The sequence below is a fragment of the Talpa europaea genome, assembly GCF_964194135.1.
Source record: "Talpa europaea genome assembly, chromosome: 9".
NCBI lineage: Eukaryota > Metazoa > Chordata > Mammalia > Eulipotyphla > Talpidae > Talpa > Talpa europaea.
In genome coordinates this window covers 59,250,341-59,480,358 of record NC_140076.1, presented here as the reverse complement: position 1 = coordinate 59,480,358, position 230,018 = coordinate 59,250,341, and the positions used below count along the sequence as shown (strand labels likewise).

At 35.0% G+C, this 230,018-nt stretch overlaps 3 protein-coding genes across 9 annotated transcripts; 2 read left to right on the top strand and 1 right to left on the bottom strand.

Moving 5' to 3' along the window:
- Nucleotides 1-5,304: 5,304 nt before the first annotated feature.
- On the top strand, nucleotides 5,305-13,152 carry USP1 (ubiquitin specific peptidase 1; the record flags this gene model as incomplete). The annotated part of the gene is made up of 8 exons (XM_084242213.1): nucleotides 5,305-5,474; nucleotides 6,770-6,890; nucleotides 7,420-7,524; nucleotides 8,030-8,190; nucleotides 9,231-9,940; nucleotides 10,575-10,745; nucleotides 11,363-11,564; nucleotides 12,417-13,152. 8 exons carry the CDS (start codon nucleotides 5,305-5,307, stop codon nucleotides 13,150-13,152), a joined length of 2,376 nt encoding a protein of 791 aa, XP_084098339.1.
- Nucleotides 13,153-16,261: 3,109 nt separating this feature from the next.
- Nucleotides 16,262-169,141, bottom strand: DOCK7 (dedicator of cytokinesis 7; the record flags this gene model as incomplete). 7 transcript variants are annotated; one of them, XM_084242692.1, is made up of 50 exons in its annotated part: nucleotides 16,262-16,304; nucleotides 18,977-19,144; nucleotides 22,367-22,473; nucleotides 23,637-23,780; nucleotides 24,112-24,348; nucleotides 24,456-24,545; nucleotides 26,058-26,183; nucleotides 31,701-31,715; nucleotides 33,193-33,324; nucleotides 36,622-36,765; nucleotides 38,099-38,291; nucleotides 40,075-40,175; nucleotides 40,751-40,909; nucleotides 46,989-47,141; nucleotides 48,064-48,198; nucleotides 48,508-48,604; nucleotides 51,110-51,206; nucleotides 54,192-54,354; nucleotides 54,449-54,631; nucleotides 57,583-57,737; nucleotides 58,715-58,884; nucleotides 64,929-65,068; nucleotides 67,010-67,180; nucleotides 68,632-68,745; nucleotides 68,840-68,980; nucleotides 71,087-71,182; nucleotides 72,074-72,163; nucleotides 73,341-73,433; nucleotides 78,641-78,810; nucleotides 80,769-80,933; nucleotides 81,908-82,139; nucleotides 85,146-85,232; nucleotides 88,173-88,274; nucleotides 89,216-89,354; nucleotides 93,118-93,188; nucleotides 96,333-96,450; nucleotides 121,781-121,943; nucleotides 122,575-122,668; nucleotides 125,349-125,491; nucleotides 128,113-128,278; nucleotides 130,221-130,301; nucleotides 133,407-133,556; nucleotides 134,452-134,518; nucleotides 140,455-140,540; nucleotides 140,918-141,130; nucleotides 141,222-141,351; nucleotides 145,364-145,432; nucleotides 145,619-145,794; nucleotides 151,693-151,798; nucleotides 169,104-169,141. In XM_084242692.1, the coding sequence occupies 50 exons, from the start codon at nucleotides 169,139-169,141 to the stop codon at nucleotides 16,262-16,264; spliced, it is 6,423 nt and encodes a 2,140-aa protein (XP_084098818.1). The 7 variants fall into 7 exon arrangements, with proteins under 7 accessions (XP_084098818.1, XP_084098819.1, XP_084098820.1 ...); XM_084242693.1 differs by having other exon boundaries at nucleotides 54,219-54,354; XM_084242694.1 differs by lacking the exon at nucleotides 31,701-31,715 and having other exon boundaries at nucleotides 26,058-26,192; nucleotides 54,219-54,354.
- ANGPTL3 (angiopoietin like 3) lies at nucleotides 105,535-113,957 on the top strand (the record flags this gene model as incomplete). Its single annotated transcript, XM_084242700.1, has 7 exons — nucleotides 105,535-106,029; nucleotides 106,672-106,782; nucleotides 109,392-109,506; nucleotides 110,810-110,923; nucleotides 111,221-111,316; nucleotides 112,848-113,114; nucleotides 113,773-113,957. The coding sequence occupies 7 exons, from the start codon at nucleotides 105,535-105,537 to the stop codon at nucleotides 113,955-113,957; spliced, it is 1,383 nt and encodes a 460-aa protein (XP_084098826.1).
- Nucleotides 169,142-230,018: the final 60,877 nt, after the last annotated feature.

The window sequence follows — 230,018 nt, the reverse complement described above, 5'->3', positions numbered from 1 at the left end:
TCTAGCCTTGGCGAGAGGTGGAGAACGCAGAGTCGAAGTTGCTTTTCAAAGTTTTTTTCTCTCAGAACTGGTTGTTCTTTCATCACTGCTGATCAAGTCCAGCTCTAGCTGGTCTCCGGGATGCAGGTGGTAGCAGTTTCAAGTTCCCCCTTTTCTGCCCCATCCCTGCCCCAGCCCAGACCTTAGAGAACTTTGACTGATACTGTAAATTGTACGGAAAGAATTGTTGCAGATAACAGGATCTCACTTTAGACAGGAAAACTAGTTACTAGGAAAATCAGAACAGGAAACTTGGTTGTCCAACCTGATAGTGTTTGAAAGTAGCAATGATTTTGCTAGTATTAGAGAACGAGACACTTGAGTTCATGATACACAATGGCCTATAACTGATGGACTATAATTATATTTTCTATTTCTGACCTTGTCCATTTTGGATACCAACATTTTAATGGCCTCAAAATAAGTTGGGGTGTTTTCTTTTCTGCTCTCATATAGGAATTATCAATCCCTTTAGTGTGAGTGGTTTTTTTTTTAAACTAGTTTTGGGCTTATTTTACTAGGTGATCATACAATACCTTCTCTGTAAATCGAATCACTGTGCATGTTATAGTTGTTCTTTTTATAAACTCAAAGATTAAGAGTTGTATAAGTCTCACACTTAAAACGAGTATTTAATGAACATTAATTCTAGGGTGGGTAAATTAAGGGGAAGTTACCTGGATTTAGGATTCCTGAGTTGGCAGGGGAAGAGATCATCAATGCCTTGAAGATTTCTTAGCATATATATTATCACCCCAGGTGACTTCTTCCAGTCTGATGGTTTTAAATACCATTTGGTGACTTCAATCTATCTATCTATCTATCTATCTATCTATCTATCTATCTATCTATATCTATATATATCTCCTGATCTAATTCTCCTCACCCTCCAAACTTAGTATCTGTTGTCTCAACATCTCTCTTTGCAGGTGAAAATAGGCATCTCAACCTTAAAGTCTAAGAACAATGGTCCCTTCCACTAAACCCACCAGTAGCCAAGTATTTCCCAATTTAGTTAAGATCAGTCACTACTACACTTGTTTTTGTTTAAAAAAAAAAAAAAACAAACTTCTGTCTGCTTGCTCAACGTAAAAAGAAAATTCCTGAATCCCACCAGTTCTCAGCATTTCCACTGTTGCCACATTATTCTAAGCCACCATACTCTATTCCCTGGAAAACTGAAGAAGCCTCCTTAGTTGAACTTCTCACTTGCTCGTTTGAAGGTCAACAAGACAAGCAGCCACTTCCCAAATCATGCCACTCCCCACATCCTTACCCGGCTTAATCAGAACCCTGACGAATTCACTAATCTCTTGCCCCAGAATCTTCTCACCTAGATTCACTGTGCTTTAAGCACCCTGGTCACCTTGCTTCTTTCTAAATGTCAAGCACATTAAGCTTCAGGACTTTCGAAAGCGGCTCTTCTCTCTGCCTGGACCATTCTTCCCTCAGATTCCAAGGCTCGCTCAGCTTTCATTCAGCTATCTGCACAAAATGCCAGCTCAAAGAACACAGTCCCTACCTCCTGTCCCTACCTCCTGTCATCTACTTGATCTACGGCTCCTCTACAGCCTGTAAAGCTCCTCTGGAGCAGGCGGACATTCATTTACACGTCTCCCTAGCGCCTTGGAAAATGCCTGGTGTAAGTAGACACCTAAAACCATGCTTGATGAAATAAATGTAAACTGAACTTATGTTTAACTGCAGCACTTGCTTTCTTAAGTCTCCTCACATGGCAATATAAACAGTAAAAATCAGGAGCGGCCCGCCTCGCCCTTTCCGAGCCCTCTGGTGGGGGCTCGCGCGGAACCCGCGGCGGCTCCCCCGGCTGGAGCTAAAAACGCTCTTTCGCGTCCTTGTCCGGTTAGGAAGGGAAATAAAGTAAAGGAGGGAACGAGCATGGAGTCGCTGAGGAAGGAGCCTCAGCTCTAAAGTATGCGGTTGAAAATGTACAGTAAATCATGGCAGCGCTGGTTTCTGACTGGCCCAGAAGCTGGGGCTCCGGGTCCGAGTAAGCGCGGAGCGAAGCCCGACTCAGACGCGGGAGCCATTTTCCGAAACTACTCTCTGAGGTAACCCCGCCCGGGCGCGTACGCGAGAAAGGGGGGGCGGAGTTTATCGTGGGGGCCTCATTCCGGAAACCGCACCCTCTGTGGGTGTTGTCCCTCCGTCGAGGATTAACAAAACGCAGAGCAAGATTTAACAGTCGGCGGCGAAAGCGCGCACTCGACCGCCAATAAGCGCGGAAGGAGCACAAGCGCTTCAAAGAACCCTTGTGTGCACACCCATGATTGGTCAGAACGCTCCTTTCTTCTTTTTGGTATTGGCTGGACTTCATTTCCCCGCCCACCCAATGGACTTTTGTCTAGCTACTTCTGATTGGCTCTTCCCGGGTAGCGGTGGGGGGCAAGATATCGGGGATAGTTCGTCACGGATTGGTGGATTTGAGCCCCTGGCGGCTCCCTGTGGAGGAAGGCGCCGTCCCCTCTCCTCCCTGTCCCGTTTCCCGACCCGTACGCTTTTCCCTGAACTCGCGCGCACGAATGGTTAAAAAAAAAAAAAAAAAAAAAAAAAGGGTGTGAGGCTCGAGCCCGCCAGCCAGGCCTCTAGCACCTAGCGCGCGCCCTCAGCGAGGACCCGCGCGAGCTGTCCCCGGCGGTGCCTGCGCTGTTTGAAACTGCGGAGCCCGTTAGGCGCTTGGGGAAACTACCGTTCCAGCTGGCTCCGGAGCCGGTGCGTGTCCGGCGGGCGAGTGGCCGTCACGAGGCGGCTCTCGGCTTTCGCGTCTCTGCGGCGTGGCGACTAGAACCGGCATTTTCGAAGGACGCCACTTCCAATCGCAGCGCTGGCGCGGGCGGAGGCTAAAACACGGGGGTCCTGAGACTGAGGAAAACGCGCCAAGTTCCCCTCGGTGGTGGAGTGGGAGAGACCCTAGCGCTCCGGCGCCGAGCAAGCGGGATACTCCTGGCGCTTCTCGCCATCCCGGGGCGGGCGCGGGCGGCCGCCGCTCCGGGGATGTAGTTCTCGCCGGCGCAAGGCAGGACCGAGCGGCGGCCCGGATTCCCGCTCTCGAGAGCGAATGGTCACTCCCCCGTGGGGAGGGCTCTCCGGCCGGCGTCTCCTCGGGTCGGGGCCCCCGGGGGCTCGGGACGGGGACTCACCTGTCGCGCCCACGCTCGTCCCGCCGGGACTCGCCGGCGTCCGCGCCGCGGACTCGCTGTGGGCCATGACCAGGTAAGGAGGGCCCGGGAGGAGGGGCCGCTGCCTGGGCGCCGAGGCAAGTTCGGCCGGCGCCCGGCGGGGGCGGCTCTGGAACCCGGGCGTCGGCGCCGCGGGGAGGACCCCAGGACCATTTTGCTGCTGCGCCCCGGCGGGGCTGCCGGCGGCGCCCTCCGTGCGCGGGCGGGGCGCTCCCTCCGGCCGCCGCTGGGGAGCCGCCGGGGCAGGTGCGGGCGGGCTGGAAATTGGCCACCCCGCGGGCCCGGAGCGTTGGTGCGGGCCGAGGACGCCGCCGGGCAGCCGCCCGCCGCGCCCCGGGCTGGGTCTCACGGGCTCCGGCGCGCGCGGTCTCGTCATCTTTGCAGCTTCTTTTCCGTTCCTAGAGAGGTGCGGGGTGGGGAGGAACATGTTTTCACTCTCGTGGTCCGGGGTCCGTAATTGTTCAGGTTTGCCGCGCACTTTAACTTTTAATTTTTCCTGAAGTGTTTAGAACGCCCCACGTGTCTTAAACCTTTGTGGGAATTGAAATTGGATTTGTCATCTTGTGAAGGGAAGCGCTTCAAGCCGGCGGGGCTGAGTGTTCACACTGTCACTTGCTCGGGAACACTTCATGTGCGAGTCCTTGTGTTTTCTGCGAAACTTCAGACTTAGTGAGAAAAGTGTTTTTAATGTATACACAACCCCTCCGGCTCTAAGGAAAGCCAGGAGCAAGAAATGGGGTAGCTTAAGAGATGGCATCTGAGAATAGTAAATGTTTACTCATTCCTTAGCGGGAGCCAGGAAGGTTAATTGATTAGAATTGATAACCCGTTATTTCAGCTGCTTGATCGTTTTTATTTGCCAAAGTCCGGTTACTCTTAGAGAAGCCACTTTCCACCATTTGTTAGAATTGACTCCCCCCACCTCCCCCCAAACCTGTTAGGAGTGTAATGTTTGGCCATCTGAAAATTTGACGCAGGCTCGTTTATCATTCATGGTAACATTTCATCAGTAGGCTTAAGTGACCGGGAGAGTAAGTTGCGTTGAAGAGGGAATGGGTAAATTGTTTAATTTTCCAGTTTATTCCTGAGTTGAGTTTCAAAAACGTGTTTTCATTGCTGAATTCACTGTTGTGAATTCCTAGATCAGAGAAAGTGAGTGAAATGCTTAGTAAGGATGGAATTTGAGTGAATTTTGTTAGTTCATTGATCGTTGTGTATTTATATTTGAAAGACACTGGTGAGGACTCTGAGTAATGTTCTGGTAATTTTTCCCCAGATATAATGAAAAGTAGCACTGCTGTATAAAATAACTGTATAAAATAACTTTTTTCATCCATAAGTTTTAACAGGGATGAAGGTTCCAAAGACAAGCCAAAATCATTTTAAGCAGTATTTTCAAAAATTTTGCACTTCTAAAAATGTCTGGGAATTCAGTATATTATGGTTTCTTGGTATCAGCTTTTTTTAATACCACTTTTTGCATATGATTTGCTAATCACCCAAATTTTTAGGTACATTAGAAATCTGTGCTTTGTCTTAAATGTAAATTATACTTCAAATAAATGTCTTAAATACGTTTCATGTATTAAGAACTCCTTTGATTTCTCATTTGTGTCCACTTCCTACTTAGAATTAGAGATGTTTTCTCAGTCAATATTTTCTGAATGGGTTCAAAAAATTATAAAATATTTTTTACTACTTTCCCATAGGTATATTATAATGGGATGCTTTGTGATGGAATCCTCAGTCTAATAGCTGAGTTCAGTATCTGATAATTTTTCGTTGTTCAAGAAAGTTAAGGAAGGACAGTTGGCAAGCTCCTTCATTTAAACAAAAAACATTGTGTGCTTATTACTGCTAGGCATTATATTTTCAAATTGGAAGTTCTGATTAGTGCTGTTCCTTTGTACTAGTACATTCCTTCCAGAATTGATGATTTTGTTGTCTACAGCTGATAACTGAAAACTAAAAAAAGCCTTTTCTCTGTGATTAACAGATATGATTGTTGATTAAAACGTCCCTATATAAATTAATTCTTGTCAACTCATTGGGATTTGAAGAGAAAATGCCTGGTGTCATACCTAGTGAAAGTAATGGGCTTTCAAGAGGTAGTCCATCAAAGAAAAACAGACTTTCCTTGAAGTTTTTTCAGAAAAAGGAAACTAAGAGAGCCTTGGATTTCACAGATTCTCAAGAAAACGAAGAAAAAGCTTCTGAATATAGTGGATCTGAAATGTATGTATCTTGAATGGATTTGTGTACTTTTAAAATTCTGCATCAGTGACGAAGCAGTTAACTTGGGTTGACATATCTCCATACCTTTGACCTGCTTTGTCCATAGAGGGGGAAGAAATTAGTAAGACAAGTCTCGCATTGTATAGTAAGTACAGCACAAAATTTGTGGCTCCGCACACGGCTCACGTTCATAATGTTGACTCATTATATTTTGCTTTGCTAATTTGACTAACTTGGAGAAATATTCAGTAGCTGAAATGATTTTTCAGTTTAAACTTTATTTGTAGGGCAGCAGCTTGTGTGGAAGTATAAAGAAATAGGTGATTTTGGTGTGTGTGGGGGTGTGTGTCAAAAGATTTGAAAGTTACTTGAAATATTTAAACTTTGTAGTCATAGTAATATGAATTGTCAAGCTTGTCAGGGATATACAATTGCAAATTGTATTTGAACTTAAAAATAAGAGCTTTTAATGTAGATAAATCATTTAGTAACCAAAGAGAAATCAGAATAAAATGGAATACTTTGTTTCACTAGTAGTTGCTCCATTTGGAATCCACACTCTCTGGACAACAAATAAGCACTATGTTGTATGACTTTGTTCCTGTGTTAATTTCCTAATACTAATAATCAGTTTAAGAGATTGTGTGTGAACCTTTTGCTTATTAGCATTCATTCTTACAAACACTGAGTGCTAGCGTAATATAGCTGGCAGCCATAAAAATAAATTTATATGAGTTGAGGACCTACCATTTGTTAAAGTATAATAAGAGAACTACAAACTTGAACAATTCTTTTTTGGGGGTAGCTTTGCAGCCCAGCGCTCAACCGCTGTGCCACCGGGGAGGCCCTGAACAATTCTTTTTTAAGTGAAGACACAGTTGTATGATTCTCTTCATATATTCTTAATCTTTTGTTAACAGACTCTGACTTCTTAGATAGTATTGCCTCTCCCAAATATAATAGGTATTCCCAGGTTTCTATTCAGTTAGATTACTTGATGCCACATTGGCTTACTAGTTCCTGATTTTCTGCTTTATAAAATATGATTAACAGCCTCTAGAAGGAATTGTTTTGAGACTTACTGGGTATCATAATATTTATAAAGTTACAATAAACTTACTCTGTGTATGTAAGCAGTTTTTGAGTCAGTACAGGTATCTTAAAATAATCTGAATAAAATCCAGATCAAAATCAGAGTTCATACAGCTTTAGAGAAGAGCATCTAGGGAAGTAATATTTCTATTTTGTTATAAGATACTAATTCATTATACTTTTCTTTCCTCAATACTTAATAGTGATCAAGTTGTTCCTGCAGCACAGTCTTCACCTATGAACTGTGAGAAGAGAGAAAATTTGTTACCATTTGTGGGACTGAACAATCTTGGCAATACTTGCTATCTTAATAGTATACTTCAGGTAAATTGACAATTTTGCTGTAAAACTTTGGTAGGCAAAGAATGAGGTGACATTAATGTTTGTGAGATTATTGGAGGGTTTTAGTTGTCCACACTGTCTTTGCCTTTGATTATAAATAAACCTGAATGTGCTAAATTATCTTGACTCAAGTTACATGTTACAAACTTCCTTTAGGGCTAATAAAAAAATGATAAGTACAGGATAGCAAATTGAGTAGACCATATTTAAGTGCAAGGTGCTACATCTTTAGTGTTTTGTGTTTTTTTTTGCCAGATTCCTACTATGATAACATTTTTTTAAATGTTTTATTTGTACAATCCTGAGTCTTAGCGGTATTTATTTGCCCAAGCTTTGCTTTGTCACCAGCAAGGGAAGACAGCAGGCTAACATAATGAAGTAGAGAACAGTTTTTGGCACACATTTTAGAATTTTAAGTAAGGCATATTTAAAGGTGTCCTACAAAAAAGTATTATATTCTAAAGAGTTTAGGTATATCATTGTATAGTAAATAAAATCTTACTTTTTGTAGGTATTATATTTTTGTCCTGGTTTTAAATCTGGAGTGAAGCACTTATTTAATATTATTTCAAGAAAGAAAGAAGCCTTAAAAGACGAAGCCAGTCAAAAAGATAAGGTATGAAATGAACAGAATATAATTAAAAAAAAAGTTAATGGAAACTCACTTAGAAACGATAAAGTCATACCTAGAGGATTTGGGAGATACAATACAATTATCTCTATCTCAAATTGAAAAATGAATTTAATTACTGCAGAGTAGCTAAGTAGAACCCCTTTTACAGTGTCTTCTCCAGTCCTTTAATTTATTGTTTATCAATAAACATTATTTGTATACTACATCACAGTTTGTCATACTTGTACCACCTGTTGTTTTCAAACTGACTCTTTAAAAATTTAAAGAAACATTTGATTTACGTGATGAGAAAAACATCATCTACGTAATAGAAAGTGACCCCCAAAAAATCACAAATTTTTTTAAGTTTATATACCGTCATAAAAGTTATGTTGTAATGAAATTTAGAAACGCTTGTATTGTCCAGTAAGACACAGACAGGGAAGGGGAAAGGTACTTTAATATGTACATATATAAAAATAGTGGTTGTGTGTTTCTTTCTTGACAGGGAAATTGCAAAGAAGATTCTTTGGCAAATTATGAGCTAATTTGCAGTTTACAGTCCTTGATCATTTCAGTTGAACAGCTTCAGGCTAGTTTTCTTTTAAATCCAGAGAAATATACTGATGAACTTGCTACTCAGCCAAGACGACTGCTTAACACACTCAGGTATAGCCTGTAATTTAATTTTAGAATTTCAGTTTAGCTGCTTCTTTGGAGGACAGTGATAACACGAACAAATGGGGGGAATAAAGGACAGGAATATAAAAATTACAGGTCTACTACTGTCCTTAATATCCTGCAGGCACCAAAAGTTGGACATATTTTCATAAGTTTGAAACTCATAAGAACTTAATTTGCATGAAATTTAGTCTTTATTCATATTTATAATAAGAATATTGATAGATTTTTCTGTAAAAATTATAGTATGTTTAGTTATAGGATACTGCTCCCTATTATGTTGGTGATATGTCTTACTTACGTACTATTCTTTTTTGAGATCGAAAATTTCTGAGTTCCCCCAAACACATTTGGTACTAAGGATTTTAGTTTAAGAATTTGTAGGTCTGTATACATTATGTATAAGAACTATAAACTCAAATTGTTTATTTTTGTTGTATATGCTTAGGCGAACTATTAGGTTCAACTGGATTAGATTTCTTTGGAGTGCTGTCTTAAAATTGAAACTATCTATTTAAAATAGCTTTATCAAAATAATTGTCTTTAAAAAAATATTTACTCTTTAGAAACTTAGGTGTAATAAATACATCGCTCTATATTTATTAAGGGGCAGTATAGCATGGTGGTCATGAGCAGGTTTTTGAATGTTGGCTTTGCCTCTTAGCCTGCTTATAAATAGTGGTGATAATAGTATCTACTTCATAGTTATTGTGAGAATTATAGTATACATTTAAATTAAAAGCATTTTGAGCAAAACCTAGTACATGTTAAACACTATTAGCTATTATGAACAGTATATTTAGAAGAGGATCAAAGTATTGTGATAATGAAAATGAGGTAAAATTTGTTTCATTTTTAGCTACAAGTTTAGGTAAGTTCACATTAGTAGATGAGTAAATGTTTTTAGAGATTGAAAATATTTATATGATATCCCTATAAATGAATTAATTTCTATATAGAAAGGCTTTCTTTTTTTAATATTTTATCTTCAAAACTAGAATCGATGAAATGGAAATTTTTATTTATAGGGAACTCAACCCTATGTATGAAGGATATCTACAGCATGATGCACAGGAAGTATTACAGTGTATTTTGGGAAACATTCAAGAAACATGCCAACTCCTAAAAAAAGAAGAAGTAAAAACTGTGACAGAATTATCTACCAAGGTAGAAGAAAGACCTCATCAGAAAGAGGAAATAGATGGTATTAATGGCGTAGAGATGGACAGTATGAGACATTGTGAAGACTCTAAAAAACTCCCAAAAGGAAATGGGAAAAGAAAAAGTGACACTGAATTTAGTAACACAAAGAAGAAAGTTAAAGTATCCAAGGAATTCCAGTCACTGGAAGAGAACCAGAGGCAAACCAGATCAAAAAGAAAAGCTACAGGTGATATGTTAGAGATTGCTCCTAAAATAACCCCCAAGTACATTTCTGAAAATGAGTGCACAAGATCTTCACAAAAGAAATCAAGAGTTAAAATCAACTGGTTAAAGTCTGCAACTAAGCAACCTAGCATTCTTTCTAAATTCTGTAGTCTGGGGAAAGTAACAACAAACCAAGGATCCAAAGGACAATCTAAAGAAAATGCATATGATCTTGACGAGGAGGACTTGGGGAAATATGAAAATGATAACAGTGAAAATGATAACACAACTAATGGTTGTGGACTTGAATCTCTGGGGAATAATGTTAATAAGCCCATTAATGTTAATGAAGTTAAACCTATAAACAAAGGTCAGTATAATTTATTCTCTGACATTTGATAGGTAGATTTAACATTCGCAAAACTGGAATTTTGTCTTAGATACATTTACAGTATAAATCTGGCTAAACTGAATGTGGACTGTGGTGTTATAATACTGTGCTTAGACTGTATTTTATTTGTATACATATCTCACTAATCTTAAAGTAATGTTATTTGGTGGTTTATACAAGGGAAGATCAGTACATATTAATGAAGAGAATATTTTACCCTAACCTACATAGTATTTGATATAAACTCAAAAAAATTGCATTTAGTAAAAATGCAATTTTAAAGTAGAGAACTAACTACTGGTTTCACACAAAGGAAACTGTAGTATTGATGTAGTTTAATGGTTTTGCCAAAAGTATCCTTATTCGGGAGTTGTTCTATAGGGAATGTCTTTGGGAATGGAGTTAAGACACTATTTTGACTCTTTATAGAAACAAAAATAATTCATATTCAGAGCTATCTTTAGATGGAATTTATATTATATGGGCGAGGTATTTTACTGCTAATAAGCAAGCTGAAACATGAAAGCCTGCTTTTCATGATGTACATTAAATGAAATATTGGTTGTTTGGGCTATGCAAAAAAACTATACAGACTTTCTTATTTTTATTTTAGGTGGAGAGCAAATTGGTTTTGAACTAGTAGAGAAATTATTTCAAGGTCAGTTGGTGTTAAGGACTCGTTGCTTAGAATGTGAAAGTTTAACAGAAAGAAGAGAAGATTTTCAAGACATCAGTGTACCAGTACAAGAAGATGAGCTTTCCAAAGTGGAGGAGAGTTCTGAAAGTAAGCAAAATTGTACCCTTATATGGACCATGTATTTAGTTTCTTCATCAAAAGTTTAATAATAGCTTGTATGGAGAATCTTTTACTGTATTTGGCATAATGCTCCTGCTTACAAGTTATGTGTTAATGGCAGCTTTGGGGAAATTGTGGCATCTTTATTTTGATTATGAAATGTTTGATTATAGAATGGGGAAATAATTCTTTAATAAGTTAACTTTTGGAGACCTGAATATGTTAGGTTATTTTTGTTAAAATAATATTTAAGAAGCTGTTTTGTGTAGTATAAACCACAAGAAGTATGGATTGTCATGGGAAATGATTTATGACTGGTTTACCTGTTGAGATATTTAAAAATTGACTAGAATATATAGTTCTACACTGAGTAAGACTAGTTTTTCTTGTTTCTGTTGTCCATCACCTGTTTTTTGTCTGACCATATATTTGAAGATATGTGCACTGTTGAAGACGAACTTACAAGTTTCTGAAATTTAAAAACACCTACTTGCAAAGTTACTCAGTTGAAATTACCTGCTAATTTTGAACATGGAATGTTGCAGTTTAATTTTAAATGTCTGAGATTTTTCATTTGTAAGTGAAAGGAAATTCTCCTTATGTAGTTTCTCCAGAGCCCAAAACAGAAATGAAGACCCTGAGATGGGCAATATCACAATTTGCTTCAGTGGAGAGAATTGTAGGAGAAGATAAATATTTCTGTGAAAATTGCCATCATTATACTGAAGCTGAACGAAGTCTTTTGTTTGACAAAATGCCTGAAGTTATAACTATTCATTTGAAGTGCTTTGCTGCTAGTGGCTTGGAGTGAGTATAATAAATACAAGCTCTATGAAGAAAGTGAACTGTTACCTAAGAGAAGTTCTGTTAAGAATACTATTAGTATTATATAAACTACTAAAAATAATTTGTAAAGGTTAGCTTAGAAAAATTGTCGTATTAATAATTTTCTCTAAATGCATCGGTTTAATTTTTTTGGTATGAATACATGTTCTGTGATTTCACACTTTTTCATTTTCATTGCTTATTTGATACAATCTTAGGAGAATTCATTAAAGCAGGAAACATTTTTGATATATGTCAAAGCTTTTTGAGGGGAGAAATTAGCTAAAAACTATTTTCAAAAAATGAGTACAAAATGCCAGTTACATTTTAGATAGTTTGACTTTTTCTGACACATACATAATGTCATTATAGATCTTTGATCCTTCACTAGTGTTTTGTTTGAAATTCCCATCAGGGCTTTCCCATAGTCTTTTTTTTTTTTTTCCCCCACAGGACTTTCCTTTGCTATGATAATGCATTATTTTGTTTTGTCCCCAAATCTTGGTAAAGGTAGACTTAAAATGATTTGCTAAAAAATACAGTGGATTTTGGTTTGGAGTTAATTTTTTTTTTAAATGCATTAATTTTCTTGCACAAAATTAGGAAAGGGGGGAAATGCAGTACATCCCCACAATATGATTAGTAATTTAATTTTTTTGTTTAAACATTGTAAATGAACAAAATTGGGATCTTCTTAATTCTTTGTAAGTTCATATAAGCATTAATCAAGGCTTCATTCAGACTTTACTTGGTTTCATATTAAATATATAAATATATATGTAAAATTGAATGTATAAAATAGAATTGCAGAAAACCTTTTTTTCTTCTTTGAAGGTTTGATTGTTATGGTGGTGGACTTTCAAAGATCAACACTCCTCTGCTGACACCTCTTAAGTTGTCACTAGAAGAATGGAGCACAAAGCCAACCAACGACAGCTATGGATTATTTGCGGTTGTGATGCATAGTGGCATTACAATTAGTAGTGGACATTACACGGCTTCTGTTAAAGTGACTGACCTTAACAGTTTAGAACTAGATAAAGGAAATTTTGTGGTTGACCAAATGTGTGAAATAGGTAAGCCAGAACCATTGAATGAGGAGGAAGCAAGGGGTGTGGTAGAAAATTATGATGGTGAAGAAGTGTCGATTAGAGTCAGTGGAAATACGCAGCCAAGTAAAGTTTTGAACAAAAAAAATGTAGAAGCTGTTGGACTTCTTGGAGGACAAAAGAGCAAAGCAGATTATGAGCTGTACAACAAAACGTCTAATCCTGATAAATTTGCCAGTACGGCATTTACTGAAAATAGAAATTCTGAGACTAACAGTACTAATGGGACCCATGAATCTGATAGAAACAAGGAATCCAGTGACCAAACAGGCATTAACATTAGTGGATTAGAGAACAAAATTTCATATGCAGTACAAAGCTTAAAGGAGTATGAGGGGAAGTGGTTGCTTTTTGATGATTCTGAAGTGAAAGTTACTGAAGAGAAGGACTTTTTGAATTCTCTTTCCCCTTCTACATCTCCTACATCTACTCCTTACTTGCTATTTTATAAGAAATTATAGAGTGAGTATATTTTCCTTGTGTATATATTAAACAGACGAGGACAAACATTGGTAAAGTTGGTTACATCAATGTCTTTAGCTTATCTTTGAAGCTATTTGATATTATTGGTCTCACTAGATTTTTATATAAATAGTAAAATTTGAAATACTGAAAACCATGTTAATTTTTAGAATTCATTTTCCTTAGTGGAGACTAGTGATGCATTAGCTTCTGGAAACAAACTTGTATAGGTTCTTTATCGAATTATCCAAAAATGGAAGCATTTAAACACTTTTGAATTTACACCTACTTTTGTGTTTGCTTTTTAAAATAAAGTGCTTGTATTTGTATCTCCATATTTTGGAGTAATTATCTATATGATGTTTATAGGTCCTGTTGTTTTTCAGCTAAGAAGCAGAATCTCATTTAAGTATATTTAGTTTTTATAAGTCATAAAGCCAAATCTTTAATGGGCTGTATTAGAGGCACAAAGTCTGAAATACGTGTGTATTCACAATGGTGTACATTTTGTGCCTTGAATCACTTTAAAAAGTGTCTCAGAAAACCTAGACAGTCCCCTTCTATCTTCCTAAGAATTTTATATGTATTTATGAAAATGATTCTGTACTCTAGTAAATCTTTTTGGGCATGGACTAATTTGTATCTCTTCATAGTCATACTGTGCACGACTTGTACATAGTACATCAGACTTAGAGGTGTGACCTTAAATTTAACTTTTTTTTTTTTTAAAAAACTGGGAGGTTAATAAAATTTAAACTGCTTAACAACTATGGACACAAATGTTTGAATTTTTTTACTTGAATATTTGATCACAAATATAGCTGGATTCTCTTAAAACAATATGTGTGTGTATGTATGTATAATATATATATAGTGTATTATATATAAGATACATACCACACATATAGGAGAGAGTAAACGTGCATGATTACCTTTAATCTGACAGTAGAGGTGATGAAATTTTCAAATAGGAGAAACTGCTTAGTCCATCCAAGTTGTCATACTTAAAAGAAATTTACAGTAAAAACTACTTCCTAAGTTGATTAATTTTTCAATTTAAACTTAAAGTAGTATACAAAATCGATAAATGATCATTTATACTTGTTAAAGGACATTCCTGGTATTAGGAATATTTAAAATGATTCTAAATAATAAATGCTACTGGAATAACACCACATTTCAACAAGAGTACTTGTCAACTAATAAATTAGTTACATTACATGGTGTGATACTTAAAAAGGCATGGCTCTCACCTCTTTCCACATTCAGCACTAGTGGAACACTTAAAAAGAAATAGCCCTGAACATTAGCTATAAGGAATCACTAATAGGACTTTTAAAAAGAAACAGCCCAGGACACTACTCATAAGCCTCTGATGGGGTAGTTATAAGATAAAGCCTGGGCGCAACTTAGTATAGGCAAGAATCACTTCCGATATGAGAAATTTTGTTTTAAGGAAACTTAAGTATGTGAGAAGTTAGAAAGTATATCAATGTATAATTAGGGAGAAGAGGAAGAAACCTCTTCTGATTTAAGTCAAAATGATAGATACTACATCATAATTCTATAGATTTTTTAACAGTTGTTGATATTGTCACTGAGATTTGTGTAAAAAAAAATCCAACCATAACTTGAGAGATGATCTAGGGAGGCATACTTAACTTTCTATTCCCTATGTCTATTTCCCCTACCCTCACCCAAAAGAGGAAGGGTAGTATATATGTTAGTTAAAAAAAAAAAAAAAGTTACCATTCTTGACGCCTTTTGATACTGTTCCTCTGGATCCTCTTCCGTGTAATGTTTTTGAAGTTGTTATTTTCTGGCTCTTCAGCCCCTTTTAGTCAAATACTTTTAGTCAAATTCATCTGAAAAACCTTATGATTCAGTGTTTGAATTGATGTAAATGGTAAGAATCTGAGAGATTAATGCCTATTATAAAGGCAGGTCCTGAGTAGGCAGGGGAGCACTATGAACTATACTATGCTTTAAGGAGAATACATTTTTAAGATATTCAAAAATCAATTACAGAATGAAGGTAGTGTATTAAATTTGATCAGTTTGTAAGTGACTTGTAACTAGCTGGTCAGTAGACCAAAGGGACAGATTATACATGATGGTTTTCTATAAACTAATCATAAAAAAGTTTCCAGAATTAAGCACTTGGAAAAATTTGTCAATTAAGTGAAATGTTTTCAAAGAAACTTTTTGCACTAGTCTTGCATGTCACCATTCTAATTTTAAATAACCTATTTCAACTAAAATCTCATTTTACATGAATTTTACAAAATCTATGTGTCAGAAAGCTTCTAGTCAATTGGTAAATTAAATCAATGTCACCTCTAAAAAACTGAAGACCAGCATGTTTAATTTGAAATAGCAATCATTTCAGTCAGATTAAAACTGTCTCTGGGTATTAGTTATCCCAGCATTTAATCATCATAGACAAGATTTATCAGGTAAAGTTATTTCTGTAATTTATTCTCCATTACATTCCTTTTGGGGTGTCTATATGGAAAGAGAAACCAGTTTTAAGTTTTCACAAATTCAGTATCTATACCTACTAAACTTAATTTGGGCCTCTTAAGCCCAAAAGATGACTCAATTTTTACTTTCATTTTATTTTGCTAGGTTTGGAATAGTTCTTGAATCAACTAACTTACTCTCAAGGCTGTTACAAATTTGTAAGTCCCACTCAGTGAAATTAGTGTAAACGTTCACATATTTAATAGTACCTTTAAAATAAGCATTACTACATTTAAAATGGTTGCAAAATGATTCTATAAATGGTAATATAAATTAAAAAATACAAAGTAAATAAATTTAACATTAGCTATGGTATAAATAATGGATAGTGTATCATGTACCTTGGAATCATTAAATTTTTTTTTTTTTTTTAAAGCCTGCCAGAACATTAAAACCATAGCCATGATTCTCAAACTTGTAACAATCTACATTGATATTGTTTTGGCTACTGTATACTTCAACAGGTACATTAGTGCTATAATTTCCAGAATTAAGTCCCAAGTCTTATTTTTCAACAGGTCTTAACTTCACACTCAGTGTTGAATACATGGCTCTTTCCAAATGATTAAAACAAGTGTGTTTATTTTAGAGATCCATTTTGCGCAGGCTCATTCGGCTGAAGGAATCTCTGGGGAGAAAATGAAAGGATATAAGTAAATATTTTTTACATATTCTTTTAAAATGTTTATTATCGTTTCTGCCTGATTTTTCTTACTAACTTTCAAGTAAACTGTTCATCCTACATGTTCTGCTTTATATATTTCTGGTTTATAGACCTCTATAGACTAAGAGAATATTACAGTGTGGGTTAAGTATTACATATTGGGTAAGAGGACCACTGTGTGGTAAAGGATAGAATTAGACTTTTAGTGGTGAACTTAATATTGTATACACATGTTGATTTTTCAGTGATGTATCTTAAGCTTACATAATGGTATAATGCAATATTACTGCAATAAAAAATGTGTAAGTATATTACAGTAACCACTTTGCTAAGACCACTGATCATATATTCATTCGGCTACTAGGTACATTTGATACTGATAAACCAAGGAACTGTGGGATAGGCAATAGGGAAGAATTCAGGAAAAGACTTATTTGAGGTTACTAAAAGGCAAAAAGCAGGGTCTCTTACTTAAAATATAAAATTCTAAACCAGTGGTTTTCAAACTTCCTTTGTATACTATTAAAAATTGAGAATCCCAGTAAATTCTTATTTATATGGGTTACATACTGATATTTACCAAATTAGAAATAAAACAAGAAAAATTTTAAATTGTTTTACAAAATAACGTTTAAAATGTCACTATAAATAGCACTGTTTACTTAGAAATATTGTGTAAGGTATTTTAGAAGTGCGGCACCCTTATATATATTAAGTATGGTTTAATATAAGGCCAAGATTCTTATATCTACTTCTGCATTCAATTTTTTACAATATCACATAGTATGTAGTCTCTGAAAACCTTGACTCAAGAGAAGATGAATGTGAAAGACAATATCTCTTACTAATATGTAATTAGTTTTGGTTCAGGAACCTTCTGAACATGTCTTAGGAACTACCTCATTTGTGTCCCAGATCACACATTGAGAACCATTATCCTAGTATCTTAAAATATCTACTGCAAAATAATGTTTCAGACTTTATAAATCAGCAAAATAAAAAATTCTAATTCTAAAGAAGTTTTATTTTCTGAGTTCTGAAGAAGAGTAAAGAGGATGATATTCTTCAATACCTCTTAATGTATTTTCCTTAATCCTGAAACTGGTTTCTTTCTCTTCCCCACCCTAGCCGTTAAGGGTAAGCAGCCCTAAGTTTAGAGTCGCCAGGAAAAGAAAGGTGGTCAGGTGCAAAGAGATCATTTTCAGTTTATAATCTCATAACTTGTTTTTTTTGCTTGCATGGATAATAATCTTGAAAGTAGACACTGTTTATGTAGAAAAGGGTTTTCCTAAATTCTGAAAAAGTGCCTGCAAATAAGAACTAAAACTTGATCATAATGTAGATCATAGAGGAAGGTAAAACTCAGGATAATGGTGTAAAGGAAATTTTCCCTCACACATAGGAAGAATAATCTTTCCAATGAAAGAAGAGATTTGAAGGAAGTAAGACTACCATTAGTAAGCTATGTGACTACCTCAGACCATCACTCTTACCCGGATCTCTGACTAGTGAGAATAATACTGGTGAGGGTGGAAGTGTTGTTTCTCATCTAGGGTTTCTCATTATCACTCTAGGATGAAGGAAGCAAAATACATTTTGGCAGAGAAAGGTTCAAATACAGGCCATCTAGTCTCCCTCTGTTTTTGCAGGTTGCGGAACAGATTCAAAAGATCTATATATTCTCTGTAGGGTATGTGACATACAGCAAGTACTAAGTAGACCCATTTTGAATGAATATGAGAATGTTTTTTTCAAAGGTCGAGAAATACAAAAAATTTAGATCATTGAAAAACAGGAATTAATTGCAAGGTAATCAAATAATCACCTGAACTTTCTTTGTACCATATTATACAATGGATTTATATCCTGTTTTCATATAAGCAACTTCAAAGGCCTTCAAAATACTCATCAGGTAAGTACAATTTAATAGTTCTGTTATTAATTCAGAGAAAATGGTAAAAATTGGTGTGACAATTCGATCATTGTATATACATTTGGGTTTCAAGTGAAAAAAGGCACTTTGCTTTTAGCGATTGTCATGTCCTGTCCAGAATTCAGGAGCTATAGAAGTAAAATGTGAAGCACTGTTCTCAAAACTACATCTCATTAAATTTCTATAACAATTTTTTCAAAGTTAATTTTACAGAGAAGAAATCCAAAAATTAGGTTAAATAGCCTACTTAATTTGAAATGGAGAAAAATACTGAGTCCTTGGTATTCAACAGGGATTACCTGTTTTAATACAAATCTAGAAGAACATGCAGTACATTATTTACTGTCAGGGCTGAAGAAAAGGAATACTGGCTCCTGAAATATTCTAGTGAATTCTCCCTTAAAAACACCAGAAAGCGTGATAAAACTTTAATAAAAGTAAAACCTTTTGAAGGCCAGATTTCTTTATGTATGGTGTTTTGGCTAGAATGAATACTTAATACAACTTTATTCTCAAATTTCAGAAAGAATTTATTTTTCTTATGGGCTAATCCATGTGTAGATGAGAAAAAGCTTATACAACTTGTAAGGTTTTAGGAGGCACAATACCCAAAGTCATGTAATAAAGTTACACCAATTCACTATTAAATAAGCTGATTTCATTTTTTTCCTCAACATATCAAAAATAATAGAAATAAGCATACCTGTGGCAGGTAACAGGCAATACTGCTTTGTATAACTGAGGGATCTTTCTGTTTATCAGAGGCTGTAGGGCCTCTTTAAGGCGATGATAGTTTCTCTCCAGTTCTCTTTGATACTCCTTTTGATCTGGCCCAATTAAACTCTTATTTTTTCTTAAAGCATCCTCACACCTAGGGAAAAATGTGTTATCAAAAGATATTTTTGGTGTAGTTTGATGGCTTAGTGTTATGTATATAATAGACACTTACATACACATGTAAAATATAAATATTTTTATTTACCATAATTTTTCAGTTAACATTAAATAGCCTCTTATATTAGGCTTAAAATTTCTAATATTCACTTTCTGCTTTTACTGAAAATTACATGTACTTAATACTAAATCTGAATTTTTTTCCTCATATCACTAAGCTACACGATCTTTTAAAGATGTGACCATACTCATGTAGCTCAATGGTACCTGACACAGTGGTTCATGTTCAAATACATTTTTCTCAGATGAATAGACCTCTAACAATCCTGTTTAGTTTATTAAATAATTTAAGAAAAAAATATCTGAACCCAACTAGATAAATGAAGAAATTGGGTTAAACAATGCATACATATCTTCCTATGGAATGCAGTTTAAATGCTGCTCAGAGAAAAATGGATAGCCTTATCTGCGTATCAGAAAAGACACTATAATATCCAAGTTATAGAAACCTAAGGGCCCAACAGATGAGTGGATTAAAAAGATGTAGCATATATAATCACAATGGAATACCACTCAGTTGTTTAAAAAAAAAATGAAATCTTGCCATTTACAACAATTTAAGGAACAGGAGAAAATTATGTGAAGTGAAATAAACCAGAAAGAGAAAGACAAGCAAGATGATTTAACTTGTGTGGAATAAAAAGAGACAAAAGGACAGAACTAAAACCAAAACTACCCCTAGAAATCTGATAACAGAGCTGAAGTGACCAGAGTGGTGGTGGGTGGGAGGTATAGAGCAAAGAGGAGAGAGGACCCAATGGACTCAGATGGAGGAATATGGGTCTTTATAGTGGTAGGTGTGGTGTGATAATGTACATTTGAAGAGGTGTTAACCTGTTCCCCTAAATCATATATGGTATAAACTAATGTTACTGCTATAAAAAACACCCCCAAAATATATCACCCAGAAAAAGTTATGTTAACACTGTACTATAGTCTACTGAGTATGCAATAGCATTATGTCTAAAAAAAATACAAACCTTAATTAAAAAACACTTCATTGCTAAAAATGCTAATCATCATTGAGCATTTAGCATGTTGTAATCTTGTCACAAACCTTCAATTTATAAACTATATAAAAAAATGCAAGTTATTTCTTTGGAGAAACTAAAAGACTAAGATTTGGTAAGATTAAATGAAAGAAGATGAAATATCCCCTAGTAGAGACTGAAAATGGGATATAAAGTCAAATACAGTGGAAGTTAATGAAGGCGCAGAGGATATTATGTGCCACTTAATGCAAATCTGAAATTATACTTTTCTATATTAATATAATTTACCAAAACAAACAAGAACAAATAATCATAAAACCATCAAATACATTGAATCAATGAAATTGCAAATTATTCAGGCAAATACACCCACATGCAAATTCTACTGAACAGTCCTCAGGACAGATAATGCTAATATAATGAAATTATTCCAAAGTATATAAGAAAATAATCCATAGTAGGAGAAGAAAAGAACTATTCTTGAGAAGAGTTTCCAACTCATTCTTCAAGGTTGGAGGAACTATAGCTACTTCAATTTGAGAATTACATAGTATCAAATGGAATAATATGAGACAACAAAAAGAAAAGGACAATAGGAAAGACTCTGTACAGGCAAATGATGGACAGGCAAATACTAGCACAAAAAGACTTAGATTTGGAAAGTTTTATGCAATCTCGTAACCACAAAACAAAATCCGAGCACAGGCACAAAAGCAGAAAAAAAGAATCTGAGATAATCACCATGGAATACCACTCTAATGAAAAGGCAAAAAGAAACACAAGCAAAAAAGGAAAAATAGAAATAAAGAACCAGAAAACAAAAGAAAAAATGACATTAGAGAAGATCTCATATATCAATAGTTACCCTGAAAGTAAGTGGGCTGAACTCACCAATCAAAAGACTGGCTGGATGAATGAAAAAACAAAACAAAACAAAACAAAACCAGGACCCAATTATATGCTGTTTACAAAAAACACCTATTAGTTCTAAAGAAAGAAAGTACAAGGGGTAAGGTATATCAGGCAATAATCACAGGAGATAAGCAGGAGCAGTTACTCATATCAGATAAAATAAGACTCAGCCAAACAGTATACACCTTTGTTTTCTACATGAAGATAAAGTGGTCAATTCACTAAGAAGAGATAACAGACATTAATATATAAGCACTCAAATGAGAGCAACTAACTACATAAAACAAATATGATGATACCTAAAGGGAAAAATTGACAGCAACACAATAACAAGAGAACTTTGCATCCCATTTACATAACTGGCCAGACCATTAAGTGAGAATATTAACACGAAATATGGCTTTAAATGACATATTAGACTACAATGAACTTTACACACACACACACACACACACACAATCCCATTCAAAAAAACTACACATTCTTCTCAAGTGCACACGCAAGTCTCAAAGATAGACTATGTTGGAATACACAACTCTTAACGAATTCGTTATCCTTTCTGATCACAATACCGTGACACTAGAAGCCAACCAGAAAAGATAAAGCTGGAGAAATAAAAAATATGCAGAGACTAAACAACATGTTACTTAATAACTATTGGGTCAATGAAGAAATCAAAGGAGAAATTAAAAAATTAACTTGGAGACAAATGAAGATGCAAGTTATCAGAACTTACAGCTTGAAGTAAAAGAAGTTTATAGCAAATGGAGACCAACATCAAGAAACAAAAATCTCAATCTAACTTTACACTTATAGGAACTAGAAAAAGAAAAACAAAAGAAACAAATTAGAAGGAATAAAATAAAAATCAAAGTTGAAATAAATGAAATAAAAAGAGAGTACAAAAGAGTTGGCTCTTTGAAAAGATAAATAACAATTGACAACTTAGTGTTTTAGTTAGAAACACTAAGAAAAAAAAGAAAACTAATAAATACAATAAAAAAGTGAAAGGTAAAGTTACAACAGATATCAGAGAAATATAAAGACTTGGGACTACTATGACTATCAAAGCACCAATATATTAGACAATCTAGAAGAAATGGACAAGTTCCTAGACCCCAGTTCTTGTATGCATAAATAAATAAAAAATCTTAAAAAAAAAAAAGACCCTTATCTCATACTGTAATACTGGACATTATCAACTGGAAGGTGTTTATGTAAGAAGTCTTGAGTACCTTTTAGTAAAATCTTTGAAGCAAAGTCGCAGTTTATTATGATGTCTGAAGAGTTTTGGGTCACTGGGTATTTCAGATAGGAAAACCTGGGCAACTTCCAAAGGCCCCTGTAAAATGAAAAATAAAACAAGCAGTGTTTTTGTCTTCTCTAAAATCACAGAAATCTGCCCAAATGATTTTTTCTTAACACCAAGATGGCTATATTTTAGCTTGATATATACATGTCTATGCCTGTATTAAAACTCTTTAGAGACAGAATTTAGCAATGCTTTTTAGTTTTTCCTAATGCCAAATCTAAATTCTTGCCACGATTACTAAATTAACTTATTAGTTCATGTTTCAAAGAAAAAGAGCAGGAGTTCAAAGACTATTATATTCATTAATGCACTTTGCCTTGCATTTTTTATGTTCTTCAATTTATCTTAGATGTAAAAGTTGTCAGGCTACTTACTGACAATCAGTTGTCAATCCACTGATTATAAGACTTGATTTCCTAAAACAGCTTCCCTCAGTATTCCAATTGTATTCCTAACACTGTAAGTTAAAGAAGATGATCTTTTGTGAGTCAGTTACATCATATGGAGATAAAACCTCCAAAAGATCTTTTTAGGGGCAAAGGTCTTAAGTGTTTACTTCAGTTTTGGCAGGATATTTTTTGGCTTTATTCTTTAACCTAAAAAACAGGTATGATACATTACATGAAATTTTACTTGACGCCTTTCTGAATTTTCCCTTATCTAAGAATATTCATCAGCAAGAGAATCTGAATGAATAAATTGTAAGGCGATAATGGGTATGGTTACAAAATAATATCTTGTGTACATATATTATTAAATTTTCAAAATGATCACACATTACTTATCTACTCCTCACAATTAACTGCGAAGGAGGTATGGAGAAAATGATGTCAGGGAGTATTTAAGAGAGCAGGCATTCATTCACATGCAGGTATGTCACTCCCGAAATAAGCCCTCCTTTTTAGAGCTCATTCTTTTAAAGGAAAGTCCATTTTAAGTCAATTAATTCCTTCTTAAGGCAATATCAGTAGAAAAAACATAGGTAGGCATGAAAACCTTAACAACTGAGATTATACTAAACATTTTTCAGTTTAACCTTTATTTACACTTTTAATGTCTTTTGCAGTCACTTCTAACATACATCTCTTCTCTCGATTTGGCACTCATTTGTGTTCTTTGCAAAATAAAATAATGCAATCCTTCTGAATTCCATTTAATGCTTAAATCACATAGTACTAGCAAAAAGCACTAACCTGATTCACTGTCGTGCCTACAGACCCCTGAAGTACCATCTGAAGCATTTTTGGATCTGCTGGATCCTGATGTGTTGCAAATGCCAACTCTTGTGTCTTTTTCTGCATATCTTCAATAGCAACTTCAATTGGTGTTAAGATGATCTGGATAAAATAGCATCTATTAGGTCAGTGTGCTGATAAAAACTCTATCATGAGTTTCACATGTTATCAATTAAAATAAGGAAAAACTAGAGACCAACTGTGAACTGTGATCTCACAACAAAATTCCAAACTGGATACCTGAATGGGAGGAAAAAAACCTTTAATGCATAAGCTGAAGGTGAACTAGGGAATTAGATAAGAAGCCAAGAGTTAATAACTCAGAAGTGGATAAAGATCTAGTATGCTACCACATGAGAGATGGCACATAAAGCTACATCACATTGTTCTCACATTTCTTTCGCTAATTCTGTTTCCCCATTTGTGGTCTTACCTCTTCTTTGTGAGTGACATTGACTCTTGTCTTAATATAAGGAAAGGCATGAGAAGTTGTTAGAATGGTCTTCCGCTTGAATTGCTCATGAAGTTCCCCATGGGCACGACCATCTAAAGTGAAGGGTGTACAGTACATGAAACGGCGAAGATTATAATTTTTGTCAAAATATGTGATTCTGTCCTTCATCTCGTATGTGTCAAAGTATGGTTCCACGTACGTAATCTGAATATAAGCCTGAGAAAGGAAAGTTTTTTCACTATTAAATCATCATTTGGTATTTCTCCAACAAAATTACATTCCAAAGATATGCCTAAGCATCTTCACAGTCTAATCAGCCATACCTTGTTAGGGTCTAATTTACATTTGTCTACAGGATTAGAATCCTTGATAACTTCAACCACATCCTCTCCAAATCTTTCTCCATAAAACCCCTACAATAAAAGAAAGAAAAGAAAATCTTTTAGATGACGTTAACAACAGTACAGAATGGAGTAGTCCTCTCAGGGAGACTTTTGAACAAAATTAAAAGTTAGTACAATCTTGTATTACCATATTAATAATAACAAAATAATAGCTTAGGTTCACAAAAAAATATATTTACCCTATCAAATTACCATATTCTCAGTCCATTCATTATTATTCATTATTAATAATTATTCAATTATTCCTTCTATCTACTCACTTTAAATAACACAAAATAGAAGTAGCAACAATTTTACCCAATAAGAACACAGGAGTCTATTAAGTGGCCCTCAAGAAAAACAAGATGGGAACAGAAAGCAGACGAAACTTATTATCTTTGACACAAAGGATCTGTTATTGTGTTTGATGTGGCCTGGCCTGATTTCTTACAGATATGGGTCAAAGAATAAGCATTCATTTTTATGAATTATTTAATGTAATATACCAGATTTTCAAATGTAAAGTATTAACCTGCTCAAGTTTTATATAGGTTTAGATTATGAAAAGGCAACCCTAGACAGCCCTATGAAAAGAAACATAGATAATCTATGGAATTATTCAAAAGGAAAAATTAAATCTGAATCTTCAAAGGAGATTACCTCCCTTCTTCCCCAAAGATAATTTTTGTAATTGAATAAACTTGGGGAATACTGTCTCAATATTTCCCAAGACTTACCTAGCTTTGAATAGCAAAAAGTCACAGTTTAACTCAATTTGTGGAAGTTGAGTCTAGTGAAAATCACCAATAGGTATATAACATTTATGAAGTTAACATCAACTGAGAATAAAACAAGCCTAGAGCACTGATTCTCAAACTCTTACGTGAATATAAATTGTCTAGGGATCTTGTTAAAATTAAGGTTTTGATTCAGAACCTCTGGTTTATGGCCTGATTCTACATTTCAAACAAGCTCCCAGGTGATACCAATGCTTCTGGTCATGGACTACACTTTGACAAGAACAGAGAAAGGTTGGACAGATTAACTATAGTAGAAAGATTGGTTAGCTCATAAACATGAAAATAATCTACTGCAAAAATCAGAATCTATAAAAGAATTATCAGAAGTGTTTTTAAAGTGTGATTTCAAACTTTTAAGTTCTAAAGATGTCTCACTGGGAATCAGGTAAGGCAAAAAGATATGCATTTGAGTCAAAGATTTCTTGAAGCCTTTGTTCCATCATTAGTTGTTACTTATTTCCCCTTATACCTTTTCTTACAAATTGTGGATAATACTGTATATTTTTTTGTAGGTCAAAATAATTTTGAATATTATAGGGATTTCTAAAATATGTGTAAAAATAGAGCCTCAAAAATAGAGCCTGTTACCATAAAAGATTTCAAAGACACAAAAGAGTATTATTGTACCTATCAAAAAACTTTAAACAAGTATATTTGGCAGGATCTGGTTTATTAAATGAAACTATTGGTCATAGAAAATACAAACTAAAGATGACATTTTATTAAACACCACAGCATTCACCTCCAATCTGTGAGAAATCTCTGCAAGTTTGGTTATTGCAGGTTCCTTGTAAACAAATTCTTGTTCATCCAAATCCCCGAACTTGGTTCCATAAAAACCAACACGAAAATAGGTGCCAAACATCCGCTTACCATCCTAGGTTTAGGAAAATGAAGAAACTTTAATACAAAGTTTTTTTGCTCTTCACATTGTGTTTAGATTTCTATAATGTAAATTCCCAATACACTGCAAAATGTTTTAATTCAAAATCATTATTTCTCAAATGAAAACAGAAAGAAAATAAGTCTTTATTGCTTCTAATAAATAACATTATGCAATTAGGGCTTTACTAAGTGACTTACTCATATAGGATTTATGTTTTCAAGGTTTGTGCCAAGTGACTATTTTATATTAGTCTATATTTTTTTTTGAGTCCATACAACCAACAAATTAACTTATATCCTTTATTGCAAGAAAAGATGCTTAGCATAACATGAACTGTTTTCATTGTCTTGAATTAGAGAATGCTAATTAAAATTAAATTTAAAATAACACATTTTTAGTTAAAATTAGTCTTTATATAATCTCCTTACATATATTAAACAAGATCATAGAAGTTAGGGGCAAAGCATAGCACCTGGCATAAGCAAATAATCAGTAAAAATCAAAATGACTCAGAAGCACTGAAACAAATAAGTATCCCTATGGCAATAAATATATTTTTGATATAAAATATAAACTAAAAAGTAACTAGAAATGGAAAAGGAAAATAATTTATGAATGAAAGATGAAAAGAAAAAAATTGAGATAAGTTGTTTACTCTTAAATCCCCAAACCACACATTCATTTCAAATATAACATACACCAAGGTCAATTCAACTCTTACACAAAACATTTGAAACAAATTCCTTAAATACAGATAAAATACTTGGAAGCTTCCTATTCAAGTTTTACAGTTTAAATACAATCGAAATTCTTACAATTTAAAATGACAAATATCAAAATATCATTATTTTGACTGCATTCCTGTAAGAGTTTCAAACTTATAACACTATCCAAATCTTCAATATTTTCTTAAATACTAGTTTTTCAATGTCACCTTTTAATGTGTGGTATCAAAGAAACAGAAACAATACTGTTGATGTGATCTGATCAGTGAAGGGAAAGAAGGCTCTCTGATTCCCTGCATCTGGATTTGAATTCTATGAACACAGCTTAAAACTAGACTACTTATTGAGCAGGCATTTAAAATTCTTTTATTTACTTTCTCATACTAACATTAAGTCCTAGGGAAAAAACTGAATGCTTATAACATGTTAGTCAGTGTCACCTCAGCATAGGAAAATTAATACAAATTAGACTTGGCTCTTTCAGAGAGTAAAAACTATATTCAAATAATTACAATAGAAAGCACTATGTGCTGTAATAAAAACTGGTATCAAGAAAGATTAATCCTGTTGGAGTCAGGTCACAAACGAGGTGACACAGTTACTGTTTTAGGACTCAAAAGAATAGCTCAATGGATGAAGGGGAAGAGGAAAGAATATTTTAGCAGAGTGAGAATAAAAGAGGAACATATAAATTCATGAGATACAATGTGAGGGAAACCATTCATCCATTCCTCTATTAAGTGCCTACTCTGTGTCAGAAATCTGCTAAAAGACAATTAATGATAAATCAGTGAATAAAAGAAACAAAGATGGTGGTCAGACTAGGTCTTACCATGAAGGAGACATCTGGGCAAAGATGTGAAGAAGGTCTAAGTTACTCATGTGGCTCTGTGTGGGGTATATATTCCAGGCAAAGGTAAGAGTCAATGCAAAGGTACTATGGCCAGACCTACCTACTGTGTTGGAAGAACAGGAAGGTAGCTAGTCTGACTGAAGTAGAGTGAACAAAGGGAAGAATGGAGGTGATAAGATGAGAGGTTTAACAATAAAGGCTTTGCTGGAATTGAAAAGGAATGTGTGAATGTGTTTGTTACTAGAGTGGAGGAAGTAGGAGAGAAAGGCAGGCTAAGAGTTTCAGTAAACTTACTTTCAACTTAAGAGTTCTCTAGTATCAAACACTCACCACCCTATCAGGTTCATGAAAGCATAACCAAATAGCTTCATCTTTAGGAAAAACATCACTTCATCTTTATTTTTTCAGAAATAAAGAGTTTTGGACCACAGGCTCACACTTGTTTTTCCTTTGAATTTTTAAAAATCTACTTTAATATAATCTATTCTATGTATTTCTAGCACTATCTTTTCCTACTGTTATGAATTCTTTCTGAACTTTCCATCATCCTCAAGCTAACTTACTCTTTTTTTCAGCAGTTCTACTTACTGATTTGGGTGATGAAACCATGTCCCAGACAAGGAAATCTATCTACTTATCTATCCATGTGTCTAAATGGTTGAAATCTCTATGACAAATGTAAATATGTTCGAGTTTTATCTTCATGTAGCTAGAAACATTCTGCTGGACCAGTTGTATACTTCCATCATGACATCACCTATAAGGCTTCTTTTATCCTCACCCAGTTTTTTTCCACTCTACGTTCTGCAAGGTAACTGATTTCCATATGGGCATACTAGTATGTCAGTTATATTAGTTTTTCTTCTATTTGTTTTATTCCCCTTTTAAAGAACACATATACTTTCATCTGTTTACTTTTATCAGGCACAGATCTCAACTTGGGAACAAAACACTGCTTAGATTTTATTAACCAAATTGTGTTGTTTTCAAGCAATAGCATTGATAATAATGATGATCATGATGATAATACAGTAAAAATAATAACCTCCAATTTTTTTTGAGTAACTGCTATGTACTAAACACTTAGTGCCATTATCTTCACCCTTGTTTTATAGATGAGTAAAAGTAATTTGCCCAAGGTCACACTATTAGTAGTGGTGGTGTTAGGAGTTAAATTCTAATATATCTGACTAAGGTCCAAGCTCTTAATTAAGTCATATAATCCACATTCTATACACTGTATACAAACATTAGGACTTAAGTATGACCCCTGAACCATTGTCCATTTCTATGTTTTCTTTCATTATTACTGCAAATTTTCTTCAGTGACCGAACAGAGCTTAGCTTAATAAAACTATATCCATCTTCTCTAGCCTTTCTTACATTATGAGAAAAACCTACCAAGGAAGTGATATTCTCCTTAAACAAATATGTTGAATCATTTAAAAAACAAAAAGAAAGAAAGAAAAGGAGTGTCAGGTGACTATGTTATCAATATTTAAGGATTGATATTTTTGGAAAATCTAAGATTGCACTGATGTATTTTTGAATACAAATCGATCACCATAAATGAATAAATGTACCTTTTAAAACTGAAATATACATACACAAAATATAAGGCAGCTATAACAATTTCCATACAAAAATTCAGCATCTTTCTAAAAATAATTAAAAATGCAATCTAAAGAAATTATTAAAACACATTTTATTTCTTATTACTTCAAGAAAAACTAATGGGCTTCGGAAAAGAGGGAATAAAGGTGAACACTAAACTACCATTAAGGTTTAGTGAAACTGAAACTGGCAGAGCAGATAATGGACACTATGATTTATAAAGGGTTCATGATTTGTTCTTTCGTATGGTAAATACATCACAAATTTCTAAGCATTGAGTTTTACAGTTTCTTTTACACACACACAAACACCATACATACCCGTAAAAAGCTTTGCCAACTACAAAAATTTGTACCAAATCAAGAACCATAATGAAACATGAAACACATTGGTAATTATGTAAGCTCAGAAGTGCTTTCCTATAAATAAAGGACTAAGTTATCAACTCATGGAGTCTTTCTACAATGTAAAAATTATCTTACTAGATTTCAGTCCAGTGAGAGTTCTTTGAGAATACTAGGAAATTTGCTAGGAAATATAGCTTTCAGAAAAAATAAAATTATTAAAGTTTTCCCAGAGTCAAAAAGAAAAATATTCACAAGATAGGAACTTACCACAATAGACAATAGTAAAAGTAGGGAGTAGGGTCAGCAACCAGGGGCAAGAGAGAAGAGAAAACAGAAAGCATTTTAATTAGGGAAATTTCAAAACAAATAAGCAGCAAATGGTAGCAAACACATTTTGTAAATGCAAGCATCCATTTAAGTTTTACATGGGAAAGCAAAAACAAACGTGCAACAATTTTAGAAGCTACAAGACTAAAGGTCCAGTGAAAGGCAGTGACAAGAATATAAACAAGAAAATAAAGTCTGTGCGACTTGTACCATGCAATCAACATGATGACAGAATGATATTAATATCATAACCAGTGAAAATTATACCTTTCAGGGGTCGATTTAGCATCAGAGTGATAATAAACTGCTCAGAGGTTTTAATATATCTTCTTTTATGTCTACTTTTTGGCTAAGTCCTTTTCATGTTAGGAAATCCATAAGGAGTTTATCACTCACAGATAATCATAGCAAGTCTCTTTATATATGTCTTAACTGAGTCAGACATAAAGAAACAAAGGATTCTATACTAGGTATTAATAAGGTCATACACATAGAATATGGAGAATTAATGTAGATATGAAAAGTACTTGTTTCCTCTGAAGAAAAGCAAATGGTGGGAAATAACTCAGAAAAGGAAGAAAATGCAGTCCCAAAACAAATGTTGTGATACAAAACCTAACAGAGAAAACCTAAGCTGTTTAATAAACATAAACCTGATTACAAAGTGATAGGCAAAGCAGACCACTTAACAAATATACCTAGCTTTAAATAAAAATCTGATTAATACTTTGCTTTACCTAATTAAAGTAAATTAGGGCACAATTTATAAAATTCTTTGTTTTACAGAAAGATTTGAACAATTACAATCACATCTTCCTGGCATTTTTCAAGTAAGGTTTGGTCTATATATAACTCTTCACAAACCTAACTACTACATAAAAGAAGCATGTTTAGTTTTCATTAAAATACTACTTATCCAACACTGTCAGAATGAGGGCAAGTTAAATTTCAAGTTCTCTCAATCTCCTTATCACTCCAAGAAAGTTTAAATGACAAAAGTGAATTTCTTTCCTCAGTAGTGCTTACATTCAAGGTCAAGTGATTCAATATCAAATTAACACATCCTTCCATCAATTCTAACATATAGCAGTTTTTTATGCTGACATTTTAGTATCTCTATAGTTATCTTTCAACTGATAGAATGTTGTGATTTAATATATAGGATTTTTTTCTTTATAAAGCATATTAAATAATAGCATATCTTGCAATTGATGGCATCTTAGATGAATACAGTATTTATTTTCTATTTACACCTCTGAGCAATAACACATAAATCGACCTCTGTAAAATGAGGTGAAACAATATGGTTAAAAAAAGAAATCTGTGTGTAAATGCTGATGAAAGGAAATGTTTCAAAGGATAAAAACAAACTAAAGTGATGACAAAGTGGCTCATTTACCAAAGAATCTCATTAGTGTAACATACAGATTTCCATGCACTGCCTATGACCTCTAATAATAAATTTCTTAAAGTAACTTACAGTATTTTAACAAAATTTCTTTGGTTAATGAATTCAGTTGATAGCAGATAGCAACAGAATGCCCACAGCTAGCACATGTGGGCAAAGCATTGGCATAAGAAATCTGATTAAATCAATCTATTAGTGTCTTTAACTAACTAAAACATTACCTACCTCCCAGCCAGTACTCTGTATAATAAAAAGTAAAAAAGGGCAAGTCATAAAAAAAATGTTTAAAAAGAACAAAAAGAAAAAAAAAAAGGACACCAGGATATTTTAAACATATTCTTTCACTAAAAATGTGATAATTTTATATTTTGTCTGTTTAAAACCCAGCAGGTAAAATTTCACCTTTCAAAAATGTTAATAAGTGGAAGTACAAATCTTGAGCAAGAGCGAGTTGTTTGTTCCTTTTGTTTAGATAAATTAGATCCCTAACTAAAGTAAACTACATTTTACTGAACTACCCAGGGCAAATTAGAATATAAATTGCAAGTCCGCTCAAATGTCTTTGATACAAATGGATAAACATTTCTTGAAAACTATTAGCTCTAAATATTCCAGACCTTAAATGTATACTTTGCAATTTATAGTTATAGAAGCTGGGATGAGGTTCTTTTGACAGAATGTGTAAAACTGATTATAAAAAAGACCCACCTGTTGTGAATGTGAATCCTAATAAAACTTTTGCAGTTTCAATATTTTAGTATGTAATAAAATTCTGGCTTAACAGAATAGGAGCCCCAATTTAAGACTTAAACTGTTTCAGATGATATCAATTCATCTCAAATAGCTTACTACATGGCAAGAAAGAACAGATCAAGTTGATAAGACAATATTGTAGGACTACTATGAATACAAAAGTGGACAATCAGTACTCTCTCTCCTTAGATGATGGCAGTAACACAAAATGGCACAGGAAGAGAAAGAGAAAAGTAGAGAAGGAGGAGTCTCTACAGGAGATTTCAGAGCATTTCAATGTTGCTAAGATTTTTAGTTCAGGGAAATCAACTGCTAGTAATCTACTTCATTTTAAAACCTAGTTTAATTTGATTTTAATTTTTCTGATAATATATGGAATTCATGGACTACAAAAAATTACTGAATTCATACTATAATTAAGTTAAATATAAGACAATCATTTTATTCATTACTCTGGAAAAATTGTTATTTTCAAATTACAAATATATCAAAACAAGACTGAAGGAAACATCTTGAAAAAACAGTAAAAGTTCAGTTGAAATTAAAAGTATTAGTCCATTTTTAAAAAGTATTAGTTCATTAAACTTTCACATCAGTCAATAAAAAACTAACATAAATAACTTTTTTGGCAGCAAAGGAAAGAAAAAATCAGGTTCATAATTATGACCCATGATAATGTCATTCAGAAAACAATTTTTTAAAATTGGCATCTAGTAATAACTTTAAAAAAGTGAAGAAAACAAGGAAAAGTTATGTAGAAAATTTATGATGATTATACTCTACTTCAGATAAATTCTTCTTTTGTTAATGAGTCTTGCTTTGACCATGAGTTTGACACTGTTCATTTGTAGCCTGATTAAAACAGTCATTTCATGGGATTTAGTCTGGTATCAGTACAAAGCAACACTAATGCTTTTAAACAATTTTCTCCATTCACACTGAAGCTAGAAATTGTAATCATTACCTGATGAACAATTTTGCTGAATGCTTCTTGAAGTTTACCATGAATTGCAGATAGTTTCTTTGCATCCCGATTGGCTTCATGAATAGGAATAAGTACTTTGTAAACCTCATTAACTGCTTCATACATGCCAGCCTGTAAGAAAAATGTTATAAGCTATTGTTTTCCTTTACATCAATAAGTAAATAATTATGATTGTGAATTCACAATATTTCTAAAGCATATCACTGAAGCTTTTCCCATGGGACATAAAAACAAACACTACTAATTTTTTTAACATTTATTTATATATATTTAATATAATTGTTCAAAACTACTTATTTTTTATTTTACTAGGGCCTAATAAAAGAATTTTGCACAATATATTGTCTCCAGCAGATAGATGTGTCTGTGTGTCATTTAAAATACACACATATATATATGCATATTTATAATTCTTTAATTTGAATTAGATATTCTGGTTCTATCTAGCCAGCAATTACTTCAGTAAGGTCAACGTATACATGCATACTTTCAAGTACCTATAAAATTCTAAGCAAACAAATTATTACACTGGTCACAGAAAAACACAATTCTCATATCATCAGATAACATGAAGCCTCTTAGAAAACTAAAATTATTTACTTTTCCAAATTGGCACATTTGAATATTGGACATCTCCTATAGAAAAATCACTGGTCTTTAACAAAACATGAGAAGTTCTGAGCTACCACATTTTATTCCACTAGTAGGGGCTCATTGTTCAATGGTTAGCTAAGGGATGCTCTCGTTATAATCAATGTGAGAGACAAAATGTGTATTGCTATTCCATTCTCTTGTCCTTAATGATGAATTAGTGGCTGTAGTGAGGGAAGACAGAGATGCTTTCCAACAGCCATAGAGTTCTCATTGCCTCACAAATCAACCACATTTTTTTTTAAAGATTTATTTATTTATTTATACAAGCACTGGGTACAGTCAGAAGTGCAGGAGGCTGAGAGAATTCACCAGAGCCAGAGCGGGAGCAGAACAGGCAGACCAACAAAATACACTGCTGAGGGGAGCAGCAGGCACAGCAGGAGAGGTCTGCGTGCCATGTTGGACCCTCGCCAGTGGCCGGGGATAGAACTAGCGCTGCAGAGGCTGCGGGCAGCCTCAAAGCCCAGTGCTCAACCACTGCACCACCAAGGGAGGCCCTCAGACACATACTTTTCCAAGGAAATAAAATCTTGTATTTCCTACTCAGTTCACAGGTTTTAAAAAGTAATTAAAAAATAATAAAATTAATAACTATAGGGGCCTCCCTGGTGGCACAGCAGGTTGAGCTCAGTACTGTGCAGCTGTCCGAGGCCTCTGCAGCCCGGGTTCTATCCCTGGCTGGCCAGGGAGATTCCCACATGGCGTGGCAGACCTCTCCTGTCTCTCCAGCTGCTCCCTTCAGCAGTGCTTTCAGTTTATCTGCTTGTTCTGCTCCCCACTAGGTCTCTGATGAATCCTCTCACCCTCCTGCTCCTCTTGCCTATACCCCAGCTGTTGTATAAATAATAATAATAAAAAAAAACTATATATAGTTACAAAAAATTCTACTGAATTTACTGTGAATTACTAAAATTATACCTACACGCAAAAACAGTGTGTATTTATTAAATACTACATTATTAATAAAAAGTCTTTATTCTTTGCTAGATAAGAACACTTAAATTGGGGCCTTCCTGGTGGTGCAAGGGGTTAAGCACCACACTATGAAGTAGTCCACAGCCTCTGCAGCACGAGTTTGATCCCTGGCCAGCCAGGTAGCTACCCACATGGTGCAGCAGACCTCTCATATCTCACCCGCTGCTCCCCACAGCAGTGTACTTCCATCAATCTGCCTGTTCTGTTCCCCACTGTCTCTGGTGAATGCTCTCACCCCCTGCACATCTGGCCTTTTCCCCAGTTCTTATATGCATAAATTAATAAATCTTAAAAAAAAAAAAAGTACACTTAAATTGAAACTCAGGAGCAGGGATCTAGAGAAGAAAGAGGGAGTCAGGGTCCTCAGGGACAAAAAAAAATTTTTTTTTTAATTTTCAGAGACAAAAATTTTAAAATAGACCAACAACTAACCATTCTTAGAATAATTATATTTAAATTAGCTGGTTTTAAGGGCTAGTTACAATGATGATGATATGGCAAACACACTAGTTCTTACCTGGAATCAAGTACTGTGATAAGTGCTTATTGTACATATATTATCTCATTTAATCCTGATAACAATCTTATGAGGTAGGCACTAATATTAGATGCATTTAATGCATAAGAAAAATAAGATACTGTTATATACTGAAGTGCTACAACTATTAAGGCAACAGAGCCAGGATTTGAATTCTAGATGGATGTTTTTTAAATTAGGCCCTTAACCAATATATTAGAGGTGAGGGATAAAGCCAGAAGAAGAAATAACCAATTCCCAACAGTAGTACAATAGAGAAGGGGATGGCACTGCATACTTCCTTAAGCTTCTCTTTTATCCTAACATGAACCTCACTATCTCCTAAACCTTCATGCTGGAAACTAAACACTTAGCAGAAAAGTCAGAGAAAATAAGTGACCTTATCACTATGGGCAAGAAAGTTAACAGGGATTCAGTTAGTTAACTTTTCCTTTTTTCCAATAAATATCCCATCTTAGATCTACCTGATTGCTTCAAATTTTTACATATAGGCAGGGGGAACAAGGATTGGGGTGACAGCATGGTAGGGTAGGTCTAGGATCTAGGGTGACAGCATGGTAGGGCAGGTCAGGCAAGGGATCTGGGATGTTAATATATTAATGTAAGTCTATGTACTTTACTTTGTACATGAGATTCGAGATCAGAGTTCACAGTAATCTCTCTTGACTGATAACCCATAAAAAAACCTTCATTTTAAGATTTCCATCCTGATAAGTAAGTTCCAAGCCTCTACCACCAATCATTTAATAGGGTTCACCCTACAACTAACAGGATAAAGGTCACAACTTTTCCTAATCACCAGGGTAATGTACAAACAATCAAAAGGAAATTCTCCCTTTCATCTAGTAGATACGCTCTATTTCTAGACACATGCTAGTCCACCAGAGGCTTTTTGTTTCGTTTTGTTCTGTTTACCAGTTTTAAGACTAGAAAATGCTTGCTGGCAAAAATTTCAGGAACCAAAAAAAAAAAAAAAATTGGTTACAGATTAAGTATTGGTTTATAAACATGCAAATGAAAAACACCGAAGGAAGTGACATATTAAGATAAAAAGCACTAAACAATGAATTTTGTTGCATTCTAGATGAATCTTGAAATGATCTGTTCCTAGATAATTAAGATAACTTGAAAGAAACTAATATGAAGGAAAAAGGGTAACAGGCAGAGAGAGTAAATACACAAGCCACTCATAATTCATCATTCAGAGGTACATGGAAAAAGAATAAATAAGAGTCATCTACCATAGAGAAAGAAGCAGCTGCTTGTTCCAGTAATCCCACAAGTCCTGATTCAGTAAAGTACTTTCCAGAGCAGATACCTTCTTCATCTGGAGATACCACATCATCTGAGACTGCAGATTCTTCTAAAACATTAGAGGAAATGTTCTAAGAGAAAGAAAATGGGAAAAATCTGAGATGGAATTAATTTCTTGGGATGAAAAATGTATATGAAGAAGAACTGAAGATGGAAAATAACTGCAGCTTAGGGTAAAAAAAGGTTAGTTGATCTAGAGCTATCAGACAAATCAAAAACTTTCTGCATTTTGAAGATGACAATGAAATGGCATACCATTCCTATATAAATTTTCCATTAATAAAGAGTGTGAGGAAGAAACTTAAGAAAAATCATGTGTTAAGGAAAACACTGATATGACATACAACATCTGAGGGTAGTTAAACGGTCTTTATTTTTAATTTAATTAATCTTGTCAAAACTTCCTATAGAGGAAATTAAGTACAAAAATGGCACACAATAAGTTAATGAAAACACTCAGGTATAATAATAGCCCTCTTACCCAATAAGATTGGGATCAGCCATTATTTCTAATAAAAAATGATACTTACATACTTACCTTAAATGGTTTAATTTAACCTAAACATTTACAGTAGATATATACTCACTTGTTAATATATTAAAGTACTTACTTTATTTTGTATATGAGATTCTAGATCAGAGTGCACAGTAATTTCTCTTGACTGACAACCCATAAACCAGCCTTCATTTTAAGATTTCCAGTTTTGATTTTCTTTGAGTAAAAACTTGAACTTAAAAGACTGTCAAATTATTGTAGGCTTTTAGGAGGTCCTTCCCCAATCTTTTCTATTAGTCTGGTCCAAAATTAATTCAATGGTAATCATTCTGGAAACTCACTCTTTTCAAGTCTTTGTGAAACATTCAACTTATTATTCATAGAAATACCATCTTTTTGCATTCAGATTGTATAGTACATAATATTTAAATTTTGTAATTTCCCAAACCTGACATTAACAGGTTTTGAGGAAAAACAAAACCTATCTATTTTTGGTAAGCAAAAACTTCTATTAGTGGATCAGAGAAATATAACCCAGTTAGAGCATAAACTTCCATCTCTTCTTTACCAGGAATGAAGAATACTGATTTATCTGGTGCGTTATATAAAAACCAATTAAAATTCTGATTTTTACTATTTTGAGTGATGCTATGTGAAGCCTATTGCAGTATAAACAAAAACAATAAATACACATGGCATTAATTCAGACGTAAGAAAATGTGGAAAGAGAATTAACAAGAAGCACTCTTTTAAAATGCATTAATGACAGTGACAGTGAAATGTTAATTCACTTTTTGGAGAATCACCTTTATGGTTTCCTTACAAACTAAATGAATCTAAACACCATTGAGAAAAGGTAAAACCAAAAGAAAATACCTTGGTTTAATGTAAATATGGTATATTCCTACCTGAAATGTTACACATCCTACAGGAAGGTATTTCCGATCCTCCAGCATGCTCAAATATTCAGCAACAAGTGCTGCTGAATGGACTAGGCACTGCGCGGCCTCAGCATGATTACTACGTTCAGAATGTTTGCCAGCCATATTCTGCAACCAGGTCAATCGCAAATCTGGAGAGGTCTGGTAACCCTTGGCAATTCTAATTAGAACAGAAATTCTTTTCAATTAGCATTTGCTCCCCAACCTGGAAGGGAGTTTAGATTGCTTGTTTGGTATATACCTAGCAACTTTTCAGTTATGAACACAATCTATTTTTTTTTAATTAAAATTTTTTATTAACATTGGTTTACACTGTTGTTTATACTTTTAAAGTGCTGCTGCCTTCAGGTGTTGGTGTCATAGTGAACAAGCCACCAAAGCACCCATAGTTCATCATCATAGTACACTGTAAACAGAGTTGAGTTTTTGAGTGGTATGAAAGTGTCCTTGAACATGCTTAGAGAAAAAACTGGGTTAACAGAATGGGGAAAACAGTATTGTTTGTTTGGTCAGGAGCAGGGGGGTATTAAAAAATGACATGCTATATTAAAAACTGGTCACTGAAGAAACAATCAAAAAGAGAAAAACTATGGGATTTTATATGTTCATTATGGAAATATGAAAAAGCTTTATATTCAAAGGAAAAAAGATACATAAAACATAGTTTCATTGCATCATCTTTATCTCAAGGAGAATACTTGTTTTTTCTGTGCCCTTAAAGAACTTCAAAATTGTGAAAAGAGAGGGTCATATGGAAAAGGAAAAAAAATTCAAATTTTACTTAAACTTTTCAAGATATGAAAGAAATTACAGATTTCACAAAACATACCCCTAGACATATTAACCTATAGGCATAACCACATTTAAAAGCAAGAAAATTAATGTTATGGAAAAAAATTAATACACCATTTTTCTTCCTAAAACAGTGCCATACAGGACCTCCCTGATGGCACAAGGGGTTAATCAGCACTAAGTTATCAGTAGCTACTGTAGCATGAGTTCGATCCCCGGCCAGGGAGCTAACCCACATGGTGCAGCAGACCTTTCCTGTTTCTCCTGCTGCCCCCCTCAGCAGTGTATCTCAGTCAATCCACCTGTTCTGCTCCCCATCCTGTCTATGGTGAATCCTCTCACCCCCTATACCTCTGGCCTACACCCCAGCTCTTATGTGCATAAATAAATCTTAAAAAAAAAAAAAGAGTGCCATACAATTAAAATATGGGGAATACTACTCAGAGATCAAAAAAGATAAACTCATGCCATTTGCAAAAACATGGATGGAGCTGGAAGGGATTATGCCAAGCAAAATAAATCAAAAGGAAAAAAATAAGTATCAGATAGCCTCACTTGTAAGTGGAACATGGGGATACCGAACAAAGGGTTAGGAAAGAGACAAAACTTGCAGGCAAACCATTGATCTGAAGCATACAGCAAGGGAATGGGGACTAAGAGGGGTCAAAATAGGGAATGGAAGAGCACAAGGGACTATGGTGATGGTTCACAGGTACCACAGTGGTAGGAGACTCATGGGGACTACACCAGAGGGGAGAAATCAAATATTGTACAAAAATGAGCAATGATGCAAGAAAATAAAAATAAATAAATAAATAAATAAATAAATAAATAAATAAATAAATAAATACCTAAATAAAGGTTCTTGGGCCTTCCTAAGATTAGAGCCCAGGACACCAAGGTATTAAATATGTGTTATTTTTTAAATCTTGTTTTTGATAAGCAATACTGAACAATTACAAATAGGTCTAAAAAGAAGTGATATAGGACATCTGAAAAAGCAGTTTGGTAAAGTGTATTTTGACTTTTCAATCTACAATTAGAAAATTACTTAAGTAATATTTGAATGTTTAGTTTTCTATTCAATGTTTTCTGTGTCTTACTAGTTTAAGAACATTATATAAGATATATGTGAATCAAACAAACGCTACCTGTACATTAGATCGATTAACATTTCAGGATCCTCCTGGTGTTCCTTCATTTTAACAGTATCAGAAAGGATCATGTGGAGATTGAAAACCAAATCTTGGACCTGCAACAGAGAATTATAAGAAAAACATTCTTTGTCATTCATTTACACTCACTAAATTAGTTTAGAAGAGATTTCAGTTAAGCAGCTAAAGATTTCAAGACAAATAATTCAACAATGACATAGTTCTAAAGAAAGTGGCTATGGTGGGGTATAGTGAGGAATGGAATAACATTTACACAAATTCCTCAGCAGACTGTTTTATTAATTCTCTCACCTGGAAACAAACAGAAATAAAACATAGGGATTCAGGGAATACAAGAAAAGGACATAAAAGGAAATTCTCCCCAATACTTCTGATTTTCTTAAAAAGGTAGTTTATAAGAAACATTAGTTTTTAAAGGCAAATTTGTGTTTCAGTAATAAGTGGGAATAATGATTCATCATAAGGTTTTTTGCTTATAATGCCTAAGTTTACTATTCTATTTGTTATATCAAGATACTAACCCTTTCATAAGGAGAAGTGACTTACTGAAACAAAGAGTTGACCTTATCCATAGCATATGTTATGTAGATGGAAAAGTAAAGGCCCCTCCAGTAAAATCCAAAGTTTCAATTAATAAGAGAGGATTTCTCACCTGATCAGGAAATGTTGTTTCCCTCAATTCCAAATCTTCTTCAGCATATGTCAATATAGTCTTTAGAGAACGTCTTAAGAATTCTTCATTAAAATTCTGAGACGTGCCAACCAAGGAAGATAGTGACATCGTTACCTGCATTTTAACCCTGGCAAAATTCTGTAATAAAGATATTATCAGGTCAACTTTTAATATAAGAAAATTTAAAGAAAAAAGTGTATTTTCTAAGCGAAAGGGATAGTGAAAAAAATACCATCTAAACAAAATACTTTTTAAAAAGTAATGACGGGCCCTCCCTGGTGGCACAGGGGTTACGTCTCAGCACTATCACACTATCATCACTGTGCCCTCAGTGTGATCCCTGGCCAGGTTGCTAAGCCACATTTGGCGTAGCAGACCTCTTCTGTCTCACCTACTGTTTCCCTTAGTACTATATTTCAGTAAATCTGCCTGTTCTGCTCCTCATTCTGTCCCCGGTGAATCATCTAACCTCCTGCACCTCTGGTCTACATCCCAGTTCTTATATGCATAAATAAATAAAGATTAAATCTTACAAACAAAAAGTAATGAAATACATATATTGAATTATTTTTAATAGGACATAAAACTTAGAATTTTGCTGTAAATATGCTATAAAAGAGGGTTTTTAAAAAAGTTATCTCAGGGGGCCTCCCCAATGGCGCAGCAGTTGAGCGCTGGGTTGCGAAGCTGCCCACAGCCTCTGCAGTGCTGGTTCGATCCCCGACTGCTTCCCGGCCACCAGAGGAGGGTCCCACATGGTGCGCAGACCTCTCCTGCCGTACGCTGGGTCCCCTCAGCAGTGTACTTCTGTCCTTCTGCCTGCTCTGCTCCCCGCTCTGGCTCTGGTGAATTCTCTTACCCTCCCATGCTTCTGACTGTACCCAGTGCTTGTATTTAAAAAAAAAAAAGTATTCTCAGGGTTGAACTAAAAATTGTGCCTAGAATGTCATATTTATCTACCACGAGGTGTGTACATTATAATAACATTTTTACAGAATTATTTAAGTGGCAGATGTAGTCTTTGAACTCTAGCCTGGTTTACTATGTCCATTACTATGATGAGAGTACTTAACACACATTACTCACACATCAAATTAAGGTTCTTCCTGTTTTATTATAAATTCAACTCTGTTCCATCATTTCCCCCATGAAACATCTCTTCGGAGGTTATCAATTAACATAGTTAAATGGCAAATCCAAGATAGTTTTTTGGTCAATATTCTACTTAACATCTCTGTATATTGAAATGAATTGATTACTTTATCCTGAAGAATGCCCAGATTTATCTTCAGTGCTACCACTTATTCTGCTTTTCTTATTCATTATATACTCCTTTGGTGTCTCCTTTATTCCTGGTTGCTCTGTTTAAACAGCAGTGTTCCCAACAATGTTGGGAAACTTTTCACTTGTCATACTCTAAACAGCCTCATCTGTTTATTTACCTTCATTAGTCTACATGTCTACACATTCAGCTCATATTTTTCTCTAGAGCTCAAGGTTGTAATATTTTCCTAGTTGGCTCCATCTAGTTATCTCACAGGTATTTCTATTTTTGAAAGATTTATTTTTATTTATTTATACATATAAGATCTAGGGTATAGGCCAGAGGTGTGGGGAAAGAGGGTGGTGAGAGGATTCAGAATGGGTTAGCTCCCTGGCTAGAGATCGAACTCATGCCACAGTGGCTGCTTCACAGTGCTGAAACTTAATTAACTCTTTCACCACCATAGAGGCCCTCACAGGTATTTCTAAATATCTTCTCTTCTACTGATTAAATGGTACTACTATTCTTATAGCCATCCAAGCCAAAAATCTAGTAACCCCATAGTCATTCACCCTCAGTATTCATACCATAATTCAATCCACACTACCCCCCAATTTGTTTCAAACTTCTTTCATCATTCTCACCATTCATTACTTTTGTTTACACTCTTGCTGTTTATTACTCGGATTACAGCAATAATTTCTAGTCAATCCTCCTGTCTTTTTTCTTATCCCCCAAGTCTGTCTTTCATACAGCATCAGCAAAGTTTCTGTAAAATGCAAATATGAGCATATCACTCCTCTCAAAGTAGTTCAACAACTACTCTAAATTTTGAGGATAATGTGTCAAACTATATGGTGAGAACTGAGAGTACAGTGATAAAGAAAACAATTATATGACCAAGTATCATAAGAACTGAATCTGGACCTTTACAATTACAATTTTATTTCTTCCTACTCTCTTCCAGCTATCTCTTCTAAACAACAAGAGGAGCTAAAAAGTAACATTATGTTTCCTTTTCTCATTTCCATTCCTTTCTAATTATGCATGTGCCATATTCATGACATATAAAGCTCTATCTACTTATATATAAAAGCTCTATCTACCTCTATCCATTTGATTAGGCAACCCTTCATCCACAGTTCATGGATCTCCTCCATCCCTGAAGCATAAGCTATTTTTCTCTGTGCCTACCTCAGTATATGAACAACGCTTAATGTTCAGTATCAGTTACTGTTATGGCTCACTTAATATTAAAATCACCACAAAACCGTTCAAAGTACTACTATTTTTAGATGAGTATTAGTTATTCATATTCTTTCCTAATTGATGCTAAGCCACTTGTAAAAAGAACTGCCCTTCTATCTATGTTTGCCCATTGTCTACTACAGTTTCTAAAACACAATTCAATATTTTATTCCAATATCTGCTGAATACATAAACTATATATATTAGTGACAGTTTAAAATTACCTATTCCCTTTCAGAGGTAATTCCCGATGCTAAGATGATAAATTATGTATTTTTATCCTATTATATCAAGCTTCCCTAAAAGAAAACATTAAGAAAACCCAAGTATAGTCTAATTTTATAGTTTATTTCGAAAACTAATCATGATGAATGAAGTAACTGGATTCCTCTGTTCTGGTTTAAGAAAGAGCTCTTGCCTTCCCATAAAAATAGGACAGGGGCCTCCCTGGTGGTACAGGGGTTAAAGACAGCACTATAAAGCTATCACCAGCCACTGCAGCACGAGTTTGATCCCCGGCCGAACACAGAGCAACCCACATCACACAGCAGACCTCTCCCATCTCACCCGCTGCTTCCCTTAGCAGTGCTTTTGCTCCATCTGCCTGTTCTGCTCCCCACTCTGTCTCTGGTGAATCTTCTCACCCTCCCACACCTCCGGCCTGAACCCCAGCTCTTGTATGAATAAAATAAATCTTTAAAAAAAAAAACAAAAACAATTTAAATGAAATATTTTGCTTTAAATTATAAAATATTGTTCTTCCCTAGTGGCGCAGGGGGTTAAAGTCTCAGCACTATCAAGCTATTGCCAGCTACTGTGGCCTGAGTTCAATCCCTGGCCAGGGAGCTACCCACATGGCGTAGCAGAGCTCTCCTGTGTTGCCTGCTGCTCCCCTCAGCAGTGTACTTCAGTAGATCTACCTGTATTGCTCCCCATTCTGTCTCTAGTGAGTCATCTCACTACAACTCCTGCACCTCTGGCCTGTAACCCAGTTCTTCTATGTAAAAATAATAAAATCTTAAAAAAAATTATAAAAAATATTTATAAAGTCATTAATCTTAGAAATGAATCTAGTCAGAAATAAAAGAACTCAGAGAAAGATAGCAAGAATCTATCTGAAAATGATTTCATAAAATAGGTGCTTATATGTGAGCTGGAGATACTTGAAAAAGAAATAGAAAAAAAATGGAACTGGTAGAGAGGAGAAAGGAGAGATATCATGAGAGCACATATGGTATATAAGAAAAATAAATGAGAAAAGCAAGCAAAGTAAATGATTTTAAAAGTGGTAAAAAGGGAAAGAGCAAATGACAGGTCAAAAACAAAAATTTTACAAACACATGTATAATTGATACCTAGCTGAAAAATCCCAAATCCTATAATAAAACAAATATGTATTTCTTATTATTAATGATGTACCAGTATTTTACATTTTATATCTTTATTTGCTTTGTCACAATAGAGGTCTTTTCCCTTTAGGTATGGTCACCATAGTTTTCGCAACACCAAAGCACCCATGGTCCACTGTGCTCCCCACCCCCATTTTCTCTCATTCCCCCCAAATATTTAGTTTTATACTCAAGAAAAGTTTCTGAAATAAATTTAAAGCACACATCATGTGCCAGAGGAAATAAACAAAAATCAATACTAAGATCTCTAAAGAGAAACTTAATTTTAAATATAAAGAAATAATTCCTTGAGTTGCTGGGAGGGAAAAGTTATTTAAAAGGGAGGAAAATATCAGAATTTCTTGAGGTATTTAAATAATAACATTTAATGCCAGAAGAAAATGGTAGTTGAGTTCCTTTTTTTCCTTTTAAACGTTCTTTATCTGGTTTTACTGATCTTCCTCACATTTTTTATTATATAAAGTCTGAAGTAAAAATTTCACAACTACCCATGTTCTATAAGTATAGACAATTTTGAACAATCAAGAACTTGGGAAGCAGTTCCAAGAATATTTTTGAGTAAATAAGTATAGGATAATAGTTAGCAAAATAAAGATGATTAAAGCAAAAATAAATAGATAAAACCAAAAAAATGGGTGGTGAGAAATATTTCATTTTAAAACTAAGACTGATACTGTTACAATTAAGGAAAACCTGAGAGAGGTTTATTTGGCAACACAAATATAAATAATAATATACTTTACTGAAAACATGAGGAATGAAAAAGAATGAAGCATGACAAAATAATATAACAAAACTCCAGGATCTATCTCATTAATAACAAGTATTAAGAGGTTTAATTCAACTAGGAGATTGCATTACAAGCAAAATTCAGATTTATTGTATATGAGAGGCATACAAATAAAATAAAGTGGTTCAGAAAGTGCAAATAAAAAGGACAGACCAAAGTTAAATAAAGCAACCTCAAATTAAAAAGAAAGAAGAGGTATTTTAATACCATACAAGGTAGAATTCAAGCCTAAAAACTGTAAGTTTTAAATGAAACCAATTCAGGTCTTTTTCCATTCTAAAGAGGAATAATTCAAAATAAGCTGTAGTTATTATATCATGATCCAGATTATCTATATACCAAATACTTATGAATATCAATTCACCAAGTAAAAGCTAAAGGAGAAACAGCCAAAACATAGGTTTTAAATTACCTCTAGTACACCAAGGAGACAAAATACAAACAAGGATCTAGAAATAAAGAATTATGTAGCTAATAAGGTGTATTTGTTTAATTCAATACTCTGAATATAAAGAATACTGCTTCTTTTAAATGCTTGTGAAAGATTTATAAAAATAATATATATTTGAGCACACAAACACACACACATCATAGTACACAAAACAAGAAATAGTGTCTAAGTTGTATGGTCACACTGCAACAAACCTAAAAATTAATGTCAAACGTTAAAAGAAAAAGGACTGTTAACTCTTTGAATTTAGAAAAATGCAAGCTGAAATTACAAAGTATCTACACAAAACTAGGATACTGAAAATACCATATATATTAACCAATGAGACACCAAAAGGATAACTCAAAAGAAAATTCTGGGCCTTGGGCCTCCCCGGAGGCACAGCGGTTTAGCGCTGGGCTGCGATGCTGCCCGCAGCCTGTGCAGCGCTGGTTCAATCTCCGGCCACCGGCAAGGGTCCCACATGGCGCGCAGATCTCTTCTGCCGCCGGCTGCTCCCCTCAGCAGTGTGTTTCGTTGGTCTGCCTATTCTGTTCCCCGCTCTGGCTCTGGTGAATTCTCTCACCCTCCCACACTTCTGACTATACCCAGTGCTTGTGTAAATAAATAAATAAATAAATAAATAAATAAATAAATAAATCTTTAAAAAATGAAAAGAAAATTCTGGGCCTTAAATACTTACATGAGTAAAAATACAACACTTGAATATATTATCAAATAAAAATCTTAATGAAAACAAGGAATTCTCCATATTATGTATAATCATAAAATATCAAACCATAAAATATTTAAGCCTTCAATTTTATTTATCACTTTCATTTTACTTAATGACACTAATTAAAATTTATAACAGCTCAACATATATTTACATTGTAAGCCTGTACTATTATATGTTGTTTTTAGTACAGGAAACAAAATTGAAGGCATGGATATTTATAAACTATCTCTATAAAGATAGTTAAATATAGCAAAAGAATTCCAAACCCCCTTAAACTCACTTAATAGATACCTGTATAAGTTATATTTCACTATGAATCCAGAGATAAAATACTTACATTCCCAATCTCAAAGTTTTGTCTCATAAGTAGGTAAAGGGAGGCACTAGCATGTGAACGGATAGTACTGATGCTACTGCTACAGTGTCGGAGTAGCCGAAGGCATAAATCAGCACACTGCTCTGTCTCTTCTTCAAACAAGAGTTCAGGGAACTATATAAAAAAATAAAAAATCAACCTGGAATTCATGCAGTTAAAGATACAGAGATATGTTAACAGAGCTGGAAGTGACACTTCTTAGCACAGCCCAGAATTTAAAGAATTGTTAAGGGATTATGCTTGCTAATGGCTAATAATGTGGACAACAGAGCTAGACAAACTAATTTCAAACACAAACTTGGTTAAAATACTGATTATGTCATTTGCTGATAATAGAGTGAAACACGTTTTCTCATCCATAAAATGGACCTAACAATCTATCTACATGGAACTGTATGACTATCTTAAACAGAGAATGCACACAAAACACTTAGTATAATAACCAACATGTATAATTCTATAATGTTTCTATTACTACATGTATAATTCTATAATATGTTTCTATTACTATAATTCTATGTTTCTAATTACGTATTAGTTATATTATTGTCACCAGTTGTTTCCTCAACAGCTTTGCATTTTACCTTCTAGCATGACTACAGTGAAACAGTTACCTTTAAGATAGAAGAACATACAGATTTCCAAGAGAAAAAACAGGAATAACTATCTAAAGTAGTTGAACAAACAGAAGTATCTTCTTTTCTATTCACCACAGGATGTTAATTTCAATGGACTGAACTACATATACACTGAATTCTTGATAAATCAAGTTATAGAATAGACAGAACAAGATGAAGTAAAAACACAAAAAGTCTCATATTTTAAGTTAGCTGCTAATTTCAGGCTCTTCTCCACATAAAAACTACTATCTTTTAAGCCAGAAACTGGTTATGGGTGATCCAAGAAAGAGAGAAACTCCAAAAGGTAAGTAACAGAAGAGATGCAAAGAAGAATCAAGGATCTTTAGGTTAATTATTTGAATTTTAACCAATGTGTCACATGGTCTTAGACAAAATGCAGGTGAAAAATAACCTACCTTCGAAACCAGGGCTCTCTGTGTAGCAAAACAGTGTTGTAGGTAAACTGCACTTTGGTTACAAGCCATGCTATGCAATAGCACTTTTAGTACCCCACCAAGGATGCTCTCTTTGGATTCTGTTACTGAAACTGTCTGCAGTTTAAAAAGAAACAAACAAAATAGATACACACTTACAATTTGGGTGGGAAGATAGAATATGTATAACAAATGAATATTTTTAAATAGAAAAATTAATATAAGATCTAAGCGGACTTCAAGGAAAAGGAGCTGAGTAGGATTTAGATAAGAGAAGATAAGGAGATAAAAGAATAGGTAGGATTGAAATAAGAAGAAAAGCAAGGATTTAACTTTTAGGAACTGCCAACATTAAATATAATTAAATGATCCAATAAATACTTTTCTCCCCAGCCCCAATTTACAAAGTCTTACCTATATTCTTACCTGGACAACAATCTCTAATGTATCCAAAATGATAAGGTTTGCTTCAGTAGCAAGATTTCCATCAATCAGTGCTTCATGTTCAATCTCTGCTCTTGACCTAATAAAAAATATTATAAATTATATTTATCTTTTAAAAAATCCACTAGATCAGTAATTCAAAGAAGACTTAAAGATGCATACAAATAATGAAACTTGGACAATTTTTCAATTATTTGCCTGAGTAAGAAATTATAAGACAATAAGGAAAAAGACATTTTGTTTTACGCCTACATTTTTTCAAATATACCAATACACATTTTCTCACATCATTACATTTCCACAATGTCACTAAAAGCAGAAGTGATTAGCTTTCATAGATGCAGCAAACCCAGGAAACATTGTTTTAGTCTGAATGGCACAGACAGTAGGTGGTGCTATATGGGCTTTCATTTAGAGCTGCTTTACATAAAACAAAATTATAAATATTCAGTATTCATCTTACCAGTTCAAGGATATTCAAAAATAATTATAAAGAATTAAAGTACTTATTTTTTTCTAAAATTTAATTTCCCCAAACTTTTGATGCAAAAATCTTGATAGAGGAAATGATTTATGTCTTCAATGAGACTGGATGGAATAGCTTAATGGAAACAAAACAACTTGATACACTAAAATGGCTTACATGAATACTAATATTTATAAAAATAGTCTGGAATGAGAATTAAAATTTAAGAATTACATACAATTTATGAGTAAAACTGACATGTTTAGCAGTTATATATACACACACATATATATACATGCACACATACATACATAGGTATGTGTTCTATATATACATATATAGAAATTATGTATTACATCCAAGTAGAAAAACAACACACAAATTAAAGCAGAAGTAGAGGAACATATTAAATCTAACTTTCAAAAGTTCCTAGATCTTTAAGTTTCTGAATCTTTATTATTACTACTAACAAGAGCAGCTCATGAATCTTTATTTTACAAATTAAATTTAAGGAGAAAATATAACAGTTTTCAGACTTAAATTGAAAAAGGAAATACAGAATGCTCAAGCTAAAAATTCTAGGGGAGACTTTATGCAGAAACATGACAATAACAAGGTGGCTTCATTGAAAACACCAAAAAAAAAAAAAAAAAAAAAAAAGACTCCTTAAAACATAGCAAGGTAAGCAAAGAGAAATCTATTACACAAATGTAGAACTAAAGCAATATGCCAAAGTATTATACCTGGCTGCTTTGTGATTTCTAAAAAAGCACAACATAACAATGAAAACCTAATGCCAATGGTAGTGATATTTTATTTATATGTATGTATATTATATATATTAAATATTTATATATAATGGTGAGGCCATTAGAATGTGACAAGGGCCAAACCCTTGAGAAAGGAATTAACGCCTTCATAAAAGACACTTTCCCAAGATTTTTCTTGCCCTTCCATATATAAGACACAGTGAGAAGTCTGTAGCTCTAGGTTTCCCAGTCAAAAAAACTGTGAGAAACAAATTCCTATTGTTTATAAGCAACCAGACTGTGGTATTTTGTTATAACAGCCTGAGGAGACTAAAATAGTTTTTGATAATTTGAAACTCTCATCTGCATGGTACAAACTGCTGTTCTCTCCATTGATTCTCATAGGATCTTGTATCCTGTGTTTTATGATTTTACTGTCTTTGAGTTAATATTTTTGCGAATCTATTTGTGAGAATTTTCTAAAGTTTGGGCTGAAGATGGTTCTTAAGTACGGCAACCAGTCATCCTAGGACAGGACTGAGACATTCCCTAGGATATGGAACATTCAGGGTTAAAATCTGGGAGAACTAGGAAAACCTGAATGGTCACCATATTCTCAACTTTTTTTGGTCATTCAATGACTTAAGGGCTAACCTGTAAGTCAAAATTCCCAAGAGAAAATACTGTATTTAGTTTGCCTTCCTTCTAGAAACAATCATATTTTAAGCTCTAAGAGGGCCAATGTAGTTTTCTAATTCTTTCTAATACTTGAAATATTTAATTGTCACACACCCAAATTATGATCAGAAAACAGCTGCAGAATGAATTTTCCATTGGTATTATAAGGAGAAAATGGGGCTTACAATATGTAACATTTTATTTTTCTACATACCACATAAAAAAATTTTCCCTCAAATTGTTTTTAAATGAAAATTTAAAAATTAAATATAACTTTTGTCTTGTAAGATTTGAAGAATTAATATACATTAAAAACATTAAAATAATCATCTTTCTATATATTTTAAATTGAACAAGTTCATCAGAAACAAAAAGTGTTATAGGGTGGGTGAAGTAGGTGAAGGGGATCAAAAGTACAAATATCCAGTTATAAGATACGTAAGTCATGAGCCCAATGTGTGGCATGATGACTATAATTACTCATACTATATTTCATATTTGAAAATAACTGAGTAGATGGTAAAAATCAAGATCATAAGAAAAAAATGCAACTAAGTGTGGTGACAGATGGGACTTACTGTAGTGATCATTTCACAATGTATATGAATTTTGAATCATGCCCTATACCTAAAATTAATATAATGTTGTATGTCAATTATAACTCAATTAAAAAAAAAAAAGGTTACAATACTTGTCAAACTTCTCTGTGTTTTGACGCCAGTGAGTCATATCTTTTCTCCATCTCAGATTTTCTTGACTCCCAAAGGTACTGCCAGAAGGGCTTCTCTCTGTCAAACAAATTTCAAAGCCATTATTTTATTTTAACTGGATTAAACCCATGCATATTTACAAACATACGAAATACATACAAAGTCATTTACTTTGTACATAGCCATTTTATCCTCAGTATGAGTGAAAAAAAAACTGACAATAAGCAAATTTTTTAACTATGATTTTCTCAAAATCTTAATCATGGTTTATAAGAACCTACATGACATGTATGGCTTTGTTTCCTGTCACTCTTCCTTTCATTTCCATCACCATCATCCATTGTGTGTGTGTGTGTGTGTGTGCGCGCGTGTGTGTTTTCTGAATACATGATTTAAATATATATACTTTTTGATTTAGGACCTATGCAATGGTTGCTGCAACTTGTACCTGATTGTTTTCCCCTAAAATTTTCACTGGCTTATCATTCGCTGTGTCCTCAGACCTTTCTCCACTCTTCAACATTTCCTTTCCCCTTAATTTGCTATATTTCTCTCCATAGCAATTATGACCATAAGAATATAAGCCACTGAAGAACACAGAATATGGCTATTTTGTTTCCACTTCATATCCAGGGCTGACAAAGTAGTACATATTGAGATTTCAAAGGATTTTGTGTAATAAATAAGCAAAATAAGAAGGAGGCCTAAAGTAATTACTGCCTCTGGTTAACATAAGCCAGGAACAGAAGACAGGCTTTCTCCAAAAAGTTTCCAGGTTTGAAAGCAGACTGAATGGTATGGGTTCCTTTAAAAGGCAGCAGCAACAGAACTGATACACATAAACTCACGGAAGTAGACAAGACACTGAGAATTGTAGAGAAATTTAAACATTTAAACAAATTGAATCAGTCACAATTTCATGTTTTCAACTAAAAAACTAACATTCTTTTTTTTGAAAAAAATAAAAACGAGACTTTAAATCATCTGGGAAACTAGAATGAATAACAAAAGTAAAAATTCAGAGTTTCAAAATATTGAGAAACAAATATAATTTGCCATACAATCAAAGGCATATCTGGATATTTCTTGTTTTCTCTCTCTCCCTCTTTCCTATTTTGAAATCTTTTATTATATGTGCTGCCAAAGCAAGCAACTTATCTTGAAATCTTTAAGAAATTTTGTGATGTTTTATATTAAGACAACAAAATCTCTAATCTACCTACATCTTTATTATTAACTTTTTTCCATTAAATTATCTTTTATCTTCTTTGTTAAAAATGTCTGTCATTAGGTGATTGACATTAAATGTCCAAATGGAATAGACTTACAAAGGCTTAATTTTTATAAGACAAGAATTTCAATTCTTACATTCAAACAATTATACTTGTCATAAGTCACATGTTTAAATATGTAACACATTGTTTACAGTTCCAATCTTTCCAACAGTAAACCTTAGAAAGAACCGTGGTATAATATGAATAAATCTAAATTGGGGGGCCTCCCTGGTGGCGCAAGGGGTTAAGACACAACCTATGAAGCTATCAGCTGCCACTGCAGCACAAGTTGAATCCCCAGCCAGGGAGGAGACCCACATGGCGCAGCAGACCTCTCCTGACTCGCCCACTGCTCTCCTCGGCAGTGTATTTCGGTCAATCTGCCTGTTCTGTTCCCCATTCTATCTCTGGTGGGTCCTCTCACCCTTCACTCCTCTGGCCTATACACCAGTTCTTGTGTACATAAATAAAATCTTTTAAAAAAAACAACTAAATTGTAAGTCAAAAATACTGGGTCTGTCATTTAGTTTATGATCTTAGTAGAGTTATGTACCTATGGATATTATTCTCTTTTGTCTTAAAGATGCTATGGGGTAGGACTAAGGGTACCTCGGTGGTGAGTGTGGTGTGATAACATACACCTGGAGGATCTTATACCTCTAAATTATATAGCATGTAAACCAATGTTACCTCAATTAAAAAAAAAAAAACACATCTATCTGCCCCCCAACCCTCATTCATTAGGTGTTGGTAATAATTAAATTACCTAGGCAGAGACTATATCTTTGTCATTACATTTCATAATCATGTAATATATAAAAAATACTTAAACATACATAGTCACTAACCTAACAACTTAATGTAAAACTGTAAAAATATTCATATAAATATATGCATTCATATTTTAAGTCAACAAATACATACATATAGACATATATACATACAAATATTTAAATCATGTAAAGTACACTGATGGCCAAATTATGTCCCTGATCTAAAGAAGCTCTCAGAACAATATTATTTTTCACTCTAGAATTAAGTGTTTATAAATACATGATCACTAAATAGATAATATCAGTTAAGCTACTGTTTAAGTTCTCTAAACAATCACAGTAGGTGAAGTGGGGAGATTAAAGGAGTTGGCCAAGGTTATATGGCTAATGAGTAGCAGATCTGGTATTATATACAGACATTAGATGCTTTTAAACTGTTTTCTTTTCCTGATATTGGTGTTTGAAGGACAATATCTTGCCTTGGATACGGGATATATAAAGTCATTTTGCAAACTAAGAAATTTTAAGAGCAAAAAGTAATGTTACACACAATGTAAAACACTTAAAATGAACCCTAATATGAACTATGGACCCTGGTGAGAATGACATGTCAATGTAGATTCATCAATTGTGGCAAGTATACCTATCTGGAGGGGGATATTGATAATGAGGGAAACTATACATGTGTGGAGGAAGGGAGTATATGAAAAATCTATACCTTCACACAATTTTGCTTTGAACCTAAAAAATGCTCTAAAAAAATCTACTTTTCTTTTTAACAAGGGGTGCTATTGGTTTACAAAGGACAACAGGAATAGGCTAAACAGAGAGAGTGTCAGGATGTATATTTATTCTACCTAAATCAAAATTCTAACTTGAATTCCTACAGAACAAATGGATATACACTAATCCAGTTATATTGAAAACACTTTTTTAAAAAGTATAGAATTGTCACTGAAGACTTGCAACAATGGTGATTATAGAATAAAATTAAAGAAAATTTAAAAAATTCTCACCAGAAGGAGAAGACATTGTGTACATACCAAGCTGTCCTCTGCTACGGCGTACCATTTCTTGTCTAGCACCTATGCTCCCAAGAATAGCTTCTTCAAGCTTTGCTCTCATGTCTTTTGATTTTTTAAAGGTCAAACTATTCATTCTTTCAAATACTTTCTTTCCCTAAAATTTAAACATTAGGAGAGGCATTGAATTTTCTTCCTTTTCCAAATGTTTTTCCTTTCTTGTTCTTTGCCAAGGCAAACTGATCACTTACTTTGTACTCAAAGCAAGATACACAAAGATAAAGCAGATCTAATAGTCGGTTTAGCTGCAGGACTGAGAGATCTGTAAACCACTTCTGTAGAACTGTCTCATCTGCATTCTTGAGAACCCAGAGCAGACAGATCAAAAGGCTCCGACTTGATTCTGCTGAAAAAGTAGTGTGTTGCCTACCACTCTGAAAATAAAAAGGAAGAGAATGAGACGATTGATCAATGGCCATTTCTTTTTTTCTTGGTTGTTTTCTTCTGAAAACAATAAAACAAAAATTGCTTCAACTCAAGTATTTAATAAGAATCGTTTGATTTATACAACATATGTATAGTCACAAGAAACCTTAAAGTTGAGGTCCTGAAGTTTAACTTTTCTGTCTAATCTATGGTAGAGCTACCAGCAGACAAGAAATAATTAAAAGAAACCTTTAAAATTGAGCTATCTATATTAGAATATTACACATGAAACAACGTATAAGAAGAGAAAGCAATAATAATACACTATCATCAGATTTACAGAACCACTGTTTCCTATCAAGGGTCACTGATGTAAAGTATATATGGTTAAAGTTCTAGTTTCAAGCTCCAATCTATATTAGTATATACTATGTAAAATATAAATGAAAAACTAAGAGTAAAAATTTGCTTACAGTATCATTTATTGAATATTTACTCTGTTCTAGTCATCATGCTAAGAATTTATATCTATCTATATGTACATAAATATGATTTATTCCACCATCAACAAAATCAAGCAGGTTGTATCATCTCAATTTTACAGATAAGAACATAGAGTGATTAATATCATTAAAGGCTCATCCCCCAAAGTAAAGATAGTGAAGGAAAAGCTAAACAGCTGGAATTGCATCAAACTAAAAAGACTCTGTACAGCAAAAGAGACACTAACTGAAACAAAGAGACACCCTACTGAGTTGGAGAAAATTTTTGCACTCCATACCGCTGATAAGGGACTTATCACAAAGATCTACAAAGAGCTCACACAACTAAACAAAATCAAAGTAAATAACCCAGTCAAAAAATGGGCAGAAGAGCTAAAAAAAAAAAACACTTCTCCAAAGAGGAAATGCAAATGGCCAACAGGTATATGAAAAAAGATTCAATATCACTTATAATCAGGGAAATGCAAATCAAAAGCACAATGAGATACCACCTTACACCAGTGAGAATGGCACATATTAAAAAAGCTAGCAACAACAAATGTTGGCAAGGATGTGGAGAAAAAGGTACACTTCTACAATGCTGGTGGGAATGCAAACTGGTCCAATCATTATGGAAAGCTGTGTGGAGGGTCCTCAAACTACTAAAAATGGAGCTATAATATGACCCAGCAACTCCACTCCTAGGAATACACAATAAGATATTTTGAGAGACAGACAACATTCATGTAACTTATTAAAGTATATTGCAATAATTGTTGTTTTATTATTAGTTACTGCTAATCTGTTATTTTTGCCTAATTTATAAGTTAAACTCTATCATAGGTATGCATGTTTAGGGAAAAAGCAATATATACAGGGTTCAGTACTACTGGCAGTTTAGGGTTTCTCTGGCAGTCTAGAAAATAATTCCTCATGAATAAGAAGGAACTACTATATATTCTTTTGTATGTACAATATCACTTTAAATACAAGTGATAAATGAAAAAAATTAGTAAGTTGAATTCATCAAAATTAAAATGTTTGTAATTCAAATGATGCCATGAAGAAAGTGAAAAGTTAACCCATAGAACTAGAAGAAAATATTTCCAAATGACATATCTGAAAACAAATCTGTATTCAGAACATACAGAGATGCTCAACATCAATAGCTATTAGGGAAATGCAAATCAAAACCACAAGATACCATTTCATACCCACTCATGTAGATATAATAAAAAAGAATAACAAATGGTGGTGAAGATTTGGAGAAAAAGGAACTTTTACATTGCTGATGGAAATGTAAACTGGCTCAGTCATTTTAAAGGAAGTTTTGAAGTTTCTCAAAATGTTAAACAAGAGATTCCATTAGCAAACCCAATCCAGCAAATCCAATCCTAGAAAACTAATTACCTAAGAGAAACAAAGACTTGTACACCAGTGTTGATCGCAGTAATCCCATCAGCCATAAAGTGAAAATGATACAAATGTTTATCAACTGACAAACAAAATCTGATATAATTAATATAATGGAAAATAATCAATAAACCAAAAGCACTGACACACGCTGTAACATAAATGAGACTCAAAAAACCTATGCCTAGAGAAAGAAGTTAGAGGTGAAGGATCACATAATGTAATGTATTTCATGAAATGTCCAGAACAGTCAAATGTATATAGACAGAAAGTAGATTAGCTGTAGCCTAGAGGTAGGGTTGCAGGCAAACTCATAGGGTGACTGCTAATAGGGCTCAGACGTCTTTTTAGGTAATAAAAAAGTCTTAAAATCAGATTGTGGTGACTGCATAACTCTGCAAATATACTATATAAATTATGAAATTATACATTATAAAATGGGTGAATCTTTTGTTAAGTCAATTATATCTCAAGAAGACAATTTTGGACATCAATAAAATGATTTTAAAACAACATGATAAAAAGTTGTCAGGTAGAGCAGCTTCCACAAACGATGCACTTTTTTCTGAAAGAAAATGCATTTAAAACTTTTAGAATTTGATCTTGCTCTATTGGCATTTCACTTCCTCCCTGCTTCTACAGCCTCCCCTGTTTAAAGGGAGAAAAGTACAGGGGCACGGTAGCATATTAATTTGCTGAAAATAAAAAATATAAATTTCCACATATTGAAAAAGATATTCTCAATTGCTAAACAACTGAGTCTATATTTAAGGCTGACAATTAAATGGATTAAAAAATAGTCTATATGTAAGACAATTTTCAAAATTTTGAATGAGAAAATACATAGCTTTATCCCATATACCTTGAGGCAATGAATATATATTTTTTAAACTTAATATGAGTATTATTCTTATAACCTTATTGTTTCCATAAAACAAATAAATTCAGAGTACTTTTGCATCAGCTAAAACAATAATCTCTGTAAATATAATAATCTCAGAACATCCTTGTAAGTACCTGTTATTCCAGAAAAAAATACAAACTGTAGAAGGGTTTTTTTTTACCGTTGATGTGAGGAGAAAACTACCGGGTCTTGTTAGTTGAGGAACTGATGTTCCTGCGATTGCCATGGCAACTGTCTGGCTTATCATGCTTCCACTCTCACTTTCATAATCATCAGTGGCTATACAAATTGGTCTTCCTCGTTGATTGTGAGTTTCTGTGAGGAAAAAAAAGAAAAGATCCAAAGTAAACAAAGAGCAAAATTTCTGTTTAACTTAATAGCTATGGAGCATATAATTCCCTTCCTTATTCCCCATTATTCTTTAAAAGAAAAATATTATTATATATTATTTTTCATTAGATTTACTTCTTTTAAACAAACTTCAAATATTTTAAGCATTAACTCATTCCTATAGTCAAAATTTATAGTTTGTAGTGAATATTAACTTACTAGTAAAAGAAAATATAAACATTTCTGCCTTTAGATAAAAGAGATCACTATAGTGATCAAAATACTGGGAAAACTACTCAATTATCTGTCACCTCAAAGGCAAGGAATTGGTTATCTTTGTATCACCAACACCTGTGGAATTTAGTAATACATATTAGGTACTTGTAAATATTTATTTTTGTGTTTATTGAACTGGAACTACTTTTTTCAGGTTAATTGCTAGTTTAAATGCATCCCACAGTGTTTTTGTTAAGGCAAAAGAAGGAACTTAAGTAAATTCTAAATATGAAAAGCAAAAGCAATAAAAGGTTGTGGTTCCAGTTTTTAAAAAAGCAACATAACTTCTTAACCCTTGATATTCAGGTGAATATCTCAGTGAAACATATATGAATAAAAGTGAGAACGAGGAAGGTAGACAACCATGAAGGTTTCTTGTATTCTTTTTCAGATGCACAGTACACACTCACATTAAAAAAACCTTTTTCTATAAGACAGTTAGACGATTATAATAAAATCATTATTTCAAAATTCATCATCAGACCCACTTACAGAAGTCTTTCAGTGAGTCCTCTCAGAAAAGGTATTTCAGTGATATGGTCAAATATTTACGGTTTACTCATGTCATTGTATTTATATTTCTTTTATTACTTGTCCTAAAAAAAGACCTTTATCCTTGAGATATTTTTAACACTTTTTAAACTTTTGATATTTGCCTTTTAAACTGTGTTAAATATACTAGATACCTGTAAAATCATATAGCTGAGGAACAGTTTCCATGATAATGCCAATCAGAGGTAGATATAACATAGCCACCCGAGCCTTTATCTGGGGGTCAGAGTACCGTGGGTCTGAGTCATGACTGGATAATAAATTGTGTACCATATTGATGACTTTCTTATGCAATCCAAACAGTCTATTTAAAAAGAAGATGAAGAAGAGGAAGCAGTAAGGTCACAGAGATTAGTTAACATTTTTAAAGCAAACAAGTCATGGTACTGAATCAATTTTGTTCAGCTACTTAACTTTCTGACATTTTTGCAAGTATTCATATAAAACACTTTTCATTTTAAAATTAATGAATGTCTGTCTGTACAAAATAAATATTAAGGGAAAGAAAAAAAGCAGCATAATTAATTTAGGAGTAAATCTAAATGTTTTAACATCAACTATTAATACATTTTAATATTAAATAACTTAAGACCAGCTACAGCAACATTTTAAAGCAAAAAAAAAAAGAGGGAAATTTAAGTACATGTTAACTTTTATTTCATCAAATAATACCTTTTTACATATACTGAATTTAATTTTGATTACCTTTTTTTAAAGAAATATCCTCTATCTAAGAGATTATGTAGTTCAAAGGCTGGGTTTCCCTTTGACATTTCCATTTAAAGTGAACTTCCTCGGTCATATATATATATATTTTTTTTATGGTCAAATTTGATATATTTTTTTTCTGAATTTCCTCAGTCTAAATTATTTCAATTTACTTTATTTTTCCTTTATTATTATTATTTTTTTAAATAATAAATTTTATTTTTATATTCCCCCATACAATTGCAAACCCCCCATTCTGACCCCAATCCCTCCCCTCCTGCCCCCCACCCCCCAAAAAGTGTCTCTGGTTCATAGTTTTTTGTTGATTTTGATTTTCACTTTCTTATAGTTATTCATTTTCCTGGTCCCTTATTTAAGTTTTCTAGATTCCTGCTATGAGTGAGACCATCCGGTATTTTGCTTTTTCTTTTTGGCTTATTTCGCTGAGCATGATCCCTTCCAGTGCTACCACTATCGGTCATATATTTTATCTGGGTCTTACAACTTTGCTAGACTCCCAATCTCCCTGAGTTTCAACAGGGTTAATTAACACACTAGCAAGGGGCACTCTCATATTCACACACTTTTTGGTCTCTCTTCTTTCAGTGAAGTCACTTTGATTATGCAAAGCAGTCTAATTAAAAATTCTTTCAACTTCAACTGGCCCTTAATGCTGTACCTGGCAGCAATTTCAACTCATTCTCTCTCCTTAAGCCTCTTAATCATCAATCTCAGTAAAAGGCCTTATCTCCAACTCTTTCTTTTAGGAAAAAAAAAAGCCAATCTGAATTTGTTCTGGCCAGATCTTTTAACACATCTCCATACTTATGCTACCAAAATGCATCTTTTGTTTCAGTAAAAGTTGTGCCTTCTCCCTCCCCAGGTGGCGCAGAGGTTGAGCGCTGGGTTGCGAAGCTGCCCGCAGCCTCGGCAGCGCCGGTCTGCTCCCCGGCTACCAGAGGAGGGTCCCACATGGCGCACAGACCTCTCCTGCGGCCCGCTGCTCTCCTCAGCAGTGTGCTTCAGTCCTTCTGCCTGCTGTACTCCCCGCTCTGGCTCTGGTGAATTCTCTCACCCTCCCGCGCTTCTGACTGTACCCAGTGCTTGTATAAATTAAAATAAATAAATAAATAAAGCACAAATGTTTAAAAAAAAAAATTTAAAAAAAATTAAAAAAAAAAAAAGTTGTGCCTTCTCTCAGAAAGTAATTTCCCCATTATGTTCAGTGAAACTCATCTTTCTTTGACAGTTTCACTGTCCTCCTTAGTAAGTACTTACCTTCAAATAAGTCTTTCCTATTTTGAAAATAACTGTTCACTAAAAACTAGTTTCCTCTAAGCTTACATAGTATTTTCATAACTAATTAACTATTATAATAAATATTGCAATAAATTTCCTTAATATGTTGTCTATATCAAGTATTTCTATCTACCTACCACTATTCCCTCTCTTCTTTGAAACTCAGTTTTTGAATACTTACAACATTTTGCTTGCTGTACTAGCTTCATCTTTTAATAGTTAAGTGGTTTTTGAAGATACTTCTATTTCCTACTCTATGATGAGATTAGAAATCTACCTCATAAAGTATTTGTGAGAATAAGTTGCATAAATTTATGCACATGATTATCACAGTGCCTTGTACATTGCCTTTCTCAGTAAATATTAGTTTTGCATCTCTTAAGAACACAGAGAAAATTTAAAAGCAGGTAGTCTTACTCTTAAGCCCTTAAACTTATCTAACATTTTACAGAACTATATAAGAAATCAAGCTGAAGCTTGATTCTTCTCTCTTCTAAGATTTCATTTAGAAAGTATACTCTTAAACACTGTGATAAATCACACCTAACATATCTCAGATTTCATTTTCCTGCTCTCTATTTGACATTTTATATGTTCTCTTCTCAGTAATTTCTCCAGATGATTTCTACTCTTCCTCATCCTCTCTATCATCCTCCCCGGCCCCAAGTCTCAGATTCTGGTCATTTGCTTTTTACATTCTCCTTTTTGACTTTTTGTACACCAAGTGATTATTCCCAAACTTAGGTACATATCTCTTATCTCTCAGCAGTTACTAGCCTAAGACTTCACTTATCTGCACTGTACTCATTTGTCTTCATGAAACCTTTTCATACATCTACATTACTCATTCGCATTCAGCTATTAAGTATACATATTTATGCAAGACCTGATATCCTGCATTCTAGATAAGATATTATCCCTGTTCTTAAGGAGCTTACTTGAACAAGAGAGAAATACAGACATCAAACAATAATAATTCAGTGTTATAGATGCTATAATAAAGGTACTAATCTTCAACAGAACTGTACTAACAAATTAGCATTTCACCATAGAACACCGTTTCACAGTTTTAACTTTTGACTATAATGAAGAATTTCTAGAGAGCATATTATTGCCACTCAAGTAATTATTCTTGATTACTTAGCAAACAGATGGAGTAAAATGAAAGCCTTCCTCTACAGGATCTATGTAAGATAATGTATGTTGTATATTTCATCTATATGCCTCCAAATAAACAAGCAAATTTTAGATAAGTGCCTTGTAGAAAATGAACAGGGTTATATGGTTAAGAATGACTGTTGCAAGGGCAACATGGCTATAATTTAGATTGACTAGTGAATGAAAACCTCACTGAGCAGAGACCTAAAGAATCAGAGGAGAAAATGGGTCTGTGAAAATCAGGGCACTATGAGCACTGATTGCTTTAGTCAGAGAAAAATCAAGTGCAAAGGCCCTAAGATGAGAATTAATTTGGCATACTACAGAAACACAAAGAAGACCAGAATAGCAAAATTTGGTATATTTGGAAGGAAGAAGGTGGGAGGAGTAAATTAGAGTCAAATACACAGGGCTTTGAGGACCATTATGAAAATCAGATTTTAAGTGCTATTTTAAAAGCTCACATTCATACTGAGGAGTGTTGAGCAACAAGGTAATCTCATTTCTAAAAGATCACTCAGGCTACTGTGTGGAAAAAAGTTTCAGAGGGGCAAGAATTAGGGGAATAGCAGTAAAGGAGAGAAGTGACTGAACTTGGAATCTATTTTGAAGGCAGGACCTATGAAACTTACTAACGTACTAAATATTAAGAAAAAAATAAGAAAAAGAAGAAGCAAGCAACAGTAAAAGCTAAGATAGAATCCTTATTTAAAGTTCTTCCCTTTACCTTAACTGAATAGACAAAGAAATGATGGCAGTGATCACCGTTATCATTGCTTTCTGGACTCTAAAGAAAATTTTCCCAAGTATCAAAGACTAATTTTAGCTTGGAAGGTCAAAAAAAGTAGTAAAGAATTCTTTTATAAATTCTATACTGTTCCATAGAAACATAACAAACCTATTTGATTGACTTGATCCTTGACATGAAAAAGAAATGTGACTGTTAGTATTCTCTATTCGTTCTATAAAATACTGTTTACCACCTACACAACATCTCTTTCCCCTGTCTTCCTTTCCAATAAATTCAGTAAAACTCAAGTTTTGTTCAGGCATACAATCTGCCCCAATGAAAGATTTCATCCTCAGTTTCAGGAGTAGATTCTGCTACTTAAAGCAGTCAGTTAGCAAACTATATTGTTACCAATCTGAGAAAAGATAAATGTTAACTCAGTGCTTCCTTAATTAAGGTCTACAAAAAAAAAAAAGCACATAAACATGTTTAGTGACTTAATTGGTTTATACTTATCTTGTGCTCTGTGACATAAGGCCCCATGGATTAACACAGTCAAGCACTGTATTTGAGCAGAACTGATCTAACCTGTGCAGCAAGCTGGCATTTCCCTGGTGATGGCAAAAGTACAGGTAGGCAAATGGGCCAAATCAGTCCAAAGGCAAGATTTATATTGCATGCTTGGGAAGAGAGTCTGTCCCCCTCTATCCTGCTGGACATGAATAAGTAAAGTTCATCTGAAAGTGGTAACTTGTAATCATGAGAGGCACTAGCTAAGATAAAGCTAATGCTTGTAGTAGAGGTAAGAGATAATGAGAATTAGAAATCTGATGACATCACCGAATTGTTTATTATACTGTGCTAAATGATAAATTTAGCAATTCCAATTTTGAAAAGGTTAATTACCTTCCTTTAATAAAGCCAGTAGGAAGAAAGATTTTGTTTCTTGTAATATAAAAATAATGGAAATATAGATAAAAATGATTGAAATATACCAGTTATTAAACAAAGCTAGTATTAGAGAAGTTGTTTTCAGATTGGCTTCTTTTTTCAATGGATTCCCTTTCCCCCCCAAATGACATCATATTAATTGGTCAAGTAGTAAAAATATAAAAATGATGACGACGAGTGGGAAACAGAGTTTCACTCAGTCTGCCTCTCCATATGCCAATGTCAGCACTCTCAATTTGGAAATTTGGAAATTAAGCACTTCTTCAGAATCCTATAGCTTTGTGAAAAACTACTTTAAAATAATACTCCTCAGATGGGAAGCTTTCATTGTGAAAAAAAGATACGTCTTTCATTTGCAGAAGATTGTTTTTCACGACTAATTGAGCCCCTGACGATTGGATTGTTAAGAACTTTGCAAAGCTCCTCTTTCATTCATTCAAGAAATATATGAGGGCCCTTGTAAAGCCTATTCAAAGATATCATCATTAGTTGTCTGGAGCTCTTATATGAGGTAAAAATACATTATAAACTAATGACCTTATTGTGAGAAAAATGGAAAATACACAATTATTCCACAAGTGAGTTATGGGCATACAGTTCACAACTATTAAGACAGTAGTACCCCACAGGGATGCTGTACCACAATACGTTACACTATTTCTAGAAATTCAATCATTAGGCTGTACTGATGTTTTCTGACTATATCCAAAAATACTCTAAAAGTATACACAATTTTGGAAGATTTCAAAAAACTATGGATTTTCTATAGGGTAAATTTTGGGGAAAAAATGCCACATAGTATGAGGGCAAATGATAAATTTCTTTCACAAGGAATCAAATATAAAACTAGTCTATTTTCCTCAACTGAAATGCACCTACTGTACATCAACAAATGTGAGTATCTATCTACTAATATGCACAAATATTGTATGTTCTATTAAAGAAAAAAATGCTACCAAATAAACCATGACATACCATTAATTTTATGACAAACTTCATATTGAGAGACAACAAATATGAAAAACGATCTTTTTCATAATCACTGAAATACATGAAGCCTCCCTGGTGGCACAGGGGTTAAAGTCTCAGTACTATCAAGCTATGGCCAGCTATTGTGGCATGAGTTGGATCCCTAAGTTTCCTGGCAAGGGATCTAGCTTACATGGTACAGCAGACCTCTCCTGTCTTGTCCTCTGCTCCCCTCAGCAGTTTATTTCAATAAATTCACCTGGTTTGCTCCCCACTCTGTCTCTGGCTAACCCTCTCACCCCCTGCACCTCTGTCCTATACCCCAGTTCTTGTGTACATAAATAAATACATCTTTAAAAAAATTAGTGAAATACAAAAATAACAAGTGTTATTGAGCTTAATGGAACTTAGTATAGAAAAGCCAAAGTTGGTAAAGAGTAACCTTTTGATTTCTTCAGAAAGTGTGAGATACTTCCATCCCATTGTACAAAATCAAACTGATAACTCTACAAGTCAAAAACTGCTCTACTTACCCTTCAGCATCTGGGTCTAAAATGACAGCCAGTTCTGTTAATACAAGCCCTGCCAAATAATGCTGCTGGCGGAAAGGCACAGATAATTCAAACATATTTGCAATCTTCTGGTCTTGTACATTTGTGGAAAACCCAGAACTCTGTTTGGGGGTGAAATAGAACAAAACTATAATAGCTGTGCAACATAACATCCTACAGAGAAAGCATTATGACAAATGAAATGTGAACATTATCTGAAAGTGAGAAAAACTTTGCATAGGGTAGTTTATTTTACATTTTTATTAACATTGGAGAAAATAACTATTCTTACTTTTGATATAGGAAACTATGATGAAATTATATTTCAAATTATTTTCAATTTTCTTTTCCTCATATTGAATCTTTCCCATCTTTTTTTTTCCTTTATATTTTAACAACACAGAATGTTTCAATATTATACTCTGAAGGGAAAACAAGCAACCAAATCCAAATGATCTATTATGTACTCACTGCTGAGTACAAGAGAAATATTCATAATAAAGTCTACTGGTTTCCAGAGAAATTCCAATATCAGTAAAATTGTTTTTCAGGGAAAATACTATCTTCTGAAAATTACTATGATGTTGTGGTCCACTAGCTGAGTTTTTAAGTTACTGCAAAATAACATTCCCTAAGAAATAATTCAAGACAAAGTGTCCTCAACCTCATCCCCATGTAATCCATATTCAAGATCACTCATATGAAGTTCATGGGAAATCAACAGATTTAAGATTTCTCTATGGAAAAGTCATCTTCCTAATAAGTATGTAAAATTCTTCTTGGTCTCCCAAAAAGTGCTGTCTCTGTTGTTTATTAGAATGTGAATATTCAGTTAGATGAGAATGTGAGGAACAATCAAAAGAAATCCTAAGAATTTCTTGGCTGTAATCAGAGATTCATGAGGTCATTAGGCATAAACAATTGTGTTTTATTAAAGATCTTGGGAAGTATATCTATGATTAATTTTCCTTGACTAGGTAACCACATCTTTGGCTGAGGATGGCAGAAGGAAGTAAAACACTAATTTCATTCAATATAGGAAGATGTGTGGGCTAACCAGGTAAAAGAATATGTGGAAATAGGTTGATCCATACAAATTTTTGTCAAGGTAAAATGAAAAGTTGGTGGTGTTCTTGGATATTTCCCAATCTTTGTAAATTAAGTTTAAATTTTCTTTTTATCAAACACATGCAATTGATCTAGCCTAGTGAATTACATTCAGGAACCAAATATCTCAAAAATAAAATAAGGGTTAAGATCAACTTTGGTCATAGAGTTTAAGGAGGTAGCTTGTTTGCCTCATGAATTATATAGCAGTAGGAAAAAATGTTTCATTAGAAGGGAAAACCCAGCACTCTCTGATACTAAAATCACAAATTCTCTTAATCACAACATGTATGACAAGGCATATATTAACTGCCACAATAACCCTTTTACATTTTTAGAGAAACTACTAGTTATTGAAGTGATCACCCAATGAAAACATCTAACCACTCATCTAGTTTTATAGATACTCAGAAAGCGAGGCAAAAGCTTCATCATGCCTTCATTGCAATTCAACTTATTTCTCTGCCCAGGTAAATTATATCCCCCTTTTTTATAAGTATTGAGCCCTAATAAATATTGTGCACCCAAAACTTGGTCTGTATCTGTTTCAAGAAAATCCAACCAGTGCAAATATAACTGAATTTATGTAAGTGGATTCACTCACATGGTATTATAGATTAGTATCTGTAAGAGGCATACAACATAGTAGTTAAGAACTTAGACTCTAGAATAAAGTCAGCAAGTATCTTGGTTTAAATCCTAGCTCTATTACATTTTACTTTGTGACCTTGAGTAAGTTATTGACCTTTCAGTGTTTCATGTGAAAAACAGGGATGATAATAATAGGATGTACCTCCAAGACTAGCAGAGAGAAGTAAATAATTAATACCTTTAAAGCACTTATACAGCTCCTAAGTACAGTTATTATTCAGTATTGCCCCTTTATTTTTTTCTGATATTTAGGGTGCTTTTTCACATCTTTTTAAAAGATGTATTTTTTCATACACTCTGCATACCTGAGATGTTGCAGAAGAAACAGAAGGTGATGGAGATGCAGGTGGAGTAAGTAGGCTGCAGGGTAAGTTTAATGTAACATAATGCTCATGGCTGCAGATGATTCGCAGAAAATCCAATCTCAGGGACACCAGGACACTTGGATTTGGTAATGAATAAAGCTTTGACGAGACCTTGAAAGCATTGCATAAATAAGAACACAAATCAAATATATCATTTCTCTAATACCAACACCACGACAGATGTAAGAATTAAAGAACAGTACTCTGTGGGCAGTTTTGGGTTTTATGGTTTAAGTGACAGTATCAGCTTTTTCCAGAGTTACTGCTAAAATAAATGACTTACTGTACAAATGTACTAATATTTCTCCAAAATAGTGTTAATATTTCTACTTCTCAAAGATGCACTTTATAAAGGAAAAGTATATCATCTAAACAACTTCATGAAAGAAATTATCCATTCTTTTTATAGCACTTGGTGTTCACCCAAATTTATTACTATTATTTGTCTATTTCCTCAGGTACACCATAAGCTACTTGAGGAAACATATAAAAACTAACTTAATAGCTTTAGTGTCCCTAGCATCTAGCTCAATGGTTGGCAAATGTAGGAGGCTGACACTTGAAGAATAAAGATGGGATAGGTTTTGGGAGCAACAATACATGAAATTTTGTGGGAAAGTAAAAATACTATTTGTAAGTGGGTCAGAGCCTATGCACTGTTTTAATTTCTCTGACTATTAAACGAAACATATAGTAAAGGCGTCCAATAAAACAAATCGTCAAAATTCTAAATAGCAGTTTTAATCATAGTCACCCCAAAACTAATCTGAGAATCAGCTAAGAAGTGCTTCACAGACACTGTGTTCAACACTTCAGCTCTTCAACAATGTGATGTGGGACCCAGCGATCTGCATATTTTCAAAGCTCTTTCAAAGGTAATTCACAAACAAAACACAACACAACAAAACAAAAGCAAAAAAAGAAACAATTTTAAACCAGAGACATTCTGCAGGGGAGGAGGTAGGAGAGGGATCAGAAGGAGGGAGGGAGGGAGGAGCACAGGGGACGGTGGTGATGGTACATGGGTGCACTGGTGAAGGAAATTCCATGGGGACTACACCTGGGGGTGAGGGGGAGGGGAAGCAAACATTGTTTAAAAATGTATAATGATGTAAAAAATATATAAATAAAAAATAAATAAATAAAAGGTCATTGTAGGATGACTATACAATTCACTACCCAATTGATCTATCAGCACCAATAGCCAATGTTTTTCAAAAGGCAGGTTTCATTAATTAGTTGATAAAAATTTTAAAACAAAATCAGCTGTTTGTGGAAAAGAAAAGCAAGACAATGAGTAATATTTGGGACTTGGATAAACATCTGTCCATGATTCTAAATTCTACAATGTCCAAGGCTGCATACATTATGAGGACTTTATAACAAAATGCAGCTGCTTTAAAAATCACTCAAGACACAAAATATTCAGTTAGCAAAACATACTTTTGTTTTAAATGTCAGTATATAAATGTATTCTTGAAGGTCTCTTAGGTCCAGCCCTAAAAAGATCAAACACAGCATTTAGATTATTTGATCACTAATTACTACTAATTAAGCATTACCTGTTTATAGCAAGACTTTATAAGGCTAAAAACAAATCCTCTGTCCATAACAGATAACAGATCATTGAGAAAGAATGCAAGGCTTGTATTGAGTCTCTCAACCATTTCTGTGTCCTGGGAAACAGAATAAAAAGCAAAAACAAATAAAAGTATGACAGTTTAATGTGAACTTGGAAGAGAGATTTAATTTAAAATATGTTATTATTACCTTCTGAAATCGTGAAACTATATCACTAGCAATTGTGCTGACAAGAGCAGCAATGTCATCCATGAAACGTTCTGGAAAACGAGTTCTCCTTGGTGCATCGAGTTTATCATTAAAGTATAAATGGTGTACCATGCTCTTTACCTGAAAAATAAACCACTGGTAAGCCAGAGTTTCTTATGTATGTGATTAACAGTTACAGTGATTAAACAATAGGGCCATTTTTTTCAATATATCATGTGATTTAATAGCTGAAATACTTTAAGCTTCTCAAATGTTTTGAAAAAGTTCTCCATAATATCCTATACATATAACTCAATCACATTAAACTACCCTGGCAGTAGAAACTGATTTAAAAAATAAGATCAGGTATTAGGAAAAACTATGTCAACAGAAAAAAATTCATTCTTTAAATTAAATCTTACTGAGTTAACAATCTTGCCATTCCATATATCCCAAATTGCAAGCCCTGAGAGGTTAGAAACATTGACTGTATTACAGTGTTTTATCATTTAGCACAGAGTAACATATGGTGGTGGTAATTAAATATTGAAGACTAAATAATGGTAATAAAATATTATATAAAATCAAAGTGATTTACAATTCTTTTGAATATATACAATTCTTTTGAATATAGATTAACAACAATATGTTAATGATAATAAAGAATTTTAAATTCAAAGGACCTGAAGTTGTGTCTTAAACTTTTAACCATATTTAGGAAATCTGAACAAATAAAATGACAAAAAAAATCAAAATTACAATTTTGATCTTATATTAAAAGCATATAACTACAAACTCAGAGCTTGATTTCCAGGGGAAAAAATGGATTGCCTATCGCTTTTATATAGTCTTTGATTTATTTCTATTTTTTGTAGATTAATAGATTTCTAGAACTGTCTCATCCCCAAAATGGGAACATCCAATATTTAGAATGAGAATGACCCAATAACATACCCTGGAAGCCCCCTTTGTTGTACTTCCTTTATTTTTGGTCTTGTTATTACTTTCTTTTCCTTTTTTCCCACATATTTCTTTATTGGAAGAAAAGTTTAAATTATTTCAGCTTTCTATAGATTAAAGAGGAGACCCCCAAATACCAGAATTCCTGAGTTTGAATCATAATTCTGTTGTCTACAAGCTATGTATACTTAGACAAGTTACTTAATCTGTGTGGGCCTTGGCAGTACATAGTCCATAGCAGTGCTACCATACTGTATGCCCTTTGAGAAACATTGCTTTTCTACTTATTTACATTTATGTACATGTATATTTATACATATATTTTATATACATATAAACATGCTTATGTTTATATGTGTAATTATTAAGAGATTAACTCCTTTTTTTAATACTATTTAGTGAATTAAGCAAAAAGTTTTTTATTGACTGTTAACTAGCATCTCCCTAAGAGCTTTCTAACATAAAAGCTGTGGTATCCAAAAAGTTCTCTTTATCTGTGTTTGCTATGGAATAAATGGCACTGCCATTATACACTAGCATGTTCAGATTAAGAAAAAATGTATCACAGATTTTCTTTAAAAAGATAATTCATTTCTACAACTATCCCTAAAAAAGAAAACAATTAAGCTTTATTAAGCTTTATTATTCTTTCTAAATTGTGCTGAGTGTCCACTCTGTTTATTTAGAGATGTAACATATGGAATTTTATCTTGGAGGCACAAGTAAAACTGTAAGATGGGACACAGAAAAATGTTTCTTTTCTTTTCTTTTCTTTTTTTTTTTGTGGGACCCTCGCCGGTGGCCGGGGATCGAACTGGTGCTGCGAGGCTGCAGGCAGCCTCACAACCCAGCGCTCAACAGCTGCGCCACCATGGAAGGCCCCAGGAAAATATTTCTATGATAAAATAATGAATGAACACAAAATTGTTCACTGAAGAAAACAATACTTTAAAAGGTGTAAAATTTGCCCCCACCCCCGGTGACGCAGGCAGTTGAGCACCGTGCTGTGAAGCTGTCCACAGCCTCTGCAGTGCCAGTTTGATCCCGGCTGGCCGATGAGGGTCCCATAGGGCACCTCTCCTGTCTCGCCCAATGCTCCCCTCAGCAGGTATTTTGTCAATCTGCCTGTAATCTGGCCCCTGCTCTGTCTCTGGTGAATCCTCTCACCCTCCTGCTCATCTGGCCTGTACCCTGGTTCTTGCATAAATAAATAAATAAATAAATAAATAAATAAATAAATAAATAAATAAATATTAAAAAAAAAAAAAAGTTATATAATTTGCTCACCATTAACTCGAAAAAGAACCAGGCTTGTTGCAAAGCTGATTCCCGAACACTGCCACTGCAAACAACCCACTGCAAAGCCAGCTCCTCATGAAAAAGCTATCCAGAAGTAAATCCAAAGTTATTATCAAAGTCAAATCTGCTGATATCATAAACCAAATAATAATGCAACTACAAATGAAGATATCATGAGAATAAGCAAAATAAGGCATGTGAACCATTCAATGATGCAGTGAGGACACCCATTAACGAAACGGCTATTTATACATATAAGACAGTGGCATGTTGAACAGCTGTAAAAATTACATGTTATCTTGCAGTAAAATGTAATTTTAAAAGGACAGGTGGAAAGTGCCCTCCTAAATTGTACCTGCAAACAGAAAGTAGACCGAAAACTCAGTTACAAATAAAATCTTGTTTGCACTTATTTGAACTTATGCAAATATTGGTACAATTTAGGAAACACTTTAAAATTTTTAACTTTGCTATAAATCATTAATTTTCAAGTTATCAGAGCAGAAATTTTCTGCCTCATAATATACATATATATGCATACAAACATTGCAAAGTAGTGTTTATTAATATGAAAAAAAAATTGTGCATAAGGGAAGCAAACCAACATATCTTACTAAGAGTGAAAAATTTTCTAACTCATCTTCCTTTCCCTGGAGATTTAAAACACAAAACAGAAGCAGTTACAGAAACAGAATTAAGAGTTGATACATTTTTGGTATAAAAATTTGATGATCAAATTTAGATTCAGTAAGCCCTAAACACAATTAATTTCAAAGATATAAATATTACAATAATGTGAAAAAGTCCACACTGGAGGGGCATGCCCCAAAAGGCATCAGACAAGCAGTGTTGCTCAAATATATTTTTAAACACAGTGCAACTGTGTTGTTAACATCTCATTCTGATAATGTAAAGTATCTACTTAATTGTTGGAATTATTTTCCCCCTATGTGGATTGTCTTCATATGAATCTACCTTTTTAGTTGGTAAGCGTCCCGTTAATGTTTGTAAGAAACTTGACGTCTCTGTGTGCGAAGACATACGATTACAACTTCGATCCATAGCCTATGAAGTGAAGATGAATGAATGACGAGATAACATTAAAGTCTGCTGTGAATGACTTTGTAGCTCAAGGATTACATTCAAGTTTTTAAATAGAGTTTTATTGTGGTTTCAACAACTCTATTTTATTGCTCATCTAATTTTCACTAAATTAAGTTGTTTTAATGACAGCATTAGAAGTCCCAAGATGACTTCTAATATTTTTAGTCTTTAAAAATAAGAGTATTTTACTGATTACATAAATTCAGAGTGCTGCAAAGAATGAAACATATGTATGATCTATACAACATGCACATACCTAGTAAGAAAATGTAAAAAGTAAAAATATACTTCTCAACTGGTCTGAGGCCCAAAAACACGTCAAGAATTTCATAATCCATAAAGAAAATTAAGTTTAGAATGATTCTCTTACTTTTCACTATTTGTTTGCCATATACTACATCCAAAATGAGTTATTTGTAATACTATACATGGAATGAAACTTTTTCTACAAGAACAAGAGCATTTTCTCCAAAGCAAATACACAGATGAGAAGTATATTTTGATGTATCATGCAGTATTAGATATCAAGCAACTAGATTTATGTAAGCATAACCTAAGTCAACTAAATTATAACAAATTTCATACTTTGCAACACAGTACAAATTAAAATGGACTTTTGCTTCTGGCATTTAATCTTATAACATAAGGATCATATACTATTCATAATTAATTTTAGCTTATGACCAGTACTTCTAGTCAATGATTATGGAAAAAAATGACAAAATAGTAAGTGTTAAATGAAAATGATACAATAGCTACACTTTAGACCAAAAGCAAATGAAAACTATCAGGTGTTTCCCCCCTCATACACAAAAAATGTTTAAATGCCTACTGAAGATGTGCTACCCCTAAAGTAGAAACTGTTATCAAAGCCATCAATTGCATAAGCAGCAGGCACTGAAATACAGATAAGGTATATAAGGGAGGAAAAGAGAATATAGGAAACAGGAAAGAAAAGCATTACTGTGCAATTGGTGGTATTCATGCATAGTAGTTGGAAAATGTGCTAAGTAAACAAAAATACACACTTCTTAATGATTAAAAAGGCAAGCCACTGAAATCATAGTATATACTAAAAAAGTAATGTTCTAAAGGAAACATCAGCAGCCAGTAAAGAAACCTCTAATATAAACACCACCTGTGTTGATTCTGTACTTGGACTGGGGTTGGATCCCCATGGGGCAGCTTTTGGACCGCCAGTGTTAACCCAGGAATTGGAGCGATCTAAACCCTAAGCATATAATAGAAAGCAGTTGGAAAGGAAAGAATATTACATGTGGCATGCTATAAATTATTCTTAAAGAAACCCAGACTTTCCAATGCAAACATGTTTTTAATTAGTACTGTTAAAGCAACCAAAAATTTGAGACACCTATAGAGTATTAGTTCATCAAAATTCTTAAAACATAATTTTGAAAAAAATCACCAAGAACATTAAGTATAGCATATTTAAAGATAATTTCTCTTCATGTAAAGAGATCTTCTTGCAGTACCAAAAACTAACCTTCCCACAGTAGCATCCCCACAAACTCACTTTAAAGATGGCACAAGTTAGCAACAATTTCCTTTGAATGTAACTACTATTTCAAATAAATGGAAAGAAAAACATTGCAGTCTTTTCTAAAGAACTAATTTCATTCCATGTATCCCTAATTGAAAACACTACAGTGTTACTCCATCATTCTATTTGACCTTGCTTTTCTTTCACTTTCTTTAAGCACTCAATAGGAGAAATTACGTAAAAAAATTTTTTAAAATGCCTAAAATTTGCTACTTACTAAAAATTACGATGGATTTTGGGTTGTACTTAGCTTAATATAATTAAACAAAGAACTACTATTTTATTTAAATATTATAAGTAAAAACATTACACTGGGGCTTTCTATAGGAATCGTATCTTCCCTATATCCTGTTACAAAAGGCATCTGATTTCTACAAAATTCCAAATGTACTCTTCTACAAATTACTAAGTTATAAAGGAGTTTTAGAAATTATTGAAATAAGAATAACAAACACAACCCAAGAAAAAAGACTAAAAATATTAGGGCATGAGTATAAACTCAAACCAAAAAGGACCAAAAGAAGGAAAGAAAATGGTACTAGTCATAATCAATTCGATTTTTCAGTATTAGCATCACCTGGGAAGTTTAACAACCACCGCTACCATAACTGCAAGGTAAACAATTAAATCGGAATTTCTGGGAGTGAGGCCATGCATTAGTATTAGGGTGGGAGTGGGATAAAAGGAGGAAAAAAGGGATGAAGGTAGGAGGGGAAGCCGCCAACTCTCAAGGGCTTATGTTTCAGGGAGAAAATTTCCCCCCTTTTTCTTTTTTTAAAAAATACAGGGAAATTGAAGTGATGATACAACCATCACCCATTGGTGCTAATTTTTGATGCACATGAATATATAAGATTAGAGTTAAAGGTGAAATCTAGGTTCCACTGTTCACTAGTCATAAAATTTAAGGTAAGTTACCTAATCGCCTTTTTTGTGGCTTAGTTACAAAATAGGAATGACAGTATCTCCCTCATATTGTAAGAATCAAATTAAATAATGGAAGTAAATTACAAAGTACAATGCCTCAAATACAGCAAACTCCAAAAACAAAGTTTTAAAACTTTCCATTCATTTTTAAAGCTACCTAAAAAAATTAGACAACATTCAAATACTCGTAATATTATGCAATCAGTAGATTTTTTTAAAACAAAATACTTGCCTTCCCAGAACTCCATTATATTATTTCAAATAAAATTAAATCAGCATACAATGTTTTTCAGGTAAGTTAAAATAAATTTTTCACCAGTCTCCCAAATTATGTTTCCACAGTTTAAGTCCTTTCTGCCATTTTTAATTTTAATAATCACTGCTCATGTTATAAAGAGCATCTGATTTCTACAAAATTACAAGTGTGCTCTTATATAGCAATATCTTTGTTTTACTTTGTTTAAAATTCACTTTGTAACTCCTTGCTTATTAATTTCCTTTAAAATTAAGGCACATGCTAATTACTAATGTGAGCATAAACAATAGGCTCTTTGTGCCCATATTTATATATTATATCCACAACATTAAGACTGAATAGTTATAATGACAAAGTCAAAACCGTTTAAAGAAAATCACTTTCTTTTGTAATTGTCATTTATTTGTAAAGCACATAATTTTCATAATGTAAGTGCCATAGACCTAAAAATTATATTAAATTGTCCTTAGTTAAGCAAATTGATCATTGATATTTACCAATGTAATAACTTTGTTTACTGATTCAATTAACATAAAACAGATTAACCAAATGTGTGCATATGTGGGAAAACACTTTTGTTTTTACCAAAACTTTGTAACATTAACTTGTCCCTTAGAGATAGGTTCCTTCCTTGTCAAGGCCCTTATTGCATTTGATTTGACATCAATGCTCATGTTGGGTAGTTGGGTACTCATGAAGTATGGTAAAGAATTAGAGATAACAAGTATAGAAAACTCTTTTAAAGAATTTTACTACAAAAGGTGGAGAAATATGGAATTTTTTTTTTAAATGGGAGTAGTTACATCCTGTATATGGATGGGATGATTTTGTAGATAGGGAGAAAATGATGATTTAAGAGAGAAATGCTTGAACTTCTAAAGTATGGATCTTGAGTAGGTCAGACGACATGGAAGGTTGCATACAAATGGAGGGAATGGACTTAGGGAAATTGATAATTCATCTATAACAGTGTATTATTAAGTAGCATATAAATGACAGCAAGTAGGTAGATGTGATTGCGAAAGTCTATGAAAGTTTTCTTCTGATGGTTTCAATTTTCTCAGTCAAGTTGGAGATAAAATGAGAATTGGTGGGGAGGTATTGGGAGGTCTGAGGTAACAAAGGGAGGCATGAAACGTTCTGGGAGAATGGGAATGTAAATGGAATACAGAAATAAAGCATAATTGCTTGACAGCATTAAGGGCTCTTTTGAGGTTTACGGTCTTTAATCTCAAATAAGAGCTTTCCTCATAGTATTTCTCAAGTCATGTTCAGGTGCACAGGTGCTGACATGGCACAGGCAATTGACTGGGTTCCCTTATGGTTTGAGGTTTGACTAAGAAAGTAAAATGAAGTGAGAGAAAGACAAGGGAACTCAGTTTTGCTTATAATGGGGATCATCAACATGACTGATTCTGGATTTAAGCTGGCTAACCTTAAGAAAGAACATTAAAGGTTAAGACATCAGAAAAAGGTGATAGAATCAAATGGCTAGAAGTTGCACAGTAGTAGAAAAACTGTTAAGAGTTGTGGTACTAGAGAAAAAAACAGGTGTTAATGAACAATATGCATCAAATTGAGATTACAAGGAACTGTTATTGGTAATAACAAGATATAGAACATGACTATAGGCTGAGGCAGGTGGAAAACTAAATCATTAGAGAAGACCTTATTGAATTTCCAGGATAACAAAATCAGAATAGAGTAGCTTCAGATTCCTTACAATATTATACTGAGATAAAATTGTATCCATTACTAATGGGGATTATGACTGAATGACAGTTTAAAAAGAAGGTAGCTATCAAAAGTTTTGCAAGATACAACAAAAATAAAAAAAAAACTGGATTAAGATAAGTCTCTTGTTACAGGACAAATTCTCATGATGCCTATCTTAGAAGTGCATGCATACAGATATATTTACATATATATCATTATATGTCATAAGTATCATTATTACATCCCATTTTATTAACTACTTGAAAAAGGTAAATATTCTATAATATATAGAACTTGTTCTAAATTTTGATATATTCTAGCAAATACATCATATAAAGGAAAACCTGAGAACATGTTAAATGAGGCACAGTGCAGGTCTTACAGAAATTAAGAAATATTTTAAGTGGAGAAATGTAAAGAAAATGGTGTTTGTAGCTCTTTAAAAGGAACATTTCTTAGAGTTCACAAATCAGGTTTATTTTACTGAAAAGTTTTACATATGCAAATAATGCTAAGCCCTACCTCTATTACAATGAGATAGGTTCTTTTCCTAAATATGGATCTATATGTGGGGAATGGGAAATGGCCTGCTCTTTTGTAATTACTGTAACCTATGCAGTATCCCATGTAAATTCATCTACACATGACTTTCTCAAGGAATTCACAAAAAGTCACTTTAAATATTATTTGAAAGTGGGCCTCCCTGGTGGCGCAAGGGAATAAGCACCACACTATGAAGCAATCCGCAGCCTCTGCAGCATGAGTTCGATTCCTGGACAGCCAGGGAGCAACCCAGATGGCAAGGCAGACCTCTCCTGTCTCGCCCACTGCTCCCCTCAGCAGTGTATTTTGGTCAATCTGCCTGTTCTGTTTCCCACTCTGTCTCTGGTGAATCCTCTCACCCCCCACATCTCTGCCCTTTACCTCAGCTTTTGTATGCATAAATAAATGAATCTTAAAAAAAAATTATTTGAAAGTAATTTTAAAATGAGCTCAATGCTTAAAATTCATTAAAAAATGAATGTAAAATTTCCTTATATGAATAGATCAATAGTTCCTATGTTCATGATCTATGTTCAAGTTTTTACCTAACAAAAATCTAGATCTTAAAAAGAAAGTTCTATTATAGTTCAAGGATTAAAAACAGACCCTTGAACACATTTATTAACTTTTCCTCATATCCTAGTAGGCAGATTAAAATGGCAAAAAAAAATATTTTGGCTATGATTTCATAACAAAGTTCTCTTCTTTCCAATACCAAAAGAATATATTTAAAATGGTTTGATCAAAACACAATGTGATTTGATTTTTTTGATCTTGGTTTTACTGTTGTTTATTTCAGCTTGTTTGAACTCTGGATTATTTCTGTACTTTCTATATAGAAAGGCAGTAACTATTTGTTCCTTGAGTATATTTTTTTGGGTAATAAAGATGGGTGCTTTAAATAAAATGTAGCTAGATCTTATATCTGCTGAAATCTTCCTGGTTGTCTGGGGTGATCATTAACTATTGTTAAATAATTTTTTTTATTCTTATACCATATGAAAGGAAGTTCTATTACTAATCAAGGCTAATTATTGTTCTTAATATCTTTTAGAGAAGAGGGGTTCATATTTTAAATCAAGATATGTACTTTTCTCAATACAGTTCCATAGGTCTCTTTTAATTATAGAAAATCAAACTAGTCATTTTCTATATGATGGAGTACTAGACAGAAAAAAATATATGTGAGCAGTCACACTGGTCATATTTTAAAATTTTAAGATTTTTTGAGTAAAGTATACAAACTAGTTTGTAACAATGAGCCTATTTAATAGAAACATTAAACACTTAGCATTTAATATAGAAAATAAATGTTTAATTTCTGATTACTAACTCAAATATATTTTAAAATTAAGGATAAATGAAAACAATTGAATATTTCTTATCTGCTAATAAGCTAAAAACCAAATTTACAGATATACAGTCTTCGGTTTACCTTACTGCCAATGATTGACCGTACTTCATCATCTGGTGATGTGGGGGTCCCAGATATATCTGGATTACTGTTACTAAGGCTCCGAGAACGATTTAAATTAAGGCTTGCAGGTCTCACAGCAGATCTAGCCATTGTGGCATAATGCACTGATCCTCCCAAACCCCCAGGACCTAGAGTTTTATATAAAACAGCACATAATTAAACAAAGAAAATTAGTCATGAAAGATCTGACAAAATCTTCGGAAGTACAAAATTCCACAAAGATTATGAATTGTTTTTATTTGAAAATGATAGCTACACAAAGATATTCTATTTTACAACAACTGACAAGATCACATAAGTTATAAAGAAAATCATTATCTCATCAATATTTCTATGACCATATATTATATATATAATAAAAAACAAGTTTGTGTCTGTGTGTGTAGGGGACACACACACACACAAACACAACAGACATTACCTTCATTTAGATACCGGTGTATCAATCACCCAAAATACTCAAGCTGGTGTTTATTTTTTCTTAGTCTTCCTATCTCTCCCTTGACAGTTATGAATAGGAGAGCCAATTTATTGTCAATATCTGTTACGTGATTATTATGCTTTATTTCTCTATCTTTATCAGTGAAAATTTGAACTATAACAAAATAGCATCTTTACGATAAATATAAAAAATGAAAGGATAATTTTCCTAAGATACCATTTTTTTTTTTTTAAATTTTATAGAGGCATGTTTATTTATTTATTTATTTTTTTGTTTTGTTTATACATGCACTGGGTACAGTCAGAAGCGCGGGAGGGTGAGAGAATTCACCAGAGCCAGAGCGGGGAGCAGAGCAGGCAGAAGGACCGAAGTACACTGCTGAGGGGAGCAGAGGGCGGCAGGAGAGGTCTGCGCACCATGTGGGACCCTCCTCCGGTGGCCGGGGAGCAGCCGGGGATCGAACCGGCGCTGCAGAGGCCGCGGGCAGCTTCGCAACCCAGCGCTCAACCGCTGTGCCACCGGGGAGGCCCCGATACCAGGTTTTATAAATTCCTTTCTTGTTTAAAATCAACCATGATTTTACTGTACGAACATATAAATACCCAGCAATGATATCCATAGTGAGTCTCCAGTTTTCTTATTTAAAGGAATCTTTCTGAATGTCATTTGCAAATGACACATACCTGTCATTTCATATAGTCTTTTAGGACAACATGTAAAAAAATGTTTTGCAAACATTTGTTAGTGTACTTAATGAAAACGGGGGTGCATAATAAGCAATTATACTCTCAGAGCATTATGTACAATAATTTAGAGTATCAATATGGAAAATTATAAACCTGAATACATTCTCTTTAGAGAAGTCAATCACCTGTTTGTGCAACTAAGTAAAAAAATAAAATAAGCAAAAATGTAGAGTCAGATTCTGTTGTCTAGGTTTCATAATGAATGTCATAATTACTCGCCACCATTATTAACATTAATGTTACCAACAGCTGAAAACGGGCACTTACCAGTACTACTAGTGAATGACTCATACGATAAATACGTAAGCAAGTTCAAAAGTATTAACAACATATGCATTAACTGACTACATGAAAAACTAAAGAGTTATTCAAATTAAGACATCCCCACTACTATCAATATCACCACCATTTCCTCCAATGTCATACAAAAAGCAAGTAACTACTTGGGCTCTGTATTATTTTATTGACCATGAATAAATCAGACCTTTTCTAGAGAACAATCTTTATTCTTAAAGCTTTCACAGGGTTATTGGAGTCACCATACCACTGAGTCACCATATTTTTTCTTTAATGTCTGATAGCATTTTAAATGACAAATATAATGTTCTATTTATCTTAAAAGTCAATGACAAAATGCTTCCAGAAACGTGTTATTTTCAAGTTCATTTCCAAGAATTAAATCAACTAAGATTTAATTCCAATTAGAGATTATCAAATAATGTTGATTTAAAATGTAACCTCTTTATTCTTTTAACTTGAGCATTCGGCACTTAGTGGGCTTCCAATAGATGTTTGCTATTGGATGAATCAGCAACAAAGGATGTACCATGAGATTATTTCAATCCTGCCATGAACATAATCTATACAACACAATTTTACTGTAAAAATATTAAAATACCTGGTGATGGTGAATTAGGGTAAGTATTTGGTAGGCGAAAAACATAATAGATATATGATGCAAGAAGGCTGTTCCTGCCATGCTGATCATGATTTCCTTCCAAGTTTTTGTGAAGCCGGTTTATAATTGATGCCATGGCTTCAAAAGATGCTTGACCTAGATTAACTTTTAAGGAGGAAAACATTTTTGCATTAACTTTTTTAGACTGTAAGTTTCAACAAGATCCTATCACCTATATACAAATTCAGTACAATGATCATACAAATGAAGTATATAAAGATGAAATTTATATTGTTTTTATTGACAGCCTATATTATTTGGATCAAACACACCTTTCTTAAAAAAAAAAAAAAAAAAAAAGGACCAAAAACTCATTTTACTAATTTAACATGAAAATTGTTTGGGTTTGCTTAGTCAAAAAACCACCCAACTGTTACCCATCATATCACCTGTAATCATCAATCCTTCAATTTATAACTAAATGTTCAACCCAAGAATTATTTCTAGTTACAAGTCTTCCCTAAAAAAAAATCCTCAAAGAAATGAAAACTGCTCCCCTTTGTGTACCACTATTTAATGCAAAATTCCTATAATAGGTTAGCTGAAATTTGTAGGAATTGGGTGGAAGCTGTTAATAAAAGTAGAGAAAAAATCTTAGAAAAGGGTGGGAAATAGGAATATCTCTCTTCAGAACAACACAAAAGAAGGGAATATAGGGATTTTGAGTTAATTGCTATATTAAGTAGATGGATGTGTGAAAACCTAGATGAGGTAGACTATATATCATGTAAAATGTAACATGATTTATCTGTCTGCCTGTTTCCCTACTAGTCTGTTTAGATCCTTAAAGTCAGACCCATGCCTTAGAGAGTACATATTAGTGCACATAATAACTGCTTAGTGAATATTTGAGGAGTAACAAATTAATTTGTTTACATAATTTTAATAATAGTCTATATAGAACATAATATGAAAACAAACAAAAGAAAGTTATCATTTTGGGCAAGTGACTAACAACCCCTTAAAAAAAAAAATCAAACATGGCTCTTATAGATAACAAATAGTAATCACGGTTCTATTTCTACACAAGTTAAAAATAACAAATTGCACATCTCATGATCAAAACATAAGTCAGTTACCTATTTGACCAGCAATGACAGGAGGTCTAACAACTAAAAGTATCAGTTTATCAAGCAGAAGATGAAGAAATCGAACGACTGGTTCTAACTGAGATGAATTCAATGCTGAAATACTGCTCTTTAATTCATTTTCTAAGTTGTTTTCCATGATTCGCATATCTCCAATTCGGACTGGGAACATGTGTTCATCCAATGCATTGACCAGAGCAAAAAACTTGTCAAGATAAGGATCCTAAAAAAAAAAAAAAAAAAAAAAGAATAAACCAAGGCTTTAAACAACCATAATTCCGTAAATTCCCCAAATTTAAACCATTACTATTTCATACTGATAATGTAAAAAAGTACACATGTATATATACATATGTATATTAAACAGCATTCTATTATGTATATTAATCAGCTGTTAATTCTTATTAAAACAGCCACTGCAAATAATCAATAGTAAATACTGATTATTCAAGAAATTTACTGATGCTGATTAAGGATTTCTTTTTCTAGTTTAAGTCTACTTTATTGATTTGGAACTCAATTACTGTGGCAGATTTACTAGGTAGTTACCACATTCATTATCAATTTATTACCTCATAGCTCCATCCAAACCCACCATCTTTGCCACACTGAAGGTAGACGCTTCAAAGTCAGCTAGTTTTTGTAGTTACTCCAAAAGGTAAAGGAACAGTGCTAATCTTAATGAGTCAGAAGGGACTTTTCTTCTTGTTTTCTTGATGGTGGCTCAAGACATGAATGCTGCAGATCAGGGGCATGGGTATGGGCCAACACTGTTTCCCACAAGGGTGGGGGGGCTTCTGTAGCTCCACATTAGGTACCCTCCCCCACATTTCTTCATTACCACAGAATGACAGGTGATGTGTTCCTCTAGCAGTGCCTTCTCGTCAGGTTTGTATCTCAGCCTTCACTATACTCTTCTAGGTTTTCTAAGTTCTTTCTTTGTCACTTTCTGACACTGCTTGTCTCTGTAAACATCACTGAATTCTTTCACCCCATTTGGTATTCAATCACCTTTAACCTAGTTAACAATTTATACATTTTTACCATTTAAAGTAGTGGCAGTTTTCAACTCCTAACTAAATCCTGACTGCTATTATCCAACATTCTTCTACACTGACAGACCACAGTCTTACTTAAAGTAGTAATGTGCCCAATCCCAGGGTAGATGCGGGCTCTTTATACTTAAAGTGTTATAGTTCTGACCAATGAGATGTAAGAAAAAGTGTGTTGGAATTCTGGTAAGACTCTTACTTAGTTAACAACAAAAATAAAATTTAAAAGATAGAAATACTAAATAGCTTCATATTTATAATTTTAATATTGTTCTAATTTTATATGTATTTAAATGAGTAAAAAATACTACTAAGTCATAACTATATACCTAGTAAATGTCAAATAGCTATAAGCATAGTATAAAACATCATAAGAAACATTTACTGTCTTCATCCTTTAAGAAGCTTATAATACATGACAAAATTGTTTAACATAGTTGCAAAATTTATATACTTTTGAGGACTGGTCATCAAGACTGACTGCCAGGATACTACACAATAGACACTTTCAATCTATTCTTGCAGATTCTAAAACATCTCCATAATATATTTTACCCAAAATTTTGCTCTTTGTTATATAAAGACAAATGTATCTGCTTACATTCAAACAGAGTTATGAATAAAAGATGAGTACATTACCGACTCTAAAAAGAAAAAACTAACAATGGTTATGGGAATTTTTCAAAGCATAACAAATAATGCATCTATATACTTAAATTATAATATGATACTAAGAATACTTTTATTAAGAGAAAAAATAAATGTCGAAAGTATATTATATTGTTGATCTTTTCTACAACAAAGGAGTAGAACTGTAGAAAACAGGACATGGCCAGTAACAAAAAGGAAAAACACACTGGAATCATTATTTTACTATGTTCAGTGGTACACTGCTAAATAAAAGCTATATACTACCTTTTTTGCCTGTTGATGTTTTTAAACAATAATATAGAGGTGTTCTGCCTTTATTTTCCCTACCTCATTGTAAAGAAAGCATTAACACACGCTTAAGACTGTTTTCATTTAAAAGGTCTCCTTCAAGATTGGCCCTTGGCTATCATTGCCTGTGCAAGCAATATGGTTTATGTTGCACAGCTATTAGCCTTTTGGCAACACATTAGGTAGAGGTTGCCTTTACCACACGCCTATAGTAAAAATCCTAAGTCTCTAGTGAGTTTCCCTAGTAGACAACATTTCACACATTCAGTTTAACTCGTCCTTGTGACTCCATTGGACAAGAACTCTTAGAAGCTTGTACATCTTGATTCCTCTTGACTTGACCACTTGCACTTATATTTTATCAGTGTGAAATCTTAGTTCACAGCAGAACAGATAATCCTCTCCTCCATACCTGAAATGATATAGTTTATAATATCTAAAAGAGTACTAATTTCATTATATAGTTATTTTTACATTTTCCTGCCTTACACTATAAGGTCCTTCCTGACCTCATGACTACAGTCTAATGAGGCAATAAGTCAATAAATAAATATATATGTAGGCATGCATGTTCATATACACATACACAGACATACATAGAAAGTGAGTGAGAGAGAAAAGTGCAAGAGAAAACAAGAAAAAAGCAGTAATACAGGCAGGGTAAGACAATATAGAGTGCTGGGGCTGTTGTTCAAAAGAGTCACAAGAGAAGGTCTCTCTAAGGTAAGGAGAAACCTAATGAAGAGCACTCAAATGAATGTCAAGAGGAAAAATATTCCAGATAGAGAAAGAGTAAGCAGAAAGGCTTTCAAATTGGGCTTGCCATATTCCAGAAATATGGTAAAGAATATGGAGCAAATTATCCCTAAGAAGTCTTTCCATTTGAAATACCTGAATCTATGTGAAATGAAATGTTTGTTTCTACACTATTTATTCTACACATCAGAAATGGGAAAAATCACGCAGTTGTTCAAAATAAAGTCAATGACATTTTAAAAAGAAAAATGTCTCCTTTATTGACATTAAATAACACTTTGTTGAAGCCTCTTAAAAGAAACTTCTAAAACTACATTATTAACTGACATATAGCCCCATTAAGTCTTACAACTGATAACCACACGCACCGGGTGGTATCAGAGAAGACAGCTAGCTAGGAATCAGTCTTAGCCCAGTATTAGACAGCATGTCCAATTCACTGAAGTGAAATTTGATCATAAAAATTATTAAAACTTACTTACTTGTGTATGGATGGATGAAACAGCAACAACTTCAACATTAAAAACACCTTTGTGATTATCTACCCATTTCATGCCAGGTAGAGGAACCTACAAGATATGAAACATAAAGATCACAGATGCTTAAATGGAATATGAATTCTGAGAACAAAAAAAATTATATTTCAGTGAAGAAAAAAGAATATAAAATATTTTTATGCACTCTAAGGAAATTTAAAGCTTACATTTTGTTCTTATTATGAAATCAATGTTCCCTACGAAAGAATTAAAAGTTCCAAGAAGCAAAATCAGAAAAAATGAACTAAAAATTTCATCTTCCCAGAGATATATCCTATTATGTCATTCTAAATCTTCTTCTATATACAGATTTTTCTAGATACATCTTTACATAGGAGATACCAGATATTATTTTGAAACCTGTGTTTTCCATATTAAAATGTGACTCTTTTTTATGTCAATAAATTCATATCTACAATGTCATCTTAATGGTTGTAATGCTCTATTTAATTTAACACCCAGTATGTTCAGTTGGTTTTTTTTGTTTTTTATTTATTTACACATATAAGACTGGGGTTCAGGCTAGAGGTATGGGGGTTGAGAGGATTCACAGAGACAGATTGGGGAGCAGAAAAGGCAGATCTATTGAAATACACTGCTGAGGGAAACAGTGGGTGAGACAGGAGAGTTCTGATGTACCATGTGGGTCACCTCCCTGGCCAGGATTGAACTCGTTCTGCCGTGGCTGTGGATAGTGCTGCAACTTAATCCCTTGCGCCACCAGAGAGTCTCCCTTAATTGGGTTTTAAAACATTCACAAGCAAGGGAAGTCCATTGTTTTAAAACTGGAAAGTATTTTTTTCCTGATGTAAATTGCTAGGAATGTTAATTATAAATATATACAAAAATTATTTTAAAAGATAGTACATCAGTTCTCTCTATTTTTCCTGCTAAGAAAAGCTACAAACCCTGAGCATAATACATAAAATAAACATACAGACTGAAAGGTAGAGAGACCACCACAGACAAACAACAAACCTTAAGACGTGAGGAACTATAAGGCAGTGTTTCCTGGTTTTAATTCTTGTCTCATATATTCTGAAATAGGTGCTACAGAAGCTACCAACCCAGAACACCGAAAGGAGTGTTCTAAGGGAGAGAAAAACAAAAAAAGTACCCCCCAAGAAAAGTCTGCTATCTCTAGTCAAATCCAGTAATTGCGCTGCTCTGGTCAAATACAAAGAAACAAATCATAGCCCCACAGGCTAAGTGGGAGCCTAGGCGTCCCCATTCAAGGCTATAATGAAGTACACTGATACCAGCTCCAAATCCACATGCAATGGGTGGTATCAGAAGGCAGCTGGGAGCCAGTTCTAACTCAGTGGTAACAAGTATCTCCACTAACTGTGGTGACAGTGCAGGCTAAATAGGGAGCAATAGCAAGGTATGTCCTCCCTCACAGGCGTGAGCAGAAATCTGACATACAATTTCCATGCAATAAGTAGCCCCCCAATTCACTAGAAAATGTAGTAGTGGGGCAGAGGTGGGGAAGTCATAATTCTTTCCAACTGTCTGTATTGACACATTTATAACTATTTATTGAATGTATATGAGCCAAACACTAGTCTATGTACTTGTACATAAGGCAGTACACAGAAAAACAAAGTCCCTGTCCTCATAGAGTTATACTCTAATAAATAAACAAAAATATTTGAACTACAAAGCCTGTGATAACTATTGAGAGGATAAAGCTAAGTAAAGGACTAAAGAGTGATAGACACTGCTACTCAAAACAAAGTAATAACAGATGAATTCTCTAAATAAATGGTATTTGAATGGATATATGAATGAAATGAAGAAGTAGATCTTATGCCACAGCATGGCCAATAGGGGGAAATGTATAAAATGTCTGCTGTGGGAATGTTCTTTTTCCATGTCTGTAAAACAGTTAAACACACTGTGTGGTGTGGTAGGGCCAAGAGAGTGACAAAGAGTGGTAAGAAAGTATTTCAGAGTAGTAGTCTTATGTTGTTGAGGTTTTCTTTAGTAAAAACAATACAGATTTATTTGTGAGTACTTTGTGAGTTCTATCTAAAAATAAGTGCCACCAGGAGAACATTCAGAAGACATATTTCATATTAACATTTATAATCCAATATGGCCAAAGCATTAAGACATTGGTAATCATCATATAATTGTTCTATCAAAAGGCACTTTGGTCTTTGAACAGTGACTTCTGATTTTTTTTTTTTTTAGATATACTTTTTTTTTAGAGGCATGTTTTTATTTATTTATTTGTTTGTTTGTTTGTTTGTTTGTTTGTTTTGTTTATGCATGCGCTGGGTACAGTCAGAAGCGCGGGAGGGTGAGAGAATTCACCAGAGCCAGAGCGGGGAGCAGAGCAGGCAGAAGGACCGAAGTACACTGCTGAGGGGAGCAGCGGGCGGCAGGAGAGGTCTGCACGCCTCCTCTGGTGGCCGGGGAGCAGCCGGGGATCGAACCAGCACCACAGAGGTCGCGGGAAGCTTCGCAACCCAGCGCTCAACCGCTGCGCCACCGGGGAGGCCCCGACTACTGATTTTTGACTGATATTTTCCCACTGTTTTTGTTTCTTTCAAGTCATATGTCATTATCAAAGCTGCTAATGTCTGTTTTATTGCACGCTAATAGCTGCTTAATTTTCATGTACACAATCAATTACAAAAAGAATTATAAAAAATTAACTTACTTCTGTTCTCCCTCCAATAACCTCTTAGTGAAATGTCTAGAAAAAGAAATGCTCATTTCCTAAAGAATCTTCCAATATTACAAAATGAAAATTTGTTAAATTTATCTTTTCTTTGAGTTTTTTTTAAAAACATTATTTAAAAAAAAAGCATAATAGTATGTAAGTATTCTATAGGAGAAGTCTAATTACTTCATTATCAATATACTTATAGCCAGAAAAAATACCAAGGTTTGAAAAAAACACCTCAGAAAAATGAAAAATCCATTTCATTCCATTTTGTGAATGTCAACATAACAGATACTGACCTCAGGTGATAGCACAGAATAAGCCTGTGGTGGTTTTTCCAATGAGACTGGTAGGCAAAACTGGCCAGTCTTTAATCGTCCATTCTGAAGCATTGGTATCCACTTTCAAATAAAAATAATTTATTTAATTTAAATATTATTATTAATTTATAAATTAATGTGAATTTAAATATGATTGCTATAAAAGTAATTACTTGAAAAATCTATTTTAAGAACTTGGTGTGAGCCAATTTTGTCTTACACCTTAAATCCCTAAACATAAAGCACAGATTTAATTACATAAGTAATAATAACAGACCTTTACAATTTCTATAAAGATCTTCCCCAACAAAATTTTAACATGAAGAATCCCCAAAACATTATTATTACTAACTATATAATATTTAAATTCAGAGGAGGTACTTATTATCACAGCAAAAACTGATAGTAAAAATAGGCTACAAAGCCAATCAATGTTAAACTGGAATAACACTGTTCTTGTAAATAGGGAAAGATTTTATTAGTCACAAATGCTAATAACAAAACTAAAAAGTATGAACATAAATTTATTTTCTGACATTTAGTAAAATTCATATCACAAACTGAAAAACCAAAAAATTAATCAAATGTTTATTTTTTTTCTTTTAGGTTACAGGAACGATTTTTCTGATAAATTGTGTGACAGCACAGAATGATGTCCTTCACCTTAGTTTTACCTTTGTGATGCAATCATATTGACTTTCGAAAAATACTCAAGGGTTTAAATTGCTTTGATAAAGGTAGCTAAAAAGGATTTTAATGTAAAGGTTCTCTTTAAATCATTTTACATTCGAAATATTCTATAGTGAAAAACACTTAAAATTCATTACATTTACACTGCATTGTACCAACAAATAAGTATCTATACATGTTAGGTAAATACAAGAATGAGCATTTGATTGTTATGATGAATCTTCCTAACCAACTGAGGAATTAGATAAGGAATATTCATAATATAGAACATCTTAAATATTGTAATTATTTTTAAGATCAAAGAGCTAAAGAATTAACAAAACTAAACTTACTGTATATCCAACTGGAGTTTCAAGAGGAGTATTTTGTTTTTGTTGACAACTAACATGATAAAAAGTGAAAAGCAAGTGATGATGGTCAGTTAAAGTAGCAGGGAGTTTAACCTTGATTTCTTCATGAAAATCAGGAGACCTTCATACAAAAAAACAACAACAACAACAACAAAATAAAACATTTCAATAAGGAGTTAGTAATTTATTCAAAATATATGTTTCTTTTTTATATATGAGTAAGTTTTTAATTTCAGAGTTCATGATTAGTTGTTCTTCTAGACCAAAATGTTTTTCTTTATTCCAAAATTCTAAATAGTTAACTCTTACATCCACATGAGGGAGCCACCACTGTTTCTGAAATTTCTCAGCTCATTTTTATTAATGGGCTGAGAAATACTTCCATTTGAAAATTCATTATGTTACCACCTTCATTATAGAATCTTTATACTTTGGAAACTATATAAAAGAGAAGACTAGGGAAGGCTTTCTAGATTTATAAACCAATTCTGACCCATATTATATTAAAAAATACAAGTTCTTATAAGTGTATTTTAAAACCATACCACAGAAAACTATTATTCTTTTACAGGAGTCAGCTTCATATTAAGACAAATTTGTACTCTCTTTTTGTGAAAAAGGTTCTTTTTGTGAAATTAGATTCCCTAAGGAACGTCATATATCAGTTACTCCATTGCTAAAGAAATAATGTAAAGTTATCAAAACATGAACTAGTGTGTTGACTAACAGCTCAAAAAAACAGAAAGAAAAAAAAAGAAGAGGGGGAGGAATTAGGGAGTATCCATAAACTGCATTTGTCCCACAGTTTAGAAGTGCTCCCAGCAAGTATGAGCATACAACAAATATATTAGACCAAACCAATGGCACGCTCATCTGAATATTCACAGAGTGGCAACTAGGAACATTTTTATAGGAAAGCATGGCTGCCATTTATGATGTAGACTTAAAAGGGATAGACTCTTAGTATCCAAACCTTCCATATTCATTTAGTATATCTCAGAGTTATAGTCAATGAAAATGTTTCCAAACCATGTCTCCAACTATCTTTAAAGTGAAAGTTGTTCCATGAATTAGGTCTTTTTTTCTGATGCATATAGGTCAACTATCTTTTTGTCTCAAGTAAGTCTCAAAAATGTTAACAGGTATAGATCTGATCACAGCGCTGTAAAGTGGATAGGCTTTTGCTATCCACAAGAATGATAGCTTATGCTAGCCATTTGAGAATCAAGACTGGTGAATAAAAGATGCTGTGTTTTATTACTGATCTCACTAATCACCAATGAATTATGAGAAAGATGAAGTTATTAGCAATGTTAGACAGTACTGTCATTTTAATTCTATTAGTGCTGAAAGCAACAAAAACAAAGACCTAATAACTGACGTACTTTTAGAAACTACTCCCGTCTTTCTTACTTTCTTGGTATTGAATGTTTTTAGTTCATTGCTTTTCTGAAATTGTTATATGAAAACTTTTATAGAAAATTAAACATCTACCAGTTATTCATTCAACAAGTATTTTTAATTATCCATTAGGTTAGGCATTGTATTACTTTTGTAGTGGTTTTAAATATGGACATAAAAAATGATACCCTCAACAAATATATAATTAGTAGAAATATAAATAAGACACACATATATCAATAACTATGGTATAAAACAGAGGCTGGCAAACTGGCCAACAGGCCAAATTCCAATCTACTACCTGAATTTACGACCTACAAACTAAAAATGGTTTTCTCATTTTTAAGTGGTTGAAAAAAATCAAAATAACATTATTTCACTAGAACAAAATACTTAAGGTTCAAATTCCAGTGCCATAAATAAAGTTTTACTGGGAGACAGCAATGTCCATTCACTTGTAATTTTACTCTTTGTTTATGGCTGCTTTTGCACTACGACACCAAAGTTGTATAGTTACAATAGAGACCATACTACCCACAATATAGCCTAAGATATACACTATTTGGCCCTCTGCAAAAAAGTTTGCCAACCCCTGGTAAAGAGCATATAGGGTAAGTGGTTCAAAAACAAAGTTGAAAAGATTACTTCAAACTTTGAATCAGAGAATTGTCATTTAGGAAGAGAAAGATGATGCAGGCCTTAAAGAATGAGTAGGAGTTCAATAAATAGAGGGATATGGTATTTTAACAATTTCAGGATAGGAACAATGATGCAAGACCGGCCCAGGAATAGAACAGCACAGGATATGTTTGGTAATGAGGCAGAAACAAAATCATCAAGAAATAAAAGATGACTAGGTATCAGAAAAATGAAGAAAGGCAAGGGTGTCTTAAATTTTGAGTCAGAGTAAGTAGAAAAATGGCAGTACCATTAGTAAAAATAAAGAGTCAGAGAGAGATAAGGTTAGGAATAAATACAAGGAAATTGAAAAGGCAGTAGGGTACCCAAAAGAATATACCCATTGGGTCACTGAAAATACATGTCTGATATCAGAAGAAACGGTTATGACTGAAAATACATAGTTGGGAACAATCTAAAAAAGGCAAAAATAGCATTTTCATTGAATGTAACTGAGGAATACATATAAGGTTATTTAAAAAGAAAATATTATAGAAAAAGAGGGTTAAGGTTAAAACATTAAGTGTTTTATGAGAATACCTATACTTAAGGCAAATTGGAATAATAACTAGGATTTAAAAAGTGTTCAAAGACAGAAAAGGAAAATGACAGGGAGCAATACAGTAAAGGTGAAAATGAATAAAGATTTAAAGAAGACGAGGAAAAATCATACTACAATAGCAGTAAAGAAAGACTTGGGGGGTTTTAATATTTTTAAGTACAGGGATGCTTGTTTCTTTTTTTGCATTCAGAGACAGAGCCAATGAAGCAAGAGACTGATAATCCAAAAGAAGGGCCAAGTGATGGAATAAGTTCAGGAAGAGGATAGCTGAGACTGACAACAACTGTCCCACTGACATTACTGTGGGACATTACTACCTCTGAAACGTAAGGAAAGCAGATCAGTACAGAGATTATTAGAGGTGAAATGTACAGAAAGTTGTTGGTTCTCAAGTTGAATAGTTTCAATGAACTTAATAAAAAATGAACACTAAAAATAAAGCCAACAAAAAAGAAGTAGGAGGGCCTCCCCTGGTGGCACAGCAGTTGAGTGCTGGGTTGCGTGGCTGCCCGCAGCCTCTGCAACACCAGTTCGATCCCCGGCACCAGCGAGGGTCCCACACACACACAAAAAAAAAAAAAAGAAGTAGGAACTAGAGGAATGGGGAGAAAGGTTTGAAAGAGCTACTACCAATTCAAGAAAGAGGGAAAAAATTGATGACAAAAAGATGATGAGAGAGGTGGGGACAAACTAAAATAAAATGAATTATTGTGGACCCCACCTCACAATAAAATAACATCCATTTGTGACTGTCTTTAACTATACAATTTGTGATTTTTTTTCTCTAACAGCATTCAATATGATCATTTTTAGAAGGCATAAATGAAAAAATTATCCAAAGTTAATAATTTCCCAAAGAAATAAAATGAAATGTCACTACATAAAATAATTATTGGATGTGGAGAATATCATCAATTTAACTAACTAATGGGTTCAAATTTAGTAAAGTCAAGTAAAATTATAAAATAAAATGGAAAGACCAAAGAATCAAAAGCCATATGATACGTCAGTAACAATATAACACTAATGAAAGGATCGGAGAATTTGATAGAAAAGATGTTTTGTATAAGTCTTAATATGTGGGAAATCTATGGAGAATGTGGTTGAAAATTATAACTTCAATGTCAGCTGTCTTGAATTTGCACATTCAGTGCAGCAAAGCATTTGATAAACACACTATCTTGAGTGCTAACAATGCCACTGAGAAGTGAGTAACTTTGAAAGAAATATTTGAATTCAGTACCTGTTATGATATACTACGGCTGTATAGGCTTCCTTTGAAAATTCTGAACAGCTAGATTTACCAAAGATTACCTGTAACAAATAACAGCATATTGAAACTTTGTTGTATTAAATGCTGGATGTTTCATATTTATGTAAGAATTGCCTAATTTAATAACTACTTGAGAACAATGGGCAAAATCAGCCCAATGAAGAGCAATGTGCCTGCTGACATTCATAGTAAGTTCAATGCTTAACTGTAAATTTCTTTTCAACTATAAACCCATCTGACATTTGAACATTCAAAAAGTTTCTATCCATTATATTTATATCTAATAAAGTACATTTCTTTCCTTTCTTTTAAGGTGATGAATTCATCTTAAAATCAGGATGTAGCATATCATTTAGAATTTATGTAAGAAATACGGTCCTAGATGGTGGCCTCTACTATTCGAATTAGTGGCTTCTCCACTAAAACAGCAATAATTCTGAAAGACAGACATCAATTATTTATAAATGAGATTTTAAAATCCTATTTTAGGTTAAGCTATGTATCCTTTGCTTCCAGTTCTCCCTGAAAGTTACTCTACAATGGAAGAGCTGCATTCACATATTCTTACATGAACTAAAATAAAATCAATCACATTTTTTTAAAAAAAATTACAACATTACTTTTAGAGGTTTAGAGGTAAAATAATTCAGACATATATCTGTCTTTCCAATTCTAACAACAGTACAGTGACTAACTAGGGCAGTTAACTACATAAATGACTTAATACTACCAACCTCATAGCTATGATAGCTATGTGAAAGTCACTATCTAGCCATAGGTTAAATTAAACTCTTAATTCTTGGACAGCCTTCTCTACATCTGCATTAGTAATTAGGTGGACATGTCATCAAACTTCCATGGACACAAAGAATATTCCATATACAAAGGGATTAACTGGTACCATATCTAGATAAAAAGAAGATTAAGAGGTATCTGTGTTTCTGCTTGTGACATTTCAATTGAGACCTTTTAAGGATATGTAAAAGTACAATAATTATGACTCTCCTACATTAGTTAAATTTCATCATGGTGCTAGAATACATTTTTTAAACAAAATTTTGTTCTAATATCAAAATTATGAGGTTTATGATTTTATTGTTATTGATAAATCATACGATCATGTGATCACAAAATCATCTCAGGACCCATTCAAGTAGTACTTAGTTTAAAAAATTAAGCAAACAGTATGACTATTTATACATTATTTCAAACCAGCCACTCACAGAACATTAAAACATTATATTTTGATATGACTAATAATATATAGTGGAAGGAATATAATATCTCCCCCCCAAGTTATGATTTTTCACAAAATAACTCATTTATTTTCAAATATGAATGATATAAAGTGGAAAATCCTCCTTTTTTTCACCATTTGACATGTATTTTTAATCATTACAACATGACTGAGCATTAATAATGTGCCAAGCGTAAGACAGGCATCAAGATAGCGATATGAATAAGACAAAGTCCCTGCCCCAAAGGAGCTCACACTCTTGTGGGCAAGGTGAAGAAACGAACTTATAAGCAAATGATAGGCTCACAAAATAGTGATAAGGGTCCTTTAAAAAGTGAGAATATGCTGTGGTACCACCAAAAGAGGGAGTGGTCTAAATGCCAATGTGGGCTGCATGCAGCTGGGACTCTGCAGATGTGGCCATATAAATGCTATGACAAGGAAAAGCTTATTAGGCAGCAATAAAAACAGATTATTTTATATATACAATATTTGTCACAAGTTCAAATTCATATGGCAATTCATATATAGGATGACAAAGCATTTATTTTCACAATCCAGTATCTTTTCATCAATATGACAGTACATGCAATTCAATTCAGAAACAAAGAGTAAAGAGTATTAAATACTAGTTCTCAAACTAGTATTTTAACTAGTAATATAGTTCTACATTTATTTGACAGGTTTTTATATGCGAGGATCTGAAACAACTGCCAGAGGTACATACAAACATGAATAATTTGTGTCTGCTACTGTCAAGATCTACAAATAATGATAAAACTGATTTAATACAGAAGAAAATGTACAGCTTCTCTAGTAAGTAAAAAATCAGAACTTGAGTCAAATGACTGATGTAGTTTAATAATGTACCTACTCTTATCTCATTTTCATTACACTAGGGTTTCAGAGGATGAACATCTACGTAATGACAGTTGTGATCTGATTCCATGTTGCTAACTTCAGTTGAGCCAAAAATCTACTTTCATGGAAACTGCATCTATTAATATCCTACAAACCCTAAATGACTACTTGAGCAGTCAGGAATCTCCCCAGTCTGATTTTATCTTCCGTTGTTCACTGACAGGGAAATTCTCCCACTTGACTTGATCTCCGTCCCCCATCTTCCAGATAGACGGCCATTAATATTTTACCACCTCCAGTTTTAGCTCAGCTATGCCTTCTCCAGAGTGATCTCTCCTACCTCTGGACTCATAGGCATTTGAATCCCTGTGTCAGTCTTCTAATTACTAGCACAAACCTTGGTTCTCACTCAATATTGGTTTCAAAAATGTAATCCTTCAAAGGGATTTAAAAATACTGATACTTGCCAGGCTCCCACCCCTAGAGGTTATAATTTATTTGAAATGAGATTCACTCTGAGTGCGGTATTTTTAAAAACTCCCCAGGAGAGTATAATATGCAACCAAGGTCTTGAGAACTATTATTTAGCAAAAATGAGAAGAATCCCACATTTAGAATTACCTGGGGAGTGTTTTTACACTACAACACAGCCTCACATAGTATCCAACATCTTCTACCTCCTTTACGTGGCCTATCAGTCAAAAGGGGGTTCAGGAGAATCCGAATCACAGATGACCAGCAGAGAAAAGGTAACTCTCCTTTGTTACAGTATCCTAGGTGATTCCTACCTGATCCTCTTTGGAAGGTCACTATTTTAGAATTTTGTGTATTTTGTCTTATAGCCTCTAGATTACAAGTTTCATTCATCTTTGTATCTCTGGTAGCACCTAGCATATACCAAGCACTCAATAAATAAGACTTTAAATGAGCTCATCAGTAACTATACAGAAAATAAAATACAATTAGAAATTTATTTTACATGATCACATTACGTTCCAATTTAGAGCTATTAACGAAGTTGACAGCCCCCAAATGTCAATTTTTAAATGACGTGTAAAACAAAGGGAAAACAAAGAACATTTCTTACCTGCATAGCATTGCTTGGGTCTTCTCCATACATAAATTGGACTTTCACTGTTATATTTCTGGCAGAACCTTGACGATTGGCAAAATTGAGACTCTGAGGGTATATGTAGAGAAGATTTCTGTGAAGGCAACAGTGTACATGATAGTAAATACATATCTAAAAATAATGCTATGTACAAAAAGACACAAAAAAATATTGAATTACTAATATTTGCTAGTATAGTATATTCAACTATGCTGAATATTTTCACATAAAATGTTTAATTCTTAGAGCAATGATTCAAATAGCAACAGATATATCCAATTTTTGCTTCTGGCCTGAGGCCCAGAAAAGTAAAATGATTTTCATAAAACCAAGTAAGTGGAAAAGCTGAAATCAGAATACAGGTAAGTCTGACCTCAAAATGCAAATTCTTTCCTCTACAACAGACTTCTGGGAAAGTAATGAATACAGACTAAAACATTATTAAGAGACTAAAAACAAAAAGTTCCAACATTATTTTAGTTCCTCCAAGCAGGTATAAATAGGATGACATTTATAAATGTAGCTTTTATATAAGTGGATCAAGGATTTAAGAAGTATAACATTGCATATTGTTCAAAAACACCTATGACAATATGGTAGGTCTAACAGTATTGGGTAATCACATGTCACTTTGCATTTGACTTCATGTCTTATTCTTTATACAATTTCAATAGCCCCACTGTCAACACAGAGAAAAACAAAGATACCAAAAGAGAGAAATGAAAAAAAAAGGTGGAGGGAAGTTACTTTACCTGAGGACTAGTGATGAGAGATGAGGAACACTGAGTATAATAAAACCCTGCCAATCAACTACCAGGGTATGAAAAGAGTTCAACATTTTCTGGAAGGCATTAGGGCAATACAGAAATTTTAAATGAACCATCCCTTTGACCAAAAACCTACATCTTGTCTAAGGAGAAAACAGCACACTGGTGCAAGTGGGTGTATCCAAAGAAATTTAATAACTTTTTATAACAAGGAATTATATGGGCCTTCCTGGTGGCGCAAGGAGCTAAGACGCAACCTATGAAGATGTCCGCAGCCTCTGCAGCGCGAGTTCAACCTCCTGGCCAGCCAGGGAGCAACTCACATGATACAGCAGACCTCTCCTGACTCGCCGCTGCTCCCCTCAGCAGTGTATTTCAGTCAATCTGCCTGTTCTGTTCCCCATTCTGTCTCTGGTGAATCCTCTCACCCCCCCACACCTCTGGCCTGTACCCCAGCTCTTGTATGCATTAGTAAATAAAAAAAATGAATTATATATCATTATAAAGAAATATATTGCTTATCAGTGCTGGATTAGTTAAATTAATAAGAACTACTATGGAATCCTAAAAATGACAATATACAGAATTTGTTAATATAGAAAGAAATAACCGGTACATTGGATTAAAAAAGAGAGAGAGAGAGATTCCATGGCAGGTTGTAATGAAAAAAAAAAAAAAAACTAAAGATGACTGTGACTGCAACCACTGAAGTTATCAAATAAAATTTGCACAAGAAATATTTATTGATTCTGCACCAAATGTCACAGATGGTATTGTGCAACAGGAAAACATAGGTTAAATGGCAATTCCCTGGTATTCAGGAACAAAAAGCCTAATAAGATGGAAAAGACTATTTCAAAACAATGTAATACTGGAGAGCTGTACAGAGGTTATGGGAGGAAGAGGGAGGTACACTGCTGTCTGTGGGGATATTTTTCATCATTTACCTTTGCAATGTATTTCCTGAAGAAATTAGATTATTTTTGTGTAGATTTTTCCAGAAGCTAGATTTTTTGGTTATATCCCTCTAGTGATATGCAACATGTTCTGCGTTTTGGTAAATAGAGAGTTGGATCTAATATACAAAGAGTTGGTTAAGTTCAAATGTTTTGGTCATGGTCTGTGAGAAATCATCTGTGTCCTTCTATCAGGAGGAAAATGTTTGTTTCTCTTTTTGTGTAAGTAGTGCACACTAATGATCTATACCTAAGTCCATTATGTCAATAAGGGTTACCAAAAGGTAATAGTCTACCATTTTTTTTTTTCAGCATAAAGAAGGTTATGTTTTATTTATATTTTTTTAAATAATAAATTTTATTTTTATATTCCCCCATACAATTGCAAACGCCCCATTCTGACCCCAATCCTTCCCCTCCCGCCCCCCACCCCCCACCCCCCAAAAAGTGTCTCTGGTTCATAGTTTTTTGTTGATTTTGATTTTCACTTTCTTATATTCATTTTCCTGGTCCCTTATTTAAGTTTTCTAGATTCCTGCTATGAGTGAGACCATCCGGTATTTTTCTTTTTCTTTTTTGGCTTATCTCGCTGAGCATGATCCCTTCCAGCGCCATCCATGTTGCTGCAAATTGCATGTGTTTATCTTTTTTGAATGCTGAGTAATATTCCATGGTATATATGTACCACATCTTCTTGATCCAGTCATCTATTTTTGGGCATTTGGGTTGTTTCCAAAGCTTAGCTATTGTAAACAGTGCTGCTATAAACATAGGGGTGCAGGTGCTCTTTGGAATTGATGTTTCTGTGTCCTTTGGGTAAATACCTAGGAGTGGAATTGCTGGATCATATGGAAGCTCTATGTTTAGTAGGTCCAGAAATCTCCACACAGCTTTCCACAGTGGTTGGACCAGTTTGCACTCCCACCAACAGTGCAGAAGAGTTCCTTTTTCTCCACACCCTCGCCAACATTTGTTGTTGCTAGTTTTTTTAATATGTGCCATTCTCACTGGTGTGAGATGGTATCTCATGGTAGTTTTGATTTGCATTTCCCTGATTACAAGTGATGTTGAACATTTTTTCATATGTCTGTTGGCCATTTGCATTTCCTCTTCAGAGAAGTTTCTTTTTAGCTCTTCTGCCCATTTTTTGACTGGATTATTTTCTTTGTTGTTGCTGAGTCTCATCAGCTCTTTGCAGATTTTTGTGATCAGTCCTTTATCATTAGTGTTGGGTGCAAAAATGTTCTCCCAGTTGGTGGGGTTTCTCTTTGTTTTTGTTATTGTCTCTTTTGCTGTGCAGAAGCTCTTTAATTTGATGTAGTCCCAGCTGTTTATCTTTGTCTTCACTATCACTGCTTTGGGTGATGTGTCTGTAAAGATGTCTTTGATGTGCAAATCCCGTAGTGTTTTGCCTATATGTCCTTCTATGTATTTTATGGTTTCAGGTCTTATGTCTAGTTCTTTAATCCATTTTGAGTTGATTTTTGTGTATGGTGTGAGGTAGTAGTCAAGCTTCATTCTTTTGCATAATAGTCTACCATTTCTTATTTATTTGATAGTTGGAATACCTCTATGAAGTGTGTTTTTCTTCTTATATGAGAGACAAGAATAAATGCTTGATTCTTTTCCATTAGACTAATTTTCAAAATTATCAATGAGTATATTACAATCTTACTGATAAGATCAATTACATCTTTTTTTAAGCATCACTTATAAACTCAAAAAATCAAACATATGATGGGATTTGATACACAGCAGTTATCCTTTTTAATTTTTAATTAAAGTACTATTTGGATACCCCCATCAGTTATTACCACCATAGTGCAACCACCAGCAAATCACCCATAGTCCACCACCACAGCCCATTGTGCTTCCTTCCCTCTTTATTCTTACTTCTCTCTCCCCTCTTTGATGCTACAGTTCTGTAGTCAGCTCTGAAGGGTTAGTTTTTAAGTCTTTATCTGACCCTTAGTATAGTTACTTTATTTTTTTTGTTTGGTTTTTTTTTGTTTCTATAGAGGCATTTTTATTTATTTATTTATTTGTTTGTTTGTTTTGTTTATACATGCACTGGGTACAGTCAGAAGCGCGGGAGGGTGAGAGAATTCACCAGAGCCAGAGCAGGGAGCAGATCAGGCAGAAGGACTGAAGCACACTGCTGAGGGGAGCAGCGGGCGGCAGGAGAGGTCTGCGCGCCATGTGGGACCCTCCTCCGGTGGCCGGGGAGCAGCCGGGGATCTAACCGGCACGGCAGAGGCCGCGGGCAGCTTCGCAACCCAGCGCTCAACCGCTGCGCCACCGGGGAGGCCCTAGTATAGTTACTTTATATTCCCCATATTAGTGACACTATCTAGTGTTTCTCTGTCTCCTTCTGGCTTATTTCACTTAGCATTTTCTCTTCCAGCTCCATTCAAGATTCCACAAATGGGACAAGTTTACCTTTTTTTCATCACTGAGTAATTTTACATTGTACCTATATATACACCACAATTTCTTGACTCAATTATCTGTTTTGTGGTACTCAGGAGATGACTTTAGGGATTCATTCCAAACAGCAAGGATAACAAAAGAGAACATATCCAACTGGTACTACATCAAACTAAGTCATTTAGACTTTTTTTTTTTTCATTTAGACTTTTTAAGTCTTATTATCTAAGAAATGCATTTCATAAGGCTATAGTTGCCATAAATAGTGATCCCTCTGATGGTTGTGAACAAAGTTAATTAAAAACCTTCTGGGAAGAATTCACCATTCTAGAAGCCAGTAAGACATTAGTGATTCAAAGGAAGAGAGCAAAATACAAACATTAAAAGGAGTTTGGAAGAGTTGATTCTAACTCTCATGGATAACTTTGAAAGCTTTAAGACCTCAGTGGCAGAAGTAACCGCAGATGTGTTGGAAATACCAAGAAAACTAGAATTAAAAGTGAAGCCTGAAAATGTGACTGATTTGCTGTAATCTCATGATAAAACTTAAATGAGCAAGGAGTTGCTTCTTATGGGTGAGCAGAGCAAGCAATCTTGTGAATGAAAGTGCTGTGAACATTTTTTAAATGACAACTAAGGATACAGAATATTATATAAACTTAGTGAATAAAGCATCAGCAGGGTTCAAGAAGAGGAACTCCAATTTTAAAAGAAATTCTACTATCAATATGGTTAAAATGGTATCAAATAGCATCATAAGTTACAGAGATTTTTTTTGTGAAATAAAGTGTCCAAAAATCAGCAAACTTCATGGTGCCTTACTTTTAAGAAACTGCCAGTTACCCCAGTGTTCATCAACCACTACCCTTACCAGTCAGCAGTAAATATTAAGGTAAGATTCTCCACCAGTAAAAGGATTATGACTTACTGAGGGCTCAGATTTTGGTTGATATTTTCAGCAATATAGTCATTTTTAGACATAATGCTATTGTATACTTAATAGACTATGATATAGTGTAAACATAACTTATATGCACTGGGAACAAAAAAATTTATTGACTCACTTTATTACAATATTAGCAATATTATTGCATTAGTCTGGAACCAAATCACAGTATCTTCAAGTTACACTTGTATATAATACAAACTCATTTGCATAGCTCATCATCGAAGGGATCTAGTCTGATCTACCCCAAAAATTTAACATGAGAAGTCAGAATGTTTATTTTTTCATGTTTTTGAAATATCTGAAATACCACAATAAGTACTTTCATCATAAAAAAACTCTAACTCACATTTATAGTGAACAAGAAAAAAAGATAAATAAAATATTCCTTCAAAGGTGACTGATCTTCCAGATCTGCATTGTTCAATAAAATAGTATGATTGTTGAGTACCTTATGTATACCTGTCCTAATGGAGATATGCTACAATCATAAAATATACACCATATTTGGAAGACTAAACAAAAAGAAAAATATCAATTTTTTGTATTGGTCATATGTTGAAATGGTAATTTTTGATATAGTAGAGTAAATAATATATACTCCTAAATTTAATTTCAGTTATTTCTTTTTCATTTTCTTAAACACACCATGTTCCATTCAGACAGTACTGTTCTGAACAAAGAGACAATAGAAAGATAATATATCACTCTTGCATTATTCTTTACTTTAATTAATACAAAGATTTCTATTTATAAAAGTGTTCTCAATTAGTTTTAGAATGTTTCTACCAAACACATAAATTCAAAAACAAATTATCACAGTTAAAAAGGAAAAAATTAAAATGGCCACTAGATTCAAAAGAACAAAAATGCCTTGTGTTTTATTTGGAAATCATATGCTCATAAGATTGCATAATCTGGGGGAGGAAAAAGGACTTTGCTTTGCTTGGAATTTAAACAAGGCTTCTAAATGTCCTAAAATTCTATGCAGTAAGAAATTTGTATATTAGTTCTGAGAAACCGGAAACCTTTGATTATGACCTAATTTTGCTTAGTTTGTTTTTTTTTTGGCATAAAACTTTAAAATTTTTGTAGCATTACTGATTATATTTGATCAGGGTTCTATTTAAATGGGCACAAATTCAAATAAAGATTAGGTTGTGTTTAACAATTTGTACTGAAACAGTGGGCATCAAAACGTAGACACAAAATTGTTTACAAGATTACTACTTTCATTACATTTCCCAAGTTGACACTCCCCCATAGCTTATAATTAAACAAATTATAAACTTGAATGATACTGAATAACATGTCAAGAACAAAATTATTCAGATATTTCTATTCAGAATAAACCATATACCAATATAGCATAGAAACCAAGACTATATGACCATTGCCTCTAATCTATCTGTTACTCTTACATGTGAGAATTTATAGTAAAGTATCCAAGAAAGCTTAATATTCTAATACAGAAGACAAAAAGCAAGGAAATTCCCACTCACAGCCTCTCTTTGGTATTAGTGTCCAGTTCCTTTCATGCAGTGGAATGTGTTATTTTTCAAATTCCCTCTCCTGTACCAAAAAGGGATGAACATCTACTATATGCAAATCATATGCTTGGAAAATTCCCATGTTATGGTTTCATCATACTTTTATTCATTCAATAAATGTATATTGTTTCTCTACCATGTAAGAGACTGTATGAAAGTTTGGTAAGGAATTTAATTAAAAACAGATATAGATCTTGCTAATAAACAGCTTATATACCACAGTAAAGAGAAGCTGACCCACCCCAATGTCCCCCAAACTAGAATGTAGTTGAAAAATCAGGGTCAATAGTTTAAAGTCAGAAAAGTAGACAGTTAAGAGAAGTTTCGAAACATGCCCTTCATGATCAATGATCACACCAACTTTTCTCTTTAAAAAAAAAGGGGGAGAAAATTCCAATCTTTTCTCTGGTTCAACACACATCTTCATATTTCCACAAAATGTAGTAGTGGTAACGGTAAGATGAAACTAAAAAATAGGATTTTTTTTTTTGTTTTTCTTCTCCAATGGTGGAAGTATTTCTGTATTATTATTAACTTCCATTCTTTAACTGTTACAAACAGAAGTACTTGTACAGATCTGTATTAGACATGTATAAAAGGTATACAAAGGCTAATCAAAAGACATAATTCCTTACACTTAACAGGTCCAAGAAACCAAAACTCAGAAAACTTGCTAATTTATATCTACTTAATATGAGACTAGGTCATATTCACCAATGAATATTACTGTATGGACATAAAAGCACTGATTGTCTCTAATATAAAAAATAGTGAATATATAACACTATACAGTTTCATTATATGCTTTATTCTAAATGTTTAAAAAATATTAGCTTTTATACACTCCTGTAAGGTAAATCTTACCTCACCACTTGACAAACAAGAAAACAGATGTTCAGAAAAGCCAACTAATTTGACCAAGGATGACAGAAAAATAACAGACAGGATTCCAATTCAGACAGTCTGGCTCTAGTATCATATTTTTAACCACTATGGCATACTACCTGTTTTAACTATTATACCTAAAAGACTTTAATCCTAAATCATCGGAAGAAAGGTCCTCCATTATATATCAGGAAGAAGCACTTCTAAGAATTGAAAATTGTTCATTTTGTACAGTTTTGCATGACAACTTACAATTTAAACTAAAATTTGTTGTATCAAAACTTTTCCCATACTAGCTTTATGAAAAAAATTTGAGGTTGATTACATAAACACACAGATTAGAAGGTTGTTTCCTGAGATATAACTAATATTTTGAGTACTTTCTATTTGCCAGGCAGTGTTACAAGTATTTTATGTAAATAACTGATTTTGATTTTTATAACCTTATGAAATATGTACTATAACTACCCCAACTTTACAGATAAGGAAACTATGGTATGGGGCTATTAACTTGTCCAAGGTTAGACAGGTAGAGCTAGTTTTAGGATGCAGACCACAGTCTGATTCCAGAGCCCGTACTCAACAATTTCACCCTATTATTTGTCAAGATAAGGCATTTTTATAGGATTTACTACTTTCTCAAAAGGTTCATAATATGAATATTCAAGAACAATAATCACAACTTAGAGCATTTAAATAATTTAACTGGTTTATATAGTATTTTTCATTTTAACACTAAACGAGAAGAGCAGTGGAACATTTATTTTTAAAAATACTATTAACTGTTCAGTTTTGCTAAAATTATATATCAAAATTATTATCAAGCTCACAAACTTCAGAAAAAACTATGATGGGCAGTTTCTGACAAAGGAAGTATTTAAGATTTAATTCTGGTCTGACCTTAGAACACATAACTGTTGATCATTCAATGGGCAAATGGAAAAGAAGCCAGAACATAAAGACATAGATTATATTGGAGAAAGGGAGAAAAATCCTTTTTAATGATACTTATATGGAATTTTAGTATGATATACAAATAGGTTAAGATAGATAATATGAAGCTGAAAGACATACCAACAATTACCATGACAAAAATAATAAGGAACATACATTCATCAGTTAGTTACACAGAGTACCATGAAACTGCACCATTGAAAGGCATTGATAATTCTCAAAGAAGAAAGCTTCACAGAGATGTTTATGGGAATGAGTCACATTACCAAAAAAAACTAAAATACAATTTGAGAAATACATAATTCACTAATTTATGAATGATGAACTTATTAATCAAGAGTTTGGTTTTTTAGTTGTCAATTTCTTTCAAAATCATGACAAATTAAAATGAACTTCTAAAAACAGGTAGATCTCGTATCACTAAAAGTAAGCCTATAACATAGCAAAATTAAATACTATAACAATTTATTATTACCTACTAAGTCAGCTACTCGTTTCTTTCATTTCATTGATCTAACTCAGTGTGAAAGGTTACCCTTGTACAAGTTTACACAGCTTAATGATTAACTGTATTTACCTGCCAACTTCACTGTTTATGTGGCAAATAGTGATATATATAGAGTTTGGAAGTCTAAGTCGGCTAGAGGAGAAAACTAATTCCAAATTGCCTGAAATTGAATAATTTGGCCAAAAATGTACACAATTAAACTCTTTCTTTTTATTGCTCCTCTAGTTTTTTCTTCTAAAATTGATCAAGATTATTTAACATTTGATTCTATATCTCCAGAGCCAAAATCAAGATTTGCTATGTTAGATGATGTAAAAATTTTAGCCAATGGCCTCCTTCAGCTGGGACATGGTCTCAAAGATTTTGTCCATAAAACTAAGGGCCAAATTAATGACATATTTCAAAAACTCAACATATTTGATCAGTCTTTTTATGACTTATCACTGCAAACCAATGAAATCAAAGAAGAAGAAAAGGAACTTAGAAGAACTACATCCAAACTGCAGGTCAAAAATGAAGAAGTGAAGAATATGTCACTTGAACTCAACTCAAAACTTGAAAGACTTCTAGAAGAAAAAATTCTACTTCAACAAAAAGTGAGATATTTGGAGGACCAATTAACTAACTTAATTAAAAGTCAACCTGAAATTCAGGAACACCCAGAAGTAACTTCACTTAAAGTAAGTAGAAACCAAATAAAGTTCACAATTATGTTTTCAATGTGGATCTTTTTTAAAAAAACTTAAGACATGCTATTTGAAATACTTTGTTATATTGTTGAAATCTCTACTGCTCTCAAGGATAAAAGTATCCAGAAAATACAATTTCCCATTATAATTTCAAACTGGTTTTTGTTTACCTTACATTACATATGAAGACAACTAAACTTTATATTCATATGAAAATTTCAAATCAATTCAGTGAAAATATATAGAACTAAAACATAATAGTACTACAAATGATTAGAGGGAAGTAAAAAGTTATATGAATATAGCCTTGAAACTATGTCCATTTTTAAAATGGTTAAGAGGAATATAGGAAATGGTAAAGATTAAAACATTGTTTATTTTATACAATTAAAGTAGTAAAAAGTCCAGAAAATCATACTTTTGAGATATTTTAAATAAAACATAAAAAGAAAAGTGTATGCTATTTGAGAAAAGCATACAAGAAAAAATGATTACCAGTATTCATTTTTCTAATCCACCATTAGTTGTTTTAAAAAGTAGATTGTGATAGTCCCAGAAATAACAAAGTCTAGTTTAATCAAAAAGAAAGAAAAAGGAGAGCAAACTTCTAACCAATCTACAATCTATATCCAGACTTTTATACAACAGCAAGATAATAGTATCAAAGACCTTCTGCAGACTGTGGAAGAACAATACAGACAATTAAACCAACAACATAGCCAAATAAAAGAAATAGAAAATCAGGTAAGTCACTATTTTAATAATATGTCCAATCTTTTGCATGAAATTTAGGTTTATGAAAATATTGAACCCTAAAAACATTTAAAATAATTATACCTGGACAGTGAGTAAAAAAATTTTACCAACGTGGTTGTTAAGACTCTGCACTCTGAAGCTAATAAAGTATCTGGGTTTGAATCTTGACTCTGTAACATTTGTGTGACCTTGAATAAATCACTTAACCCCTGTCTTTCAGTTTCTTTAGTTACTCTATGAAGATAACAAAAGCTATCTTACAAGATTATTGTGAGACAAAAAAGAATTCATATAAAGTATATCCTCAGTATAGCAGCCAAAGTGATTCTATTAAAATTTAAATTAGATCTTATGTCTCTTAGTTCAAAATCCCAAAATAACTTCTCATCTCACTCTTGTTGCATAAAACTCAGGATGACCTGACCCTTACTATCTCACTGATTTCATCTCCTTTACTCTAGTCATATCAGCCTCTTTACTCTTACTCAAATACATCGAACATGCTGCCATTTCCGGGCCTTTGCCCTTGTTTTTCCCTCTGTCTGGAATGATCTATGGTATATGCATTGCCTACTCTTTCATTCCCTTTAAGTCTTCATCAAATACAAAATTCTCAACAAAGCCTTTCTAGGTCACGTAATCAAAATTACAATCTTCTATTCCCAAGCTTGAAATCTATTCCCTCCTTCACTATTCCTTTTTTTTTTCATTAACACATCTATTTAATTAAATATACATTTTAGTCATTTCTCTATTCTTGCACTAGAATATAACCTCAATGAACACAGGGATTTTGTTCCATTGTATTTATTACTGTAGCCCCAGAATAAAGAACAGTCTGATACACAGTTGCCATTCAATAAACATGTTGAATTAATAAAGGTAATGTCATATTCAGCATATATAACTTAATAAAAACTTAGTAAAAACTATATTTTTACTATTATTATTACAACTGAGAGCTAGATAATTAAAGTACATCAAAAAATATAATTAATCTACAATGTAAACAATTGGCTAAATGAGAACGGGAGAATCCTTTTTATAATTAAGCTATATCAGAAAAAAGCATTCCAATATATAGTACTCTAGTCCAGAAATATTAATAATATTCAAAAATCTATTCAAGAGAGTTCCAAAAAGACTCAGAGAAACTTGTAGAAAAAGTTGCAAAACCTGTATTTTATGACATAATTTTAATAGGTTATTTTTGCTTGTAGCTCATAATTTAGTAGGTTATTTTTAGTAATTGTCCAAAAGGGATTTTTGCCAGCTACTTTTGATTTCCATAATTTTCTACTTATAAAACTTTTCTAAATTATTTTTACTATAGCTTTTATTATGATGGAATAAACCTGTTCACAGTTATAAAATGTCGCCATTATAAGATTAAACACATTCTGTCTAATAATAACTGTATGAGGAATTCAAAACAATGAATTTCAGAGATAAAAGCAGTATTAGATTAGCTAATCCAACTTTCTCAAATTTATATTAAGAAAACAAAACTCTAAAAGTGACTTTAATCACAGATACTTATTACAAAGGACTAATACCCAGTAAGCAAACTTTACAACAAATTTCTATGAATTAGATCCTAGGAAATGTCATTATGCTAACACCAAAAAAACTAACACTAATGATACAAGATATTACATATTCTGCTTTTCTCAAGCATCAATAAGAAAAGTTATCAATCAATAAACTGTAAACCAGCAAATATTAAATAAACATGTTATTGCTAAACTATAAAACTTTGAACATGTTGAAAGCAAATACACCTGCTAATTTGTTACCTTTACAGATATGTCTACATGTTAAAATGATCAAGAAAGCGGTCTCTAGCAAATTATGTACTATGTTTTTTATGGCAGATCTGAAAATCAATAAGGTCTACACACACACGAGTTATTAAATTGAAAATCTGCCTATGTTATTGGATACAGCAACAATATACTAACATTCTACTCATAAGAATATAAATATAATAGGCTAGGGCCTCCCCTGGTGGCGCAGCAGTTGAGCACTGGGCTGCGAAGCTGCCCGCAGCCTCTGCAGCGCGGGTTCGATCCCCGGCCACCAGCGAGGGTCCCACATGGCGCGACAGACCTCTCCTGCCGTGCCCGCTACTCCTCTCAGCAGTGTATTTCTTTGTCAGCCTGTCTGTTCTGTTCCCCGCTCTGGCTCTGGTGAATTCTCTCACCCTCCCGCGCTTCTGACTGTACCCAGTGCTGGTATAAATAAATAAATAAATCTTTAAATATATATATATATATAATAGGCTATGAATATTTAAATTCATATATTAAAATATGCTAAGCAAAGTCTCTGCTTTTGGTCTTGTTATTTTTGACAAATCTGTTTTTTGCATTGTCCTCTTTCTCTGTTTTTCTGAACTCATTAAATATGTGTGATTAAACATTTTTAGAACAGATAAAATACATAATCTATGTAGCACTGTTTATCACTGTTATTGATATATCAAAATAATTATTTTGAATTAAAAGATGCATGAAAGCTGTACTTCTCATATCCTCAGATTCCCAGATTATATATTCAATACCATTGTTAAAAGTAGATTTTTGTTCTTTTATCAGTTAAGAAAAACTGGTATTCAAGAATCCACAGAAAACTCTCTTTCTTCTAAACCAAGATCACCAAGAACTACTCCTGCTCTTCACATGAATGAAACAAATAATGTAGAACATGATGGTAAGATCATTTGGTGTGTTTCCTTCTTGAAGCTATTATCACCAAATTCTACTTCTATCTTTTATATTTCCATGAAAAATCCTTTTTCTCAGGGCCTCTTCTAGACCAAAAGAGTAAAGAGACAAATTCACCAAATATAACTTGTCAACCTAATTTGAATCCTGATGATTTTTTTAATCCTATAGAACATATTCATAAGACAAGCAGGAAAATATGAATACAGAATGGATATAGATTCACAGGCAACCTTTGAACAAGGTTTAAATTGCACATATCTACTTGGCTGTTTTTCCCAATAAATATTGTTAGCCCTGTAGCCCTGCAGCTTCTGCATTCATGAATTCAAAGAAATGTGGACATATGCTTAAAGAATTTATAGAGGTGAACACATGGATAGGGAGGGCTGACTGTAAGGGATTTGTGCATCCCTGGATGTTGGTATCCATAGGGGGAAGAGAGGATGCTAAAACAAATCATCCCCACAGATACAGAAGACAGTTATAGTTAAGTTTTTTGGCAGTTAATAGTTACACGTGAATTTTCTTCTGTTCAACACCACATCCCACCCTGGTTATTCAAGGATCAACTGTATTATTAATTTTCTTGATGTGATATTGGTATTGCAGTTATGTAAGAAAATCATGTTTAAGAGATGCATGCTCAATATCTAAGGGGTAAAAAAGTCAAATATTTGCAGAATGCATGTTTGTATATATCTGTTTCTAAACACATGACAGAGCATTAACAATTGTTGAATATAAATGGAAAGATGATGGTATTCCTTTCAATGTTCCATTCTACTTTCCTGTTTGCCTGAGAATTTTCATAAGAAAAACAAAAATATGATGGTAACAAGTACCCATTCCAACCAAATTTCAACAAAATGATATACTTTCAAAACATTTTTATAAACTTCATGCAGGAAAAAATGTGCTAGTTTCCTCCATGTATATTCATTCTTTCCACATATATCCATGGAATACACCTGTTATATACCAGCAGTATCAGTATTAATATCTCATTTGTGGTATTTTATGTATATTCTTCCTTTATCTGGTAAAACAAATGTTTAAAATTTTCATTTTACCACTCTTCTTAAAATCAGATTAGTAGTAACTATTTTTATATTCTTTGCATATCATCTAATGGAAATGTCTTAGCATAAACCACCTTCTCAGTAATCAATTACTGAAACAGGCCAAAGCCAACATTCATGGCAATACCATAAAGTGTCAAGTAAAATCTTGAGCTCTATAGATATTATTCTTAGATGTCTTATGTAATAATATTTTTTTGATTCTAGACATTCCTGTTGATTGTACCACCATTTATAACAGAGGTGAACATACAAGTGGCATCTACTCTATTAGACCCACCAACCATCAAGTTTTTAATGTCTACTGTGATGTTAAATCAGGTAAAACTAGCTTGTGGAGAAAATGGAAGTTGGTAGCTCAGGTCACTACCAATTAACACAAATCCTGTTATCTTTGTTCTGAGTATACATAAGATGAAATACATAAATAGTTATAAGGATCTATTATTACTTATATTTGTCTTATATATGTATTTACTTACTAGTCTCTATCATTTTCCATAATAATCTGAAGTGACTACTGTCAATAAGTTTATTAAAACAAGTTAATTAAAAGTATTTTGTTATATCTGTGAGCAGAAACCAATAAAAACACAAAATTTCATTCAATATATTCAGGCAGCTCATGGACATTAATTCAACACCGAACAGATGGATCCCAAAACTTCAATGAAACCTGGGAAAACTACAAATATGGTTTTGGGAAGCTTGATGGTAAGGTGATTTCACTCATTGGTTCATGCATTGATTTTAAAATGTGTAACTATTATGCACTGCATTACGAATGCAAAATTGAATGAGAAACAATCCTGGACTTCATAGAACTTACTAAACAAATAATTACACGTTTGTTAGTAATTACATTTATTACAAGTGTCTTGATTTGAATTATATTTAAAGTTCACAATTCGTGTCTTAATTATACCTATCAGAATTTGACTTGATGGCTTATAACTATCATAATTAAAGACAATTTTGATTAAGTCATAACTATGCTATGTCAGTATTAAATGCCATGAGTGAACACAAAGAAAACCATCCTTTACAACTGGTCCCTCTACTTTCTTATTAGCATTTAGATATCAATTATTTGGACATTGGAAGGGACAAGAAAACATGAATCACATAAAATGTTTAGGTTTCAAATATTTAAATATGATATAAAATAAAATATGTGGTTGATTGAAAGTAATTTAGTTAACTCAATACAGATCTCAAAGTAAGATTTAAAACAGAAAATAAATAAGTAAAAATAAATAACATAGGCTTAAAATCCAAGAAGCACATTATAAAATTCATGAATGATATAAAAGTACTTATTTATAAAGTAGAAAATAACCACTATTATACTAAATCTGTAAATATTTCAGTATACTAGAGTATTTACAAGATTTTGCATTCAAATTACCAATTAAATCCCTAACTAGAAGGTATTTTCAGAACTATATTTTGTAGCCCCAAATTTTCTTCTAAAAGTGACTATAAACCAAAAGTAAGAGACTGACAGGTAAGTCTAAAGTATTCATTTATTTCTATAAGAAAGCAAATTATTTGAACTTGCAATCCTTAAAACGAAGTCTCCTACTAATTCAATACCATAAGAAAAAAATCTATCTTTTTCCTTAAATAAAAAGTATGACAATTAAAGAGAAATTTACTTGTATTTGTTATTTATAATTATAATCAAAAATTGTATTTTAAATAAAAATAAATTAATATTTAGGGAAAAATAAAGAATTATAATTTTTAATTTAAAATGTTATTCCCTCCTTTATCTACAAATATCTATATCAAGCAATTCAAAGATCAAGTTTATATTCAACAAAAATAATATTATTGTTATTATCCAAGTCTCTGGAAATACTTAACAGATCTCTTGATCATATATTGTTATTAATAAACAGTGGATATTGAATCTTGGGCAAGAAGCTAGGACTGAGATAATATTCTACCGATGACCAAACCAAAATATTTCTATAATATTCTACTATGTTTTTCAAGTGAATTTGCCTCATAACATCCATTTTAGAAAGGATAAACAGATTTTAGGCAGGTCTAATATTTTATACACGTGTGTGTGTATCTACATATAACTATACTTTTAACAGGAAATTTTTTAAGAAACTCTAAAGTAGCCAAGGGATTTGAGACTGAACAAATCATTTACTTAAACTACTCTAATAGAACATGTCAGTATATAATGTGCAGTTAACAATCTACATATCTTTACAACTTTTGTTCTCAGGAGAATTTTGGTTGGGCCTGGAGAAGATATACTCCATTGTGAAGCAATCTAATTACATTTTACGAGTTGAGCTAGAAGACTGGAAAGACAACACATATTATATTGAATATTCTTTTCACTTGGGAAATCAAGAAACCAATTATAGGCTACACCTTGTTGAGATTACTGGAAATTTCCCCAATGTGCTTCCACAGCACAAAGACTTGGAATTTTCTACTTGGGATCACAAAGCAAAAGGACACATCAACTGTACAGAAAGTTATTCAGGTATCCTTTTCTAACATCAATATGTTCATGTCTTCAAAATATCTTCCTAATGTATTAGCTTATATCTACAATATCAACTCTTTAAAATTTGTTTTATAATATTAGAGTTTTTCTTTTTTTTTTTTTTAAAGATTTATTTTATTTATACAAGCACTGGGTACAGTCAGAAGCGCAGGGGTGTGTGTGTGTTGGGGGGGGGGTGTGGTGTGTGTGTGTGTGAATTCGCCAGAGCCACAGCAGGGAACAGAGCAGGCAGAAGGACCGAAGTACACTGCTGATGGCCGGGGAGCAGCCGGGAATGAATCGGTGCTCCAGAGGCCGTGGGCAGCTTCGCAACCCAGTGCTCAACCGATGCGCCACCGGGGAGGCCCAACTCTTTAAAATTTGACTCCCTACAAACATCTTCTCTGTAGGTAAAAATTTCTTAACATAAGTGTTAAATCTGATTCTAGTCCTAGTATTTTTTACCTCTTGTCTCCCTCAGATATTTTATTTTAAATGCTGTGCATGAGACTTATATAGAGTATTTAAAATTGGGACATATGCATCTACAGTATTGTTATACTGATAAGATATAAAAATAGACTCATGGGGAAATACACTAACAGTAACTGCATATGAGTTTGTATCCATTAAATTGCGTATCTATCATTTTTAGGAGGCTGGTGGTGGCATGATGTATGTGGCGAAAACAACCTAAATGGTAAATATAACAAAATGAGAGCAAAATCTAAACCAGAGAAGAGAAGAGGAATATGGTGGAAGTCTCAAAATGGAAAGATATACTCTATCAAATCAACCAAACTGTTGATACATCCAACAGACTCAGAAAGCTTTAAGTGAACTGAGGCAAATTAAAAGGCCAATAAATTAAACATTAAACTCATCCCAAGTTGCTGTGGTTTAATAATCTGATACTAAATCACTATAGAAGACTTTAGAAATAGATTATTTTAAAACTGTCAATTTAAGATTAAACATACTGTCACAGTTTGTGACATTAAACATACTGTCACATCATCTCAAAGAACATTTACCATTCTCAATCAAAATTCTTACATCATTTATTCATATATTTTCTGATGTGGGAATGAATTTTAGATGGTCACAATCTAAATTTTAACCAATGGGTGAATTTTAAAATAAAAAATGTAGAGAGACATATTTTAAGTCATTATGTGGGCTAATTTCACAACTTCCCCAATTTAAGGAAGTAGCTGTCTTGCTAAAATTTTAAAGCCAAAAAAAAAGAGAAAAGACTGATAATTGCACAGTTCTTAAATATTCTAACTATAAATTTCAAAAATAAAATTAGGTCAGTTCAGAGTATATGTGACAATCTTTAATATGAGTTTTAAAACCAATGCTTCATTTTGTTATGAAATAATCTGGAGTAAATATCTGGTAAACATGATAAAGACAAAGCAGGAAGAAATATTGTGCTGATAGAGATTCTGTCTAAAATACAGTAGACCATGATTATTATTGACTTTAAGATTAGGTATCACTGTACCCTTATATATTCGTTATCTTATATCCTATACATTTTATATATTTTAACACTACTATGAAAACATAATTTTAAAGGGATCTTGCCAGAATACAATAAAAATGAATGTATTTGCAGAATCAAGTTAAAGTTTAATAATAATCTACTCCCTAAGATATGGTATGAGTCAAATACTTATATATAGGTTTTCAATAGAATTAAAAATCATAACAAATTGTTGAATGTTCGAATAGCCAGGGAGAGGTGTAAATGTTTCCAAATTCAATAAGACTAAATGCTTTATATAACAGAAATTTACATTTTTTGTTTTGACTAATATTATAATGGAATTTTAGGTTATTTCCAATTTAAAAACTATTTGAATTCCAAATCCCCCAGGATAATTGAATGGAAATCCTTTGACCATAATATCACTTATATTTATTTTAAAATAAGTTTTTAAAGAGACTACTAAAGAAAAATTAAATTTAAATTAAATTCAGTTTTTAAAGGTAAAGCACCTAAATTAAATACTGAGTCACCTATGGCAATGTTATTCATTCAGTTCTCTATATTTTAAATTATGCAAATACATGTCATATACCTTTTGTGTATGACATACAGAAACACATATGATCTATGTGGATCTTACATAGAAGTTTTGTTTCAAAGAAATATAAAGGCAAGAGTATGTTTTAGTTTTTGAACCATAGCTAAGTTGTCAAAATTAACATTTTTAAGCTAGAATACCAAAATGACTTTTTCTCAAAAAAAATTGGAAGCTCCAAACATAAAATAATTCATTGCTTAATATACTAATTGATTCATCTATTTTACAATTATTGATCATTCCCACATAGTATGGCTCATTTTGAATCATTAAAGAGTACTAGGTTTTTTATCCACACAAAAAGCTCACTGAGATAAAATTCTGGGAAAGAAAGGATTATTTCTCTTTATAATTCACAAAACTGTGTCCCTCTGTCCTCACTTTATCTAATTTCATCACTAACTCACAATTAATCTAATGGCCTTTTTGTCAGTCCATATTCCCTTTGATCTCTAATATTTACTAGTGACAATATTCTTTCTTCAAACTTGACCTTCATTTTGCCTCCACAATACTACAACACTCTCCAAGGATTATCCCTAATATGAAAATATCTTTATAGCCCAATTCACTCCCAGTATTTATTATTGTGACCCATGTACAATCTTCAATCCTTCCATCAGTTCTCCTACTCTGAAAATCTATCCACTCATCTATTTTCCAAGAATGAAGTTCCAGAACTCCATGTTAATCCCAGATCGTTTTCAGTTCCCCTTCTTACTCTGCCTATCTGCCATCCCTCCTTCCGATACCCTTGTCTCCTCAAACTCACATACCAAATAACAAATTCATTAACACCTTACTGCCTTTGCTAATCTTTCCTTCCTTTCCACACTTTCACACTATTCCTTTCCTCTTTTTACTCATCATTAATGGCTCTACCACACATTTAGTCATAGAAGTTTGAACCCCAGTAGACAACATGGGGCTTTTTTAAATACATATTTATTAGGGTTTCTTAACTTTGTAAGCCATTTCTTCTGTATCATAAACTACTAAATCCAATATAATTTTTTAAAAAGACTCATAATCTGATATGCTTTCTTCCCATTTCTGCTGCCAAAAACCTGCCAAAGACTGCCTTTAATCTGGAGTGTCCTAAATAATCTAAACAGTCTACTTACTGCCTGTTCCTATTAATTTTCTGTCTATCTTCCCTCAACTGTCCTAAAAGAAATTTACAATTGGCTGCATACTACTTTAAACTGTATCATTCAAACTTGTCCACAGAAAGGCTACAATTACTAAGTATAATGACAATATATTTTTACAGGTTCTAGAGTTAAAAGACTGAAATGGCTTGCTATAGCATAATTTTCTTGTGGAATCATATTAGAATTTTATCTTTAATCTTAGACTTATCCTTTAATCTTCTACAAGATAATGTTCCTAGAAAACATGTCAAGATTTTCTTTATGAACTTCTATATCCCATGTAACTGCGTACTCATAAGAACATGCACCCCAATTAGAAAGGCTTATGCTTATCTATTACTAACAACTGCAAGCACTGCACTTATGTATGTACTATTAAGTGATCATAAAACACAACAGTTTTGAAAATTGAAAAGAAAATGACAAATAGTTGGTCCTTTTATTAAAGTCCAAAGTATTCTCACAGCAAATTAACTAGGCAAAATTACTCAATTGGTGTGAAATGTCCAGTTCAAGGTCATGTAAGCAGGACTAATAACTTTCACATTTAAGCTTCAAAAATGTGGTTTCAGTGATAACTTAGTAAATTAAAATATAAACAAGATTCCATCTAAAAATATAAAAGCTGCTTTCTAAATTTATATATTTAACCCTAGTAACAATCATAAATCCAATAAAATCATTAGGAATATTTGAAAGAGCAATCACCTACAAACTTCAAAGATGGGAAGCTCTAATGTTTATCTTCAAATAAGCAACTAAGCCTCAGTTACCACACCCAATATATGGGAATAATAATAACCTTGCCAAATCTACTTTATGGTGTTGTAAGTATAGAGGATGAAGTATATTTGAGTAGTTTTATAACTGTAAAGTTCTAAACAAATGCACATACACGTAAAAAACTGGATCTTCAGTATCACTAGCAGATAAATAATCTGTACAAATATCTCCTAACTGAAAATACTCCATAGCTCATGAAGGAAAACAAAACTGCTCTCCTCACATTCTGCTACTATTTCTGGAACTTAATTTCTTTCTTCCGACTATGAGATAATAATACCCCATTACCTTCAAAGGCAAATATCTAACTAAAAACTTCTGGGTGCCTATATTAAATGTTAAATATTAAAATGTTAGGAAACAAGCTCTCAACTTAAGAATTTTGTAATTAAAATAAACAAGAACCAATTAAACAGAATAAAAGCCAGAGTGACATATCCAGGGCAAAACAAAGATAACAGAACATACGGCAATAGCTTAAGACATTTATGAAAATTCAAAATAAGTGCAAAGTCCAATATTCTCTAAAATAGGGACCATCAACTTGAATGGGAAAAAAATACTTCTCAATTTTTATTGAAATTCTCATTTTCTTAAATTTTGAATATAGGTAACTAACCATAGCAGTATTAGCAATACATAAAATTTTTAATAGAAATCATACATATTTTTATATATAACAACTATTGCAGATATCTCAAAGTATTATTCATGCTTACTACTATTTAGAAAATATGGCAGACTTTAGACCTAAGGCAAGATCTTATTTAATTCATGAATAAACACATATACATCAACTTTAACATTTTGATCATTGTAATTCAATGTAATTGATTTCCTTTGTTATCTTATATATTTCATGCATTTAAAGACATTATTCAAAAAAAGAGAATGATAGGATTTACAAAACTGCCAAAGGGTACCATGCAAAAAAATACGTCAAGAATCCCAACTCCAAATGGAGACCTACTACTATGTAATAACTAAGCTTAAGAAATACAAATTAGATGGCTTTGTGTCATAAATAGCACACATTTACTTTGACTGCCAAGCTGTTTCTAGAAACAAATTTTTAGGGAAAAATTCAATCAATACACACTGAGTTTATTAAACTTCAAGAGAAAACAGAAATGGTAAAATAATAAAACAATCATAAAACCTCTCATAAATTACTGTGGGTAAATTTTTTAAGTCCTTCTTTCTTAGAAATACATACTGAAGAAATGACAGGCTCAAAAATCAGAAAAAATAATAGGGAAGAGAAAAGAAGAAACAAGAATGAAAATATAGGTTAACTGTACTGTTCTATTTATTCTACTTATGTTTACAATTTTCCATTATAAAAAGTTTTAAAATATATTCAGATTAATTCATAATAACAAGTTTCCTAAGGATTATTAAGAAGGGAATGGGCATATTCCTAACTACTAATTAAGACCCAAATCAAAATGAACTACATTCTTTCATTTTGTTTCTCATACAGATTGTTCCCAGGTCTGAACACTGCGTTCACTTTTTTACATTCTTAGTAACACAACATTTGCTAGAAATAGCCTGTTAAAAAACTGGAGAAAAACAAATGAAAGTTCAATAGGTGATTACAAATAAAGCTACTGCTGGGAAAAAGACTAACTCTAATAACAATAACAATCTTGCCAAGAAGGGCATGTGCTCTATGACGTATAAAAACAGATAAAAACTGATGCCAATAAAACACATAAGCATTTGCTCAATTAGAAGTACCTTGATCTTTATAATTCAAAGCCAACAGTGGTGGTCAAATACAAATTTGGAACTTGAGTAAACTTACACACCATCTACTACTTAACTTTCAGATGATTTTAGGCAGTCAATAAAAAAAAATTTCACCAGCAGGAAAACACATACTTTGTTTGCTTATCTTAATGTAACAATCACCCTATGATTTTTTATATATATACTGTGATGGCATTAAGTACTTCCTTGGTAAAGCAATCATTTGCTACACATACTCTCCACTCATTTGGCACAGTAATATGTCATTCATTTCCTAAATGCTAGAAATTACCATGTATCTCTGTGATCTCATTTATCCCACAGAGGATTTGAAAAAAGGAGGTACCTCTAGGCTACTACTATGGAATAAGTAATCAACCATTGTGGAAAAAAAACTGAGTTAATTTAGACATGAAAATCTCTAATTTTAGGTGTAGCTTAATAACAGATTTTAAAAATGGTTTTGAGAATTCTCATTATTTTTAAAAGCATATTTTTTAAATGTATATAAAGGTGAAATTAGTTTTTTTTCTAAATTGCCTGATAATAACCATAGAAATTGAAAGCAAAATATATTAAGTAATATTAAGTGTTGCTTCCAAAGTACAGTTTTTCTTATGGTTTCTAGCTGCAGTCAAATGTTTTCTTTAATCACATCCATCTGTTCTTCCTTTACTCAGGTAGGTTTCTTAAATCTTTTTTACCCTATGAAACTCTTTACAATACACTCAAGTTTCACACTAAAAATAAATACAATGAACAAATATATTCGTAAAACTCACATTAAAAATGCTTACATTTCTGATTTTTTTCAGATATAAATATAAATTCTCTGGAACATTTATAAATGAGGAAATCACTTTGTTTTTTGCAGGCTCTTAGAATTAATGAGATAATGACTGTATAAAGTTAAAGGATCTTAGTGTCTACTTTGTTTTTTTTTTTTTTTTTTTTTAGAGGCATGTTTATTTATTTATTTGTTTTTGTTTTGTTTGTTCTGTTTACACATGCACTGGGTACAGTCAGAAGCGCGGGAGGGTGAGAGAATTCACCAGAGCCAGAGCGGGGAGCAGAGCAGGCAGAAGGACCGAAGTACACTGCTGAGGGGAGCAGCGGGCGGCAGGAGAGGTCTGCGCGCCATGTGGGACCCTACTCCGGTGGCCAGGGAGCAGCCGGGGATCGAACCGGCGCCGCAGAGGCCGCGGGCAGCTTCGTAACCCAGCGCTCAACCGCTGCGCCACCGGGGAGGCCCTCTACTTTGTTTTCTAAAGTTATTCACTGGGAAAATGCACACATACAGATTTGTAAAATGACCACTAGAAAGTATTAGCAGAAACTATGGCTTATCCTGAAGCATTCCTCAAAGGCAAAAAGAATTCAAACTGAGCCAAAAGAGTATTATAATGATCCATTAGGAAAAACATGACAGGCAAAGAGAACAAATAGTAAAGTCTGGGATAGAATTGAACTTTGCCTTATCAAGGATGAACAAAAAAAGTCTTTGAGGCTAAAATGAAATAGGCAAAGCAGAGATCAGCATGAAGTCAAAGAAAGGCAGATGTGTTTTACAAATTACTATGTAGAGTCTCACAGATTATTATGAAATATTTGAGGAATGATTTGAATTATAATTTCTAAAAATCTCTCTGGCTACAATGTTGAGAATTGACTGAGGAAGAGAAAGAAGATGACCAACATAGAAAGTTGGAGTAAAATCAGATCTGCATCAATCTAATATGATAGCTTCTAACCTTGTATGGTTATAAAGTATTTAAAATGTGACTTATCTGAATTAATATGTGCTTTAAGTGTAAAATATACATCATATTTTAAGACTTAGAGAGAAAAGGGTAAAATATCTCAATAATCTTTTTATTACATATGAAATCTTACTGTAGGTATACTGGGTTAAATAATGTATATTAGATTATACCAATTCACTCGTCTCTACTTTTTTAATGTAAAAAATATAAAATTTTAAGTTAAAAAGGTGGTGCCCATTATATTTCTTTTTGACAGTGTTGATATACATGGTGACTTAGACTGGAGTTTTAAAGGTAGAAATGATAAGAAGTATTATATTCACAATATATTTTGAAAGCAGAACCTACAAAAAACTTGATGGGTGGAGTAAATGTAAAGAATAAGAAAAGGAGAGGAATCATTTGATTCCAAAAATTTTGGCCTAAGGAAATAGGTAATGGTGAAAAATGCTAAGATGGAGAACTCGGGGTTACAATCTTATGTCTGCACTGTCTTGTTGGACATTCCAACAGACACATCAAGTAATGGTCTCAGCATTTACAAATAAAGGGAGCATTATTCAAAAGGAGTATATGTAAACAGAGTACCTGTAGTTGCGTAGAATTCAACCTAAAAAGTTGTAACCAGCAACCTCAAGTCAAATATTGTATGGGTAATGTATACTCAACACATACTGTTGATTAATGATTAGAACATAACATAGACACACAAATTTGATTCATGTATAATACTAGAGTGCGCTAGTAAAAACATTTAAGAAATACAGCACCATGGAGTTAAAATATTTAACCATAATAATGCACAATTCAACTTTTAGTGTTGCCACAGTGAAGTGTGATGCTCCGCAAAAATTTTAACATTTCTATCCTTCAATTTACTTCCTTCTGAAATGATGGTTAACATCTACTTCGAGCTATGAGAATTAAATGAACAAAATATATGTAAGGTAATGACATTATACCCTTGCGCACAGTAAATGCTTAAAACATTATAGCAATTAATAAAAACTGTTCAGAAATAACAAAGATACATAAGATTTTTGGTGAGTTTCTATTTTAAAATTAGAATATACAGTATCCTAGTTCAGATCTCCAAAATTAAAATGTGTTACCTATAAGTAGTGTTTGGAACATAAACATCTCTGGCAGGAAACTCCAAAATTTCTCTGGTAGGTCTAACTCTACTGTCGGGATAAAGCTTTACTTGGAGTAGCTCTGGTGTTAGGCAATAATGGGGATTTTCAGGTGCAGGAGAAATGTCTATCTTCAGTTGAGCTGCATGAGAATACATAATAAAAACAACATGAACATAGTAAATCAAAAACCCATGTTAAAAATGTTTTGGAAAGGTTTAGATCTACTTTTGCAAGAAGTCTGGGAACCAAAGTTAATATCATCTATCTAAATTATTTCATTTTACCACGCCTCAAATTTATAAATTACTAACAGACATAAATGCATATAAATAAATGTTTTTGACTTAAGGGGAAGAAAAAAAAAAAAGCAAGGAAGCTAACATAGAAACAAGCCAACATTCAAGAGTTAAAAGATTTAACTGAAACTTGTTAAACTTCAAAACAGTTTTACTTGGGGTGGTTTGCTCTGATCATAACATGAATCTCTTTCTGAATATTTACCATTCCATGTACCATTTTGTTCATCTAGAAAATAATTTAAAGCCACAATATTATCATTCTCACTTTATAATCAAATTATCAAAGGTGCTGCAACCTGCGCCCAAATTGTTTGACCACCTGGGAATAGAGTCAAGAAATTAAGATTGACAGGCACTGAGCATCAGAAGACATATAAGCCAGATAAATGAAAAAAGGAATACATAATTACAAACAATACAACATTTTTGTAGTAATAGTTGCAATCGTGTCTACTTAAAATTTTAAAATACCTGTAATAGGTCTTAGTCTCCGTAAAACAGAAGATGGTCTTCTCATATCAGCAAGGAATTTGTAGAGATCTTCATCACTTAAGCGGTCACCTTCCTGATTTTAAAAATAGAAGAAAAAGTTCTTTTCATGTTTTCAAATTTTATTACCTCTTTTTAAATTTTATATATTTATAGCCTATTATTTAAATCTACTAAGGTATTACAGAACATTACAAAATAAAGAAAATCAATACAAGTTAGAGGTCAATGAAAAGGAGAAAAGAAAGAGACATAACAGTCATTTATATATATGTGACAGTTCTATAAATGTTACAGTAAGTTTATATTTGTCTTTTCAACTTTATATCACTGAATTTTTTAAATATAAAATATGCAGTATTGGCTGAATTTAAAAAAGAAAAATGGGGGCCTCCCTGGTGGCCTAGGGGTTAAGTCTCAGTGCAATCACTGCTACAGCCTGAGTTCAAACCCCAGTCAGGGAGCTAACCCACATCTGGCACAGCAGTCCTCTCCTGCCTCACCTGCTCCTCCCCTTAGCAGTATATTTCAGCAAATTCACCTATTCTGCTCCACAATCTGTCTCTGGTGAATCCTCTCAGCCCCACACCTCTGGCCTACACCCCAGTTTGTCTACACACACACACACACACACACACAAATAAATAAATAAATAAATAAAATGTGGTCATATAAAAAAAGAAAAGAATTAAAAAGAAAAATATTGGATAATTTCACTTATAGGTGGAATATAGTGAAACTGAACAAAGACAAACCACAGATCTGTGGCATGCAGGAGAGGGAGCGGTGAGAGGTATCAAAACAGGGGAGGGAAGAACAGAACACACTATGGAGATGGTTCACAGATGATGTGGTGGTGAGAGAATTATGAGGTCTACAACTGAAGGGAGAAATCAAATATTATATAAAATGAACAGTGATGTAATGAAATTTAAAAAAAAAAGCCAAAAAAAAAAAATCAAAAGAAACTACTCTGAAGGAAAAGGAACAACTATCTAAATAGTAAACCAGAAAGTAACCTCTCAAAACACACCACACTATTGTGAAATGAGCAAAACTGAATCATAATACAAAATTTTCAATTTAATATTTTCTCTTACAATTAAAACAGCTATGAGATGGTTTTATTCTTTTCCTTGAGTCAGTTTTTAGGTTTTCTTGACCCTAACTTCCTATTTTTGATTTCTTATTATAAGTATTTAATGCATAGTTCATATATTATCCTTTTATCTTATTTGGTGGTGAATGGTTTTTTTTATTAAATTTATTTATTTTTTTACACTATTGTTCATTTTTGTGCAGTATTTGATTTCTCTCCCCATGTATACCCACAGCTCTCCCACTACAATAGCACTCATGACCCAGGGGCTGAAATTGTTAAGGCTATTTTATTACTATGAGCTCATCTTGAGCCATATCCCATTTGATCATTATTATATTCTAAACACAGGACTGATTTTCTTATATCCCTTTATTTAGAAAAGTGATTTTTAAGAGTGGTTGGAGAATTTGTGAATAACTTCACAAATAATTTTTCAATTACCAAGTTATGGTTAAAGAACTTAACTTTATGAAGATTTTTTTCAGGCACCTAATTATTGCTAAGTAATATATTCTCTTTTGAATACAGGATTAATATGTTTTTAAACAGTCCTTATTTATAATATACCCAGATTATCTCTAGATAACCTGTAAAATTGATTATATTATTGAATTCTTATGTTTTTTAATGGGCTCTTCCCTTAACAGTTTGGGATCTGTTGGTAACCCTTAGTTTTACAATTGCTATCATATTTCTGTATTTTTTCTTTTAATTTTATTTTTAATGAAGTACTGTTATTTTACATCCTTGTTAATTTTTTCACAATATAGGATTTATTTCCTCAAGTGTGGTCACCATATTAATTCCATTTTGTATTGCTTGTTTCCATATCCTTTATTGGTTGGGACATAATTCCCTCCCTTAGGATTAGCCATGAAACTTGCTTTGGTCAATAAGTAAATGTGATGCAGATTTTTCAAAAACATTTGCAAAAGTGAGCTTGTACTCTCTCTTGAGCTTGCCACTACTATGAGAACATAACCAAACTAGATGATAAGAGCAGAAGATAAGAGATAAGTCTGAGTTATACTGCAGTCTTTCCAGAAATCAGTCCAGATTAGTTGACCCGCACAAATCTTCAATCACATAAGCCTCACTGATACCCCATCCTCAACAACTAACGTGTGGGTTTGATATTTTTAAATTTCCATGTATTTCTAGTTCTTCTACACAAAAATAAATACAATCTTAAAAAATATAAAAGAACGTCTTAGATCTATAAAAATCTCCTATAAAAATGTTGACTGCATTTAAGCACAGAAATACACTTCTATCCAAAAGTTCTATTCCACATACCACAGATATAGTAGGATAGGTCAAAATGACTTGAGTGGGAAGGACAGATATAATCACATACTTACTCTAAAAAATTCATAAACCAATATTTAAGAAAAGTTAAAATATTACATTAAAAAATAAATTATATAGATGTATAGGACTGAATTTGATGCATTTGTCAACATTTAAATATAAAAACATTTAAAATATAAATTTTTATAATTAAATTTTATCCTTAATTTTTTAGATTTCTTGAGATCACAATTATCAATATTATAATGACATGGTTTACAAACATGTACAATTACAATTTTTCTGAAACTAAAAGAAATTTTTATACAATAGCCCCTGGAACTCCTATAAGATAGAATAATACCTGCTTAAAAAAATTTGTCACTGTAAGAGTAGCAGGTCGAAAGCTGGTCAGGTTACAAGCATCATCTCCACTTGTTGTCCTTTCAAGCGATCGTCGGCCAACAATACTAGAATTCCTCCTCTCTGACCAGGACCCTTTTCGTTCTATCAAGGAAAAAAAGCAAGATACTCATTTTCTTATTATTGAAATTTTGTCTTAAAGTAGCTTTAAAACAGGAAAATATCCCTGAAGATGAGTATTATCCACTCATCACATTGATTACAGTAGAATACTTTTGCTTCTGGAGAGATCAGTAAGGAAACAGTACAACTAAATCTTGTCCAACTTTTCTGGTATAAAACAACTTTCAACCATACACAGATTAATTACATGTATAACCAAAAATGACCTGTGAAGAGAAACTGTAGTGGAATGATGTATTTACTAAGAAACTATTCACTAGAATATAAATTTTAGTCACCATGTAGTGATCTTCCAGTACCAGTGCTGGAAACAGAATTTTAAGGAAACTTGCATTCAAATGTTTTGCAAGACAATACCTATTGTTTAAAACCAAAAGAACAACTCAGTTGAAGATCAACAAGGAAGTAAAAAACTTAAAGAAAACTATAGACAAATTAGACCTAACATTTATAGTACACTCTACCCATTAATAAGCAAAAGCAGAATATGCAAGCACACAAAGACAGTCTCCAAACACACAATACATTAAGTTATGAGCCAAAATACAATAATTCAAAGAATTGCAATCATATAAAATGTCTTCTCCAACAGTGGAATTAAACTATAAATCAATAAAAAGAAAACTTAGAAAATCACAAATATGGAGAAGTTAAACAGCACACTCTAGACTAACCAATGGGGCAAAGAAAAAATAATAAAATTAGAAAATACTTTATGAAATGAACACAAAACTCCCAAAATAAATGGACTATCACTAAAACATTGCTCAGAAGGAAATTTAGAGTTATAAATGCCTATATAAAAAAAAATCTCAAATCAGTAACTTTACCTTATATCATAAGAAGCTAGGCAAAGAAAATTAAGCCCAAAGCAAGCATTAGAAGTTATGTGAAAAAAGAAAGGAAATGAATGGAAATAAACAAACTGGAAGACTTACTATTTTGAGAAGGCAATACTCCCCAAATTTATCTACAGACTCAAAGCAATTCCTATCAATTCAGCTATCTTTGTTCAGAAATTGACCGTAAATCCTAACCTTCATATAAAAATACAATTGACCTAAAGTAGCAAAAACAATCTTGAAAATGATTAAAAAGTTGGAGGATCTACTCTTTCCATTTTCAAAACTTACTGCAAATTTAAAGTACTAAAGACAGTATATAGTACTACCTTAAGGTTAAACATACAATCGATGCAACAGAATTGAGTCCAGAAATAAACCCATTCATCTATGGTCAACTGATTTTCAACAGAAGTGCCAGGACCACTCACAGGGTAAAGAAGTCTTTTCAACAAGTAGTGTTGGGACAAATAGATATCTCCATAAAAAGAGTAAAGCTGAACTTCTATCTCCCCAGTGTACAAAAATTAACTAAAAAAAGAAGTAAACCAAAATGTAAGACCAATAACTATAACAAATCTTAAGACAAAGCACAAAGAAAAGAAAAAAAGATAAATGGGACTTCATAAAATTTTCAATAATTGTGCTACAAATAATACCATCAAGAGGGTAAAAAGAAAACCCGACTGGGATAAAATATTTACAAATTATGTACTAGATAGGGGATTTGCATCTTGAATATACAAAAAACCCTTACAACTCAATGAACAGAATACAAAAAAGCCATATTAAAAATGGGAATCAACTAAATAAGATCAAAAACAGTCATTAAAAAATAAACAAAGTATATGACTACATATTTCTCCAAAGAAGACAAACAAATAACTAATATACACAAAATGATACTCAATGGCATTAGTTATCCAGGAAAGGCAAAGCCAAATCATGATGAGATACCACTTCACTTGCACTGGGATGGCTAGAAACAAATGACATATAACAATAAATGTTGTTAAAAGAAATGGAGAAACTGGAACCTTCACAAACACTGCTAGTAGAATTTTTAAATATTACAGTCACAATGTAAAGAAGTCTAGCAAATCTTTAAAATGTAAAACTACAATGACCCTATAAATGAGCAATTTCAAGTTATGTATCTAAAAGAAATAAAAACATATATTCACACAAAAGCTTTATATGAATGTTCACTGCATCTTAATTGATAACCAAAAAGGTGAAACAATCCAAATGTTCACCAACTAACAAAATGTAAACTATTATCAACATTTTAAAAAAATATAAAAAGAAATACTGATACATGCTAAAACATGGATGAGCCTTTAAGACATTATGTTAAGTAGAATAAATTCACATAAGACTAAACATTGTACAACTTAATGCAAAACACATGGCAAAGGGAAATCTATACAGACTGAAAACACAGAGATGGTTTGGGGTTGGTCTGAGGATTTAGGGCAAATGGGAAATGACTGGTAATGAGTAGTACAGTGTTCCAATATTAGATTTCGAAGACGGTTGCATAACCTTGCAAATAACAATAAAAATGTACACTTTAAGTGGGTAAACGATATGGTATGTTAATTACATCTCAATAAAGTTGGTAAAAAAACCAAAACTCTTATATCTCATTACATTGCAAGGTCTACACATAAAACAAGTCTACATAAGAAAAAGAAAAAATAAATACATTTAGAAATATTTTATATAAAATACATTTACCTCCAGTGCTTATTTCTACCTCTGTAGAATCTCTTTCCAAACTACCAGCACTGCTAACAATATTCATTAAATGGATTGCCGTCCAAGCAAAAGGCATGCGATATTTCCCAAGTCTTTGGCAAAATTGATCAGCTTGACTTTTCAGCTTCTCCAATTTTTCCTTATTCTGCAAAACAAAACTTTATACATTACATGATTATGCTCAAAAGAAATGAATTAAAAGCTATTTCATAATATATAACAAGATTAAGAACTCTCAATTCTCAGCAAAGATGGAAAAATAATCTGTACTTTTCAGAGATAAATTAACAGTGTTATGATTCTAACTACTGAACAACCTCAACCCACTTTGTAAATGCATGTAGAGTAAATCTTTGAAATTTCTGTGATTATCACATCTTGAGAGAAAAGAAAGATGTGTCAAATATGTTTATCTACTGCAAGTACTATTTCTTGAAGAAACATAACCATGTTCTAGTTACTTGCTGCTAACACAAAATATTCTAGCTATGATTTGTTCAGTTTTATTTTATTCTGAAAAAGATGGAAAGAGCTGAGCCAATTTAAAATAATCCTTAACTTATAGCAACCACAAGGTGTGTTACAAATAGGTCAATAATAAATAAGCCCAGAATTTTAACGAAAGAAATAAAGAAAAAAATCCAGGACTAAACCCTGGAAAAAGACTAATGGGTGAAAGAGCACATGTCTATTTGGAAGACATCTATAAGCTGGCTCAACTTTTAGGTTAGCCCTGAAACAGAAATGCTAAAGTAGATGTAATTGCCAAGCAGTGGGGGCCCAAGGTGAAAACCTATACTAAATCTCTCACATATTCTTTCCATGTAGAATGCTGGTGAGATAATGACAATGTCAGGGACATAGGGCTAGGAAAAGATAGAAGGGTAGCTAAATGGTAGCACTGTTTACTGACATATCTATTAGGATGCCTCCAAAACAGGTTCTTGTTTTAAGAGCCTAGATATCAAGTATACTTAATTCTATCAACTTACGTAAATATGTAAAGTTAGAGTTGTATAAGTTGCTATTATACCCATGAATGCCACATAACAGAGTAAATTTAATTTGTAAAAGGACAACTTAGAGAAAGACAGAACAGGTTATTCCTGACTTCAGCTAGATAGCCAGGAGTCAGAAAAGAGTAATCATGTGTTCCAATCTACATGTATTAGCAGAACAGGTTCAGTTCTTGTTCTATATCTAGAAAAATAAAAAGCTAGAGCCTCCGCAAGGGCTCCCCTGCAGTTGAGCACAGCGCTGTGAAGTTGTCTGCAGCCTCTGCAGCACCAGTTCAATCCCAGCTGGCCGGCGAGTGTCCCACATGGTGCTGCAGACCTCTTCTGTCTTGCCCGCTGCTCCCCTCAGCAGCGTATTTCGTCAGTCTGCCTGTTCTGTTCCCCGCTTTGTCTCTGGTGAATCCTCTTACCCTCCCGCACATCTGGCCTGTACCCCAGTTCTTGTACAAATAAATAAATAAATCTTAAAAAAAAAAAAGGGAAAAAAGAAAAAAAAGCTAGAAACACTGCCTAGACTTTTTATATAGTATTCCTCAAGCATATCTCTTCCTGGCTGTTTTCAAATATTAAATCATGTGGTCAAGATCACCACATGATATTCGTAAAGCTAACTCTAGGTATCAGGAATGTGCTATTAATTGTTCACTGATATTTTGGCTTTATAATTGCTTATCTGATGGCAAACAGAGCTAGCATTTCCTCTTTTTACTATATTTCTTAGTCATATGCAGCTGGACTGAGGGCTAGAATACTTATGTATTACTAGGAAAAGTTTCATGAACATCACTATTTTGTAAAAACAGAAAAAAAATTTAATTATTTAGGAGTTAAACTGAGTGTACTTGGTTTTCACCAAGAAAAAAAAATTTAAAAGAATCAGTTTTGAGGTGGCAGTTTTAAGACTAGCACAGCACATGATACAAGCTAGGTCACAAAGGATCTAAAGTAAGATAATCAGTAGACCAATAGAAAAAATTAATTAGTAGTAAAATTCTCCAATATGCTTTGCATAGTATTCTTTCAAATTACAATAGTAATGGTGTTGGGGAAATGAGAGGTATAACATTCTACCTTGGTGGCATCTGCTTCTTTAAAAATCATGTATGGTTCTGCACACTCTCCAATGTCTCCTTGCTGTAGGACTTTTTCTAGCTGTCAAAAGACAAACAGTAAAAATTGATTAATCTTGAAAGAAACAACAAGAAATGCCAAGGATGAATCAACATCTGAAACTCAATTAACAAATATACCACATTAACAAAATGACAAAAAAAAATTCACGTGATCATCTTAAGTGATGCAAAAAATCACTGGATGAAATGCAACACACTATCATCATAGAAATAGTCAATAAACTAGTAATAGAAGGAAATTACTTCAATATAATAAAGGCTACAAATGAATATATATATGGAACTATTACAAATACTTAGAAAACATACTTGGTAGCACTTATAATGATGAACTGCAAATATCCAATGACTCCTAGGAGTAATGTTACTCCTAGGACTATACTCAACAGAAGTGAATACTCATGGAATGCAAATGTCCACAGAAGTATTGATAAAAACCAAAAACTTAAATGAATGAAAATGGCTGTTAAAATAAATTATGATACATTCATATAATTAAATACTACAAAGCAAAGCACCTTTAAACCTGCTGTATATGGCAGTATGATTAACCACACAATCATGAAGAGGAGAAAAAAGCAAAACAAATGTATTATACTGTTGAATCTCATAGTGTTCAAAAATAGGCAAAACTGTAGAAAAGGAAGGGATATGAATGGAATAGGCATTGGGTAGTTTCTGGGATTCTGACTATGTTTTGTTTCTTAACCTGGGTGGGTGGTAACAAAAGTATTCACTTTAGAATAATTCATAAAACTATCTGATTTTTGTGTACTTCAATAATTGCCATATTTCAATAAAGTTAATTAAAATAATTTTATGTGAACTTTATTGTAACCCAAGTTTTGTTTGTCTACTTGTGGGTTGCTTTCATTGTGCATTCTGTTTTTCTTTCCAAAATAGTAGGCTTATATAAACAATAATTTGAACACAGTGATATTAACAGAAAACTCATATGCATATGCATAAACTAAATAAATGCTAATTTTCTATGCCAGGAGGATTTTATTTTTTGTTCTTATACAGCACTAATACACAGATTCCTTTCAACAAACAAAAATATCACAATGGGTCACAGGTGATTAAAGAAAATCTCCTAAAAATAAATCCATTAAAATTTAACATTTTAACTTGTTCATTTTTTTAAATAATAGAAAAGTCTTGTTCTTTGTATATACAGAACTTAATGTGTATACCAGTGTTTGTTCTTACACAATTAAATCACTAAGTAGAGACTTCTGTACAGACTTTTCTCAAAACATGTCACACATACATTTCTATAGCATTAAATTCTTCCACGCTGTAGCTTTAATTGCCATAAGTATTCCATTATATGAGTGATTTATCTCCTTATTTACTTATCCTTAATCCTATCTAAAACAATCAACCCCATGATGACAACCAAATCTTGCCACTCCATAATCTCATTATCAAGAAGTCAATATTCCGACCATCATTTCTTTCTTTCTAGCTCATTTCCTCAAATGTGTTCCATTTTATGAAAACTTATTATTTTGTCATTTAAAATAGCTACATGTATTATATTTTTCAATTGTATAAACATCTACATTTTAAGTGAGTTTCTTTAAACAACTATTGCTAAATCTTTGTTTTTAGAACTGTTCATTGTAACTAAGATTTACTTTAACCTGAATTCACAGGAATGTGTCCACAAATTAGGGCATTATTCCTGTGGGTAAACACGATAATTTCATAACAATCCACTTTATAATCTTATATAAAATTCATTACCCTTTAATGATAGTTATATGTATAAAGATAAAATGATTAAGAAATATATTTTAAGCTACTTTTAAGTCAAGGTCTAGTTAAGTTATTCTTTAAGTTACCCTAAATAATTTAGTAAGATCCAGACCTTAGATTTTGCAAATCTTATTATTAATTGGCTGACAGTCAAATCATAATGTCCCATAAACTCAACGATTTAGATTTTAATATTTATATCATTTAGGAGTTGAGCAATTAATTATAGTATAGCTCCTGTGGTGATTAATTTTATATGGCAACAAGGCTAGACTATGCTAATGTCTACATATTTAATCAAACACTAGTCCAGAGGTTGCTATGAAGGTACTTTTTAGAGAAGGCAGACTTTGAAGAAAGCACATTATTCTCCATAATGTGGATAGGGCTCATCCAAACACTTGACAGCCTTTAGAGCAAAAAACAAGATTTCCAAGGGAAATTCTCAAGACCACAACACAGAAACCTTGCTTGGGTCAATTTGAAGCCTATGAGGATACCGACTGAGAATATGACCTCTAAAATAACATATATGTCTTAAAGGCTATGGTCCAAGACCGTCTTTGCTTGCTATCAGGAGGGTCTCCAAGAAGAGAGGAAGCACATAGTTTTTTTTTTAAACTGACAGCGTTTATGCTTGAGATGAAACTGAATTCTACCTAAACAAGAGATGTGCTTATGTATACAAAGTAATGAACACCACAGTGACCACTGGTAGCAAACCAAGACCAGGGTAAGCTGGGAAAAGATAACTCATGCCCATATAAACAGCAGCAAAATTCCATGCCAAATGCAGGTAAAATTTTCAAAGCACCTGTGTCACTGGACACAGAATCTGTGTGATGCTCTATCACTCAGGGATTTAAAATTACTAAAAGCAAATAAATAAAAGTATGGATTTCTTCTCTTGAACAAAAAAGGAAAGAAAAAGAAAACTTGTCTGAGCTCTAGTATGCTGTATTGCAGAATTCAGACTCAAGACTACCATGCATAGTATCAGCTCTTATTTGAAATTCTAGTCTTCCAGCCTGCCAGCCTGCCTTACAGATTTCAAATTAGCCAGCCCTCACCATCACAAGTCAAAACTCCTTAAAAAAATTCTGTTTCTCTGTGTTTATTTCCATCCTATTAGTCTGTTTCTAGTCTGTTTCTCTGAAGAAATCTAACTAATATAGTCTCCTACTCAAGAAAAACTTAGGTAGTATCTACAGTGTACATCCAGTATTGTGTTAAGGAATATTAAGATGAAAAAAATAAGTAAAGGCAAAATCTTTGCCCTTGAAGAGCTGACAATATTGATAGGGAGACAAATATATAGACACTACACAGGTAAACAAATATACTAAACATTTATTCTCACCTTTATTACAAGAAAAACATCTTGGGAAGGATAAGTGATAGAAAAAATAGCTGATCTTGCCAGGGTGGTAATAGCAGCGGGGGGTACATGTGGACGTAACAATCCTTTCATCTGCTCAGAGTTAAGGTCAAAATAAAAATTTTCTGAAATCTAAAAAATACATTCATATATTAATTTTTAAAAACTGTACAATTTGCAAAAACTAAAAAAACTTATAAATATCCAGTCTTAAAATATTACAGATATTTGAATGTATTAGCATAACATACAGTTTATCATATATTTCACTGACCATCTTTACATATTTAAATTAAAGCAGAAGAAACATACAAACTATTTGGGAAACATAATGCATATAATACATTTATTCTAAAGAACCATATTACAAACTCTTGATTAAAAATATGATCTCTAGTAAAATATACAGTAATTATTATTGAGATGAATGACTAATAATTATTAAATTTAAAACCCATATTGAGGTTTTAAAAATTACATCTCAGCTCTTTTGATTTGGCAAATATAAGTTGCTGGAGCAGAGGTCCACTGCAGAAATCCACATTATGTTGACAGCTGATCACTGAAGGTACTTTAAGTTGCTACTGACATAATACTGAATATTAAATTAAGAAATGCTGTGTGAAATAGCCCTCTGAAAAATTCCTAGCTGTAATAAAGATAGTAAAACTCAGTATTTATGACAGATTTTAAAAATATATATATACATGATCTTTTAATAAAAAAATTAAAAATTATGTCAAAAAATTCAGTCATCATCATTCTAATCTTTCATACATTTGCCTAAAATGCATTTCTTGTTTTAGCTTTTCTATTACTTAAATTAAAAATAGTTGCTTTTGGTGAAATAAAACTAGTTATAAACTAAACTATTTTGCAGTAAAAAAATTAATAAATTAAATTTCTATTTTCTTTTAAAATGATTCATGTTTAATAATTCTCCAAAAGCTCATTACCTAGTCACCTTATAAAATGACTTAAAAACAGATATTTGTGATAAAAGACTCTTCAAATTATATAGCCTTACTTTTTTCTTTTCTTTGACATCATATAAAGCCAAACTTGCAAAAATAGGCTCAATTTCAATCTCAAACCTTTAGGGAAAAAAAGATGAAAACAGTTTAAAAATAAAATACAGAGTTGGAGAGAAACTCTCATTCCAAAAAATAAATTCTTTCAATACCTTGTATTTTCCTACATCAGTGCTACACCATCTACATTCCCCCTTCTTCCTGAAACACATGTTCCAAGTAAATCTTTCCATCCAAATCAACCATTATCTCCTTCACAAAATCCTCCCTGCTGTTGTAGACTATACTCTTCACTTATAAAACATAGTTTTACTACATTTTAAACAATTTAGTTATTATTATTTTTTTAAAGAAGATCCAACATAAACAGGTATTCAGAAAGGCTGAAAGTAAAAATAAGAGTGTAGTCAATTTACACTCATTGTGAAGGCCTATGTTTGGTTTAATTTCTAGTATTTTATGTTCATTGTTCTATACCTTTTCTGAGAGTTTTCTGTTCTTGCCTTCTTTTTGGATCGACAGAGATTCCCTCTTTCCTTTTATTGGTCTAGTATTTTCATTTGCTTTTTAATGGTTATCCAAGAACATTTAAAGAACATTATTTACCTTAAGTGGTCTAATATTGCTCAATATCTGTACTATCATCCTCAAAATCAGACTTAAAATGCTTTAACATTAGTCACTCACCAATTTATACTTTGTGTTAGATTTTGCATTCTATCTTAGTTATTTTAATCACATAAAATAGACTATTAAATACTGAGGTTTATTCTCACATATTCCATTTATTTACTCATGATCTCTTCCACCATATAAAATCCTTCTTCCTAAATAATTCCTCTAGATATTAAATTTTGATGATTAAACTGTTATTAGGAAATAGTCCCAGTTTTATCAGTCTAAAAAATTACTTCATCGGCAAAGATAAACAGCTGGGACTATATCAAATTAAAGACCTCTGTACCGCAGAAGAGACAGTAACCAAAACAAAGAGACACCCCATCGATTGGGAGAAAATTTTTGCACACAACACTAATGATAAAAGACTGATCACAAAAATCTACAAAGAGCTGACGCGACTCAACAAAAACAAATAACCCAGTCAAAAATGAGCAGAAGAGCTAAAAAGAAACTTCTCCAAAGGAAATGCAAATGGCCAACAGGTATATGAAAAAATGTTCAACATCACTTGTAATCAGGGAAATGCAAATCAAAACTACAAGATACCATATTACACCAGTGAGAATGGCACATACTAAAAAAAACTAGCAAAAACAAATGTTGGTAAGGATATGGAGAAAAATGAACTCTCCTGCACTGCTGGTAGGAGTGCAAACTGGTCCAACCACTATGGAGAACTGTGTGGAGATTCCTCAACCTGCTAAAGATGGAGCTTCCATATGATCCAGCAATCCCACTCCTAGGTATTTACCCAAAGGACACAGAAACATTAATTCAAAACATTAATTCAAACCTGCACCCCTATGTTTATACCACCACTATTTACAATAGGTAAGCTATGGAAACAACCCAAATGCCCAAAAATAGATGACTGGATCAAGAAGGTGTGGTACATATACAGAATGGAATATTACTCAGCAATCAAAAAAGATAAACTCATGCAATTTGCAGCAACATGGATGGAGCTGGAAGGGATCATGCTCAGCGAAATAAGCCAGAAAGAAAAAGAAAAAAAACGGATGGTCTCACTCATAACAGGAATTTAGAAACCTAAATAAGGGACTAGGGGGCCTCCTCGGTGGCGCAGCAGTTGAGCGCTGGGTTGGGAAGCTGCCCGCACCTGAGGAGCCGGTTAGATCCCCGGCTGCTCCCCGGCCACCAGAGGAGGGTCCCACATGGCGCGCAGACCTCTCCTGCCGCCCGCTGCTCCCCTCAGCAGTGTACTTCGGTCCTTCTGCCTGCTCTGCTCCCCGCTCTGGCTCTGGTGAATTCTCTCACCCTCCCGTGCTTCTGACTGTACCCAGTGCATGTATAAAAAACAAACAAACAAACAAACAAATAAAGCATGCCTCTATTAAAAAAAAATATATATATAAGGGACTAGGAAAAAGACTAATTATAATAAAGTAAAAATCAAAATCAACAAGCAACTATAAACCAGAGACATGCTACGGGGGGAAGGGGGGGTAGGGGGGCCAGGGGGAGGGAGGCGGGGGAGAAGGGAGTAGGATCACAAGGGGGGTGGGAATTGTATGGGGACTATAACCAAGATGAAAATGCATGCATTGTGCAAAAATGAAAAATGATGTAAAAAAATATATAAAATGAAAAAAAAATTACTTTATCATTCATAGATTTTTTAAAAATGGACATAAATTCTATGCATATAATCCCATTATGAGGTTAGTCTATTTCCCCAACCCTTGGATCTAGGTAGTCTATGACTTGTTTTGACCAATAAATATGATATTCTAAGAACTCCAATCCAAGGTGATATGTCTTACAAATCCAATGTTTTTTTTTTTTAAGATTTATTTATTTATGCATACAAGAGCTGGGGTGCAGACTAGAGGTGAGGGGGGACAAGGGGGTTGATGAGAGGAATTACCAGAGACATAGTGGGGATCAGAACAGGCAGACTGACTGAAATACACTGCTGAGGGGAGCAGCAGACAAGAGGGCAAGACAGGAGAGGTCTACTGCGTCATGTGAGTTAGCTCCCTGGCCAGGATCGAACAGATGCTGCAGTGGCAGCCAATAGCTTCACAGTGCTGGACTTAACCCCTTGTACCACCAGGGAGGTCCCCCAATCTCTTCTTGCTGCAAACTCTTCCAGCACTATACAAACAAGTCCAGGTTAGTCTAGTGGATAATGAGAGAAGCAAGGATACCTTCCCAGATGACATTAAGGCAACTGCCAAATATCTGATTGAGACACTCCTTAGATGACTATGCATGCCAAACTGAGTTTGTTAAAAACCCTAAAAAAAAATGAATCTTTTAGAAGTCTTCCTTATTGATCCTCAGTATATTGTTCTTCTGCAACATTTTTAAAATAAGTATTTACTTAAATCTATTACAGATACTTTATATTCTAAATTGGATCAGTCATTATCTGTAGTCCTTTGCAGGTCAGTGGTTTATTCTGCCATGTACAGTAATTTATGACTATAACTGTAATTCAATTTCTCTATAGAAATCTTTCTAAGTCTACATTTGAAAAGTAGGTCCCTCCAAAAAAACAATGGCATATGGTTTTCCAGGAACCTGGGGCAACTACAAATCTTGAACCACTGGAAACTACAAATTTCCTTGAAGTTTTCTGAGCCACACAGATAGTATGCAAGTTTATGGTTACAAATTCTTAGAGGAGTTTTTTCTTTTTCCTGTTTCCTATCTTTCTCTCTCTCCACTAAACCCAAAATTGTAACAGATTTACACCACTACCTCTTAGAATATTACTGCTATGAAATCTGGCAGTAGGCACTTATACAAGAATCTCTTTTCATGCTGCTCAAGTGCTTTGTGTATTCCATTAAAACCTGGGGTTGACAATAGTTTTAATCTTAAGATTAGCTATAGAATTCTCACCCCCTTGGAATTACTTCTTACCATTTCTACGCTTTCAAGAAATTCTTAGTTTTTTTATCAGCTGATCGTACTTGGGTGGAACTTTCCTAAAGTTCTAAATCACTACATTGTTGAATAACAGCTTTTATAATATCAGAAACAACTTTCTCATGCACGATAAGGCTATTCTTGGCTAAAACATAAATTAATTTCAAACAGGCTATCAGTTTCTGTAACTGACTGAAATATAATTTCTGGCCCATTATGAAATTACAAAGTCACCAAATTCTTCTTCCTTATACCTAGATTTTTCTTGTCATAGATAAATCAAAAAATGATTGATTTATCTATATAAATCATAGATAACTTCTTAGTTTAGAATTTTTAACAAGAACCAAACTAAAGCTAATGAACAAAGTAATGTGAAAAATTATTTTTCTAAGGAAAGATAAATTTGTAACTTTATTAGTCAAGAAGATCGTAAGTAAAACCACAGTAACACACCAATTCATATCCACCAGAATGACTATGATCAAAATGATGCTGAGTATAAAATTGTGCAACTGCTTTGAAAAGCAGTTTGGCAATTCCTCCAAAATTTAAACATGGAGTCACCATAGTTCCAATCCTAGGTATCTGTTCCAGAGAAATCTACTATACTATGAATGTCATAGCAACACGATGCATATTTGCTAAAAGGTGGAAACAAAGAAAATGTGGTTTATCCATCCAATGGAATATCACTCAATCATAAAAAGAAATAAAGTTCTGATACATGCTGTAACATACATGAATAATGAAAATATTATACTTTCCAAAAGAGGACATACACAAAGGATCACACAGTATATAATTTCACTTACATAAAATAAGACAAACTCATAGAAACTGGAAGCAAAAAGGTTGCTACGGGCTGAGTAGAAGAGAGAATGGAAATGTCTGCTGATGGGTAATGCTATGAACTGAATTGTATCCCCAACCCCCTTTAAATTCATACAGTTAAGCCCTAGCCTGTATTTGTATTTTGCATTTGGAGATAAGACCATTAAAAGCAAGTAATAAAAATTTAATGAGGTCATAATGGTGAGGGCCTAATCCAACAACACTGGTGTCTTATTGCTACAGGGCAATCCCGATATGAAATGTGTTGCCTCACTGTAAAGCCTCACCCATTTGCTTAAAAGGGACTTAGCATCTTTTCTCCCCAACACTATAAGAAAAGTGAGCAACCCCAGAGGCTCTCCCTCCATGTACAAATAAAGGAAAGGCCATGTGAGGGCATAGCAAAAAAAGTAGTCATCTGCAAGTCAGTAAGAGAGGCCTCATCAGAAAATTAATACTACCAGCAACTTGATCTTCACCTTCCAGGCTCTCAAACTGTGAGAAAATAAATTTTTGTAAGCCACCAAATACATGGTATTTTGTTATGGCATCCTCAGCAAACTAAAACAAATATGGAGTTTCTTTCTATAATTAGACAGTAGTGATAGCTGTACAACTCTAAAAATATACTAAAAACCATTGGCCTGTATATTTCAAAAGGGTGAGCTTATAATAGGCATATTATATCATTATAAAGTTGTTGAAAAAATATTATAAGAGCTAATGTTAGGTGTCCAGATATTCAAAAGACTCAATTTGCTGAATCTGTCTAACAGATTTCTGGATAAACCTGATGAAATATTAAAGTCTTATCTTTCAAAGGAAAAAAACTTCCCACGTTTTATCTATACAGGTTATCTGTCCCTATGAATTGTTTCTCTTAGAAAGCTTTATGAACTGAAAATTATTTTTGCTTGAGTCACAACTAATAATTAACTATAATGTTAACATGATATAATAAAAAAGAGTATAATGAGCATGGCATAAAATGAGCATGGCAGTTAACCTCTGCAAGTTAATCCTGCTGAGCCCTGGTTTTCTCATTTAAAAATGAAAATAGTATCTACCTCACAGAATTATTCTTAATACAGCATGAAATAAGACAAAGTACTTTGTGAAACACAATATAAATGTAGGATACATTACTTCCATGATACTAGGTCAAAAGTCACAACTTTTTTAAAAAAGGAAAAAATACATATACTTCAACTTATTCAAAAATAACAAAGTCTACCAAATAATAAATGTAAAGTAAACTCTTTATGGAAAAAAGTATTTTTGTCTTTATATTTCCCAAGTCAAGAATAACATCTGTTACACAATACAGATTTTAGTGAATGTTTTACAAGTTTTAAGACTAATTGAATGAATAACTGTGGCAAAGGGTCACCTCCACCTGTGAACCAAAAAGGTTCTAAAGCCCCATGTGTAACTATAAATGCTTAGTATAATTTAAAAATATGTACAGAAGAAAATACTACTCAAAAGGACATAAATATAAACATAAAATCTACTAGGATTTTTCTAAATAGCACTCAAAATACTATTCCAGAAAATAAAAGCTATACCATGAAAGAAATACTCACTTGAGTGATAAACATTTTACCAGAAGTCTTTGACCAAAATGTTCTTTGGGTACATCAGGAACACTAAGTCGTTCTATTGGTTCTTCCTACAAATTGACAAACACCAAATTGTACATGCTTATCACATTTCAAACCTTTATGATTTTTTATTTTTTTTCTTTATGATTTTTTTAAAGAAGTTACTTAATCTAATACCTTCAGTCTTCACAATTGAACATAGGAAAGAATGACCTACTTATACTCCAACAGAACTCTTTAGCTTATAAGTGCACTCAATTCACAGAAGTTACTCATTATAAATAATAAATTCACTAATGTGAAAATGCGTATTTCACTTATACAAATTACAGCTATGTTTTGATTAAATGTTATCCCCTATATTATTTTAATACTACATACAATTCATACTCTCAAAATATTTATCCTAATAATTACTTGATTCTTTCTATCTAAATATCTATACCTCATCTTGTGATGGATGCAAAGCAAAAAGTTCCTTATGACGGTTTGATTTCCTTTGATCATCATTTTGACGATCTATTTCTTCATTTGGCGTGCGATCCAGTAAATTGGGAAGCAAAGCATCAGGAAGTGAGTTTTTTAAGTCAAAAATACTGCAGGCCCAGCTGCCCCTTGGAGTATCATCTATTGACACTGAACGTCTTTTAAGATCATCCTGTCATGTAAAATAGTAAGTATAAATACATTAAAGAAAAAAAAACATTTAACAATAACTTCTTATAGCTACATAAAAATAAAGTTATTACTTGGTCATCCTGGTAGTTGCTGCCATCTGGAGCTTCATCAGATTCAAAGACCTGTTTTGGCAAACCTTTTTGCCTTTCTTTTTGTTTATCTAATGTATTGGGATTGAATCCTGTTCCCAGTTTATGATACCTATTCAATATAAAAGAGTTAAATATCAGTTTTTTTAATCTAGCAACTTTTTTTATCACCATCATGCCAACTGTTCTCTCCATTACTTCCTTATAAGAAATATATTTATAAGGATACATTCCAGCAGTTTTGAGAGTGCTAAACATATAACCAAAGGTTTAAGAAAACTCCCACTTAAAGTTCCTTTGATCCAACTAGATAGCAGATGATGAGTTTCCAGAAGTAAATCACATTCTTCTTTTCATGATAACTCTCTCTATATAAATGAACTGCATTTTCAATTCAAAGAGCTGATCAGTAATAAGAAAGGCTGGGAAGTCGGGTTAAAGAATAAAATGGGGGAGAAGAAAATATATACTGCATTAATAATATAAATTTTTAAAAGGCAAAAAAAAGTTATCAAATATTCAATCTTAAAATTTCAGCCACACACAAAAAATTGCTGTATATCATTATGAATAAAAGATCTTAACCTAAAACTGCAGATTTGTAAAATGAAAAACTGTTAAGATCAACATCACTGTGCACCTGTTTCACATAATTAAGATGTATTGTATTGAGTTTTGACAAGAGTTGTCATGTATGGCTAAGAATAACTCAAATTAATGTAACCTTGCTTCCTGACAACCCTATGTCCAAAAATATCAAGTAGAGACACTAAGATCAAAGAGGAGTTACTATTTTAAAACTTCATATGTCAAACTGGGAGAAATTTTTAATTGGAGTAAAAACAATGATTACCAGAAATTGATATGGGTCTTGCTATCTGCCAATTCAAGAAACAGAAACAAAACAATTTGAAAGGAATCAATCACATCACGTTTTGTTGCTCAAGGTATTAAATGTAATTCACATAAAATATATCCATAAAATAAAGCAGTTTTCCTCTGGAAGAACTAAAATACTTAAATATAGTAACATTAAAGGTATTTTTCAGAAGCAGATGTCTCAATCTTTCATGAAATGTTTAAAGTGCCTAAATTTGTAAAGGGATTTAGCTAAGCTATTCTAATAAACCAAAGTAGCACTGTTTTCTGCCACCTTTATTTTCTAAAAAATTTACAGTATGAAATTCAAGAGCACTGAAAAAAATAACCTGATTCATTCTCAACACTTTTTTTCTATGTTATTCTCTCCTCTGGTCAATTGCTATGATAAAGCTCTATATGATTATCCATCCAACCCCCACATACCACCATTTCTATGACTTCATATCTTGGCATTCTCACTCTCATTTATTCTGTTTCAGCCATGCTGGCCTCTTTTCTATTCCTTGAACATTCCCAGCATGCTTCAAATATAGAGCCTTTGCATGTACTGTTCTTCCCTCACCCTACTTTTTCCCCCAAATGACTTAACCTTCATTATAAACACTAAATGTTTACCTGTGTTTGTTTATTTAAGTATTTGTTAAATGAATAAAGTACTTTTAGTCCCTTTAACCTCCTATGCTGAATTATGGAATAATGTTGTGGCTTCATCTTATAGTTACTATACTTAAGTCATGTCAATTCTGCCATTAAACCCATCCACTAAATTTTTAATATTTCTTTACTCATCAAAATTTTATTTCAAAGATAATCAGTTCATCTTGTATATTCCATATCCTCTCACAACTCTTTGAGAATATTAATTAAACTATGAGTCACAGCACTATTCTATCTACTAAAGTCCAATAATTACTACTCTTACAAAAACAACAAAAATAGGGGCATCCCTGGTTGTGCAGGGTCAGTCACTGCAGTATGAGTTCGATCCCCGGCCAAGGGAGCTAGCCACATGGCACAGCAGACCTCTCCTGTTTTGCCCACTGCTCCTCTTGGCAGTGTATTTCAGTCGATCAGCCTGTTCTGTTTCCCACTCTGTCTCTGGTGAATCCTCTTACCACCCTCCTCCATACCTCTGGGCCTACACCCAAGTTCTTGTATACAAAATAAACAAAATCTTTAAAAAAAAGTGCCTCCCTGGTGATGCAAGGGGTTAAGACACAAACTATGAAACTGTCCGCAGCCATTGCAGCATGAGTTCGGTCCCTAGCCAGGGAGCTACCCACATGGCATAACAGATCTCTCCTGACTCGCCTGCTGCTCCCCTCAGCAGTGTATTTCAGTCATTCCTCCTGTTCTGTTCCTAAATTCTAAACCTGGCTACCCGACTTTTTGATCATGGGACCACAAAGATCTTAATTTACTCTGTACTTCAGTTACCTTATCTGTTAGAATCTTAAATTAGATGAGAATAAAATACCCAATAAAATTCTCAGTACATAGCAATTACCCATAAATGTTAATTATCTAACCCTCAGTCTAAATCAGGCCAGCAACCACATGGTTAGAACTAAGTAGCAGACTCCATGATTCTGAGGTTAATATATTTTACAACTAACTTTTTTTTATTAAGATTTCTGTTTATAAATTTCCAACATATATGCATAGAGATAAATACTTTTAAATTGTCTGATGGAGAACAGTTTTTTTCAGTACTGTCTGAAATCCTTATCAAAATTTTAAGTTCATAAAAACAGTTCTTCTTTATAAAGTCTAGTAGACTATGCTTTTATTAGGTCAGTCTAAAACTAAAAAGCATGTCAGCAATATCCTCCAGAGTGATGCCTAGCTCAATATTAAACCCAGTGAAATAAGACAGAAACCATAAGGGCAAAACAAAGAGCAATAGATACATCACTACTGCTAGCATATTTTAATACAGATTACTTTCATTTCTGAAAACTGAACTGTCACAACAGAATTCCTTACCACTTCAGCCATTATATTTCCTTTAGAAAAATAAAATAAGGTTCAGAAGTACTGGCATGAAAATCCTCCTTCATGTGTAAATCAGCAAAGAAAAGTAGTTTTATTTTATTGCCTAATCAAACTTAATTTTTTATACAGGCCATTGAAAAACATATTTTCTGATAAAATAAACCATTATTTTTAACAAATATTAATTTGATTAGACAGGAAGATCAAGGAAAGATCAATTAATAAATGGTAGAGACCTTTCAACAGCTTGATCTGGAAAAGCAGTTTTTAAAATTAAGTTTATTAACTACCTGAATTCCAATAGACAGACTGGTTTTTTTTTTTAAATAGAGGCATGTTTTTATTTATTTATTTATTTGTTTGTTTTGTTTATACATGCACTGGGTACAGTCAGAAGCGCGGGAGGGTGAGAGAATTCACCAGAGCCAGAGCAGGGAGCAGAGCAGGCAGAAGGACCGAAGTACACTGCTGAGGGGAGCAGCGGGCGGCAGGAGAGGTCTGCGCGCCATGTGGGACCCTCCTCTGGTGGCCGGGGAGCAGCTGGGGATTGAACCGGTGCTGCAGAGGCTGCGGGCAGCTTCGCAACCCAGCGCTCAACCGCTGCGCCACCGGGGAGGCCCTAGACAGACTGGTTTTTAAGAATAGAAAGTATTGGGCCTCCCCGGTGGCGCAGCGGTTGAGCGCTGGGTTGCAATGCTGCCCGCAGCCTCTGCAGCGCCAGTTCGATCCCTGGCCGCCAGCGAGGGTCCCACATGGCGCGCAGACCTCTCCTGCCGCCCGCTGCTCCCCTCAGCAGTGTACTTCATCTGTCTGCCTGTTCTGCTCCCCGGTCTGGCTCTGGTGAATTCTCTCACCCTCTCGTGCTTCTGACTGTACCCAGTGCTTGTATAAATAAATAAATAAATCTTAAAAAAAAAAAAAAAAAAACATGGATATGCATGTCTTTAAAAAAAAAAAAAAAGAATAGAAAGTATTCATCAATATCAACTCATGATTTCCTGAAAGAAATAGACTATAAATAATTATCACCATATATTATTAGTTATTAACGGCCTTTAATAATACAGAGATATTACCCCCATAAACATATTGTTCTGTAAGTAAAAGGAGAAAGTATGTATAGACAAAGGTTTCTCTTTTGCTTTTTTGGCTGCTGTTTCTAATGAATTTTCAGGTCTCATTGTTGATCTACATTAATCCATTTACAAATCCTACTACATATTTTAAAATACATAATAAATACTTACTTTCTGATTACAATTGCCCAGTCTTCTGTGTAACTTCTTATACAATCTCTAACATGTGGATCCATTTCACTATTTAAAAAAGAAAAAATATCTGTAATTTAGACAGAAAATTCATGTTATGAAATTGGTTGCGGCAGTTCTTTGCTCATATCATAGGAAACACCTCCACCACAAGAAATAACATCTAAATAAAATAATAGAAGTTAGCCTTTCTATAGTTAGACTAAAACAAAAAATGGGTGAATGTCTTCTTACCTTTCTTCAGGTACAGCTGAAACAAGGGTTCTGCAGTCCCGTGGACTATAAACAACTTCAATATCATCTGGAGGGAAATCAGTCAAATCCCTTAAAGGCCCAGAATCCACAGCTAATGGATGAGTAATGAGATATTCTTCCAAATCTACTGGATCCACTGCTTCAGTAAGGGGAACCTTTATAAAAAAGGGCGGGCATCAGAAGTGGGTAGAAAGGAAGAGACAGATGTAAAAATTAAGCTTCAAGTGAAGAAAAAATATTATTTTTTAAAATATAGTATACTTAAACCTAGTTGTTTTTGAAATTTCTGCCAGACACACTAAAGAAACAAAGTGTTGGCCTTCCTATCCTCCCTTATGTTTTAGATCATATTCTCTTTAATATTCTTCTCATAAAAATAATAATGATAATTAAAAATTTTATAATACTTTACAGTTTATAAAACATCCATTGGAGGGATTATTTTTACTTTTTTATATCTTTGGAAGACTTAAAAGTGCTAAGTTTCCAAACAATGTTTTTAATTTACTTGTTATCATTTATTACTGTTAAAATGCATAATCATACTGTGTGGTAGGTTGAAAAATGGCCCTTCAGAAGATCTCTGTATCCCAAACCATGGCCCTCACATGGCAACAAACAAACAAATAAATAAATAAATGGGTGTTTGGAAATAAGATTAATGACCTTAAAATGAGAACATTACCCTCAATTAACTGCATGGGTCCTAAATATATACACTTACATGAAGACTGAGGGAGATTTAGGTCACATAGAGAAGAAAGCCATATGAAGACATACCAAAGACAGATTTAAGGATTCTCTTTAAGGATAACAGAAATGATACACCATAGGGCCTCCCCGGTGGCGCAGCAGTTGAGCGCTGGGTTGCAAAGCTGCCTGCAGCCTCTGCAGCGCCAGTTCCATCCCCAGATGTTCCCCGGCCACCAGAGGAGGGTCCCACATGGCGTGCAGACCTCTCCTGCCACCCGCTGCTCCCCTCAGCAGTGTACTTCGGTCCTTCTGCCTGCTCTGCTCCCTGCTCTGGCTCTGATGAATTCTCTCACCCTCCCGTGCTTCTGACTGTACCCAGTGCTTGTATAAATAAATAAATAAAAATAAATCTTTAAAAAAAAAATGATACACCATAAGCAGCTGCTAGAATCTGGAAGAATCAAGGAACTTATTCTCTTCTAAAGTCTCCAGAGAAGGCAGCCTCTCCAAATATTTGATTTCAGCCCACGGATATCTGACTTCAGATTACTGGACTAAAAGACTATTTACTCTATGAGAATACAAATTTCTGTTGTCATAAGCCATCCAGCTTATAATAATTTGTTACCAGAGCCACAGAAAATTAATACATAAATCTTATTAAAAGTAGATAGCAATAGCAGAATATTCCTGGAATTCCCTAGTCAAGCTGAAAATACAATTTTTTTTAAAAGATTTATTTATTTATACAAGTGCTGATATACAGGCCAGAGGCGCGGGAGGGTGAAAGAATTCACCAGAGATAGAGCAGGGCGCAGAACAGGCAGAAGGACCGAAAGTACTGCTGAGGGGAGCAGCGGGCGAGACAAGAGAGGTCTGCTGTGCCATGTGGGACTCTCCCTGGCCGGCCGCAAATCAAACCGGTGCTGCAGAGCCTGTGGACAGCTTCCCAGCGCTGCGCCACCAGGGAGGCCCTGAAAATACACTTTTTAATAAGATATCCTACTTCTTAATTCAATTAAATTAGTTCAAGAAAGAAAAAAAATTCAGGCAAAAACTAAGAAAAAGTTCATAACAAATGGTCATTTTGGACCAATAAAAAATAAGAACATTATTTCTCAAGATGCATTTCTAAGTAGACAGTAAGTCATTAATAAGCTTCTTTAAACTAAATAACTAGTAACTTACATAGCAACATTTTATTTTTTTTTTAAGATTTATTTATGTTATACAAGAACTGGGGTACAGGCCAGATGTGCAGGAGGGTAAGAGGATTCACCAGAGACAGAGTGAGGAGCAGAACAGGCAGACTGATGCAATATACTGCTGAGGGGAGCAGCGGGCACAACGAGAGGTCTGCTATGCCATGTGGGACCCTCGCCTGGGACCCTCGCCGGCCAGCCAGGATCAAACCAGCACTGCAGAGGCTGCGGACAGCTTCACAACTCAGCACTCAACCGCCTGCACCATCGGGGGGGTCCACATAGCAACATTTTAAAGATATTAAATGAAATAATGACTACTACAACACAAATACTCAAAAGATAGTTGCTATTATGTCATTATTGTGTTTTCTCACTTAAAACTCTCCTTCAAATGAAGTCTGTAAGTTATGAGATACTATTACAATTCTACAAATAAAGGCATTTGTGCTCAAAGAAACAATCTGAAAATAAAATGATGGATTGAAATTTCAAACGGGGTTTTTAAGCTTTAAAATTCATGGTTTTTTTCTCCCTCTATCATCAATCTTGCCTAATCTGTTAAGTACATAGTACACTACCAGGATGTTTTTAACAGAGAAAAAGAAGCAATTCAATAGTGAAATGGAAATCTGTTCAACCATTGTTACTGAAACTATCAGATACTTACAAGGAGGGAGAGCGGAGAAGTGAAGCTCAATTCTTACATTACAACATATATAAAAATTAAATTGCAAAGGATCATAGACATAAGCATAAATGTTAAAACCAAGGAATGTGGGAAGAAAAAAAACAAATCTATTCTCCTCAAAGGACTAAGAGACAAGATGCCTACCAAAACAAAACTCTTACACTAACTGTTCTACTCCAGGCAAAAAAAATGATATGAAAAACTTGGTTTACCCATGTCCATACTATAAAATGCCAAGCAATGGGGAGCCAGATTTCACCCTCATCAATTATAACAAAATATCCATATACATCTGCACCAGGGTGATGTGAGAGAAGTCAGAGTGGGGAGTTGTGATTTTCATACCTACTATAAGGTAAAGAGTCTCCCACACCAGTCAGTGGATTCCACATAAGGAATTTGGACATTCACATCCATGTAGCAATGACAAAGTACTCTTTGCCACTTACCACTAGCAGTGTCAGAGACGGCCTATATACAATACATAAAGGGTAAGAGGACACAAGAATAGGCACTTTCTATACTTCACTCAAACTAGTAAAATGTCCACATCAGTAGTGCAATAAGTTATTTTATAAAATGCCTTAAGCATCCCACTAAAAGCCTAGACAAAGATATACAACCAACAACACTATAGATATACTAAGATGCACAATTTCACTTACATGAGTTATATAAAATAGGCAAATCATACAGACTGGGAATAGAGTTTACCAGGCATTGGAAGAAGAGGAAATAGAGTTAATGTTTAATGAGTTTAGGGTTTTAGTTTAGTATTTAAAAAAAAGAGTTCTGAAATATGATAGTGATAGTTGTACAACATAAATGCCATTGAGTTGTACATTTTGAAGTAGTTAAAATGGTAAATTTTATCTCATATACATTTTACTACAAAATAAATATTTTTAAATGAAAAAATGGTTAAAAGATTTAAAACAATGCTTCTCCACCAGTATATTTCTGGGTCAGTATACCTTTCAGGGTTGAAAGTGTCATAAATGACTACTCACTGAAAATAATGAAAAAGCCTGGGAATCTTTATACATGTCTAATCCAAAATGAACCTTTCCTCAAGGAATGACCAATCATTTCAAGGAAAAGTGTTAGGACAGGGAAGGAAAAGCTTGATAGCACTGAGACTTTAACCCCTGCACCACCAGGGAGGCCCACTCACATGGATTCTTTATGTATTTTAAATATTAATCCCTTTATCAGATGTTATTTGTAAATAATTTCTTCCTTTTTGTACTTTGTTTTTTCATTTTAGTGATGATTTCTTTTGCTGTTCAGAAACATTTTTAGTTTGGTTAAGTTCCCGCTTAATTTGCTTTTGTTGCCTTTACTTTCAGTGTTAGAGCCATAATTACAGAATTATGGTGAAGTAAAAAAAAAAATCAATATTTTTACTAGTCTGTCTACCTCTGTGTATGTTTGAAGATTTTCATAATTTATAAAGTACTTTTTCAGAGAGAATACATGAGCCCTGACAACCTTTTGAAGGTATTTTGACACCAAAAAAGAGCAAAGAAACATAAGAAATTGGAGACTGGTGGAAAAATGAGGCCAAAAGCAGAATTTTTTTTACATAGGAGAAATAACAGCATGCTTTTATATGGATGGAAATAAGGCAATGAATAGGAGGGAAAATAACATAAAAGAAAAAAAGAGAGGGGCCTCCCTAATGGTGCAACGGGTTAAGTCTCAGTACTATGAAGCTATCTGTAGCCACTGCAGCATGAGTTCCACCCCAGACCAGGGAGCTAACCCATGTGGCACAGCAGACCTCTCCTGTCTTGCCCACTGCTCCCCTCAGCAGTGTATTTCAGTCAATCTGCCTGTCCTGTTCCCCTCTCTGACTCTGGTGAAGCCTCTCACCCTCACCCCACCTCTGGCCTGCACAACAGCTCTTGCAGGCATAAAATAAGTAAAGTATCTTGGGCTTAGTGTTCTATAGATGTCAGTTAAGCCCATGAGGATACATTGTGCAAAAATGAAAAATGATGTAAAAAATAATATCAAATTAAAAATAATTAAAAATAAATATATTTAAATTAAAAATTAAAAATAAAAACACATATGTAAAACAAAAAAAATTAGTAAAATAAATTAAAAAAAAAAAAGAAAAGAGACTACTGCAATACTGTTCCTGAGAAACTGAGATCTAATGAATAAGTAGAGGGATCAGCTAACCACTTGTCTGCCAGCAGGTGATCTATAGGGACTGGTGAACAGGTAGATAATACATGTGTGCAGATAATAACTGGTTAACAGACATGTTAATAGAAATATTTGAAAGTTCTCATCTGATTGATTTAATATTTTTGTAAAAAGAAAGCCATGTCATTAAAATGGGAAAGAGTGATAAGAGTAGAAAGAGTAGAAAGCGTGAAATATGCCAACTAAAATAGTAAGAGAATAAACCAAGTAAGAGGACACAAATGTTTGCCTAGCAATGTTAAAGTTCTATGAGGTAGTGGTCCTAAATTTAAGGTGAGACCAGTCAATAGGATAGGGTATTTTTTCTCCTAGCCACAATCAAGTACATAAGTACAGGTATAAAATAACAACTGAGTTGAATTTAAGCAACTCTGAGGTTTGCCAAGTGGTAAAATGACATGATTTTGCCAAGTGGTACAATTGCCAAGTGATACAATGACATGACAGGATATTAAGGAAATCAAGGGCACATTCAAGAAAGCAATTATGATCAACAAATAATTTGTTTGGTAAGCAGAAAAATCAGGACATCAAGGGGTAAGGAACAAGAAAAAGTTAGTAAGAGTATAAATATGTCATTACAAGCCAATTGCGCTGTTATGATCTGACATACCATTTTGTTCAGTAACTGGTACTAACTCATAACTAAATAGAAAGTGTTAACATGTTACTTTACCCAAGTCATTCCTATTCACTTTTTTCATTTTTGACAAATGGAGGTATGTTTTTAATTCATATTCTTATTTTAACTAATAAATAACACTTTTTACTTATTAACAGCATGCCAGCTTTTTTAATAAGAAAACATAATTAAATCTCTGACTGACATACTACCCGGCTTACAAAAATGATTCAACAATTATTTCTTTCTTTCTAATAAAGGAGACAGAGATAATACCACAAATCCACATAATTATTTAATTTTTATTTTAGTACCTATTTGTACAATAGATTTCTAAATTTGCAAGTAATAAGTCACATTACCTTTGGGGAGTTCTGATTGCAAAATTCGAGTTGATTAAATTCTGAATGTAAAATTTCAGAGTTTGCCAGGAAATCAACACTTCTATTATACCTCCTAACACTCACTCTCCTCCAACTCAGATTTCAGGAACAAGTGAGGCAGCCACAAGTAAGGTAATAAGACTGGTGGATAGAAACCAATCTACTGGCTCTTTTCTTTCCACTACTGTTTCATGGCCTAGTCAATAATACACCAACATATACCATATTTTAAATATGCTACTTACTGTGGTATGATGGGATATATTGCCAACAATGTTGAGGTTTTTCAGCAGTTGAGGAGAACCACTATATTGTCCAGAGATCTGCTTCCTAACTTCAGCAGCCACCGTTCTATAACAGAGAAAGCAAATATACTATTTTAAAAATAAAACAACTTAAAGTAGAAAGAAACTATGTTTATTAATGATTCATTTGAAAGAAAAAATCTCAGCATATGAACAAAACTATAAATTCATAAAATATTTCAGTAACTACTAATTACAATTAAAGTATCTTTATAATGCTGACATAGGTAGGCTGTAAGAATGACAACAAACTTACATGTGCCTTTTTTTGAAAATGGCATTTTAGAAAACAGATGCAGCAAAAGCTATAATACTGTATATACTCTAAGGCTATAAAATTAATTTTAGACTATGAAAAGAATTAGGAAGAAAAAAAACTTCTTTCCTTGCTAAGATTACTAGTTCCTTACTCATCCCCCTGAAAAATATTCCCTATTTTTACTTAACTAATAAAAAAAAATCCTCATACTCTGGCATTAATAACTTTCCATAATCTCACCATCATCAGTCATACTTGACCTTCCCCAAATTCTTATCAATGAACATAATTCGCTTCCTAGAATGATATTTCTCTTTTATGTCTACCAATACCATTCTCAATTAGTTTTAAGGGTAAAATTCAAATGATGAGATTTCTATATAAATTTCTTGGCTTGCCATAACACCATTCTTCTTTAAAACTTTAGAACATCAATCATAACTTGCATTTTCATCTTTCCCAGTTATTCTTTCTAAATTTCAAGTATGTTCTATACAAAGAGGCAGTGACTTCATTTATCTTTGTTTTCCCTAAACTATTTTAGCACATGGCACTCAAAAAAAGGTGAACCTTTATTCTAATGAAATACACAATATTACTGAAGTTATTGATTGATAAATGAAGAAAATCACAAAGGCATTACTATAAAATTTGTAAGGTAAGTCTATTTAAATCAGGGTAAGAGTTTAGAAGTTCCACAATTTCAAGCTAGCTGTTAGCCACTGGGAACATACTAGTAGTTCAAATTTACTTTAATCTCTACATTCGTCAGATTCCACTAAAATACAATGGAAAACATTCAGTAAATCCTAAATCCAAAAAATAACTTCCTCACATTAGCAATTAGACAACTGGATAGAGAAATTATGGAATATATATACTCAATGGAATAGTACTAAGCTATTAAGAAAGATGAGAGAGTGTCTTCTGAGACAAAATGGATGAATAGCTAAGTGATTATAATAAGTGAAATAAGTCAGAAAGTGAAAGACAGATATTGGATGGTTACTCTTATCTGTGGAATATGAAAAACCACAACATATATACTGGCAAAGCATGGCAAAAACAAATCTAAGATTCAGGGAAAGATATTGTAAACAGAGGGAACAGGAGGGAGGGAGGAGAGGATAAGGGAAGAAAGGAGGTAGAGCAGTGGCACGGGAGGTCTGGTGGAGGGTAAGTGAAAGATGTATAAACATGGAGGAGAAAAAACGTAGCCCCAAAGTTCTACAAACTTGTTGTAAATAAATGACTTACAAATGTAATAAAAAGTTAACAACAAGAAAAGGGAAATTATTTCCAAAGGTTGTAAAAGGGGGAAAACGGGAACAAAAAAAAAGGGGAAAAACAAATAAATAGTGCACAGGGGATTTAAAAAAAGTTTTTAAAGATTTATTTATTTGGGGCCTCCCTGGTGGTGCAGCAGTTAAAGGCTTAGTGCTATCAAGGCATCGCAGGTCACTGCAGATTGAGGGCCTGAGTTCGATCCCTGGCCAGGGAGCTGACCCATATGGCGAGCAGACCTCTCCTGCCTCGCCTGCTGCTCTCCTCTGCAGTGTATTTCAGTAGATCCACCTGTTCTGCTCCTCCCTCTTTCTCTGGTGAATCCTCTCACCCCCTGAATCACTGGCCTGCATCCCAGCTCTTCCATACAAAATAAATAAATCTAAAGAAAAAAAAATGTATTTATTTATGCATGCAAGAACTGGGGTACAGGTCAGAGGTGCAGACTGTGAGAGGATTCACCAGAGACAGAGTGGGGGAGCAGAACAGGCAGACTGACTAAAATACACGGCTGAAGGGGCAAGACGGAAGAGGTCTGTTGCATCATGTGGGTCAACTACCTGGCAGGGGATCAAACTCTTGCTGCAGTGGCTGCAGATAGCTTCATAGTGCTGAGACTTATTAACCCCGTGCGCCACCAGAGAGGCCCAATGCACAGAGCATTTTATGTGCAGTGAAATTGTTCTGTATATTATAATGGTGGGTACATGTCATTAAACATTTGTTAAAACCCACAGAATGTACAACACAAAAAGTAAACCTGCCCAGGGTTAAGACGCAACTATGAAACTATCCACAGCCACTGCAGCAGTTTGATTCCCGGCCAGCCAGGGAGCAACCTACATTGCTCAGCAGACCTCTCCTGACTCGCCAGCTGCTCCCCTCAGCAGTGTATTTCAGTCAGTCTGCCTGTTCTGCTCCCCACTCTGTCTCTGATAAATCCTCTCACACACACCCCACACCTCTGGCCTGTACCCCAGTTCTTATATGTATAAATAAATCTTTAAAAAAAAAAAAGTAAACCTAATGTCATCTATGGGCTTCAGTGAATAATAATACATTAATGCTGGCCTATCAATTAGAACAAATATACCAGAATAATTCAAGATGATAATAATAGGGGAAATGTGATGGGAAAGTATTTATGGGAACTCTGTATTTTCTATCAATTTTCTGTAAACCTAAAGCTGTCCCAAATAAAGTCTATTTTATAAATAAATAAAGAAGGCTAACTCAGTACAGAAAAAGGAAGAAAAAAAAAGAGTATGAAGAAAACAAACAGATTGGAAAAGTCTATAAAGGGAATGAATCCTTGAGACTCAAGGCTTTCTTCATAGATTGAGGAAAGGGCATTGGGTCAATTCTGTAAAGCCTCTGGGTGTGAAAAGATGCGAACATTCACTTCAGTTTAGGACTCCTCTTAGACATTTTAAGGAAACCTACATAATATGAGTGTTTATTTTTAAAAGCTTTACATCTCATGATCCTTTCAAGACTGAGATGAGAATAGGAAGAAGTCTTTAAAAAGAGAGAGATAAACATAGAACAAATATCAGTGCTACTCAACTCAGACTACCAACCAAAGCACTACCCCAGTGTTTCTGAAGCTAAACCAGGAATAACCTCAATTATAAACTGCTGCATTTCTGAAAATGCAATATGTCACTAGTTTTTAAGACATGCTATTACTCATTTACAGCTGAAAAAGAAAAATCGTGCCAATTAACCATCACATCATCAATTAATTGGAAGATATTCATGCTAGATGTTACAATGTCATACCAAAATAAATAAGATTAGTTCAAAGGGAGACAATCTTTTGTTTAGCACATACAAAAATGCCCATGTTACAATTAAGTCTTACTTCTATAGGACAGAATTTTTCAAAAAAAGAAAATCAGTAATAATCTAAAAATAAAAACTATTTCCAAATTGAACTATATAGTAATACTCACATCTGCCTTCCAAACAAGGCATATATTTACAATTATATGAGAAAATTTCATGGAACAGTGAAGAAATCTTCCCAAATAAAAACAATTTCTCTTAATGATACTATGGTCTAAAGTACACAAGACAAGAAATAAAGATTAAATAATTTTATCAGTTAAAAACCTTTATCATACTTTTTCCAATAATGATTTTTCCTACTCCAAGTGTTAGCTCATACAGTAAAGCAGTATAAGGAAGTCTTTTTAACTTCTAATAAGCTACTAACATGAACAGCAAAGTGGAAAGAAGAGTTGTCCCAAAATTCTGTGGTTACTTATGCTGCTAAATTATGAAAAGAAAATATGTTCTTCCCCATCCAAAAGAACATGACCTGTTTATCTCCTTTCAACTCTCTTCATTTCACAAGTTCCATCACTATGCCAACATGCAGTTTCACTTTCACAAAATAAAGCACTCACTAAGGCCTTTCACTGTCATATGCTGGAAATAAGCGGCAAAAAGTCCACATTCTGAGGGAAAATTATGTTGCATTTTAACTTTCCTCTAACTTCCTCACATTTCAGATGCCCCATCCAACCATGAATTCCAGAATTATTCAAGGACAATAAGGGCAATCTGGGCCTCTTTCATCTTTAGTCATCCTTCGGAGGACCAGAGGTAAAACCTAAGTAAAGATGAGTAAGTAGAATGTAGAATAAAATAAAGGTTTTAGCTGAGCTATTCTTACAAAGTACACACACACAAAGCAGCAATGATACCGTTAAAGAAAAGGATAAGCTCTCTTTGAAATGGCAGTGTTTACATGTACAATTGAAATCAGGGAAAAATTGAAGGGTAAGGGAATAAATAATGGAATATACCAGGTAAGGGAATAGATCAGAAACAAGGCAAAATAAGACCATCTAAAAATCTCCAAAACAAGCAGAACAAGAACAGCTGATTCTCCAAGTGTTATGACTATCCAAATACAAGACTTGTGATCAGTAGCTTGAATCAGATTCTACCATTGTGTATAGTTGATATTAAAAATAAAGAGAAGCAAAATAAAGAAAACAACAGATGAGAGAAATGCAATATTGTCTAACCTACTAAGCATTTGTGGCAAAATGTTTAACCTAAATTGAATCAAACCTGTATACCTAACTTTCAGTACACAGGAAATACAGAGGAAAGCGTAACAATTTAAAATCAAAGGAAGCAATCAGACAAAAACCAGAAGACAGGCCATTCCATGTGTCAAATCTTTTCAACAAATTAATATGATGGATAAATAAATACAGGAAGTGAGTTAAGTTTTAGCATAAAAGATTTATGATTAAACAATAAAGTCTATTTAAAAGGGAAAAGAAGACTGAGATATAACTAAATGCTGCAAATCGTTCATCATTAGATCCTACTATAAACAAACCAGCTATAAAAGATATTTCTGGGGATAATGAAGGAATTTGAACATGGACAGATATCACATAATTAAGAATTATTGGGGGGTTTTAATGTGTGAAAACAGTATTATAGAAAGGCAGAAAAATGTCGTGAGTACTTCTGTTCAGTCAGGTTAGACACTCCTCCTCTTGTCCTCCCTAGTGCTTCCAAAGTGCTGTGTTTATCCATATACTCAAGGAAACGGAGTTTCCAGACTAATTCAGACAGATAGCCAACAGGTCAGACTGCTTTCTGCTCTGGAATAAGTAGAACCTGGTCTTACTGGGATCAAGTTTGATTTCTGCAGTAGGAAAGCAAATATTTGTAAGTATTCTCTTTGATCAGAAGCACAAAAATTACAAAGCAGGTTTCTCTGGAATAGTATTGCAACCCTCAAATATGAAAGTATGTGGGGAAGAGGAACTGGTACTGTGAAGTATCTAGAATTTGTCTTCTTTGAACCAGCACACTCTCACTCTTCAGAGGTTCCTTTGCAGCCCCCCCTGAAGAAATTAGGGAAGACAAGGAAATTTTTCACTTCTGACTGATTTATACTATACTGTCTTTCTTTCGAATAAATGTCTCAAAGCAAGCTGATTCAATCACTAAAGAAAACGTAGATACTTTAACTCTGTACTTTTGTAGCAAGAACTATTTTATTGTGAAAATAAAAAAAAATCTTAGTCATAGCATCTATCAAATTGTTTTGAAATCTATTTACTTATTATTTTGCAAGAAATTAACCATCTTAAAGTTAGGATTTCATGTTATTTATCTTTGTGCCCTCTTGCAAAGTGCCTAGCATATTCTGGATGCTCTGTTTACAAAGTTAAGTGAAAAGATGAGAAATTCGCAATACTCCTTTTCCCCCACTACCACCAAAAGTAGCCCTTTAACATGCTAGAATGGAATGATTGATGTAAAGCTTCCTGTGGGCAGGGGCCGTATCTTATTGGTCCTTACACTCTCAATGTGTAAGATATCGGTGACAATGAAGAGAGAGACAAATAGAAGGGTGGAAAAAAGGAGATAGAAAATAAGATGAATTTAGAGACTACCCAATATATGAACTTCCCAAATGCATTTCAGAATAAACTAATCTATAAATATTGTTGCCATCAAACTGATTTGAAGGGGCCAAGAAAGTATGCCGGAAAAAACCTGAATCCACAGAAGAGTTAAATGTATAATATTTTCTTTAAGAGTCTGACATCATTGTAATTCCAATTGTTAACTGGTAAAATTAAAAACAACTGAAACACAACACTATTCTATGTGAAATTTTTTTTAAATAATTTTTTTAACAAGTTATGTTAAACAAACATTCATCTTAAAGTAGTCTCCACTATATCTTTAATTTATCTGCTGGTTCCACAACAATTTTCATGCTCTACAATTATGTAAACAAAGTCACTGTGAGAAAAAGGGAAGATTTTCCAATGTGGGGGAAAGACAAAGAATATAACTGATAAAAGAACACATCTTTTTAAAAATAAAGCAGAGTATTAAAAAAATTAAAATTTCACAAAAAGATAACAAAAGGTGTATTTCTTTACCTAATGCTAACCTCTACCTGATCCTTAATCCCCAAATATAACCACTTTATATTTTCTTAGATATCCTTCAAGTTAACCTGCATCAACTTGCTATTTCTAGTTTTCACAAAGATCCTAACTGAAATGTAAGCTCCACGAGGAAAGAATAGCTTTCTTGTCTAAATCAGTGACTATGGGTATTTTTATTTTCTTATTTGGATCTTTTGTATCTCCAAATTTTCAGCAGCACCATATATTACTTATAATCAAAAATATGTTTTTAGATAAATTGCAAAAATAAAGTAACTTTCCCAGGAGACAAGATTTGACTTTAGATCCATAAGTCAATGGCCTCTTTTCATGGAAGCAAGTTTCCAAAGATAAATGTTTCCAGTAATAGTTCATATTAATGATTTCTCTGTTCTCTAAAACCTAGCCTCCAAGGTCAACTAAAGACGCCCGGTGAAAATGTCTGCTGTATACACTAACATATTAACAGGAAAAGTATGACTACTACCACTGCCATGACCTATTTTATCTTTCATGGATGACTAAATAAAACTCCCATTTAAGGCACTGTCATTATGTCACTTCTAACTTACTCTGTGTTAAATTCTACAGGAAGTTGGGTCTGGAATGGACCAGCACCACTAAAGGGCAAAGAAAATAAAAACATACAGATTGATCTGGAAACCAAAAAACAGATACAATCCTTCCTATAATACAATTAGCATTTAAGATACAGCTCCTTTGAGTAGAATAAAAAATAAATAAATATTGTCAGGTGGCTTATATATATACTATCTGACATTATTTTAGGATAACATTTGAATCAAAAAATCTATTGACAGAAAACACTATATTAAGGAGACTTGGATATCTCCATCACTCTGATCTACAGCATTTCATTACATCCCAATTTCCTCAATTAAAACACAGTGATAACATTTCTCCCTACTTCATGGAACATATTAAACTACAGGAAAAAGTAACTTAAAAATTTAGAATTTGGAAAAATTAACACAGATCTGAAATTGACAACTAAATTGAAAACTGGGGGTGTACCTCAGTTCTTGTATGCATAAATCTTTAAAAAAAAAAAGAAAAAGAAAACTGGGGGAAAGGGGGGGTGTACTCTACTGTGAAGCCAATCCTCCCAAAAGGAAAGAAATTTATCTTTAATTTCACTCTACCTTATAAAAATAAAGACATACTCTCCTACCAACAAAAGAACAAACATGATGGTATAAACGTTATACGACTGGTTGCTAACTTCATTCATTTGTACACTTAAATACTTCTCGAATCTATTCTCCTCCTTCCCTTTCCTACAGTGTCAGTCTACAAATTATTTTTACACACACACACATATATGTGTGTGTGTATATACATATATATGTGTGTATATATATATAATGGCAAAAGTCTGAATGCTCCTTCTTAGACTGGGAAGAAATCAAGTATATCTCACCACTTTTCGTCAACATTGTACTGGCGGTTCTAGGCAGTGCAACAGAGGAAGGAAAGGAGGGAAGAAGAGCAGGAGGAAGGGAGGGAGAAAGAGAAATTAAAGACCATTCTAAATAGAAAGAAAGAAAACTATCCTTACTCACAGAAAACATGATCCTATGCAAACAAAATCCTAAGTAAAATCCTTGAGGAAGATTCAAAAGAAGTGAAAGACTTGCGTGCTTTTGGAAATTCCTCAATTAAACATAAAATTAGCATATGACCCAGCTATTCCACTCTTAGGAATATGCCAAGAAATGAAAACTGTGCTTTAAACATAATCTAAAATTCAAAAATTTCTAAAATTTCAAATAGTCAGCTCATAGCTGACTATTCACAATAGTCAAAAGGCAAACAACTGATAAATAAAATGCATTATAAACAGGCAACTGAATACTAGTTATCCATAAAAAAAGAGTCACTAAGCATTGGTACATGGATGATCATGAAAATGTTATGCTAAGTGAAAAAAGCCAGACACAAAAGGCTGCATATGATATGACTATATTTATGTAAAATGCTCAGAAAAAGCAAATCTAGAAAGGGACAGAAAGTAAATTTAGAGGCTGTCTAGAGACAGAGGCGGGAACAGGAAGTGACTGTAAACTGGCAGTAGGGATTTTTTGGAAATGCTCTAAAACTGGACTGTGATTGATGATTTCGTAACTTCATAAATTCACTAAAAATTATTGTATGCTACAATTTAAATGAATTAATTTTATAGTACATAAAGTAAATTTCACTAAAGTTCTTTTTAAAAAAAGTCTGGGTATTATTAGAACTACTCTGTGAAGATAAGGAGAAACTGCTTATTAGTCGGAGAAAGAATTCTAGTGACAAGATAAAGAGGAGAGCTGGAATAGAGTCGCTAAGAAAGTTTTACACCCTAAGAGCCCTTACCACAACCCCTGTATCGTTACCAAAGTTGATGAAAATCGTTAAATGGCAGATATGAGTGAAGATGTTCAATTTCTATTGTCACAGGGCAAATCAGAAACACTTCTTGACCATGCAGGAGTGCAGATGCAAAAAGTAGCATGAGAAAGCTAAAAAACAGAAACCAAGCAGACTTCTTTGGGAGGGCTGTGAGTTGGCATTAAGGTCTGAGCTGAACTAACAAAATTAAGGGATGTGGTTACACACACAACAGCAGGTTACACGGGTTTTCTTCACATTTCTGTATTTTACAAGTTACATTTAAATTTTAGCAGGCACAATAGCTGACTATATAGCTATATATTTACATATTTATAGTAATGTTAGACAAGCTAAAATGCTGTGACCAGCACTAATGGTATGGCATCCTTTCCCTTAGAAATGCCTTCTTTTTGGTAAGAAATTAATTCCTTGAGATTGGGTAGGGTTAACCCCATGACAGCTCTCCCGTAACTCATCTCCTGATCCAAGACTGGCCAGAGTCCCCTAAATATATCTAACCATAGTAACTGGTTTAAAGAAAGACAAGTGACCAGGCCAGACCAATAATTAAATTCGTGGAGGTTTCCTGCCAGAACTAAGCTCATGAGGCTGTCAAGTCTCATTGTAACCATTTAGTGGGAAATCTATCAGATAGGCCTATTGGACACCACCATCACCACTAACACCCCTGCTGTCCATGTACTCAGTTACATGAGTCAAGATCTTTTTCCTGTGTGCAAATTAATCTGCTTTTCCTGGCACTTGCAAACAAAAAGTGCTTTCTGTTTAAAAAAAAAAAAAAAAACAGTGAAAAAGAAATGAGACAACTAGAGAGATTGCTAGAGGGGTGCAAATAGGGCAACCTTAGCAGTGAAGACTAGTTAACACTTGGAGAGATGGAATTGACAAATGGAAAACAATGCAGAAGACAAGCAGTTAGACTAATTTCCTCTTTTTTCAGAACCCCATGTACTGACCTAAGGCACAACCCTATGTCCAGAGATACCCTGTGTGATCAAGTAAGCACACCTGGCAAACATTTTCTCTCCAGCTCTTTGTGAAGCAATGGCCAACCAGAGAAACTACTACCTGTTTCCCATCCTCTGCCTCACTTCCCTTTTCCTTTGATGCCCTGGAAGTATGCTCCCCCGATAAAGGCTCAACTCAATCCATGTCTCTAGTTGTGTCGTTTTTGAGGGAACCCAGACTAAAAGTATCTACAAGAAACCGACAGCAATCATGAGTCTTAATATTAAGAGAAACATTAGGGGGCGCAAGGGGTTAAGTCTCAGCACTATCAAGCCATCGGCAGCCACTGCAGCACAAGTTAGATGCTGAAGATAGATGCCCGGCCGGGGAGCTAACCCACAAGGCACAGCAGACCTCTCCTGTCTCTCCTACTGCTCCCCTCAGCAGTGTATTTCAGTCAATCTGTATTTCAGCCTGTTCCGGTGAATCCTCTCACCTCCCCCACTTCTCTGGCCTACTGTACACATAAATAAATAAAAATAAATTCAAAAGTACTTTTACAATGAGATAGCATCCACTACATGCATCCACTACACTGGTGAAACTAAAAAGTTCACAATAGCAAGTGATAGCAATTATGCAAAGCAACACTGCTGTGATAGTATAAGTTTCTACAACTATTTTTTTTTTTAAAGATTTATTTATTTATTTATACAAGCACTGGGTACAGTCAGAAGCGCGGGAGGGTGAGAGAATTCACCAGAGCCAGAGCAGGGAGCAGAGCAGGCAGAAGGACCAAAGTACACTGCTGAGGGGAGCAGCGGGCGGCAGGAGAGGTCTGCGCGCCATGTGGGACCCTCCCCGGTGACCGGGGAGCAGCCGGGGATCGAACCGGCGCCGCAGAGGCCGCGGGCAGCTTCGCAACCCAGCGCTCAACCGCTGCGCCACAGGGGAGGCCCCTCTACAACCATTTTTTAAAAAGATTTATTTATACATACAAGAACTGGGGTACAGGCCAGAAGTGTGGGGGATGAAAAGATTCACCAGAGACAGAGTGGGAGCAGAACAGGAGAATCTAATGAAATACACTGCTGAGGGGAGCAGGAGAGGTTGCTGTGCCATGTGGGTTAGCTCCCTGGCCAGGGATCGAACTCTGGCTGCAGCAGCTGCAGGTAACTTCATAGTGCTTCCACTTAACCCTTTGTGTCACCAGGGAGGCCCTCTATCACCATTTAAAAAAAAAAAAAAACGGTTTGAAACAAAAGAGAAAGGAGGTATCACACTTCCAAACTTCAAGCTATACTACAAAGCCATAATTAAAACAGTTTGGTACTGGAACAAAAGCAGACACACAGACCAATGGAACAGAACAGAGAGCCCAGAAATAAAGCCACACTTATATGGACAACTACTCTTTGACAAAGGAGCAAAGAATATGCAATGGAACATGGACAGTTTGTTCAATAAATGGTGCTGGGAAAAACCACATGCAAAAAAATGAAACTAGACCACTACCTCTCACCATGCACAAAAAATAAAAAAAAAAAAAAACTCAAAATGGATAAAAGACCTAGACATAAGACCTTAAACCATAAAATATATAGAAGAAAATATAGGTAAAAGACTACAAAGCATACATCTCAGTAACATCTTTAAAGACTCATCACCCAAAGCAAAGAAAGTCAAGGAAAAGATAAACACCTGGGATTACATCAAACTGAAAAGCTTCTGTACAGCAAAAGAGACATTAACCAAAACAAAGAGACACCCCACTGATAGGGAAAAAAATTTTGCACTCCATAAAACTGATAAGGGACTGATCACAAAGATATACAAACAACTCACATGACTCAACAAAAACAAAGTAAACAACCCAGTCAAAAAAAGGGCAAAACTTAAGAGACATTTCTCCAAAGAGGAAATCAAATGGCCAACAGGCATATGAAAAATGTTCAACATCCCTTACCATCAGGGAAATGCAAATCAAAACTACATTGAGATACTATCTTACACCAGTGAGAATGGCACATATTAAAAAAATAGCAATAACAAATGTTGGAGAGGTTGTGGAGAAAAAGGAACTCTCCTACATTGCTGGTGGGAGTGCAAACTGGTCCAACCACTATGGAAAGCTGTCTGGAGTTTCCTCAGTCTACTAAAAATGGAGCTACCATATGACCCAGCAATTCGACTCCTAGGGATCTACACAACGGTCACAAAAAAAATTGATTCAAAAGAACACCTGCACCCTATGTTTACTGCAGCACTATTTACAATAGGTAAAACCTGGAAGCAACCCAAATGCCCAAAAGTAGATGACTGGATCAAGAAGATGTGGTACATATACACAATGGAATATTATTCAGCACAGCGCTGTCCGCAGCTTCTGCAGCGCCGTTATGATTCCCAGCTGGCTAGCAAGAATCCCACATGGCCCAGCAGACCTCTCCTGTCTCATCCCCTGCTCCCCTTAGCAGTGTCTTCAGTCCGTCTGCCTGTTCTTCTCCCCGTTGTGTCTCTGGTGAATTCTCTCACCTTCCCGTGCCTTTGACTGTACCCAAGTTCTTGTATAAATAAATAATTCTTAAAAAAATTTTTTTAAAAAAGATAAACTCATGCCATTCGCAGCAACGTGGATGGAGCTAAAAGGAATTATTATCAGTGAAATAAGGCAGAAGGAAAAAGAAAAATATTGGATGGTTTCACTTATAGTAGGAATATAGGGGAACCAAATAAGACATCAGTGTAAAAAAATAGTAACAGTACAAAACACAACAAAGCAAAAACAAACGATAATAAATCAGAGACATACTGCAGAGGAAGAGTAGGGAGAGGGATCAGAGGGAGGGAGGAGCACAGGGGACTGAGGTGATGGTGCATGGATGTACTGGGGAAGGAAACTCCATGGTGACTACACCAGAGGGGGCGGGGGGGGGAGAAAATATTGTTTAAAAATGAACAATGATGTAAAAAATAAAAAGAATTAATAAAAAGAAAAAAATTAAAAAATAAAAAAAAAAAGTTTGGCACTGCCTAATAAACTTGATGACAGATCAAACTGCTATGATCAATAAACTGCTACCCTATACCTGGGCATACTCATGCACACATATGCCAGAATATACCTACAAGAGAGTTCACAGGAACATGTTTCTAATAGTCAAAAACTGGGACTAACCCAAACACCCGTCTATTGTAGAATGGAAAAATTGCAGTATTTTTAATACTGTGAAATAACATAAAGCAATAAAAAAAAATGAACTTTAACTACTGGCAATATCATGAAAAAACTCACAGATATAGTTATGAGCAAAAGAACCAATGTGAGAAAGTGTACAAACATACAACATTTTATGATGACTGTAACATACAAATGAGCATTTGGATTGAACAACATAAAATGGCACGTAAATTCTTCAACAAAATAATGTCATGATAAAAACCCTGTTTCAGGGAGACTTCACTAGCAACAAGTTGGCAGTTGGCATTAGAGGAAAGAAGACTAAGTTAGCTAAGATGCTCAATGGTGGAAGTGTAGCATTCATTCTTCTTATTTTTCCAATAGACACAAGGCTATGCATTTCAGATAGTTTTAAGCATCTGACATGTATTAATTCATTTAATCCTCATGCTAACCCTATGGAAGATTTTTATCCCCATTTTACTAATGGGGAAACCAAGACAGAGATTAGATCAACATCACTAACTTACAGATATTATCAACCTGTGCAATCTAACTTAGAGCCAGTATTCTTTACTATGTTCTTCTGCCTCTCTATGTTATGAAGATGAAAATGTAATAAAAATTGCTTTAACTGTACACGAATGTTCATTATTACACTGAATATTAGGTGACAAAATAATCCAAACAAAATACTAGATTAGTAATCGAAAAAAAAAATCAACATTCTATAAACTGTACCTAGTATATGCTAGAGGGGTGATCATAAAGGTTAACAATGCATGGGCCTTGTCCTCAAAATGTGGGGAAGGCAGACAAGAAATAATACTTGATATAGACAAAATATACATAGTGCTTTTCTATAATGAGCTAAAGTAGGTAGTACAATCTGTGATACAGAATAAAGAGCTTTCAGAAATTTTTGCCCAATCACAGCCTCAAAAAATAGCAATACTAAAAAAAAAGCAATACTAAATGCAAAGAGTTAGGAAACAACTGACCCAGAAAAGAGACAAGTATTCTTTTCAAAGTAAAGATCTTTGAACAATCATAAAGCTTTAACAAAAGAAAAATAAGGTTTAAAATAGCAACAAGTTTTTCACAGCAACAAATTTCATATATGCACTCCTAGAAAATAGCATCACTGCCAAAACAAAAAAATAAAGTCCTAAGTCACATTATATATATTGTAATAATAAAAAAATAGTTGCTACTTATTGGGCACTTCTGTAAAAGGAACTGTTCTACACTTTACATGTATTGATTTAATGCTCACGACTCTGTGAGATTCTCCTATTATTCCCATTTTATACAGGGAAAAAAGCAACTCACCCAAGTTTACCCATGCAAGGACAGTGCAGAGATGTCAAAGTCAAGTAGTTTGCTTCAGGAATTTATACCATACTTCTTCTAGAAGGACACTAAGACACTAAATATTTATTTAGAAGTATTCAATCACATTTGATAATAACAAAGTTTCTTTCATTGACAATAAGCAGGTAATAATTCATCATCTAGAGCAGTTCTGTCCCTGGTCTTCCCACCAATTTAAGGCTAATTAAGTGCAAAGTAAGCCTGCATATACCTCCTAGACTATTTCATCTACTCTCTGACTTTAATTACAATTTTCTTGCTGATGACTCCCAAATCTAGATCTTCAGTCCTATCTCCTACACCTTAAACCAAAAAGATATTTCTCTTTGAAAGCCCCATAAGCCCCATGAGTAGCTCAAAATCAACATGACCAAAACTGAATCATCATGTCCATCCCACTGCAAACCCCTTTTTCCTCCTATCCTCCCTTACCTCAACAACTGCTCCATCATTCAACTATTCATAGTTGGGCCCATGTCAGAAACTTGGATATCATTCCATATTCCTTAGCCTTCCTCATCTTCCAAATTCAATCAACCACGGTCACTGATAATTCTACCTCTTAAGAATCCGGTCAATGCATATCTCTTCACTCCCACTGCCTTAATTTTATAAACTTATCAGGCTATATTAATTTAAATTTTGTGTTGTTTTACACAACTAATTATCTTTTCCTTGTATTTCATCCTGTCTCATCCGAGGACAAACTCCACGAATGGAGAACAGACATTATACATCTAACTCCCTAATGTGCCCTTTCTTCCTCAGCATAATGTTCTCAGAGATAAACTTTTGGTTCTATTAAAGAAAAACACTAAGCAGGAGTGGAGTAACATGTCTTTTTTTAATTTTTTTAAAAGATTTATTTTATTTATGCATACAAGAGCTAGGGTACAGGCCAGAAGTGTGAGGGGTGAGAGGATTCACCAGAGACAGAGTGGGGAACAGAACAGGCAGAGCGACTGAAATCGCTGAGGGGAGCTGCGGGCCAGTCAGGAGAGGTCTGCTGCACCATGTGGGTAGCTACCTGGCCTGGCCCGCAGGGGATAGAACTAGTGCTGCAGTGACTGTGGACAGCTTCACAGGCTGCTTCTTAACCCCTTGCACCACCAGGGAGGCCCACCTTTTTTTTTTTTTTTTTTAAATGGCATTGCCTTCAGAAATAAGACCCGCATTTAAAAAAAAAATTTCCTATTAATCTATCACAACTCCCTAGAATATACTAATTATTTTAACTGTTCAAGGATAAGCTAAAAAGGCTATTTACTATGCTAAGCACCTGACACAAATTATGCCATTAACCTTCACAACAATTCTATGAGCTGGGTTCTGTTATTATACCCAATTTCCAGATGAAGAAACTAAAACTTGAGAGTTTAAACATTTTAACCAAGGTGCCAAGTTAAAAATGAATAGTCATAACTTGAACCCACGTCCACATGCCCGACACTAGAGCACATGCTCTAAAGCACTTGCTATTTTGCCTCTTGGGACAAAATGAAGTAAGTGTTTTAACGCTCAAGAGAAAAAAAAATAAATAAGTGCAAAGCTTAAACCATCTCCTACATGTTAGTTTTAAATGAGATGTTAGTTTTAAATGAAAAACATACAAAATAGAGTGCAAACATACAAAATAGTTTCATTAGAAATCAAGTAAATACAAATTAAAGCTTTTACAATGCGATAGCATCATGCACTCACTACGTTGGTGAAACCAAAAAGCTGGCACTGGCAATAGGAAAAAAAAGTGCCAAAACAGAGCAACCCTATGGAAGTTCAGGTACTTAAGGACGGACCTGTTAGGTAGGTCTAAAAATCATCACGAAATATCCACAAAGAGATCCAGAACCACAGAAATAGAGTTGTCCAAAAAGTAACACAATTGTTCAAAAAGTAATACAATTTAATTTCCTTTCTGCGGACACCATAAGTCACAGAAACATGGTTTTACTAAAACCAAAAAAATTACACGCACACACTCAAAAATCTACAAATATTAGAATCTTGCACCTTAATTCAGTTTATATTTGGGGGGCGGGGAGGAAAGCGGCAACCAAGCTACCATAGGTAGGTAAAAAGGCTGGGGAAACCTCAACCTTGATGACTTGCTTACTTCCAGGCTCCTAAAATATAACTCAAAGGGCCGCTGGATAAAGATACTGCCTATCATCCATCTTCCTGCGGGGCTAGGAAAACCACAGGCGCGTATTGAAATTCACATGGCATGAACCTCCAGCTCCAGTCTCCAATTCGTCAAATTCCAGGTGGCCGTGCACGGGAGGCGCAGACCACAAGCTCTCAACTTTTCATTTCGGCGACACGTTTCAAATAATGGGGGCACGAGCGCCCTAAGGACAGCGCCCCTGGGTGCAGGGTCCCTGTCAGATCTCCCCCCGCGGGTGAGAGGCGTGAAGGAGGGGCGGCCTCAGCCCCGCCGCCGGGAACCCGCCGCGCGCCTCTCCTTTTGTTGGGGTGGAGAGGAGGGCGGACCCCGCACCCTCGCGGGAGCAGCGCTGGGTGGGCGGGGAGAGGCCCCCACGCCGCCGCGGTCCCCGGCCAGCCGAGGGTGGGGTCACAAAGAATTTGGGAAGAGCCGGCCCGCCGGCCGCCGCGCTCCCCCACCCGCCCTGGAGTACTCCAGGCCCGGGCCGCCGCGGAGCCGGCGGGGGCGGGCGGGTGCGCGGGCGGGCGGGCTCCGTGCGCCCCCAGTGCGCCCCCAGGCTCGGCTCGCTCGTCCGCGCGGGCGAAGAAGCGGGGTCCGAGGGAGGCACGAGGCCCGAAGGCGCGGGCCCCCGCCGGTAGCCCCCGCCGCCCCTCCTCACGGCCGCGGGCCAGGCCCGGGATCCCGGCGCCCGCGTCGCCACACCCACCCGCCGGCTAGGCCCGGCCCGGAGGACGCCCCGCTCTTCCCCGGGCTGCGGCGGCGCGCCCCACGCCCAAGATTTACCTGCTGATCTTCTGGGCGAAGGCGCGGCGCTCGGCCATGGCTGCTGAGGCGACGGCGGCGGCGTCTGGGCGCGGACGGGCGGGCGCGAGCCTCCTCGCTCGCGCTCCCTCCCTCGCGGCCTCCGCCAGTCCCAGCTCCGGACCCGGGGCTGGCGGCCGGGGCCGGGAACGAGCCCTGCCGTAATGCTCCTGAGAGGCGCGCAGCCCCGGCCGCTCCTCCCCCAAAGTGTCAATCCCGGCGGGAGGCCCGACGTGTGCAGGCGGCTGCGGCCGGCGGGAGCGCGGGGCAGAAACCGGCGCCGAGCAGCCCGGCCGCCGCCGCCGGCCCGCTCGGCGGAGAGGACGCACGGAGAAGCTGGAGGCGGGCCAGCGACCTGGCGAGGCTGGAAAATAAGATAACCCAACGCGTGGGGGGAGCTCGGCTTTCCCGAAAAGGAAGGGAAGGAAACGGAAGGAGGGTTTGCCGAGGGGGGCTGTGCTCCACCGCCCGGGATGCTCGATTCGTGTTCCTGTGGCGCCCATCGCCGAGCAATTTAAAGCTCAGCTGTTCTGCGTGCATCTAGGCTAGTGTCATACCTGAGGGATACATTGAGTTTTGGGTTTTGTTTTTTAAAGTCGTTTTCATATAGAAAAAGGGCCAGAAGAGACCTTTCTCCTCAGGAGAAAACAATAAGAGTAATTGACTTGTAATGCTTGGCCAGGCGTGGATTAAAGTTTTACACGCATGATTTTACTTAATCTTAACAAGAGCTCTTGGAATTACGTTGTCTTTTTTTCAGTTTTAGAGAGAAGGAAATTGGCCCAGAGAAGCGCCTGGCCCCTGGTCACACAGATGGTAACCGCTTCAACTGAGATTCAAACCTCGAGCCCAGGCCTGTTCTTTGATGGCAAGTGTTTCATCGTTAACAATACTCTTCTAGAGTCTATTACTCTCCCATTTGGAGTCTCTATCAATTTATTTTTGTTGAACCAAATGAGCTCTAATGTACTTTGCCGCTTTCGTCTGTTAAATATCACTCATACTGATTTTGCGCACTATGTCCTACATGAAATAGAAAGTGTGTATTATTCTGTTGTAATCCCATAGTTTCTAGAATGTTTTGCTCCTAACGCATGTTGACTGATTACCACAGTTCAGGTGAAACTAGGAAAAATATCTTGGTTTCTGGTGGAACATTTCATTTAAAGTATGGCAAGAATTTAATGTGTTCATTTATTGTGTTGTATTTATTGTCCTTGTGAACTATGTTTACAGTTGGACAGTCTGTAGCATACAGACATTAGGTCATGGTCCACAGTCACAGAGTCTGGGGTGAAAGCCTCAAATTAGTCAAATCCATAACTTGCTGTCTAATTTTCTAACCAGTGTGGAAGATTTCATTTATTTATGTGTGTAACAGTGCCCATTCCAGTAAAGACAGTCTTATTCAATGAATGTGTATGTATGTGTGTATACATATATATGTGTAACTTCTACCTAAGTGTAGAGCACACATGGGTGTTCTAGAGAATACAGAAGTGAACTAGATTCAGTATTGCTCTCAGAAAGTTTAAGTACACTGAGAAAGATGAAACATCTACTCAAAGAACTGTCAATCAAGGCTAACACTGTATCCTGGACTTTTCCCTTCCAGGTAACTTCCTTTCTATGTGACCTTCACTGAGTTACTTAATTTCAAATCTAAAATTAGGCAAATAATTATATGTACTTGAAAAAGTAGTATGAGTTAATTCATTTAAAGTTCTTAGAAAAGGACCTGACATGTAGTAGGTAGTAAGTACATTAGCTGCTGTTATTATCGCTGTTATTATCATTATTCATCCTACACTTCAGCTTCTCCTGGGTGCTTGATAGTCACTGAATCGGTTGTCTGCTCTCATGCTCCCTGCCAGATGTGTATGCCTTTATCTCTGCTCTCCAAACATCTTTTCAATACTCTCTTAGAGAACTGACCACATTCTGCTTTGAATAGTTCTTTGTATACATGACTCACTAGTTGCCAAAGTGTCTGAAAGAACATTGCATGTACTGTGTAGCTTGTTGGGAACATTTAGAGCAGCAAGAGGACAACCAGGACCAAACTGTAAGCAGAATAGGGAGTCTGCAGAACACTTCAAGCAAGAATGGTGGCCACCACCTCTAATGGAAGGCTACCGTCACAGACAAGTCCATTGTGTGTACTTATGGGAAATATATGGAGCTGAAAAAAGGGGAGTGAGAGTAATATTGCTCTGGCTGACTAGCCTCCATGCTTTCCACACTCCCCTCTGTGTAACACACAGGTCTCCATGCACCATACTTCTGTGGAACTGATTACCCCCCACCTAACCCCATTTTCCTGGGTGATCATTTAACCTTGACCTGGCCAACTACAGCAGGTCATTTTCCTGACTTATGTGACTGGTTAATGAATAGACATATGAATCAAGCCAAGATAGTTAGGCCCAATCAAAACTAAAAATTGCATTAGCTGTACCAGGGGCCTCCATCTAAAGAAAACCTGCCTGAGAGTAAAGCCAAACACAACAGAGAGGAGAGCAAAAAAAAAAAAAAAATGGAAAAAGAAGCTCCTTTAAGCATTACTTGAGCCTTGGACTTTGCATTTATGTAAATGAATGGGCTTAGGAGAAGCAGGGATTTATTTTGCTTCTTGGTTTTGTTTAAACTAATTTGAGTTGGGTTTTCTGTTATTAGCAACTGAAAGAATCTAAGTGATATAGAATTGTCCCTCCCCTACTATTTAAAGACTTCCAAATTCTTTGGGCACATTAACTGCTTCTACACTCCATGCTGCAAAAACTGAGAGATAGGGTAGATGCTCCAGGTAGGAAGCCAGGAGTGGGTATAACTGTTCACCACAGCTGCAGCTAAAATCAGAAATGATCTGTGGGGGGAAAGTATGGAGCACAAATATTATCTATTACATATGCCCTGAAAGTGATGCAGAGACTACAATAGCAATGCTACTGAATGGAATATATGCCTCTGCTGCTTCCCAGAGCTGGGAAAAGCTAAAAGGTTAAGGCTAGCAATGATAATGCATGACCAGTGCCCACTTAAAGAGCAGGCCCATAATATATCTTTCCTGAATGAGCTGTATTTCTTTTTTTTTTTAATAAAGATTTATATATGCATACAAGAGCTGGGGTCTAGGCCAGACATGTGGGGGGAGGGGTGAGAGGATTCACCTGAGATAGAGTGGGAGAAGAATAGGCAAATTGAAATACACTGCTGAGGGGAGCAGCAGGCTAGACTGGAGATGTCTGCACGCCATATATGGGTTAGCTCCCTGGCCAAGATCGAACTAAAGCTTGATAATGCTGAGACTTAACCCCTGGCGCCACCAGGGAGGCCCTGAGCTGTATTTCAAGGGTCATCATATTTGATGAGCCAAAATTCTTTTCTAAATGTTTCAGCTAACAAATGCAGAGAAAATACAGACTGGTGGAATATGAATCTAGACCTGTACTGTCCAAAATACTTGTGGTGATTTAAATTAAAATTAAATAGCTTAACATTCATTTTTCAGTTGTATGGGGCATATTTTAAATATTCAGTAACCACATGTATTTAGAGGTGACCATATTGGGCGATGTAGAGATAGAATATTTCCATCATCATTGAAGGTTCCATTGGATAACACTGCTCCAAAGATTATAACTTTTATATTATAACTTATAACCATAAATATAGCTAAATAACAACCACAAATTAATCTCAATATCAAAAAAAAGTCACTAAGTTCCTCCTCGTGATTAAAAGACAGTATACATTGGATGTATACTGTACCATTTATGAAATATTCCTGCCATAAATTTTTTTTAAAGATTTATTTGTTTATGCATACAAGAACTGGGGAAAAGGCCAGATGTGCAGGGGGTGAAAGGATTCATCAGAAGCAGAGTGAGGAACAGAACAGGCAGATCTACTGAAATGCACTGCTGTGGGGAGCAGCAGGCGAGACAGGAGAGGACTGCTGCGCCACCTGGGTAGCTCCCTGGCCGGCCTGGGATGGAACTCAAGCACCTTGTGCCACCAGGGAGGCCCACTTGCCATAAATTTGAACCCAAATCTAATCAAACCTCCAGATCCAATAGATTATAAATATATATATATATATATATATATATATATATATATAAGCTGGAGAAATACGTTAAACCACACCCTCGGGTTGCATTTAGCAAAACTGAGAAATGTAAAATTCTACAGGATATAATGACCTGGTTCCTTCAAATTGCAAGTAGTAATAAAAACAAATTAAAGATAGAATAAAAGTACAAGCAACAAAAGGTAAATTGAACATCACCAAAATTAAAAACTGTGCTTCAAAAGGCACCACCATCAAGGAGTTATGATGCAACCTATGAAGCTGTCCGTAGCCACTGCAGCAGGAGTTTGATCCCCCACAGGCCAGGGAGCTACCCACAGACCTCTCCTAACTCGCCCACTGCTCCCCCCAGCAGTGTATTTCAGTCAATCTGCCTGTTCTGTTCCCTGTTCTGTCTCTGGTGAATCCTCTCACCCCTTTGCACCTCTGGCCTGTACCCCAGTTCTTGTATGTATAAATAAATCTATCTTTTTTTTTGAAAAAGGCACCGCCATCAAGGAAGTGAAAAAACAAAGAATGGGAAAAAATTTCTTAAATCATGTATCTGATAAGAAATATATCCAGAATATATAAACAACTCATGTAAATCAATAATAAAAAGAAATAATCCAACCTAAAAATGGGCAATTTGAATAGACATAGCTCAAAAAAGAAATGCAAATGGCCAATGCACATATGAATAAAATGTTTAACTTCATTAGCCCTCAGGGAAATGCAAATCAAAACCACAATGAGATAACATTTCACACCCACTAGACTGATTAGAATCAAAAGGACAAATATTAATGCTAGCAAGAAAGTGGAGAAGTTGGAAGCCTACACTGCTGGCAGGAATGTAAAATGCTGCAACATCTTTGGAAAACAATATATAAGATCCTCAAAATGTGGAACTCCTTAGCATGTAACGTGTACTTCCATTGAAAAGTTTATATCCAAGAAATGAAGATATATGTCCACACAAAAATTTGCATGTGAGGGCCTCCCTGGTGGCGCAAGGGGTTTAGACGCAACCTGTGGAGCTGTCCTCAGCCTCTGCTGCACAAGTTCGAATCCCCACCAGCCGAGGAGCAACTCACATGGCACAGCAGACCTCTCCTGGCTTGCTAGCTGCTCCCCTCAGCAGTTTACTTTGGGCAATCTGCCTGTTCTGTTCCCTACTCTGTCTCTGTTTCCCACTCTGTCTCTGGTGAATCCTCTCAGCTCCCATACCTTTGGCCTGTACCCAAGCTCTTGCATGCATAAATAAATAAATCTTTAAAAAAAAAAAAACTTGCATGTGAATGTTTATAACATTATTCATGATAGCCAAAAAATGGAAACCACCCAAATGCTTATCAACTGCTGAATGACTAAAATGTGGTATATTATACGATAGAAATCTGGCAATAAAAGAAGAATACAGATACATACTACAACATGGATTGATCTTAAAATTATTATTCTGAGTGAAAGGAGTCAGACACCAAAGACAAGTTATGTGATTCCATTTATATGAAATGTCCAGAATAAACAAATACATAGACACAGAAATACATTAATAATCCTCAAGAGCTGAGAAGAAGGCTTATTTTGGAGGCAATGCAAATGTTCTAAAATTACATGTGAAAAAAAAAAAACAAAAAAAAAGCACACTACTTTCTTTATACTCCTTTGTTAGTATTGCATAATCATATGATTTCTTTCTTATGATTTCCCAGGAAGTTTCTGCACAAACATTCAGTATACTCTCTGTTTCTCTATTGGATGCTATTTCATGACTAAAACTAGGAATACAAAATAAAATCAAATTAATTATGATGATTGCGCAACTCTACATATACTAAAAGTTATGAATTGCATCTTTCAATGGGTAGGCTGTATGTAATATGTATTAAATTTTAATTTTTTATTCATAATACTTTAATACCAAATGTATTGAGTTTTTTCCCCACACCAGCCAGTTTTCCAACTCTCCAGAAACCAACTGGATATATTAAAATTCATTTCAAGTCTGATACTACCCAGCATTATAGAAGACCCCACAAGTTTTTCTGGGTTTTTTGATTGTTTGTTTGCATAGAACTGGGGTATAGGTCCGGAGGTGCAAAGCAGAATGGGGAGCAGGGAGGGAGAGGGCAGGTGGGGGAGGGAGAGTGTTTGAGAGGATTCACCAGAGACAGAGTGGGGAGCAAAGCAGGCAGATTTACTGAAATACACTGTTAAGGTGAGACAGAAGAGGTCTGCTGTGCCATGTGTGGGTTAGATCCTTGGCCATGGATCAAACTTAGGCCATAGAGGTGACAGCACTGAGACTCAATCCCTAGGCCACCAGGAGGCCAAGCCCAGAAGTTAAGATTTCTTACCTACAAGACAATCCCCTATCCATCAGCTGTCAGTTATAAGTCAGTTTGCCACCTGTTATTTCTGACCAAATGGCTGTAAGTTCAGTTTTAATAATTTACTAGAATGGCTCACAGAATTCAGGATACACTTTACTTACTATCACCAGTTTATCATAAAGCATGCAAATAGAGAGCCAGAAAAATGAATTAGGGCATGGTTCAGAAGAGTTCCAGCACAGACTTCCAGCTCATGGAATTAGGTGCACCAGTGTCCTGGCACTTGAATGTATTCACCAAATCAGAAGTTCTCCAAACCCTGTCACCTAGAGATCTTCAAAAATGTTCCCTTATGCAGGCAAAATATGATTAAATCATTGGCCATTGGTGACAGAACTCAATCTCCCATACGGGTGGGTCTGAAAGTTTCAACCCCTTGTCACATGGTTGGTTCCTCTGTCAGGTGCTTTTCATCCTGAAGTTGTCTAGGGGCTCTCCAAAAATCACCTCATTAACATTAACTCAGATATGACCAAAAAGAATTTGTTGTGAAAAAACAAGATATTCCTATCACTCAGGAAATTCCAAAGATTTTAGAAGCTGTGTCAGGAATCAGGAACAAAAACCAAATATATATTTTTCATTGTATCACATATATCATTAAAACTATCATGACCAAGAAATACATATATAGAGAGATTTAAGAGACATACCAAATTAAATTTCTCCAGAGAAACAGTCAATGAGGTAGGGAGGTGGAGGAAAGAGAATATTAAGGAATTACTGGTATAATTATGGAGGCTGACCAATCCCAGATAGGCAGTTGGCAAGATAAAGACCTGGGAAAGCCAATGTAGTTCCAGTCCAAAGTTTAACAGACTCAAGATCCAGGAAGAGCCAATGTTTTATTATGTCTGAAGTGTGAAAGGATTTCCGTTTAAAATAAACCAGAGGATATGAATGGAGAATGTCACTCATGGGTCCTCAGAAGAATGAAACTTAAGAACTGATATTTATAAGATTCTTTGTAAATATCTAATTTATAAAAAACCAAAACTTTCCTCCTGACTGATGAATATCTGTGAAGTAGCTTCTCCCATCCTCATGCCAATAGATGTATTGTTTGGACTTTTGCCCAGAAATACAACTTACCCCAAACCCTCAAGGGATTCACCTATAGCTTACTATAACATGCATGCCTTGAATTGAAATTCCTCTGTTATTCACAAATAAAACTCATTTTCTGGTCATTTGAGCTTGCTTCAGTTTACATTTTTATTTATTTGAACAAAAAGTAGGGAAAAAACTGATGTCCCAGTTCAAAGGCCATTAGACAAGGAGGAGTCTCCTCTTATTTAGGGGAAGGTCATCCTTTTTATTCTATTCCAGCCTTCAACTGATTGCTTGTTGCCTACCCACATAAGGAAGGGTAATCTGCTTTACAAAGCCTGTCAATTAAAATATTAAATTCATCCAAAAATGGTCTCACAGAAAAACCCAGAATAATGTTTGACCAAATATCTGGGCACTCTATGACCCAGTGAAATTGACACATAACATTAGCTATCATACACACCAACCCAAATACAATGTGTGGAAGTTTGGGAATTCAAAGAAAATAAATTATTATATAATAGTTGGCAGTTTCTGATCACTGACTAGGTATTAATATATGTTAAAATTATTACTTTCTGAGTATCTTCCATTTGCCCCTCCATATTCACTCTACCAAAGTCTGCTTTAGATAGCTCGACTGTATGAATTATATCAGTAGAGGTCCCATGCCTTTTGGCTATTAGATGGACTTGAGCAGTGAGAAATACTAGCAGGAGAATTAAGAGATGGAGAATAATGTCAGGGTATTAGTCCTCTCCCTCCTTCCCTGCAAGATCACCTCTTGCTTGCTATATTTGGACTTTAGTCATTGCTTCTCTCAGAATAGCTAACTCTGTGGACTCTTTGTTCTTCCAGGTCCAGGTAAACACTCCAGATCCAGAACCCCTTATTTCTATAGGCCTGGATATAATAATTACTTATATTAGGCTACTGCTCTGTAATTTCTGGGTCTCCTATACTCATAACCTTTAAATAAATCTGCTAAAGTTATCTTATTTTGATTTTTGTCATCTGTTTCCTTTTGAAATCTTGATTTAGGTATGATAAGGGTTTTGTGGTTGTGCAAAAATGAGAGTCATTTATTACTTGAAAATACATACTGAAGTATAGAACTCCCTGATGTGCAAGGGGTTAAGAAACAACCTATGAAGCTATCCACAGCCTCAGCATCAGGAGTTCAATCCCTGGCAGGGAGCTACCCCACATGGGGCACCAGACCTCTCCTGACTCGCCCGCTGCTCCCTTCAGCAGTGTACTTTGGTCAATTTGCCTGTTCTGTTCCCTACTCCGTCTCTGGTGAATCCTCTCACCCCCTGCACCTCTGGTCTGTACCCCAGCTCTTGTATGCATAAGTAAATAAATCTTTTTAAAAAATACATACTAATACATACTGAATTATTTATGAATTAAATGATATAAGGTCTAAGAATTGTTTTCAAAATCCACCAGGGGCTCCCCTGGTGGCATAAGGGATTAAGACTCAACCTGTGAAGCTATCCACAGCCACTGCAGCACGAGTTTGATCCCCAGCCAGGGAGCTACCCACATGGTGCAGCAGACCTCTCCTAACTCGCCCACTGTACCCCTCAGCAGTGTATTTTAGTAGATTTGCCTGTTCTGTTGCCCACTCTGTCTCTGGTGAATCCTCCACCTCCCCCCCCCATATCTCTGGCCTGTACCCCAGTTCTTATATTCATAAATAAATAAATAAATAAATCTTAAAAAAATAAAAATAAAAATATTCCAGGGCCTTCCTGGTGGCGCAGGCGGTTGAGCACTGCACTGTGAAGCTATCCGCAGCCTCTGCAGTGCGGGTTTGATCCCAGCTGCCAGGGGAGAAACCAACATGGCGCAGCAGACCTCTCCTGTCTCACCCGCTGCTCCCCTCAGAAGTGTATTTTAGTCAACCTGCCTGATCTGTTCCCCACTCTGTCTCTGGTGAATCCTCTCACCCTCCCGCACTGTACCCTGGCCTGTACCCTGGTTCTTGTGTAAATAAATAAATCTTAAAAAAATAAAATAAAATAAAATTCCAACATGACAAGCATTTTGCGGCTATAGAGTTTCAATATTAAAGGCTTAAAAGTTCTAGACATGTGTTTGCACAACAATGTAAATATAATTAACACTATTTAACTTTACACTTTGAAATGGTTAAGATATTAAATGTAATATTATGCACTTTGTACCACAAATGTAAAAGTAAAATCCCAGCATGGGTGATGGGAATATGGGGGTTCATCGCCTCATTCTTTCTAAGTTGAAAAAAATCCCTAATGAATGTGGTAGCAGAAAACAATCTACTTATCAGAGAAGAAAGAAAGTTTAAAGCTCGGAGAATGAATCTCATATGACAAGACCAAAAAGACTAAGCATCCCGGGGTTAAGTAAGTAGAAATATTGAGTTAATGTCAATGGTGCCCTATTGTGCCACTCTTTCTTATTTCATTTCACCAGGCTCCTGAGACTTGCTGGGGGATTATTGGTTCTGGATCTGGGCCCTGCTGAGTCTAGCGGTCTTTAGCCACAGCAGGGCAGATCTGGAACAAGCAGATCTGTCACAGAGAAAGGAAGGAAAGGAACCAAATTTCAAAAGAGTGGAAAGGTTTTGTCTGTGTGTCAGCCCTACATTTCTGTAGGTTTTGAGAAGGACTGAGAGGAGAAAGAAAGGTTGAACATAGAAGAGACACTTTTGATAACCTGGAAGAAAAAGATGTTCTTCCTTGGGAGGGAAGAAAAGGAAAGAAAAAACATGCAATATTTTCTATTTTTTAATTATTTTTTAAAATTTTATACATTTTTCACATCATTTTTCATGTTTGCACAATGTGTGCATTTTCATCTTGGTTATAGTCCCCATACAATTCCCACCACCCTTGTTTTGATCCTACTCCCTCCTCACCCCACCCCCTGGTAGTGTGTCTCTGGTTTATAGTTGCTTTGCTTGTTGATTTTGATTTTTACTTTATTATAATTAGTCTTTTTCCTGATCCCTTATTTACGTTTTCTAGATTCCTGCTATGAGTGAGATCATCCGGTATTTTTCTTTTTCTTTCTGGCTTATTTCGCTGAGCATGATCCCTTCCAGCTCCATCCATGTTGCTGCAAATTGCATGAGTTTATCTTTTTTGATTGTGGAGTAATATTCCATGGTGTATATGTACCACATCTTTTTGATCCAGTCATCTATTTTTGGGCATTTGGGTTGTTTCCATAGCTTACCTATTGTAAATAGTGCTGCTATAAACATAGGGTTTGAATTAATGTTCTGAATTAATGTTTCTGTATCCTTTGGGTAAATACCTAGGAATGGGATTGCTGGATCATATGGAAGCTCCATCTTTAGCAGGTTGAGGAGTCTCCACACAGCTTTCCATAGTGGTTGGACCAGTTTGCACTCCCACCAGCAGTGCAGGAGAGTTCCTTTTTCTCCACGTTCTCACCAACATTTGTTGTTGCTAGTTTTTTTAGTATGTGCCATTCTCACTGGTGTAAGATGGTATCTCATTGTAGTTTTAATTTGCATTTCCCTAATTACAAGTGAAAAACATGCAATATTTTCACGGTGAAAATAAGTGAAATTGAAGGAGCTATATTCAGATAGCATTCTATTTTCTCATTAAAACTAAAGCTGTGTTGCCATTCATTGTTATGTGTCTATAACCAAAGGTAACCATTATTCTGGTGAAGTAATGTAACCTATCAAGGCAGCCACTATTTCATCGCATCCCAGGTCCTGCCCACAGGCAATGGAGACTCAGATGAGAGCTTGTACACCAGAAGCAGGAATCTTGGAGACCATTTTAGATTCTATCTACTGCATCTAGGAAAGGATGGTATCTCAGATGTATTGTTTCATTGCTAGAATTGTTTCAGTCTATAAACTAAGAGAAAACTTTGGCTGTGGAAACCGATCTTGTTGAAACTTACTAAGATTCATACAGAAAGTCAAATGGGGAAGGTGCTGAGTGTCACAATATCTCTTGGAACAGTTGGAGCTGGGGACTAGAAATCAGAGGGAATGGGGCTTTAGTTCTAGTTCTGCCACAATCTTACTATGCAAATTTGGACAAATTGCAACCTTTCTGGGATACTTTTCCTCAATTATAAAATAATGAATCTTGGGCCTCCCCGGTGGTGCAAGTGGTTAAGTCTCAGCACTATGAAGCTGTCAGCAGCCACTGCAGCACAAGTTTGATCCCCAGACAGGGAGCTAACTCACATGGTACAGCAGACCTCTCCTGTCTTTCCTATTGCTTCCCTCAGAAGTGCATTTCAGCAGATCCAACTGTTCTGCTCCCCACTCTGTTTCTGGTGAATCCTCTCACCCCCACACCTCTGGCCTACACCCCAGCTCTTATATGCATAAATAAAATAAAACAGATCTTTTTAAAAAATAATGAATCTTAAGATAAATAAAAATTCTGTAACCAGTATGAAATGACACTTGGACAAGTATGAGAAAGAATGGTAGAACAATGTTTTCCATATTCACATTACGTAATTTGCCCTCTCTGGGGATTATAGATGTAACCTTGCTTAAAGGTGGGAAAAACATAGATGATTCTCCCTTAATGCTGCCAAACCCCATAACTATGAGATTATAAAATAGAATGTAATCTCATACCTTAGTTTTGGTGTTTGCTATTTTAATCTCTCTGTAATTTGTTTTAAAATTTACTGCTTTCCTTACTAGTTTAGATCTGTAATATCACACAATGGTTTTACAATAAATAAGATAATCAAGACAAATCTGAATTAGACTCTGGTTCTCTTCTGTCACTGCTACTGGCTCTAAAAACTACCTAACTTCACTGAATCTCACATCCTCTACTTTTCAAAGAGATTATAATAGATATTTCTAAAAGATTTTGTGGAAATAATTTTTTACAAGTTTTTTAAAGATTTATTTATTTAGGGCCTCCCCGGTGGTGAGCGGTTGAGTGCTGGGTTGTGAAGCTGCCCGCAGCCTCTGCAGCGCCAGTTCTATCCCCGGCTGCTCCCCGGCCACCAGAGGAGGGTCCCACATGGCCTCAGACCTCTCCTGCCGCTCGCTGCTCTCCTCAGCCGTGTACTTCGGTCCTTCTGCCTGCTCTGCTCCCTGCTCTGGCTCTGGTGAATTCTCTCACCCTCCCTCGCTTCTGACTCTACCCAGTGCTTGTATAAATAAATAAATCTATCTTAAAAAAAAAAAAAGATTTATTTATGCATACAAGAACTGGGGTGTAGGCCAGAGTGCAGGTGGTGAGAAGATTTACCAGAAACAGAGTGGGGAGCAGAACAGGTAGACCTACTGAAATATACTGGTGAGGGGAACAGCGAGCAAGACAGGCGAGGTCTGCTGCGCCACATATGTTAGCTCCCTGGAGGGGTATTGAACTTATTATGTTGCAGTGGCTGGCCACCAGGGAGGGCCAAATTTTACAATTTTTAAAAAAATTACTATAAATAGAAAAAACTTAAATATTGCTATAAAAATTCGCTTTTAGGCCCTCCCTGGTGGCCCAAGGGGTTAAAACTCAGCACTATGAAGCTATCCACAGCCACTGCAGTATGAGTTCAATCCCTGGCCAGGTAGGAGACCCATGTGGCGCAGCAGACCTCTCCTGTCTTGCCCAATGTTCCCCTCAGCAGTGTATTTCAGTAGATCTCCCTGTTCTGTTCCCCACTCTGTCTCTGGTGAATCCTTTCACACACCACTCCCCCCACACACACACCTCTGGCCTATACCCCAGTTCTAGTATGCATTAAAAAATCTTTAAAAAAGAAAATGAGGGGACACAAATAGACAAAAGTAAGATGCCTGATTTGTTCTTTTTTAGCACTCCTCTCATATGTGACTTAAATGAAGATGTTATTGCTAACAAAATTTTCCCTATAATCATCATGAGATTAATAAACTAGAAATAATCACTTTCACTCCAATTGTCCTCATCATCTCCCCTGAATTCCAAAGAAAGTACCGAAGAACCAAATCCTTTTAAAACATGCAATGCCTTATACCAGAAATAAATTATTTTTTAAAGATTTATTTATTTATGCATACAAATACAAGGCCAGAGGTGCAGGGGGATGAGAGGATTCACCAGAGACAGAGTGGGGAACAGAACAGGCAGACTGACTGAAATACACTGCTGAGAGGAGCAGCGGGCAAGTCAGGCGAGGTCTGCTGCACCATGTGGGTATCTCCCTGGCCAAGCATCGAACTTGTGCTGCAGTGGCTGAGGATAGCTTCATAGGTTGCGTCTTAACCCCTTGTGCCACCAGGGAGGCCCCCAGAAATATATTATTAATAAATTGGTAAAAAATAAATTGAAAATAAAAAGTTTAGAGTTATCTCTTTAAAGACTTAAGTTTCCATGAAAGCAGAAATACCTTTGCAACAAGTGCAGCACTTGATGCCCAAAGTCACTATTGTTACTTCGACTATTATTTCCCACTACTACTACCACCACACCACCATTTACAGTATTTATTAAATGCCAAACATTTATATATATTTCCTTTCGTCTTTGCAATGTAGACATTGTCCCCTGGGTACAAAAGAAGCAATGAGATTCTCTAGGTCAGGTGGCTTAATCATGATCACTCAGCTAGGATTCAAAACCAGATTTGATGTCATAGATTGGGCTCTTTCTAGTAAATTTTACATTTTTCTTAACTGTTAGATTAATCTTACTTTGAAGAGCCAATAACTAGCCCCCTTTCTTCACTTGATCTCTAGATCAGTGGGAAAATAAGACTTGAATAAGGCTGGTAAGAGTCAAAAGAAATCACCATTATTATGGACTAAGTAAGTGGGCTTCCTAATACTACATCTAGAATTGTTCAATGTACCTTCTACATTGTTGGCAGTACTGGAAGTGGATAGTCCTCTCTTCACCCCAGGCATGGGGTGCCTATCCCTATGGGGCAGAGAGATAAACACATGTTCTCTCTCGTCTGCCACAGCCCAAGAAGACGTTGAGCTGTTCATGCCCAATTTCTTATTTTGAACATCACCCCCAGGGAGGAAGATCAGGAGCACTACAGTATATACTAATGGGCTCCTGTCAAGTGGCAGAAACCTCAGGAACAGGAAAGAAGTATCATCTCCAGTAACACTAATAGCATACTCACAGGTGAAACATCTATTGGTCTAAGTGGAAGGTTCCAATTTATTGATTGATAGCTCTTTCTAATATTCTTGGTAAAAATTTATTTTTTCCATTGCCTTAAAAAGTTCAAAATATTACCTGGCCTGATCTCAGAATTTTAATGTTTCATCACTTTATCATTACAAAGCAATTATACTAAGCACCTATCTCATGTAACCTTGGGATAGATACTTTAATCTTTCATTTACCACTGCTATGATTTTGATAGAAGACATTTAGTTTAATAGATTATGAAACATAAGAGTATAGATGAGTGCAGTGCTAATGAAAGCTCCCAAAGATTTCTTATCTATCATATTCAGCACTGTTTCTGAACATAGTGCCTGGCACATGAAGGAGCTCAATAAATATTTGTTGAATAAATGAATATATTTCCTCCAAATCCCGTACTTATTCTGATAGTACATATCTAAGCATTTCCAGGAGAGCTTTATGTTTGCAAAGAAACATGTTCTGGAAGCCTTTTTCAAATAGGAAAACCCTTAGTACTATATGGATGATTTAAAGAGAGAGGAAAGCCAAGAAGAGAAGAGACATTTAAAAGACAAATAAATTATCATGTTCCTTTTCCAGGTGGATATTTGCATTATTTGTATTTTCCCAGCATTTTCTCCTCTCTACACAATGTTTCTCCCTCTTTCTTTCTTTTATTCTTAACTTTTTGCTGATGCTTCTCCTTCCTCCTACTCTTTTGTCTTCCTCTTCCTCAGGGAAGAGGAGGAAATTGTGTAGGAAAGAACTCTACCAATGTAGAGAGTCTGATCCTTTTTAGAGGCATCAAGGGGTCTTAGGACAGGGGAACTTAGGCATATTGAAGAAAACTAAAGCCTTCAGTTTTCTAAATCAATTGTGATATCAGTATTTCTCAGCATATACTTTGCTCACTAAGATAGGTAAGGAATCATTTTAGGTCCATAATGGCTCTAGTAATACCATAGGCAAAATTAGCAAAATAGGCAAAGTTGGGTGAGTCTCACTTCCCTTCATTTCTGTTTTTCACCCATATTCCTCCAAGGATTTGTGGTCTTTTTATTGCTGCTCCACTGTCCAATGTCCCCCATCCTTCTACCTTTAATTCCCAAATCTCCAATTTAAGTATACCCCTTTACCTCCTTACTTCTATTTGTCAACAATATAGGTAGAACATGTGGGAATATATTCTAACTAGTTTAAGCAGAAAAGGAATTTATTAAAGGACATTAAGTAGTTCTCAGAATCTTCCAGGCTTGGGATAGCAATGCCCAAGTCATCTGGCAGAATTCCACCATGGAGCATGGCAGGCTTTCCCGGGGGTGAATCCTGCCAGAGTACCTCACTATTGCCCCTTGGAATCTGAATGCACCTGCCTTATTCTTGCTAGATTTGCTTCTCTACCTCTCCAGCTGCCACTTAAAGTCTTGTGTAAATGTACCTGACTAGAGGAGCTAACTATTAAGAGGTTGAGAAAATAAGGTTTGGTTTCTATTTATGTCAAGAAGAGGTAGAACCAAATGTAATGTAAAAGAGCATTCACAAGTCCTGTTATATCCCGGAGTTAGAATAACAAAGATATACTACTCTATTCCAGTTAATGTCCCAACTCCTACAGATCCGAGCCAGGTATTCAGCAGCTTGAAGTCATTTACTCAGAAGTGATAACTGATGGTTTCCCTCTTTGAGAAACAACAATTTAAAGTAGGAGCTTATTAACTCGAATAAAACCCTAGTTGATGAAATATCTTTATGGAGGAAAATATTTTAAAAATAAGTGAACTTCTAGTATTCTTTGAATTTCTGCAATCAATATACATTTTGTTGCACTTACAATGCATTATAAGCTAGGTATTGAGAAGACCTGTCCATGCCCTTAGAATTTGATAATCTCATTGGTGATAAAGAAAAATCAATAAATATATACGTAGCCAACACTGTAAATGCAGAAATGGTGGTTATATATAGAATACTATGTATATAGAGAGCATTCCTGTAATATATACATTTAGGAATGTATGTTTCTAAGTTAGTTAGTGGAGAGAGGCTTTTTGGAGGACAGTTTAGAGCTAAGTCTCATGCAGTTTGGTCTTACAGGTGAAAGGTGAAGTAAGTGACATAGGCAGGAAGATAAAGAACCACATTAATATTCTATGTTAATGAGCTTGAGCTCTACCCGGTAGTTGATGGAAAGACTTTAAGAATTCCAGTAAGGGAGAAGAGGATCATATTTGTGTTTTAAATAAAGTGCTCTTGCTGGGGGTGGAGGAGAGAGGTAGAAGATGAAATTAAAAACGTTCAACACTGGAGATCTGGAGGATCTAAGTTATTGGCAGTCATCCAGTCAAGAGATGTTGAGGGTGTGAGCTGTGTTGGTGATTTTAAAAATTAAGAGGAAGGGACTTGGCTAACAAATGATGTAATCTTGGTCTTGAGGAACGACAAGGGGACAGTCAAGAGAGGTGAAAGGTCATTCCTAGGCAGGTGTCAAGGCAGAGAGGGGTGGAAAAGCAAGAAATGTTTGAGAATTGGCGGATAATTCAATGTGATTAGAATGCAGAATCACTACTTGGGAACCTCAAAGAAAAACTAGAGCAGGACAATAGTTAAATTGGTAAAGAAAGATTTTATTCAGGAACAATTGCAATAGGACAAGAGACCATGATATAGAACTAGGCTCAATTTGGGATACAAGGAAAATGGGCATTTATAAACTACGAGTGAGGTGGGGAGTAGAAGTGGTGGTGTCATTTGCTGGGTAGAAAATTACTAAGGGGGGTCCTCCCTGGTGTCGCAGGGCTTAAGCCTAAGTGCTATCTGGCTATTGCCAGCCACTGCAGCATGAGTTTGATCCCTGGCCAGGGAGGTGACCACACCTCTCCTGTCTGGCCCGCTGTTCCCCTCAGCAGTGTGTTTCAGTGGATCTGCCTGTTCTGTTCCCTACTCTGTCTCTGGTGAATCCTTGCACCTCTGGCCTATACCCCAGTTCTTGTATGCATGCATAAATAAATAAAATAAATCTTAAAAAAAAAAAAGAAAATTACTAAGGGGATATAATCATTCTCCCCAAAGCGACATAACAATTTTTCGCTGAAAGTTGGCCAGGGTGATGAGCTATCACTTAGAAGATGATGGAGGATGAAAAATTTGATCAGAATATCAAGGGCTATCAGATATCAATGGCATGTTTCTATATAAACTGACTTAGCAGGATTCTTTATGTAACTGGGCAATGTAGGTCCCACAGAAAGACACTGACGCCCAAGATCAAAGCCTAGCTGAGAAGTGTGCTTAGAGGACCCTCTGTAATGTTAAGCCAAGGAGAACATCTTTGCCAGGAGGAGGCAGAAGGAAAAACTGTGTCATGTTTAGGAGTTCAGGGTCTTTGGTAGCTTATAGTTGCATACTATCCATGTCTACCATTTTCTCCTTTGTGGGAAAAAAAAAAGGCTCTGAACTCCACAGGGTACTATAAAATCAAAGTGTTATTGATAGGAGGGCCAGAGTCCCTACAGAAATACTCAGAACCATAATCAACAATGTTCACACTGGGAGGGCTTGCAGTTTCTTGGTGAACCACATTTCAATCCTGCAAACCTCATATCCTAAATGATCATTGTTATCTCAATGCACACGGCCCTTGAAGTCCCTAATTTCATTGTATCCGACTGAGGCTTTCGTGAGTCTATTGTTAAAAGAGGAAGCATTTGTACCTCGAGTACAGGAAATCACCAAACAATTTACTTCCATGGACTCGTGTGGCCTGGGTCAAAGACCTCTGTGTGATTGTCTTTGTTTCATGTCAAGCTATTGAGGAAATGTTTCGTAGGTTCGAATCTTGGCTTTCAAGTCAATGGTGTCAGCTGTGAGGCTTCAAACAGTGATGACTCTAAATAAAATGTGAATACTGCAGTTGGAGGTCTGCCACAAGGAAGGAGAGTTTTCAGGGGGCAGAGAGTTTTCTCCAAAGTGCATTGTAATTTGGAATTTCAGCAGTGGGAAGGACCATTGATGCAGACCAGAGAGAAACTACTGTGGGAAGAAAAAGAAAGGAAAACAGTTATTACCTTTTGTGGCCAGTGAGGACTAACCCTCACAGGCTGAGAAGTTGGTGTGCATAGGACACCAGGCCTGTGCTGTGGGTAGGCGGAGGCAGTTGAAGGGCACTTGAGAGACTTCTCTGACCCAGAATATTTCAGAGAGAAATGACAGAGAAGACTCCTAAAGGAAAATGAGAGAAACACAAAATGAGATGAAATGACAGCAAGAATGAGTGGCCACAATATTTTCCACCAGATCACTTTGGATGGACCATTTTGTTAGTTGAGGAAACCAGCAAGACAAAACAGGCAGGAATTTATTAACTTGTGCATCACACACTTACGAGCACTCAGAGGTCAATAACTCATAGGGTGGGGGTCTCTCTGGTGGTGAGGGGTCTAAGTGTAAGCAGTATGAAGCTATCCACTGCCACTGCAGCACTGAGTTCAATCCCTGGCCAGGGAGCTACCCACATAGCACAAGAGGAGAGGAGAGGTCCTGTCTTGCCCGCTACTCCCCTCAGCAGTGTATTTCAGTCAATCTGCCTGTTTGTTCCCCACTCCTTCTCTGGTGAATCCTCTCACCCACTGCACCTCTGGCCTGCACCCCTGTTCTTGTATGCATAAATAAATAAATCTTTTGAAGAAATAATTCAAACTGGTGGCTAGAACTTGGGCTTGTGCCATGTCTGAACAAAAGAACAACACTTTTTTTTTTAAAGATTTATTTATTTATGCATGCAAGAACTGGGGTATAGGCCAGAGATACGGAGGGGGGGGGTGAGAGGATTCACCAGAGACAGAGTGGGGAACAGAACAGGCAGATTGACTGAAGTACACTTCTTAGGGGAGCAGCGGGCAAGTCAGGAGAGGTCTGCTGCACCATGAGGGTAACTCCCTGGCTAGGGATCAAATTGGTGCTGAGTGGCTGCGGAGAGCTTCATAGGTTGCGTCTTAACCCCTTGCACCACCAGGGAGGTCCAAGAACAACACCTTTTTTAGAGAAGGGGAAAGACAAAAGAAAAGGACTTTGAACTTCTAGGGTGGCAAGTTTGGGAAGGCAAACATTTGGGGGAACCAGTGGAACTTAAGGGCTAGTTAGTAAAATTTATTATGTAGGTTCCTCTGGTGATATCTCTGGGCTAATAAGGCTCTAGAGTTGTCTCCAGTAATTAACCATTGTCATTCCTGGTAGAGGAAGGCAGGGAAATATCTTTATAAATTTACGTTCTGCTTTTATGCAAATAAGAGGACGGAAAGAGCTTGTCTTGTATCTGTCTCTTTTCAGTTGTCTTTAGTGCATTATAACTCTTATTGCTGGAGTGGCAAATTTTGGGGTGGACATTCTGCTACTTGTCAGCAGCTACAGTGTGAGCAGGATAAAAAAGATCCATAGTTTTGAGAAGCTTATAAGCTAATTGAGAGTATGGAAAGAGAGAAAGAAAAGATGATTTCAGAATGTGATAAATACTGTAAAGGAAATACAGTTTTAAGTGTGTGGATTCTGGAATAAGTCTGCCTGGGTTCAAATACTGTTTCTACTATTTACTAGCTCTGCAAGTTACTCAGTCTCTGAGCTTCTATTTCCTCACGTGTAAATGAGGATAATAATAGTCACCACTTCGTAGCTCGTGGGTTATTGTGACGGTTAAATGGACCCATATGGAGTGCTTAAAACTGTGCATGTCAATAATAAGTGCAAAATAAGAGCTACCTACTAATGGAGAAATATGGTAATAAATTGAGAGGCTTCTGTTTAAGGTAGTCAATGAAGAGCTCTTTGAGACTGTGATGTTTAAGCTGTCACCCAAAGAAGGAGCGTGGGCCAATCATGATTAGATTATTTCAGAAAGAGGTAGATTTAAATGCAAAAATCTAGGCAGGAAGAAAATTTAGCATATTTTAAAAATAGAAATGCAACCTGTGTGATAAAACACACTGACCAAGAGAGATAGTTGCATTAGGTTGGTTTTCTATTGCTGAGTAACACATTACAACAAACTTAAAACATTGCCATATATGAGCTCACAGTTCTGTAGATCAAAAGACTAGGTGGACGAGGTTGAATTCTCAGCTTCGGGTCTCATAAGGCTGAAAGCAAGGTGTTCAGCAGGCTGGGTTTTTCCTGGAAGCTCTGGGGGAATTTTCACTTCCCGACTCATTAAGATTATTGGCAGAATTCAGTTCCTTGCAATTGTAGACCATACTGATGTCAGTTGGGAGTGTTTTCAGTTTCTAGAGGCTGCCTGCATTCCTTGTATCATCTTCTTCCATATCAAAGTCAGAAATCTTTTTCATGTTTTGAATTTCTCTGACTTTCATTCCTGTCTTTACTTTTAAGGACTCAGAAAATCTGTTTGTCTGATAACATAAGACAATCAAGGAATCACACTGGGGATGGAGATTACGGGATTCAAAATTCCACCTATTGGGGCCTCCCTGGTGGCGCAAGGGTTAAGATGCAACCCATATCCGCTGCCACTACAGCATGAGTTCGATTCCCGACCAGCCAGGGAGCAACCCACATGGCTCGGCAGACCTCTCCTGACTCGCCCCACTGCTCCCCTCAGTAGTGTACTTTGGTCACTCTTCCTGTTCTGTTCCCCACTCTGTCTCTGGTGAATCCTCTCACCCTCCCACACCTCTGGCCTGTACCCCAGTTCTTGTATGCATAAATAAATAAATCTTAAAAAAAATTCCAACTACCACCTATATAAGATAATTTGAGTCTACACCTATAGTTTCAAGGCAGATCAATAAAGGCTTTATAGGATTGACAGGAAATATTGATATTATTTTAAATACTAAAATAAACCCTTATGATTTTGACCTCATGTATCATGAGCTGGATCTGATTTTTATTTTCAAAAGGTTATTCTGAAGATTGGATTGTAGGGATTGAAAGAAGAGAAGAGGAGATGCTTGTTGAGTTGCAGATGAAAGTAACTGATACTGAGAGAGTGACAGTGGAGATGGAAAAAGAGGGTGGATTTTAGAAAGGACAAAGGAACTTGCTGATCAAGATAGATGTGAAAGGAAACAATCACCTTAGAGGATGATAGTGTCATTGCTGAGATGGAAAAGAACAGGGAATGGTGGGTTAGGGGCAGGGAGTGGGCTTGAAATCAACAATTCTGGTTGACATGTATGACAGGAATCCAGATCTTTTCATGGGCTTCCCTGTTGTACTAGTGCTCAGTTCCTCCTCCTCCCCAACTCCCCATAGCAACCACAGTGATTCTTTTAAAGAAATCTTGGGCCTCCCCCATGGTGCAGTGAGTTGAGCACAGCACTGTGATGCTGTCTGCAGCCTCTGCAGCATGGGTTCGATTCCCGGCCAGCTAGGGAGCTACCCACATGGTGCAGCAGACCTGTCTCACCTGCTGTTCCCCTCAGCAGTGTACTTCAGTCAATCTGCCTGTTCTGCTCCCCGCCCTGTCTCTGGTGAATCCTCTCACCCTCCCATGCTGCTGGCCTGTATGTCCAGATCTTGTATAAATAAATAAAATCTTAAAAAAAAAAAAGAAATCCTATTAGCACTTTCCCACTCTCTGCCCCCAATTAGCCTTTGTTCATAGAATAAGAAACAGTTTTAACCATAGTCTACAGAGCCCTACACAATCTGATTGCTAGCCAACTTCATTTCCCATCACCCTCTTTGCCAGTTGTGTTTCAGTCACTCTAGACTTCCTGTCTTTCAAACTTAGAAACCTGTTGTCAGAGTTTTTGCAATCACATTTTTCTGGAGTATTTTTCTTTAGCATCTGGAAGACTCAGTCCCTCATTTCAGTATTCTGAACAAATGTCTCCTCCTCAGAAAGACCATCTTGATCAATCTATATAAAATATCTCATAGTCACTGTTCTTTGTCTTACTCTATTTTTCTTTATAGGATCTATCAATATCTGACACTGTAACTTGCTTTTTAGTTGTTTCTTTCACAAGTTTTCCCAACAAAGTTTTTACATTTTTGCCAATCCGATATATAAAAAATTGTGTGTCAACAAATTTAGTATGATTTTCTCTCAGTATGAATGAAACTAAATAATGCTTTAAGCTTTTATTATTTTTTTAAAGATTTATTTATGTATACAAGAACTGGGGTACGGGCCAGAGGTGTGGGGGGGTGAGAGGATTCACCAGAGACAGAGTGGGGAACATAACAGGCAGATCTACTGAAATACACCGTTGCGGTGAGAAGCAGGCAAGTCAGGAGAGGTCTGCTGCGCCATGAATAGCTCCCTGGCCGGGCATCGAACTTGTGCTGCAGTGGCTGCGGACAGCTTCATAGGTTGTGTCTTAACCCCCTGTGCCACCAGGGAGACCCTGCTTTAAGCTTTCATAAATTAAATAATGGTTTAAGCCACACAGTTCGTGGTAATATTGTTACATGGAAATAACTAATAAAACCAAGGTATAGTAAACATCACATTTCATTATTTTCTAGATTAAGTTAAATCCTCCCCCATTAGGATTGGCAATACAATCATAGTTATTTTTAGAGGGTCCTACCTCTTCCCTCATACAAGAACACAAGCCTTACATAATTCAGGAAAACCGATGTGGGGAGGGGGTGTTGAGTATCTCCTCAATCCACTAATTTGCTGCTGAAATGCATGGTCCAAATCTATGTGGTTTATGGGTGTCTCTCCTAAGACAGCATCTACTCCCCCCTGTGCCAAATTTGGCCACCAGTTCCTTCATTGGAGGAAAAGTTACAACTAAGTGCTGAGTTCCCATAAAGTCACACATCAAAACACTTGCTACTTACAGTTCATTTCAAGGAAGCAAAATGCAGACTCAAAAGTAAGAAAGAGTATTGTTGTCCTCTGGTATTGAAGGGTGGGGATTGAAGGGTTGCCGCCTTCTGCTTATTCTGGATGCTGCATCTTTTCTCTAGTCTCTTCTCTCTTAACACAGAAAGTTCTCCCCATTTAGGCCAATCTTACAAGTCTTCAAGAATCTAGACTACAAAAACAGCATTCTATTAACTAGGCGAAGGAGAACTAGTCCTTACCAAACAAAATACAAAGTCCTAGCTACCTTCTCTCCCTTTACTCATCCCCAGAAAGGGTGAAGAAATGTCTCTTTTTATGAAGATTCTATAGCAATTAAAGTTATATAATTTGTCATTTAGGTTGCTAACCACACAGGGTAAGATGAAAACACACAATCAATTGTGAAGTTCCCATCATTATGAATGATTCTTTTTCCTCAGGAAACAGAGAACTCTTCATGGCTGTAATTCTACAGGGAATAATTCTATTTAAGAAATAAAAGGGCAGCAGTACTGAAATTTGTAAGTTCTGGACTGTTTAAAGTCCGGGCATAGATGAAACCTTCATGCCAGTGATACTGGGTCTGGACTCAGGGTACAGGGCATAAAACCCCATGTGTTTGAGGTAAGGAGAGAACTGGAAGTTAGTAGAAGCTATACTGTAAAAGAAATTACTAGACACCATAAAGACATTATATTGCAATTGAGTCAAATGTAGGCATTTATATTTCATAAGCCTTTAAAAAATCTATATTATTCATCTCTATGGTCTTGGCTGATAGAGTTTTGATGTTCTTTTGTTTTTTTTCCCCTTTGGAATGTGTTAGACAATATTCCAAATTATCTGCTTAACCAAATCTGGGTTCTTTTGCAGAGATAGAAATTTAAGTTTTCAGCAATTCAAAAACATTTCCCCTTTTTTCTTTTGTTACTATTTTTGATATTATATTATACCTCCCACTCAAAAGTCAAGAAAGACAATCCAACTGCTTCCTCCTCCAACATACTTACAGGAAAGAATAGAACAATTTTATCAACTCCAGCTGGGGCAGTGCAAATGCCAGGAAGCTTTACTTAGATTTTGGAATCTTACATGACTCTCTCTATGGGTGCTCTCCAACTATTTGGTTTTATTTTTCTTGAATTCTTGTTGAGAAGCCTTCAATTGTCTAACACTGGTGGCATTTAGTCATCTTTGCCAAGTTTACTTCCAATTAGTCACTTAGAAGATTCAGTGACCCTGGGAGAGGGTTTTGTAAACCTCCTTGATTTGTGCAATGGGAATTTGCTCAGGAAGTATGAGTCAGGCTTTCTCCCTCCCTCCTAGTAAAGTAGATTTATTTCCTTGTACATCAGGGTGGAAACGAAAAGCAAACCAAAAAAATATGACCATCATCCTGGCTCCTATCCCAGTACATGTAAAATCTGTAGTTTTGTAATGTTTGCTTTAGGGAAAGGTATGTATCTCTGAGAGTACCCAAAAGTGACAAATTTTTACTATAATAATTATGGATCCATTTTAATATGCATTAGTAAAATATAGCAACATATCAACCTATAATTTCCTGGATATTATTTCAGATTAGGCTGAATAATTATTAAAAAAAAACTCCAAGGAAACTATGAAATAAGTTTGGCATGCAGATATGGTCAAATCCTAAAGTGATTCATGAACAGCTGATGTTTAAGAAACATGGTCTTGTCCAATTAAAATATAATGGGATTTGTCTTCAGAAATGGTTTGAATCTCAGTATTGCTTCTGAGAAGCTGTGGACTTTAGGCAGGCTCACAAAACCCTCTGAATCTTATTGTCTTCATTTGAATGTGAGGATAATTCATACCTTACAGTGTTGTTGAAAGAAACCAAACTACTGCTTTTAAATGTGGTTTTATAATGAGCATAGTGTGTGCCCATTAAATTGCAAACATCTTTATCTGATTCCTCCTACCTCTGTTTATTGTCATTTATCTTAAGTAAAAATCTTGTAGCCACAAAGCAAGTAGCCACCATTTCCATGCAACATTAGTGTCAGAAAATGCTGGTGCCCCTGGAGACACTGGGAATATAAAGAATAGGCTACTGTTGAAAGAATCAGATCTGACTTTCACTTCCTATTTATTGCAACAAGTAAGTTAACTTACAAAGCAACTATGAAAACAAGCCTTGTTCCTGAAAAACCACCATCTCCCTCTTTTTCTTGATGTGTTTGATTGTCATGGGATTGTTTTTACAGCATTAGGAGAATATGACTTCAGTTCAGTTCAGTTCAGGTCAGCACACTTTTTTTTCCCCCAGGACTTAATCTGTGTCCAGCACTGTGCTACTTCTTGACTATAAAAATGAATAAGACAAGGTCCTTGAGCTTTTATTCACTTGCTCAATAAATATTTATGGAGTACCAACTAAGTAATAAAAACTGTATTGTCTGGGGAATAAAACAAAACAGTGGCTACCCTCATGGAATTTATAGCACAGGCAAAGTTATAAGCAGTGATGTATTGATAAAAACTTGAGAACAAGATCTCCAAAAAGTGAATTTATTTTTGGGGGGCATAGAAGAACTGGGTGTAGGCCAGATGTGTGGGGGTGGATGAGAAGATTCACCAGAGACAGAATTGGGAGTAGAACAGGCAGATTTACTGAAATAAACTGTTGAGGGGAGCAGTGGGTGAGTCTGGAGAGGACTGCTCCACCATATATAGGTTATGGGCATTGAACCCTGACTAGGCATTGAACCCAGGTCATAGTGGTGATAGTGCTGAGACTTAACCCCTAGACTACCAGGGAGGCCCCCAAAAATAAATTTAAAAGCTATGTGTTTGTTTATTTACTATATTAAAAGGTATATGTGTATTAAATTTTACTAATAGAAAAGATGTGTAGCACACAATTTATAAATTATAACATATGCTTTTTCATAAAATCCACTATAGTCAATTGATTCTCACCGACCTGTGTTTGCAATGGACAAATGTGTGTGGTTCTGATCTGAATGTTGGTTTATGTTTTCATTTAAGTTAAGAAGTAAAATGGAAATGAAAGAAAAGCACTGTCAGAATTTCACTTATTTGTCAATGATTAAGTAATTTCTTTGCTGAATGAGATTACAGTTTTTGAATATTGGAAGAATATATCTTCAGCAAGGTGTGTGTGTGTGTGTCTGTAAGCACACGTGTCTCTGTGCATGAGCGCATGCTATTCATAATCTGCTACAAATACAACACACTCATAACTTTAATTTGCATCACTGCCAGTTTTGTGCATCACTTTCTTAAGTCTGAACATGAAGAGAACACTATTAACCTCTTATTTGTAACATTTTCTGTTACCTGTGGTATCAACATCCCCATTATGGCCATTTAAAAAATATTAATATGACTTCATTGAACAAGGAGTTGGAAAGAGATATAAAGCATATCATTGTACACTATTCCCACCACATGATAACCTAGATGTAAATAACCTTAAGATTATAGATAACAGTAAATGCACTAAAATAATGGAGAAGTGATGAGTATTGAATATTAAATACCTTTGTTTTTAATGTCTTATTTCATTATAAACTGTAAGCATTGTATGTTTATTTGATTTTTAATGGTTTTTAAGCATTGCATGTTTATTTGATTGTTTAACAACTCATTCACAAATATCCTGAAAAAAATCATGCATTCTTATGAGGTAGTATAGGCTGGTTCCAGCATTGCTGGAAATATTATAAGATCATATCTTGAAATATTAAAATTTTTTCTTTCCCCACTTCCTTGTACTTGATCTTGAGAAGACATATGACTGTTACAGAGGGAAAGAAACAAAGGCCCTGATTACACATGGTAGATTGGACATGGACATTCAACACAGGTTTCTCCTGAACTCCTAGTAAAGGCATACACCAAGATGACCAAGAGAAGGGACAAAGCAAAAGCATAATAAAATTTGAAGAATGAAAATAGATGATTAAGTAGAAACTAATATTTTAGTTTAGAGAGAGATCCAATCTAAGCTTGTGCAAGGAGAAGGGAATAAGAAACTGACTTATGCTGTGAAATTCCAGAATTCCAAAATGCTCTGGAATTTAAATATAACATTCGAGGACATCTCCGAGAAAGTAGAATCAAAATGAAAAATATAGAAATTAAAAAAGATAAAATTAAAGATAGTTTAGAATTTTTTTTTTTAAATCTTTTTTTTTTTTTTTATAGAGGCATGTTTTATTTATTTATTTGTTTGTTTGTTTGTTTTGTTTATACATGCACTGGGTACAGTCAGAAGCGCGGGAGGGTGAGAGAATCCACCAGAGCCAGAGCGGGGAGCAGAGCAGGCAGAAGGACTGAAGTACACTGCTGAGGGGAGCAGCGGGCGGCAGGAGAGGTCTGCGCGCCATGTGGGACCCTCCTCCTGTGGCCGGGGAGCAGCCGGGGATCGAACCGGCGCGGCAGAGGCCGCGGGCAGCTTCGCAACCCAGCGCTCAACCGCTGCGCCACCGGGGAGGCCCGATAGTTTAGAATTTAAACAATGAGTTTCAGAAAGACAAGAGGAAAAAGAAGAGAGATTTTTTTTAAATCAAAAATTTTTCCTCAACTAAAGGAATAGTAAGGGAATTCTGCAGGAAAGTTTGGGGATGAGTTACAGGAATATAGAAAAGCAAATGACATAGAAAATTATTAATTCTGGGTTGTATTGAGTCAACCAAAAGTTATGGGTAATATAATCATACAGGAAGAAATGGAGGAGGGAAGAACACATGTGAAAGTATGAGTGATGGGAATAGGGTGGGAGCACCATAAGAGTTTAATCTTCATCCTCCACGGTAGAAAACCAAAGATAGCAACATCCTAGCAGGAGAATATGTGGTTAACATAATGGAAAAAATGTTTGTGATGTGGGAACTGAGAAGGAGGAACAGTGTACTGCTTTTTTCATTATAAACAACATAGAATTATTTGACTTTTAAAGCTTTGTACAAAGATAAATTATTGTTTTAAATAAAGGAGCAAGAAACACCTCTTTTTTTTCAAACGGGCAAGCAGATATTTTTAAAATAAGGGAAATACTTCAAGGAAACTGGTAGTGGTATATAAGGAAATTCTGTAGCCCTCAGGATAATATTGTGCCTGAGAGTGGTAACTGCCATCTCTGATGCAAAAATTACCATACACAAAGGATTATAAAGGAAAATCTTAGGCAATTGGAGGGTTTTTATATAGAAGCTTATAGTTCACCAGAAGAGACAAACTAGAAGCAAATCATATCATAAGGTGGTAAATAGAAGTGATAGTGTACATAGAGGAGCTTAGAGCACAGAACAGGGCATTTAGTCCAGTCTGGAAGGGTCAGGTCGGACTTCCTGGAGTAAAGAATGGCTAAAGATGTGCAGGAGGGTAATGAAAGATGTAGAACAATAATCAAATGTTTCAGAAAGTTTCCAAACCTTTGCATAATACAGTTTGGAAGTTTCTAGGCAAGTGTTTTGACCCAACAATCAGAATCATACTTGGTTTTAATAAGCTAATATCACTTTATAAATTTGGTAAGGAAAAATACATCAAATATTAGCAATATTTTTGAACAATTGGTATAGAAAAGGACTTATTTATTAGGTCTTAGCATATTTCTTTCAGGTTGTAGTCCTTTTCTGATCTTGGAGATAGAAAGTAGCAGAAACTAGGGAGTATCCAGAAATATTCAACCTAGTTCTTTCTCTCTCTCTTGCTCTTTTTGTTTTAATTTAAAAGCAGTTATTTTAACTTCACTCATATTATTTTTTGAGTGGGAATATATACATTATGGACCAATAAATATTTAATGCTTTAAATTTATAATCACTGTATTTGCAGAAACTTGAAAATCATTAGAATTAATGGGGAAAATGTACAAAATTATTTCTTTGCTCTTATAACTCAAAATATATTAAAAATAACATTTTAAAAAAAGATTATTTATTGCCTAGAAGAACTGATGTGTGTAGGCCAGAGTTAGGGGAGAGCAGGGATGACCTCTGAGAGACAGAGTGGGGAGCAGAACAGGCTGATTTACTGAAATACACCACTAAGGGGAGCAGCCAGTGAGACAGGAGAGAGGTCTGCTGCCCCACATGTGGGTTAGCTCCCTGGCCTGGGATGGAACTCAGGGTGCAGCAGTGATAGTGCTGAGACTTAGTCCCTAGGCCACCAGGGAGGTCCCCCAAATAACATTTTTATAGCAGTCAAAAGCTTTAATCAAAAATATAGAATTGCAGTTTTATAACTTTAATAAAATGATCACATTCTAACTTTAATTATGTTGATAACCCTTACTCTTTTAACTAGTCTAGTTGAATCAGGAACTTATATCTGCTGGCCAATAAAAGCAAGACTAAAAGAATTCCGTTTCCTCTATCAGATTCATTATCCAGAGACTTTTGGCTTTCGTTTTCTCTTTCTGACCATTGCTCCATTGCCTCTCGGGGAGAATGACATTTGCCCTCCTCATTTTGACCCTTTGCCCAAGATCTCACCTATCCCAGCTCCACGGAAAAATGGGAAAGAGATTTCATTCTGTTCAACAGGATCTGATCAGGTTTATTTGAAAAAATATTCTTTATGATCTGGAAATAGTCCATTAACAGTTCTCTATGTGTGGAATTATTAGTACATTTTATTCTTTCTTTTTCTTGTCCTAATGTTTTTCTAGTAAACACGGGAAGCAACAGAATAACATTCTAATTTGTGTGAAGCACTGGTACCCTTCATATCTTCAAGCAAAACAGCTCACACTTTCTGTTTCTTTTCTTCTTTAAGTTCCACAGTAAAATTTTAACAAAGAACAACTTGACAAAAACAAGTGCTTTTGAAATTGCTTGTGTATTTACTGTTTCATTTAATCTTCAAAATAATCCATCAAAGCTGATAGATTATTTTTTAAAATTCTATTTGAGAAATAAGGCTATGAAAGCAACAAGATATTATTATCTGAAAGAGCCTTTTTACACAACTAGTGAGTTTTATATCTGGAACTAGAATTGAGATTCAGAAGAACTTATGGTACAAATTGTCCAGGAAGTCAAGGGTGGTAGCTTTTAATGGTTACCAAAGTTTGAACCCTGAATTAGATTTTTAATAGCCACAAAATTCATATCTTTTCCTGATCCTGTTGGGGTCACCAATACTCCATTATCCTACCTGAAGATTAATTGTTCCAATTCTGATGCTTTGACGATAATCTTTTTAATTAAAAATTGGGATTTGTACTCTAGCAAAATAACTTTTATTTCAGTGTATTCATTTATTTATAGGAAAAATATTCCAGACACATAAAAGTTAAACACCAATAAAGAAATAATCTTTGTGGGCCTCCCCGGTGGCGCAGCGGTTGAGCGCTGGGTTGCGAAGCTGCCCCGCGGCCTCTGCGGCGCCGGTTCGATCCCCGGCTGCTCCCTGGCCACCGGAGGAGGGTCCCACATGGCGCGCAGACCTCTCCTGCCGCCCGCTGCTCCCCTCAGCAGTGTACTTCGGTCCTTCTGCCTGCTCTGCTCCCCGCTCTGGCTCTGGTGAATTCTCTCACCCTCCCGCGCTTCTGACTGTACCCAGTGCATGTATAAACAAAACAAACAAACAAACCAGCAAACAAATAAATAAAGCATGCCTCTATAAAAAAAAAAAAAAAAAAAAGAAATAATCTTTGTTATGGAAAAACAAAAGAAAGAAACCACGCCTTTTTTGAAAAATCTGGGACATTGAATCATTAGTAACATGCTTCCCCCTAGGGACAAGGTCACTTTCAATATTTGTGAGAGCATTAGTTCAGCTAGGCACTGGGAAGAATTTCTAAGCTTTAATAACTAGCTATTTCAATGTACTGGAAAAATTAAAAACATCTTTGGCCCCACCGTATCGAACATATACCTTCAACTAAACATCTCTACCTTAGGAATATTAGTGAGAGTATAACTGTCTACTTGCAATTTTTAATATGCTTATAATATGTGTACAGCTATGTTGTGTTGTAAAACTTCAGTGATTAAAGATGCAGAAGAGGATTTGGGGAACCTGGAGCGAATTTGTAATCTGAATAAGAAATAATTATTCAACTGGGAAAAAGTGTGTCAATCTTTTCTTTCACAAATAAACTTTAGACAAAATGTCAGCTTTAGATCAAAAACAGAAACTCAGAGGTCAACTAAGGAAATGTGTGTCCAAAAAAAGTGAAAGTATATTTATGGAAGAATAAACAGAAAATGTAAATACTTTTTTAAAGAATAAAATCCCTCTGAAAGTGTAGCCAGAGGAAATTATTAACTAATGTCATGTTAGCTATTACATATTATCAGATTAATTTACCATAATTTGCAGAGAAACATTTTTATCTGATTTGTTTCTGATTTTTGACATTTACAAGCTTTAAAATAATAAGCATTCTCTAACCCAAATCTTTCGAATCCTTTGTTAACTCCTGAAGATAAACTCTGGAAAGTAGAATTGCAAGATATATTTGGTTTCAGGCAACAGAAATCAAATAGAACAAACTTAAGGGAAAAGGGACTATTTACTGACTTGTAGTCATTCAGGAATTTTTAAAAACTATTACACCTTTTGTTCTTTGGAAACTGTAAGGATACATTTATTTCCAGAGTTGTAACACAGGTCTTCTTGAAGAAAACTATAGGGGATTAAAAAATTTTTTTTATAGATACCACCTCAGATAATTCCTTATACATAGGCTCTGATCAATACTTAGCTAAAAATAAAGGGGACCCTTGGGGATGACTGGAGAGTTCTCTCTGGGTAGCAGCCTCCTCTCTGGTATGCTGTCCTCAGAACTCAAGCTGGCTTGACCTCCCATAACACCCAGTTCCCTCTTCTCTGCTCTGCCAGAGTTCTCCCTCTTTGCAACGCAGTATGGAAACTTTCCAGGCCACAAAATGAGATAATCACAGGGCTCACCTTGTTTATTTCCTTTCATAGGAACCACCGCCCCATACTGCCTAGTGTTCAATGTCTAAGAATGATTTTTTCATATATTTTTCCTGCTTTTTAAATGGTTTCAGATAGGAGGATAAACATTGGTCCCTGTCATGCTATCTTGGTTCAAAGCAGTCTCTATCTCAACAGTTATTTTCAGAGCACTTATCAGGTACCAGGCACTTGAGATCTCTGCTTGGGTGGAGCACATGACCAAAAGAAAAGTCAGAAGTTAACCAGGCCCTAGGGACACCAGGATCCAGGAATATTAATGTTATTGGATTTTAAAATCTCTCTCTGTCTCTCTGCCTATCTCTGTGTCTCTCTGTCTCTTTCTCCTTGTTGATGTCCATCTTTCCTTTTTTTTTTTTAAAGATTGATTGATTGATTGATTGATTGATTGATTTATACAAGAACCAGGGTACAGACCAGATGCTCGGGAAGGTGAGAGGATTCACCAGAGCCAGAGCGGGGAACAGAACAGGCAGACTGAGGAAATACACTGCTGAGGGGAGCAGAGGGTGCGACAGGAGAGGTCTGTGCGCCATGTGGGACCCTCGCCGGCAGCGGGGGATTGAACCGGCACTGCAGAGGCTGCGGGCAGCTTCACAGCCCAGAGCTCAACCACTGCGCCACCAGGGGAGGCCCCATTTTTCCTTTTATAGATGAAATGAATGCCTGAAGTGCATACAGACAAAGCAAATTGGAATTGCATTCTTTCAAGCTTAGTTATTTTAGAAGAAAGTAAGTCTCTTCTCAGTGTTAGTCTGAAAGTTCTCTAGGAAGGAATGATGAGTCTATCCCTTCAATAAATTGCTGTGTCTAGGATTCAGTGAGAAACCTAAATCCACCCATCTTGGATCATGTGCCTATCTTTGTGACCAGGGATCTGGAGTCTCTTAACACATAGAGTACTGGGTAATAATTAGCTGAACAACTATCCTATTTGTGTCCACAATTCTGTTTATTCTACTTTTTATTCTTAAAGTAATTACTTTGAACAATTTCAAACTTCAGTACATCTGCCAGTGGTTAATATTGTCAAATGCTTGCCTACTATATCGCATCAAGAAGCTAAGATAGAAGTAACCTTAACATTTAGTTAGTAGGTATGGTTCAGACAAACAATATATTGTAGAAAGAAACACATGAAAGTCCAGAAGAACAAGAGATAACTCTACGGGCCTCCTTGATGGTGCAAGGGGTTAAGTCACAGCACTATGAATCTATCCACACCCACTGCAGCATTGAGTTCGATCCCTGGCCAGGGAGCTAACCCACATGGCACAGCAGACCTCTCAGGTCTCACTTGCTGGTCCTCTCAGCAGTGTATTTCAGCTAATCCGACTGTTCTGTTCCCCACTCTGTCTCTGGTGAATCCTCTCACACCTCCCACACCTCTGGCCTGTACCCCAGTTCTTGTATGCATAAATAAATCTTAAAAAAAAGATAACACTTAAAAGAGTCACTTACAGGGTTAATGTAGAAAACATCAAAAAGGAACCTTTTTGATGTAGGGACATGTAGGTTAATTATGTCACAGCTTGAGCAAGAAAACACTTTAATCTTAAAGTCTCCATACTTTTTATCTTCTCAGTCAATTAGTTATTAAGTACTATTCATTCTCTAAGTCTGCATTGGCCTCTTATTATCCAAGCCATTCTCTCTTTCTCTAGATTACTACAAAGATTTTTTAACTGGCCCTTTGATTCAAATTTTAACTATAATGGTGCATGACCTTGTTACCCAATATCCCCTTCCATTTCTTCTTGGTAGCAGCATCCAAAATTTTTTGGGGGGAACATCCCTTTTCCATTCTCAACCACATAATTTGGGTGGGATTAACCTCAACTTCAGTTCCAGAAGTGAATTGTGGTTGGCTAAGTTATGTAATGAATTCCTAACTTGCTGAATTAGTGAATTCATCTGTTTCTCTGACCATATTGATTATAGATGGTCCCTTAGTTACAAGTGACCAACTTAATGATTTTTTTTTATTTATGAGGTTATGAATATCATGTGGGTTCAATAGACACTGTACTTCAATTTTTTAATTTTGTTCTTTTCCCAGGTTAGAGATATGCCACACAATACACTGACAAGGGCGGGCAGCTCCAATTCATGGTCAATCCCAGGATTCTGAGGGTAAATTCTATGATCCTAGACTAAGCCAGGATGTTCAACAGGTTAGATTTATTAAGCACATTTTCAACTTATGATACTTTCAACTTACACTGGGTTTATTAGGATATAACCCGACAGTCGGTGAAGGAAGATCTATAGTTGGGGTGCTTTAGGTTATTAGTTGCAGAAAGCCTAACCCGAAATGACTTAAGTGATTGAAAAACATATAGGTTTATGTAACTGAAAGTTTCAGAGGTTGGATGAATTATGTCTTCCTTTCACTTCTCTTTTCTGATGTTCACATCGTTTGCTTCATCTGAAAGTTGATTGCAAACACAGTAAACAAATCAATAGACCAAGAATGAACGTGATGCTCAGAATCAATGAAGGCAAAAATGAGGAATGAGCATTTCACTAAATCTAACTTAAATATCAAATGAAAGCTACTTGATGTTAAAGAGCCTGAGAATCTTAGGTTAACTTCCTATTTAGGTTGAGTTAAAAGAGGAAATGTGAAAGCTGAAAGGTCAAATAGTGTGCCTCTCCAGTCAATTTTTGACTAAACGTTCCTTATCTAACATGATCTGTGAACTCACCCATGTCTATCTCTGTGCAATATCGATTGTTTTGCAACTTCTTATTCGGTATTTCAACAAATATTTACATGTTATCACCTTTATTTTTGTACTGCTTTAGATGTTAGTGATGGAATGAATATGATATGATCCTATAAGGAATTTACAGCCTATTTAGAAAGATAGATGTATAAACAAATAAATTATAACATAACATTGGGATAAGTGCTGAAAGAAGAAAAATAGTGATTATTGCTTTCTTCAGAGATAAGGTGCTGTTAATCAAGAGTCTTTCAGTTGCAAGTGACAGAAACCCAATTGCAAACAGCTAAGCAGAAAATGGAATCTTTTGTCTTATGCAAGTGGGAATTGCAGGAATAGAGCTAGCTGAGGAACTCAGAATTGTTGGGTCTATTTCTCTCTGGATTTTTTTCTTGTTATTATATTCTTGTCTTCCGAAGATAAACTCTGAAGTGGATTCTGTGGTGCATCATTCACCATCTTTAGGATAGAAGTACTGGTTCCTCCCCTCCCAACTTTGGGAATGTTGCCTGCTGATGGCTCAAAGCTGAGTCTCTCCAGGAATTGTCTCTAGACTAAGGGAGGTGCCTCACTCAGGGTTACACCTCTTCCCTGGGAGCAGAGAGCATTGAAAGATTGATTAGGTCTGGCCTCCTGCCACGCTGATAAATGAAGGGCCATCACCGCTTTAGAGCTACTTCTGGGATCAGATAGGAGTCTGAAGAACCTGAGAAGATGTGACTCTTGGCAGAATTCTGCAGAGAAGAGAGCTGAGGTGTTTTTTTTTTTTTTTTTTTTAATTCTGGATATAGAAGGGAAAAAATGGAGTAAATGAAATGAAGTAAAGAGAAGGAAAAAGTGAAACCAAACACTGTTCTAACTGGTGAAAAACCAAGTGCTGTCTTATTTGGTTTCCCTATATTCCTGCTATCAGTGAACCCATCCAATATTTTTCTTTTTCCTTCTGGCTTATTTCACAGAGCATAATTCCTTCTAGTTCCATCCATGTTGCTGTGAATGGCATGAGTTTATCTTTTTTGATTGCTGAATAGAATTCCATTGTGTATATGTGCCACATCTTCTTGATACAGTCATCTGTTTTTGGGCATTTGGGTTGTTTCCAGGTTTTACCTATTGTAAATAGTACTGCAATAAGCATAGGTGAACAGGGCCTCCCTGGTGGTACAAGGGGTTAAGCACCACACTATGAAGCAATCCTCAGCTTCTGCAGAATGAGTTCGATCCCCGGCCGGCCAGGGAGCAACCCACATGGTGCAGCAGACCTCTCCTGTCTTGCCTGCTGCTCCTCTCAGCAGTGTGTTTCAGTCAGTCTGCCTGCTCTGTTCTCCCACTCTGTCTCTGGGGAATCTTTTCACCCCCCACATCTCTGGCCTGTACCCCAGTTCTTGTATGCATAAATAAATAAATCTTAAAAAAAAAAACCATAGGTGTACAGGTGTTCTTTTGAATCAATGTTTTTGTGTCCTTTGGGTAGATCCCTAGGAGTGGAATTGCTGGGTCATATGGTAGCTCCATTTTTAGCAGACCGAGGAACCTCCAGACAGTGTTCCATAGTGGTTGGACCAGTTTGCACTCACACCAGCAATGTAGGAGAGTTCCTTTTTCACCACATCCTCACCAACATTTGCTGTTTCTTGTACAAAACACAACAAAGCAAAAACAGACAATTATAAATCAGAGACGTACTGCAGGGGTGGAGGAGGGAGAGGGATCAAAGGGAGAGAGGGATGAGCACAGGGGGCTGAGGTGATGGTGCAGGTGTGCATTGGTGAAGGAAACTCTATAGGGACTCAGTCTGAGGGGGTGGGGGGAAGCAAATATTGTTTTAAAATGAACAATGATGTAAAAATATAAAAAATATTAAAAAACAAAATTAGCAGGCAACTATATATCAGAGACATTCTGCAAGGGAGGGGGAGGTAAGGGAATCAAAACAGGGAAGAGAAGAGCACAAGGAACTAAGGCAGTGGCACACAGGTGAACTGGTGGTGGGAATTCTATGGGGACTACACCTGAGAGGAGAAAGCAAACATTGTACAAAAATGAACAATGACATAAAATACATGTAAATTATAAAAAAAGAAAGAATCAAAAGAAAAAAAAGAAACAGAAGCTGAGGATGTTATTTCTAGAACTTTGTGGAAATAGTGATTAGAGCCATAAACTCTCTAGGATATAAGGTTTAACTGGTGAAACTGTGGATAATCCTGTCATTACAATGAAGAAGTATTAATAAAATTAATTAATGCCCATAAATCATAGAATAAAATAATGGTAAAATGCTGTAATCATAGAAAGGTCCTGAGCAACTAAATGATATGTTAAAGAAAAGATAGATTTCTATAATTCATTATTTGGTTTTATGAACTATTCAAAGAAAAACTGAAAACAGAATTATCCAGTTTCTAAAGTTTTCATAAAGAAATTAGATAGCAAGGGGCTTCTCTGGTGGTTGCAGGGTTTAAAGTCTCAGTGCTGTCAAGCTATGGCCAGCCACTACAGCATGAGTTAGATCTCAGGCCAGAGAGCTGACCCACATGGCACAGCAGAACTCTCCTGTCTCACCTGCTGTTCCCCTCAGCAGTGTATTTCAGTAGATCTGCTGTTCCTCTGCTCCTCACTCTTTCTCTGGTGAATCCTCCTGCCCCACACCTCTGGTCTATACCCCAGTTCTTGTATGCAAAAATAAATAAAATAAACCTTAAAAAAAAAAAAGTCAGGGCCTCCCTGGTGGCGCAGCGGTTGAGCGCTGGGTTGCAAAGCTGCCAGCAGCCTCTGCAGCGCTGGTTCGATCCCCGGCTGCTCCCTGCCCACCGGAGGAGGGTCCCACATGGCGTGCAGACCTCTCCTGCCACCCGCTGCTCCCCTCGGCAGTGTACTTCGGTCCTTCTGCCTGCTCTGCTTCCTGCTCTGGCTCTGGTGAATTCTCTCACCCTCTCGCGCTTCTGACTGTACCCAATGCTTGTATAAATAAATAAATAAATATTATTTTAAAAAAAGAAAAAAAGAAAAAACAACAAAACCTTCCCACAACTATGCTGCGAAAAGAAACCTCTGCAAATTAATTTACAACCATGGATTGTAAATCCTACCAGAAAAATAGAGAAATAAATCAGATGGTTTCAGCAAAGTCATTTGGACCCTATTACCATGGTTTTTGGATGGTATGACTTGGAAAAGCACAAGTCTGAACTGAAAATAAAATAGCAAATTAAGAGAGCCATCTACTGGTAGCTCATTGTAATCTGTTTAATTCATTAGGTTTCTATGCCTAATTTACTCCCATAAGTAACACTGTGATCAATTTTCTGGATAAATTGAATCTGACTTACCTTCATGTTATACTATGTATGAAAGAGGGTATCTTTAACATAATAGCTACAATTTGGAACATAGATACCCAAGTTTAGGGGTTAATATTTGAAATTTAACCAACTGTTAACACTAAGAATAGTTAACAGATATATGTTTAGTAAAGTGAACTTAATAAGAACAAACAATATGTCCATATACTTATATAAAATATGTGGGCCATATACTTATATAAAGTCTTATAATCTTTACAACAAATTTATATGGTAAGTGCTACTATTACTCTAATTTTTCAGATGAGGAAACTGAGCACAGAGATATTATATAACTTGCCCAAGAGTCAAGAAAGCAGTAAGTGTCAAAGCTTGAATTAGAACTCAAGTAATTTCACTGTGGACCCTCTATGCTCAACGATTACCTGATACAAAAACCTAGAGAGTTCAGAATTTATAATCATCATTGTTATACTTTATCAGAAATACTAAAGCAAATTTGAGAAAGTTGTAATTAGGATGAAAAATGCAAGTATAGAAAAATCTTAGCATAAATAATCTGGTGAGTTATTTAAGGTACCTAAAAGGTGTTCTAAGACCACAATGGAAAGGCACGTTAGCTCAGTCTGATGAGAGAAGAAAAACAAGCAAAGTATTTGACTTGTTCTCATAGTCATGGCACTAATTACAGTATAATATAATTTCTTATTCACTTTTCTAGACTGCAAGCTCCCTGAAGTCAAGGACTGTGTCTGCATTGTTCTCTCTTGTGTTTCTTATGTTGAACACTCAATAAGCATTTGCTTAATAAATGAATGCAACCAGTATTACTGGAAAAAAAATCTGAGGCATGGAGTGATGTGAGAGCAGACTGGAAGAGTGGTACATATGCCATGGCAAGGAGCTATATTAAAAAAACTATTTATTGATGGCCTTCCTAGTGGCATAAGGGTTAAGTACACCACTGTGAAGCTATTCACAGTTTCTGCAGGATGAGTTCAATCCCAGGCCTAACCCACATGGTGCAGCAGACCTCTCCTGTTTCACCTACTGCTCCTCTTTTTTTAGCAGCGTATTTCAGTAGATCTGCCTGTTCTGCTCCCCACTCTATGTCTAGTGAATCCTCTCATCCCCCACACCCCTGGCCTGTACCACAGTTCTTGTATGCATAAATAAATAAATCTTTTTTTTTTTTTAAATTAGCCATTCATTGAAACCCCCAGAAATCTGACTCTGGAATTGAGGCTACAAGAAGGGGAGGAGGAAAGCAAAGGGTGGACTATGGTGGAAGGTTAAGGTAGTGTGGTTAAGAGTAATCACATACAGTGTTGCAAACCCATGTTACCACAATTAAGAAAAGAAACAGTTCATTGAACTGCTCTACTATCCCTCCATGATTGCACATTTTCCTGATTTCAAAACTCCTCATGACTTTTGATCTTTTTCCAGAATGTTGGAGAGATAATTTCAAATGCCTGCATGAGGTTTCCTGGAGATACCTAATACAACATCAAGTCCTTTCTACTACCAAGGCATTTGTTACTTTACCTGCATTCTTTCATGAATTCAGATAAAATTCATGAATCATGAAATTCACTCTTTTGAAGTGTACAATTCAGTGTTCTTTAGTTTGTTCATGAAATTGTGCAACCATCATCAGTAACTAATTCCAAAATATTTCATCACTCTGAAAAGAAATTCTATATCCATCAGCAATCATTCACCATCCTTTCCTCCCCCAAGAACTTAGCAATCACTGATCTAATTTGTCTCTATGGATATGCCTACTTTAGTTATTTCATCAAAATGAAACCATACAGTATCTACTCTTTTGTGTATGGCTTGTTTTACATAACATGATGTTTACAGGATTCACCTATGTTGCAGATTTCATTCCTTTTAATGGCTAAATATAGATAGGCTAAATTTCTTTATGTGTTTATTAATTGATGGCATTTGTGTTGTTTCCACTTTTTTGGCTAGTGTGAATAATGCTGGTTTTTGTTTAGATACATATTCTCATTCTCTTGAACTCAGGCCTTCACAGTGATAGCGTGATAATGCTGAGACTTAACCCCTATGCCACCAGAAAGGCTCCCAAATTCCCCCTTTTTATATGAACATCAATTAAAGTGTAATAGTGGCCCAGCACGACCTTGTCTTTGCTAATTATATCTGTAATTACTTTCAAATATGGTGAGGTGATGGGGATTAGGATATCGACTTAAGAATTTGGGTGGGACACAGTTCAACAAATAGCACTACTCCATTAAGTTAATTTTCTTGCCTTCATTTCAGCAAAGTAATGGGAAATGCTGCATAAAAAGGGCAAGGTGGGGCAGGATAAATAGTTTAGGCTTGGCTAATTTATATAATTCTGATGAGCTTTGGTCTATAGGGATGTTCTCTAATTGTCTGATATCTGGTTCTGGTATGATTTAGAGGAAAGGAAATGTTGGCTCATTTTTGTGAGTTAGATAAGGAGATGATTGAAGGTATAGACTCAGGCTTGATTGGTTTGCATACAAAGGTGTACTTAGTGGGGGACACTGATAGTAAGGAATTCAGTAGCATGGGAGGAGCAGTCTCTCTCCAGGTCTGTACTATCTCCAAATGCCAGAGAATTAAGAACACAGTCATGTCTATAGAATGTTTCAATCAAGCATAGAACCACAGACTGCATATATGATAGTGGTCCCTATCTCAGTGTGTTGTAGGCTATACCGTCTAGATTTAAAGTACTCTCCATGAAATTCATACAATGGCAAAATCACCTAACATGCATTCTTCAGAACATCCCTGTTCTAAGCATGACTGTACAGAAAATAAGAAAATATAACTAATTTAATATTTAACCTTTGTGAAATATACAAAATCTAAGTTGTTTAAACAACTTCACACTTGCTAACATACTATAACCAAAAGTGAAAAAAGACAAGTATTGGAAAGGTTGGGGAGAATTGGAAACCTCACACATTGCTGTGGGAATATAAAATGGTACATTTGCTGTGAGAGTTTGACAAGTCCTCAAAAAGTTAAACACTGAATTTTCATATGATGTAACAATTTTACTCCCAGGTATATACCCCAAAGAGTTGAAAACAAAGATCAAACAGGTACTTGCTTGCCAATATTCTTTGAGCATTATTCACAATATCCAAAAAGTGGAAATAATCCAAATGTTCATTAAGAGATGAATAAACAAAGAGTCTAAAATATATTCTATGTATACATATATGCATATATGTAGGCATATACAGAAAGTTATACACAAAAAATATTGACAAAAGGTCACCATTTAATAATCAGGTTGTTATTTCCTCATTCTTCAATGCTACTTCTAAACCAGTACTCCGCTGCTTTTGTGTAAAAATTCTGTGCCTTTGGAGGATTTCACAATATTTGCAAATACCATTCTCCACCCTGCTTCATCTCTGTCATCTTTGGTTTCCTGGTTACCAGCTCAATCCCTATTTACCTGGTCAAAATCTTATTCATGCCCATGGTTTTGTTTGGAGAGTGGATGCTAGTGGGTCTGGGGGTGTATGCTGGTTGAAGAATAAGAGCCGCCCACCAAAGGTGAAAGCAAGCAAGAGGAAAGAACTCCTGACAGCAGGAGGGGGGTACAAAGGAGGGTGCCCATTTACGCCTGCCCTGTCTATGACTATATACTGTCAGACTCCTATAGAACAATATGCCAGACTATTGATTAGGCACTAGGTGGTCAGGAAGTTTCGTGGTGGTTGTTTTTCTGCACCCTAATTACCCTGTAACTGGATCTTACTGTAGGCAGTTGCTAGCTCAGCAACATTTCAGTAAAACACTTCTGTTTTCCTGAGAGCTGTTTTGTTCCTTCTGTTCCTCTGTTGCTTAAAATGACTGTCCCGTGTGTTAGACTTTCCTGTTCCCCAAATTCTCCTGGTCTAAGTTCCTCTCAGTTTCCAGTGTCATCTACAGTTGATGACTCCCAAAGTTATATATCCAGCTTAAATCTTCCCCTTCAGCTCTATATCTAACCATCTCCTGTGCACTCTTGCGCTTTCCTTACTCAGTATGTGGAAAATTAAAAAAGCAGAAACCCAGGAGTCTTCCTTGATTCCTTGTCTCCCTCACACTTGCTCTGGATTCTCTTATCCTAATATCACTGAGCAAATTTTTGTTCTCTTATCACTGCTTTACTTCAAGTCTCCCACTTTTAAGGTGTCCAGAATTATGCAAACAATTTCCTAACTGGTCTTTCCAGTTTTAGTTGTTTTCCAAATCACTGCAACTATCAGCTTAAGATGCAATCTAGTTATGTCACCCCCAGTTGGTTCCCTTATATTCCTGTAACATCCAAGATTCTTGTAGTATAGAAGACCCTTTTATGAAATGGGCCCAACTTTCAATGCTGTATGTTGTACCATTCCCCCCAACAAGTTACAGCTATATTCAATTTACAGGTTATTTTAAACTGGTTGGACCTCCCTCTTCTGCAGCTAGTTAATTCTTATTTTTTTTTTATTTTTTTTAAATAACAAATTTTATTTTTATATTCCCCATACAATTGCAGCCCCCACATTCTGACCCCAATCCCTCCCCTCCCGCCCCCGCCCCCCTAAAAGTGTCTCTGGTTCATAGTTTTTTGTTGATTTTGATTTTTACTTTCTTATAGTTATTCATTTTCCTGGTCCCTTATTTAAGTTTTCTAGATTCCTGCTATGAGTGAGACTATCCGGTATTTTTCTTTTTCTTTTTGGCTTATTTCGCTGAGCATGATCCCTTCCAGCGCCATCCATGTTGCTGCAAATTGCATGTGTTTATCTTTTTTGAATGCTGAGTAATATTCCATGGTATATATGTACCACATCTTCTTGATCCAGTCATCTATTTTTGGGCATTTGGGTTGTTTCCAAAGCTTAGCTATTATAAACAGTGCTGCTATAAACATAGGGGTGCAGGTGCTCTTTGGAATTGATGTTTCTGTGTCCTTTGGGTAAATACCTAGGAGTGGAATTGCTGGATCTCTGAGGACTCTGTCCTGCAGGATCTCTCAATGTGAGAGTAACTGACTCCTCTTGTTCTCTTAATACCTTGTCCTTACTTTTGCTGTAACTTAATCACATTTTATTGTGGGACTCTGAATTTTTATCTGAATTCTTTTCATATTCCCAGAATTTAGTGCAGTGTTATGAATGTTTAGTAAATAATACCTGTGAGTAGGTCCTGTGCAGTATTTCCAGGCTAAGGTTTACTTTGTAGCACTTGCTTAAGTGTGAGTGTGAAAGGAAAAGGAGGATGGAATGATATTGTATTTAAGAGGGAATCTGTGAAATCACTGAAGTTGCTTTCAAAATTATGGGGATTCTGCACATGTTTGTAGACTGAAATAAAGGGGACAGTAGGGTGGGGAGGAGAGAGAGAAATGACTGAAGATGTAGGAAAGGGTGTAAAATAAGGTCACTCGGAAAGGTAGGAAGGTTTCACCAAGAACAATTCTTTAATTTTCAGAGATCTATTAATTTTTATTTGATTTTTTTTAAAGATTTATTTTTATTTATTTATACAAGCACTGGGTACAGTCAGAAGCACAGGAGGCTGAGAGAATTCACCAGAGCCAGAGCGGGGAGCAGAGCAGGCAGAAGGACCGAAGTACACTGCTGAGGGGAGCAGCAGGCGGCAGGAGAGGTCTGCGCGCCATGTGGGACCCTCCTCCGGTGGCCGGTGAGCAGCCGGGGATCGAACCGGCGCCGCAGAGGCCGCGGGCAGCTTCGCAACCCAGCGCTCAACCGCTGTGCCACCGGGGAGGCCCAGAGATCTATTAATTTTTAGAGATCTTATTTTATTAGATCTATGAGGCCTGAATTCAATTATCTCAAAACATTTTTTTCAAAGAAGGCATTTATTATATGGTTTTGCTTATTTAACAGAAACTTTAACCTTCCCTGGGCCTGGGAGAGACATGGATAAGACGTTTACTTGGTGGGCCTCCCCAGTGGCGCAGCGGTTGAGCGCTGGGTTGTGAAGCTGCCCGAAGTCTCTGCATTTCTAGTTCAATCCCCTGCCCCCGGGCGAGGGCCCCACATGTCCCCCAGACCTCTCCTGCCGCCCGCTGCTCCCCTCAGCAGTGTATTTCAGTCCTTCTGCCTACTATGCTCTCCCCTCTGACTCGGGTGAATTCTCTCACCCTCCCGTGCTTCTGACTGTACCCAGTGCTTGTATAAATAAAATAAATAAATTAAAAAAAAAAAGACGTTTACTTGGTAGAATAAAGGATTAAAATTTACTAACAAAAATTTAGAGGTGTAACACAATCAATGTCACTGGAATGGTGGATATGTTTTCAAAGTATTTGCCCAGGTTATGATGACATTTTAGAAAGGGTAGTATTATATGTATGTGTACACACACTAAATTGTTGTCTTTAATAATTTTGAATGTTGCATTCTGATTAATCAAATATTCTGATTTTAATAACTATTTTATTTTTTTAAAGATTCATTTATTTATACATAGAAGAACTGGGGTACAGGCCAGAGGTGTGGGGGGTGAGAGGATTCACTAGAGAGAGTGGGGAGCAGAATAGGTGGATTGACTGAAATACACTGCTGAGGGGAGCAGCAGGTGAGACAGGAGAGGTCTGCTGTGCCATGTGGGTAGCTCCCTGACCAGCCGGGGATTGAACTCATGCTGCAGAGGCTGTGGATAACTTCACAGTGCTGTGCTTAACCCCTTGTGCCACCAGGGAGACCCTTAATAACTATTTTTTTAATTTTATTTTTAAGATTTATTTATTTATGCATGCAAGAGCTGGGGTACAGGCCAGAGGTGTGGGGTGTGAGAGGATTCACCAGTGACAGAATGGGGAACAGAACAATCAGATTAGCTGAAATACACTGCTGAGAGGACCAGCAAGTGAGACCTGAGAGGTCTGCTGTGCCGTGTGGGTTGCTCCCTGACTGGCCCGGGATCGAACTTGTGCTGCAGAGGTTGCGGATAGCTTCGCAGTTTGCACTTAACCCCTTGTGCCACCAGGGAGGCCCATAACTATTTTATATGAAACCTGAATTATTAATTAAAAAATGCATAGGTGTTAGAATAGCTTATGTTAAATCTACATAGTATTAGTAAGGAGTTTAGGGTCTCAGTCATTACTGTGGACTCCCACAAAGTATGGAGAGACAGTTGCTCTGCATAAAGTATTCTTTGGCTAGAACACAGAGGGATAGAGATGTTTGAGAGGAACTCCTACCTTTTAGAAGATTTACAGATGATAATAGAGTTCCAATTAGCCAAAAGTATGTGATTTTTTCTTAAAGTTAATGTTACACATAATTTACGTTCTATTTTTCATTCTGATAAAACTCTTTTGTATCTTCATTTCATTTCTGTTTTAATATTTCCTAATTATTAAAACTATCTGTGCTTCATAAATAGACTATAGTGCCTAGGCAGGATGCTTTGCCATAGCAACATTCATCATGTATTTATGGAACTGAAATGAACAGCTTTCCCATTTTTAACTCCTGTGTTTTGGCAGTTGGCCAAATAGAAAAGTCAAGCACACATTTAGAGAAGAGTACTGCTGAGTAAAGCAGGGAAAGAATCTCTTTCAAAAACCTAAAGTTTATTACATAAATTATGTACCGTTGGGCCTCCCTGGTGGCGCAGCGGTTGAGCGCTGGGTTGTGAAGCTGCCCGCAGCCTCTGCAGCGCCGGTTCGATCCCCGGCTGCTCCCCAGCCGCTCTCCGGCCACCGGAGGAGGGTCCCGCATGGCGCGCAGACCTCTCCTGCCGCCCGCTGCTCCCCTCAGCAGTGTGCTTCGGTCCTTCTGCCTGCTCTGCTCCCGGCTCTGGCTCTGGTGAATTCTCTCACCCTCCCACGCTTCTGACTGTACCCAGTGTTTGTATAAATAAATAAATAAATAAATAAGCAAATGAATAAATTTAAAAAAAAAATAAATTATGTACCGTTTAGCTATCTTCCATGTTCATTTACACAGTTGGTCATTGAAACTGCTTTAGAAATATTTAGCATATTTTTAAAGCTTAATAACATTCCTAGTAAGTGGAGGCAGGGTTATGTATTTATTTACTACTAACACATATGAATAGCAGATAACCTGACTATGGTTTGTCGTTAACTGAATAATTCCAATGGAAATGTTTTCTCTCACTGTGTTCATATTGTTCTGGTACATGAGTTTGGAAAGCAGCAGATCGTATCCATGATCATAGATTTTAAATATTTACTTGCTGGTGCTGCATAATTTAGCACAGTGGAGTTGGAAAGCAGTTTGTATGGTAGCTGATGCCATGTCAGTATTACAGAACATAATTTCCCTTGATGATGTCTATGTGGAGTTGTAAAAATGGAATGCATTCTGCTCTGTTTTACTAGTCAATTAAAAATTGTTTTATTGTAAATTCACAGAAAACCAGTGTTTGTGCTACACACACAATTTTAATTTAAGAATCCAAGCTTTGTTTCTCATGTCCTATTAATGCACAACATCAAAAATAAAATGTCCTTTTGGAATAAACATCCTTTTCCAAAAAGGCATCCAGACAGCTTGTTGAATGTATGTTATCTGTCTTAAGATATAAAATCAAACTTCTGGGGCCTCCCTGGTGGTGCAAGGGCTTAAGATGCAAGCTATGAAGCTATGCACAGCCACTGCAGCAAGAGTTTGATCCCCGGCCAGGGAGCTACCCGCATGGCGCAGTAGACCTCTCCTGACTTGCCAACTGCTCCTCTCAGCAGTGTATTTCAGCCAATCCACCTGTCCTGTTCCTCCCTCTGTCTCTGCTGAAGTCTCTCACCTCCCCATACCCCTGGCCTGTGCCCCGGTTCTTGTATGCATAAATAAACAAATCTTAAAAAAAAAAATCAAACTTCTGTATTTCAGAATGTGGCAAAATAATGTTAATTTTTTTTTTTTTTTTGCTCACTCCAATAAATGCTGCATCTGTGATCTTACTATACACTTTGTGCGATTGGTTATTTGGCAGCCCAGCCATGAAATAAAAAGACAATAGTTTGTTATTTTTTTGTGTGTGACAATAAAAGATAATTCAAACCACTGAGCACATTAAGAAATTGTGAAAGAGTTTCAAGTTTAATTTTGAACTTTTCAACTATGCTTTCTAAAAGCTTTCCTTTCCCACACAGTTTCATAGTCCTATAGTACAGACTGCTAATTTTTTACTTTAAACATTTACTAAAATTCAGGAGAATTTCTGGCAGTCCTTTTTCCAACGCAATTTTGCAGTATTACAAAATGACACAGGATTACATTTTGCTATAACTTAGCCTATCTCTCAACACCCCGTAGGAGTAAGGATAAAAAGTTCATTTCATAAAAAAGTTCGAGTTCTGTCTTGTGTTTCAATCCTTGAAAATAATCTAAATGTGGAAAATGAATACACACACTCCTTGATGCTTTGTAAGTACTAACATTCTGTAGTCCCAACTACACCTACATTTAGAGTAACCTCGACAACAGGATAGGAGGGAACACTGATATTTCAACCAAAGTGGAGCTTGGTAGGAAGGTCTACATCCCTGCAAAGGATTTAGAGTCCTCTGAATTTCCAACTGCAGAGTGTGTGTACAAACCAAATGAGGAATGAGGATGGCATTGCATGCTGGATCTTGTAGTTCCTGAGCTTGGGGACAGGGAGCATTTCATCGGCATGCTGGGAGTTGTAGTTCACATGCTCAACAGGAAGTCATGGTTGGCATAAGGAGGTTTGTCTAACAGAGATACCCCTTTATAGATGGACTTTCCCTTGGCTTCGCGCTTGCATATCGGCGAGTTCACCAGCTGGGTTGGCGAACAGGTGAGAAAAAGGAAGGAAGTAACCGGAGCAGGCGCCTGTAAGGGGTACAATGCTGCAGCCAATGAAAGGCTTCAGTGCCCCGGAAGTGGCTGCCTGAGTGCGTTTCAGGGGGATGTCATTCCTCTTACTACGGTGGCCGGGAGAGCTCAGTGGCTGGGGCTGCGGTGCTGAGGTCGGAGTGTCTGCGTGTGTGCGGGCTGCTTTTGTGGCGGTTGCTGCTAGAGCTGGAACATTTCCCGGGTTGGTGGCTCCTGCACATCTTTTACCCTACTCCAGCTCTGTTTCGGGGAAGGGTCAACTCGAGGCTAACGGAGTCAAGAGACGGTTGAGGCTTAGTGTCTCTGATCCCCCAAATGATCCTGTTTCTTGGGGTTTCCTGCCCTTGGAGGAGACCGTATGGTCAACTATTTGGCCTCTGTAAGGGTTTTAGCTTCTCCCTCTTTCCTTTCTTTTGACTTCTGACTCCTCGCCCGGTCCTGGGCTCCAGAGACGATAAACCGTAAGCCTTCCTGCGGGCAGCTGTATCCCCTCTCCTTGTGGCTTTTCTTAGGTGTTTCAGTGACGATCTCTTCTCCCTTAACCTGTCACATCCGTTTAATTCTTTCCCTGTTGCTCCCCGTTAGAAAGAAGAAAGCCCCCCAAGTCGGATCCCTGAGATCTCAGTCTTCTCATTCCTAACTCCATTCCTTGTTTTTGGCCTGTGTTAATGCTTCTCTTTACAGACATTAACATTGTCCGGTCACTTTATTCGGTTTTCGCTTACCTTCAACTCCTCCACCTCCATCCGAATCTAAGAGTATATTAGGTTGGAGGTTTGAATACATTATTAAATGTGATGACTGTGAATACAGAGATCTCAGTGCTCAGCGTGACTTCATACTGAGTTTCTATTTCTTAAGATTTCTCTGGGTTACGTTTTTGTTTTGTAATACCCATTCTCCCACGAGGGAAAAATGCTACCCTATAAGTAGAGGAGAGTACCTCATCCTACCGTTCTTTGTATTCTATTTACTTAAGTTGTATTCTCCACCCCCCGCCCCCCTTATTCCTGCTCAGATCACATGTCCTTAGTGACATTTTTGCAATGATTTTAGTTCATAGTAGACAGACACAAGGAAATCTTCTTTCTTCCTTGTTTGATTATGATTTGTAATTAGATTGTGAGTTGTTGAAATTACCAGAGGGATTGGAAAGGCTTTGAAATGTGAAATTTACATGTGTTCCAATTTGCAAAGTAACAAAGCTTCCCTGAACAAGGAAGAGTTTTTAATTAATCCAATAATCTTATGCTATATTGAATTAATTATCAGTTCATTCCCTGTAAAATTTTGGCAACTGTTTAAAGAGTGGCCAATGCAAGAGATTGTATACTTCAGTAAAAAGAATTTGAAACCATTTAACAGGTATTCTTTTGTGTAGACAAATATATTGAAAATTTGTTTTAATTGTTTATAAGGTACTTCTATATATTTCGATAGATCTGGTAAAAACAGCATTGTATAGTATTCACTAATGTTTCATAGACAGAAATTTTGTGCTTACAGATTCTTGGAGACCATGTAACTTAAGTTTGCAGCTTCTATTCTGACTGTTGTACTATAGAGATTCTAACAGTAAAATTAGCATACTTATAACCAATCAAATATAATCTATAGATGTCAGTAAAATAATAGCTACTTGGGGATTATTCCTAATTAATCTGAAATGGTTTCAGTCATGCTTAAGGTTTGGGGCGAAATGCATGATGTTTCAGAATTCACTCGTGGACTTCTTTACATTTATCATGGATAAATAATAAAAGGTTAGACATTACTGAAATGCTTTATATTTTTCCTGAGATTTTATTCATTCATTAGGCATTTATTGAAAACTTATTATTGTCCAAAGAAAGGGGGATGGGGCAGGTAGATAATCAATTACCGGTAGGTAACTGGATTGCTTTATATCTTCAATTTCTTGCACATACTAAGTGTACAGTGTTGGTTGAATTTGAAACTAATATTTAAATGAATGGAGTTATGACTTGGGAGTAGGGTGGTGACCAAAGGGGAAGGAGGTCTAGATTACCAGGTTTGATTGCAGTGGTCCAGGTGGTATGTAGATTTACCTTTTTCATTAAATTCCAAGATGGATCAATATCTTACGAAGTACTATGAAAAAAAAAATACCATTTAGACAAAGATTGTCAACTGTAAGAGGTCTTCAATTTCAGAGTTAAAATATCAAGATGTGTGATTTAGAAATGATGAAATAGAGTACTCTTTATGATGGTTGGTGAACCTTATAACCACTTTATTTATTTTTGGACTATTAATTTATAACCTTTGACATGCATTCAGTAACTTAGCATTTATTTATTAACTAGACACTCTTCTAGGTCATAGAAATATAGTGGTGAATAAATATGTTTTCTACCCTCATCGAACTACTGTGTAACAGGGGAAGCAGACATAAATGAAATAGTCTATCAAAGAAATTTAAAGTTGCAGCTGGTTTTAGTGCTGTAAAAAAGGACCTTGATGTTATACAGAGGAAAAACTGATTACAGAGGGGATAAAAGTGTGGATGTAAAAGGCCAAATTAGAGATGATGATATCTTAGACAAGGTGGTAGTGAAAATAGAAGTGGGTGGATTTTAGATATGTTTAGGAAGTGAAACTGAGTGATAGATTGTGTGTGAGGAATGAGGGAGAGGAAGCTGCCATCGACCATCACAAGAATTTTGACTTATGTAACTGGATGGATTGTAGCACTTTCACTGAGAGAGAAAGCATTATAAAATGGCCAGGTTTGGGGGGAATAATGTAAGTCATTTGTTAATATTTTTTTTTTTATTATGTCATCAGTAGTCAACATTAGTTTCTGGTATTTTTTCTCTTTTATGTGATTGTTTCATTTATGTATATTTGAGGAACACTATACCTGAAATAAGTTTTTCAATATTTTTTTCTTTAGTAAGCAGGGATGATGTTCTAGATGAAAACATTTGCAAATATGTTAAGATTTATTTAGTATTTCTATATAACATTCAATCACTTTTATGAATTATAATATAGTTATGTATCATCCTTATTTTTGCTTAAGTTTTGGAAGCAAATTGGGCATTTCATTCACTTGATGTATAGATAATATAAAAATGTACTAGTGAAAAAAGTCATGCTTTTGATAGCTTTGAAATGTCTCCTTTGTGTAAATTTTGATAGATGTTGAATCAATATTAGCAGTTTATTGTTTAAATTATACATTTCATAGTAAACAGTAGCATGTAGACTTAGCATAAGGAGCATGGGCTTGGATCAGGCTGCCTGGATTCAAGGTGTGTTTGCTATTTACTTGTAAAACTTAGTAATCACTTCTAACTTTTGTTTTTGTGTCTATAAATGTGGGTAATAGCAGTGCCTTATAAAATTGTGAGGATTAAATGAGATCTGATATGTGCTTATTAACAAAATTTCTGGCACAGAGTGTGGGTTTGCTATTACTATAATGATATGGAACTGAAATCATCTGCATTTCTGTAACATTTTAATTTTATAGTTCCTTATGATTAATAAATCTCAACTGGAGAAAAATTTGGTAGTCACACTTGGATTTGAAGAAATCCAAATCATATTGTATGAAGTAATTTTGCTTATTCACTATTATCTGAGATAAGTCAGCACATGTTATTTTTTACAAAATTCTCCTCAGAGACTATATTCAGTCTATAGCTATAAAGGAAATTAATGGTAGATTGGTTTGTAATTACTTTTCTTTATTTTTTAGTCAAACTTCTCTAAACTTTTACTTGCTTTTAGTTAGCAGGCTTTCTTTTATCTAGAATAGTCCTTTCCTTTTCATTTTCTCCCTCCCTTCCTCTGTTTTTTCCCTTTGTTTTTTAAGTCTAGGCCAATTGTTTTGTAGATTGTTTCGCAAAAGAATTTTATCTGATTTGTTTAATTATAGTTGGTTTCAGGTTAAATAGTGTTTTCAAGACATTACACAGGAGACTGAACTTTCCATTTCATCATACCAGGAATGATATAATGATAGGATATCCCATTACTGATAATATCAATCACTTAATTTAGCCAGATTTCTGTATTCTAAAAGTATCTTTATTCTTTTGTACATAATCTGTGGGGGTAATATCTTGAAATCACTGGATATCCTGTTTTCCAACATTTTTTTTTTTCCTATTCAGTGTTTTTAGGAGCCGTTGATGATCCCCGCGTGAATGAATCATTTTATTGGTGGTTGCCAAATAGTGGTTTTCCAATTCTCTAAATCCTTCTATATATGTCTGTTAGCTATCTCTCTAAAGAAGAATTATTCTTCCTCTATTCTTTTTAGTATCACTGTGTACCCAAAGATTTAAAAAACAAAACAAAACAAAACACAACATATCCAGTGTGTTATAATCTGTCGCCATTATTCTTTTGGTGATTAAATTAAATTCACAGCTTTGGCCAGTCTCTTCAAGCTGGTTCTTACCACCTTGTATATGTCCACATTGGTATTTGGGCCCATTCTTACTTTCTGTAGAGTAAAATGTTCCAGGCTCACCTAATATATTCTCTGCATAAGTCCTGGAATCAGCCATTAGATTACAAATGAGTCCTGGTTTATTTTCATGAGAAATAGTACTTAGAAACCAAGATTTGGTAATTGAATATGTATATTATTATTGCGATATTATTCTTTACAGTCTCTTTAAATGGGTACACACACACACACTTTTTTTTAAGAAAACATGGTTTCATATGATACCTTCAAGTTCAAAACCATGCAAATCATTTTCACCTTTTCTCAATTCATATTTATATTTCCTTTTTACAACAGGGAGAATTCTGATTTTCAAACACATCAATTTGTGGTAGAAATTATATTTACTCACACATAAGTAGGAACACACGTAAAATCGTTTCGAAATTACTATATTGATATTCCCTGTCTGACAACATGTATACCTAGGAAAGATTTCTTTGCTATTTCATGTCCTTCAAATATATCTTACTAAAGATGTATAGTCAAAGTAGGTATTCAAAGTTACTGGAATATTTTTTTCTGTGTGATTTTGTAATTAATATAAAATACAGTTAAGTTCCTACTAAACTACTTTTTATTAGACTCTGTAAAACTATTAAAGTAGACATAATAATATAAAGTTTTTTTTTTAAAGGCATTTATTTGCATCTAGAGGCTTATGGGACTATGTATTTTTGCAATCTTTCATTTATTTATTTATTTATTTTTAAAGATTTATTTTTTATTTATACAATAGCTAGGGTACAGGCCAGCGGTGCAAGAGGGTGAGAGGATTCACCAGAGACAGAGTGGGGAGCAGAACAGGCAGACAGACCGAAAGCACTGCTGAGGGGAGCAGCGGGAGAGACAGGAGAGGTCTGCTGTGCCATGTGGGAACCTCCCTGGCTGGCTGGGAATCAAATCCGTGCTGCAGAGGCTGTGTACAGCCTCACAGTGCTGTGCTCAACCTGCTGCACCATTGGGGAGGGCCTACTATAAAGTTTTATCATAATTTATAGTTACAAGGAACTCTAGAGAAGTTATATCAGATAGGAAATATGCAGTTTTTATCTTTGTAAGACTTTAAACTTGTAATTCTATTTTCAAAATGGTATATTATCTAAAATTAGAAATGATGATAAAAATATCAAATACTTCCATTTATGTGCCAAACAATTGTTTGTGAATGTTTTAAACAATGTCCTCCTTTTGACTCATGATACAATTCAAACGTTAATCTTTAACAATAGAAATAATTGTTGAGGGTACTTTAACTCACTTTAATAAAATGTGATTAATGTTTTCCTGTATTTACACCCACAATAGGAAGATTTATGTTATATTTATGTTCTTGTTCTTTGTATTTAAAGAATACCAGTTGTAACTGTGTAAATGTGATGTTTTCAAGCATGAACAGTCTTATTGGAAAGGGGAAAATATTTCTCAATAATTTTAACACTATATTTCTATTGTGAGATATAACCATATTTAGTCTTGACTTATGCTTAGTTATAAAGATCTTACTTTTTAGAGTGTAATGTTAAAAAGTACGGTAACTGGGTTTCTTGGCTCATTATACCTCTCAGTGCCTTAGGAAGAAACCATTCAAATACTTGATAAATGAATACATGTGAAACTTTATGTTTAGATGACATGTAATTACTAGTCTTAGTAATGTGGATGTACCATTTTCTTGGCTAAGGTAACTAATAAAATGGACCTTGGAAAAGTTTACCCATATTTACTTGTTCAAACCACAAAGTCACTATGTCTGAAAATGAATTTTTCATCTTCCCCTTAGCAGCCTTCTCTTGGGTGACCTTCTGTTAATGCCATCATTATCCTCCTAGACATCAGATGGAAATCTGAGTCACTTTAGTTTTTCTTCTATGTGTGGGCATATAAGTAAGCATTCCTATATTAAAATGATGTTTCTATTTCTACCATACCGGTTTGTTGCTTCTATCTCCTTGTTTTTTAATCTTCTTACCAGTACTCTGACTGAGGCCCTCATTATCACTCATGCAACATTTTCTGACTAGTTGAAGAAATTGGGAATATTTAATATGGAAGAGATGACAGGATAGAGAGTCTTTAATTGTCTGATAGGTATGTCTTTAAATATCTGATGGACAATGAAATGGAAGAGGGATTAGTTTCAGAGGGCACAATCTGGAAATTATAAGGATATAGAATTTTGGTTGCAATGTCTTTCAGGCAGGGGTAGTTTGTAATTAGTGGTATCATGTAATTATATGGATACTCTAAAAACAGTTATGTTAGTAGAGAATAAGTAGTATAAAACAGTATTGAGCTTTTAAATTTGCAGCTGTATTTTTAACTCAATACAGTGCTCATTAAATATTGAGCTCCCTGTTCTAGAAGTGTTTATTTACTCAGAGGCTGAATGCACACACTTGAAAACTATGTATAGAAGAGAACTTGCTAGTATATGGATGGTTGACAATCAGTGGGTCTGAACTAGAGGGCAGGTCAGTTTCCTAGAGATGGGATTGACTTTTTTCCCAATCCTTTGAATTTATGCATTTCCTTTTACTCCTCCATCCCAGGCATTATAGGTTTGGAAAGATCACTGATGGGAGTGTACTGTGTGGGACAATGGTCAAGAACTATTGTTCATATTACTAATTACTAGTTACTAGATGCTTTTTTTTAAAAAAAGATTTATTTATGCATACAAGAGCTGGGGTACAGACCAGAGGTGTGGGGGTGGTGGTGAAAGGATTCGCCAGAGACAGAGTGGGGATCAGAACAGGCAGACTGACTGAAATACATTGCTGAGGGGAGCAGTGGGTGAGAAAGGAGAGGTCTGATGTGCTATTTGGATTGGTCCCTGGCCTGCGGGAAGAGGGTGAGGTGGGAGGGGCCGGGAAGTTCTGAGCTTAACCCCTTGCGCCACCAGGGAGGCCCCTACTATACATTCCCTTTCAATCCTGAGATTCTGATAACCTTCAGTTCTTGTAGGGGTTAATTTTGTTGATTAAATGATTTGACTTAATATGTAGCTTTTTTATATGTAGACTTTACAGCTTGTAATTTTGCATTTTAAAGTATTGGGGGGTTCCAAGTATTTATATTTACCTTGGACCCATCAAAAGTTACTAAAGTTCTGCCATATTAAAATTTATTTATGAGGGCCTTCTTAGTGGCCCAGGGGTTAAAGTCTCAGCGCTATTAAGCCATCACCAGCCACTGTGGCATGATTTCGATCCCTGGCCAGAGACTAACCCACATGGTGCAGCAGACCTTTCCTGTCTCGCCTGCTGCTCCCCTCAGCAGTGTATTTCAGTAGATCTGCCTGTTCTGTCCCCACTCTGTCTCTAGTGAATCCTCTCATCCCCTTGTACTTCTGGCCTACAACCCAGTTCTTGTATGCATAAATAAATAAAAAAATAAATCTTAAAAAATATTTATCAACCTATAGAAAATACTTTGTTTTTCTTAGTGATAAAATCAAAGATAATTCTTATTATAGTCTTCAGGTAAATGATTGAAGTCATTTGAATTCCTTATACCCTATTTAGGTTAGTTATGATAATGATGACATTACAATCCATGACCATAATATTCAGTGATGGTTTTACCTATGTGAATTTGACACAAGTCTTGTGTGAGGGTAAATGAGTGTCTGCTCAATACTTAGTTTCTTCCACGTTTTACTTTTTAGATTTAAGAGAGCGCTTAAATAATTTATTTTATTTGTGTCATCATTATAAAGTAGCTGCACACTAGTTTAGTGTTTTTAATTATAGAATGTGATCCTGAGGAATTCTAAGAATGCTTATGTGTCCTTGACACAAAACTACTAATGCTTATTCCTACCTATTCTTTATTCCTCTTTCACAAACCAACTTCTGAATGTGCGTCCTGCCTTTTTTATGTTGCTGTTCCTTTTCTGAATCTTTGTCTTACCTCTTACTGCCTACTACTTTGCCTAATGCTTAGCTCTGAAACGGCACATTCTAAGTAAATACCACTCTCTCATATTTTCTACTTTTTTCTTTTGATAAGCATGTAAGGTATATAAATTGAACATTTTTAGATTGCAGTTAAGTGAATGAAGATCGAAGATGGGCAAGAATCGGAAAAGAGAAGAGCTAGAATTGGAAACAATAATTGATGTTTCTATAAACAAAAAAAAACCTAAGTGGAGAGAAGAAATAGAGAATAGTGATGACAGGCCAACCTATTATAGTGAGGCATTCAAGGTCAGACAGAGATTTGATATTTGTTTCTAAATATCAAGCCGGTATAAAATGTTATAGTAGACAAAATACTTAGAGCAGACTTTAGTTCATTTTATTTGATGGTATAGCTAAAAGCACATCAAAAATTTTAAATCAACATCTATATTTCATCTTGCTGCAGAATATCATTTGGGGAAGATGCCTAAGCACACACTGTGTTTTTATCGTTACAATATGTGACTGAGATATATACTGTGGAATCAGTCCTTAAAGTTCTGTCAGGAGCTTTTACTTGGCTTTAAATCCTCAGTGGATAAAATATTCTATCTTTTGCCAGATGCGAGAGGCTGATTACCTTCACCTGCCCTTCATGGACATTGATTTGAGTACCCTTTACATTTTTCAGTTTATAATTTATTGACTGTCTTAATGCGTGGTTATGGTTAGAAAAGTGACTCTAAAAATGACATCTGAGTTTCAATCGATGATTTTCATATGTTGTAGCTCTGCTTTCCAAAAAAATCTGCTTAATCTTTGCTCTGCTTTTCACATCATTAACAATAAAGTTTAGAAGTAAACCTTACATGGTAGCTTTATCTATGTTTATCTTTAATGTTATTATTGTTTAATTAAAAATGGATTGTCAGGATGTAAACAGTGAATATAGATATATGGAAATGAGTGCATTAGTAAAGAGAATCTACTTGAAAAAAAAAAAAAGGGACCTATAATTTCTCTAAAGTCTTAAGAAATAAACCAGAAATCCCTTCTAAAACATACTTGGAAATTGTGAAGAATGTCATTTTGATGGTTTTCCAGACTACAAAAATAAACAAGTATTTTGGCATGTCGGTCGGTTCAGTCATAGGGGCAGTCAAACCAGATATTTTATACCATAGGAGATTGAAATATACAGGATAATGTGTAAGTCACCACTTCACTTCATAATTTACAGACAAATGAATTTTAATCTTTTTAAAAAATATCTTAGAAATCGGAAAAGCTTTTGGAAAGGAAATTTGTAATTGAGGATACTGTAGAATTTTGCAATGAAATTACTACTTACATGTGGTTTCTTCATTTGTAGTTAAACTAAAAGAAGTGTTTGTCTTGTTTTTCCTTGATTTATGCACACAAACATAAAGAAAATATCTTAATAGACTGGATTGACCTAATTATTAATTTGTTCTTTTCCCTCTTTCCAAATCTCACTACACTTATTTTTAGGAGAAACAAAAAGTATGACTTAACAAGGGCTATCATTCAAGTAATCTCATTCAGCCAAAACTGCCCTGGGGAATTACATTGAGGAAGTTTTCTACAAGACTAAATTGCTGAATCTGATCAGTCTATAAGAATCGCAGAATAAAGTTGTTTACCTTAAAAGGAAAAGGGACTTTGTCTTAGCATTTTAATCTTTCTTATAGACTGTTTAGAAACTTTGTAATAAAATAACTGCTCTGTAAATTTTACTGGGGCAGTTTCAGTTGTTTATTTAGAATTTAATATAACCTGGCACATTTGTAATTTTGTGTTTATTAAATTTTTCATTTGAGGAATTTATTTTTGAATAATTTTATTTTAAAATTATTTAGAATTTAATATAACCTGGCACATTTGTAATTTTGTGTTTATTAAATTTTTCATTTGAGGAATTTATTTTTGAATAATTTTATTTTAAAAGAGGATCAGTGTAAACAATTTAAATAAAGAGAACTACAAAGAAGAAAGTAAAAATGACATTTCACCTCTTAGAGATTTCCACTGCTAACATCATGAACTTCTCATTATTGTTTTATGCACACATGAACCTCTGTGTGTGTTTAGGGGGCATATGTATATACATATATACTACACATATATGCATAAATCATGTTCATATTGTTCTCTTTTTCTCACTCTATATCCTGGGTATTTAAAAAAATGATTAATTAATGCATTTTATTTTTTTAGAGTGATTTTAAGTTTACAACAAAATTGAATGGGAATTATATAAAAATGTCCATATACTTTCTGCCCCCACAACATGCACAGCTTCCCTCACTATTAACAACCTGCACCATAGTGCTACCTTTGTTATAACGAATAAACCTACATTGACATACTGTTTTTAGCCAAAATCCATAGTTTACTTTTGGTTCACTCTTGGTGGTGCATATTCTAGGGATTTAGGTAAATGTATGACTTGTATTCACCATTATAGTAGTTGCACTGCCCTAAACCCCCTCTGTCTTCTGCTTACTCACCCCTTATCTCCCACCTCCAACCCCTAGAAACCACTGATATTTTACTATCTCCAATGCTTTGCTTTTCCATATGTCATATAGTTGGAATCATACAGTATGTGGCCTTTTCAGATTGGCTTCTTTCACTTAGTAATATACATCTGATTTTTCTTGCTGTCTTTTCATGGCTTGATAGTTAATTTCTTTTGTGTTGAATAATACTCCATTGTCTGGATGTACCACAGTTTATTTATCTGTTTACTCTCTAAAGGAAATCTTGGTTGCTTCTAAAATTTGGTAATTAGGCTACAACTACTGTGAACACTCGTGTGTGTTATTTATTTATTTTATTGAAACATGAGTGCATTACAATGTTATGTAAGGTTCAGGTGTTCATCATTGAGAATTAACATATGTCTATACTACATTAAATTTGCTATTGAAAGTCCAAATTTAAATTGGGTAAATGGGAACATTTATATACTAGATGATTGGATAAAATAAAATACAAACTACACTGTGAGGATGCTGAGGTTTAGGCAGGGATGGGAGAAAGGTCAAGGGAATAGAAAGGATGGTGGTAGGGAAAAATATAAAGTAATGGGGTAAAATTTACTATCTAATAAAGGACAGGAAACAAGTAATTACAGACGAGTGTGATGAGTGCTATGAGATAGGGAGACGGGATCCTGTGACAGTGAAGAGGAGGGACACCTAGCTTAGTTTGAGACTTGGAAAAAGGTAGAAATAATCTTAGAATCTTACCAGAGGAAGTAAAACTTAAGCTGGGGCTTAGGGACTAATGAAGTCAAAAAGTGAGACTGAGCAGGAAGACATTCTCCACAGAAGGAAATAGCACATGTAAAGGCACAAAGCATGTCATAGCAGATAGCATGCCACGTTTATTGAAGTAATAATATTAAAAATGGCTTCAGTGTACGAAGAGGGACTGGCAAGAGAGATAGCTGAATAATTCGCAGATGTCATTTCATGAAGGACCTCGTATATCATCCTCAAAGCTGGGAGTCTAAACATGAACAAGGCCAAGTTCTTGATGTACATGTTTATAGCTATAATTCTCATTTTACATCAGCAATTGTCAAATTAACAGCTCTAGCCCAGACCTCACCTTTGACCTCCAGATCTATATATACAATTACCTAGTTGGCTTGTCTAGAATATATCAAGACTGTAAACTCCATGAAAACAAATATCTATCTCACCTTGTTCTAAACTATATCAACACTGTCTTTAACAATGTCTGGAAATAATTTATTGAATAGTTAAATAAATGAATAATTCTCTTATCTCTCAGAGTCATCTCCATCACCACATAAATCATATTAACAGTCTCCTTTTAATCTGCCCCTCTCCTAATTTTCCAGTGATTGGCACCATCTATTTTACTTCTATTTAATTTCACAAACCAGGGAACTAGATGTAGCTTTGATATCTCCCTCTTTCTCACATTCCACATACATTTTATCACTAAGACATTGTATTTTTGACACATTTCCTCATATGTCCGTTTCTCTCCATCTCTACTGCTTCAGTCCCAAACACTAGCATCTATCCCTTGGTCCTATATAGCAGTAAATTCTCGACGTCTGCTCTTGTCCCTTTTAGTTTATTCTCTGTACTGCTTTTGAAAAATAAGCAACCTCAAATCTGATTCTGTCAT